This window comes from Salmo salar, chromosome ssa14, assembly GCF_905237065.1.
Source record: "Salmo salar chromosome ssa14, Ssal_v3.1, whole genome shotgun sequence".
NCBI classification, from domain to species: domain Eukaryota; kingdom Metazoa; phylum Chordata; class Actinopteri; order Salmoniformes; family Salmonidae; genus Salmo; species Salmo salar.
In genome coordinates, this window is record NC_059455.1 from 25,332,355 (window position 1) to 25,608,259 (window position 275,905).

The 275,905-nt window shown below is 42.0% G+C and overlaps 9 protein-coding genes and 1 pseudogene across 23 annotated transcripts; 7 read left to right on the forward strand and 3 right to left on the reverse strand.

The window, feature by feature from the left end:
- Nucleotides 1-1,240: 1,240 nt before the first annotated feature.
- pi15b (peptidase inhibitor 15b) lies at nucleotides 1,241-4,352 on the forward strand. 2 transcript variants are annotated; one of them, XM_014140476.2, is made up of 6 exons: nucleotides 1,241-1,513; nucleotides 1,756-2,044; nucleotides 2,539-2,657; nucleotides 2,828-2,960; nucleotides 3,153-3,289; nucleotides 3,604-4,352. In XM_014140476.2, the coding sequence occupies exons 2-6, from the start codon at nucleotides 1,778-1,780 to the stop codon at nucleotides 3,737-3,739; spliced, it is 792 nt and encodes a 263-aa protein (XP_013995951.1). In that variant the 5' UTR covers nucleotides 1,241-1,513; nucleotides 1,756-1,777; the 3' UTR covers nucleotides 3,740-4,352. The 2 variants fall into 2 exon arrangements, with proteins under 2 accessions (XP_013995951.1, XP_013995952.1); XM_014140477.2 differs by having other exon boundaries at nucleotides 1,345-1,513; nucleotides 3,174-3,289.
- Nucleotides 4,353-5,789: 1,437 nt separating this feature from the next.
- LOC106569228 (cysteine-rich secretory protein LCCL domain-containing 1) lies at nucleotides 5,790-15,212 on the forward strand. The gene is made up of 15 exons (XM_014140385.2): nucleotides 5,790-6,037; nucleotides 6,457-6,776; nucleotides 8,750-8,868; nucleotides 9,129-9,261; nucleotides 9,361-9,476; nucleotides 9,633-9,733; nucleotides 9,830-10,000; nucleotides 10,147-10,207; nucleotides 10,791-10,857; nucleotides 11,463-11,593; nucleotides 13,220-13,263; nucleotides 13,354-13,426; nucleotides 13,531-13,600; nucleotides 13,710-13,843; nucleotides 14,288-15,212. The coding sequence occupies exons 2-15, from the start codon at nucleotides 6,519-6,521 to the stop codon at nucleotides 14,337-14,339; spliced, it is 1,530 nt and encodes a 509-aa protein (XP_013995860.2). The 5' UTR covers nucleotides 5,790-6,037; nucleotides 6,457-6,518; the 3' UTR covers nucleotides 14,340-15,212.
- Nucleotides 15,213-24,786: 9,574 nt separating this feature from the next.
- On the forward strand, nucleotides 24,787-28,362 carry LOC106569227 (suppressor of cytokine signaling 6). 2 transcript variants are annotated; one of them, XM_014140384.2, is made up of 2 exons: nucleotides 24,787-24,932; nucleotides 25,787-28,362. In XM_014140384.2, the coding sequence occupies exon 2, from the start codon at nucleotides 25,866-25,868 to the stop codon at nucleotides 27,405-27,407; it is 1,542 nt and encodes a 513-aa protein (XP_013995859.1). In that variant the 5' UTR covers nucleotides 24,787-24,932; nucleotides 25,787-25,865; the 3' UTR covers nucleotides 27,408-28,362. The 2 variants fall into 2 exon arrangements, with proteins under 2 accessions (XP_013995859.1, XP_013995858.1); XM_014140383.2 differs by lacking the exon at nucleotides 24,787-24,932 and adding an exon at nucleotides 25,065-25,476.
- Nucleotides 28,363-39,857: 11,495 nt separating this feature from the next.
- LOC106569288 (cerebellin-2-like) lies at nucleotides 39,858-41,109 on the reverse strand. Its single transcript, XM_014140474.2, has 3 exons — nucleotides 40,845-41,109; nucleotides 40,630-40,749; nucleotides 39,858-40,538 (listed from the first exon to the last, which is right to left on the reverse strand). The coding sequence occupies exons 1-3, from the start codon at nucleotides 41,094-41,096 to the stop codon at nucleotides 40,341-40,343; spliced, it is 570 nt and encodes a 189-aa protein (XP_013995949.1). The 5' UTR covers nucleotides 41,097-41,109; the 3' UTR covers nucleotides 39,858-40,340.
- Nucleotides 41,110-47,526: 6,417 nt separating this feature from the next.
- Nucleotides 47,527-52,436, forward strand: LOC106569273 (neuropilin and tolloid-like protein 1; annotated as a pseudogene).
- Nucleotides 52,437-63,548: 11,112 nt separating this feature from the next.
- On the forward strand, nucleotides 63,549-77,071 carry LOC106569226 (E3 ubiquitin-protein ligase MARCHF6). Of its 2 annotated transcripts, none has more exons than XM_014140382.2 (26): nucleotides 63,549-63,861; nucleotides 64,613-64,712; nucleotides 65,624-65,697; nucleotides 68,078-68,221; nucleotides 68,328-68,400; nucleotides 68,527-68,698; nucleotides 68,890-69,073; nucleotides 69,401-69,462; nucleotides 69,564-69,596; nucleotides 69,706-69,757; nucleotides 69,860-69,918; nucleotides 70,090-70,170; nucleotides 70,289-70,357; nucleotides 70,591-70,665; nucleotides 70,760-70,894; nucleotides 71,011-71,130; nucleotides 71,245-71,345; nucleotides 71,599-71,736; nucleotides 71,965-72,163; nucleotides 73,201-73,270; nucleotides 73,401-73,582; nucleotides 74,003-74,137; nucleotides 74,333-74,422; nucleotides 74,562-74,709; nucleotides 74,836-74,971; nucleotides 75,237-77,071. In XM_014140382.2, exons 1-26 carry the CDS (start codon nucleotides 63,843-63,845, stop codon nucleotides 75,325-75,327), a joined length of 2,742 nt encoding a protein of 913 aa, XP_013995857.2. In that variant the 5' UTR covers nucleotides 63,549-63,842; the 3' UTR covers nucleotides 75,328-77,071. The 2 variants fall into 2 exon arrangements, with proteins under 2 accessions (XP_013995857.2, XP_013995856.2); XM_014140381.2 differs by having other exon boundaries at nucleotides 63,550-63,861; nucleotides 73,401-73,600.
- A 7,812-nt stretch (nucleotides 77,072-84,883) lies between these two features.
- LOC106569225 (ankyrin repeat domain-containing protein 33B) lies at nucleotides 84,884-91,048 on the forward strand. Its single transcript, XM_014140380.2, has 4 exons — nucleotides 84,884-85,921; nucleotides 88,501-88,630; nucleotides 88,840-88,980; nucleotides 89,078-91,048. Exons 1-4 carry the CDS (start codon nucleotides 85,469-85,471, stop codon nucleotides 89,890-89,892), a joined length of 1,539 nt encoding a protein of 512 aa, XP_013995855.1. The 5' UTR covers nucleotides 84,884-85,468; the 3' UTR covers nucleotides 89,893-91,048.
- Nucleotides 91,049-93,381: 2,333 nt separating this feature from the next.
- Nucleotides 93,382-234,235, reverse strand: LOC106569223 (catenin delta-2). Of its 8 annotated transcripts, none has more exons than XM_014140372.2 (23): nucleotides 233,971-234,235; nucleotides 208,783-208,916; nucleotides 191,720-191,832; nucleotides 158,022-158,056; nucleotides 156,893-157,003; nucleotides 153,244-153,389; nucleotides 151,352-151,904; nucleotides 151,017-151,160; nucleotides 140,825-141,134; nucleotides 137,669-137,725; nucleotides 116,985-117,117; nucleotides 113,313-113,526; nucleotides 109,384-109,567; nucleotides 105,130-105,247; nucleotides 103,037-103,222; nucleotides 101,857-102,045; nucleotides 101,349-101,499; nucleotides 99,370-99,601; nucleotides 98,371-98,455; nucleotides 97,613-97,739; nucleotides 96,443-96,574; nucleotides 96,194-96,270; nucleotides 93,382-96,087 (listed from the first exon to the last, which is right to left on the reverse strand). In XM_014140372.2, exons 2-23 carry the CDS (start codon nucleotides 208,909-208,911, stop codon nucleotides 95,836-95,838), a joined length of 3,678 nt encoding a protein of 1,225 aa, XP_013995847.1. In that variant the 5' UTR covers nucleotides 208,912-208,916; nucleotides 233,971-234,235; the 3' UTR covers nucleotides 93,382-95,835. The 8 variants fall into 8 exon arrangements, with proteins under 8 accessions (XP_013995847.1, XP_013995849.1, XP_013995846.1 ...); XM_014140374.2 differs by having other exon boundaries at nucleotides 96,476-96,574; nucleotides 156,887-157,003; XM_014140371.2 differs by having other exon boundaries at nucleotides 156,887-157,003.
- A 12,196-nt stretch (nucleotides 234,236-246,431) lies between these two features.
- Nucleotides 246,432-251,906, reverse strand: LOC106569222 (probable G-protein coupled receptor 141). 5 transcript variants are annotated; one of them, XM_014140370.2, is made up of 4 exons: nucleotides 251,801-251,906; nucleotides 248,078-248,176; nucleotides 247,703-247,797; nucleotides 246,433-247,597 (listed from the first exon to the last, which is right to left on the reverse strand). In XM_014140370.2, the coding sequence occupies exon 4, from the start codon at nucleotides 247,573-247,575 to the stop codon at nucleotides 246,670-246,672; it is 906 nt and encodes a 301-aa protein (XP_013995845.1). In that variant the 5' UTR covers nucleotides 247,576-247,597; nucleotides 247,703-247,797; nucleotides 248,078-248,176; nucleotides 251,801-251,906; the 3' UTR covers nucleotides 246,433-246,669. The 5 variants fall into 5 exon arrangements, with proteins under 5 accessions (XP_045550083.1, XP_013995845.1, XP_045550085.1 ...); XM_014140369.2 differs by having other exon boundaries at nucleotides 246,434-247,600; XM_045694127.1 differs by having other exon boundaries at nucleotides 246,432-247,797.
- A 12,481-nt stretch (nucleotides 251,907-264,387) lies between these two features.
- LOC106569221 (retinol dehydrogenase 12) lies at nucleotides 264,388-268,248 on the forward strand. The gene is made up of 7 exons (XM_014140368.2): nucleotides 264,388-264,561; nucleotides 264,839-264,954; nucleotides 265,097-265,252; nucleotides 265,402-265,506; nucleotides 265,659-265,868; nucleotides 266,249-266,441; nucleotides 266,575-268,248. Exons 1-7 carry the CDS (start codon nucleotides 264,539-264,541, stop codon nucleotides 266,675-266,677), a joined length of 906 nt encoding a protein of 301 aa, XP_013995843.1. The 5' UTR covers nucleotides 264,388-264,538; the 3' UTR covers nucleotides 266,678-268,248.
- The last annotated feature ends 7,657 nt before the right edge of the window (nucleotides 268,249-275,905 follow it).

The following is a 275,905-nucleotide window of genomic DNA, read 5'->3' on the forward strand; positions in this document are numbered from 1 at the left end:
TAATTGGGTGGAGTGCACAAGTGGCAAATTGAAGAATATAGTATACTTATAAACCACCACATAGTTTCATGAGTGTCCCCAATTTGGTCAGCTTTACTGGAATATTCTTCACTTCTCCAATACCATGAAATGAAAAATAAAATAAAAATGGAAAAATATATTTGTTTAGACAAAACTAAGTCAATAGTCACAGTCAAAATCCTGTGTCCCTTGAACAGCTGCAATGGGAGGGAGTCAAAATCTTAACAGGCATGAATAGATTTTTATAATCCATAGTATAACAAACATTAAACCAGTCCAGGAAGTTATTCCAAGCGGCTAATTACACTCTTCTTGTGTAAAGAGTGATGATGTCACACCAAAAGCTACTGCCTAGTGATCTAGCTCCACTGTACAATCAATCACACAGGGAACTAAGTCCTTGTGGCTAAGAAGGGAAAACACTGCCTTGAATGGTAGGCTACCATTAAATTGCCATGAATGAACATCACTTGAACTGTACTTTTAGTTTCTTCTAAACTGTAGCCTAACATATTATTCATGTCATTCTTTGCAGGCAACAAAATAGGACACAACTCCCTTGATGTGTATGAATTGTCATTCTTGATGTTGCAATATTAAAACTTGAGTAAACTGAATCAATGGAACTCAAAGACGGCTCTGAGTTTACAGCCAAGTTTTTATATCACTGCACTATTTGGAAGAAAACAAGTATGTCATTCTTCCAATAAAACTTTCAAAAGCGCTAAGAAAAATAAGCAAAATAACAAACGATGGGGTAAATCACTGAAGCACTTTGCTTCAGTTCATTTCCAAATGGCAAAGAAAATTATGACCCTTTTTGATTTTTTTTCAAGTTGGCACTTATTTTATTCTGGGGGGAGGGGGAGAGTGGCCAGGCAATAGATTTGGCCACTGAACAAGTGTAATCCTTCCATTACAATGAACATGACAAGAAACCCTAGGCACAGGAGACCTCAGACCAGGAAAATGACTTGCGATACTGTAGTTGGAAAACCTGAGACTATCTAAATCAGTGTTTGGTCTCTTCCAGACAAGGTTTTGTTGTTCAAGAGCATGAGCCTGATCCAATTTCAAATAAGAGCAGAAAGTTAACTGCATCATGGACTGATAACTAGTACAATATCATCGGGAACAACAAGCATGGCATTGTGATGCTGACAACCAACTGAGTGAAGTCATGAAGAAGACACCTTGCTATTACAGTAATATAAAGGATATAATCCTAACTTGACCTAAATGTAATGAAATTTGATTTCCAATAAATAAGTATGCAATAAACAATGTTACAAGTAGCATACAAATGATATAATGTTGACATTAACACCTCAGACACTGTTTACCATATTCTCCTTGAGCAATGACAGATTATAAAAACCGTGGCCAAGGCAGAGGCATGTGGCAGTAGAGTGAGAGAGGGATTGAACAGAGTACGCAGAGAAGGGAATTGTACAACTTTGAACAGGCTCATCTGAGACTTTCTGAATTGCGGGTAAGACATTGGCTATTCAACAATGTATTTTGGATCAAACTTTCATGTTATATTTTGAATCTAATCAGGGAAGTGATAGTTTGAATAGAATAGTTATTTGGCAATTATTATTTTTTTAAGAATTGATGTGATCTTTCTACCTTTGCGTTTTTATTCAAGAGCATGACATAATTATCCATAGTAATGTAGGTTACTTGTTTTATTTCAAACGAGACTGTTATTTTCTTTGTTTTTCTTTACAGTACGTGACTAAACTGGAGAAGAATGAAAGGCATGTGCTATTTTACCAATGTGGTCCTGTTCTGCATAGCCCGTGGAGCAAGTGGATTGCTCATCCATAACTCAACAGATTCCACTTCTATATCCAATTTCACCGACATGAACTCAACGTTAAACGCGCAGGTGTCTGCGCTCATCCCCAAGTCTAGACGGAAACGCTGGATTTCGCAAAGCGACATGCTTGCCATCCTTGACTATCACAATAAAGTCCGAGCAAACGTCTTTCCACCTGCTGCAAATATGGAGTATATGGTGAGTGCAAGTTTTAATTGAGATTCAATTGAAAATGTTTTACATGCTAAACTAGTAGGCTACTTTTTATTTGAAATTTGTTGGCGTAATGTTGCCTTTGTGATTTGATCTGATAACTTACTGTATAACTTTTTTGCCAATTAAAATGTAGGCATGCATCATGAGTCATGTTGCTACTATGGCTTGGTCTATGGCCTACCCTGCTGGAAACATGAGGTTACTACATAAAATCAGTGTGCTCATGGTCACAGAATAATATATATATTTGTAAAACATTTTGGGGGGGTGTTTCTGGCATCTATTCGATATCATTGCAAGAAGCTTTACTGTTTCTATTGGGTATCAAAATATAACTAATGAGCAGTTTTGTGCATTTTGTATTCATGCAAGTTAATTCAGGTAGATATTTTTGAGAGCAACTCACAATGCATGGCTTTTGTGCACTTTTAGGTTCAATCCCAATGAATGCATTATCATGTCTGCAACACATACAGGTGTGGGATGAAGGCCTTGCCAGATCTGCTGAAGCCTGGGCAGCCACGTGTCTCTGGGAACATGGACCACCGTTTCTACTGAGATACCTGGGACAGAACCTGTCGGTCAGAACAGGGGGGTATGTAAAGCCTGGGATGTGTCAATCATATATCAACTGACCACGTGTTGATACAATATTTTATTTGTTTTTATTGATTGAGGGGGATCCGAGCAATGCCATCTTTGAGTCCAACCTCATGCAATGTTGACTATGGCACAAAATGAATGTACTTGATGTGTTTCTTCCAGATATCGCTCCATTCTGCAGCTGGTCAAACCTTGGTATGACGAAGCCAAGGATTACATGTTTCCATACCCTCGTGACTGCAACCCCAGGTGTCCTATGAGGTGCTCTGCACCGATGTGTACACATTACACTCAGGTACAATAGCCGTCTAGGCACTTTAGATTTGAGAATCTTTGGGGTAGTCTTCTCCTGACGAAGACCCTGATGAAGGTCTATTGACCTAAACATTGCTTCTACGAGATGAATTCAATCGTTTGTGCAGTATTCAGGATAACCAGGGTGCTGGAGTTTCTTCTTTTTCAGGAAAGTATTTTTTATCCTCAAAAGACTTCTCTGACTGATATTCAGATGGTGTGGGCTACGACGAACAGAGTTGGGTGTGCAGTTCAAACGTGCTATAACATGGTTGTCTGGGGAGCCATGTGGAGACAAGCAACATACCTGGTCTGTAATTATTCCCCAAAGTGAGTCCTGCTTAATACCTTAACAAGCTCCACTTATCACAGCTGAATGATTGATATCCTCTCTCTTACATTTCAGAAGCACATTGTCAGACCGAATGAGAACAGATTTATAGGTGTTCACGTAAACTGATGTCATTATGAAAGCATCAAGGCTATTTTATGCATAATAACAAGTATAGCCGCTATTATGCTTTAGATTTGTCAAATGGGAAATGACAACTACATTAATTGAAATTGGAAAAGGATATGTTTAATGCCCAAGGGAGCATCTTTCAACTACAACAAGAATGACATTATTATTCTTTTTTTTCCAGGGGGAACTGGGTAGGAGAACCTCCCTACAGAGTTGGCATCCCATGTTCAGCATGCCCACCAAGCTACGGAGGCTCATGTAGTAACAACCAATGTTTCCCTGCAATAGCGTCCAACTACATGTACTGGTTCAAGTAAACCATTTAGACATCCGTTTTAATAATGAACTGTCAGATATCATAATTTCACATTGCTTCAAATGTCAGATGTATTTCCCACAAATACTTTATATGTACAATGTACCTTTTTTATACAATTACACATTTTGAATTATAAGCTACATTTGATTTGGTTTTGAGATGTAAATGAGTATCATACAGCGTACAACTTATTGTTGTCTTACCATCATATTGATGGTCAAATGTATTGATCAGCAATCATGGTGTTTTTGTTGGTGACTTTTGATTGACTATTTGGTACAGAGGTCAAACCTACAAATACCTCCACTAAGGCAGTGGTTAATAAGCTTCCTCATAATTATAAAGACAAGAGAATATTGGATCGATTGACCCCAGCTCACAGTACCATATGTCAGTAGCATTTTCAACATTGATAAATATCGTTTTATTAAAGATTTACTGTATTTTTGTAAGTACTTCTGAAGTGTTTTCCAGAACATGAATTACATGTTGTTGTTTTTATTTGCATGATGCTTCATATTTTTACACCATTGAATGTCACTTATATTTGTGTTCATGTAATTGCTATGGCCTGTTACCATTGTTATAGAATAAAGCTGTAACTGAGTGTGTCTTGCTTGAGAAAGTGTGTTTGGAATGTCCAACTGCATCAGAAGAAGGTTTAGCAGCTGTAGTGATGAAAGGAGAACACCAGAGGGCAAGCCTGACAAAGTAAACCTTTTTTTCTCAAATCAAATTTTATTTGTCACATGGGCTACACAGTTTACAGCAGGTATAAAAGGTGCAGCGAAAAAAACTCTGCCTGCAGTGGAATATTCCCTTGTGAATATTCAACAATGTCCCTGTGTGAAGACTGATAATTATGGACATTTTGCACATAAGTCACACAAAGACAAGTAATGAAATTAATAATAGGGAAAACAACACAGGAAAAGGTTATTTAGACACAATGTGAACTATCTGCTGAAACGTTCTGTACACTGCTAAATAAAATCAAAAGAATGTCCCTGGTCAACATCATTACAGAGAATTTGTTTAGGCCCAGCCCATAAGCCAATTATCTCTTGGACCTGTTCAGTTCCCCACTGACTTGGAGTCTTGCAGTGCTAGAACCCAATTGACCCCTAGCATGGAGTGTCTGCATCTCTACTGTAAAGCACTAAAGAGGACTATCAATGGGATTAAAATTCCCCTAGTAGGCAACTTTGAATTGGCAGTGGTACTTATTCACCCAAAATGTATTTGCTTGTACAAGTTGCCCCATCAATGCAGTCACCTGGAAGCAACCATGGCACTGTACAGCAACTTGTTACAGGTCTTAGCTGGGCACTGACTTCATTTCCACCTGAGTGGACATTTCTTGGTCATGTGGGTTGATTCCTCTAGACATCTTACTAGGAAGGCAGGATTGAAGTCAGCATGACCTAAGGTGCTGAGAATCTGATGCCCAGGAAGGCACTCATAAAACAGGGAGCACAGCATGCCCTCTACCCAGAGGATACCAGCTATCTCCATGATACCCACCTGAGGAACAGAGTCTGTTTCTCAAACTTGGGTTGATGTTTACTGAAGTGGAAAAAGCCTAATCAGTTTTGATGGGTTTGGCCATCTTTAAGCTGCAGAGCTCAGTTGGGTTGTGTTGCTTAACAAAGGCAGGGGATTTAGGAGGACAGCAAGTTCAGAGTGCAGCTTTTCTTAGTGTCATGGATGCAGGCACAACGTTAGAGAGGCTTGTAACAACATAGACAGTGATGTTTGGGGTGTACAGTACAGTAATAGTTCATTCATCCATTCAACTCAAATCCCATTACAGTAAATGTGATAACTGAACATCTCAAAATCTTACCAACAAACATAAACAGAAATACAATTCTAAAGAAATACTACATTTACATGTGAGTGTGCTCTCATTACCCAAAGTTTACCTTGCTATAACTTGAGTGGGTTGGCTGGGATCAGAAGCAGTCATCCAATAGTTCAATCTGGGAACACAAGAGGAGGCCAAGGGCGGGGTCTGCGGCGTTACGCATCGCTAAATCTAAATTTGGCATATAAACGCAGGGAGCGCTCATACTTGAATGATTATACAGGTACGCTCTCTAGATTCCTTGGTGGATGTACGATATCCGAACTTACTTACTTATTACGTAAATGTAGGCTCCTGTAGATGTCCTAAATCTTAGGATGTATAAAGAGTAGCTCTCATGTTCACCATTCTGCTTCAATACAACTTTTGGAGTTGGACATTGTTTCCCGGGGATAGTTGACCAGATTGAACAAAACGTTTTGGTAAAAGGTACATTTAAAAAAATATATATATATATTCGACACTGGGATAACGAAAAATACTGTTTTGTATTATAACTTTGTATTAATACAGGATCGGAGGTGAATTGCCTTGCCTTGTAGCCTGTGAGAGAATTTCACACGCAATACGCATGCTCCTGAAATATTGCATGTGCTTTGCAAAAACGTATTTTTTTGTGTGAACAGTGCAATTGACCTACTGTCAAGAGCTTAAAATACACCAAAGCTATGTACAGTATTACCGTTCTAATTCTAATGTATGATATTCTTGTGCCAGAGATGTGAAAATTCATCAGTTCTCACATTCAAGTGAATGCATAAATCAATAACCAATAATATTAAATTGAATAAAGATCTCTGAATGCTTGACCAACCATCATATTGTATTTAATTTGTAATTTTGTTTAGCCAACAGAATACAGATTTTGTATTGGAGTGAATCACAGAGGCTGGAGAGGCTGATCGTCATCATGAAGGGTGTACCTCAGGACTGGCTGAGAGGGTTTGGGTTGCTATTTTTTGCCCAAACAGTACTTTCTATGGTGATCCCTAACTCTACTCACCTGGAGGCTATACTGGAGAAGTATATGAACAAAGATGATGAGTGGTGGGTGTCCAAACAGAGAGGGAAGAGAGCCATCACTGAGGGTGATATGCACCTCATCCTCGATTTGCACAACAAGCTCAGAGGTCAAGTTTATCCTCAAGCTTCAAATATGGAGTATATGGTAAGAAAGCTAAGCCAGGACCAACTGTGTCTGCTATATTTATGTTATGTTTAGGTTTTCCTAAGATTGACTGTAGGCAATTGGAAGATGACTCTTGCTCGTACTGAAGAAGGAGATTGTACAGTACTACAGATTGAAGCAAGTGTTAGTTACTTATTTTGCACTCATACTTCATCTAAGCTAACGGATGATACTTGCTCATAGACTCAAGACATGTAGGCCTGAGAATCTGGAACATTCTCAAATCCATTCAACCAGAATGGTTTCAGCAGATCACATTTGGAAAGCCAGGGCCAATGCAGAGGTTTCACACCAAGCTCTGGGAGCCGGTGGTGTAAAGTAACTAAGTCAAAATACTTTGACGTACTACTTAAGTAGTTTTTTAGAAGTATCTGTACTTTACTTGAGAATTTATCTTTTGGACAAGTTTTACTTTTATACCACTACATTCCTAAAGAAAATATGTAAATGTATTCCCATACATTTTCCCTGACACCCAAAAGTACTTTTGAATGCTCAGGCAGGACAGCAGTATGGTCCAATTCACAACACACCTACCAGTATAATGCGTTGTCATCCCAACCGCCTCTGATCTGGCAGATTCACTTAATCTTATTGTACAAATTGCATTTGTACATTTTTGTAAATTTAAAACACAAGAAAGTTTGGTTTGCTTCATTAATATAAGGAATTTGATATCTAGCATTTACTTTTTACTTTTAAGTATGACAATTGAGGGAATTTTCCACAACTATACTTAAGTAAAACCAAATATTTTTACTCAAGTAGTATTTTACTGGGTGACGTTCACTTTTACTTGAGCCATTTTCTATTAAGATATCTTTACTCTTACTCAAGTATGAAAATTGTGTACTTTTCCCACCACTGCTGGGAGCAGAGAGCTCAAATAGATCAAAACCTAAAAGCAAGCCTGACCAACAGCCAAGCAATAAAGCCAGTATGTCACTGCCCCTGTCAAACCTCGAGCTCTGGCCCCTGCCTTGGCAACCAACCAGCTCTCTCTTCCACTGTTATTGTGCACTCTGCCTCAACCATTTAAAGTCACATCTTCAAATATTAGTCTTTATTTAATCTTTGCATTTCCTTTGGCAACAAAGATGGATCTGTGTTGACTCAAACCTTTAACAGTTGAGCATCATCCTTTGAAGTATGGTTGATCAAATATAGGTTTCTGCAAAGGATTCCTGGAAGCAATGTAAAGTACTGTTCCCAGATGGAGGGGTTAACTGTAAATGTTGAGAAGAACACAAAGGATTTGCCTTTTAGAGGACATAATTTCGATGTCTTAATGTAAATATCCAACACTATTTGGATAATTTGAACGATTTCCATGTATAAACGGAGATTAGTATCCAGGACTACAGTATGTCCATTTCCTTCAAGACCACTACACTAACACTAAGCAGTACATAATGCAGATATCACTAATGTAATGTACGACACATGGAAGACATTAGGACTGTACAGGGCAGCCGACTGGCACCTTTTGAAAATGAACCTTGATGGGTGTTAGTGCAATTAAACAGCAGAACAGCAGCACACTACACCTATTCTTCTAATGGACAATTTTACTACAGCTTGGCAGAAACATTAGAATTCCTCACATCATATCTACTTAGCTCTTTGGCAGAAACAAGTGGTGCACAAATAGTTTATAGTGTCAATTGACCCAATACAAGATCTGTATCATGTGCAGATTGGTGCACTTTAGTGCAGAGTTGATGCAAAGAGGCCAGTAGTACTAAAAATGCCTTCAGGTCCCTCAATACTTTCTGGGAAGAATGCTAAGATTTGCATTTCCGTTTATCAAGAATTTTGTATTTCTAGAGTCTAAGTAACACTAATACAAGCACTTTTAAGAGTTTTAGTCTCAGTAGCTCTAGCACCAATCTGATGTGCCTGCAGATATGCGTTTAGCTTATCAGAATAACTCTGACTTTCACATTTGAAAGGTTTGGGATACGGAGCTGGAGAGGAGTGCTGAACACTGGGCACACACCTGTCTGTGGGAGCATGGACCACAACACATGCTAACCCAGATTGGACAGAACCTGGGTGCCCACTGGGGAAGGTCTGTATGGTAACAGGAGAGATGACCAGTTTGATTATATGCATTATGTCATTATACAGTAGTACTGTATGTACATTTCCTAACATGATTACTCCTTGATACTTTGTTTTAGGTGGCTTTAACAGGATGAATGACAGTTGTGGGGTCATATAAACTCATGAGGCAACAAATGTGTGATTAAACAGTGGAGTACAGAGTACTGATATATTGCCATGGGTTGTGTCCAGTTAGTTCAATTGTTTTGTTTCCACTTTCCTCAGAGAACGACCACCAACATTTCACGTCCAAGCCTGGTATGATGAAGTGAGAGACTACAGCTATCCCTATCCACAGGAATGTAACCCACACTGCCCTTTCAGATGCTCTGGTCCCGTCTGCACTCACTACACACAGGTAAGAGTTTCCTGTGACAATATCATAACACTTTATTTAAGGCCAGAGAAGTCTGAGAGGACCATTATCTGAAGGTAGCTACTTTGTCTCTCTTTGCAGATGGTTTGGGCAACAAGCAGCCATATTGGATGCGCTATCAATGTGTGCTACAATATGAATGTGTGGGGCATGATTTGGACTAAAGCTGTGTACTTGGTTTGCAACTACTCACCGCCGTAAGTCTTCCGGTTTAAAAAAATATATTCTTATGTTTGTCCCCCCTACAAAAACGTTTTATTAAGTTGAAATTGCTGTATATTATGTAGTGTATTGGAACTGGGAGGGATTGGGTCAAAAGGTTCAGTGTGTTTTATGATGTAATTTGTGTGCAGGGGAAACTGGTGGGGGCATGCCCCATACAAACATGGCAGCCCGTGCTCTGCCTGTCCTCCCAGCTACGGTGGAGGCTGTAGGGACAATCTCTGCTACAAAGGTAGGCTGCTTTTTTGGTGCAAAATAAATTGGTTGCTTTTCACATTTTTGTTTTGCAGGGCATATAACATGTGATGTGGCTCTTGTTCTTCTTCAGAGAACGGAGTACAGAGACGTCCTGCCCCTGAACTAGAAGAGACAAATTACATTGAGCCGGAGCCACAGCCAGAACCGAGGGCCCAAGAGCCTCGGGCGAGACCACTGCCACCAACACCATCATCCAATGACAACGTGGAGAGGAATGAGTTGGTCAGCACAGTGCAAATGTGTAAGAATTGATCTCTCATTTGATTGCACTGTATTTCATACACAATGTCATTGTACAGTAGGACATGTCTGTCACCAGACAGATAAGTCTATATTTGGAATGATTGCCAGAAGATCTAAGTGAGATTGGTTTTCTTGTTTTTAAAGGTCAACAGATGGACTGTGAGACCAAGCTGCGTGATCGTTGTAAAGGAACCACTTGTAATAGGTAGGCCGAAATTGTAAAGGAAACACTAGTAATACTGTAGGTAGGCCGAAATTGTAAAGGAAACACTAGTAATACTGTAGGTAGGCCTAAATTGAAAAGGAAACACTAGTAATACTGTAGGTAGGCCGAAATTGTAAAGGAAACGCTAGTAATACTGTAGGTAGGCCTACGTTGTAAAGGAAACGCTAGTAATACTGTAGGTAGGCCTAAATTGAAAAGGAAACACTAGTAATACTGTAGGTAGACCTAAATTGAAAAGGAAACACTAGTAATACTGTAGGTAGGCCGAAATTGTAAAGGAAACGCTAGTAATACTGTAGGTAGGCCGAAATTGTAAAGGAAACGCTAGTAATACTGTAGGTAGGCCTAAATTAAAAAGGGAACACTAGTAATACTGTAGGTAGGCCTAAATTGAAAAGGAAACGCTAGTAATACTGTAGGTAGGCCGAAATTGTAAAGGAAACGCTAGTAATACTGTAGGTAGGCCTAAGTTGTTCCTAAAGTCGATGCTGTCACTTACGAGTTCTTACTCATTCCTGTGAATCGGTCAAAGCTGAGTTATAACTATTGTTTCTTCTTGCAGGTACGAGTGTCCTCCTGGATGCTTGTCTAGCCCAGGAAAAGTAATAGGGACTGGGTATTATGATATGGTACGAAAAGAAAACACTATTTTGTATCTGTCAATTTGTTTTGTCTATTATCAGTGCACAAGTTGTGGGATATAAAATAATGATATAAAACAACTTTAGTCATTTTGCTCACATATTCTAATTCTTGAACAGTATTGGATAACAGCCCTCAGTGCGGGAGTTGAACAGTTGGGGATAGCCATAGTATACTGTCATAATACTTTATATAAAGCAGGGTTCCCCAACTAAATTCAACTGCAGGCTGAGGATGGTCGGGGGGCCAGAACATAATTATAAATCATTTGTACACTGCAAATTGACCACAATAAGAAGAAGCGCAAACCGATATAGTACCTGACAAAAACGTAATGATTACATTGGGATACAATCACATATCTCTCTATTTATGTGTGGGAAAACTTGGGAACAGATTTCCTCAAATAAAATCACTTGGAGCTGATTTCCTGGTGTTTTTACAGTGTTTTATGTCCAACAAGGAAAATTCACACAAAAAAAATGAATATGCTCAGTAAACTTGGGGGGGCCAAATAAAATGATTTGGTCCGCAGGCCGCCAGTTCGGGAACCCTGGTATAAAGAGTAGTGAAACATGTTTTAATTTTTCAGCAATCAAGTGTTTGCGGAGCTGGTTTACACGCTGGAATCATAGACGATGGTGGAGGCTGGCTGGACATTACAAGACAAGGAAGAAAATCACATTTCACAAAGTCATACAAAAATGGTGTTCAGTCTGTTGCGTGAGTTTTACTCACTCCACTATGTTTGTTTTACTCACTCCACTATGTCTGTTTTACTCACTCCACTATGTTTGTTTTACTCACTCCACTGTGTCTGTTTTACTCACTCCATTATGTCTGTTTTACTCACTCCACTATGTCTGTTTTACTCACTCCACTATGTCTGTTTTACTCACTCCACTATGTCTGTTTTACTCACTCCACTATGTTTGTTTTACTCACTCCACTGTGTCTGTTTTACTCACTCCATTATGTCTGTTTTACTCACTCCACTATGTCTGTTTTACTCACTCCACTATGTCTGTTTTACTCACTCCACTATGTTTGTTTTACTCACTCCACTGTGTCTGTTTTACTCACTCCATTATGTCTGTTTTACTCAATCCACTATGTTTGTTTTACTCACTCCACTATGTTTGTTTTACTCACTCCACTATGTTTGTTTTACTCACTCCACTATGTCTGTTTTACTTACTCCACTATGTCTGTTTTACTCACTCCACTATGTTTGTTTTACTCACTCCACTATGTCTGTTTTACTCACTCCACTATGTCTGTTTTACTCACTCCACTATGTCTGTTTTACTCACTCCACTATGTCTGTTTTACTCACTCCATTGTGTCTGTTTTACTCACTCCATTGTGTCTGTTTTACTCACTCCATTATGTCTGTTTTACTCACTCCACTATGTTTGTTTTACTCACTCCACTATGTTTGTTTTACTCACTCCACTATGTCTGTTTTACTCACTCCACTATGTCTGTTTTACTCACTCCACTATGTTTGTTTTACTCACTCCACTATGTCTGTTTTACTCACTCCACTATGTCTGTTTTACTCACTCCAGTATGTCTGTTTTACTCACTCCACTATGTTTGTTTTACTCACTCCACTATGTCTGTTTTACTCACTCCATTATGTCTGTTTTACCCACTCCATTGTGTCTGTTTTACTCACTCCATTATGTCTGTTTTACTCACTCCATTGTGTCTGTTTTACTCACTCCATTATGTCTGTTTTACTCACTCCATTGTGTCTGTTTTACTCACTCCACTATGTCTGTTTTACTCACTCCATTATGTCTGTTTTACTCACTCCATTGTGTCTGTTTTACTCACTCCATTATGTCTGTTTTACTCACTCCATTGTGTCTGTTTTACTCACTCCATTATGTCTGTTTTACTCACTCCATTGTGTCTGTTTTACTCACTCCATTATGTCTGTTTTACTCACTCCACTATGTTTGTTTTACTCACTCCATTGTGTCTGTTTTACTCACTCCATTATGTCTGTTTTACTCACTCCACTATGTTTGTTTTACTCACTCCATTATGTCTGTTTTACTCACTCCATTATGTCTGTTTTACTCACTCCACTATGTTTGTTTTACTCACTCCACTATGTTTGTTTTACTCACTCCATTGTGTCTGTTTTACTCACTCCACTATGTTTGTTTTACTCACTCCACTATGTCTGTTTTACTCACTCCACTATGTTTGTTTTACTCACTCCACTATGTCTGTTTTACTCACTCCACTATGTCTGTTTTACTCACTCCATTGTGTTTGTCATAAAGCCAAATCAACAAGTGTCACGTTTTCACACCAAATGATTCAAATTTACAGGATGAACAGGAGTGCAAATGCCTTCAACGTATTTACTGTACCAGGTATGTCTGGTCTACTATCATGTTGTGAACCTTTATGTCTCAGTAATGCATGTATTGTTTGAATGACATTGTGGCATCTTTGCTCCTCAGTAAAAGCAGTCACATGTGAGACCACCGTTGCACGGTTCTGTCCCTACAAAAAACCTGCACGGCACTGTCCAAGGTAAAGAAAGAGGTCACTTTCTAATAAACCAAACTTGACCTTCTACTGTAAAGTTAATTGGTTTGGATAGGTACTGTGTTTAAAATATATTTTTCCCCCACCAGGATGTATTGCCCCCGCAATTGTCTGCATGAGACCCGTGCCAGAGTCATTGGAACACAATGGTATTCGGATGTAAGTCCTTGTATGTATGTACTGTATGTCTGACACTGGCCTCCAAATATTTAATTTCTCTCATAGAACCGGCCTATGTTTTACGCTAACCTACCTTGTTTTTTTCTAGAAATCCAGTATATGTCGAGCAGCCATCCATGCTGGTGTCATTCAGAATGACTCAGGAGGCTACCTGGATGTGCAGCCTGTGGACAAGAGGAGACAGTACAGCGGTAGCTATCAGAACGGAATCTCTTCAGAAAGGTAAGGGACGTGAATAAGGGAAACGCAGGCCAATTGTGGGGTTTTGACTCTGTTGCAAATGCTTTTGGATGCGTAATGGGTAGGGACCAGGATTTTTTCCTGGTCGGCTCATGTGGTCAGAAAAACTCTTTGCCTTGTCAGATTTGGGGTGGTAGGTAGCCTAGTGGTTAGAGCGTTGGGTCAGTAACCGAAAGGTTGTAAGATCGAATCCCTGAGCTGACAAGGTAAAAATATGTTGTTCTGCCCCTGAACAAGGCAGTTAACCCACTGTTCCTAGGCCGTCATTGAAAATAAGAATTTGTTCTTAACTGACTTGCCTAGTTAAATAAAGGTAAAATATACATTATAGGCTAGTATCAGTGTCATATACTGTACCTTGGCTTGACTATGTAAACTGTTCTTAGCTGGATGCAAACTTACACAAGTGTCCATTCTTCCTCCCAGCCTACAGAATCCCTCAGGTGGCAAAGCATTCAGAGTATTTGCAGTCATTTGAATCCACATTGCAAGGACACTGGCAATGAAAATGAGCACTTGTCATTTAACACCCAGTCATTTCACGGCCAGTAATTACACTGCTTATGGTTTCCCTCTCTTCCTAAGCTGCACCTCAGCTTCTCAAGGCTGTTCAATTCACTTTGATCACAACATATATAAAGATACAATGATCAAATGTAGATCTTTTAAGACTGTATATTGGATGTATATAACATGTTGTAAATAAGTTGAATGTCTAACAACTGCAATCTCTCATAGATATTTGTATCAGAACAGAAAAAGACGTAATGTGCATGCATGGTAAAGGTTTTAATTCTATGATATTTCAAATCTTGTATTGTTTTTTTAATTTGTAAGTATTTTATACATTTTGATGACTGATGTTGATGTTATATTTCATGCTACAAAATTGTATAGCCTTTATTCATAGATTTTTACAGTTGAAGCCTGGCTGGCCAGGAGTGCGTCAGAGAATTTCATAGCACGAACCACATGGCGAGACACCCAAAATATGCATTATTTATTTACATTTGTGAAGAAATCATTGTTGTCAATGGTCAATTCTGGAAGGATAGTTTGGACTTTCATAGCATGTCTTTTAGCTGAACATACAGTATAGCAATTATTATATGTTTCATGAAAACCTTATCAGTTCGCCATTGATTGCTACTGTTCATAATACAGTAGCTGTATGGTATGTAGTTTATAAAGCACTACCTCACGTTGTTAGAAAGGCACCATTAATGTACTGGAAACTACTGGTACCCTGTCTGGATGGCAGAGAGAGTACTGTCTTACTGTCCTAGATCCAACATGTGTTTGCCAGGTTCACAGGGCATTACTGTGTGATAAAGGGCTAAATCCTGGTGTATTCAGTAGTAGCTTTTCATATTTCTACAGCTCCCCCCCCCAAAAAAAACACAGACAACAATTATCTGGTTGAAACATTAATATGTTTTATATACATTATACAGCTATTACACATGTTCATCTATCCACAGAACTCAGGCACTCATATTCAACATTTCAAAAACAGAATTTGTAGAAAGCCCATATCCTTTCCAGGCAGGAGCAGTAAAGAATGAAAGCTGAGCAAGCCCTTATGTTAAACTACTCTGGCCCACTGGCTGTGCGCTAGGTAGAGCAGACAAAGAGTGACTTTGTGTGTGTTGATCTCGATCTCACTTCCCTGGATGCATTTCCCCCACGCCTGCCACAGATGTGGTCAACCCCAGCTGAAAGGTCTCTGTCAGTCACCTGAACACACACATACCCTCTGTGGGATGCTTTATGTAAGGGTTGAGATTCAAGTTCACTATATTTTACCCAATAGTTTCGTCTGAAAGGAGTTTGCTTCGGATAACACATTTTAACTAATGCTGTAACTTTTTTAAAGGGGCAAGATCATATCTAAGATAATGTACTGTATTCTCTAATTTTGTCAGAAGCTCTTGTTAGACTGTATAGTCAGTCAACATAAGAGATAGTTAAATATTAAAGCTGTAAGTGGGTCAGACTTACTTCAATATGGAATAGAAACAAGGGAATCCAACAGGACAGACTTATTGACCTTTATCCATAAACTTTTATCCATTCTTTAGAAATAGATATTACATACTAGCTTCCATTGCTAGTGCAAAGCTATGGTTAATACATTGTATACACTGTACTGTAGTGGTGAGCCATTATAACACACAACCCCCACTATCACCACCATTCTGCTGAGTGACCGGGGGGCTGGACTGAGAGGAACTTTCCAGGAAGAGAACCAGGGCAGATAGAGAGCTGCTGATGGCCTCATTGAGTTCCGCACCACTCTCCAGAGAGAAGAGGCATGCATCAGAACACTGTCAAAATTCACAGGGCAGTGTTGCAGAGGAGTCCACTGGCAAAGACGGCAAATGTTCACTGCTGCAGGAGTGTTATACAACATGAAGAGACCCCACCGTCACAGACCCGCACAAGGATCAATACATCATCATCTCAGAGGTGCTGTTTGGTGAAATGAGATTTGTTTCCTTTCCTTTGGACTGTAGCTACTGCTAATAGTATACCTGATACTAAATAAAATAATAATCAATAAAAAAGTTGGAGAATATTATGTATTTATCATGTATATGATGAATGTCTTCCAGTACTTGTTAATGCTTGTCCAATGTCTGTGGTTGCTGTGAGTAGAAATCCGCTCCATCAGATGAATGTTGTTATAGTATAACCCTCCTAAATTTGACACACTGTAGTACAGTGCAGTACAGTACAGTGAACAGTGTTCCCACTGGGCACATCAGTTCAACGCCTAGTTTTGATTTACATTTGGTTGAGTTGTCAACTAACGTGAATTCAACGTGAAATGAACAACAAAAAAATTGACCATGCCATTGGATTTAGGTAGAAATTTTGGTGGGAAAAACATGTATGACTTTTAGCAAATCCAATCATTTTTGCACGTTGATTCAACGTCATCACATTGAGTTTTTTTGTTGAAATGTTGTGTAAACAACATTGATTCAACCAGTTTTTGCCCATTGGGTTCTGTGCAATCAAGATAGTTTATATCTTTATAGAATAATCTCACTTGATCCATAGTGGCAGGCTGTTCACAGTAAATGAATAAATATATATATATATATATATATATATATATATATATATATATATATATATATATATATATATATATACATATATATATATATATATTTTACTCCTGAGCCTCTAATGACATAATTTATGTTACTAGTTAGAGTGAGAGAACTTTTAAAATATTTTTGATTGTGGATGTTGGTTTATTGTACAGTACAGCTACTGTATGTAAAATATAGTCAGTAATTATACGGGTTTTGAAGTATGTTTGAAATGTCAAGGCAGCTCACCGCTAGAGAAACATTAGCTGGTGTGTAGAGGTGAGTGGTTTCTAAATATGACTTGTACAATCATTCTCATGCTCAATAGCTTGCTCCTGAGGTCGACTTCTGGGTGGACATATATGATGTACTGTATATGGGGCAACAATCACTAACTCCAGAAAAATAAGTGTTGTGGTGGTTAGTGCCTCATTCCTGTACTCCCTGAGAGAGTTAATCATTATTATGGTAACATAGTTGCCAGCTGTGTTCAGTTGGAAGAGAGTAATCATATTTGCATTGCTGGTATTATAATGATAATGTGTTATTTATAACAGCGATAATTTAAATTCACTCTCACATGCAATAGATAGGATACATGTCACGGAATTCCCCCCCCCCATTTTTCTTTTTAAGAATTACAGTAGTCTGGAAATGATTTCAAATTCTGTGTCCTGTGAGATGTGTTCAATTCAAATGCAAGAATTGAATTGGAATCAAAGAGCAATTTCCCACTCAATTCAATTCTGACCCCAACACTGTACTTCAGAACATGTAGCCTATAGAGTTTACAACCCATTGGGTACATATTCTGAAGTAGGAAATGCAACAACAAACTATTCTCAATTTCCATTTAAAACACAAGTTTTTATTCACAACATGAGAATTTCAGAGTTAGAATAAGGTTCTCCTGCATCTCTACATAGTGGATCAAACATGTGCAGCCCCCTGCTCTGACCTCATCACCCTTCCTCCTCCACACACACACCCACCCAGTTGTGATGATGGCAAGCCTCTCTCTTACTCTCCCTATTTGTTGGTATCCCACACACAGACTTCCACTGCCAGTGTGGCAACCGTGCAATATTCCCCACAGCCTCGCACTGCAATAGTAGAACCAGTCAACTCTTTATGGACTCTTTTCATGCCCCTACTGTTTGTCCCTAAAGAACCCTATGAAACTTTTTCCGTAACTCCCAGAATAGTTCTCTAATGTCTTTATTGGTGCCCTCCTGTCGCTGCCTTGAGCAGAGTACACATCAATTATGAGACTATTTTCATCTTAATATTTATGAAATTCATTAAATCTGTTTTTGTAACATGTGTTATTAGGCTACCCCCCATGCAGCACACTGCAGGATAAGTGTTCACCAGTGGCGGTCGTGACATTTAAGATGAGGGAGAACATTATTATTTTTTTTATGACCATGACCTTATTTCTATTACAGCATATTGGATGACTCATTCATATTCCATTCACCCAGTTCAACATAACAGTGATAGGTTTAGGCTACTACATGATACTCTAATTGTCCCTATACCCATCATGAGGTTGCTACAACCTAGCCTATGAATGAAAGGTGCACAGGTTGAGATATAAATTAGAGTAATCAAGGTGACAGACAGTGACACATTCAATACCACCTTGCATACTCCTGCCTGCATCTAGCTGCTCTAGTTGGTAATCATTAGTCTAACAGTTGCAAATGAGAGTTTCTATTGGACAAATTCTGGTATGTTCATCTCTGTTTGCTTTTGTCTAAGAAACATTTGAATCTGCGGAATGAATACACCCCTGATCACACTCAAACACAGTTCACTTTCACATCATCACATACAAACAGCATGATAATTTTGCTTTTTGAATAAATTCCTTCTTGCATCTATATGCGCTCTCCTCCTCTCACCTTTCCCTTCACTTGTGAACAACACATCAGCAGTCTGTGACCAGGCGAAAAAAACTTTCCAAGGCAAACTATATCATAACCGCTAACTGCTACACACAGCCTACATCGTTGTCACCATATTAGCTAATGTCTTCTAACACGTTAGGAAACCTGCTACAATCATGCAGTACAGTCTACAGTCAGCAAGCAGTTTAGCGGTTACACCGGCAGCCCAGGTGGCAATACATTTATACAACCAAAAGCTTACATTGACTTGGAAGAGTTCCAGTGTTGGATAGCCATAGCCAGCTAGCTAACAGAGCAACCCTCTCTGTTTGAGCCGGGTGTTTGAGTAGGCTAAACTAGCTAGCGGCATACGCTAGCTATGTGAAAGTGAAATACAACGAAATATAGCTATCTCTCTCTCTTTCTCTTGCTTCTTCTTCCTTTTTAAAGAAATGTATTTGTTCAAAACTGTTCAACTATTGTCTTTCTCTGTCTTTGAGTCAACAACTCATCACATGTTATGGACTGCAGTGCTAGCTAGCTGTAGTACATGCTTTCAGTACTAGATTCATTCTCTGATTCTTTGATTGGGTGAACATGTCAATTCATGCTGCAAGAGCTCTGATAGGTTGAAGGATGTCCTCCGGAAGTTGTCATAATTACCGTGTAAGTCTATAGAAGGGGGTGAGAACCATGAGCCTCCTAGGTTTTGTATTGAAGTCAATGTGCCCAGAGGAGGACGGAAACTAGCTGTCTTCCGGCAACACCATGGTGCTACCATACAGAGTGCTATTGAGGCTACTGTAGAACTTCATTGCAAAACAGTGTATTTCAATCAATTATTTGGTGACATGTGAATATATTTAGTATAGTTTTATCTAAAAAATAATAACTTTTTAAATCTTTCATTATTTTTGTTTTGGTGGTCCTCCCTTTCCTCCTCTGTGGAGCCTCCACTTTCACTATACTAATACTCATTAATTGGCCACTTGTGTACAGTACAGTATACAGTACGTCTTACAAACATGCAGCTTTGCATCAGTTAGCCCCTCTGTGGGGCAACTGGTTTACTCTTTACTTCTTTTGACAAACACAATATGCTTTCTGACTGGAGACCTGCATTGTGAATGCAATTGAAAGTAATTGTAGATACTGTGCCCTACAGTATGAAATACACAACCGTTCAAAATTTTGGGGTCCAGCATCCCGGAGTCACCTCTTTGCCGTTGATGTGAGACTGGTGTTTTGCGGGTACTATTTAATGAAGCTGCCAGTTGAGGACTTGTGAGGTGTCTGTTTCTCAAACTAGACACTCTAATGTACTTGTCCTCTTGTATCAAATCAAATCAAATCAAATGTATTTATATAGCCCTTCGTACATCAGCTGATATCTCAAAGTGCTGTACAGAAACCCAGCCTAAAACCCCAAACAGCAAGCAATGCATGTGAAAGAAACACGGTGGCTAGGAAAAACTCCCTAGGAAAAACTCCCTAGAAAGGCCAAAAACCGAGGAAGAAACCTAGAGAGGAAGCAGGCTATGAGGGGTGGCCAGTCCTCTTCTGGCTGTGCCGGGTGGATATTATAACAGAACATGGTCAAGATGTTAAAATGTTCATAAATGACCAGCATGGTCAAATAATAATAATCATAGTAGTTGTCGAGGGTGCAACAAGCACGTCCGGTGAACAGGTCAGGGTTCCATAGCCGCAGGCAGAACAGTTGAAACTGGAGCAGCAGCACGGCCAGGTGGACTGGGGACAGCAAGGAGTCATCATGCCAGGTAGTCCTGAGGCATGGTCCTAGGGCTCAGGTCCTCCGAGAGAAAGAAAGAAAGAGAGAAAGAGAGAATTAGAGAGAGCATATTTAAATTCACACAGGTCACCGGATAAGACAAGAGAAATACTCCAGATGTAACAGACTGACCCTAGCCCCCCGACACATAAACTACTGCAGCATAAATACTGGAGGCTGAGACACAGTTGCGCACGGGGCCTCCCACTCCTCTTTCTATTCTGGTTAGAGACAGTTTGCGCTGTTCTGTGAAGGGAGTTGTACACAGCGTTGTACGAGATCTTCAGTTTCTTGGAAATTTCTCGCATGGAATAGCCTTCATTTCACAGAACAAGAATAGAGTGACGAGTTTCAGAAGAATGTTCTTTGTTTCTGGCCATTTTGAGCCTGTATTCGAACCCACAAATGCTGATGCTCCAGATACTCAATTAATCTAAAGAAGGCCAGTTTTATTGCTTCTTTAATCAGAACAACAGTTTTCAGATGTGCTAACATAATTGCAAAAGGTTTTTCTAATGATCAATTAGCCTTTTAAAATGATAAACTTGGATTAGCTAACACACTGTGCCATTGGAACACAGGACTGTTGGTTGCTGATAATGGGCCTCTGTACGCCTATGTAGATATTCCATAAAAAGATCAGCCGTTTCCAGCTACAATAGTCATTTCAAATCAAATCAAACTTTATTTGTCACATGCCCCCGAATACAACAAGTGTAGACTTTACCGTGAAATGCTTACTTACAAGCCCTTAACCAACAGTGCAGTTCAAGAAGAAGAAAATATTTACCAAGTAGGCTAAAATAAAAAATAATAATAAAAAGTAACACAATAAGAATAACAATAACGAGGCTATATACAGGGGGCACCGGTACCGAGTCAGTGTGTGGGGGCGAAGTGACTTTTACAACATTAACAATGTCTATACTGTATTTCTGATCAATTTGATGTTATTTTAATGGACAGAAAATTAGCTTTTCTTTCGAAAGCAAGGACATTTCTAAGTGACCCCAAACTTCTGAACGGTAGTGTATATAAAAGTTAATCTACACAATATATCACCCACTTGCATTTTCACTGCACAGTAGAGACTCAAAATAACCACTCTAGTGACATAAGAATTCGTCCAAGCCTCCATATTTATTTAGTTTCTTGGGTTTGGAGTGCAGACTGTAAACAACAAGCAAGGCTACAAATAGAATTTACACACTTAAGAATATAGTCACCAAGGGGCCGGGCCTCACTCCCCACGTCATCTCTGACCTTTTTCTGTTTACAGGAGGGTTTTGATTTCTCCTTTTTTTCACCATTCACACATAAACCATTCTAGAATCGTGGAGTATAAGGAGTATAAAATAGTAGCTTTTTGTCTTGATGAAATGGGGGTGCAGGACCAACATGCAGCTGCCAAGCCATAAAAGAATGGTGCCAACAACCAGCACCAATTGCCAGCTCCAGCCCTCACCTGTTTTTTATTATGATTTTTGCCTACATAAGGAACCAGGCTAACAAATAGACTTGAGTTTATGTACTTTACTTCCGTTACTTAGAGTCACCTAACTGGGCACAGACGTCAGTTCAACATCTAGTTTTTATTTATTTGGTTGAGTTGTCAACTTTAATGTGAAATCAACAAAGAATTTGACCATGTCATTGGATGACTTTTTTCAAATCCAATCAGTTTTCACACTGATTTTTTTTATGACGTGGAAACAACATTGATTCAACCAGTTTTGCCCAGTGGGACTGTACACTTAATATGTTGTGAAATCTGTTTTGAATGTATTGTAATGTTTTAAAAAATGTATAACACTTAATTTTGCTGGACACCAGGAAGAGTAGCTACTGCCTTGGTAGCAGCTAATGGGGATCCATAATCAATACAAATACAAATACATAGCAGCCACAGTAGTGTATCTGGAGGGGTGCATAGAAATGACTGCCTCTGTTTAGATTAACATGTTCTTTCCTATGTAATTTTGAATTCAGTCCCTTGTAGATAGTGATGATTTAATATTTGTATATTCATACTGAATCAAAAGGCTATAAATCAATTCTGACTGTCACAGCACATGCATTATTTTCCCCAAATAGGCACATCTGCATGAACTTGACCAAACAACAAATTGCATTTTCCATTTATGTATTGAAGTTACGTTTATGACTTTAATCAATTTATCATGAAGCTCATTTCACCTTTTTGCTAAAAGCAGTAGCACTAGTTTTTAAGAGGGGTCTAGAGGGGATGTGCAAACGAACAATGACAATGATGCCCTCTGCAGGATAAAAGTTCTGTCAAAGCACTGAAGATAATGTATGTATACTCCTGTACCATTAGGGGAACGTACAGGGCACAGAGAAAGGTCCCTATGGAATAACCCAAGTGTCGTCTCATTCTGATCAAACCACAATTTATAATAATCATTGCTAATCAAAGAAAGTAAAGAAATAGCTAAATGTAAACAGCTACATTCTGGGGGTTCTACAGAGTTAAAATATCTGCAGTTATTTCAACCTGACTTACTATAATTCAGCATTTCTTGAATTACTTTAATATTTTATATTTTAGCGGAGATGCCATTGCACCTCTTGATGGCAGCATCCCACTTTCCCAGGATGCCTTTCTCCAGCAGTGGGTGGCATGCCAGGCCTGGGGGGCCAGAAACCTATTGGAGAGGAAGCAGATACAGAAACGTGAGGGGGCAAAAGAACAAACAAACCTACTAGGACTGGGAGAGGAAGAGATGAGAAGAGATCAACCCATTCTGCTGACATGAATTACTTTCAACACCTACCCTCAAGCTCAAAGTGCACAAAATGATCAAGGTGGAGAAATGGAAATAATGAGAATGAGGGGGGAGAGAGAGAGAGAGAGAGAGAGAGAGAGAGAGAGAGAGAGAGAGAGAGAGAGCGAAAGAGAGGGGAAGTGAGAGAGGAACCTGGCCAATTCTTGTTAATTTACAGCTCATTATATCCAACAATTTTTTGTCTATTATTCTTAAAAGTTCTAGAAGTTAACCATGTCCCTCAGTGCCCTCAGTGATCAAGATCTTAGTTAAACTCCCCCCAAAGTGAACAGAATGAGGGTTCACATGAACAATCAGTGTTAATTTGTGATCTGTCATTCACCTCACTCAGAGATGCTGGGAAATACTTAATTTGGAGAGATGGGAACAGCTTGTGATGTGGGTCATTGGGAGCTCTCTCATACTGAGCATTGCAGTCTAATTAACCTTATTGTCGCGTATGCTGTCTGCTCCCATTGTACAGCCGCCATGGTGCATGTCTGTGTTAAAGAATGACTTATCAGGGCTTTGGGTTTTGACCCAGTGATCACACAAATTACTCATGCTCGTTTCCCATCTGGCTGCACCCCTACTTGCCTCGTGACTCAGTATAAAGTCAGATGACATTGAATAAAGCTCATTCTCCTCAAAAGCATGAAAACAATGTCTGCCTCAATCTGTACTGTAATTTTAAGGGTAAAGATCATTTCTAGAGCATAACATATTTTCTCAAAGAAATACGCATTGGGCATCTTTTACATCCTTTCCAATTAAAACAAACATGTTTTACTTTCGGGACCATACAGTGCACAAAGCAGCGCCTGAAGCCCTTTTTATGGACAGTGCTGTCATTGTCTGAGGAGTTCATTTGGGAGCTCTTGTGGATATGGGAGTGGAATTGCTGTGTTTTCTTTTTTATTTCATGCTGTCCAAAAGCAACAGTTCTGTAGAACATTAATAATCTATATATCCTCCATTACTAAGCAAACATTCAAACCTAGGCCTATGAGACATGAAGCAGTGGACTTCCACTGCATGGAAGGACATAAAGCTGGAAACTAACATGCAGGGTCAATATTAAAATTAAATACCATGCCTGTTTCATTATGTGTTCGAGGGTTTAGGTCTTTTGCCCAAATATCCTATACTGGCTAAGTATTGTTACAATAATTTTACAATAAAACCGTTTACTCCAAACGAAAAACATTTTCAATGAAAACGAGAGTTTCAGGAAGGTCCCTCCCCGTTTCGTTCCATTTTCTCTGTTTGCTTCCATTAGGTTCCTAGAGTAAACGGTAAACTGTTTCCTTTACAAAACGTTTTGCAAATCCTACTAATGAATACACCTCGGGGGCGTATTCATTACGGAAACCGGTTACCATCAAGAAGGAAATGGAAGCAAACAGAGTAAAACGAGTGTTTCTAGTTGACAAATTCAGGTTTTGCAACAGAATTGGCGGAATGAATACACCCTTGGAATCTAATTCTAAAACAAAGGTTAAGGTTTTATTTTGGAAAGGTTTTGTGCTGATTTAAATCAAATATGTGACACCAAATGTATTGTGTAGGCTAAATATGAAAATGTACATGTAAATTGAGGTGATTATCAATGCGTTCAGTCCTGGGGGATGCCTTTTCCCACAATGCAATAGTCATGTAAACAAAGGACAACGACAGGAAGGGAGACTGAAAAGTTCTAGCTAGATAGCTAGCATTAGCTAAGTATAGCTACAAATGTGCAACTTATTAGCTACAGCAGTTCTGCAAGGAATGTTCAAAAAACAAATATAACGTTATTTAGCTAGCTTCCTAAACAGTTAGACATAGTTTGTATTGATTTTTCTACATTGTCTCGTGTGGGATCTCTAAAGCCAGTTAGCTTGCTAGATACCTGGCTAGCAGCCTGTCAGAAGCTAGCTAACGTCGTTAGGCAGTAATGTTAGCTGTCAAAACCAAGCCAAGTGCTTTGATTTCCTAGCGAACTCAAAATGCATCGATCTTGACATTTTACTGGGAAAACCGTTTTAACAGAGGATGACAGGTAATATCAAAAGTTAATCGAAGTATGAAAGAAGCTAGCCAGCTAGCCCTCTTTGTTTCTTGGGTGGCCACCTTAGCTGGCTAGCTAGCGAGCATCCAAACACTTGTTCTAGCATCAGGATGTATCTGGAGTGTTAGGCTTCTTCATAGATATCGCCATTAGTTGGAAAAGCAGGCTACCGTAGAAATGTAGCTATTCATGATTGATAAGACTGTGCGGTATTCAAAATGTTATGACAACTACTATAGGATATGTATTCTTTGTCTTGTCTTGATGTGGAATAAATTAATGGGATTTTTTTTTTCTTCAGGGATGACTGCTTTTGAAGGACAACCTTTGTGGCCATCCACACATCTATGAGATCCCCACATGTCTGAGGGACTTCCAAAATGAAGAAAATTAGTCTGAAAACAATACGGAAGTCATTCAACCTAAAAGGCAAAGAGGAGGGAGAGGATGTTGTTCCACAGCCAAATTCAGCTACCAACTTTTCAACAGATTCAATGTTTGGAAAATGTTACAGCAAAGAACTTGTTTGTAACGACTTTGATCATGAGGAGAAGAAAGGCCGTAAGAACGGCTCAAAAAGTGAGAGTCTTATGGGATCACTGAAAAGGAGGCTTTCGGCAAAACAGAAAAGTAAAATAAAAGAAAGTTCCACATCCGTAACCTGTGAAGATGACACATTCTCGTGCTCCTCAGCACCCATTTTCTTTAACGATGTAAAATCACAGCACCATCTAAGATCTAGTAGCCACCATTATAGCCCCACGCCATGGGCCCTCAGGGCAGCGAATTCTGAGGAAACATGCCTTAGAATGGATGGAAAAGTGAAAGCTATGATACACTCATCAGACCCAAGCCCATCTCTGTATGGCATTCAGAAAGAATTCCCTGACCCCCAGATGGATAGGCCTTTTCAGGATTCATCTGAGAGCACTGAGCCTCAGAATTGTGATTTGCATCTAGATATTGATGTTGAAAATGTGCCTGCGATCATTGGACTATCACCTCAGAACTATATTCACTATGCAATGCCTTTAGATGATGACCTTGAAAAAGGCTTGGATAATTCCTCTCCAATAGATGAGGTTCCTCAGCCTGAGGGCTTCCCTCCTCATGCAGCGGAAGACCCCATTGACCAGGAGGAGCTGATGTCACCAGACATATTCATGGACCCATCAGTGAATAGACTGCTCTATGAATCTGCAGGTGTCTTGATTCCAGACTCTAGAATAGATTCTCCTCTCTCCCCTTTGCTACCTCAGCTACCTGGCAGTCACATCCGATGGAGTTTCCAAGTATATGGTGGTTCTTCTCACTCGCACGGTGCAGAGAGAGTGATGCACCATCTCAACTTTGACCCCAATTCAGCCCCTGGCGTTGGCAGGGTTTATGATGCTGTTCAGCACAGCGGGCCCATGATTGTAACCAGCCTTACAGTAGAGCTAAAGAAACTGGCCAAGCAGGGTTGGTACTGGGGTCCTATAACGCGTTGGGAAGCTGAGGAAAAACTTGCTAGCCTACCAGATGGGTCATTCTTGGTGCGAGACAGCTCAGACGATCGTTATCTTTTGAGCTTGAGCTTTCGTTCACAGGGTAAGACCCTCCACACCAGGATCGAACACTCCAATGGCAGTTTCAGTTTCTACGAACAGCCAGATGTGGAGGGTCACATATCAATAGTGGAACTCATTGAACATTCCATCAGAGATTCTGAGAGTGGAGCCTTCTGCTATTCACGGTCTCGTACACCAGGGACCGCCACGTATCCTGTCAGACTGACAAACCCTATCTCAAGGTTTATGCAGGTGCGCTCCATGCAGTACCTCTGTCGGTTTGTCATCCGTCAGTACACACGCATTGACCTTATCCAGAAATTGCCTTTGCCAAACAAGATGAAAGATTACTTGCAGGAAAAGCACTACTGAAGAGGATCAATGAAACCCAGTTGGACTTTCTTGCACATTTTAGATAAGCAACATAATGAAATAGGCCTAGTTTTTAATCTTTTGGACATGACCCTAACCCAGTGATGTGTCCACCAGCCAATGCCAGTAACTGACATGTCTAGTGAGCCATACAGTTATACTCCCCACCTCAAAGCCAAGGCTTGAAGCTGAATCTTAATCAGCTTTTTGTTACATTGGATTATTTCTGTAAATTCTGTTTTGATAGACCAAGTGTTTTGTTATATAAAGCATGTAAAAAGAGAGAATTTCGTACACTCAATATGCTCCCAACAATTTGGGTACAACCAACGTTTCGGCACGCAGTGCTTTCTTCAGTGTGTCAGTTAGTCAGCACCTCTGCAAACATTTTTGGGTGTGCGCCAACTCGTGTTTTTTTACTAGATTGTTATATAAAGCACATACATTATCTAATCATTACTACACTCAACATTACCTCATTATCCTATGTGGTTTGTTGTCCTACATTAAAACAGTTTTTGTTCGTGGTCTGTAGGTAGTATGATTTTGATACCTGAAAGTTGTCTCTGCTGAGTCTTTAGTTAGAAGTTTTTTCTTTTGCCTCATTGATGGTTACTCATGGCATGTGAATTACATTGAGTATATGGAGAAATAATATTTGATCACCACACATCTGAAGCTATGATTTGGGAGAACTAATCGCCATTGACTGTGTATAACCATATAGGGATAATGGCTTGTTTTTGTAGCCTTAACTTGACTGTTTGCCTGTCACTATGTATAAGGAAAATTGCTTCACCTTGTTACTTTTCAGATCATGAGTTGCTACCTATGGTAGAATACTTGATATCACCTAAACTTACTTTTTTGAACGGCTGTACACCGTTTTTATTGCACATCTTGAATGCAGTTAAAGGAGGGGTGTTTATTACTGTTAATAAAGGACTTATTCACAGATAAGTCTGTATGTTGTTAATCATCATACAGAAAGTTTTCATTTGAAAATGTGACTCTGAATTTAAAATGACGCAATACATATTTAAAATGTCCGGGCTTCTCAGTCTACAGAGATCACGAATCCTCCAGTTAAAGTGGTGTTAAAACGGAATCCCACCCCGTCTTTGCCAGCTACTCCCTCCTCTTCTCAACATGTCACTGGATCCTGTATCTCTCAGGCGACTGAAAAGTAGCCTCAGCCTGGCCAGCTGCCCCAATCACCAGAGTAGCCTACTATCTTTATCTATGAACAATGCATTTTCATAACCAACTTTTAATAACTAATTTCGCTCTTTTGTTTAACAGTTTTGATTATACAACAAATCATTCTAAGGGTGAAATGTTGGGATGAGGCTGAATATTTGTACATTTTTATGAATGCCCTCTGAGAACAGAAGAGGAAGTGGCAGTCGGACTTCTTGTGGCTTTAATCCCAGGTGATGGCACTGAAACAGCAGTAATAAGCCTAATATGATTTGGGCTCCCAAGTGGCGCAGCGGCACTGCATCTCAGTGCAAGAGGCGTCACTACAGTCCCTGGTTCGGTTCCAGGCTGTATCACATCCGGCCGTGTTTGGGAGTCCCGTAGTGCGGTGCACAGCATTGTCCAGGGTAGCCCCTCATTGTAAGTAAGAATTTGTTCTTAACTGACTTGCCAAGTTAAATAAAAAACATATGTTTTTTGATATTTTAATAGCAGAGGCTGTAATTAGCGATAATCATTGTATGTTTTATTTTCCATCAAACCACCCATAGACTACAGAGTCAAACAGTAATCTCAGTACTTACAGCGGGTTCTTGGCCCTGCAGAAGTTTGTCACATTGATGCTTTATTCTGAAAGTCATGCCATCTGCCACCACTAACCCCAGAGGGCTTCTTATCCAGCGCTGCATGTATCTTCACATTAGAGGGCTTCTTATGCAGCACAGTTTCGGATAATAATGTGGAACGCCATGCATGCTCATCCAGTGACAGCTTCACTGAAGTAGGAGATTACTTTGAGCTGGCTGCCAACACATGCGGATGTGACCAATAATCATGTTTGCCAATCAGGATGAAGATTGAATCTGTCCTTGGTGGATATGGAAAGTGTATATATATATATATATATATATATATATATATATATATATATACACACACTACCATTCAAAAGTTTGGGGACACTTAGACATTTTTTGTCCATTAAAATAACATCAGATTGATCAGAAATACAGTGTAGACATTGTTAATGTTGTAAATGACTATTGACTAACTAGTCTAAAGAAGGCCAGTTTTATTGTTTCTTTAAACATTGTTAATGTTGTAAATGACTGACTAACTAGTCTAAAGAAGGCCAGTTTTATTGTTTCTTTAAACAGCACAACCATTTTCAGCTGTGCTAACATAATTGCAAAAGGGTTTTCTAATGAGACTTTTAAAATTATAAACTTAGATTAGCTAACACAACATGCCACACAGGAGTGATGGTTGCTGATAATGGGCCTCTGTACACCTAAGTAGATATTCCATAAAAAATCTGCCGTTTCCAGCTACAATAGTCATTTACAACATTAACAATGTCTACACTGTATTTCTGATCAATTTGATGTTATTTTAATGGACAAACATTTTCAAAAACAAGGACATTTCTAAGTGACCCCAAACTTTTGAACGGTAGTGTATATACAGTGCCTTGCGAAAGTATTCGGCCCCCTTGAACTTTTCGACCTTTTGCCACATTTCAGGCTTCAAACATAAAGATATAAAACTAATTTTTTGTGAAGAATCAACAACAAGTGGGACACAATCATGAAGTGGAACGAAATTTATTGGATATTTCAAACTTTTTTAACAAATAAAAAACTGAAAAATTGGGTGTGCAAAATTATTCAGCCCCCTTAAGTTAATACTTTGTAGCGCCACCTTTTGCTGCGATTACAGCTGTAAGTCGCTTGGGGTATGTCTCTATCAGTTTTGCACATCGAGAGACTGAAATTTTTGCCCATTCCTCCTTGCAAAACAGCTCGAGCTCAGTGAGGTTGGATGGAGAGCGTTTGAACAGCAGTTTTCAGTTCTTTCCACAGATTCTCGATTGGATTCAGGTCTGGACTTTGACTTGGCCATTCTAACACCTGGATATGTTTATTTGTGAACCATTCCATTGTAGATTTTGCTTTATGTTTTGGATCATTGTCTTGTTGGAAGACAAATCTCCGTCCCAGTCTCAGGTCTTTTGCAGACTCCATCAGGTTTTCTTCCAGAATGGTCCTGTATTTGGCTCCATCCATCTTCCCATCAATTTTAACCATCTTCCCTGCCCCTGCTGAAGAAAAGCAGGCCCAAACCATGATGCTGCCACCACCATGTTTGACAGTGGGGATGGTGTGTTCGGGGTGATGAGCTGTGTTGCTTTTACGCCAAACATAACGTTTTGCATTGTTGCCAAAAAGTTCGATTTTGGTTTCATCTGACCAGAGCACCTTCTTCCACATGTTTGGTGTGTCTCCCAGGTGGCTAGTGGCAAACTTTAAACGACACTTTTTATGGATATCTTTAAGAAATGGCTTTCTTCTTGCCACTCTTCCATAAAGGCCAGATTTGTGCAGTATACGACTGATTGTTGTCCTATGGACAGAGTCTCCCACCTCAGCTGTAGATCTCTGCAGTTCATCCAGAGTGATCATGGGCCTCTTGGCTGCATCTCTGATCAGTCTTCTCCTTGTATGAGCTGAAAGTTTAGAGGGACGGCCGGGTCTTCGTAGATTTGCAGTGGTCTGATACTCCTTCCATTTCAATATTATCGCTTGCACAGTGCTCCTTGGGATGTTTAAAGCTTGGGAAATCTTTTTGTATCCAAATCCGGCTTAACTTCTCCACAACAGTATCTCGGACCTGCCTGGTGTGTTCCTTGTTCTTCATGATGCTCTCTGTGCTTTAAACGGACCTCTGAGACTATCACAGAGCAGGTGCATTTATACGGAGACTTGATTACACACAGGTGGATTCTATTTATCATCATTAGTCATTTAGGTCAACATTGGATCATTCAGAGATCCTCACTGAACTTCTGGAGAGAGTTTGCTGCACTTTTAGTAAAGGGGCTGAATAATTTTGCACGCCCAATTTTTCCGTTTTTTATTTGTTAAAAAAGTTTGAAATATCCAATAAATTTCGTTCCACTTCATGATTGTGTCCCACTTGTTGTTGATTCTTCACAGAAAATTACAGTTTTATATCTTTATGTTTGAAGCCTGAAATGTGGCAAAAGGTCGAAAAGTTCAAGGGGGCCGAATACTTTCGCAAGGCACTGTATATGTGTATAAATAAAGCACCAGTCAAAAGTTTGGACACACCTACTAATTTCGTTTTTTCTTTATGTTAACTATTTTCTACATTGTAGAATAATATTGAAGACATAAAAACTATGAAATAACACATATGGAATCATGTAGTAATCAAAATATATTTTCTATTTCAGTTTCTTCAAAGTAGCCACCCGTTGCCTTGATGACAGCTTTGCACACTCTTGGCATTCTCTCAACCAGCATTTTCTCAACCAGCATTTCAATTAACAGGTGTGCCTTGTTAAAAGTTAAGTTGTGGAATTTATTTCCGTCTTAATGCGTTTGAGCCAATCAGTTGTGTTGTGACAAGGTAGGGTTGGTATACAGAAGATAGCCATATTTGGTAAAAAATCAAGTCCATATTATGGCAAGAACAGCTCAAATAAGCAAAGATAAACGACATCATTACTTTAAGACATGAAGGTCAGTCAGTCCGGAAAATGTCAAGAACTTTGAAAGTTTCTTCAAGTGCAGTTGCAAAAACCATCAAGCACTATGATGAAACTGGCACTCATTGGTCTGATGAATCAAAATGTGAGATTATTGGTTCCAACCGCCGTGCCTTTGTGAGACGCAGAGTAGGTGAACGGATCATCTCCGCATGTGTGGTTCCCACCGTGAAGCATGGAGGAGGAGGTATGATGGTGTGGAGGTGCTTTGCTGGTGACAGTGTCGGTGATTTATTTAGAATTCAAGGCACGCTTAACCAGCATGGCTACCACAGCATTCTGCAGCGATACGCCATCCCATCTTGTTTGCGCTTAGTGGGATTATCATTTGTTTTTCAACAGGACAATGACCCAACACACCTCCAGGCTGTGGAAGGGCTATTTGACCAAGAAGGAGAGTGATGAAGTGCTGCATCAAATGACCTGGCCTCCACAATCACCCGACCTCAACCCAATTGAGATGGTTTGGGACGAGTTGGACCGCAGAGTGAAGGAACATCAGCTAACAAATTCAGCATATGTGGGAACTCCTTCAAGACTGTTGGAAAAGCATTCCAGGTGACCTCGTGAAGCTGGTTGAGAGAATGCTAAGAGCGTGTAAAGCTGTCATCAAGGCAAAGGGTGGCTACTTTGAAGAATCTAAGATATAAAATATATATTGATTTGGTTAACACTTTTTTTGGTTACTACATGATTCCATATGTGTTATTTCATAGTTTTGATGTTTTCACTATTATTCTACAATGTAGAAAATAGTACAAATAAAGAAAAAACATTGAATGAGTAGGTGTGTTCAAACTTTTGACTGGTACTGTACAGTCGTGGCCAAAAGTTTTGAGAATGACACAAATATTAATTTTCACAAAGTCTGCTGCCTCAGTTTGTATGATGGCAATTTGCATATACTCCAGAATGTCATGAAGAGTGATCAGATGAATGGTAAATAATTGCAAAGTCTTTCTTTGCCATGGAAATGAACTGAATCCCCAAAAAACCTTTCCACTGCATTTCAGCCCTGCCACAAAAGGACCAGCTGACATCATGTCATTGATTCTCTCGTTAACACAGGTGTGAGTGTTGACGAGGACAATGCTGGAGATCACTCTGTCATGCTGATTGAGTTCGAATAACAGACTGGAAGCTTCAAAAGGAGGGTGGTGCTTGGAATCATTGTTCTTCCTCTGTCAACCATGGTTACCTGCAAGGAAACACGTGCTGTCATCATTGTTTTGCACAAAAAGGGCTTCATAGGCAAGGATATTGCTGCCAGTAAGATTGCACCTAAATCAACCATTTATCGGATCATCAAGAACTTCAAGGAGAGCGGTTCAATTGTTGTGAAGAACGCTTCAGAGTGCCCAAGAAAGTCTAGCAAGCGCCAGGACCGTCTCCTAAAGTCGATTCAGCTGCGGGATCGGGGCACCACCAGTACAGAGCTTGCTCAGGAATGGCAGCAGGCAGGTGTGAGTGCATCTGCACGCACAGTGAGGTGAAGACTTTTGGAGGATGGCCTGGTGTCAAGGAGGGCAGCAAAGAAGCGACTTTTCTCCAGGAAAAACATCAGGGACAGACTAATATTCTGCAAAAGGTACAGGGATTGGACTGCTGAGGACTGGGGTAAAATCATTTTCTCTGATGAATCCCCTTTCCGATTGTTTGGGGCATCCGGAAAAAAGCTTGTCCGGAGAAGACAAGGTGAGCACTACCATCAGTCCTCTGTCATGCCAACAGTAAAGCATCCTGAGACCATTCATGTGTGGGGTTGCTTCTCAGCCAAGGGAGTGGGCTCACACAATTTTGCCTAAGAACACAGCCATGAATAAAGAATGGCAATCAAATCAAATCAAATTTCATTTGTCACATACACATGGTTAGCAGATGTTAATGCGAGTGTAGCAAAATGCTTGTGCTTCTAGTTCCGACCATGCAGTAATATCTAACAAGTAATCTAACCTAACAATTTCACAACAACTACCTTATACACACAAGTGAAAAGGAATGAATAAGAATATGTACATACAAATATATGAATGAGCGATGGCCGAACGGCATAGGCAAGATGAAGTAGATGGTATAGAGTACAGTATATACATATGAGATGAGTAATGTAGGGTATGACATAGTTTCCTAGGAACGCGAAGCGAGGCGGCCATCTCTGTCGGCGCCGGAAGTACCAACACATCCTCAGAGAGCAACTTCTCCCAACTATCCAGGAACAGTTTGGTGACGAACAATGCCTTTTCCAGCATGATGGAGCACCTTGCCATAAGGCAAAAGTGATAACTAAGTGGTTTGGGGAACAAAACATCGATATTTTGGGTCAATGGCCAGGAAACTCCCGAGACCTTTATCCCCTTGAGAACTTGTGGTCAATCCTCAAGAGGCGGGTGAACAAACAAAAACCCACAAATTCTGACAAACTCCAAGCATTGATTATGCAAGAATGGTCTGCCATCAGTCAGGATGTGGCCCAGAAGTTAATTGACAGCATGCCAGGGCGGATTGCAGAGGTCTTGAAAAAGAAGGGTCAACACTGCAAATATTGACTCTGCATCAACTTCATGTAATTGTCAATAAAAGCCTTTGACACTTATGAAATGCTTGTAATTATACTTCAGTATTCCATAGTAACATCTGACAAAAAAATCTAAAGACACTGAAGCAGCAAACTTTGTGGAAATTAATATTTGTCATTCTCAAAACTTTTGGCCACGACTGTATATGTACAGTTGAAGTCGTTAGTTTACATACACCTTAGCCAAATACATTTAAACTCAGTTTTTCACAATTCCTGTCACGTTCTGACCTTAGTTTGGTCAGGACGTGGCAGGGGGTATTTGTTTTATGTGGTTCAGGGTGGTTGTGTGTATGTGTCCATGTAGAGAGGGGTATTTGATTTATTAGTCCAGGGTTTTGGTTATTGTTCTATGTTAGTTTATTTCTATGTTTTGTCTAGTCATTTGTATTTCTATGTTTAGTTAATTGGTGTTTGGGCCTTCAGTTGGAGGCAGCTGTCTATCGTTGCCTCTGATTGAAGGTCCTATAATTAGGGGTGTGTTTGTATTGTGGATTGTGGGTAGTTGTATTCTGTTTTGTGCTTGTCACATGACAGAACTGTTAGTGTCGTTTCTGTTAATTGTATACGTGTTTATTTTGTTTCTCCTTATATATTAAAAAGATAAGATAAGTATACACTTCCCTGTTGCGTCTTGGTCCTCCACACACAACACTCGTTACAATTCCTGACATTTAATCCTAGTAAAAATTCCCTGTCTTAGGTCAGTTAGGATCACCACTTTATTTGAAGAATGTGAAATGTCAGAATAATAGTAGAGAGAAGGATTTCTTTCAGCTTTTATTTCTTTCATCACATTCCCAGTGGGTCAGAAGTTTACATACACTCAATTAGTATTTGGTAGCATTGCCGTTAAATTGTTTAACTTGGGTCAAACGTTTCGGGTAGCCTTCCACAATAAATTGGGTGAATTTTGGCCCATTCCTCCTGACAGAGCTGGTGTAACTGAGTCAGGTTTGTAGGCCTCCTTGCTCACACACGCTTTTTCAGTTCTGCCCATACATTTTCTATAGGGTTGATGTCAGGGCTTTGTAATGGCCACTCCAATACCTTGACTTTGTTGTCCTTAAGCCATTTTGCCAGAACTGTGGAAGTATGCTTGGGGTTATTGTCCAATTGGAAGACCCATTTGTGACCAAGCTTTAACTTCCTGACTGATGTCTTGAGATGTTGCTTCAATATATTCACATAATTTTCCTACCTCATGATGCCATCTATTTTGTGAAGTGCACCAGTCCCTCCTGCAGCAAAGCACCCCACAACATGATGCTGCCACCCCCGTGCTTCACGGTTGGGATGGTGTTCTTCGACTTGCAAGCTTCCCCTTTTTCCTCCAAACATAACGATGGTCATTATGGCCAAACAGTTCTATTTTTGTTTCATCAGACCAGATGACATTTCTCCAAAAAGTACGATCTTTGTCCCCATGTGCAGTTGCAAACCGTAGTCTGGCTTTTTTATGGCGGTTTTGGAGAAGTGGCTTCTTCCTTGCTGAGCGACCTTTCAGGTTATGTCGATACAGGACTCGTTTTACTGTGGATATAGATACTTTTGTACCTGTTTCCTCCAGCATCTTCACAGGGTCCTTTGCTGTTGTTCTGGGATTGATTTGCACTTTTCGCACCAAAATACGTTCATCTCTAGGAGACAGAACGCGTCTCCTTTCTGAGCGGTATGATGGCTGCGTGTTCCCATGGTGTTTATACTTGCGTACTATTGTTTGTACAGATGAACGTGGTACCTTCAGGCGTTTGGAAATTGCTCCCAAAGATGAACCAGACTTGTGGAGGACTACAATTTATTTTCTGAGGTCTTGGCTGATTTCTTTTGATTTTCCCATGATGTCAAGCAAAGAGGCACTGATTTTGAAGGTAGGCCTTGAAATACTTCCACAGGTACAACTCCAATTGACTCAAATGATGTCAATTAGCCTATCAGAAGCTTCTAAAGCCATGATATAATTTTCTGCATTTTCCCAAGCTGTTTAAAGGCACAGTCAACTTAGTGTTTGTAAACTTCTGACCCACTGGAATTGTGATACGGTGAATTATAAGTGAATTAATTTGTCTGTCAACAATTGTTGGAAATATTACTTGTGTCATGCACGAAGTAGATGTCCTAACCGACTTGCCAAAACTATAGTTTGTTAACAAGAAATTTGTGGAGTGGTTGAAAAACTAGTTTTAATGACTCCAACCTAAGTGTATGTAAATTTCAGACTTCAACTGTAAATATATATAAATAATAATCTTCCCCCCTTTATTTAACCAGGCAAGTCAGTTAAGAACAAATTCTTATTTACAATGGATGGCCTACCAAGAGGCAAAAGGCCTCCTGCAGGGACGGGGGCTGGGATTCAACTTCCATGTTAGAGTTGCCATGGGAAAATGGGCTTGTGATTAATTCAATAAGATCTAAAGAAGAATATGAATATAATAATGGCAAAGAAATGGTAATATGCACTGTGTATACAAAACATTATGATCACCTGCTCTTTCCATGACAGACTGACCAGGTGAATCCAGGTGAAAGCTATGATCCCTTATTGATGTCACTTGTTAAATCCACTTCAATCAGTGTAGATGAAGGGGAGGACAGGTTAAAGAAGGATTTTTTTAAATCCCTGAGACAATTTAGACAGGGATTGTGTATGTGTGCTATTCAGAGGGTGAATGGGCAAAATGTAAATGCCTTTGAACGGAGTATGGTAGTAGGTGGCAGGCACACCGGTTTGAGTGTGTCAATAACTGTAACACTGCTGGGTTTTTAATGCTCAACAGTTTCTCGTGTGTATCAAAAATGGTCCACCACACAAAGGACATCCAACCAACTTGACACAACCGTTGGAAGGATTGGACTCAACATGGGCCAGCATCCCTGTGGAAAGCTTTAGACACCTTGTAGTTTTGAGGCTGTTCTGAGGTCAAAATGGGTTCAACTCAATATTAGGAAGGTGTTCCTAATGTTTAGTACACTCAGTGTAAATGTCTATGACTGCGTTTACACATGCAGCCTAATTCTGATCATTTGACCAATCTCTTTTTTTCAATAATCTGTCAAAAGATCAGAATTGGGCTGCCTGTGTAAACGCAGTTTATGATACCTTTTTGAAGCCAGTTAGTGAATAATCAGCATTCTGTGTGCCAAGTGTTTCCCATGAGAGTTAAGTCAGGGTTAACTAGGTACAGCCAGGATCAAGGTCAGCTGGGTTTCTGGCAAAAGGATACTTCCCATCTCAATAAGAAAGGGCAAATCCACATGATGTTTCAAAGAGAGGAATGATTATGGACTTTTACATGCCAGTTGTCAGCATAGTGCAGAGAGTTTTTTCCTTGATCATTCTATTGCTCTCTGTGTGAACTCAGAGGCAGAGGACAGACATCAAAAGGCTACAGCGATGGTCTCACGCTGAGGAGCTGTTGAATTGGTGCTTTTCACAATCTGAGTACTTTATTTTGAAGGCACAGGGGTGCACGCTCACCAGACGTGACTGCTGCTGGGGTAAGAGGGATATCACGATGAATGAGAGAGAGACAGAAAGAGAGAGTGATTTTATAATGTCAAGGTAAATGATACGTGTCATCCTAATACACTCTTAGAAAAAAGGGTTCCAAAAGGGTTATTCGACTGTCGCCATAGGAGAACCCTTTTTGGTTCCATTTAGAACCCTTTGTGGAAAGGGTTTTTACATGGAACACAAAAGGGTTCTACCTGGAACTAAAAAGGGTTCTTCAAATGGTTCTCCTATGGGGACAGCTGAAGAACCCTTTTATGTTCTAGATAACACCTTTTTTATAAGAGTGTATAGATACAGTTGAGGTCGGAAGTTTACATACACTTAGGTTGGAGTTTTTCAACCACTTCACAAATTTCTTGTTCACAAACTATAGTTTTGGCAAGTCGGTTAGGACATCTACTTTGTGCATGACAAGTAATTTTTCCAACAATTGTTTACAGACAGATTATTTCACTTATAATTCACTGTATCACAATTCAAGGAAATTCAATTCAATTCACAACAAGGAAACAGGTACAAAAGTATCTATATCCACAGTAAAACGAGTCCTACATCGACATAACCTGAAAGGCCGCTCAGCAAGGAAGAAGCCACTTCTCCAAAACCGCCATAAAAAAGCCAACTGCACATGAGGACAAAGATCGTACTTTTTGGAGAAATGTCCTCTGGTCTGATGAAAAAAAATAGAACTGTTAGGCCATATTGACCATCGTTATGTTTGGAGGAAAAAGGGGGAGGCTTGCATGCCGAAGAACACCATCCCAACCGTGAAGTACGGGGGTGGTAATATCATGTTGTGGGGTGCTTTGCTGCAGGAGGGTCTGGTGCACTTCACAAAATATATGGCATCATGAGGTAGGAATATTATGTGGATATATTGAAGCAACATCTCAAGACATCAGTCAGGATGTTAAAGCTTGGTCGCAAATGGGTCTTCCAAATGGACAATGACCCCAAGCATACTTCCAAAGTTGTGGCAAAATGGCTTAAGGACAACAAAGTCAAGGTATTGGAGTGGCCATCACAAGCCCTGACATCAATCCTATAGAAAATTTGTGGGCAGAACTAAAAAAGCGTGTTCGAGCAAGGAGGCCTACAAACCTGACTCAGTTACACCAGCTCTGTCAGGAGGAATGGGCCAAAATTCACACAACTTATTGTGGGAAGCTTATGGAAGGCTACCCGAAACATTTGACCCAAGTTAAACAATTTAACGGCAATGCTACCAAATACTAGTTGAGTGTATGTAAACTTCTGACCCACTGGGAATGTGATGAAAGAAATAAAGATGAAATAAATCATTCCCTCTACTATTATTCTGACATTTCACATTCTTCAAATAAAGTGGTGATCCTAACTGACCTAAGACAGGGAATTTTTACTCTGATTAAAAGTCAGGAATTGTGAAAAACTGAGTTTAAATGTATTTGGCTAAGGTGTATGTAAACTTCCGACTTCAACTGTAGGTGTAATGAAAACTCTATGTACTCTCTCTCTTTCTCGTCTAACACACACACACACACACACACACACACACACACACACACACACACACACACACACACACACGTTCAAGTCAGTCGTCTTTATTTAGAGGTTAAACTGTTCAGTACATAATCTCAATGTGCAGTATAGGTCCAATTGCCAGCATGAGGAGGAAATGTTTTTTTATTATTATTACAGTATTTCAATTGCACTACTGCAACAACGTTGACACCAGAGCCAACATTCAATCGCCACCTGTTAGCTCGATGCGCTTTGCGATTTCAGCACCACTGACAGCTACCGAGTATATCCGTGTATGCGGATTCAGGACCTTGGATAGCCACTGAATGAGTGCAATTGACATTCGCTTGAACAGGCTACTCTTTGCAATTTATATCATATTATACCAACAATCAGTCACATTCAGCAATACAAATCCCAACATTATAGCACAGAATAATTTCATCATAAATGACCAAAATAGCCTACTTCATCTCACAGTCAGTTATACATTTCTTCATAATTAAAGTCCAAAGAAGGGTGGCCAACGTCCTTGAATAAAATAAGAATCACTTGATTTGAGACTTAGAGTGGAAAAACCAAGAATCCAGAAAACGTTGAGTACCTCCATCCACCCATTAGATTTCCCCGCTCAAGCTTCAAGTAGAGTTTGTCCTCCCGTTCCATGTGCAGAAGAACTGAATTGCTCGCAGCCTCTCGAGTGACATCCTGGTCCCCGGCGAAAGCTGATATGATAGGGTATTCGTTGTGCATCAAGTTCACCTGCAGAATGCAATGCCATGGATATGTGATACAAAAAAAACAAGTCCACAATTGGTGTCTCAACTAAATCAAGACCTCTCTGTGCACTCACCTGTATAGTCTGCCGGTTGTAAACCTTCACCACATGGAAGCTGAAACTGTAAATGCCTCTTCTTGGTGCTTGAAATACACTTGCTTGCAGATCAAAATGGTTGCCAATGTTTACTAATAACTGAAAAAAATACAAAGAAATATTAAACACGTACATTATGAAGATTATGCTAATTTGTAAACACAAATAATAAAGGAATAGAATTCATCCCTGACCTGATCAAAGTAGATGGTCAGAGACTTATTGCTCATATCAGAAGGTTCGTGGTTGGTTCCCCTGAGCGCAGAGAAAGCCACTTTAGCATCGCCTGCCCGGACAGATATCCCGAAGGAAGAGGTGAACGCTCCCTCTGCAGATGGGTTCGCGTCACAAACCACCAGACACTTTCCCTCCAAAACAAGAGGCCCCGTGTCATTCTGTCCAAACGAAAAGGCAACGGCAAAACCTAGGAGGACCAACGGCAGCATGGCACAAGATCGACTGTTACACCGTTTATGGGGTGCGACTGCTCCGTTTCAGGCAATCAGTCCCCCTTCACCCCTCTCTCTCGCTCTCTCTCCTTACTCACACATAGTCTCTCACACACACACAAGCACACACAGTATGCATAGTGCAGTGTCAATGCTGTGATATGAGTTACACTTGCACCATCAAGTGGCTGGCAAATGCAACACAAACATGTAGGCCTGCAAGTTTCTGTCTATATAAAAGAGGAGAGTTGAGAATATACACTGCTCAAAAAAATAAAGGGAACACTTCAACAACACAATGTAACTCCAAGTCAATCACACTTCTGTGGAATCAAACTGTCCACTTAGGAAGCAACACTGATTGACAATACATTTCACATGCTGTTGTGCAAATGGAATAGACAACAGGTGGAAATTATAGGCAATTAGCAAGACACCCCCAATAAAGGAGTGGTTCTGCAGGTGGTGATCACAGACCACTTCTCAGTTCCTATGCTTCCTGGCTGATGTTTTGGTCACTTTTGAATGCTGGCGGTGCTTTCACTCTAGTGGTAGCATGAGACGGAGTCTACAACCCACACAAGTGGCTCAGGTAGTGCAGCTCATCCAGGATGGCACATCAATGCGAGCTGTGGCAAGAAGGTTTGCTGTGTCTGTCAGCGTAGTGTTCAGAGCATGGATGCGCTACCAGGAGACAGGCCAGTACATCAGGAGACGTGGAGGAGGCCGTAGGAGGGCAACAACCCAGCAGCAGGACCGCTACCTCTGCCTTTGTGCAAGGAGGAGCAGGAGGAGCACTGCCAGAGCCCTGCAAAATAACCTCCAGCAGGCCACAAATGTGTATGTGTCTGCTGAAACGGTCAGAAACAGATTCCATGAGGGTGGTATGAGGGCCCGACGTCCACAGGTGGGGGTTGTGCTTACAGCCCAACACCGTGCAGGACATTTGGCATTTGCCAGAGAACACCAAGATTGGCAAATTTGCCACTGGCGCCCTGTGCTCTTCACAGATGAAAGCAGGTTCACACTGAGCACGTGACAGACGTGACAGAGTCTGGAGACGCCGTGGAGAACGTTCTGCTGCCTGCAACATCCTCCAGCATGACCGGTTTGTTACATTGTTTTATTATATGTTTTTTTGTGTTATTCTGAGGTTATTGAATATATGACTCCTATAGGATAACTGATTACCTCACTCAAGCACACATGCAGACACACACAATATTAACTTAAAGCTGTACACATTCAAATTCAGGACAAACAGCTGAAAGGACAGTGAGAGAACAGCTAAACAGTCACAGCTCAGTGACTCTGAGTTACAGCTATAGGAGACTGGTGTGGTGACTTCTGCTGTGTGTCCATATCAGCGGTGCACTTCCATGTGAACGGAGTTACGCTGAGACTCTGATTTTTCACTTTAAAATGTATATCAAACAAAAAAACACTGATTTTAAAGTTAAACAAACCATTTAGAGTTTTTTTGGCATACATTTTCATGTGAAAAATCTTAGTCTCAGCGTAACTCTGTACACACAGAATTGCCCAGCTGATATGGACACACAGCATAAATCTTAATTCTGTTTCTATGGAATTGCCCAGCTGCTGCCTTTGTAGTGCAGGCATATAGGATGCACCTGATGGGGGGAGGTTATCTCCTCCTTCAGTATTTTTATTAAATAATTTTATTTCACCTTTATTTAACCAGGTAGGCCAGTTGAGAACAAGTTCTCATTTACAACTGCGACCTGGCCAAGATAAAGCAAAGCAGTGCGACAAAAAAACAACACAGAGTTACACATAGGATAAACAAAAGTACAGTCAATAACACAATAGAAAAATATATACAGTGTGTGCAAATGGAGTAAGGAGGTAAGGCAATAAATAGGCCTTAGTAACAAAGTAATTACAATTGAGCAAATTAACACTGAAGTGATAGATGTGCAGATGATGATGTGCAAGTAGAAATACTGGTGTTGCAAAAGAGCAAAAAAGTAAATAAAAACAATTTGGGGATAAGGTAGGTAGTTGGGTGAGCTATTTACAGATGGGATATGTACAGCTGCAGCGATTGGTAAGCTGCTCAGATAGCTGATGCTTAAAGTTAGTGAGGGAGATATCAGTGTCCAACTTCAGATATTTTTGCAATTCATTCCAGTCATTGGCAGAAGGAGGCTTTGTTGCAAAATAGGAAGCCGATTCTAGATGTAGAGAACAGTAAGGAACAGTAAGGAAAGGCGGCCAAAGTGGGTGTTGGCATTGGGGATGACCAGTGAGATATACCTGCTGGAGCACGTGCTACGGGTGGGTGTTGTTATTGTGACCAGTGAGCTGAGATAAGGCGGAGCTTTACCTAGCAAAGACTTATAGATGACCTGGAGCCAGTGGGTCTGGCGACGAATATGTAGCGAAGGCCAGCCGACGAGAGCATACAGGTCGCAGTGGTGGGTGGTTTATGGGGCTTTGGTGAAAAAACGGATGGCACTGTGATAGACTGCATCCAGTTTGATGAGTACAGTGTTGGAGGCTATTTTGTAAATTACATCGTCGAAGTCGAGGATTGGTAGGATAGTCAGTTTTACAAGGGTATGTTTGGCAGCGTGAGTGAAGGAGGCTTTGTTGCAAAATAGGAAGCCGATTCTAGATGTCATTTTGGATTGGAGATGCTTAAGATGAGTCTGGAAGGAGAGTCTACAGTCTAGCCAGACACCTAGGTATTTGTAGTTGTCCACATAGTTGTCCACACTAAGTCAGAACAGTCCAGAGTAGTGATGATAGTCAGGCGGGCGGGTGCGGGCAGCGATCGGTTGAAGAACATGCATTTAGTTTTACTAGCGTTTAAGAGCAGTTGGAGGCCACAGAAGGAGTTTTGTATGGCATTGAAGCTCGTTTGGAGGTTTGTTAACACAGTGTCCAAAGAAGGGCTAGATGTATACAGAATGGTGTTGTCTGTGGATCAAGGAATCAGCCGCAGCAAGAGCAACATCATTGATATATACAGAGAAAAGAGTCGGCCTGAGAATTGAACCCTGTGGTACCTCCATAGAGACTGCCAGAGGTCCGGACAACAGGCCCTCTGATTTGACACACTGAACTCTATCTGAGAAGTAGTTGGTGAACCAGGCGAGGCAGTCATTTGAGAAACCAAAGCTGTTGAGTCTGCCAATAAGAATACGGTGATTGACTGAGTCGAAAGCCTTGGCCAGGTCGATGAAGACGGCTGCACAGTACTGTCTTTTATCGATGGCAATTATGATATCGTTTAGTACCTTGAGCGTGTCTGAGGTGCACCTGTGACCAGCTCAGAAACCGGATAACACAGCGGAGAAGGTACGGTGGGATTCGAAATGGTCAGTGATCTGTTTGTTAACTTGGCTTTCGAAGACTTTAGAAAGGCAGGGCAGGATGGATATAGGTCTGCAACAGTTTGGGTCTAGAGTGTCTCCCCCTTTGAAGAGGGGGATGACCGCGGAAGCTTTCCAATCTTTAGGAATCTCGGACGATACGAAAGAGAGGTTGAACAGACTAGTAATAGGGGTTGCAACAATGGCGGCGGATCATTTTAGAAAGAGAGGGTCCAGATTGTCTAGCCCAGCTGATTTGTATGGGTCCAGGTTTTGCAGCTCTTTCAGAACATCTGCTACCTGGATTTGGGTGAAGGAGAAGCTGGGGAGGCTTGGGCAAGTAGCTGTGGGGGGTGCGGTGCTGTTGGCCGGGGTTGGGGTAGCCAGGAGAAAAGCATGACCAGCCGTAGAGAAATGCTTATTGAAATTCTCGATTATCGTGGATTTATCGGTGGTGACAGTGTTTCCTAGCCTCATTGCAGTGGACAGCTGGGAGGAGGTGCTCTTATTCTCCATGGACTTTACAGTGTCCCAGAACTTTTTGGAGTTAGAGCTACAGGATGCAAATTTCAGTTTGAAAAAGCTAGCCTTTGCTTTCCTAACTGACTGTGTGTATTAGTTCCTGACTTCCCTAAAAAGTTACATATCGTGTGGACTATTTGATGCTAGTGCAGTACACCACAGGATGTTTTTGTGCTGGTTGAGGGCAGTCAGGTCTGGAGTGAACCAAGGGCTATATCTGTTCTTAGTTGTAAATTTTTTGAAAGGGGCATGCTTATTTAAGATGGTGAGGAAATTACTTTTAAAGAACAACCCGGCATCCTCAACTGACGGGATGAGGTCAATATCCTTCCAGGATACCCAGGCCAGGTTGATTAAAAAGGCCTGCTCGCAGAAGTGTTTTAGGGAGCGTTTGACAGTGATGAGGGGTGGTCGTTTGACTGCGGACCCATAACGGATGCAGGCGTTGAGGCAGTGATTGCTGAGTTCCTGATTGAAAACAGCAGAGGAGTATTTGGAGGGCAAGTCGGTCAGGATAATATCTATGAGGGTGCCCATGTTTACTTATTTAGGGTTGTACCTGGTGGTTTCCTTGATGATATGTGTGAGGTTGAGGGCATCTAGCTTAGATTGTAGGACGGTCGGAGTGTTAAGCATATCCCAGTTTAGGTCACCTAACAGAACGAACTCTGAAGCTAGATGGGGGGCAGTCAATTCCCATATGCTGTCCAGGGCACAGCTGGGAGTTGAGGGGGGTCTATAACAGGTGGCAACAGTGAGAGACTTATTTCTGGATTGATTAATTTTTTTAATTAGAAGCTCGAACTGTTTGGGTATAGACCTGGAAAGTATGACAGAACTTTGCAGTCTATCTCTGCAGTAGATTGCAACTCCTCCCCCTTTGGCAGTTCTATCTTGACGGAATATGTTGTAGTTGGGAATGGAAATCTCAGATTTTTTGGGGGCCTTCCTAAGCCAGGATTCAGACAAGGCAAGGACATCAGGGTTGGCGGAGTGTGCTAAAGCAGTGAGTAAAACAAACTTAGGGAGGAGGCTTCTGATGTTAACATGCATGAAACCAAGGCTTTTACGATTACAGAAGTCAACAAATGAGAGCGACTGGGGACACACAGGGCCTGGGTTAACCTCTACATCACCCGAGGAACAGAGGAGGAGTAGGATGAGGGTACGGCTAAAGGCTATCAAAACTGGTATGGTAGGGTGCGGGTACAGTTGAGGTAAACCTAGGCATTGAGTGACGATAAGAGAGGTTGCATCTCTGGAGACACTAGTTATGCTATTTGAGGTTACCCCATTTGTGGGAGGTGGGACAAAAGAGGTATCTGAGGCATGTTGAGTTGGGCTAGGGGCTCCGCAGTAAACTAAAACAATGATAACTATCCTAAACAACAGTATACAAGGCATATTGACATTAGAGAGAGACATAAAGCGAGGCATAAAGCAATCACAGGTGTTGATTGGGAGAGCTAGCTAAGACAACGGGTAAGACAGCAACAGCTAATCAGCTAAGACAACAACAACAACAGGTATGAATGGGCAGAGATGTTCAGTTAACTAAACACAGTGTCTGAGTTCGAGGCTGAGGTTGACAGATAAACAAAACAAACAAAATTGAGTACCGTCATTAATGAACAGTCCAGCAGGCATCAGCTATGTAGCCAGGTGATCATAGGGTCCAGTGAACAGCAATAGATGAAACAGGGAAGTAGTTACTTCGCTAGCAAGCGGTAGACACGGCGTTCATAAAGTTAGCAGGCCGGGGCTAGCATAAACGTCTTCATCGACGTCCGACAAAGACCGGTTGAGGGCATATCAAATGGAATTATGTCAGCAGACCAGTCGTGATGGATCTGCGGAGCTCCATGTCGACAAAGGGTCCAGGCCAATTGGCAAAAGAGGTAATGTAGCTGGAGTAATATCGTTTGCTAGCCGGGAGATGCGCCTGGCTCAAGGCTAACTGGTGCTAGCTTCGGGACAAGGGCGTTCACCCAGCCCAGTTAATGAAAGCTTGTCTTCAAGGGAGTACAGCTTGTCAGCTCTGAGCCTCGGCTTAAAGCATACCCATGCAGTCGAGAATGTATTACTAACAGATTTTATAGGTTACCTAATAGGAGGAAAGATTAATGCGCTTCCTTTTTTCCCATCAAAGCAGTTCACCATATCAATATTTGTAAAAGAATGTGGCTCAGTAACCTCACATTCTTGTTAACCTTCTGCAGACTAAAAATACAGGCTAAACACCAGATAGATTTCAAGAAGGGACTTATTTGTGAAGGCTTTGACATAGTTATCTCTATTTCAATTCGATGTCACTGCCTGCCCTGCATTGGAGTCAAGACCTGAAGTGGGAGTGTATCATGCACAAGTTCCGATGAGATAATTCAGTGGCAAAATATGAAATATGAATATATATATATATATATATATATATATATATATATATATATATATATATATATATATATATATATATATATGAGTGAGGATGAGAGGGTACCTGTTGCAGGACAATACAACAAAAAGTATCTATATAAGTATCTATATAACAATACTCTAGCCCAGGGATGGGCAACTTTGATGGGGATGGGGCCATAAGAACTCAAGAGGGGCAGCAGTGGCTCGCTGGCCTGCGTACCCACATCCATTCCTACACATGCAGTCAGAGCCAGCTCTAGCCTCTTTGGGGGCCCTAAGCAAAATATTGTCAGGCCCCTTCTTGACAGTTTTAGATACATTTCCTCCAATTCTACACATTTTGCCATGGGGCGTAGAGACACTGTTGCAGTTTTAAAGCACGTTTGCTGCAAATCCACACATTTTTACATGGGGCGGAGTGAAGATTTAGCAGTTTTATAACTAATAAGCAGTTTTACAGTGGATTTCCTGCAATTCTACTCATTTTGCCATTGAGCAGAGAAAAAAAACTGGCAGTTTTACAGGGAATTTCCTGAAATTCTACACATTTTGCCATAGGGTAGAGAGAAATGTTAGCAGTTTTTAATGTGATATGTTAATGAGAGTGACTAGCAATATCCATGGGGGCCCCACAGTCTGTAATTCGACCATGATTACTACAAGTTTAGATAGCAGGCTAGACTAATCAAAAAAATTTGACATGACATAGGTGAGTGACCATGAGTGACTGACATAACAAGAGAAAAATTGCTGATGTACAACCAAATTTATAAATGGCACTTTCTGCATTCTACTATTCCAACTCTCAACAGTAAATTGAGACCCAGACTGAGTTCCTGGGTCTCAACTTACTGGTCCGCGAGCCTACGTCCGCGAGCCTACAAAAGGGGGTCATGCGGCCCATGGGCCGCCATTTGTCCATCCCTGCTCTTGCCAATAGAACACTTTTACAGGCCTGTGCTACTAGAGAAGTAGATGCTGATTACCCAGTGTTTACCTAAGAAGTAATGAATCTTTTAGCACCAAATGCTAATCTCTTCTAATTGCTCTCATCAGTGGAAGGATAATTAATTGACCTGTTGTCGTCTTATTACTACACTATTACATAAGCGTGAGTGATTGCAGTAAATATTTGTTTTAAACTGCAAGATTGAAACACAAGATGGACATACAATACCAGTCAAAAGTCTGGACACACCTACTCATTCCAGGGTTTCTTTATTTTTACTATTTTCTACATTGTAGAATAATAGTAAAGACATCAAAACTATGAAATAGCACATATGGAATTATGTTGTTAGCAAAAAAGTATTAAACAAATCAAAATATATTTTATTTTTGAGATGTGGGATTCTTCAAAATTGCCACCCTTTGCCTTGATGGCAGCTTTGCACACTCTTGGCATTCTCTCAACCAGCTTCATGAGGTAGTCACCTGGAATGCATTTCAATTAACAGGTGTGCCTTGTTAAAAGTTAATTAGTGGAATTTCTTTCCTTAATGCATTTGAGCCAATCAGTTGTGTTGTGACAAGGAAGGGGTAGTATACAGAAGATAGCCCTATTTGGTAAAAGACCAAGTCCATATTATGGCAAGAACAGCTCAAATAAGCAAAGATAAATGACAGTCCATCATTACTTTAAGACATGAAGGTCAGTCAATTTGGAAAATTTCTAGAACTTTTAAAGTTTCTTCAAGTGCAGTTGCAAAAACCATCAAGCGCTATGATAAAACTGGCTCTCATAAGGAAAGGAAGACCCAGAGTTACCTCTGCTGCAGAGTTCAAGTAACAGACACAGAGTTCAAGTAAGAGACACATCTCAACATCAACTGTTCAGAGGAGACTGTGTGAATCAGGCCTTCATGGTCGAATTGCTGCAAAGAAACCACTACTAAAGGACACCAATAAGAAGAAGAGACTTGCTTGGGCCAAGAAACATGAGCAATGGACATTAGACCGGTGAAAATCTGTCCATTAGACTGATGAGTCCAAATTTGAGATTTTTGGTTCCAACCGCCGTGTCTTTGTGAGACGCAGAGTAGGTGAACGGATGATCTCCACATGTGTGGTTCCATGGAGGATGAGGTGTGATGGTGTGGGGGTGCTTTGCTGGAGACATTGTCTGTGATTTGTTTAGAATTCAAGGCACACTTAGCCAGCATGGCTACCACAGCATTCTGCAGCGATACACCATCCCATCTGGTTTGCACTTAGTGGGACAATTATTGTTTTTTCAACAGGACAATGACCCAAAACACACCTCCAGGCTGTGTAAGGGCTATTTGACCAAGGAGAGTGATGGAGTACTGCATCAGATGACCTGGCCTCCACAATCCCCTGACCTCAACCCAATTGAGATGGTTTGGGATGAGTTGGACCACAGAGTGAAGGAAAATCAGCCAACAAGTGCTCACCATATGTGGGAACTCCTTCAAGACTGTTGGGAAAGCATTCCAGGTGATGCTGGTTGAGAGAATGCCAAGTGTGTACAAAGCTGTCATCAAGGCAAAGGGTGGCTACTTTGAGGAATCTAAAATAGAAAAAATATTTTGATTTGTTTAACACTTTTTTGGTTATTACATGATTCCATGTGTTATTTCATAGTGTTGGTGTCTTCACTATTATTCTACAATGTAGATAATAGTAAACATAAAGAAAAACCCGGGAATGAGTAAGTGTGTCCAAACTTTTGACTTGTACTGTATGTTGTATATATATATGTATATATCAGTACATTTTCCCTAACATTTTCCCTAAATGCTGACACATTTTCTCACAGACATGCATGCATGCACGCGTGAATACACCCACATGCGTGCACACACATGCCCACGCACATACACACAATGTTAATAATTCATGATGCAGAAAATGTATGTAAGAAACAAGAGGATTAACAAGGATTCATGGGTTATTTTCGGTTTAAGAGTTCAGCTGTCTCTTTGCAAGGATCTTCCTCTAAATATAACTGTTTGATTTTAGCAAACTGGATTCTCCCTCAAAATCCAAAAGGATGAGGGTATCATGAAAAATTGTTTAGAAGTCCCATTTTATTACTTGGTTCGTTTGCCTGCACAGCCTAATCTGTATAAAGCTGGTCTAAAAATTATTAATCCATCTACAAATCATAACTGTGAAGCTTTAGGAAACAATTTCTGTTCTCTCTGTCTCTACATGCTTTATTTTTTTATGAAGAACAACCTTACGATTGCAGAATGGATTAAACTAAGCACAGGGCTCACATGGTCAAGATGATGCATTGCTGGCCTTTACCCTTTCCGACACAGAACATGTCATTTGTAAAATGGCAGAATGGGTACACACTAGGCTTACTGTTGTGTGCTCTCTTTTCAGACACTGAATTTAAAGACTTGGGTGTCCTACCACCTCTGCCTTGTAGGTACACAGTTGTTCTTATATCACCTATGTAAACATACAGTATATAAGTCTCCTTTTGTAACAGCACACTGTGCAATGGACTGGCCTGTACTACAGTTTGCGAATTTCATCTGCGTGAATCAGATGGGATCATTGATTGTGCATCAATACTCAAAGAGGGCAAAGCCTTGCAGACAGAGGCTGTGGACTGTAGGTGGTTCATTCGAGCGCCGCCAAAAGGAAAGGTCAGTGCAGTTCATTGTCCCTGACTTACATTATCCAATATAATTAGAAAATATACACAAGTTAAGTTCCTATTTGCTTGGTTGAAAACCAGTTATTTCATGCTTTTATTTGCAGATCTATTTGCAATTTTTAGAATATGAGATGCACAACTCCAATGAGTGCAAACGTAACGTAAGCTGTGTACGACGGAAGTAGCTCAGTGGAGCACCGGAAGAACAAGTTCTGCAGCAAAGTGGTCAACGATGTAATGTTGGTGACCTTGGTGGGGGTCATACGACTGTGGGCAGCAGAGAAAGCTGCTTCCGGATTCTTTTCACAACCTTCATAGAGAGTTAGTGAATTAATTTGACGGAATTTCAACCCAATCTACAGCTATGTTCAATTGTTGACGCACTGTTTGAAAAGTTCCGATTAGTTTGTAAGGAGAGGCAGCAGCAGGGAATACGAAGTTCTCTTCTCTGGGTTATTGAGTAGAAACAACACTCCTGGACCGACCTTAATCTAAAGTCGCTTGCACACTGCCTCCGTATGGTGACAGTGTGCAACCAGCTTAAGCCTTATTAGTTGCTTTTCAATCTAAATGTATGATTTTCAAACACTATTTAATGTTTTCAGCTCCATGTGAAGGGGAGGCTTTCTTCTGCCATAGCAACATGTGTATCAACACCAGTTTAGTGTGCAACGGGATCAAGAACTGTGTCTACCCCTGGTATGAGAACAACTGCAAAGGTGAGACACCTGCTCCATTTGGATCTTGAGATGACAAATATGAATCATGGTCAATGTTTTAGGTTTACCTGTAAGACAAAAGTACTTGTTAATGGTGTAATGTAAATGAAATCTTGATAAATCTAAATATGACTTGATGGTATGTCATGTTTACTGTCCCCAGAGAAGAGGAAATCCAGCATCTTAGACAATCTTGGCCACACCAATGTCACAATCATTCTAGTCACCTGTGGTCTGGTGGTTGTCCTTCTAATTGTGGCAAGTATCATTCTAGTCAAACAGCCACGCAAAAATACATCACCAGAAGGGATGACTTTGTTCTACGAGGACTTTAAACCCCCACATTACGAACTGTGTACCCTGTGGAGGGCAGCCTCTGCCGATCACATGAACTTTGAGAAGTTTAACAAACTCAGATGATCTTCGTCCAAATGCATCCGTGACCACCACTGCGGCGGTCCTCACTCCCAGGTGTCCAGTGTCAGGGGCAGCCAAAGTAACCTGAATGTGCGGGACGCAGCCATCATACCAGATGTGCCTCTCTCCCAGTCCCACCACAACCTACAGCCGCAGGGACATACTGATGAAGCACAGTTACTCACAGGACGGGCAGGATGGCTGTGACCAAGATGACAACTTGGATGATTGTCCCACCACCAGCCACCATGTCCTGGCTGCACACCGGATAATGTCCAATGATTTCTGAGGTATGAGGAAACTGAACTGTCACATCACGACAACCTGGCACTTTAGAAAGCATGACAAAACATATACTAATATACATTTGTACAACCACAAAAATGATCTGTTTCTCATTTTTTTTAAATATACTGAGCAAAAATATAAATGCAACATGTAAAGTGTTGGTCCCATGTTTCATGAGCTGAAATAAAAGATCCCAGAAATGTTCCATACGTACAAAAAGCGATTTATTTCGCAAATTATGTGCACAAATTTGTTTTCATCCCTGTTAGTGAGCATTTCTTCTTTGTCAAGATAATCTATCCAACTGACAGGTGTGGCATATCAAGAAGCTGATTAAACAGCATGATCATTACAAAGGTGCACCTTGTGCTGGGGACAATAAAAAGCCACTCTAAAATGTGCAGTTTTGTCACACAACACAATGCCACAAATGTTTAGGGAGTGTGCAGTTGGCATGCTGACTGTAGGAATGTCCACCAGAGCTGTTGTCAGAGAAGTTAATGGTAATTTCTCTACCATACTACGTCGTTTTAGAGAATTTGTCACCATGTCTAAAATGTATTAAATTAATTGTTTTCCTCATCAATCTACACACCTGTAGATTTTAGAAATGTTTGAAAATACATTGTAAGTGTGCTGCTGGCAACAATTTAATTCAGCTTTTTTTTGCAGACTTTTATTGACACCGGCCATATTCAATGCCACGGGTGTTGAGCCTTTGTAAATTCATCCATTTTTCTTCGCTCTGGCACACAGACGAGACGAGAGTGCTCTGAAATTGAAGTAGATAGCCAGAATTTACAATGCCCATTGAGAACGCACAACGACTATACCACTTAGCTAAGAAATACGTTAATAATCAAGTTGGGTAGTTGGTTAGATAGCATATAGTTAATATACTGCCTGGCAAGTTCGATGTAGTAGCCAACTAACGTTAGGACAGTAGCAAGCTAACATACTGCTGTAACGATATGCTATGTGGTTCGTAAGGACAGCGTAGCTAACAAATTGTCAGCCAACATAACGTGTAAGGTAAGTAATTTGAAAAGTCATTACTTTATTATATTGCTCAACATTTTCCAGCGTCTCATCCCGTCAGCGGGATCCAAATCCAGCGAAAAATCATATCGCCAATTAGCATTAAAAAAAATCATAATTAAAAAAAAAAAAAAAAATCATATATATATATTTTTTTTATAGATACACCTCTCCTGAATCAACCCACGTCGTCCGATTTCAAAAAAGTTTTACAGGAAAAGCAAATCATTAGATTATGTTAGATGAGTCCATCGTAAAAAGCAGCTTCATAGCCATTTTCCGACCAACCACTTGCATCACATATAATCAAAAAACAGCTAAATGCAGCACTAACCTTTTACAAACTTCATCAGATGACACACCTAGGACATCATGTTATACAATGCATGCATTCTTTTGTTCAATAAAGGTCATATTTATATATAAAAACAGCATTTTACATCGGCGTCTGACGTTGACTAAATAATTTCCCCTCAAATGCGTCCCGGTAAACAATGCTACAATTCCCTAAATTACTATCCGATAACGATTTTTTAAATTTATATTGTCAATCTAACATTTATAGATGAATATCTCTTGAGAACACCTGTCATACCAGATTTTAAATTAACTTTACTGGGTAATCACACTTTGCGATAAAAGGAGATGCGATACTCAGAAAATGAGCTAATATACAGAGCTCGGCGCCATCTTGGAACAATCGCATGTCACATCTCATCTTGTATAATATTGTCAATAATCGCCTACCTTTAGTTGTCTTCATCAGAAAGCATCCCAGGTCCACAACAGATGTATTTTCGGTCGAAAAAGTCCATACTTCACGTTCCATTAGCCTGCTGTTGGTAGCGCGTCCTAGGGCTCTCTCCAAGCGCAGGGCTGAAGTTCCGGATAAAATGAGATTCTCCCGCCTGTAGGTTCGTTCAAACATGTCAAACGTTGTAAAACATTCATCTTCAGGGCCTGTAACACCAAGAGAGCCAATAAGATTCGAGGGGGATGATTTCATTGCCTTTAAAACCGTTTCCAAAGGTGGGGGTAGACATGGCCGCCGGCGTCATAATGGTGATGGCCCATCCCCTGTGACCAATTTCCAATGACTCTCATTCACTGAGTTTCGACTGTATAAGGCTCAAACCACTGTGAAAAGACTGGCGACATCTAGTGGAAGCAATAGGAAGTGCTCACTGAACCATGGTTAACGGTGTGATTTATAGGGAAAGATGAGAAGTCGAGTCCACAATTCTGAATTCCACTTCCTGTTTCAATCGGTCTCGGGGTTTTGACTGCCATTTGAGTTCTGTTATACTCACAGACACCATTCAAACAGTTTTAGAAACTTTAGGGTGTTTTCTATCCATATATAATAAGTATATGCATGCCCTAGCTTCTGAGTTTGATTAGTAGGCCGTTGAAAATGGGAACGATTTTTTTTCAAAATGCGCTGTGGCGCCCCCTAGGTTTTAACAATTGTCATAAAAAAGTTAAAGCAATAAATTGAAATCCGCTCTCGTTGGACTTTGGCTGCATATTTTCCGCCATTTTCTTCTAATCTGAAGACGATGTAAAGCCATGTCCATTTTCTGAAGAATTTCATTTTGGGCCCTAAAAGTACAGAAATAGTGTCCACTACTTGAATACTTCAGATTTTGGTGAATTTAGTACGACTTCCAGGAACTTTTGGCATACTAACTACACTGCTCAAAAAAATTACGGGAACACTAAAATAACACATCCTAGATCTGAATGAATGAAATAATCTTATTAAATACTTTTTTCTTTACATAGTTGAATGTGCTGACAACAAAATCACACAAAAATAATCAATGGAAATCCAATTTATCAACCCATGGAGGTCTGGATTTGGAGTCACACTTAAAATTAAAGTGGAAAACCACACTACAGGCTCATCCAACTTTGATGTAATGTCCTTAAAACAAGTCAAAATGAGGCTCAGTAGTGTGTGTGGCCTCCACGTGCCTGTATGACCTCCCTACAACGCCTGGGCATGCTCCTGATGAGGTGGCGGATGGTCTCCTGAGGGATCTCCTCCCAGACCTGGACTAAAGCATCCGCCAACTCCTGGACAGTCTGTGGTGCAATGTGGCGTTGGTGGATGGAGCAAGACATGATGTCCCAGATGTGCTCAATTGGATTTAGGTCTGGGGAACGGGCGTGCCAGTCCATAGCATCAATGCCTTCCTCTTGCAGGAACTGCTGACACACTCCAGCCACATGAGGTCTAGCATTGTCTTGCATTAGGAGGAACCCAGGGCCAACCGCACCAGCATATGGTCTCACAAGGGGTCTGAGGATCTCATCTCGGTACCTAATGGCAGTCAGGCTACCTCTGGCGAGCACGTGGAGGGCTGTGCGGCCCCCCAAAGAAATGCCACCCCACACCATGACTGACCCACTGCCAAACCGGTCATGCTGGAGGATGTTGCAGGCAGCAGAACGTTCTCCACGGCGTCTCCAGACTCTGTCACGTCTGTCACATGTGTTCAGTGTGAACCTGCTTTCATCTGTGAAGAGCACAGGGCGCCAGTGGCGAATTTGCCAATCTTGGTGTTCTCTGGCAAATGCCAAACGTCCTGCACGGTGTTGGGCTGTAAGCACAACCCCCACCTGTGGACGTCGGGCCCTCATACCACTCTCATGGAGTCTGTTTCTGACCGTTTGAGCAGACATATGCACATTTGTGGCCTGCTGGAGGTCATTTTGCAGGGCTCTGGCAGTGCTCCTCCTGCTCCTCCCTGCACAAAGGCAGAGGTAGCGGTCCTGCTGCTGGGTTGTTGCCCTCCTACGGCCTCCTCCACGTCTCCTGATGTACTGGTCTGTCTCCTGGTAGCGCCTCCATGCTCTGGACACTACGCTGACAGACACAGCAAACCTTCTTGCCACAGCTCGCATTGATGTGCCATCCTGGATGAGCTGCACTACCTGAGCCACTTGTGTGGGTTGTAGACTCCGTCTCATGCTACCACTAGAGTGAAAGCACCGCCAGCATTCAAAAGTGACCAAAACATCAGCCAGGAAGCATAGGAACTGAGAAGAGGTCTGTGGTCACCACCTGCACAACCACTCCTTTATTGGGGGTGTCTTGCTAATTGCCTATAATTTCAACCTGTTGTCTATTCCATTTGCACAACAGCATGTGAAATTTATTGTCAATCAGTGTTGCTTCCTAAGTGGACAGTTTGATTTCACAGAAGTGTGATTGACTTGGAGTTACATTGTGTTATTTAAGTGTTCCCTTTATTTTTTTGAGCAGTATATATCCATACTGTGACCAATATGCATACTATATACTCAATTTACATCACAAATAGTGCGGTTAGTATGAAACAAGATTCTCTGGTCAATACCTGGCCAATACCATACCTACGGTAAAGTATTGTGGTGGCAGCATCATGCTGTGGGGATGTTTTTCAGTGGCAGGGACTGGGAGACTAGTCAGGATCGAGGGAAAGAGTGGTGCAAAGTACAGAAAGATCCTTGATGAAAACCTGCTACAGACTGGGGTGAAGGTTCACCTTCCAACAGGACAACGACCCTAAACACACAACCAAGACAATGCAGGATTGGCTTCGGGACAAGTTTCTGAATGTCCTTAAGTGGCCCAGTCAGAGCCTGGACTTGAACCCGATAGAACATCTCTGGAGAGACCTGAAAATAGCTGTGCAGTAACACTCCCCATCCAATCTGACAACGCTTGAGTGGCTCTGCAGAGAATAATGGGAGAAACTCCCCAAAAACAAGTGTTGCCAAGCTTGTAGACCCGAGGCTGTAACTCCTGCCAAATATGTTTCAATAAAGTACTGAGAAAAGTGTCTGAATACTTATGTAAATGTGATATTTCCATTTCTTAATAGGTGTAAATTTGCAAAAATGTCTAAAAGTCTGTTTTTGCTTTGTCATTAGAGGGTATTGTGTGTAGATTTATGAGGGGGGAAAAAACAATTGAATCAATTTTAGAATAAGGCTGTAACATAACAATGTGGAAAAGTGAAGGTGTCTGAATACTTTCCAAATGCACTGTATCTTACTAAAAGGAGGGAGACAGATTGATATTTACTATGTTACGTCTACGCCTGAGTCCAGGTTGAGTGTGCAGCCTCTGCAAATGGAAGTTAGACTGCACATTTAACTGCACAAACCAAAGGATCTAACTTCACAAGCATACATTCAGACAATGGCTGGTCTTACAATTCTTCCATTCCCACTTCGATGTCCACGAGGGATCTAGATCTCGCCTTCAGCACTCTCATGACATTTTCCACCTGTGTTGTGGTTGTGGGGACATAAGGTAGACACACCCTTCTCAAGGCAGGTGCAACAAATGGTCCTGCAACAGCGTAGAGCGCAAGCAATGACCCCCAACAATCCCAGTTGCGATGTTTACTAAACTTTTTTTGAAGCCGCTGTCTTTAGCATTAATGTTAAATTATATCGCCTCTGTTTCCAGTAGATTGTGTTGTGTCATGACTCGCTACTTTGGATCAATGATGGTTGACGACTGCGAGCTGTTGGAAACTAATCCTCCCACAGTAGCTACTCATTCAAGGACATGTCTTGATAGCTACATCAAGAACATGTAGAAATTATGAGACTATACTCTAAAAGTACACTTAAACACGGGGAATGTAGCTAAATTAGAAAATAGTGAACTGACATGACATTTGAAAGTAAAAAATTCTGTATTACAAGTGAAACCTTGTTCTGCACCAAGGTGTGCTGCAGATCGTTTGTCCGACTTGATACAAAATGCAGTTTCCTTAGTTCCTAATTCAACTCAATCGACTTGCTTTTTCCTTTTCACAAACATTTGGTCAACATACAACCCTTTTACAAGCGCCATATGTGTTACAAAACCAAGCTTTTAATAATATAATGTTGATATAAAATTTGAGAATACATTTGTTAGTTTTATAACAAAACAGAAGTATTTGCAGATGATACAAGATACAGGGAGAACAGTATATGATAACTGAAATTAATACACACAACACCATGCAACAATAAAAAGCTAAACATTAAATCATAACAGGTGCAAACACATTTAGATTGACTGTGTACAAGAAACATATACAAGGGGCAATATGGATAAATTAAAACACTACATATTCACAACATACATGAATTAAAATCAAGGGGACATCAAAGAAATATTCACAAACCACAATGATATGCCATGATATTATTTGTGTGAGACCAAGCAGAACAAAAAATATGTCCAGTGCATTCGGAAAGTATTCAGACCCCTTGACCTTTTCCACATTTTGTTACATTATAACCTTATTCCAAAACGGATAAAATAGTTAGCGTTTTTTTTTGTTGTTGCAAATTTAAAAATAAAAAACTTAAATATCACATTTACATAAGTATTCAGACTCTTTACTCAGTACCTTGTTGAAGCGCCTTTGGCAGCGATCACAGCCTTGAGTCTTCTTGGGTATGACGCTACAAGCTTGGCACACCTGTATTTGGGGAGTTTCTCTCATTCTTCTCTGCAGATCCTCTCAAGCTCTGTCAGGTTGGATGGGGAGCGTCGCTGCACAGCCATTTTGAGGTCTCTCCAGACATGTTCGATCGTGTTCAAGTCGGGGCTCTGGCTGGGCCACTCAAGGACATTCAGAGACTTGTCCTGAAGACACTCCTACATTGTCTTGGCTCTGTGCTTAGGGTCGTTGTGAACCTTCGCCCCAGTCTGAGGTCCTGAGCACTCTGGAGCAGGTTTTCATCAAGGATCTCTCTGTACATCTTTCCCTTGATCTTGACTAGTCTCCCAGTCCCTGCCACTGAAAAACTTCCCCACAGCATGATGCTGCCACCACCATGCTTCACCGTAGGGATGGTGCCAGGTTTCCACCAGACGTGACGCTTGGCATTCAGGCCAAAGAGTTCAATCTTGGTTTCATCAGAGAATCTTGTTTCTCATGGTCTGAGAGTCCTTTAGATGCCTTTTGAAAAACTCCAAGCGGGCTGTCATGTGCCTTTTACTGAGGAGTGGCTTCCGTCTGGCCACTCTACCATAAAGGCCTGATTGATGGAGTGCTGCAGAAATGGTTGTCCTTCTGGAAGGTTCTTCCACCTCCACATAGGAACTCTGGAACTCTGTCAGAGTGACCATCGGGTTCTTGGTTACCTCCCTGACCAAGGCCCTTCTCCCCCAATTGCTCAGTTTGGCCGGGCAGCCAGCTTTAGGAAGAGTCTTGGTGGTTGCAAACTTCTTCCAATTAAGAATGTTGGAGGCCACTTTGGTCTTGGGGAGCTTCAATGCTGCAGAAATGTTTTGGTACCCTTCCAAAACATCGACACAATCCTGTCTCTGAGCTCTACAGACAATTCCTTTGACCTCGTGGCTTGATTGTTGCTCTGATATGCACCATCAACTGTGGGACCTTATATAGACAGTTGTGTGCCTTTCCAAATCATGTCCAATCTATTTAATTTACCACAGGTGGACTCCAATCATGTTGTAGAAACATCTCAAGGATGATCAATGGAAACCGGATGCACCTGAGCTCAATTTCGAGTCTCATAGCGAACGGTCTGAATACTTATATAAATAAGGTATTTCAGTTTTCAATGTGATATTCTGCGTAGATTGATGCGGAAAAAAAATATTATATCCATTTTAGAATACGGCTGTAACGTAACAAAATGTGGAAAAAGGTATGTATTAATTTGTGGATGTCCATCATACATTTCGTATGATATTTTTCGAATTGCAATTCATATGATATGTTACGAATTACAATTCGCACAAAATGTAACCAATTTTAAATACTTATCTTCACGAATTCCAATGTGTCGTGGCTAACATTAGCTAGGAGGCTAACGTTAGCTAGGTTAAAGTTGGGGAAGGGTTAGCTAGCATGTAGCCAGCAGATCCGACCCACTTGCTTACAGCTGCACTAGGGTCGGACAGGCTTCCTGTCTAGATTAAAGGGATACTTCGGGATTTTGGCAAGATGACCTAGTGGATATAGTTTTTAGGTCTCTGCGTGCAATTTTAAGGAAGTTGCTAACTTGCATTAGCGCAATTGCAAACTACTGTTAGCGCAATGACTGGAAGTCTATGGTAACTGATAGCATTCCTTCATACTGGATGCAGAGATATAGGTTGTGTCTACACTTGACACTGCTATCAGAATACGAAGAACACATTGAAAAGACGGTCTAGACGCACAAAAGTTGCTTTGTGGTCTGATTGTGTTCAGATCTGGCTGACCACTTCAGGAGGTGGTTATGGATGCATTGTGTGCGAATTTCTCCTCAGTCTGGATGCAATCAGGCTACCAAAAGCAGAAACAGTGGGTGATGTCATCAGCCCTCTTCCCACAAGTCTCCAGAAAATGTGTGTTTTGGAACCGAGAGGTACCTTTATACCGTTGGAGAAAATGTGCTCCTAGCGTGTGAGGAATGTGTTTGCTGGCCTCATAAATGCTAGTCAGCTATACCTTAAGCGTTGCTTGCTAGTTTGGTGGCTAGCTACAGAAGTTAGCTGGCTAGTTAGCTACAGTAGTTAGTACTGCTTTCAGTTATTGTTGCGTTATCTATCATATTTAGCCTATTCCACCATTTGTAGAGTACTTACTGGCATTTGAATATAGCGCGGGAAAAGAGAACCTGGACACACTGTGGACACGGTAGACACATTTAAATGTAGGTGTAGAGGCGTGACGTGTTCAGAATTTCAAGATCAGAATTCTATGATCAGAATACTAAAGCTGCATGAACTTTCAAATCTAGACATGGCCATAAAAATGTTATCCATGAGTTAATCTGACGCTGGGGAAGTAGATAAATGGCTTCATTGCTAAAATCCCGTGGTATCCCTTTAAGACACAACAGAGCCGGCATGATATATGGCTCAGAAAACGTACCTCAATCCAGAGATAAAAATTCTGTTGTACTCCAAATTGTCACATTATTCCAACTGTTATACCAAAAAGTTGAAACTAGCAGTTGTTCAATCTTCTTGGTGTAACAGTTGGGATTATGGGACAATTCGGAGGACAACGCATTTCTCGACCCTGGATTGAGATATATTTTCCGAGCCATATCTCTCGCCAGCTACACGGTGTCTCAATCTACATAGGAAGTCTGTCCGACCCTAGCTGTAAGCAAGAGGGTCGGATCTGCTGTCTAGCTAACATGCAATTGTTTTGTAAATGATGTACCCAGTGGTGGAAAAAGTACCCAATTGTCATACTTGAGTAAAAGTAAAGATACCTTAATAGAAAATTACTCAAGTAAAAGTGAAAGTCACCTAGTATAATACTCCTTGAGTAAAAGTCTAAAAGTATTTGGTTTTAAATATACTTAAGAATTAAAGGTAAATGTAATTGCAAAACTATTCTTAAGTATCAAAAGTAAAAGTATAAATCATTTCAAATTCTTTATATTAAGCAAACCAGACAACACTATTTTCTTGTTTTTAAGAATATGTAGCTAATACCCAATACAGGGAACAACTGTTTGGTCTTTCATTTATGGTTATGCCCTGGTTCCCATTTCCGGTCAGTTTGCTCAGTAGGCCTACTCGAATGTTGTCATATTTGGAGTACCTCAGATGGTGAGATTTGAACTGTTAATTCTTTGCCAGTCTTGATAACAATAATGGTAGTTTGTTATTTTGTAAATGCCACCATGCATGGCACTGCATCAACAATATGACCCTCAATATGATGTTTGATTGTATGACTTCACAGATGGCTCAATTGGAGGTCAAATTGCAGGCAGAACTACAGAGCACAGCTAAAGTGGTGGCCTGCTGTTTCTTCTTTCCCACCCGGGCACCTGATGGCACCACTGGAGAAGGAATAGGCACTGTGTGGCTATATGATGCAGTCGTTCAAAACAGAAAGAGGAACACATCAGGGACATATTGTAACCCCACAAACACCACACATCAGGGACATATTGTAACCCCACAAACACCACACATCAGGGACATATTGTAACCCCACAAACACCACACATCAGGGACATATTGTAACTCCACAAACACCACAGCAGACCCCGGGCACTGGTGGCACTATCACCTCATAATGACGAGTGCATTCCTGGATGCCTCAGGGATTTTGTTATTATTTTGAAAAACCTTCCCAGGATGTTATCAAATCAAATGTTTGAAAGTCAGTCATTGCTTTTCAATCGGTAAATGTTTTGTAAATGATGTACCCAGTGGTGGAAAAAGTACCCAATTGTCATACTTGAGTAAAAGTAAAGATACCTTGATAGAAAATTACTGAAGTAAAAATGAAAGTCATCCAGTAAAATACTACTTGAGTAAAAGTCTAAAAGTATTTGGTTTTAAATATACTTAAGTATTAAAAGTAAATATAATTGCAAAAATATACTTAAGTATCAAAAGTATAAATATTTATATTATTAAGCAAACCAGACATAATTTACAAAAAAACGTGTTTAGTGAGTCCGCTAGATCAGAGGCAGTAAGGATGACCAGGAATGTTCTCTTGATAAATGTGTGAATTGGACCATTTTCCTCTCCTGCTAAGCATTCATTTACATTTTAGTCATTTAGCAGACACTCTTATCCAGAGCAACTAGGGTTAAGTGCCTTACTCAAGGGCACATTGACAGATTTTTCTCCTATTTGTTTCAGGAACTCAAACCAGCGACCTTTCAGTTACTGGCCCACCGCACTTAACCGCTAAGCTACCTGGAACCCCATTCGAAATGTAATGAGTACTTTTGCGTATCAGGGAAAATGTATGGAGTAAAAAGTACATTATTTTCTTTAGGAATGTAGTAATGTAAAAGTAGTCAAAAATATAACTAGTAATGTACAGATACCCCCAAAAATGACTTAAGTAGTACTTTAAATTATTTTTACTTAAGTACTTTACACCACTGGATGTACCTGTATTTAAAATAATACAAAATAATTGTGATAAAAATGTATGCAAATTCCCCTTCGTGCATTCGTCACTACCAACACAATTTATTTAATTTGACTTATTATGAATTTAAACTGTCCAGAACGTATTTGTTGAATGTTTATTTTTGAAATAAAAGTATATTCTTTTGGCATATTTCAATACCGTAAGCATACTAATAGTTGCTGCGCACTTGTGTTTTTAGCGTAGCTAGTCTAGCCTTCTAGCAGTAGTAGTGCCATGATGAAGTGTGCCCAATAAATAGCTTAATTGTGTCACAACGAGGAATCAAATAGACAGGTTACATTGTATTCCGGGGATCGTTGGTGTTCGAATCGAACATCATTCTGAGATGTTATGTTTGTTTTATTTCGCTGGCAGCTGGGCATTCCACCAACTAGTCAGACGTTGTTTCGTGTTGTACTGACTGTAAAAGAGGACAGTGTGCGTCAGCATTCAAGATGGACACCGCCGAGGAAGGTAGCTAGCATGCTCGTCAACCCATATTGTTACATTTACGTTACAGTATTAGTTAACTTCCTGTTGTGACACACATTTGATTGGCCCTCAAGGAATCTGTTTTGTGGAAATGTAACGATAATTGTTTCTTTCTGTCGATTCTGCTACCTGCGTGTAGTAGCTAACGTTAACGTCAATTAGCCATGCTAGTAAGCTAACTAACTTAAGCTACATCCACTCACTAACCACTAGGTCCGAGATATAGCTAACCAACATTCGTGACTGCTAGTTAACATTAGTGGTGCGCTAACTTCACTGCTACACGTTGTTGTTAAATGTCAATTCAATAGAATAGTGGCGTAGTACTCAATGATACAATCAACATAGCTAGCTAGCGAACTAACATAATAGCAACATGATAGAATTGAAACGTTTGTTTGCAAACCCTCCCAGTATGTGCCACCCACCCATTACATTAGTACTGTCACTCACTTGATTGGTGTCAGTGACAAGTAAAGCATGTGCATGATTCATTGCTGAATGTAAAGTTAATCAAAAGCCCCAGACTATTTACAAATGAAAGCCCATACATAAAGAGTATTGAGATCACTGAAATATCTGCAAGGTTGTTATCATGCAAGTTGCACATTACGGTTTCTCTAACAAAGCCGGTCTGATTTTCTGCATACAAAATCAGCATCATGCCTTTTTCTTTGTTGGTAGAACCCTGTTCTCTGTGATTTTGTCTGATTCGTGTCCTTGTTTTCTGCAGGGGATATATGCCGGGTCTGCCGGTCTGAAGGAACCCCGGACAAGCCACTATATCACCCGTGTGTTTGCACAGGAAGTATAAAATTCATCCACCAAGAATGGTATGTGGTGTTGGAGGTATATTCAAACACAGGGCCAGTGGCATTTTTTTTTAGAGACGGTCTCTGTTCTATCCAGAGCTTGATACATTCAAGATTGGGATCAGAGCCAAGTGTTACTAAGGAAAAGTAATACTTAGCCAGAGATGCACTCTGATACAAAACTCAGCAAAAAAAGAAACATCCTCTCACTGTCAACTGCGTTTATTTTCAGCAAACTTAACATTTGTATGAACATAACAAGATTCAATAACTGAGACAAACTGAACAAGTTCCACAGACATGTGACTAAAATAAATGAAATAATGTGTCCCCGAACAAAACCTGTCCCACAGGTCTGATGTTCGGATGTACCGATCCTGTGCAGGTGTTGTTACACGTGGTCTGCCACTGCAAGGGCGATCAGCTGTTCAACTTGTCTCCCTGTAGCGGCATCTCACAGTACGGACGTTGCAATTTATTGCCCTGGCCACATCTGCAGTCCTCATGCCTCCTTGTTCAAACAAATGAGCAGGGACCCTGGGCATCTTTCTTTTGGAGTTTTTCAGAGTCAGTAGAAAGGCCTCTTTAGTGGCCTACGTTTTCATAACTGTGACCTTAATTGCCTATCGCCTGTAAGCTGTTCTTGTCTTAACGACCGTTCCACAGGTGCATGGTCATTCATTGTTTATGGTTCATTGAACAAGCATGGGAAACAGTGTTTAAACCCTTTACAATGAATATCTGTGAAGTTATTTGGATTTTTACAAATTATCTTTGAAAGACAGGGTCCTGAAAAGGGGGCATTTCTTTTTTTGCTGAGTTTATATCTCTCCCCGTGCTAGATGGACTGACCTTAGGCATTGTCAATTTATATTTTGCAATGCTGCACATGTGACACTGCACTTATATAATCCATCTATGTGTTTTCACAGCTTGGTACAATGGCTAAAACACAGCAGAAAAGAATACTGCGAGTTATGCAAACACAGATTTGCTTTTACGCCAAGTAAGTAATTACATTTCTTTCTCTGTCTATATACCTTCTGTTTTAACATACTATTCAATTCTGTATTTACTTCTCATTAGAGTGAGGCTGCTCTATCAATTGTTACATACTTCAGTCTGAATTGGAGAACTACCGATGCAGATTTTTTTTTAGGGCTGATTCCAATTTTTGGGGGTCAAGAAGGCAAATGGCTGATATTCAATATCATTAGATTAGAAAATGTTGATGACAAAATGTCCCAGAGACAGTCATGTATGCATTCATGCATCCATTTTTAAATTAAACAATACATTTGACTTTGTTTTTACCAAATGTATCTACATAACAACATAATGGTAATACTTGTATTTGAATGGTAAATCTCTTGATAAACTGGATAAATTAAGATGTCATAGTCCCACTCACAATACAGGTGTATGCATTATGAGTGTGTGCATGTATTGAGCTGGTTTTGGCTGATCAGTGGAGTCTCATCTGTAGCACCATAATCTGTTTGGTTTCCATTTGGGACCTATATTAGCCTACTGATCAGCAACATTTGCTCCAGCATGTCAAGCCTGTATGGAAGGACATAATATAGGCACTGCTGTTAGTTTGAGAATATAAAAGAACATATTTTCAATGCAAATGGATCCAACGTAACATCATGATTTGTGGTCACGGATGTTTATGAAACTAGCATTTTTTTCTTTTCAGATAACATTTTTTCCAGCTGTCAGGACTCATTTCTAGACATCTCAGCTGCTAGGGTGAAATTCGAAACAACTCAATTGGCTAGTTCAGCTATCTTAACAAGAAATGGGCGGGTTGTAACTTGGTCCTACTGCTACGATTGGATAGAGTGAAGGTGTAGCTCTGCTCCCTTTCAAATCTTCTCTCTCTCCATCGCTCATATCACTTGGTTCTGTTTTCTGCTACTATGAGAACTAACTCAATGGCTAGTTGCACATTTATGGCTTGGTAGCAAATGTCATATCAAACAAGGAAAACGAGAGTAGGGAAAAATATGAAACGTCAAGGCACGTTCTTTTTGACTCGAATTGGCCGATAGTTTCAAAAGGTCCATAAACATGCAGAAATATTCTTAATTAGCTAACCCTATTGCCAACCTTTTATTTAGGTATTTTAAAACACTTAATTCTATCCCTTTTTATGACAATCATATAATCCGACTATCAAGTCAATTTATGGATACGATTGCGGCTGGTCAGATCAGGACACCAGCAAATAGCTAATGTTAGCTAGCTATGTTGGCTATTAGCGCCTATCTGATATCTTAGCACCATGTTTATCTAGCTAACACCACAGATAAAAGGGTTAGTTATCGTAATCTTTGCTAACAGGTCGCATAGCTATCTGCTTCGATAGCTTGCTTATTGCATGTCCGGGCACGTTGACACAATCCCTTATTATTAGTAAATTAACTAAACGAATATTTGCAATAGGAGTTCGATTTTGGTCACTCTGTCAATTTCTCAATACTGCACCTTTCTGTTGGAGAATGAGCTAGCTTGCTGCTGCTGATTTTATTTATTTTATTTTTCTCAGCTAGACATTCCTCAGCATTGTGCAGTGCTCATGGCTCAGTCGGTGTGATTGCTAGCATAGCAGCAGTTTATATCGGCTCGGGTGATTATCGGTCGTTCTCTAGTCTGGATCTGCTATCGTTGAAGTCGTTTGTGGTGATGAGAGGCGTTGTACAAAACAAAGTAGTCAGTAATTGGATCGTTTAACCAAAGAGTATCAAAGACAAGAGAGAATTTTCAAAACTTTACCCATGTGTGTTCTGGCTTTGGGAGGGAGTCAAATCCCGACTCATTGTGGAGAAGAAACAAATGTTTGCAGGCGTGTCGTTTTGGCGGAAACAATGAGTCTGGGTAGCCAGGCAAACTGTGAGCTGCCCTGGGTCATTATCATACAGTAAAGGTCTAGGGGACAGACAGAGCCCTGTTTAAACTAATAAATTTCTTTGGAAGTGTGGCTCAAGCTAATGTGCATGCAGAAGCCTGCTCTGTTTCTCTTACTGGAGTCTGTCTGCCATCTTCATTCACATAGTGAGTGATTTAGCAAGAGATTAGCATACTTCTTGTATTTTGAGATTGTAAATATCTTGTTTTTTGAAATATTTTTTTATTGTGGTTTTTATCAGATGATTAGATTGTCTAAAGGACAAGGATAATCAGTCTGTCATGATACCAATAGAAAATGGTCTGTTTTCTGACCAGGCAACTACTGACAAATCTCCGGATAACCTCTAATCTGATCCAATGCAAGCTTTTGTTAGTTCTGAATGGACCCAATTAGGACCAGTAAAGGAGCATTTGAGGACGTGGAAATGAAGTAGCCTATTTGATCCTTTCTTTCCTCTGTTCTTTTCCAGTCTATTCTCCAGACATGCCTTCCCGGCTGCCTGTCCAGGACATATTTGCGGGGTTGCTGACGAGTGTAGGCACAGCTATTAGATACTGGTTTCACTACACACTAGTGGCTTTTGCTTGGCTGGGAGTGGTTCCTCTCACAGCATGTAAGTACAAACATCCTAAAACAGTCTGGTGGTACATGTTGTTCAGTAAGCTATCCATTGTTAGCCCTTTGTAACTGTATGTTGTCCGACTGTCTTATTCCCGCAGGTCGCATCTACAAGTGTCTGTTTACCGGCTCTGTGAGCTCACTCCTCACCCTGCCATTAGATATGCTTTCTACGTACGTTTCTCCTTTTTCTTCTCCCAGACCTGTACAAAACATTCCTCTGTAAAAACATGAACAAATGTTGTTTTGTCATTTAGCAGATATCATCGTGAGACAATTGTCATGTCCCTTCATCCACAGAGAGAACTTGCTGGCGGACTGCTTGCAGGGTTGTTTCGTGGTGACGTGTACACTCTGCGCCTTCATCAGTCTGGTGTGGCTGCGGGAGCAGATTGTTCATGGTGGCGCCCCCCAGTGGCTGGAGCAGAATCAACAGCAGCCTCAACATGCACCAGCTCCACAACCTAATGAGGTAGCCAACAATCACACTGTAAAGTCAAGTCACTCTTTAACATAATGATGTAATAATGGTAGCATTCATTTAGTTCAACTTGATAAGTTGAGTGTTTTGAAGCAGTCAATACACTCTTTCTTAACCACCTATTTTAATGTTTTAGAGCTACCTGACCCCCACCTTCATGTCCTGTGTCTTTTCCCTATTAGCAGGCCCCTGGTCCTGGGCAGGGGGCAGCTGAAAACCAGCCTGCTCCTGTTGCAGCTGAGCCCCCGGCGGACAATGGTCCAGCGGCTGAGGTCCCCGACATCCAGATGGACCCGGCAGAGGACATGGAGCTGGAGGACGAGGCTGGGGCTGAGGATGTAGCGGATGCCAACAATGGAGCACAAGGTACAAACCTCAGAATGGAAAGGTTCTAGCCTGGTCACAGTTATGTTGTGCTTTTGCCAACACGATTGCTCATTGTCAGTGACCAGGAGTTGGTTTGATAGCACAAACAGACTGGCACTCGGGCTATAAAGGTCCAAGATGCTAAGCTAATACAGCCTTATTCAAAGGCTTAAGGGTGTTGCGTTTGCATTTAACAGTATTCAACATCATATTCTCTATATTTGATAATTTGCCATAGACTTTAATCTGTTGGCGATATCGGTTTGTTTGTCAAAGTATGTTCCACAGTTGGTGTTAGTGAGTGAGGTGATGCTTTTCTCTTTGTAGATGACATGAATTGGAATGCCCTGGAATGGGACCGGGCAGCAGAGGAGCTGACATGGGAGAGGGTGAGTCTGGCTTAGAATTCCCTCAGGCCTATTTGTGTTATACCCATTGGTCATTGTGGCTATGAAAATTAGAGTTAATTATTACATTTTTTAAATCGCAGATGCTCGGTCTTGATGGCTCCTTGGTTTTCCTGGTAAGTAGCTCATTCTTGGAGGGGAGAAAATAGCATTTGAAGTTTCCCCATGTTTGATGACATAGCACACCTTTTTGAGAGTCTTCAGTTTGTGTTCTTTCTTTTTTAGGAGCATGTCTTCTGGGTGGTCTCACTAAACACACTCTTCATTCTGGTGTTCGGTATGGATCATTAAACTCATGTTAAGAGAATGTGTAATTGATGAATAAACAATATAAAGAGAAATATTCGAACACCTGACTTGTATTGTTAATTTTTTTCAGCTTTCTGCCCGTATCATATTGGTCATTTCACAGTTGTGGGACTTGGCTTTGAGGAAAATGTAATTACCAGCTTAAATGAAATGTTTTGATTTTCTCTCACACATATAACCATATAGATTATATTTCAAATCTATATGAATTGATTTTGTGAAGTTTGTTTTGGAATCTGAATGACTCGTTCCATGGAACGCAGAACGAAGAAAATAAGATTGTGTAATTTCCTGTTGCAGGTGCGGGCTTCCCATTTCGAAGGCCTCATCACCACCATCGTGGGCTACATCCTCCTGGCCATGCTATTAATACTGTGCCATGTATCCTCTGGTGTCTCTCACACAAGTGTTATAGCCTAGTTTCAGTCTGTAATAGACATGATGTACTACCTGTTTTGTACTGTATGCATTCGTGTGTCTTCCTTAACGAAAATCCCAGGGATTGGCAGCGCTGGTGAGATTTCAAAGATCCAGACACCTTTTAGGAGTGTGCTACATTGTTGTCAAGGTATCTAAAATTATGAATGATTTCTCCCGTGATTGGGAATGCAAAGCTGGACTGGTATATGGCTAGTTTGTGTCTTTTGGACTCAGAAGTATATAAATATAAAATATTGTTTATCGTCCGTATGTTCTGAACTGTTACATAGCAATCAGGATTACAGTATAAATTCCAATAATCTGCCTTCTATTGCCATGAAATAAATACCAGTTATAACTATTGATATTATGATTAACCAGGTATCCCTGCTGGTAGTCGTGGAGATCGGTGTATTCCCTCTCATCTGTGGCTGGTGGCTCGACATCTGCTCACTGGTAAGCCAACCATGTTCTTCTGCTTCAATGATTCGTACTTTCAAAATAATAATTGATAAGTCACTTAGAAACCAAGTTGTTTTCTGTGTTGCAGGAGATGTTTGATGCCTCTCTGAAGGACAGAGAGCTGAGTTTTGACTCTGCTCCCGGCACCACCATGTTCCTCCACTGGCTTGTAGGGATGGTCTACGTCTTCTACTTTGCCTCGTTCATCCTCTTACTGCGAGAGGTGAGATGGTATTCTCTCATACCTTCATAGCTGTCATTTGCCTTGATATTTCTGCTGTAGAATTATTCTATATATATATCTCCCCATTGCTGATCTGTTTCAAATTTTCGATCTAGGTGCTGAGACCCGGTGTTTTATGGTTTCTCAGAAACCTGAACGATCCTGATTTTAATCCTGTTCAAGAAATGATTCACCTGCCAATATACAGACATCTCAGAAGATTCATTTTATCGGTGGTGAGTCGCAAATCGCAACTCATTTTTTTCTTGTCTGATGTTAAATGCCATATCTGTGGGTGTCTGGACAGGACAGAACCAGTAACACTCTGTTTCTCCTGTCTTTCTCCACAGGTGGTGTTTGGCTCCATAGTTTTGCTAATGTTGTGGCTTCCCATAAGGACGATCAAACTCATCCTCCCAGCCTTCCTCCCATACAATGTTATGCTGTACAGGTACGTCTAGGGGCCTAGAATGACTTGACTTAAGCCCCTGGCTCAGAGTAATGTAATAAAGCTGTTACGGCCCAAGACTCCCGTTTTGCATTTGCCGGAGGACAAACCATGGGCCGCATTAATGCATGCCTCTTTAGTAATAAAAAAAAAGAAGCCTCTTCAGTAACTAACAAATAGCCCTCTAATGTACTGTTGTGAGTGATGGTAATGTCTCTGTTGACTGGATGATGTGTTGACGGTCTCCATCTCCCAGTGATGCTCCAGTCAGTGAGCTGTCTCTGGAGCTGCTGCTGCTGCAGGTGGTTCTGCCTGCGCTGCTGGAACAGGGTCACACACGCCAGTGGCTCAAAGGCCTGGTCAGAGCCTGGACCGTTACCGCCGGATACCTGCTGTGAGTGTCACACACAAACAACAACATACCAACACGCTGTAGACTGTGTTTATGCGGTTTATCATTTACATTGGAAATCATTATTCTACTGTGATATTGTAAATGCAGGCTCTTATCGTTCTCCCATAAAACCAAGGTAAAAACCCAGAATTTAGGTATTATAGACTGACACACATCCTTGGTCTCATCTCAGAAAACCCCATGTTAACCGTGCTGTCTGTGCCACAGAGACCTCCACTCGTACCTGTTGGGTGACCAGGAGGAGAATGACGATGATGCGGACCAGCAGGCCAATAACAACCAGCAGAGGAGGAATAACAACAACGCCATCCCTGAGGGGCTGCACGCTGCCCACCAGGCTATCCTCCAGCAGGGAGGTCCTGTGGGTGTCCAGCCCTACCACCGGCCCATGAAGTTCACCTTTAGGGTGAGACATGACTATCACTCTCACCTGTTTATCATACAGTGCATTTGGAAAGTATTCAGACCCCTTTTTGTTACATTAAAGCCTTATTCTAAAATTGATTTTCCCTCATCAATCTACACACAATACCCCATAATGACAAAGCAAAAACAGGGTTTTAGAAATGTTTGCAAATGTATAAAAAATAAACATACCTAGTTTACATAAGTATTCAGGACTTTTGCAATGAGACTTGAAATTGAGCTCAGGGGCATCCTGTTTCCATTGATCATCCTTGAGATGTTTCTACAACTTGGAGTCCACCTGTGGTAAATTCAATTGATTGGACATGATTTGGAAAGGCACACACCTGTCTATATAAGGTCCCACAGTTGACAGTGCATGTCAGAGCAAAAACCAAGATGTGAGGTCAAATGAATTGTCCGTAGAGCTCCGAGACAGGGTTGTGTCGAGGCATAGATCTGGGGAAGGGTACCAAAACATTTCTGCAACTTTAAAAGTCCAAGAACACAGTGGCCTCCATCATTCTTAAATGGAAGAAGTTTGGAACCACCGAGACTCTTCCTAGAGCTGGCCGCCCGGCCAAACTGAGCAAGCGGGGGAGAAGGGTCTTGTTCAGGGAGGTGACCAAGAACCTGATGTTCACTGACAGAGCTCTAGAGTTCCTCTGTGGAGATGGGAGAATCTTCCAGATGGACAACCATTTCTGTAGCACTCCACCAATCAGGCCTTTATGGTAGAGTGTCCAGACGGAAGCCACTCCTTAAAGGAACATGAAGCCCGCTTGGAGTTTGCCAAAAAGCAGCTAAAGACTCTCAGACCCTGAGAAAAAAGATTCTCTGGTCTGATGAAACCATTTTAGAATAAGACCGTAACGTAACAATGTGGGAAAAGTTAAGTGGTCTGATGATGATCACGCTCTCCTGTTTATGATACAATGACTATCATCCTGCAGCAGTAAACTCTTCACTTGTTTCCTCTAAGCCATTTTTGTCTTCTTTCTCAGATCATGATAATGTAGTGTATTCTTGTTTTTCTAGATTGTGCTCCTGATCGTGTTCATGTGTGTGACACTGCTGGTGGCCAGTCTGGCGTGCCTTACGTTGCCAGGTGAGTTTTCTGTGTAGTCCACACAACCCACTCAGTCACTCACTGAATTACACTATCCACTCCACTGTCTTCCTCTTTCACTTACTGTCACCCTCTCTCCCTGTCTCAACCCCTCCGCCCCCTGCTACAGTATTCACCGGCCGGTACCTGATGTCCTTCTGGACGGGCAGCGCTAAGATCCACGAGCTGTACACGGCAGCGTGCGGCCTATACGTGTGCTGGCTGTCCATCAGGGTCATCACCGTGCTGCTGTCCTGGATGCCCCAGGGCAGGAGGGCCATTCTGCTCAAGGTCCAGGAGTGGACCCTCATGGTAATGCTCTGCAACACGGTAATGACAAGCAACACCCACCGCCCACATCTGTCATGAGTGAATTGGTCTTCTTAACTATTTTTGTTTTTCCCCTCGTACTGAATTGTGTTTTTTTTTTTTTTTATACAACAAAATCTAGTGTGTGAAGATGGTTTAAAACAGATATATTGACATGTAAAGACCCAGAGAGATTGAAGTATTGTATGTTCATATTGTTTATGCTTTTTCTATTACACTGCTTTATGTTAGTTTGCAAGGGCTCACATCCTTTGTGAATGCATGGCTCTGGGTGATGAATGTCCTCTACACAGGCTGAACCAGAATACAAATTCAAGATGGCTCAGGAAAATGACACCCACTGTAGGTGTGTTGAGAGGCCTGTGTTTCTAGCCCTCTGTGTTGCCTTGTACTGCACTGTAGATCCTGAAGACAGTGGTCATAGCTGTGTTGCTGGCTGGCGCCATCCCTCTCCTGCTGGGCTTGCTGTTTGAGATGGTCATTGTAGCCCCTCTCAGGGTACCGCTGGACCAGACACCACTCTTCTACCCCTGGCAGGTACTGTAAGGGTCACCCATCTAACACCAGTGGCCATATAGTGTTATGGGATTGTAGTACATTAGATGATAATGGGCATCTTAAGATTTTAAACTGCACCTAAAACATGTATGATGCTAACGTTAGATTGCCTCAATTGGATAACAGAACAAGAGGCAGCTACAGCCAACACTACTGTTTTGTGCTTTGTTTCAGGACTGGGCTCTCGGAGTGCTCCATGCCAAAATCATCGCCGCCATTACTCTGATGGGTCCCCAGTGGTGGCTGAAAACAGTGATCGAGCAGGTCGGTCCCACAAGATTGCATTTTACTATGATTATTATTATTACCTTAATTACTCTGAAGATGCCATTCATGATATAGCTCAGATTCATGTTGAATACGTGTTGGCATCATTTTGGCTTCCTTGTGTTTCCTCTTGTAGGTGTACGCTAACGGAATTCGCAACATCGATCTCCATTTCATCATCCGTAAGCTGGCTGCTCCGGTTATCTGTGTGCTACTGGTGTCTCTCTGTGTGCCCTATGTCATCTCTGCTGGCATCGTCCCCATCGTAGCTCAGTATTCCCCAGGTACGGAAAATATCAGTTAGTGAAAGTGGAATTCGTGATTTCACGTGTGTGTGTGTGTGTGAGCGAGAGAGCGCTGTTATAAGTGAGCAAATTAAAGGGATGATCCTCTGATTGCTCTCTCTGCAGGAGTTACCATGGAGATGCAGAATTTGGTGCAGAGGAGAATCTACCCGTTCCTGCTCATGGTCGTCATGCTGCTGGGAATCCTCTCATTCCAAATCCGTCAATTTAAGCGCCTTTACGAACACATTAAGAATGACAAGTGAGCACCATGACATTAAGCTCAGCACAACCACACTTATGACTTATTCTTATTGCCAATGCGGACCTGACAAAAATGTCTTCCGGATGTCTCAGACTGTCATCACAAAGTCTTCATTATTACAATGGACCGCCATAGTTGCCAGTACAAAATAATGTCTCCAAGCCTCTGAAGACATACTTGTTGGCATTTTTACACTTTTGTAGCCAGTATCCTTTCATGGCATTGTATTTCTCTCTGAAACTGTCTTTTTCTTCTTTCCCAGGTACCTGGTTGGACAGAGACTGGTGAACTATGAACGCAAGGCGGCAGGCAGAAGCAGTACAGCCACACACAGCAGCTCTTCCCAGGAGTAGGCGCTGTTAACACCTGACCTGAGAACAGCCTCTGGCTGTGTAGCGCCTCTCCTCCACCGCCTCTCTTTTGATGTCTCTTCACATTCATGACTCAAGCGCTCGCCTCTCACCATGCCTTATTTCACTCCCTGCTCGCAAGCACGACCGGAGAAAGGAGTGTGTTTTACTAAAAAGATTAAAAGGCAAAATTACCTTAAACTGGATTTTGTTAATTAAATCTAGATGTCATGTTATTCTGTTCCTGTTAGGTGTAGATGAGTTCCTGTTGTTAGGCCTGGGTGGACTACTACAGCATTTGACCAGGAGGAGGCAGAGTCCTGAGAGGCCTCTGTACGGCTCCATGGGGTAATCCCATTAGAACACATGACGGAGGCTCCGCTTTAGAGGAGTGATTAGCGTGAGACAAGGCAGAAGAACTTTGGGATCAGTTTTTGTAGTTTTTATTTATTAGTTTGGATTTTCCTTTTTAATGGGTTTAGTATTACAGTGTGTAGGTGAGAGGTTATCTGCAAGAAAGAAAAGTTCCTACTGGACTGGGTGATTTACTCTTTCTGCAGCAGGGTTCAAAGCCAGGAAATACCGATTCATGCATTTCGGTTCACTGTCTGACTGACTGGCCACAGAGGAGCTGATGAGTGTTTTCAGGCTTCCCTGAATAGCCTTATCCTGGCTTGATGGTCTCCTGTCTCAGGCTGGAGTTATTAATGAAATCCCAGCTAGCCAGCTATTTGTATCATGTAGCTCCAATATTTGGTTTCATTTGAGAGAACCCTAAAAGGCAGTCTCTGCTTTTTAGTTAGAAGTTACAAGATTGTAACTGTGTGCTCATGATATCTGTGTAATTTCTGCTCTACATTTCTTGCTACACCTGTTGTACAGAGTAACATAGGTTGTTACATATGCATGAATATCAGTCTGCACTTTAGCTTTAACATAGTGGCAGTCATTCATAAACCATTTTAGTGAAATCAAGTCAGTATTTCAATGTGGTGGTGATGACACAATACAGTTAAGTATGATTTGCTTGACAGGAGTTTTGGATCAGGTTTGACACTTTTTTTTTTTTTTGTCTGTGTTAATGAGATTGGTGCGATGTTTGTAAATAAAGCATTTCTATGCTTATGGATTGTTTACCATGGCAACAAAACCTATTTTCTTCATTTCAATGTGTAAAATTGGCTGTGTCAGTTGCAGGTTTAAGACTGTATTTCTGACTGTTTTAGAGGGTATTAAATGCTGATATTTTATGTGACCATATAGTATCTTAACTTTACAAAACTGGGTACTCTCGTTAGCCTGTTATCCGGACCAATTTTTTTTTTAGCAAATACCCTATTTTTATATGTGCGTATTGTGTAGGTCTTTTGTCTGCTTCTTGTTGTTTTTCTGAGTGGTTAAGTGTGTATTGGTCATCTTAATAAATGGCTACTTTCTTTCCTCACAGAATGTCACCTTAAACTGTTTGTCATATTCACAAGTTTCAGTCAAATTGGACTCTGAAGAGATCAAATCGGAGGTCCAAGCAAAAGCCAGTAGGCACATGACAGTCCGGGAATTTAATAGGTAAAACGCAATGGATGTGAATAGCATAAAATACATCCTCTGTTGTATCATGAAAGTCAGCCTTGCTCAATCACCTCTCCCTATAGCATGTGTGGTTGTTGGGGAGACTGGTTATATAACATCCCTACAGTACATGGGAGAATACACATTTTTATTTTATTAAAAACAACATTGTACGTTACTTGTGTGTATGTGTAATTCCTTTCTTCACATTTGAGATAATCTGCACTGGTCAATCACTCAGAATTTTGGCGATGTGGAAATTTGACCCTCCAATGAGGAGCTACTTTTCCTTTTCCCTTAATGATGGCAGCAGTGGGTTCAGACAGACCGTGATACTGTCATCTCATAGCCAATAACATAATCACACCTGATAGCAGCTGTATATCTACATTAATGCTGAATAATGCCAAGTCAATGGCACTCAAAACAACAGTTTTTCCTATAGAGATACCCTGGTTGGCTAGTTCATAAACCCTTAACCCTGATTGTCAAACTGTAAATAACTTTCAGGTCAAAATGCTCTCATCCCTCGACAACATGCCTATTCATTTTAACCAATTGATTACCATCCCATATCTGCCAAGAAATGTATGGCATATTATTGTAGGCTGTGAAAACTAATGGTATGACATTTCTATCAACAGGTGTATAGAGCTCAGGTATGGAAATACAGTGAGTTCCAAAAGTATTGGGACAGTGACACATTTTCTGTTGTTTTGGGTCTGTACTCCTGCACTTCAGATTTGAATAGACTATGAGGTGAAAGTGCAGACTAGAACTTTAATTTGAGGGTATTTTCATCCATATCATGGTGAACCATTTAGAAATTAGAGCAATTTTATGGAATCAAAAGTCTTGGGACAAATTGACTTATAGGTGTATTAAAATAGTCAAACGTTAAGTATTTGATCCCACATTCATAGCATGCAATGACTACATCAAGCTTGTGAATAATGATGAGTGAGAAAGTTACAGAGGCATAAATATTATATCCCCCCAAAAAACTAACCTCCCCTGTTATTGTAATGGTGAGAGGTTAGCATGTGTTGGGGGTATGATACTTGTGCGTCTGTAACTTTCTCACTCATTCAGGACTATCCGTAATCATGGAAGCATTCATATTAATGTAGAAGAGTTTAGAAATAATATTCTTATTTACAATAAAATGTACCCCAAAATGACACAATACATTATTGACCATTCATTTCTATTGGGCACAACATATCAAAACTATAACATAACACATAAGGAATCATGAAGTTAAACAAATCGAAATATATTTTATATTTGAGATTCTTCAAAGTAGCCACTCTTTGCCTTGATGACAGCTTTGCACACTCTTGGCATTCTCTCAACCAGCTTTAAGAGGAATGCTTTTCCAACAGTCTTGAAGGAGTTCCCACGTATGCTGAGCACTTGTTGGCTGCTTTTCCTTCACTGCGGTCCAACTCATCCCAAACCATCTAAATTGGGTTGAAGCTTGGTGATTGTGGAGGCCAGGTCATCTGATGCAACACTTCATCACTCTCATTCTTGGTCAAATAACCCTTACACAGCCTGGAGGTGTGTTCGGTCATTGTCCTGTTGAAAACAAATTATAGTCCCACTGAGCGCAAACCAGATGGGATGGCGTATCGCAGCAGATCGATGTGGAAGCCATGCTGGTTGCCAAGTGTGCCTTGAATTCTAAATAATTCACAGTATCACCAGCTCCCCGACAACCATCACACCTCCTCTCCCGTGCTTCACGGTGGGAACCACACATGCGGAGATCATCCGTTCACCTACTCTGTGTCTCACAAAGAGACAGCGGTTGGAACCAAAAATCTCAAATTTGGACTCATCAGACCAAAGGACAGATTTCCACCAGTCTATTGTCCATTGCTCGTGTTTCTTGGCCAAAGCAAGTCTCTTCTTATTGGTGTCCTTTAATAGTGGTTTCTTTGCAGCAATTTGAGGCCTGATTCACGCAGTCTCCTCTGAACAGTTGATGTTGAGATGTGTCTGTTACTTGAACTCTGTGAAGCATTTATTTGGGCTTCAATCTGAGGCTGGTAACTCTAATGAACTTATCCTCGGCATCAGAGGTAACTCTGGGTCTTCCTTTCCTGTGGTGGTCCTCATGAGAGCAAGTTTCATCATAGCGCTTGATGGTTTTTGCGACTGCACCTGAAGAAAACGTTAAAAGTTATTGAAATTTTCCAAATTGACTGACCTTCATGTCTTAAAGTAATGATGGACTGTCGTTTCTCTTTGCTTATTTGAGCTGTTCTTGCCATAATATGAACTTGGTCTTTTACCAAATAGGGCAATCTTCTGTATACCACCCCTACCTTGTCACAACAGAACTGATTGGCATTAAGAAGGAAAGAAATCCCACTAATTACCTTTTATCAAGGCACACCTTTTAATTGAAATGCATTCCAGGTGACTACCTCATGAAGCTGGTTGAGAGAATGCCAAGAGTGTGCAAAGCTGTCATCAAGGTAAAGGGTGGCTACTTTGAGGAATCTGAAATATACAATATATTCAGATTATTTTAACACTTTTTTTGCTTACTACATGATTCCATAAGTGTTATTTCATAGTTTTGATGTCTTCACTATTATTCTACAATGTAGAAAATAGTAAAAATAAAGAAAAACCCTTGAATGAGTAGGTGTGTCCAAACTTTTGACTGGTACTGTAAGTGAATTTGTCCCAATACTTTTGATCCCCTAAAATTAAGGGACTATGTACTAAAAGTGCTGTATTTTTTTAAAAGGTTCCCCGAAATGGATGAAAATACCCTCAAATTAAAGCTGAAAGTCTGCACTTTATTCTCATAGTCGTTGTATAGTTTAAAATCCAAAATTCTGGAGTATAGAGCCAAAATCACAAAAATGTGTCACTGTTCCAATACTTTTGGAGCTCATTGTATGTTGAGATTGTAAATACTGTTGGCTCCATATCTAATGTTGATTGACCTTGGTTGCTGAATTCTTATTCTAACACCCTTTTCACGCTATAGTGCCGACCCAAACTTTAGTTTCAGAATATTGTCCCTTCCAACACAGTTCTAAGCCAGTACGGCTCAGCCCTATCTGGCACAATAAGATACAGTGCTTTCAGAAAACATTCATACCCCTTGACTTACGGTGCATTCGGAATGTATTCAGACCTGTTGACTTTTTCCACATTTTGTTACATTACAGCCGTATTCTAAAATTGATTAATACATTTTTGCAAATATATTAAAAATAAATATGGAAATATCCCATTCACATAAGTATTCAGACCCTTTACTCAGTACTTTGTTGAAGCACCTTTGGCTGCGATTACAGCCTCGAATCTTCTTGGGTATGACGCTACAAGCTTGGCACACCTGTATGTGGGGAGTTTCTCCCATTCTTCTCTGCAGATCCTCTCAAGTTCTGGCACAGCTATTTTCAGGTCTCTCCAGAGATGTTCGATCGGTTTTAAGTCTGGGCTCTGGCTGGGCCACTCAAGGGCATTCAGAGACTTGTCCCGAAGACGCTCACGTGTTGTCTTGGCTGTGTGCTTAGGGTCATTGTCCTGTTGGAAGGTGAACCTTCGCCCCAGTCTGAGGTCCTTGGTTTTCATCACGGATCTCTCTGTATTTGATCCATTCATCTTTCCCTCGATCTTTCCCTCTCCCAGTCCCTATCGCTGAAAAACATCCCCACAGCATGATGCTGCCACCACCATGCTTCACTGTAGGGATAGGTGTCAGGTTTCCTCCAGATGTGACACATGGCATTTAGGCCAAAGAGTTCAATTTTGGTTTCATCAGACCAGAGAATCTTGTTTCTCATGGTCTGAGAGTCCTTTAGGTGCCTTTTGGCAAAATCCAAGCGGGTGTCATATGCCTTTTACTGAGGAGTGGCTTCCGTCTGGCCACTCTACCATAAAGGCCTGATTGATGCAGTGCTGCAGAGATGGCTGTCCTTCTGGAAGGTTCTCCCATCTCCACAGAGGAACTCTGGAGCTCTTTCAGAGTGACCATTGGGTTCTTGGTCACCTCCCTGACCAAGGCCCTTCTCCCCCGATTTCTCAGTTTGGCTGGGTGGCCAGCTCTAAGAAGAGTCTTGGAGGTTCCAAACTTCTTCCATATAAGAATGATGGAGGCCACTGTGTTCTTGGGAACCTTCAATGCAGCAGAAATGTTTTAGTACCATTCCCCAGATCTGTGCCTCGACACAATCCTGTCTCGGAGCTCTACAGACAATTCCTTGACCTCATGGCTTGATTTTTTGCTCTGATATGCACTGTCAACTGTGGGACCTTATATAGACAGGTGTGTGCCTTTCCAAATCATGTCCAATCAGTTGCATTTACCACAGGTGGACTCCAATCAAGTTGTAGAAACATCTCAAGGAGGATCAATGGAAACAGGACGGAGCTGACCTCAATTTTGAGTCTCATAGCAAAGGATCTGAATGCTTATGTAAATAAGGTATTTCTGTTTTAATTTTTTTAATAAATTTACAAAAAAATCGAAAAATCTGTTTTCGCTTTGTCATTATTGGGTATTGTGTGTAGACTGATGAGATTGACTTTAAAAAATATATTTTAGAATAAGGCTGTAAAGTCCCTAAATGTGGAAAAAGGGAAGGGGTCTGAATACTTTCCGAATGCACTGTATTCTACATTTTGTTGTGTTACAGCCTGTATTCTAAATGGATTAAATATTTTTTTCTCTCTCTCGTCTACACACAATACCCCGTAATGACAAAGTGAAAACATGTTTTTGAAATCTTAGCAAATGTACTGAAAATTAAATAGAGAAATATCTTATTTACATAAATATTCACACCCTGAGTCAATACATGTCAGAATCACATTTGGCAGCGATTACAGCTGTCAGTCTTTCTGGGTAAGTCTTTAAGAGCTCTCTCAAGTTGGTTGTTGATCATTGGTAGACAGCCATTTTCAAGTCTTGCCATAGATTTTCAAGTCAAAACTGTAACTAGACTTCTCAGGAACAATTAACGTCATCTTGGTAAGCAATTCCAGTGTATATTTGGCCTTGTGTTTTAGGTTATTGTCCTGCTGAAAGGTGAATTTGTCTCCCAGAGTCTGTTGGAAAGCAGACTGAACCAGATTTTCCTCTTCGTTTTTGCCTGTGTTTAGCTTTATTCAGTTTATTTTTATCTTAAAAACTTGACTGCAGTTTCTCCTACACCGCCATAACAACAGCTATGCAGATGTCAGCTAAAGTGGATCCGATGAATAGAGCCCAAAATCGCTCTGGATAAGAGTGTCTGCTATAAAAAATAAATTATTATTATTATTAAATAAGTACTGAACCAAACTCACTGGAAAGTGAGCTAAAAGAGCGCAGTTTGGGTTGAGACAGTAACGGTGAAAGGGGTACACAGCTTCTACACAGGATGAACCTTTTTCAGATAACGCTTGTGCGATTTCTAACTGTGTGCCAGGCTGCCAATCCAGACAGTAATCTGTAGGGAATTCTGTTATAAAGTGATCCTGTTAAGGTAAATATAGCCTGTGGTGTAGACCTTAAATGCTGGTCCATACATGAAGAAGGGCTGTCCACTTTTAAACAGCAACTGACCTAGTTCAGTTCTACAACCAGGACTGACGAGAGCCTACTGTACTATTTGGTTGTTGGCAGAACAGCTAATCTGCTCACCTCCCAGATAACATAAAGACTAGGACGTTGTCTTCAAGCCGATTTAAGTCACAACTGTAACTAGGCCGTCGTCTTGGTAAGCAACTCCAGTGTATAGTAGGCCTTGTGTTTTAGGTTATTGTCCTGCTGAAAGGTGAATTTATCTCCCAGTGTCTGTTGGAAAGCAGACTGAACCAGGTTTTCCTCTAGGATTTTGCCTGTGCTTAGCTTTATTCAGTTCCTTTTTATCCTAAAAAACTCCCTTGTCCTTGCTGATAACAAGCATACCCATAACATGATGCTGCCACCACCATGTTTGAAAATATGAAGAATGGTACTCAGTGATGTGTTGTGTTGTATTTGCCCCAAACATACCGCTTTGTATTCAGGACTTAAAATTCATTTCTTTGTCACATTTTTGGCAGTTTTACTTTAGTGGCTAATTACAAACAGGATGCATGTTTTGGAATATTTTTTATTCTGTACAGGCTTCCTTCTTTTCACTCTGTCATTTAGATTAGTATTGCTGAGTAACTACAATGTTGTTGATCAATTCATTAGTTTTATCCTATCACAGCCCTTAAACTCTGTAACTGTTTTTAAGTTACCATTGGCCTCATTGTGAAATTCCTGAGCGGTTTCCTTCGTCTCCGGCAACTGAGTTAGGAAGGACGCCTGTATCTTTGTAGTGACTGGGTGCTTTGATACACCAGCCAATGTGTAATTAATAACTTCACCATGCTAAAAGTGGATCTGATGAATAGAGCCCTAAATCGCTCTGGATAAGATCATCTGCTATAAAAGAAAAATTCTGAATAATAATTAAATAAATGCTGAACCAAACTCACTGGAAAGTGAGGTAAAAGAGCGCAGTTTGGGTTGCGACAGTAACAGTGCAAAGGATACACATCTTCAACACAGGATGAACCTTTTTCAGATAACGCTTGTGAGATTTCTAATTGTGTGCCAGGCTGCCAATCCAGACAGTAATCTGTAGGGAATTCTGTTATAAAGTGATCCTGTTAAGGTAAATATAGCCTGTGGTGTAGACCTTAAATGCTGGTCCATACATGAAGAAGGGCTGTCCACTTTTAAACAGCAACTGACCTAGGTCAGTGTTTCAACCTGGACTGACCAGAGCCTACTGTACTATTTGGTTGTTGGCAGAACAGCTAATCTGCTCAACTCCAAGATAACATAAAGACTAGGACGTTATCTTCAAGCCGATTTAAGTCACAACTGTAACTAGGCCGTCGTCTTGGTAAGCAACTCCTGTCTATAGTAGGCCTTGTGTTTTAGGTTATTGTCCTGCTGAAAGGTGAATTTATCTCCCAGTGTCTGTTGGAAAGCAGACTGAACCAGGTTTTCCTCTAGGATTTTGCCTGTGTTTAGCTTTATTCCGTTTTTTTATCCTAAAAAACTCCCTTGTCCTTGCTGATAACAAACTCCTCTCTAGCAACTGAGTTAGGAAGGATGCCTGTATCTTTGTTGTGACTGGATATATTGATACACAGATACATTTGCCATTATTTTTTAAATCTAATTTTCTCATTATACTGAGATCTTGAGTTTGATTGTTAGAATTCTCACTGTGTAATAGAGTGGATAGGCATGTGTGAGGATCAATGAACAGAAGAGACTTTCAACAGGGCTGTTTTTGCCACCCACATGATCACATACAGTACAAATCACTAAGACTATGGAGCTCAGACAAGCGTGGGAACCGCACTGCCAAAAGGTGCATCGTAAAACTGACACATCCAAGCTACACCCAAGCCTTTAGCTGCTTCTAAAATAATGTCAATCAACAACCAAAATAATGTGAATTTGTGGTAAGAAGTGTAGCTATACACTGTGAAGGAAAATGGGGGGGGAAACGTATGTAAGAGGCCATGTTATTTTTGCTGAATCCAATTACCAGTCAGTTAAAACAGATCCAACAGCAGCCACAGCCAACCATAGATTAGGGTCATGGACAAATGTTGCACAACTAGTGGGGGTGGGAGGTAAGAAGTCACTTTTATGGGGAATCCCCACGATACTGTAGGAACCAGATTTAGGGTATGGGTATTGGATATGACGCAAAACCAGTATATCATCAGACAGGAATGCAATGAAAATGTAGTTGATGTGGTTGCACAAAATCAAAGATATGTGGTTGTACAAATTCTAAATGACCTGTGAGTTGAGCTTTAGCTATGCAGACCAAGAAAAGTCAATACTAACCTACTAAATCTGTACTTTTATCATTCAAGACTTCTGTGTTTGTTCAACTATGCATTTTGGGAGAGAGAGAAAGAGAGAGAGAGCAGAGAGAGAAAGAGAGAGAGAGGAGGATAGGGAGAGAGAGGGAGAGAGAGAGTGAGGACTGATTAAAGGGATTAAGTAGCGTCAGTTTAGACAATTCTTCTCTTCCACATCGGTATAAGGAAACAAAATGATCTACAGCAGGGAATAGAAGATTAGGGTATCAGCACAGCAGGACGTAGACACTAACTAAAATAATAAAGTGCCTTTTGTTGAACAGCATTTTGTGGGACAACTTTGGCAACAAATGCATTGAAGAGATGAATTCTCAAGCTGTCACACCGTTGTTGGCTGTTGCCATTTGGAAAGTGAGAAATACAGAAGGCAAATGAAGAGCTGATGAGAACAAGAGGATCCTTTGAGGATGACAAGGTCTTTAATGTCCTTCTAATACTTCAGAGAACAAGCTTTATTGATGGATTAAAAGGGACATTCTGAGACATCCTCCTCAAGTGGCTTTTGAACCAGAACAAATGTTAGATCATGTTCCAGTTAGGGTTCATACTGACTTCTGCTTCTTCAACAAGACCTAGCTAAGTATTTACACTTTGAATGAGGGAGAATTGGTCAGATGAGATTGGGATTTTGGTGCCTTGTTCTTGTTGTAGTGGTGGATTCTAACCCGGGAGTTAAATGGTGCTGATCATAGAGGACTCAGGTGGAGGTGGAGGGACGTTGTTAAAAGTTCAGCAGAATGGGATCTCTGGAGGCCAGGCGGGGGCCGTCATGGGTCCCATAAATGAGGAGTTGAAGACGGTCGCAGGCGACAACAATGAGGATCCTAATGTGGGAGACAATGAGGACAACAACTATTACGATGACGACGACGATGATGTCTATCAGGAATTTGAAGAGTTTGACTTTAACACATTGCCAGATCGGCCAGAGGATACCAGGAGTATCGCCTCTGATGACTCCTTCTATCCACCTGATGAGTCTCTCAAATACAGGAGTCCCGGCCCAGTCACCCCTGAACCTCTGTCTTTCTTCATGGCCTGCTCCAATAATAATTCCATCATAGTGAAGATTATGATAAGGCAAGGGGTGACAGAGGAGGAAGTGAGAGAAACAGATAAGAACAACAGAGTATGTTTGCGTTGTCATTAAAGAGATTAACTAGTCAATGTTCTCTGTGATTTAGAGTATGTCCATATTATCAAGTAATGGCCAACTGTACAAACTTATAACATGGTCTCTGTTTCAATGTCCACACGAACATCCTACTTAGAATTAAGCAATGTATAATGCTTTCTACGTGGTATGCTAGTATGGACATTGGAATATAGATCTTTGTAAAGCCGGTTTCCACAAGATCAGGAATAAGCTTTATGTTGATTTGATATGAAAGACAGCACACATTTTAGGCTTTTTGCTCCCGTTTCTGCATTTGTACTAGACATCCAAACGGTGTCATTTCTGTGGACAGTGACAATATCAGAGGAATACTCAGAGCAGTTGGTTAAGCCCTGGAACAGATGGGGGGGGGGTTGCAGTTTGAGATGGCGTTCAAGCAGCTCGTAATCATTGCTGAGCTTTTAAAAGGTTCACCCAAGAAATCAGGGTGCAGCAGGACAATACTAAGAGGGGGTTGGTGCTTCAAATCCCTTATTCTCCACACCATTAATGACCATCATGGGTACCCAACAGGTAGACATTGGGGTTAGGCCTAATGCAATTTTGGTTGTGTTTCTCACTGCTGTATCCTCATCAGTGGTAAAGCAATAATACTACGGATATAACATAGCAGCCTACACATTCAGTAACTACTATTGTGCATTATATTCAAAAGGTGTTGCATGTAGATTCCATAGAGAGTAGTTCCGTGATTTTCCTCAGCATCTGATCAAGCTGAGAAACAAGGCTTACCCACTGACCTTTTAAATCCCTTCAACGCATTGTGAAGACACAGACTAATGCAGTATAAATAAGTGGAGAAGTCTGCTGTCATGCTACACCTACAGTAACGGTACGTGTCTGGATGGATAAATGCAAATGTCCTCAGTTGTTTCACGTTACATCCTACACTGGCATGACATGAGCCCTAATGTGTGTTTGGATAGATGTTAACAAACACACACACAGCAGTGTTTTTAAATCAAACACTCTGAATGCGGACTGTTTGAGCAGAGTAGGACCTTACTTTGGCAAATCTAAAACTGTACTTGTCTTTTTTCCAATTGGCTCAGACAGATGATGGGTTGTTTATAGATGGGTTGTTGAAATATGGAATCTTTCAGTTTGAATTCCTCTTTGGTCCCAAAGCTTTGGTATAGGCCTACCTCAGACCTTTACCTTAGAGTTGAATATGGAAGCCATAAGCAGTGAGAATACCGGAAGCTCTGCTGATCCTTCAGGTTTTCATGATTAGTGGGCAAAGTTCTTTGTTTATGGTACACATTTTCTAAGGAGTTTTCTTCAGATGGCTTAATGGTGATTCATGGGACAGTAGCCTTGGTGACTGGGCATTTCCCCAAATCCATAAACTGGGTCATTGAGCCACCCTTGTATACTGTTACCTATACGTCATTATGCAATCTTACCATAGGGCTGGTGGACTGTGATTAGTACTGTAGGCAGCAGCAGGCAGATGGTTCAGAAACTCCAGAAAGACTATTAGCTGAGACTTAACTTGGAATTCCGTTGGGATCATTAGGCCTGTCGGTTGGGGATCATTAGGCCTGTCAGTTGGGGATCATTAGGCCTGTCAGTTGGGGATCATTAGGCCTGTCGGTTGGGGATCATTAGGCCTGTCAGTTGGGGATCATTAGGCCTGTCAGTTGGGGATCATTAGGCCTGTCAGTTGAGGATCATTAGGCCTGTCGGTTGAGGATCATTAGGCCTGTCGGTTGAGGATCATTAGGCCTGTCGGTTGGGGATCATTAGGCCTGTCGGTTGAGGATCATTAGGCCTGTCAGTTGGGGATCATTAGGCCTGTCGGTTGGGGATCATTAGGCCTATCGGTTGAGGATCATTAGGCCTGTCGGTTGGGGATCATTAGGCCTGTCGGTTGAGGATCATTAGGCCTGTCGGTTGAGGATCATTAGGCCTGTCGGTTGAGGATCATTAGGCCTGTCGGTTGGGGATCATTAGGCATGTCGGTTGGGGATCATTAGGCCTGTCGGTTGGCGTCTCTGGCTATAAGTCACCCTCCAAGCATATACGTTTATCAGTGTTGCTCCAAGCATTTGTTTATTTTGATAGATAGTTTCTATTCTACCGTGTCAACACAATTCTAACACCACACACCTAGAACTAGAGTAGCTGATGATGTGCCTCAAAGAGCAGAGCTATTGATCCAATTGACCCTGTGAAACAACCGTGGCTACATAATGAGCACTGAGACCACGGCCTTAAGACCATAAGGCTCCAGGGAGTGTAACAGTGGCAGAGTCTTGGGTTGGTGAGCTTGCCTTGTGTCCTTAGTTAGCTACATCGTCATTTGTAAGCACTAGCAGCAGTCACGCCTGTACTTTGAGATCTAATGTAGACAAGTGACGTACCGGTAGTTGTGTGACGTACTATACCTTATGTGCAAGGTCAAATGTTAGAGTTGAACAGTACAGCACTGTGCGCCAACAGATTTACCTTAAGGGCAGTAAACATACATTGTTGTCATCCAAAAAGAGATATGTCATTGACTTTTGCATGTGGTTTGTGTTTTTCAGAATGGGCTGATAGTAGCCTGTTACATGGGCTGGGTGGATGTGGTCATAGCGCTCTCTCAGTGTCCCCACATCGATGTCAACTGGCAAGACAACGAGGGGAATACAGCCCTCATGACAGCTGCTCAAGCAGGTAAGAATCCACAGATGCTTTAAAGTTGAAGGTTTGTTGGTTCCTAGTACAGTATATTTTGGGAATGTGTCAACACAAATATGATTATTCTCAATGAAAACAGACAGATTAAGCAAACAGATGTATTGATCTGGAAACAATGAGTATAATTCCACGTGGTTCATTGTGAATAAGGTGAGTAACACATTTGGTTTATTTTTCAATGCCAGGTCACATTATGATATCCAGCTACTTGATCAACTACTTCTCCAACCTGGACCTAGAGCGTAGGAACTGCCATGGATTCACAGCTATGATGAAGGCAGCCATGCAAGGGAGGGCAGATGTTGTTCGTTTGCTCATGTTGTCAGGTAGAGCTAAAATATTTAGTATTTCTACGTCATTTTTTACAATGTCTTTATTTTGTTGCTGGACTGCCATTCTCTATTTGTGTATTCCCTCTAAAAGGAGCGGACGTGGAGGCAAGGGACTACGGGCGCAAGATGACCTCCAGGGAGTGGGCTTTGTTCACATGCCGCTACGAGACGGCCTACCTGATGATGCGTCTGATGGCCCAGCCGTGCGCCGAGCAGTTCTGTGAATCCTACAAGCTGGAGTGGCCCATGCTGCAGGAGCTGGTGGCCCAAGGCCAGGAACCCAAGAACTGCTGGCAGAAGGTGGCAGACAAGGCCTGCTGTAGGTTCTCCCTCCGCATGAAGACGGACCCCGTGGACGACGGTGTGATGGACCACATGGTGCGCATCACCACCGCCCTGTCCAGCCCATTGATCGCCACTGCCTGCAACACTGTGGCCCTGAGAAGCCCGCCCTGCATTGGGAAGCGGCGCTATGCTGTACCGGAGATCCTCAGGAAGCAGCGAGTGGACGAGCTGAAGCGCCTGGGCCCCGACCGCATCAACAACTACAAGAAGCTGTTCAATAACTCCCGGGTGCAGTTGGTTCCTAAGAAGACAGACCGGAGGGCCAGCCTGCAGACCCAAATGTTGCAGGAGGTTGCGGTGGCCGGTACATCTGTCCTGAGGCGTGCCAGTTTGCTGCCCCTGAATATGATGAGGAGGAGCAGCGTCAGGCCGGGCATTGTGATCCCCAAGGTGAGGCTGTGCAAAGCCCCCTCGGGGCCCACCTCCGAGAAGAGAAGGAAGAGCAAGGACCCTGCGCTCCTCCAGCTCCCCAAGTGGAGGTACAAACAGGCTAAGGAGGAGAGGAGGAGGCAAGAGGAGGAGGAGAAGCAGAGACGTTTTCCCACAGTGAGGAGGCGGTGAAAGAATTGAGCTATGAGGAGAGGGCAAAATAAATGTCAGGAGCTTTGGGATGTGAGCCAACCTTTTATTACAATTGGTTCTGAGCTGAAGAGTTGAAGTGATCACCTGCATTCGAGATTTTAGAGACTTTGCTACTAGATTATACTGTAGCCATGGAGCACCATGTCTTCCTGTCCTACATTTGGGTACTCTGTGTTGGGATGGGAACACTTGGCTTGAACTGTGCACTCACTGTGAGGAATTAATATTTGAACTTTGATCCAGATGTATTTTTTGTATGCATTCTTCAGATTATGACTATGTTTGCTATTTCCATTGTAAAATGATAACTCACGCTCACACAATATTACCTCTGCACATTGTTTATTGTGTCAACGTTTCAGTCAGACATCCCCCAAGAATACTGACACCTACTGCATATTTAGGTTTGTCTGAATGTTAAGGATATTCTCAAAGCAGACAGTACAGTAATCAGTTGGATGTTTCCTCAACTGTTAATAAAGGATACATGTACGTACACTCCCCTATGTATACTCCAGCAGTTTGGAACAGAATGTTAGCTTTTATTTGAGGGTATTTTCATACATATCTGTTTTACCATTTAGAAATGATTGCACTTTATGTATCTAGTCCCCACCCCCCAATTTGAAGCTGTCATAAATATTTGTACAAAATAGTGATGTGATCATGAATAGATATAAGGAGGGGGTATGGCGATTTTTACTGTAACACTGAAGGAGCAAAACCATCTCCTGCAGGGTAATGTGATTTCACAATACAGATATAGCAGGATAGGTGGGGAATTATCCATTAAAAGAACACAGCAAGGGCTGTTAAAGCTATGCCAACAGAACACTGAGCGATGTGGAGTGGGATGTTCCGGTGCCAAATGAGCGTCTGTCAGTTTGCCCAGTGGGTACTCATTCAGGTAGATTCAGCTGGAAGAATGCAAATTGACCGTTTGACTGGACAATTAAAAAGGTGCCTCAAGATTAACTCAATGCAATGAATAGTTGATGTAGGCCTCTAACAGTCGGCTAAAACTATTTGGCTTCCTATCAGTCAGAAGGATATATTACGTAAAACAATGCTCCTTGTCTATGTCACAAAGGCAATCCCCCACAGGATTCGCTGCCCCTCCACGCGAATATCAGTGAATATTGAAAATGGTCCAGGTGATTATATAACTGCTCTATATTCTCTGCAGCACCATATATTTACATAACCACAACATTACCTAATGTTAGCATTTTCACATTGAAGAAGAGAGAAAATAAAACATTTCGTTTACTGTTCCAAACTAATATCAAATTCATGGGCCATGCAGTCAGTATCTTGAGCACATTTCTGCTTAGCTGCATCGGTGTTTGTATCTGCTGTGTGCATCGCACTAGTACTAGGGTCGTCACTAGTTACCACAGCCAAAAAGTCATAAACCCCGCCTATTTCTAAAATGTATCTTCTTTAAATGTGATTTTAAACCTAACCCTAATCACACTGCTAACTGTATGCCCAACCCTCACCTTAAATTAAGACTAAAAAGGTCATTTTAGTTTTCATTAACGTTTAGATAAAGCCAATGCTGACTTTGTGGCTGTGGTAAATAGTGTAAAACAATACTAGAGCAAAGACATGTATAACTAAACCAAGATAGACCACAGTCCAACGTTTCAAATGGGGACAAATGAGTCATAGCGGGCTGAACAAGCAAGGCCAAGCACGAGCTAGCAAGATCCTATTGGCGCGTTCTAGCGTACGTTTGCATATTTCCGTTAGGGAACGCCTAGGGTGTAAGTCTGTGTGCAATAACTCAAATCGCCTTTGCGCTCCTTCTAAACAACGACAACAACAAAAAACACTTTGGCAAGGGGTAAAGTCTACAAAACTAAGTCCACTCTGTTCGAAAGAGTTCTAGTTTTGGGAACAGAAAACTGTATCGAATTCAAATGTTTCATCGATGAGAAAATTAGCAGAATGTCGGCCAAAATCCATCTCGTTCAATCTTATCCCACTGCCGGCCACTGGGCTTCCTTTCACTACCATGTTTGGTAGTGAGTGGAAAGGCCAAGCGGATGCATCACATTCATACATCCGGTGAAATATCTGTTCTATCTGTGACTAGGCCTTGCCGAGTAAAATGGCAGACCTGACCTGCATGAGGAGAGTTGTCCCCAAGATACCCACTAGAGGGCACTGCAGACTGGTCCAAACTGTTGACATTGACATACAGTCAGGCTACACACCGCATGCTCCTTCCCAGCACACAGGCCTCAGAATGATTTATTCTCCCAGGATTAGCGAAGCAATTAAAAATTAAAGGGATACAATGGAATATTCCATCGCTTACATTCTAAAGTATAGATCCCTTCTTTTCAGATACACTAATGCTGTATCTGGCACGCTGGTGAAAAATGTTAGCATTTTCACAGAAACAGCATAGGCCTTCTTGTGCCTTCATTCATCCATTCATAATCTATGTTCTTAGCTTTTAGAATGCAGTTTTGGGAGCTGTGATGATCCTAAGGCAGATGACAGAGAGAGGCCAGGCCACACATTTCTGATGGGCGCCACAGTGGCACGACAATGGATGCATGGTAACCTCGGATTTAGCATTACCCAACTAGGCCAGCAGCATGGCAATTAACACCTATCACAGTGGTAATTTCACAAGGCTGCAGCTCACACAGAGCTGTCAGCATTACCTCCACTCAGTGTCACAGAGAAAACATTTAGAGAGAAACTGTAAGGACCCCCCTCAATCCGTCTGCTGCCCTCAGTCCCCTGGCTGAGCTGGCTGTGGAGGATTTCTATCAGATTCTGATTGGCTTGAAACTCTTCACTAAGCCTTGGGAACAGGAAAATGTGGATTGGAATAAGAAAACAAATTCTTTATACAAAAAATAAATACTATCAAAGTAACTGTAACATGCTACTGTAACTGTCGGCATGTCTAATAAATATTGCTGTAATTTTGAATTAGCGGAATGCAATCTACAAAACAAAGCTAGGAGCTTTGTACGGTGGTTTTGACTTTTTAACAGTCACATTCCATTAGCAAAATGAGTTCACTGCATTGAAATAATTTGGGAAGTGTCTGATTGGAATGTTAATTAAAATCTCCCACTTTTTTTTTATTCCAGCGTGTTACACCGGTCTGTCTCCCTTGGTTACAGGGGAAGTTTAGGAAACACTATGTTCTGAATCTGAAACGTCACCTCATCAAATCACCATTCAGACACACAGGGCATTGTCTCATCCACAACCGTGTCTCTCCCACAATGTGATTGCAGATCAAACTTTATATTTGAGTTGAGTTCGGTTACTTCAAAGAATCGAAATATTTTCTCTATTACTTAACTATATGCGCATATTGATGTAGAGGAGTAAACATCATTCTTCTGGCTGAACCAAAGGTTTTCGAACACAGTGAGCGCAGACAGACCAAACAAAGAGTTTTTGGTAACGAACAAACAACCCCCAAAACAGTGACTCTTAGATGGTCAGTTTATATTTTTGTAGCAGTTTCAATCTGTTGAGGCAATAAAAAGTTTCACTTCTATAAAACACATTGTCTAGCAACAAAAAGGTTACTGACATAGTTCAATACAGTTTGTCAGGTATGCCTACTTTTCACAAGGACTGTGTCTGTTTTCAGATGCTAACTAATGAGAAAGGGGATCGTTTTAGGATATGTTGAACAATTTGGGTGTTTGCATCATTTATTCATTGTTCAAGCATCTGAAGATAACCTAGAAACTTCTAAACGATATGTAGGGGAGACCAGAGCTCGTTGTCAACTTTTAACATAAATATTTTTCTCTCCTCCATTGAGTTTTAGTGTGTAGTCTACCACTATTTTATTTCACATCGACTTAAATAAGATTTGTTCATGCATTAGTGGGCAATGTCATATATTTTTCTTTATGTTGCCACATAACGTTATTGTAACATTTGATCAAAGGAGGACTCACTATGAAACCGTGTGTCATGCTGGGGAAAGGTTGTTACAGGGTTTGTAGAAAACGACCACTTTTTTCTTTGACAGATAAACACACACACAGACTGGATCATCAGCTCCATTGTTGATAACTGTTCACCACATTGACAAGTTTAAGGAAATCCAACAAGGATAAAGGGGATAATTTTCTTAGTCGGTGATGAAAGACATTCACCTGTGACAATTTCAATATTCAAAGCTAGGGACATGAAGTGGCAAAATACATTCTGTAAACACCAAAATACAAAGTTCTGTAGGTATAACTTTTAGCACCTTGTAGTTACGAGGTCTGTGACAACTTCCATAAATTGTGGATATTCAGCCCCTGGTCTCCCCTATTTCTCATAGCAACAACATGACTACACAAAGTCAACATTTTAGTGTGCAGACCAGAAAATTAAGGTGAACAAAATCCTACATGTATTTTTTTTTTTTTTTACAAGTCTTTTCCATAATGTTACTGCTTTAAGTGACATCCACATCCCCACATAAAAAGTATATATTTATATTTATATAATATATATTCATACTCTATTAACAGTTTAGTCTACCATGAACTTAATTCCCACCCATCTCTGAAGAAGAAAAAAGCCGGACTTTCATAAACATTGATTATTTTACAACACAGATTCAACTCATTTGTACATATTTGGAGGGAATTAAGCTCTCAAAGATATTATTTTCACCCCCTGGTAATGTTCCAGTCTTGTTACAGTGTATATATAGCTTTATTCCATTGAAACACATAAAAAAAAGCATTTACAAACTGGCATCATTAGAACCAACAACTTGCTGTTGAATGTAAACTTCAACAGAAGTTCAGCGTTACCCCTCAGCTTGGATATAATCATGTTTGGCACATTTTAAAAAACGGACAATGAGCACAGTTCACTAGGAGGCTTGTGGAGGAACAAATGAGTTTTCATGTAGCACAGCGTTTTAGGAAATAAAAAGTATTTTGAGTATATCTACCGTCCATCCGTAAACTGTTTTAGGCAGTGGAAGAGCACCAAGGGAGTGGAATGATGCTGTTGAGCCGCTTAACTCATTTAGGTCCACCAATTCACATAATCAGATTAGCAATAACTTTGAAATCCGTCCTTCATTTTGCTGCGAAAACATGTTTCATTGCTTGTAGCGGTTTGTTTGTGTGCAGACATTGTACTCTCTATTATCCCCCAGAATGTAACAGACAGACTAACAATATGCTGAGACAATAAGGAAAGGGACACAGGCAATTGTGTAATATACACAATGCACATGTATCTCCGTAATGTACATCAAATACTTTACATCAGAATTAAGGATTAAAAAAGTAGAAATAAAAAAAGAATTATAACAAATCAAAAGATACAAAGTCTAGAAGCAATTATTTTGCCCAGAGATTATACTCCTTACACACAACACAGGTTGAAGCCGTACGTTAAAACCTAATAAGAGTTTGTGACTGACAACTATTCTCTAGCTTGTGTAAATGACACTTCATTTTCTTGTGCTTCACATACTAATCTCTTTACTATACCACATATTTACAGTTGTCTTCCTTCTAGAATACTGCTGATCATCTCCAAGATATTCTGCTCCTCGCACTCCAACGCTCCAAGATTCTGGTGGTGACCCCATCATTTAATACCTTCCTTTTGCCTTTTGTGAGTTGTTTCCTAACAATATCCTGCTCTTTGTTTCTTCCTTTCTCTCTTTCCCTCCTTCCGTCTCTCTTTCTGACTCTAATTCTATTCCTTCTGCTCTGTGACTCTCTCTCTCTCTCTTCCTTTCTTCAAAGACACATGGGCATGGGACCTCTCTCTCTAGGACAAACTAAACTCGCTGAAGAAATGTCTTGTAGTATGCATGCACATGCATGGCCTGTCTGTCTTAGTCTCTCTCTCGGCTCCTCTCCCTCATCACAGCACACTGCTGACGACCAGTCCTTCCTCTATAGTCCACTAGACCCAGGAGTCCGGGGAGGCTGGGTAGTGACTGGTCTCATAGTTGAGTTCACTGTAGGGGCGGGATGCTGAGTAGAAGTCCACATAGTTGCCTGTGGACTTGAGGCCCAGGTGCATGTTTAGGTCTGTGGCCTGAGGAGGGCGCTGGTGCACCTGGTCCTCGTAGAACGCCTCCTCAAACTGTACGCCAGGAGGGTTCTGGAACGGAGGGTAGGGCTCCTGGCCTGGGTTGGGCCCCTGGGCAGAGACCTATGGAACACACAGAGGTTAGAGCACTACTCTGCTACTGGAGAGAGATTACCTAACAGTGAGTGTTGCTCTTATAATGATATCAAGTCATTTCTTCATTCCTTACCTGGTTGTGTTTGATGTCATCACTGGGAGAGACGTAAGCTCCTCGGAACAATGTTGAGGTTCCACTTGAGATTTCAACTATAGGTGGGAGAGAAACAGAGAGAAGGTATGTGGTCATTGTTACCAAGTTGATTATTATAACATGACAAAAAGGCTTCACACAGGATTTAGAGTACACCTCATCTGATGAAAACACACCGACTCCAGAAACGAGGAGGAAACTGATGGAGGCCCTGAAATTCCTTCCTACCTGCCATGGTGTCTTTCCTCGAAGTGTGCTCACCCTTGTTGCCATGGTAACTGGCATTGGTGCCCGTTGACTCGTAGTCTGTCTTCCTCTCCTTAAGGCTGATCATCTCTCGGGGAGAGGCAGGGGCACTTGCTGCAAACACACAGATGTCACACATCACGTACACCATTAGCAGGAAAAGACGTTTGACATCCACTTGACTCCCTTCGTCATTATTAATCCTCCCACTCTCCAACATTGACACATTCTGTTGATACAAGGCAAGGAAGCTGAGAGTAAAGCAGCTGATGACATCATCAGATATCGTTACTGTGCCATAAAACGGCATGAAGAAAACATGCATGTAATGAAAACAAATACATAGGCCTAACTAAGCAGGGATCTAACATCCAGAAATAGCTCTTCTATGAAATCTTTACTTAGAGAGTTTATTGCTTTCTAATAGGATCCATTAAGTTCAGCATTTCCACTTTGAATTTCATTAAACTCCAATTAGAGCACCATGTAACCTTAATGTCCCGAACGGAATGGACAAACACCCTCTCGTCCAAGAAGATCCTCCTATAATCACCATTAAACGCAGCCAATGGCTGGCTACAGTACCAGGTTCTAGGTTTTAATAACAGTAGTACCAATACCTCTTACATTTACATTTTAGTCATTAAGCAGATGCTCTTATCCAGAGTGACTTACAGTCAAGTGCATTCTGACGACTATTCAGGTTTGTAGGCGTATTCTGCATTGGCCCTAACTGCCCCCAGAGCTAACTGTGCCTCCCAAGGTCTCTTCCATGAGGCTGCTGTGGTGACGAACAGAGACTCAGCTGTGGCATTCAAACCAGCCGTGTGGAAAATCTGCTGGTGTATGTCATCCGAGTCATCCCTCCATCCTCCTCCTTTCCTCTCCTCTTCTTTCATCTTAAAGGGTAAGTGAGTAACTGACAGTTGCTTATTAGTGTCTGTTCACCTCCGTGTCTAAGCAGATACCACCTCATCCTTCATTCATCCTATCTTTTATTCAAAATATTACTAAGCTTCCCAATTTTTTTGGGTCTGAAATGCATGGACATTGTTTTGGGCAACGTCTGGCAATTGAAGCTCTAAAGCCTTGTGAGTTTGCAAGAAATGTCCAGTATTTGAATACTATGGGGTAAAGACAGAATACACTAACCTGAGCGATTATTGGGAGATGTCCGTACAGGCGAGATGGATGGGGTGCGGGAGGAAGAGTATGGTCTTTGTCTATCTCTTTCTATTGTAGAGGATGAGCCAACAAAATGATACTGAGAATAGCCATCCTGGAGGAAAAGCAGATGCATAAGGGAACTAACAATAATGGACTGATCTATACTGCTTACTATGCTGTAGGATCATACTCTATGACCATACCGTAAGGTCTAAGATAACCTGGTCACATAGCAAATGGGGTTGGAACTATACACACATTTAAATGAGGCAAAATCAAACAGGAGAATATTACGATAATGACTGGCTATATATTAAAGTAAAGCATGCAACACCAGTCTTACAGTTGATTTTTTTTCCTCCCCCTCTCAAAGCCCTTAAACCTTCCAATTCTTAATCTGTCTTTCATTAAAGCATGTTTATCTACTCTCCTCAGGTCAACATTGAGAGATTCTTTAGTTCATTAAACTGCAGCCCAGAGGGATTCCAGCTTTACTCTCACTATCAATTCATACACTTAGCGAGCTTGCTGAACTGTTTCACACATGACGCATGAACTGCTGTACAGCATACATTTTTGCCCTTTACCTCCTCTCTCTCTCCAGCTCGCTCCCTTTAATAAAAGACTAAAAACCAACTGCTCAAAAATGTCTAAGAGGACACTCCAGAGACTAATGCGTTAAACTTCCAACAGCGCCTTCGGCAGAGTTCTTGTGGTGGCAGCAAATTCTTTGTATTACACACCTTTTTGTAGAGACTGCGAAGGTCTCTGTACTGCCACATACTGTTGAGGACTTGCGAGGCTGCTTTCACCACTTTGGGTGTGTGTCTGGGAAGAGAAAAACGACACTTTAATTTCCTTGGATGAATAGAACAAAATGTTCTAATCAAAAGGTAGTCAATGCTCACTGCTGGATGAAAGGTCACTAGCACAAAACATTCAAAAACACAAATTCCATAACAAAAAAATCTAAGCGAACATTAAATGGAAACAAGGTCATTCTTGCAAGAAAAATTGGAATGGATAAACGCAATTAGCAGAGAAAAAATCCAATGAGTTTAGCATCAGAGGCCCCTCTCTCTCACACAGCACCCAGCATCCTCTATCTCAGCACAACGACTCCACAAGCCACAAATGTCAGCGCTAGAGGTGATTCAATTCACACCAGAGATATGGAATAATCATCACGTTATTACATCATAGCACTGCAGATACTGTATAGCAACACTTCTCTTCTCTCAAGACTCTTAAAGAGTGTTTTGTAATTTCTTCTCAATGGGGCAATGCATTCTTACAGTTGTCCAGAGTCCCTGGTCCTTGGTAACGTTGGGTAAGTGCATCACAGGACTATGAGGAGAGATAGCCAATTACAATACCCAATTCCCTTGCTAACTGCAAACTAAAAGGTCCTAAGGGAGAACTGTTTTCATAAAATCCCAAAACAGAAAACAGAAAACCCACAATTAGCTACATTTAAAAGGCATTTCTTTACACTGGTGAGTTATAGGGAAAACATCAGAAAAACATCAACTGAAGTACATTCAGAGGGAAACTAACAGAACAGTGCTTATGCCCGATCAGCAGTTACATTCATTTACATTAGGGTTGAAGGTTAGGGTGAACAGAGTCTGTCTTGACAGTGGGATAACATGTTATATAAAGTAGCTGGCCAGCACGCATGCAACATTTGGTTCCAGGTTAGAAGATGAGAGTGAACACAGTATGACTTCTGGACAACCTACTTCTCTCCTTTGCTCCTGGCGATACCGATGAGTTTCTCGATGCCTCCAGCGTCACGCAGAGCCTTGGTGTTCTCCATATTCTTAGTGATGACCTCGTGGAGGGCACAGCAGATAGCCGTGATGGTGTCGTCTGACATGGTCTTCCCAATAGCACCGGCAGCAGTCCCACCACCGCTGTTGTTGTTGTTGCCCCCGGGCAAACGGTGGACCAAGTCTCTCATTGCGTACTTGCCTGTTGTGGAGAGAAGGAGACCTCATGGTGAAGTTCTACTGTACATTAACATTTAAATCTATGTGCTACCATTTAGGAAACAGATTATGAAAACCATGGGTGCAGAAAAACAATATTCTTTGATTTGAAATAAATATGGCAAACATGCTCTCCACAAAGCAATGTTCTGTTTGTGACCAAAATACTTTGCAAGCCACAACAGCAATATAGGGGAAAGGGTAACAAATGGTCAAGATATCAGAAACTGATAAAGACAAGCAGTACTTACTAAACTTCACATGATATGACTGCTGTCATCAAACAGTAGTGGCTTACTGGCTGGTCTTTGACCCCTTGTCTAACCTTGTCACCACCCTATGGACACTCAGCAGGAGAGCCTTCAAGATCAGAGATGTGCACAAGCCCCTTGTCCAATAGAGGCTACGTCCCCAATGAGCACTGAGTGACTGAGCTAAAGTGGCTCTCTTGACTTGACAGGAGAACAATAAATACTGCACTTGACACTGAGGCATCTCACTTGAATCATTTTAAAAAGACAGTGCTCTCATGTTTCAGCATTTACAGTAGTACAGTACACCTATGGGGTTTTAGTCACAGACAAGAGATCTAGGTCATAAAAGACTAGATAGGAATAGAGAGAAGGATAGAGTAAGAGAGAGAGAGTGGAAGGAAGGATGGGTATCAGCATATGCGAAAGGAAGGAGAGAGAGAGAGAAGAAATTCAGAGCACGGTGCTTTTAATAATTCACAATACGGCCTCAAACTCCCTGCCTGACATTCACAGCTATATGATGAGGCTTTAATACATTGTCTGGTCAATGGGTCTTTTTTAAGACCCCGCTCAGCACTCATACACGACTATAGGCCTGAGGACACTACATTTGCAGCTGGGATGGAAATGTCAAGCCCCTCACGTTTAAAAGAAAGGCCTGGGAATGGGAACGACAGGGACGGTCTAGTCCTGCCAGTGCACAGTCACTACGCTGCGATTCATAGTAAAAGCATTAGCAACTACAACAGATGTTTGTAATGTAGATAAACAAAGAAACAGACAATCCTTTGGAGCACATTCCATGATATTCAAATATAATATGCCCATTTTAGCAGCTATGACGTCAATAAAAAAATGTAATATGATAATTATTTTTAAGAAGCATTCCTCAATAAAATACAATTCTAAACTAAAGCTATTAAAACTACAGTAAAAATCCCACTAAGTATACTCTATCATTGCTTTACAAAGTTATTAGATGTGTCATATTTAGCCAGACATAACATTGGTTTAACATGACTTAAGCATGTACACAGATAGTTGTGGGTTACTCTATTCTATCAACAGAGTAGGAAGTCTGAAGGCCTGCAGCTCTATGACATGATACACACGTCTACTTAACACAGAGCACCAGCCTGAGACGGCAAGAGCAGTTGCTATGGAGATGGAAGGTCCAACAGAAAACCAAGTTTATTAGAGAGATCAATAGTCTTTTAGTGCTGTTATGAGCAGAATTTCAACCATGTGAACACAGTCCACAAAGAGAGCTCTGCACACCCATCTCAGCAGAGAAAGATGCTGGTATAGCTGGCTGCAGAGAAGTGCATGGATATTAGCATATGCACACACACACACGCACTCACGCGAGCGCGCACACACACGCGCGCACCAAACACACACCAAACACGCACAGAGAAAAAAAAAACATTTGAATGTGTAAATGTCGAATACTGAATAACTGACAGCCGAACTAACCGATGAGGTCTTTGTTTCTGACGTCTAAGGCCATGTTTCTTAAAGCTGTGGCCACGGCACACACCACCCTGTCGTTGTCGATCCTCAGCAGCTCCACCAGGATGGGCAGACCCTTCTCTTTCCTCACCGCCGCACGGATATACACAGACCACTGGAGAGGAGAGGAGGCAGAGAGGACTGAGTCACACATCTTTATGTTCTATGCTATCAGTCAGAGTAGGATGACCATCTATAGGATCTGGTATCTCTTTCTTAACTAACATTACAATAAGGGAACAGACCAATGACTTAGACCATATCTATCCGTAAGAGTTATGGCATCATGGCAACGGCAGCTGGACAGCTCTGAGGAGGCCATAGCTTACTGTACTGTTCCAGCTTTCTTGACTAATACAGTGAGTTAACAGTCACCAATTAGCTCTCTGGTTCAGGAAGTTCATTTACATGACAGTGTGAACAGTTAAATGGCTGCCGTTGAGCAGCTCTAAGGAGGGAGACCATAGCTTACTGTACTGTGCTGTACCTTCCAGCTGCCTGCAGCCAGGTTCTGCAGGGCCCCAGCCGCCCCCTCCAGGGTGTCTGGGTTGGAGCACTCAGACAGGAGAGTGAGGTAGGGTTTGACAATGGTGGGGTGCCACAGCATCTGAATGCCTTTGGGAGGGTCAGCAGAGTCCGGGAAGGGCCCCACACCATCCCACTGGGTGACACAGGATGGTGGAATGTTACTACTGGTCAATACTACAGGCATAATACGGGACATCAAACTGTTTGGCAACACTACTTAGTGCCACTGAAAATTGCTTAGTTATCACAAAACAGTGAAATGGTGGAAACATTGAATATGGTTGAGACTTGAGTGACAAGTGAGTCACACATTGCTTTTTGAATTATGAACTTATAGGATAAACATAATTAAGAATGAAGTAGTTAGTTAAAATCTCTGGGGCATATCTCACATACAAAATCATCACCACCAAGCCAACCACATGAGCATCTAATGTATGCCAGTGTAGATGAGTTGTACAGCCAATAGCATAATCCAACTCAGATGATAATCAAATCTTGGCTTTTGCCTGGTTATTGTCCCAGACATGGCAGAGAAAACCATGATAAATCTCTCCTCTTCACATTACATTTATGTTATTTAGCAGACACTCTTATCCAGAGTGACTTACAATTAGTGCATTCATCTTAAGATAGCTAGGTGAGACAACATATCTACAAACGAATCAAGTACATTTTCCCTCAAAGTAAGAGAAGAGCTTTGACTAGGCTGAGTGAGAGCTGACCTCCTGTACTGGTAGAAGGGCCAAGAGACCAGAGGTGGCTGAACAGAGTGCTCGGGTTGGGACGTAGGGTTTGAACATAGCCGGAAGGTAAGGAGGGGCAGTTTCCCTTGCTGCTCCGTAGGCAAGCACCAGGGTCTTGAAGATGATGCGAGCTTCGACTGGGAGCCAGTGGACTGTGCGGAGGAGCGGGATGATCTTAGGAAGGTTGAACAACAGGCGGGCTGCGGCATTCTCTTCAAGCCCCTCTTTCAGAACTAAACCCAGTAAATGAGTAATTATCCATAAGATAGACCCCCCTCCCTAGCCAGCTTCCAGCACCACTGCTCTAACACGCTGGCTAATTGCTAACAGCTGCAGTTGAGATGTAGAGAGGAGAGGATAGAAAGGAGATGAGCCCACCTGATCATGGGCCTTCTTTTTCTTCTTCTTCTTCCCCCAGCAACCTGAGCTCTCGGCATCCTTGCCGTTGGCATCGCCACAAAGCAATCCATCAAGCTCATCCGTGCCTATCTGCTGTCCCTGAGATGTCTCTGCAGCTAGTCGATACGAGAGGTTCCTCAAAATGCACACACAGTTTTCAATGGTCTGCAAGGACAAAAGAGGGAGATGATGAGAGATGAAGGGAAGGAGTGGGTGAAAGGAGAGAGGGGGAGACGAATGGAGAGAGAGAGAGAGACAGAAAGAGAGAGAGGAAGATAAATAGAGATTCGAGAGCAGTATTTCAATTTGAGGAGTACCATGAGATGCTTTGCCTGTCGGCCATGTAGCGAACAAAGTAAAGTTATGACTTTATTTCCTCCAATGTGAGCGGACAGGATGTTTTAGGGATGCTATAAACTGGGGCAAATGGATGAGTTTGCTTTCAAATAGACAGAGCATGCAACGCAATAGACCATGACTCTGCATTTGATACAACACACACAGACCTTGTTACTAAACATTGCCTACTGTATGTTACACTGTTGACAGTCTATTACTTCACGACATCTTCCACAGCGAAACAGAGCAGATGCCAACCCTTCAATGGAACATTTAACAGCGGGAGAATTAAAGTATGGCTCTTTAACCAGTCTATAAAGGCAATTCAATTGGAACATTAATTGACCAGTCTGTTAAATGCAATTGGTACAGTAGAGTCAAGTGCATCTCTTTCTGATGTATGACTAACTCCTTGTACTCGTTAGATTGCTGTGCTGGATCCAGGCCAGAGCAGTACTGTAGTGACAATCCCATTGTAGTAAGCAGTGAGGCATTCAACACCGTAGTGGGGGACTCTGATCTTGTAAAGAATTTTCAGTGGGATTAGGGCCGCCAGATCGCCTTCAAACTGGTTGGCAGAAAGTAGTCCAGACATAACAAAGGCCCTCGGAAATCAGACGAAATAGGGCACTCATTTAGAGCGCGAATGTAGAGGTACAATCGGAGGAGCTTTACGGTACCATAACCTACTGTACATAGTTATGAGTGTGGTAGAGAGGACAGATATGGAAGGCATTTCAATAAGGAAGAACAGTTTGTCATGGTTACTGCTTAACATCAGAAAAATGTAGTTGGGCAGCGCATCGCTCTAGGTTATCATGTACTGTATGTGTAACCGGTGTGAAATGGCTAGCTAGTTAGCGGGGTGAGCGCTAATAGCGTTTCAATCAGTGACGTCACTCGCTCTGAGACCTCGAAGTAGTTGTTTCCCTTGCTCTGCAAGGGCCGCGGCTTTTGTGGAGTGATGGGTAACGATGCTTCGATGGTGGCTGTTGTCTATGTGTGCAGAGGGTCCCTGGTTCGGGGCGAGGAGAGGGACCGAAGCTATACTGTTACATATGTACCTAGTACCTAGTCCATTTTCTCTCAGATTCACAAAGTCTTCTACAAGCCATAAACAGGTGACCTTGAACCACATTGCCTGACATTGACTGAGTGTGTCAATTTCTCCATGCATGACCTGTGATTAAGACCTTCTAATAGTTGAACACTGGCTAGTACTTACAGAGGATCAAATGTTAACATAATATAATTAGGCTTTGTTTCAATTATACTAAATAATGCATTTCAAAGCAGGATAAAAACACTAGCTCCATAGACTCTGAGGCATTAATTCGCAGGAAATTGGACATCTGGTATGAGCTTTTGGGAAATGACCAGTGTAATCAGAGCTGTTTATGATCTGTGCTAGCGTCTAGCGTCTAGCCTGACTGCACTGTACTGTAGATCTTCATCACCAATACCAGGAAGTCAGCGCCCCCTATCTCTCCATGCAGAGCACCAGCAAGGACAGGAGAGGTGTTAAGCAGCTAAATCATGAATAAAGAAGGCCATTTACAGGGGATGATGAGGTGGAGAGAGCCAGGGAGGCAACCTTGACAACACACTGATCCAGATCCACAACATGGGTGTGTGTGTGTTGTAATGATGGGCAGCCCCTGTCTGTGATTCCCTCAGCGTGATGTTAAAGGGTCTGTTTTATGAAAGGAGATGAGAGGAACACAAAGTCAAACCTTGCTATCGATCTCGCTGCTGCCCAAGGCGGTCTGGATCACGTAGAGCAGCGCGTCGGTAAGGCCCTCGCACTCCCTCATCCTCCTGCGAGCCTCCTCCCCCGCAGAGCTCACATTCCTGCAACAACAGCCAGTCAGACATTTCTCTTCAGCATTGTATCACTGTCATATTGTACAGTCAGTCGGCTGGTAGTTAACCATCATCATGATTTTTCAGTTGAATTTCAGGACTAAATATTGTATGTACTACTTCTTCAGTGCTTGTCATCATAGTTGGTTGAATATAGGATAACTAAGTTTGACACCATGACAAGCCTGGCCCATCATGTTCCCACCCTGGGTGCATCCCAAATGGCACCCTATTCCCTATACACTGAGTGAACAAAACATTAGGAAAACTTGCTCTTTCAATGACATAGACTGACCAGGTGAATTCAGGTAAAAGCTATGATCCCGGCAGGTAGCCTGGTGCACCTCTCTGATTCAGTGTAGATGAAAGGGAGGAGACGGGTTAAAGAAGGATTTTTAAGCATTTCGTGCATGCGTGCCATTTCAGAGGGTGAATGGGCAAGACAAAATATTTAAGTGCCTTTGAAAGGGGTGTGGTAGTAGGTGCCAGGCGCACCGGTTTGAGTGTGTTAAGAACTGCAGCACTACTGGGTTTCCAAATGTTTTGGACACTCAGAGTTTATTTTTATTTAACCCATATTTTACCAGGTAAGTTGACTGAGAACATGTTCTCATTTACAGCAACAACCTGGGTAATAGTTACGAGAGGAGGGGGATGAACAAGCCATTTGTAAACTGGGGATGATTAGGTGGCCATGATGGTATGAGGGCCAGATTGGGAATTTAGCCAGGACACCAGGGTTAACACCCCTACTCTTACAATAAGTGCCATGGGATCTTTAGTGACCACAGAGAGTCAGGACACCCGTTTAACGTCCCACCTGAAAGACAGCACCCTACACAGGGCAATGTCCCCAATCACTGCGCTGGGGCATTTGGATATTTGTTTTTAGACCAGAGGAAAGGGTGCCTCTTACTGGCCCTCCAACACCACTTCCAGCAGCATGTGGTCTCCCATCCAGGGACTGACCAGGACCAACACTGCTTAGCTTCAGAAGCAAACCAGCAGTGGGATGCAGGGTGGTATGCAGCTGACTGTAGGGTATAGTGCACTACATCCTGTCTCCTCTCTGCTGCCCTTTAAATGTCAGGTCATTATAAGTATGTAATGGTGCAGCCAGCCTGCTCTTATAACAGGCCTCTGTATGGACAACATGGCCTTTATCTATCTGTGTCTCCTGTTAGGGGTTTGGCCCAATTGATAGGAAGATTATTCTGCCATACCAAGGAAAAGAGCAGTAACTGCACATTTGGTCAAAAACGAGTTACTGACATTTTTGATACATTAAATACATGCTTATCATGTGGACAAATATACTGCCTCCTCTGTGTTGAGAAAATTGGGCTCATGTTTGCAGTAACTGAAAAAAGTTACAGTGAAACCAGGGACAAAAGCAGTAACTGAAAAAAGTTACAGTGAAACTAGGGACAAAAGCAGTAACTGAAAAAAGTTACAGTGAAACCAGGGACAAAAGCAGTAACTGGAAAAAATGAAACCAGGGACAAAAGCAGTAACTGAAAAAAACAGGGACAAAAGCAGTAACTGGAAAAAGTTACAGTGAAACCAGGGACAAAAGCAGCAACTGGAAAATGTTACAGTGAAACCAGGGACAAAAGCAGTAACTGGAAAAAGTTACAGTGAAACCAGGGACAAAAGCAGTAACTGGAAAAAGTTACAGTGAAACCAGGGACAAAAGCAGTAACTGGAAAAAGTTACAGTGAAACCAGGGGAAAAGGCAGTTACTGCCTTTTACCTTGGTTCACTGAGTTTTGGCTGCAGTGTCTACGGTTTACCTTGGCATTATTTATTGTTCTTTGCTGATACAAGTATCAAACTATATAACACGGACAGCCACATACAAATACATCTACATGAACACAAGTTGTGTAAAAAAAAATAATCACAATGTATTCCAGTGGGTGTACCAAGCAAGAAGGCACTAACTACCGTCTAGGGTCAAAGCTCATGTCAGAAGTCAGGGTCAATATGAATAAAAAATTGCCTCATGTTAAGACAACAGATAACCACATCTCTAGTGATCTGCCTACAACTCATTTGGCTGGACAATTTAAAAACTATAAAGCAATTTTTCTCAGTTCCACACTATGAGCAGTTAGGGCTCTTTTGCTTGGTAGGTCAGTATTGATGGCCTGTTTGTGACTCCGTCGGCACCTCCAGAACTTTGTAATGGGCCTGATAAACAAAGCAGACCATGGATCAATCTACTGGATCTGTAGCTGTTCTGGAGGTGCTCTTTCTAGGTCAGTGATGAGTGACTTGACTGTATAAGTGAGAGACGGGCTCTGGTTAGATAGAGACAGGTTCCTTTATCAGGTCGTTCCTAAAACACAGCAGTCACTGCCCACTGACCACCCCAGGGTTATACAAACAAGGAAACATGGAGCATCTTCAATAGGCTTGTTGACTCTATTGTGCATTGACAATCTAACGGTAAAAGGGCTTGTTGAATTTATTGTCTGATTGATAGCGATAATTAGTATATTCTCTTGCTGTCAAGGTGGGCTATGGTCCTATTGACACTCTTCCTACTGTTAGACACCAGCGGATCGCTGGCAGAGAGGCACCCTGTGAAGAATGTCAGTCAGCCAGCGTGCTGCGTTCGCTGTTAGCCATGGTGATTCTGTTCTGAAGACAGCCAGCGTGCTGCGTTCGCTGTTAGCCATGGTGATTCTGTTCTAAAGACAGCCAGCGTGCTGCGTTCGCTGTTAGCCATGGTGATTCTGTTCTAAAGACAGCCAGCGTGCTGCGTTCGCTGTTAGCCATGGTGATTCTGTTCTGAAGACAGCCAGCGTGCTGCGTTCGCTGTTAGCCATGGTGATTCTGTTCTGAAGACAGCCAGCGTGAGTGTCACAGGATGAGGGACAGGTGTGTGATGAGGCGGCAGGTGGCGAGGCATCTTAGTCCTGCACATTACACATTCAATCAAAGCTCCTGTTCTGTTGTTCCTTAACGACCGATGAAACAGATTAATTAGCCTGCTGAGCTCGGGGATTTACAGTACAGTCATTCATACCTCACAGGCAGGCATTAAGACTCAGCACATTTCACTTACAGTGGGCTTCCTCACACTCCACACTGCTGCAGTGCTAATTGGTTGTGCTGCAGAGGACTACCTGTCTGGTGGCCAATGGGAACGGGGCGTGCCCACAAAGTCCACCTCCTTTTCATTAATCACTTCCTGCTTTGACAAGGTAATGTGTGAGCATATTAATGGTTTCAACTATTAGCAGATAATACCACTAAAGAGAAGCGGTGACATATTGCACAGAGAGGGTAATGCACTGTAGGTAAAATGAATAACGCCAAAATTAACAGACAAGCAATGTATTAGCTAAGATCTCATTATTCTCCTTCTTCGCAGATGCTTCTCTTGCTGGTACGCAGGAGACGAGGGCCCAGATATAAAAGAGTAGAAACACTTGACACATAGCCAATTTTCTTCCGGTGCCAGCGCTATAATCAGAAAGTCTTTGACAATATTCCAGAATTATAGAATGCTTTAATGGAATCCTGCAGGGAGCAGAGCAGACAGTTTTAAGCCTCACAGAGTGCTGACATGGCGTTTTCAACCAACATCCCTCATAGTGAAGGTAACTACGGGGAAGAAGCATGCTACATGGGCTCCCATAATCAGTCTGACACTTGTGGCATTCATTGTCTGTGATAAAACTTCCTTAATCAATAACCCTCATTCGTCAAGTCAATACTCACAACACGTACAAAGCTTCATGAGTATACTCTGTTTGAAAGAGCTGTGTTACATCCTGCATTACCAACACAAAGGAACTGGGTGCAGGCAAGCCAGGCAGGGACAAAGCAGGGAGACATTCACCTGAAAGAAGCCGACTGCTCTGAGTGAAAGCTACACCAAGAAGAGACCTTACAACCCAGTCCATGTAACCTCAGGTTGACATACACTGTCATGACTTGTGACTTTTAACCTCTAACCCTGCCACTGTGCTGTCACTTCTGCTTTGCTTGCTCTTTGGGGTCTTGGCTGGGTAAATGTAAAGAACTTTGTGACTACTGCTGATGTAAAAAGCTAGCAAGCTTTATCAAATGAATGTGATTGATTGACCCGAGGGTCCAGTAACAGTACTGACCTGAGGCAGCCGGTGGCGTTGCGGAGCACCTGGGAAGAGTGCAGGTGCAGTTTGCGGTCCTCCTGATGGGGCGAGGTGTCCCAGCCCGAGTGGGGGATGATGACAGCGTTGGTCAGCACGGCCAGGGCATCCTGGATAATGGGCATCTTCAGGGCATCACAAGACGACAGGTTCCACAGCACACCTGAACAGAGAACATCAGATAGGATAGGACGTTGACGAACAGTGATTTAAGTGGGAGAATGGTTCAGGTGTAGAGATCCTGGGAAGGGAATGGTGATATATTGTTGGATTTTTTTGTTGGAGAACAAAAGTTGAATATACTTCCTCTGAAATTAAAATAAGGATCATGTTGGACAAAAACTGTTCAAAACATTAAAAAGAAAATGGAAAACTGTAAGGCTCTATAACTGTTTAATAACTTGTCACAAAACAGCATATTTCATCCCTAGTTTTGAATTAGTGAGAGGTTGTCGTGATTGTGCAATAAACTGGGCACCTGGGGCTTCATAGATTTATATTTTTCCCAGTAATTTAATGTGCAAACCAGCCAACCTAAAAAATGAAGGAATTTTCTCTCGCCTACCAATTACATTCAAAGCCAGCGGCTTTGGCACAGCCTGTATGAGTAAACCACAAAGAGACAGAGGAGGAAGCTCGCTCTCTCTCTGCAGCTGGGCTCTCCTCTCTCTTTAACCACACTGACTACGACTTCAGTCTTCCTCCTCAAGCTGGGGTGCTTTACTAAACACTGAACAGGGGCAATACGTGTCCACAGATAGTATACCATCCCAATTTACATATGACTTAAAAAGACAACCGACTCATGTGTCACTATAAATTGCTTTCAGTAGGATGTGGTAGGAACATGGTGACTCTGCCATGGATGGTGTTAAGAAGTGAGCAGAAGCTGTCAGCCAAAGATCGAGATACATACACAGCACAAGAGCTGGCCGGTTATCTATAAGAGGAAAGAGGAAGAAGAGGGAGGAGGAGAGGGTCCTTCACTCTACAACCCTTCATACGCCAAACCCCCCCTTTTTTTTTTTTTTAATAAAGCTGTAGCGACTTTGTACTTGAGGTAGTTAAGGAATTCAAGCGCAGGAGAGCAGAGATGTCAAAGTAGCATCTTTAATAGGCAAGTCCAAAATGGGTCAGGTACAATACCAATAAACGCCCAAGACATAGGAACACACAATCATTCACTGAAGGAGGAAAAAACGACGCTCCTTAATATCCTACAAACACTGTACACGTGAATAAATTGAGGAAAACCTCAACGAGCTACATGAAAATAACCCCGCACAAACCTAAGCGGGAAACAGGGGTAAATATACACACAGAAATTAAAGCAAATGAAAACCAGGTGTGAATGAATCAAAGACAAAACAAACGGAAAAAGAAAAATGGATCGGCGATGGCTAGTAGGCCGGTGACGCCGACCGCCGAGCACCGCCCGAACAAGGAGAGGAACCACCTTCAGTGGAAGTCATGACAAAAGCAACACCTCACGGCACAAAGCCTCTCCCCCATGTGACCTACTTGTTGTGTGTACTGTATGTACTGACATGTATGTGTACCTGATAGATGCGTATACACACACACATACTACATGTTCATGTTTTTAAATGTATGTAAATTGTAAACTCTTTTGTTCTGTAATGTATTTTAAGTTCTTGTGTCAGACCCCAGTAAGACTAGCTGTCGCCACCGGCGTCGGCTAATGGGGATCCTAATAAATCAAATCAACAATCAAACCAGAGGACACACACACACACACACACACACACACACACACACACACACACAGACACACACACACACACACACACACACACACACACACACACACACACACACACACACACACACACACACACACACACACACACACACACACACACACTCAGAGCACTGATTGTAATGACCTTGACAGCTGGCCCAACACATTATAATTCTTCACCAAGTCATGTCCCTCCTAGGACACCGTAGCCGTAGCATTTATGATTGCAATTACCAGTGGTGAGGCAGTCAGTCACTCTTCACCCGTTCCTCTCACAACAACAATGTAATTACATAGATCTACTTTAGCCTTATCAGCCATGTTGGGATGTTTTCCTTGTGGTGTGCTCTGCTCTAAATAACTAGCTGCGTGGCTCATAATTAGCGGAGACAGTAATCTTGCAGAGAGCATTACTTTACCGCGCTCGGGGCAGCGCTCAACATTTCTGTGTTTTTAAAAATGAAAGAGCTGCTGCCTATAGCGGTGGCGGCGGTGGGCTCGGCCGATAATAACCGCCTATAACATCATCTTGTTCCAGTGGGGAAGAAAAGATGGATGTTTTATTTCGCTGGATAGATGAAAGAGGTTAATTGCCTCAGCCTTACATCATCGGGGAGGCGGGCGGTGCAGGGGGTGCGGGAGCATCATTTCGTGGGGAGAAAGCAGGCTGTCTGCAGAACTAGACCCAAATGATCTCTACGGGGGTTAGTGGAAGTTGAGGGCACTGTGCAGGTTGTCAAGGTGACAGAAAGGGCATTTTAGGAGCGTGACGTTTTTACGTGGTTCAGGTGAGGCAGCCGCTATGTCGTGAGCCGACAGTGATTCAGTGCAGATGACATTCCAATCAAATCAGGTCAAATCAGCCACTCCTTACAATGAGTCACTGTGGTACCGAAACAAATTCTAAGAAATAAAGTACATCCCAGCTCTGATGGAATAAGACATATAGATAGATGGCTGTACATTTCTACCATTCTCCTCCAACTACTACTACATTTAAATGAATCTACTCCGATAACTCCCATCCCTCCATCCCTCCACTGGATTAGAATAATTGGACCCTGGCTGTGTAAGAGCAGCAACAGGGGTTCCTGTTCGACATCACATGGAGTCCAGGATACAATCTACATCTTTCATCTCAGAAGACAAGAAATTTGCCATTAAAAATAGTTGTATTTTTTCTGAATAATCGTCTTTGGCTCCTCTACATGCAAGGGGGGCTTCTTTGAGCAGCGGGGGAAACAACAACCTTGTTTGGCTAACTGTGATGTCATAAACCACCGCTGCCACCGCATGCCTAAGAAGGGCGCCCCTTGGCAGTTGGAGACACGGGGAATGCTCAGGGAAGGCTAGGAGACAGAGCGAGACTGGTAAATGGTCCCGTTAATCCATGCCCAGTCACAGGAAGGGGAGAGGAAGCTCAGGCGGCCACTGTGACTGATTTAAACAGCCAGAAGAGAAGATGTGAAAAGGCAGAATTCCTCTGGGCCGGGAAAGGTTTTCTGCAGCCTGATTAATTTGTGACAGGAGGGACTGTGTTCCAAGCGTTGAATTGCTTTCTAATTTATATGGTAATCTCCGTTAAGACAGTATCAGCACAAATCATATATTTCCTAAGCATTTCCTGGCTTAAAAACCTCTCTACAGTAAAAAATAAATCATAAAAGGATGCAGCAGCATGCTCTCTCTAAACATGACTAGGGGATTTAACTTATGACTTCTTATTGACTAAGTGCCTTTTGGCAATGTTCACTTTTAGAACATCGTCATTTAATAGGTATCTGTGGTGCCATACCCCAATGAGTTTTCACATCATATTGTATGTCATCAAATATATGCATTTTCTATCCAGTCAAGTCATTTGTGGATATTCGTGTTTTCATATTCAGTGTTTAACTAGCTGACTTATATTGATGAGCCACTATTATGGATGTTGATGTGACACGTCCCATTGGGATTCTTTGCCTCTACAGCCTACCATAGTTATCCAGCCCCCAGTAACAGTGACAGTTAAATATTAGATAACACGCCCATACGCATCCAGGTATAATCCTTTAGAACTTGTTTCAAATACTTTTTATAATGTCATATAGCAAGGGTACGTTATGTCTCTCTATGTTATATCTTGTCAACAAACTCTGTTTACCTGTGAGCAGCTCCCTAATCTCCATGTCTGTGGTCTTCCTCAGCAGGCGGACCAGGGCTGGGATCCCCCCACAGTTCTTCAGGGCGATCTTGTTGTCATCGTTGGCCTTGCCGTACACCAGGTTCCTCAGAGCTCCACAGGCGCTGCGGTGCACGTCGGTCATCCTGTGGTCCAGCAGGTCCACCAGCAGCTGGATCCCTCCTTGCCTCCGGATCTGGTGAGAGGAACAGGGAGAGGAGAGGAAGGATGTAAGTGGATCCACTGGATCAAAATGAAAGGATAGAGCAAGAGCAGTACAAATATATATGCAATAGTGTAGCTACTGTTCTTTACTGTTCAATTGTCTACAGCAAAAGTCATAGTTAGTCATAGTTTTCAGCATTGACAGCAATATCCCTAAAGGCATCTCTATATAAATACTATTCTTCATTTCACTCAGGTACCTTTTCTCTATAAATAAACTAGAGCCATGTCAAACACGTGGCTGCACACAGACAGAAAGGCCCAGGACACACTGTCACAGTGTTCTGCCATATTAGTGACAGAGGATGTGATGACCTGGCAGAGTGACACACACGCACGCACGCACGCACGCACGCACGCACGCACGCACGCACGCACGCACGCACGCACGCACACACGCACACACACACACACACACACACACACACACACACACACACACACACACACACACACACACACACACACACACACACACACACACGAGGAGTGGTGCCAACAGTCAGCAGATGTGCTGCCAGGTCCAACAGAATGGATCAGCATTGCTGCTGTTTCTGTACCTCTCAACTTCCATTAAACACAGAGGAGAAACATGATTACAAATCAGAGACCCTGTTCATCTGGGTGCTCTGCTCCAATTTACTGACAATTCATTTAGTGACAAGGTTTACCCTATCATGGCTTCTGTTATTACACTACACGTGCCATTTTAGTCAATGCACAAACAAAGAGGTGTTGGCAAAGGCGATAGACACTGGCTCACTAGATTGCAGGCTACATGCTATCATTATCCAGTACATGCTGTACGTACAGTTGAAGTCGGAAGTTTACATACACTTAGGTTGGAGTCATTAAAAATCATTTTTCAACCACTCCACTAATTTCTTGTTAACAAACTATAGTTTTGGCAAGTCTGTTAGGACATCTACTTTGTGCATGACACAAGTAAGTTTTCCAACAATTGTTTACAGACAGATTATTTCACTTATGATTCCTTGTATCACAATTCCAGTGGGTCAGAAGTTTACATACACTCAGTTGACTGTGCCTTTAAACAGCTTGGAAAATTCCAGAAAATTATGTCATGGCTTTAGAAGCTTCTGATAGGCTAATTGACATTATTTGAGTCAATTTGAGGTGTACCTGTGGAGGTATTTCAAGGCCAACCTTGAAGGCCAACTCAATACCTCTTTGCTTGACATCAAGGGAAAATCAAAATAAATCAGCCAAGACCTCAGAAAAAAAATGATAGACCTCCACAAGTCTGATTCATCCTTGGGTGCACTTTCCAAACGCCTTAAGGTACCACGTTCATCTGTACAAACAATAGTACGCAAGTATATACACCATGGGACCACGCAGCCGTCATACCGCTCAGGAAGGAGACGCGTTCTGTCTCCTAGAGATGAACGTACTTTGGTGCGAAAAGTGCAAACCAATTCCAGAACAACAGCAAAGGACCTTGTAAAGATGCTGGACAATGACCCCAAGCATACTTCCAAAGCTCTGTCAGGAGGAATGGGCCAAAATTCACCCAACTTATCGTGGGAAGCTTGTGGGTTGCTACCCGAAACGTTTGACCCAAGTTAAACAATTTAAAGGCAATGCTACCAAATACTAATTGAGTGTATGTAAACTTCTGACCCACTGGGAATGTGATGAAATAAATAAAAGATGAAATAAATAATTCTCTCTACTATTATTCTGACATTTCACATTCTTAAAATAAAGTGGTGATCCTAAATGACCTAAGACAGGGAATTTTTACTAGGATTAAATGTCAGGAATTGTGAAAAGATGAGTTTAAATGTATTTGGCTAAGGTGTATGTAAACTTCCGACTTCAACTGTATGTATATTCCCTAATGTTTATGAAAACACTTACTAGATTCATCTCCCTCGCTCTGCTGTTATCAAAATAAAGCACCCAGTAAATAGTCATTCACTTCACACAGCCTCCTGGTCCAAAAATAACCAAGACACCGTTGTAAAGAATACGAGGGGAGACAGAGAGCTGATTTCAAGCGCAGGGCACAGCAGGTGTTTATTGTAAAGGACCACAGGAGGAGGCAGGTAGCTGGGTCCAGGGGCAGGCAGAAGGTCATACACTGAGGGTCCAAAAAGGAAACAGTACAGGCAGGGAAAAGGCTAGGAACGTCGTCCGGGAGATCAGGCAATAGGTTGATAACAGGAAATCCGATAAGCTAAGGTACAGGCAGGGAATAGGTGTCGTTAGTGAGGCAGACAAAAACTATCATACACGGGAGGATTAAATTACAGGAATAACAGTGCTCCGAAAGAAGTGTGTCACAAAACAAACAATACCTCACAATGATGGGGGGGGACAGAACTTAACTCAATAGTGTGTGATAATGACATACAGGTGTGTGATCAGGTGATTAGAATTCAGGTGATTGTGATCTGGAGAGTGAGCTGCGTTCAGGGGATCTACGTGTTTGAGAGTGTGAGTTGGAAGCAGATGTTACAACCGCTAGGCGAGAAGGCACCATCATGACACACACAGCTAATGTGGATTGCCTTGCAGTACTATACATAGTGTGCGGGTGTGCCTGTGTGTGTGCATGCCTATGGGGTGTGTATGTGTGCAATCACAGATATGTGTGTGTGGGTCTGCCCATGTTGCCTGTGTGATGTATCTCATAGTCTGAGAGAGGCAATGGGATGAGTGTCAGCAGTGTTCCAGGGGAAGCCATCAGCTGACCTAATGACTTTCTTCCAATCCTTCCCAGAGGGCATCTGACCTGCAACTTATCCCTCCATCTTCCCATCTCCCCATCCCTCCATCTCCCCATCCCTCCATCTCCCCATCCCTCCAACTCCCCATCTCCCATTCTTGCTATCCCTCCATCCCTCCATCCCTCCAACTCCCCATCCCTCCAACTCCCCAACTCCCATTCCTGCCATCCCTCCATCTCCCCATCCTTCCATCTCAACCTCTCCCCATCTCACCATCCCTCCACCTCACCCAGCCAATGTCCCCACATATCACAGACATATCACGCACACAACAAGCTATCCAACATCCCTGCATACAGGTGAGGCAAATCAAGTGAGGGAAGAGTAGGCAATACTATCTATCCACTAATGTGAGGAGAATTCATAATTCACCTGGAATTTATCTTGAGCTAGAATGGTGAATTATGAATTATTCTTGCAAAAGACTTCACAAAAGGTATACATTTTAGATATTGTACTGAACAGAGCAGAGGCATACTTTTCTATGTTTCATAGGTTTCAACTGAAGCAGGCCCCAGCTGCCCAGGGCCCTCCCACTGATATGTTAGCCACTGATTTAACAACTTCATGGGGCCTATACATTTCATAATGCATAAGCAGTGGATGCAGGTGTCCCAGCTAGCACACAGCAGTAGAAACTGTATGGATCCAGACCCAACCGGTGCATGGTTACCTCAGACTTGATCTTGTTGTCTCCGAAGCACAGGTGTTGGAGGTAGGCTGCAGCATTGGACTGGACCGAGGGGAACTGGTGCTGCAGCATCTGGATCACCTCAGGCAGCTCTGGGTCTCTCCAGCCAAACTCCCTGCAGAGGACCATGGGAAACACAGGGATGAATACAGAACAGAACTGGATGGGTAAAAGGCTCTGCGTCCCAAATGGCATCTTATTCCATGGCCTCATAGGGCTCTGGTCAAAAGTAGTGCACTATATAGGAAATAGGGTGCCATTTGAGACAGACACAAGCATAGAAATACAGTGCTAAACAAAACGATCACTCAATGTGTATTATACTGCGATCTTCAACCTATCTTTTCAGATGACTGCTGTATGCATGTCTTTGTGTTATTTCATTTTCATGGTAGATTGACAAAGCAGTTGTGGTGGTAATTCCTCTAAGTGGTGTTGTGGTATAATGCAATTTCTGCATTAAGCATCTCTGTTCTCTCTTTCTTTTAAATGTCTTGAGTTTGGCTTATTGTGTGTGTAGCTATATTGATGTTTAATACTACAGTATGTTCAAATCAAATTGTAATAGTCACATGTGCCAAATACAACAGGTGTAGACCTTACAGTGAAATGCTTACTTACAAGCCCCTAACCAACAACGCAGTTTAAAAAAAATACAGATAAGAATAAGAAATAAAAGTAACAAGTAAATAAAGAGCAGCAGTGAAATAACAATAGCGAGACTATATACAGGGGGGTACCGATACAGAGTCAATGTGGGGGGAAACCAGTTATTTGAGGTAGTATGTACATGTACTGTAGGTAGAGTTATTAAAGTGACCATGCATAGATGACAACAGAGAGTAGCAATGGTGTAAAGAGGGGGTGAGAGGGGGGCACTGCAAATAGTCTGGGTAGCAATTTGACTAGATGTTCAGGAGAGTCTTATGGTTTGGGGGTAGAAGCTGTTTAGAAGCCTCTTGGACCTAGACTTGGCGCTCCGGTACCGCTTGTCATGCGGTAGCAGAGAGAACAGTCTATGACGGGTGGCTGGAGTGTTTGACAATTTTTAGGCCTTCTTCTGACACCGCCTGGTATAGAGGTCCTGGATGGCAGGAAGTTTGGCCCCAGTGATGTACTGGGGCCTCAATCATGGACTCAATCATGGACACTCTTACTGACAGTTGTGGCTGCTTTGCGTGATGTATTGTTGTCTCTACCTTCTTGCCCTTTGTGCTGTTGTCTGTGCCCAATAATGTTTATAACATGTTTTGTGCTACTACCATGTTGCGTTGCTACCATGTTGATGTCATGTTGTGTTGCTACCATGCTGTGTTATCATGTGTTGCTGTCTTGCTATGTTGTCGTCTTAGGTCTCTCTTGATGTAGTGTTGTGTTGTCTCTCTTGCCATGATGTGTGTTTTGTCCTATATTTATGTTATTTTCTTAAATATATTTTTTTAAATCCCAGCCCCGTCCCCGCAGGTCTTTTGCCTTTTGCTAGGCCATCATTGTAAATAAGAATTTGTTCTTAACTGACTTGCCTAGTTAAATAAAAATAAATAATAAACTGGGCCGTTTGCCCTGCGGTCAGAGGCCGAGCAGTTGCCATACCAGGCAGTGATGCAACCAGTCAGGATGCTCTCGATGGTGCAGCTGTAGAACCTTTTGAGGATCTGAGGACCCATACCAAATCTTTTCAGTCTCCTGAGGGGGAACAGGTTTTGTTGTGCCCTCTTCACGACTGTCTTGGTGTGTTTGGACCATGTTAGTTTGTTGGTGATGTGGACACCAAGGAACTTGAAGCTCTCAACCTGTTCCACTGCAGCCCCGTCGATGAGAATGGGGACGTGCTCTGTCCTCTTTTTCCTGTAGTCCACAATCATCTCCTTTGTCTTGATCATGTTGAGGGAGAGGTTGTTGTCCTTGCACCACACGGCCAGGTCTCTGACCTCCTCCCTATAGGCTGTCTCATCGTTGTTGGTGATCAGGCCTACTACTGTTGTGTCATCGGCAAATTTAATGATGGTGTTGGAGTCGTGCCTGGCCATGCAGTCATGAGTGAACAGGGAGAACAGGAGGGGACTGAGAACACACCCATGAGGTGCCCCTGTGTTGAGGATCAGCATGGCGAATGTGTTGTTACCTACCCTTACCACCTGGGGGCGGCCCGTCAGGAAGTCCAGGATCCAGTTGCAGGGGGAGGTGTTTAGTCCCAGGGTCCTTAGCTTAGTGATGACCTTTGAGGGCACTATTGTGTTGAACGCTGAGCTGTAGTCAATGAATAGCATTCTCACATAGGTGTTCCTTTTGTCCAGGTGGGAAAGGGCAGTGTGGAGTGCAATAGAGATTGCATCATATGTGGATCTGTTGGAGCGGTATGTAAATTGGAGTGGGTCTAGGGTTTGTGGGATAATGGTGTTGATGTGAGCCATGACCAGCCTTTCAAAGCACTTTATGGCTACAGACGTGAGTGCTACGGGTCGGTAGTCATTTAGGCAGGTTACCTTAGAGTTCCTGGGCACAGGGACTATGGTGGCCTGCATAAAACATGTTGGTTTTACAGACTCAGACAGGGAGAGGTTGAAAATGTCAGTGAAGACACTTGCCAGTTGGTCAGCGCATGCTCGCAGTACAGGTCCTGGTAATCCGTCTGGCCCTGCGGCCTTGTGAATGTTGACATTTTTTAAATGTATTTTTATTTCACCTTTATTTAACCAGGTAGGCCAGTTGAGAGCAAGTTTTCATTTACAACTGACACTTAGGCTACATTGCATTGAGATACACTTACAGAGCAGAAAAATAAAGTGACACATGACATTTGCATTGTCCACAACCGGCCATGGCCAGGAGTCCCATAGGCCGGCGCACAATTGGCCCAGCATCATCCGGGTTAGCGGAGGGTTTGGCGGGGGGCTTTACATGGCTCATCGCGCTCTAGCGACTCCTTGTGGCGGGCCGTGTGCATGCAGGCTGACCCCAGGTGCCAGTTGAACAGTGTTTCCTCTGACACATTGGTGCAGCAGGCTCGCGTGGGTTAAGAGCGCGGTTAGGCAGGTCATTTCTCGGAGGACGCATGACTCCACCTTCGCCTTTCCCGAGCCCGTTGGGGAGTTTCAGCGATGAGACAAGATCGAAATTGGGGAGAATTTTTTTTTTTTAAAGGTAACAAACATGTATGACAGATTTGCCAAACAAACATAAGTTCTCTCCATCTGTTCCCATAGCACATGGCCTAGCATTAAAAAAAACTATTTTAATAATAAGAGATATTAAAATCCAAAACAAGGTTGTTTTCTACACCCACAAGTTATGAATGAAATAATTTGGCAAAGAATGATACAGGCTAGTACTGAGTCCCTACTCTTGGAGAATGAGTGCGTTCATCCAGCATTATCCTCTGGTGATGCAAGCTGTGGTTCTCCAGTGTGGTAGCCTGAGGCTAGCTAGGTGGCTGTCAGAGACCCCTGTCATCCCCACCCCTATCTTCACCACCCCCACCTATCACCCCCACCCCACCCAATTCATATCGGCAACAACGAGAGAGAGCAAGAGACAGACACTGGTGTAAAGGCCGTGCCCTCCCTGTACAGTGTAAACACCTACCAGCAACTGTTCAACCTCCAACCATCACAGCTGTCCGCAATCAAGCCTTTCAGTTTGTCAGCTCTCAAAGACCGAGAATCAATTATATTAATGGCTGAGATCACTTGTGAGAGAGAGAGAGATGTGAGAGAAAAGGAGAGATGTGTTATGAGAGCGAGAGAGAGAGCCAGCGACAGAGGGAGAGGAAAACTAGGAACAGAGAGCTAATTCTGATCCACAGGGCCACAGTCAGTGATGTATACACTAGGACGGCTAAAAGTGCCTCAGGACCATTTCATCTCCCCACAATCCTTCTCCCAGCAATACCAACCATCACTAACACGAGCCAGGGAGAAATGGAGGAGGCCATTTACAGAGAAAGAGAAATGTGTACTTTCAAAAAGGTCAACAGAACTATGGGGCTCTAGCTGGGATTCTCTCTGACCTCAATCACATAAAACAAAACCCAGCGAAATAAAACAACATGGAGCCCAGCTATGGACGTCTCTCCTGAGCCCCTTCAGAACTGTTACATGGAAAGTGGAGTTTCACACAGTAGGTGGGGAGTGTACCAACCAAACACAGTGGGACATCATTTCATTTCCAGACTACACGGGCAGCTGCCAAGTCTTTCTGCACCATTCTACCAAGCAGCAAAACCCCACACTAGTGGGTACTGGGCATGCTCAGTTCAGGCAGTAGCTAGGCTGCACTGAGCACGTATTGTTGAGTTATTGGAGCTGACTGGTGTGCAGTTGTCAGAAATTATTTCCTTGTGAATATAAGGCATCAAAGGGAACGAACACAGAGGAGCATGGAGGGATTGAAATCCTTTTGTTTCAGAGAATGGACCAATGGGAGAAAATGTTTTTCAAAATGTTTTTTTTTTTTCCTCTCATCGCTGATGATTATGAAGCTTGTTCACATGCTCTATGGTCTGCCCCTGTGAGGCATGGTTGCATTAGCAAAAACATTAATCCACAGCCATATTCATCTACTATAATGATGATCACAGCTGTGCATCTAAGTATTTGTAGATCAAATACAACTTCATAAAAAATAATCTAAAAATGATGTAACCTTGCATAAGTTACCTTTGGGTAATTGGGCAATCAAAATGCTCAAACAGTCTGTGCAAACTGCTGTATGCTTAATCATATCCAATTCGGAAGTAGGTCGCTTGCTGAAACATCGCCTTCAGTCAAATGAAGTCGGAATGCATTACAGTACATAGGGCTTTAAGTTATTTTCTCGCACAAACATTTCAGAGACACTGTTGTACGTACTGTATGTTTGTGTTAGCTTATCAGTTAATGTATACTGAACAAAAATATAAACACAACATGTTGGTCTCATGAGCTGAAATAAAAGATCCCAAAAATGTTCCATGCTCACGAAAAGCTTATTTCTCTCAAATGTTGTGCACAAATTGGTTTACATCCCTGTTGATGTCCTTTGCCAAGATAATCCATCCACCTGACAGGTGTGGCATATCAAGAATCTGATTAAACAGCATGACCATTACACAGGTGCACTTTGTGCGGAGGACAATAAAAGGCCACTCTAAAATGTGCAGTTTTGTCACACAACACAATGACACAGATGTCTCAAGTTTTTAGGGAGCATGCAATTGGCATGCTGACTGCAGGAATGTCCACCAGAGCTGTTGCCAGAGAGTTTAATGTTTATTTCTCTACAATAAGCCGCTTACAACGTCGTTTTTCTGAATTTGGCAGTACAGTTGAAGTTGGAAGTTTACATACTCCTTGGCCAAATAAATTTCAACTCAGTTTTCACAATTCCTGACATTTAATCAGAGTACAAATGCCCAGTGGAGAGCATAGGCCCACCCACTGGGGAGCCAGGCCCACCCATGGCTGTGCCCCTGCCCAGTCATTTGAAATCCATAGATTAGGCTCTAATGAATATATTTCAATTGACTGATTTCCTTATATGAACTGTAACTCAGTAAAATCGTTAAAATTGTTGCATGTTGCGTTTATATTTTTGTTTCTGTATATTTGGTGTGCATTCCAAATGGCACCCTATTTCCTATATAGTGCACTTCTTTTCACCAGAGTCCTGGTCCCAGGTCAAGGGATGCACTATAAAGGTAACAGAAAACCATTTCAGACATATGTACATATGTATAAAGTATGTATGTGTTAGTTTAGCTGTTTAGTCCACATGTAATGGGATAAATTGGGAAGCTATATGAAAGGGTCCCACAGTGGGAGCTCTCAGGTCCCACAGCCAGCCAGACAGCCAAACAGGCAGCACAGCCAGACAGACACCAAGGCTGGGCAGATCGAGAGGCACTATGTGTCTTTAATGAAGTGACCACAAAAGGACCACTACAAGAGTGTCCAGGTCGAACCATTAAAATGGAGGTTATGGCTATTATTTATAGCACCAGAGAGAGGGTAGGTCCCTGAATAGGACTCTAGCGGCTGTGTTCCGTGTTGTAGTGTCTGAGATGTGGCCGATTAGGCCGGATTAGCTTCAGCAGGGAAGTTCTCAGGCCGACATCCCCAAGCACTCACACATATGCACATACACACACACACACACACACACACACACACACACACACACACACACACACACACACACACACACACACACACACACACACACACACACACACACACACACACACACACACAGCAAAAAAAAGAAACGTCCCTTTTTCAGGACCCTGTCTTTCAAAGATAAATCGTAAAAATCCAAATAACTTCACAGATTTTCATTATAAAGGGTTTAAACACTGTTTTTCATGCTTGTTCAATGAAACATAAACAATTAATGAACATGCACCTGTGGAACGGTCGTTAAGACACTAACAGCTTACAGACGGTAGGCAATTAAGGTCACAGTTATGAAAACGTACTACACTAAAGAGGCCTTTCTACTGACTCTGAAAGAATCCAAAAGAAAGATGCCCAGGGTCCCTGCTCATCTGTGTGAATGTGCCTTAGGCATGCTGCAAGGAGGCATGAGGACTGCAGATGTGGCCAGGGCAATAATGTCCGTACTGTGAAACGCCTAAGACAGCGCTACAGGGAGACAGGACGGACAGCTGATCATCCTCGCAGTGGCAGACCACGTGTCACAACACCTGCACAAGATCGGTACATCCAAACATCACACCTGCGGGACAGGTACAGGATGGCAACAACAACTGCCCGAGTTACACCAGGAATGCACAATCCCTCCATCAGTGCTCAGACTGTCCGCAATAGGCTGAGAGTGGCTGGACTGAGGGCTTGTAGGCCTGTTATAAGGCAGGTCCTCACCAGACATCCTCGGCAACAACGTTGCCTATGGGCACAAACCCACCATCGCTGGACCAGACAGGACTGGCAAAAAGTGCTTTTCACTGACGAGTCGCGGTTTTGTCTCACCAAGGGTGATGGTTGGATTCGCGTTTATCGTCGAAGGAATGAGCGTTACACCGAGGCCTGTACTCTGGAGCGGGATCGATTTGGAGGTGGAGGGTCCGTCATGGTCTGGGAAGTTATGTCACAGCATCATCGGACTGAGCTTGTTGGCATTGCAGGCAATCTCAACGCTGTGCGTTACAGGGAAGACATCCTCCTCCCTCATGTGGTACCCTTCCTGCAGGCTCATCCTGACATGACCCTCCAGCATGACAATGCCACCAGCCATACTGCTCGTTATGTGTGTGATTTCCTGCAAGACAGGAATGTCATTTTTCTGCAATGGCCAGCGAAGAGCCCAGATCTCAATCCCATTGAGCACGTCTGGGACCTGTTGGATCTGAGGGTGAGGGCTAGGGCCATTCCCCCCAGAAATGTCCAGGAACTTGCAGGTGCCTTGGTGGAAGAGTGGGGTAACATCTCACAGCAAGAACTGGCAAATCTGGTGCAGTCCATGAAGAGGAGATGCACTGCAGTACTTAATGAGAGAAGTTTACATACACTCAATTGGTATTTGGTAGCATTGCCTTTAAATTGTTTAACTTGGGTCAAACATTTCAGGTAGCCTTTCACAAGCTTCCCACAATAAGTTGGGTGAATTTTGGCCCATTCCTCCTGACAGAGCTGGTGTAACTGAGTCAGGTTTGTAGGCCTCCTTGCTCGCACACGCTTTTTCAGTTCTGCCCACACATTTTCTATAGGATTGAGGTCAGGGCTTTGTGATGGCCACGCCAATACCTTGACTTTGTTATCCTTAAGCCATTTTGCCACAACTTTGGAAGTATGCTTGGGGTCATTGTCCATTTGGAAGACCCATTTGCGACCAAGCTTTAACTTCCTGACTGATGTCTTGAGATGTTGCTTCAATATATTCACATAATTTTCTATCTTCATGATGCCATCTATTTTGTGAAGTGCACCAGTCCCTCCTGCAGCAAAGCACCCCCACAACATGATGCTGCCACCCCCGTGCTTCACGGTTGGGATGGTGTTCTTCGGCTTGCAAGCTTCCCCCTTTTTCCTCCAAACACAACGATGGTCATTATGGCCAAACAGTTATATTTTTGTTTCATCAGAGCAGAGGACATTTCTCCAAAAGGTACGATCTTTGTCCCCAGGTGCAGTTGCAAACCGTAGTCTGGCTTTTTTATGGCGGTTTTGGAGCAGTGGCTTCTTCCTTGCTGAGCGGCCTTTCAGGTTATGTCGATATAGGACTCGTATTACTGTGGATATAGATACTTATGTACCTGTTTCCTCCAGCATCTTCACACAGTCCTTTGCTGTTGTTCTGGAATTGATTTGCATTTTTCGCACTAAAGTATGTTATCTCTCGGAGATGAACTGGAATGATGATACAGTGAATTATAAGTGAAATAATCTGTCTGTAAACAATTTTTGGAAAAATTACTTGTGTCATGCACAAAGTAGATGTCCTAACCGACTTGCCAGAACTATAGTTTGTTAACAAGAAATTTGTGGAGTGGTTGAAAAACGAGTTTTAATGACCGCAACCTAAGTGTATGTAAACTTCCGACTTTAACTGTATATGCAAGCATACACGTACCTGTGCACACACACGCACACTGACATTTGACGATTGTCTCTCTCTACTTAGACCACAGCCAGACAAGCATTACTTTACCATAAGAATTGTGCATCCCAATACAGAGCAGCATATTAAAACATACTAATGCTGCTTAGCTTGTACCATAGACTAGTGCTGGCCTGAATAGATGCCGTATATTCTTTGTACTCATTTATTGCCCTCAGCAGAAGTCGTGTTTTTCAGCTACAATGACTGTTCTTCCTCAAACACATCTTTCTTTCAAGAGGGCATGGACGGAAGTACGATTTGCCCTCATCACTTCCTCCAGAGCCATATCGCCTCAGAGGATGGGTAGGCTCATGCATTTCTCAGGGCTCCAGTGCTGCGTTTGCCATTTCACTTCTTCATTAGAGAATTACCCAAGGACAATTATTCATCCAAACGGCCGTGTGACCGCCCATGATAATGCCACTGTTCTCACATCTAATCTCATCCTCCCTCCTCAATCTCACACCACAGCCCTGACCGCTATAAAAGAGAGAAGCATCGTTCAGCTCAGCTCAGTCAAATGACTTGAAAACATCATATGCCAAGTATGGGTAGTGGCTAGAAAATAATGTTTTACTCTAATTCCATATATTTATCTATTTGTCAAGGCTGGTACTGTAGATTCTTAACATTCTCTAATGCTATTCTGTCTCTGTGTGTACTCCCATCTCGGCGCTCTCAGAGCTTTAAAGCAGTAAAGAGCAGTTTGCATAACACTTCACATAATGAGTTGAGTATCTGGGTTCCAAATGGACTGGTTCACAGTGATCATTTCTCTCAGGATGCAACGACGGCCTGATCAAAGAATCTGCTGATTCACAAGCAAACTGCCCAAGACAATGAGCTCTTTCTTTCTTTCTCTCTCTGTCGCTCCCTCCCTCTCTCCCTCCCTCTCCCACGGCACTTGGATAACAAACTGAAATGTCTATAGCATGCATGCTAGAGCAGTGAAGTTTGCCTTTAGCCCTCAACTCCCTAAGCTGGCCTTTCAACAGCCTTTCCTGAGGACTAAAATGTCAGCTTTTAACTTTGAATGCCGCACATTTTGGAAGATAGGAGGGTGGTCTTCTAGTCATTTTCACAAGGTCTCCATGTTATCTCGAAAAATCATACTGCACAATGATCAAGGTTGGCAGGGGAGCTGAGCTGAGGTTAAATCCCCTCAGTAGAAAGTAATGTAGCATTTGGCGACTCACTGGATTGAAACTAACTCTCAGGGTTGCAGACGGATCGTCATTCAGGGCTTTGTTCAAGAGCAGCCAGTTGAACATATCTGTCGGCCCCATAGCTGGGAACATTTACACCAGAATACAGAGTGCCATGCTTGAGGCAATCAAACAATTCCCCCCTATAATAGAGTTATAAATTATGTATTCTAAATGCATGGCCCTGCAATCTAATTAAAGACCATTGGAAATGGGGGTATACATTTTAACTGAGTATGTTGTTGACTAGTGCCTTGGGCCAAAATTATATTTACAATGACTCAAGGCTTGTACAATAGAGTGAACACAACACACAGGTCAAAACTGTAAGCAAACACTGCTGCCTCACACCACAAAGGAATGACACAGAGGGGAAAGAAGCATTGTTGATGACTCAGGCAACCAATCAAATAGACAGACAGACAGGGGCCTTTCAGATAGGAAGACACACACACAGTCATTCAATGTGCATGTCTTCATTCTTCAGCAGAAAGTGACATCCGTTTCCGAAGTAAAAACAATATAGTGCTGTTGTCAATGAGACACAATGATATAAAATCATCCAACAAACATTATCGAAAATATTTTGGTTCAACTTCACAATAAAGGGAACTATACAATCTGACAGACCTTTCCAATTTGAAAAAGATGGCCTTTCCATTTCAATACTAATTAGTGCCATTATAGAAATCTGTTAGTATCTGTAATTAACCATGTGTTAACTTGGCCACAATATCAGATGAAAACTGGTTGTGCAGAATGACAAAACTAGTCTGAAGAGCAGTTAGCGGCATCAACGTTGTACAAGGGAACACAGTTGAAGTGCAATAGTCCATGTAATTGCCCTCGCTCAATGTTTTAGTTTAGTTTAGCCAGTCAAGTGTGGACGGTGTTTAAACAAACACTTTAATGAGCAACTTGTTTCTCTGCTTCCTTTAATGCTTTAATTCAGTCCTGTCTAAATACTATCCGCTATTAGACGCTCTCAATAAGCTCCATAGACTAAGCTTTTAAAAGCACTGCAAATGCAGAGTGCAAAGGGTTAAATCCTGGACTTGTATGACAGACGTGAAATGTATACAGGGGCGTAACTCTGGTTTTAGAAGTGGGGGGGACATAATATTATTATAATAATACTGTTACATGTCAAAGGTTTGGACACACCTACTCATTCAAGGGTTTTTCTTGATTTTTACTATTTTATACATTGTAGAATAATAGCGAAGACATCAAAACTATGAAATAACACATATGGAATCATGCAGTAACCAAAAAAAGTGTTAAACAAATGAAGATATATTTTTTTCAAAAATATAATTATTCAAAGTAGCCACCTTTTGCCTTGATGACAGCTTTGCATACTATTGGCATACTGTCAATCATGAGGTAGTCACCTGGAATGCATTTCATTTAAAAGGTGTGCCTTGTTAAAAGTTAATTTGTGGAATTTCTATCCTTCTTAATGCGTTTGAGCCAATCCATTGTGTTGTGACAAGGTAGGGGTGGTATACAGAAGATAGCCCTATTTGGTAAAAGACAATATTATGACAAGAACAGCTCAAATAAGCAAAGGGAAACGACAGTCCATCATTACTTTAAGACATGAAGGTCAGTCAATACGGAACATTCAAGAACTTTGAAAGTTTCTACAAGTGCAGTCACAAAAACCATCAGCGCTATGATGAAACTGGCTCTCATGAGGACAGTCACAGGAAAGGAAGACCCAGAGTTACCTCTGCTGCAGAGGATAAGTTCATTAGTTACCAGCCTCGGAAATTGCAGCCCAAATAAATGCACAGAGTTCAAGTAACAGACACATCTCAACATCAACTGTTCAAAGGAGACTGCGTGAATCAGGTCTTCATGGACAAATTGCTGCAAAGAAACCACTACTAAAGGACACCAATAAGAAAAGGAGACTTGCTTGGGCCAAGAAACATGAGCAATGGACATTAGACTGGTTGAAATCTGTCCTTTGGTCTAATGGGTGCAAATTTGACATTTTTGGTTCCATCCGCCATGTCTTTGTGAGACGCAGAGTAGGTGAACGGATGATCTCTGCATGTGTGTTTCCACCGTGAAGCATGGAGGAGGAGGTGTGATGGTGTGGGGGTGTTTTGCTGGTGACACTGTCTTTGATTTATTTAGAATTCAAGGCACACTTAACCAGTATGGCTACCACAGCACTCGCAGGGATACGCCATCCCATCTGGTTTGCGCTTAGTGGGACTATCATTTGTTTTTCAACAGGACAATGACCCAACACACCTCCAGGCTGTGTAAGGACTATTTCAGAGTGATGGAGTGCTGCATCAAATGACTTGGCCTCCACAATCACCCAACCTCAACCCAATTGAGAGGGTTAGGGATGAGTTGGACCACAGACAGTTGGACCACTTCTTAATTTATTTAAAGAAAACACTTAAACAAAATAAACAAACAACAAAAACAGTTCCATAAGGCTCCCAGGCTATACAGAAAATAACCACCCACAAAACACAAGTGAAACAAACACAACTAAATATGGCCTCCAATTATAGACAACCAGCTGCCTCTAATTGGAGGTCATTGCCAAAAACCCAACATAGAAATAGAAAACTAGATATAAACATAGAAATAGAAAACATAGAACCTAAACCAAAAACACCGAAACACACAAAACAAACACCCCCTGCCATGCCCTGACCAAACTACAATGACAAATAACCCCTTTTACTGGTCAGGACGTGACAGTACCCCCCCCCCCCAAAAGGTGCAGACCCCAAATGCACATCAAAGACAAAAAACCAAAAAACAACCCCAAACTTAAAGGGAGGGAAGGGAGGGTGGCCACCGTCAACGACGGTCCCTGTCCCAATCCTCCCACTACGGAGGTGGCTCTGGCTCTGGGCGTAGCTCCCGTTCAGAAGACTCTAGGCTGGGGAGCGTCGCTGGAGGCTCCTGGCTGAGGAGCGTCGCTGGAGACTCCGGGCTGAGGAGCGTTGCTGGATACTCCGGGCTGAGGAGCGTCGCTGGAGACTCCGGGCTGAGGAGCGTTGCTGGAGACTCCGGGCTGAGGAGCGTCGCTGGAGACTCCGGGCTGAGGAGCGTTGCTGGAGGCTCCGGGCTGAGGAGCGTCGCTGGAGGCTCAGGGCTGAGGAGCGTCGCTGGAGGCTCAGGGCTGAGGAGCGTCGCTGGACTGGGCAGGCGCACTAGAGGCCTGATGCGTGGGGCTGGCTTTGGAGGCGCCAGACTAGTAACATGCACCTCAGGGCTAGTGCGGGGAGCAGGAACAGGACGTACTGGACTGGGCAGGCACACTAGAGGCCTGATGCGTGGGGCTGGCTTTGGAGGCGCCAGACTAGTAACACACACTTCAGGGCTAGTGCGGGGAGCAGGAACAGGACGTACTGGACTGGGCAGGCACACTAGAGGCCTGATGCGTGGGGCTGGCTTTGGAGGCGCCAGACTAGTAACACGCACCTCAGGGCTAGTGCGGGGAGCAGGAACAGGACGTACTGGACTGGGCCGGCGCACTAGAGGCCTGGTACGTGGGGCTGGCTTTGGAGACTCCAGACTAGTAACACGCACCTCAGGGCTAGTGCGGGGAGCAGGAACAGGGTAAACTGGACCGAGGAGATGCACTGGTGGCCAGATGCGCTGCGCCGGCGCACTTCTCCCTGGCTGCCGGCCAACTCTCGCCCGGCAACGCTGCGGAGCCCTTATTGACCGCACCGGACTGTGCGTGCGTATGGGCGACACAGTGCGTATCTCCGCATAACAAGGTGCTTGCTTGATCCGTTGCTCAACATAATAAGCACGGGGAGTTGGCTCAGGTCTCCATCCTGACTCTGCCCAACTCCCCGTGTGCCCCCAAATTTTTTGGGGGGATGCCTCTCGGCCTCATGTAGCTCCCTTAACTTCCTCTCCCAGAAACGTCGTTCTGCCTCCCACGTCCATCCTTCTCCTCGGTGCTCCAATTCCCGCTGCTTGGTCCTTGTTTGGTGGGTGGTTCTGTCATGGGCGTCGTAAGGATTGGACCAAGGCGCAGCGGGTAAAGTGCTCATCTTCTTAATTTATTTAAAGAAAACACTTAAACAAAATAAACAAACAACGAAAACAGTTCCATAAGGCTCCCAGGCTATACAGAAAATAACCACCCACAAAACACAAGTGAAACAAACCTCAACTAAATATGGCCTCCAATTAGAGACAACCAGCTGACTCTAATTGGAGGTCATTGCCAAAAACCCAACATAGAAATAGAAAACTAGATATAAACATAGAAATAGAAAACATAGAACCTAAACCAAAAACACCGAAACACACAAAACAAACACCCCCTGCCACGCCCTGACCAAACTACAACCCCATTTTACTGGTCAGGACGTGACATCTACAAAGTAGAAAATAATAAAGTAAAGAAAAACCCTTGAATGAGTAGGTGTGTCCAAAATTTTGACTAGCACTGTATATGTTTTTTTTTAATCCAGTCGATAAACACTCCAAACAGCCTACCTGACCGCTCGGAGGCCTTTGCATAGTCCTAAAGTACACCGTTGCCCTATTTTGTATCACATTCTAATGATAAAACTGGGGGGTTGTGCCCATGAATCTATCAGTGCATTCGGAAAGTATTCAGACCCCTTCACTTTTTTCACATTTTGTTATGTTACAGCCTCATTCTGAAATTGATTAAATACATTTGTTTTACTCATCAATCTGAAAATCGTGTAGGAACGTGTCATAGCTAAATAATTGTTGTTACTGGAGATAGGGGATAACACACTATCACATTTCATAACGCTTTTAAAATAATGACCTGAACTCCAGATCGCCAAATCAGCCAATAGATGGTATGGCCATACTTGTCTAGAACACATCCATCCATTTATATCCTCATGACAAAGCATAGATTTCGCTTAGATGTGCTCAATCTAAACAGTGTACCAAATTATTCAACTCCGTCACTCCTTCATGTACCATGTCGCAATGCGCCCTGTGTCTGTGGGAAACAGAGATGATACAGAAAGGGGTAGATAGGAATCCTATTTGGCAATGAATGGAGAAACGCCCCACCCAACTGACTGTCGGCCCTTCACATTCACGTTGTCATGCTGAGTCACGTGGTTGTTTAGCTAATCTTCACGCAATCCCTTCTCAAAGTCAGGGTATGAGTCAAGAAACCTGCTTATTTTCCTCGAAAGTACGTAATGTCACGATTCCAAAGCTATACGATATTACAGAGAACAAGTTAATAATCTCACATCTTGGAAAATATTTGCAATGCTATGCGTGTGGTATGCCGTGGTATGGTGAGGTGCGTTACAGCGCTTGCCGTTAATGCTCATTCAAACAAGCCGCGGGCATCGTTGAGCACATCTACTCCATTTATTAAGCAGGGCTTTTGAAGCCGAGCAAACAACACCATGCCATGCAATTGTGAATACGCATCATGACTAAAATTTAATTATATATTTCATTGTAGGCCTATAGGAAGAAAAACAAACAAGCAGTCCCGAAATGGGCCAAATATTGTATGAAATATTTGGATGGTTAAAGGCTGACATTTGATAGCACCCAATTGACTCCCATTCACTCCTTGAAGGAGAGCTCTCCTTGTCCCAGAATCATCCAGAATGCACCACGCGGCCCATTGACAACTTATGGGCAACATACACAATGGGCGTTAATACGATTCTAATGGAGTTTCCCTATCTCCTCAAAAGTACCTCTCTGGGAAAGCAACATTACTCTGCTCTCACTCTGGGCAGAGACGCCATTTATTGCTCAGTGGCAGATACAAACTGCAAGTTGAACTAGAAAGACACCTAAATTGATAGTGCAGTTTGTTTAGGCAATTTTACAGCTAGCTAGCTACTTCACATGCTGATGCTGACTTTAGTATGATTGTATGTAGCTATGTTTTCTAGCTAGCTACCTAGCTAGCTAGCTAGCCAGCCAGCCCATAGAGAGAGAAAGCACTGCAAGTTTTTTAGTAGACTTGAGCTGCAACAGATTTCCCAAAACTATTTTCACATGTTTCTACCAACCTTGTTATAACGACAAAATTAAACATGTTCACAAAAATTATTGTTTTCACATATTAGTGTTATTTAACACTAATAATTTGTGGTTTGGATTGGATTATCCCTTTAACATACTTCGAATGCCGGGCATCACTGTAGTCTTGGGGAAAAGACTACAACCTTGAGGCTTTCAAATCTCACCACTATAATACTGTATAAAACGTATCATGTGGTAATCAGCATGATTACCATTTGGTGAATGGGAATCCTATATTGTCTATGTAATTGCCTGTGTGGGCCATGTATGTAAGTGAGTTATACTATAATGACAGACAGGAAATACATAGAACATTTGGGGGCTCCCGAGTGGCGCAGCGGTCTAAGGCACTGTGTCTCAGTGCTAGAGGCATCACTATAGACCCTGGTTCGATTCCAGGTTGTATTACAAGCGGCCGTGATTGGGAGTCCCATAGGGTGGCACACAGGGTTTGGCCGGGGTAGGCCGTCGTTGTAAATAAGAATTTGATCTTAACTGACTAGTTAAATAAAGGTTAAATACATTTTTAAAAATGTTGCTGACAGCGGCATACATTATCAGAAGAACAATCAGATAACACTGAGTTAAAGGGGGTGACCCTTGTGTGACCCCACATTGAGAATAGTGCTTTCTGTGTCTGTGAAAAGCCAAAGTGTGAAAATGCATGACTGCCCCTATGAGCCTGGTCTCTGGTCGGGTCAGGCTGTGGTAAAGGTCAAGAAATGTCAGTCCTGGGCTTCCATCCCATACACAATTCATCTGAGATACTTTAGGTATGGATGAAAAAGTTCAGTGGCTTGGTTGTTGGTATTTCGATATATATCATACATTGGTTCATCAATTAAAACGTGTGTCATATCGCGTGAGGTATGCTGTGGTATGTAAGATGCGTTACAGTGCTTGCCGTTAATGGTCATTCGAACCACCAGCAGGCATCGTTGAGCACATCTATTCCATTTATTAAATCAGGGCTTTTGAAGCCAAGCAAAGAACACCATGCCATGCAATTGTGAATGCGCTCCATGATTACGATGATGATATATTTCATTGAAATATTCTGATGGTTAAGGGCTGACATTTGGTAGTTTCAATTAAATCTGGTCGTTTCAATTCAAAATGTGACTCGTTCCATTCTCCATTCGCTTGATGATATTATATCCTGGCCTTTATTTTCAATTATTGTAATTGTAGCCCGTTCTCCGGTTCACAGTGCTGTATGGGTTTTGACTGACAGCCATTATAAACTTCAGCACTGTGTGCGACAAGAAGATGCCCTCATCCCTCCCGCTAATTAGGCTACTTTTGCACATGTGTTTTTGTCTGAGTGAGGGAAATGCTGATGCTTATTTCTATTGTCTCTATCTATTCGGTACCATTCCATAATCATTCATTCAGAAGGTTAAAAACTTCTCTCGCTCCTATCCTCACTCAGATGACAGCATCTATCGGTAGCCTAAACTGTGGAACAAATTGGCGGATCTTCAGAGCTATTAGATTATCATTTTGTAAATTATTGGAGGTGTGAATGTTTCAGTCCGAGAGTCTCTCTCCTCTCGCACTATAGAGTCCTGGCGGGTGGTCCAGAGTTGAGAGAGAGCTTGGGTAATGGTGCAATAACACTTGACATGTGGACTGACGATTTTCGAATAACAGGATACTTGTGCCTTACAGTATATTACATAAACAAAGAGTGGGTGATCGCGGAGAGGATGCTATTCAAAATGGAGTGACACAGTTCCCAGCGCAAAACTGCAGGTCAGAGTATGCCAGCTATTGAGGAAGAATACTTGGGGATCTTGCTGATTTTTTCTATCGCTTCAAAGAGACCACACTCGCCTTGGAGGCAAGCAAGCAGCCCACTCTTCACCTTGTAAGTGTGTGGTTCCAAAAGATAGAGCCATAATTACAGCTGGATAGGCCTGCAGTATATCTACCTTTTTTATCAACTGAAAACAATCTGTAATTCTGCTAAAACTACAGACAAAGATGAATTTGTGAAGGCCATCAAAACGTTTTGGCTCGAGAAACTGACGATACAACAATGCAACAAATACATCAATCATTTTAGCAATGTTTAAGCCGTGGTCGTAGAGCACGATGTGCAACTAAAATGTGGTTTTACAATTACTTTATTAACGAAAACACAAAGATGTTGATGAACAAATACTGTAGATGTTTCTTTCTATTGGATATATATAAATCATTACCTATTATAAGGTTGATTTTCTATTTGCTATGCAAAGTCGAATCACAGACACGCAGTCTCCCTCTCACTATAGCTCATCTTGTGTGAATTATTATGTGGATTATAATATATTTACATATTTGTAGGGGTTGGTGCATTTTTCATTGGGGCAAATCAGGTCTGAGATATTGAGTTAGAAATGTAAAGCTTTAGTCTTGTATCAGGTGAGCTGTTGTGTCACCTTTGGTCTGATAATTTCCCAATAATCTCCTAAGTGTTCGCTTTCAATTGCTACTTCAATATAAACCATTTATACAAAAGTATGTTGATACCCTTCAAATTAGTGGATTCGGCTATTTCAGCCACACCTGTAACAGGTGTATCAAATAGAGCACACAGCCATGCAATCTCCATAGACAAGCATTGGCAGTGGAATGGCCTTACTGAAGAGCTCAGGGACTTGGCACCATCATAGGATGCCACCTTTCCAACAAGTCAGTTCGTCAAATCTCTGCCTTTCTCCAGCTGCCTCAGTCAACTGTAAGTGCTGTTATTGTGAAGTGAATACGTCTAGGAGCAACAACGTCTCAGCCGCGAAGTGGTAGGCCACACAAGCTCACAGAACAGGACTGCCGAGTGCTGAATTACATAGCGTGTAAAAATCGTCTGTCCTCGGTTGCAACCCTCACCACTGAGTTCCAAACTGCCTCTGGAAGCAACGTCAGCACAATAACTGTTATTCAGGAGCTTCATAAAATGGGTTTCCATGGCCGAGCAGCCGCACACAAGCCTAAGATCACCATGCTCAATGCCAAGCGTCGGCTGGAGTGGTGAAAAGCTCACTGCCATTGAACTCTGGAGCAGCGGAAACACGTTCTATAGAGTGATGAATCACGCTTTACAATCTGGCAGTTCGATGGATGAATCTGGGTCAGGACTTGCTTCCTGAATGGAAGCAAGTCCCCGCAGCAATGTTCCAACATCTAGTGGAAAACCTTCCCAGAAGTGTGGAGGCTGTTATAGCAGCAATGGGTGGACCAACTCCATATTAATGCCCATGATTTTGGAATGAGATGTTTGGTCCTGTAGTGGTCATGTAGTGTATATGGTGTATATATATAGCATGGTGTTTGCAATGGTGTTTGCAACGCCAGGGTTGTGCGTTCGATTCCCACGGGGGCCAGTACGAGAAAGAAAAAATGTATGAATTGAAATGTATGCATTCACTACTGTAAGTTGCTCTGGATAAGAGCGTCTGCTAAATGACTAAAATGTAAAAATGTAAGCATTTTAGTTATAAAACAAAATAACAAAGGGAGCCTTGAATAATTAAACTATAAATAAACCTCAACATGTCGGGTAAAGCAATTGAATTCACGAATGCATGCGACTGTTTTTAATCTTGGCTGTGGTAAAGACTTTAAAAGCTTTTTTAGTTAGAATTGATGCAATTTTGGGGGGAAATTATTGTTGTATTTGTTGTGTTGTTTACACTGTTCCAAACGACCAGAAAAAAAGATTGTCACCTGTTTGACAAACATACTGTAATAAGCACGCAGCACTCGCTCCTCCTACCCTCCCCTCTTGATCTCAAGTCCCTAAAAATAGAAATCAACTCGGAAAGAGTCTATTGTCCTGCTGATAGCCCATCATGGCTTCTTTTGTGATTACAATTTATTGAAAGAATAGCTGATAATTAACGTCATTCATTCAGTGATGAGAGAGACACATTAGTGCCTGGGTACTAACGCATTAGACTGAACCCAAAGGCATAACCAGCGTTCTAACTCTCCCTTGATGTGACGCAATGTACCGCACTATATCACAATCTACCTCAATGCGCTGTGCCAAAAACTCAAAACGTTTAATTGAGGAACCACTGTATATGTACTAAAATGGAACAGCTTATGAATCGGCAACATGATCCATGCGTAAATTGGCAACTACCACATAGATATCAGTTTGAGTATTACTTAAGAAAAATAGCATAAAGGTAGTATGATCAGATACTGCAAAAGTGACATTTAAGTAAATGGATTCTGCCCCTTGATTACTGCACAAGTCACAGTAAATCTTGGGATGATGAAGCACATTTAGAAAATGATGAGAGAAAAATGACGATGAATGATGTAAAATGAAGGAGAAAATGTATGATTGTTGGATAATGGATTCCTACTGTTGCTATCCTCACACAATCAGCAAGTACCCGTAACCTACCCAAAAATCTTCCAACTGCTGTCACTTTTAGAAAGCCATAAAAGCTTAACTAAAGAGTAACTTCACAACATCACATCTTTACCATGAATTACTAGACAAACCTGAAGAGTAAACTTGAGATACTTGGAGGCAAATAGATACATAAACCTAATCTATGAGAAGATACTGTATATAAAATTGTGGACAGCACCAATGGCACTACCTTTACTTTACCTGAAGAAGGCATATGAAGCTTTCAGTGAAGTAGCTACTGTAAGTAAATGGGAATCAGAGGACAATGCAATGGAAAAAAGAACTGAACTATTGTCATTCATGCTCTTTCATTGGTAAGGAAATGTTCCTGGTATTTGTATAGTAGACATGAAGGACAGATTCAGTGAATGATTCAGTGAAATATGTAATAAATGCTGGATTACTTTGTCATTCTTTGCTCGGCTTGATTTTGATTCCAGACAAGGAATTCAGGGTCGTACCTATCAGGAGACAGGCAGAAAGAAAAAAATGTAGGTGGGTGTCTCGCACAAAGGAGCTTGACAAGAATAAAATAATACTCACATTCATTTGAATGTCTTTCTTTCTCAACACTTTTCCTATTACACACTTACACTGGATTCAGAACATGCACTAGGTGATTTGATTGTGGTGGATGGGGATCTTTTAAAGAGGGGGTCTTACAAAACCAAGAAATATGAAGATCAATTTTATATCAGCTAGGTCAATTATGGATTGTTCAGTCATCAGAACGATTATCATGGTTTGTGGAGAGACACATTCCAGTGATCCCGTTATTGTCTTTCTTAAATATAAATAGATGCATTTAGGACTATGCTTTCCTATTGTTTAGGACTCTGCTAAATAGTGACATTAATTATATCATGCAAACAACCATTGGCCATTAGGAAAGTTTTAACTTATAGCTACATAGCCAACTATAACAACCTTAATTGTGGTTGAGTATTTTTTTTATAGAATATTGTTTTGGTCATTGACTTTGAACATGATTCATTAAAACACTTAATTCAATTCTTTCTAGAATTTAACTGATTTGCTACACACAATACAGGCCTAGTGTTTCCACAATTAATTGAAATGAAGATAGATTGAAGACCTGCTTTGGTGAGACCCGCCCTTTAACAATAATGAATATGAAGTAACCAAATAAATAGGGAGTCATTTCTAATTTGGAGATTACTGTAATTGACTGTGCATGTTGTGAAGTTGGTTGCAGCCAGCAAATCAATGCATCACAAGTCAATCCACTGAAAGCGTGTACAAACGCCAAAAGTAATGCCAGAGCTACAGCAGATACAGTGCAATGTGGAAAAGGAAAGAAAGATAGAGAAACAAATAAACAGTACAGGGGATGGTGAATGAAGGAAACAGAATGGGATAAATCAAAGTCGTGAAATTGTAGAGTATTGCAAACATACAGTTGAAATCGGAAGTTTACATACACCGCAGCCAAATACATTTAAACTCAGTTTTTCACAATTCCTGACATTTAATCATAGTAAAAACTCCCTGTCTTAGGTCAGTTAGGATCACCACTTTATTTTATGAAATGTCAGAATAATAGTAGAGAGAATGATTCATTTCAGATTTTCTTTCTTTCATCACATTCCCAGTGGGTCAGAAGTTTACATACACTCAATTAGTATTTGGTAGCATTGCCTTTAAATTGTTTAACTTGGGTCAAACGTTTTGGGTAGCTTTCCACAAGCTTCCCACAATAAGCTGGGTGAATTTTGGCCCATTCCTCCTGACAGAGCTGGTGTAACTGAGTCAGGTTTGTAGGCCTCCTTGCTCGCACACGCTTTTTCAGTTCTGCCCACACATTTTCTATAGGATTGAGGTCAGGGCTTTGTGATGGCCACTCTAATACCTTGACTTTGTTGTCCTTAAGCCATTTTGCCACAACTTTGGAAGTATGCTTGGGGTCATTGTCCATTTGGAAGACCCATTTGTGACCAAGCTTTAACTTCCTGACTGATGTCTTGAGATGTTGCTTCAATATATCCACATAATTTTCCTATCTCATGATGCCATCTATTTTGTGAAGTGCACCAGTCCCTCCTGCAGCAAAGCACCCCCACAACATGATGCTGCCACCCCCTTACTTCACGGTTGGGATGGTGTTCTTTGGCTTGCAAGCCTCTCCCTTTTTCTTCCAAACATAACGATGGTCATTATGGCCAAACAGTTCTATTTTTGTTTCATCAGACCAGAGGACATTTCTCCAAAAAGTACGATCTTTGTCCCCATGTGCAGTTGCAAACCGTAGTCTGGGTTTTTTGTGGCGACTTTGGAGCAGTGGCTTCTTCCTTGCTGAGCGGCCTTTCAGGTTATGTCGATATTGGACTCATTTTACTGTGGATATAGATACTTTTGTACCTGTTTCCTCCAGCATCTTTACAAGGTCCTTTGCTGTTGTTCTGGGATTGATTTGCACTTTTCGCACCAAAGTACGTTCATCTCTAGGAGACATAACGCGTCTCCTTCCTGAGTGGTATGATGGCTGTGTGGTCCCATGGTGTTTATACTTGCGTACTATTGCTTGTATAGATGAACGTGGTACCTTCAGGCATTTGGAAATTGCTCCCAAGGAAGAACAAGACTTGTGGAGGTCAAATACATTTTTTCTGAGGTCCTGGCTGATTTCTTTTGATTTTCCCATGATGTCAAGCAAAGATGCACTGAGTTTGAAGGTAGGCCTTGAAATACATCCACAGATACACCTCCACTTGACTCAAATGATGTCAATTAGCCTATCAGAAGCTTCTAAAGCCATGACATCATTTTCTGGAATTTCCCAAGCTGTTTAAAGACACAGTCAACTTAGTGTATGTAAACTTCTGACCCACTGGAATTGTGATACAGTGAATTATAAGTGAAATAATCTGTCTGTTAGCAATTGTTGGAAAACTTACTTATGTCATGCACAAAGTAGATGTCCTAACCGACTTGCCAAAACTATAGTTTGTTAACAAGAAATGTGTGGAGTGGCTGAAAAACGAGTTTTAATGACTCCAACCTAAGTGTATGTAAACTTCCGACTTCAACTGTCGATATTCCTGTTTTCTCTGATCTTTCATGAATATGTATTCCTAGTGATTAAACATGTTGTTGTTTACAGGCATTGACAGTTTTTTTTTTTTTATATTTGCTCTAAAGGAATAAACTCCTTGATCAGACACACAAAAAAGCAACTCTGATAGTACAGCAATGCAGCCATACAGCTTATGACTCAAGGCCACTCCCAATCAAACACTTTATGACACTCACTCACTCACACACTCACACACTCACACACAAACAGACAGCCCAGACAGACACACACACACACGTAAAAGTTTAAACAACACAAGGTGAAGGAAGGTGAGGTTTAACAAGCTTCATGTGCCCTCCAGAAAACAGTGGCTGTGTCATTCAAGGCGTAGTGGTACTGACAGGCCAAACAGGGGAGCGACTGGTAGGCAGTGATGTGATGTGGATGTGTGCTTTATATTCAGTCATCTGACTGAAGGAGAAGAGAGGTGAGGTGTTATAAAAAACAGCGCTATAGTGACACTCACCTGGGATCCTTCTGGATGCTGTCGACAGAAGGTGAGCGGGCCAGTGCGGCCTCCGGGGGCAGCACGGGGCCAGACTTGCTGTAGGGAGACTCGGTGGACGGGCAGAACTGGAGGGTGCGGTACGGGTTGGCGTAGTCCGAGCCAGTGGCAAAGCTGCTTCTCTGGTAGGGCAAAGTGCCTGAGGCGTTCTGGCTGCCTGTACGCTGCAAGGGGATGGAGTCAACACCAGGGGAAGATGGGGCTACGGCAGGAGGGAAGTAGGGACAGAGCAGAAAGTTCAGGACCTCTTCACAAAACTGGTTTACTGGGTCTAGGCAGAGGAATGAGCGAGCACACAGTGAGAAGAGAAACAGAACAACCAAACACCAGAGAAATAAGAGGGGAAGAAGAGGGTGAAAGCAAAATCAAAAGAAAGACAGAAAGGATCCTTCATTTAATTAATGTTTCAATACTTCCCTTGGCAGCCTCTGCCAAGAACTATAAGGAAACAATACACAGAAAAACATACCGTGTCACAAAAGATTCTGGTACATTTCAATACATTTCATAACTTTCAGTTCATTTATCCTGTATGAATTATGACAAATGCACTAAATGTCACTTTGTCAAATTACAGTTAGATAAACACATAATTGACAAATGGCCAGAAGAAGAAGAAGTAGGCATTCTGTAGATGAATGATTATTTACTCCAATAGAACACAACAGATGGACCTCTCTCAGAACACTGAAAAGACCGTAGGTAGTCAGTTTATTGTGAAATGTATTACTAACTTTGTGTTTTCATAATCTACCATAAGGAGCATTGAACATGATCTTAAACACAGAACACCTTCATTTCCAGACAGTATTGTGTTGGTTAAAATGAATTTCAGAAGAATTCATGGAAGACAGCAGTGAATAGCTAATGATTTCATGTCAAACAAAGTCCAATGGAGGCCTCTGAAAAGTAATTTCTCTGTCTGAAAAGACTGCTTTTCAACAAAAATGAATGACAGGTATTAGGTTAGAATCACTGTGAGGCCAACATAATATAGTGAGAAGTCAATGTTATTCTGAATATATACACATACCATTTTTTGCTTGAGCAAAGCCATGGGATGAGACACCATTTTTTCATTCATTGCCATTTATCTCTGAGGTATGTATCACTGTAGGGCTGCAGACTACTGTGCTGCATTCCCTGGTCAGGGCAGAGCTGCTGTTACTGCTAATCATGACCATGTGGAAGAAGGCCTCTATACATCTCTAGGGAGCCCTGCCTGCCTGCCTGCCTGCCTGCCTGCCTGCCTGCCTGCCTGCCTGCCTGCCTGCCTGCCTGCCTGCCTGCCTGCCTGCCTGCCTGCCTGCCATGACCTAGGCTCCACACATGAAACTCCCCACCTGGGCAGTTCTCAGTTATACTATGGTTGGATAAATGTTTTACACTGAGTGTACAAAACTTTAAGAAGCTAATATTGAGTTTCACCCCCTTTTGCCCTCAGAAGAGCCTCAATTCTTTACTGACTTTATTGTCCCCATGGGGAAATGTTGTTGCAGTGTCATGTACACGTTTAAAGTGGCGTTTAAATAACAAAACAAATTGAAAATACAACTTTCATAACAGTTACATACCAATAAAAAGAGACTAGCCTGCTGGCCTTACTGGGTCGATAGGAACATTAGCCCGAGCTATTTAGGAGGGATATCACACCTGGCACAAATGATTGTCTAGTTCTCTTTTCCCTGCTGAGGGGTGCCCTATACCTGCGCCCACAGGGGAGTAGTTCAAAGTCCGGGTACAGGGGGTGGCTTGGGTCTAAAATGATTTTGAGAGCCTTGCGGAGGGCCCTGACCTTACAGATCTCATCCAGGCCTGTCTGTTTGACTCCAAATACCTTGCTTTCTGTGGAGATAATCAGCATATTTCTGACAGTGGAATTGCCAAACCAACAAACAATACAAAAAGTTAAAATACTCTCAATGAAAGATTTGTAAAACAGAGTCAGTATCATACAATTAACATTAAAAGATGACAGCTTTTTGAGAAAGTACAGTCTCTGTTGACTTTTTTTGTAGATCAGGTCTGTACATTTACTCCACTGAAGCTTATTGTCCAAGAGGACACCCAGATCAACATCAAATCAAACTTTATTTGCCACATGCGCCGAATACAACAAGTGTAGACTTTACCGTGAAATGCTTACGTACAAGCCCTTAACCAACAGTGCAGTTCAAGAAGAAGAAAATATTTACCAAGTAGGCTTAAAATAAAAAGTAATAATAAAAATAACACAATAACAATAACGAGGCTATATACAGGGGGCACCGGTACCGAGTCAGTGTGCAGGGGTACAGGCTAGTTGTGGTAATCTGTACATGTAGGTGGGGGCGAAGTGACTATGCATAGGTAACAAACAAACAGCGAGTAGCAGCAATGTACAAGAGGGGGGAGGGTGTTAATGTAAATTGTCCGGTGGCGATTTTTATGAATTGTTCAGCAGTCTAATGGCTTGGGACTAGAAGCTGTTGAGGTGCCTTTTGGTCCTAGACTTGGTGCTCTGGTACCGCTTGCCATGCGGTAGCAGAGAAAACAGTCTATAACTTGGGTGACTGGAGTCTCTAACAATCTTTCCTCTGACACCACCTATTATATAGGTCCTGGATGGCAGGAAGCTTGGCCCCAGTGATGTACTGGGCCGTTCGCACTACCCTTTGTAGCGCCTTACGGTCAGATGCCGAGCAGTTGCCATACCAGGCGGTGATGCAACAGGTCAGGTTGCTCTTAATGGTGCAGCTGTATAACCTTTTTAGGATCTGAGGACCCATGCCAAATCTTTTCAGTCTCCTGCGGGGGAATAGGTTTTGTCGTGTCCTCTTCACAACTGTCTTGGTATGTTTGAACCCTGATAGGTATTACAGACTCGGTCAGGGAGAGGTTGAAAATGTCAGTGAAGACACTTGACAGTTGGTCCGTGCATGCTTTGAGTACACGTCCTGGTAATCCGTCTGGTCCAGTGGCTTTGTGAATGTTGACCTGTTTAAAGGTTTTGTTCACATCGGCTACCGAGAGCGTTATCACACAGTCATCCAGAACAGCTGGCGCTCTCATGCATGCTTCAGTGTTGCTAGCCTCGAAGCGAGCATAAAGGGCATTTAGCTCGTCTGGTAGGCTCGCGTCACTGGGCAGCTCGCGTCTGGGTTTCCCTTTGTAGTCCGTAATAGTTTTCAAGCCCTGTCACATCCGACGAGAGTCAGAGCCGGTGTAGTAGGATTAAATCTTAATCCTGTATTGATGTTTTCCTTGTTTGATGGTTCGTCTGAGGGCATAGCAGGATTTCTTATAAGTGTCCAGATTAGTCTCCCGCTCCTTGAAAGCGGCAGCTCTAGCCTTTAGCACCATGCGGATGTTGCTTGTAATCCATGGCTTCTGGTTGGGATATGTACGTAGAGTCACTGTGGGGACGACGTCATCGATGCACTTATTGATGAAGCCAATGACTGAGGTGGTGTATTCCTAAATGCCAATGGATGAATCCCGGAACATATTCCAGTCTGTGCTAGCAAAACAGTCCTGTAGTGTAGCATCCGTGTATTCTGACCACTTCTGTATTGAGCGAGTCACTGGTGCTTCCTGCTTTAGTTTTTGCTTCCTGCTTTAATTTTTTCTCTGGTTGCACATGTGACAGGCTGGTAAAAATTTGGTATTTACAGTTGGCACTATACCATAAACCATACCCTGTTCAAAGGCACTTACATCTTTTGTCTTGCCCATTCCTCCTCAAAATACACACATGCACAATCCATGTCTCAATTGTCTCAAGGCTTAAAAATCCTTCTTTAACCGGTCTCCTCCCCTTCATCTACACTGACTGAAGTGGATTTAACATGTGACCTCAATAAGGGATCTTACTGTAGCTTTCACGTCGATTCACCTGGTCAGTCTATGTCATGGAAAGAGCAGGAGTTCCTCATGTTTTGTACACTCAGTCAGTGGAGGGTCCTCAGAAGAGGAAGGGGAGGACCATCATCCTCAGTGAATTTCATAAAAATAAAAATTGTGAAACATTTAAAAAGTTATCCTTTTTAGGTAAAACTATACTAAAAACTATATATAGTGCTCAAAAAATAAAGGGAACACTTAAACAACACAATGTAACTCCAAGTCAATCACACTTCTGTGAAATCAAACTGTCCACTTAGGAAGAAACACTGATTGACAATAAATTTCACATGCTGTTGTGCAAATGGAATAGACAACAGGTGGAAATTATAGGCAATTAGCAAGACACCCCCAATAAAGGAGTGGTTCTGCAGGTGGTAACCACAGACCACTTCTCAGTTCCTATGCTTCCTGGCTGATGTTTTGGTCACTTTTGAATGCTGGCGGTGCTTTCACTCTAGTGGTAGCATGAGAAGGAGTCTACAACCCACACAAGTGGCTCAGGTAGTGCAGCTCATCCAGGATGGCACATCAATGCGAGCTGTGGCAAGAAGGTTTGCTGTGTCTGTCAGCGTAGTGTCCAGAGCATGGAGGCGCTACCAGGAGACAGGCCAGTACATAAGGAGACGTGGAGGAGGCCGTAGGAGGGCAACAACCCAGCAGCAGGACCGCTACCTCCGCCTTTGTGCAAGGAGGAGCAGGAGGAGCACTGCCAGAGCCCTGCAAAATGACCTCCAGCAGGCCACAAATGTGCATGTGTCTGCTCAAACGGTCAGAAACAGACTCCATGAGGGTGGTATGAGGGCCCGACGTCCACAGGTGGGGGTTGTGCTTACAGCCCAACACCGTGCAGGACGTTTGGCATTTGCCAGAGAACACCAAGATTGGCAAATTCGCCACTGGCGCCCTGTGCTCTTCACAGATGAAAGCAGGTTCACACTGAGCACATGTGACAGACGTGACAGTCTGGAGACGCCGTGGAGAACGTCCAGCTGCCTGCAACATCCTCCAGCATGACCGGTTTGGCGGTGGGTCAGTCATGGTGTGGGGTGGCATTTCTTTGGGGGGGGCCGCACAGCCCTCCATGTGCTCGCCAGAGGTAGCCTGACTGCCATTAGGTACCGAGATGAGATCCTCAGACCCCTTGTGAGACCATATGCTGGTGCGGTTGGCCTTGGGTTCCTCCTAATGCAAGACAATGCTAGACCTCATGTGGCTGGAGTGTCTCAGCAGTTCCTGCAAGAGGAAGGCATTGATGCTATGGACTGGCCCGCCCGTTCCCCAGACCTAAATCCAATTGAGCACATCTGGGACATCATGTCTCGCTCCATCCACCAACGCCACGTTGCACCACAGACTGTCCAGGAGTTGGCGGATGCTTTAGTCCAGGTCTGGAAGGAGATCCCTCAGGAGACCATCCGCCACCTCATCAGGAGCATGCCCAGGCGTTGTAGGGAGGTCATACAGGCACGTGGAGGCCACACACACTACTGAGCCTCATTTTGACTTGTTTTAAGGACATTACATCAAAGTTGGATCAGCCTGTAGTGTGGTTTTCCACTTTAATGTGTGACTCCAAATCCAGACCTCCATGGGTTGATAAATTGGATTTCCATTGATTATTTTTGTGTGATTTTGTTGTCAGCACATTCAACTATGTAAAGAAAAAAGTATTTAATAAGATTATTTCATTCATTCAGATCTAGGATGTGTTATTTTAGTGTTCCCTTTATTTTTTTGAGCAGTGTATATAAAAGTATGTGACCACCCCTTCAAATTAGTGGATTCGGCTATTTCAGCCACACCCGTTGCTGACAGGTGTATAAAATCGAGCACACAGCCATGCAATATCCATAGACAAACATTGGCAGTAGAATGGCCTTACTGAAGAGCTCAGTAACTTTAAACGCGGCACCATCATAGGATGTCACCTTTCCAACAAGTCAATGCGTCAAATTTCTGCCCTGCTAGAGCTGCCCCAGTTAACTGTAAGTGCTGTTATTGTGAAGTGGAAATATCTAGGAGCAACAACGGCTCAGTCACGAAGTGGTAGGCCACACAAAATCGTCTGTCCTCGGTTGCAGCACTCACTACTGAGTTCCAAACTGCCTCTGGAAGAAACGTCAGCACAAGAACTGTTCGTCGGGAGCTTCATGAGATGGGTTTCCATGGCCGAGCCGCAACACACTAGCCTAAGATCACCATGCGCCAAGCGTTGGCTGGAGTTCTGTAAAGCTCACCGCGATTGGAGTCTGGAGCAGTGGAAACATGTTCTCTGGAGTGATGAATCACGCTTCACCATTTAGCAGTCCAATGGACGAATATGGGTTTGGCAAATGCCAGGAAAACACTACCTGTCACAATGCATAGTGCCAACTGTAAAGTTTGGTGGAGGAGGAATAATGGCCTGGGGCTGTTTTTCATGGTTCGGGCTAGGCCCTTTAGTTCCAGTGAAGGGAAGTCTTAACACTACAGCATACAATGACATTCTAGACGATTCACTTTGGGGAAGGCCCTTTCCTGTTTCAGCATGACAATGCCCCCATGCACAATGCAAGGTCCATACAGAAATGGTTTGTCGAGATTGGTGTGGAAGAACCCATTGGGATGAATTGGAACGCTGACTTTGAGCAAGGCCTAATCGCCCAACATTAGTGCCCGACCTCACTAATGCACTTGTGGCTGAATGGAAGCAAGTCCGCCCAGCAATGTTCTAACATCTAGTGGAAAGCTTTCCCAGAAGAGTGGAGGCTGTTATAGCAGCAAAGGAGGGACCAACTACATATTTTGGAATGACCACATACTTTTGATTATGTAGTGTCCCGTCACAAAATAATTGATTAAAACACAGTGTTTTGCAATGAAGGTCTACAGTAGCCTCAACGGCACTCTGTAGGGTAGCAACATGGTGTAATTGGAGGACAGCTAATTTCCATCCTCCTCTGGATACATTGACTTCAATACAAAACCTAGGAGGCTCGTGGTTCTCACCCCCTTCCATAGACTTACACAGTAATTATGACAACTTCCTGAGGACATTCTCCAACCTGTCAGAGCTCTTGCAGCATGAACCGACATGTTGTCCACCCAATGAAAGGATCAGAGAATGAATCTAGTACTGAAAGCATAAGCTACAGATAGCAAGCACAGCAGTGCATAAAATGTGGTGAGAGAAAGACAATAGTTGAACAGTTTTAAACAAATTCATTTCTTAAAATATGAAGGAGAAGCAAGAGAGCTAGGAGCGAGAAAGAGAGAGTATTTCGTATTTTTTTTGCTTTCACTTACTTAGCTAGCAAATGCAGCTAGCTAGTTTAGCCTACTCAAACACCCGGCTCAAACAGAGAGGGATGCTATGTTAGCTAGCTGGCTATGGTTATCCAACACTGGAACTCTTCCAAGTCAAGGTAAGCTTATGGTTCTATTAATTTATTGCCACCGGGGCCTGCTGGTTTAAGTGCTAAACTGCTTGATGACTGTACACTGTACTGCATGATTGTAGCAGAGCGGGTTTACTAACGCGTTAGTTCTAGTAGTTATGTTGACTTGACGTTAGCTAATATGTTGACAAATGTAGGCAGTGTGTAGTTGTTAGTGGTTATGATATGAAGGTTTGGCATGGAAAGTTTTTTTTGCCTGGCCACAGACAGCTGATGTGTTGTGCACTGAAGTCCAAAAGCAAAGGAAAAAGGTGAGAGGAGGAGAGTGCGTAGATGCAAAAAGGAATTATCCAACAATCAAAGGGAGATCATTTTGTTTTTATGTGGCTGTTACGAAAGTGAACTGTGTTTGAGTGTGATCAGGGGTGTATTCATTCCACCGATTCTGTTGAAAAACTTTCTTAAACGGAAGCAAACGTAACAAAAAGGGTATAAACATATCTGAATTTGTCCAATAGAAACTCTCGTTTGCAACTGTTGGACTAATAATTAAACCCTAGATCAGCTAGATGCAGGCAAGATTGTGGAAAGCACTATTGAATGTGTCAATGTCTGTCACCTTGATTATTAAAATTTCACTCGACCTGTACACCTATGTTGTAAACTTTAATTCATAGCCTAGGTTGTAGCAGGGAAAATCGAGTATCATGTAGTAGCCTTAACCTGTCGATGTTACATTGAGCTGGGTGAATGGAATATGAATGACAGTCATCCAATATGCTATAATAGAAATAAAGCCATGCTCATAAAACAAATTCTCGTCCTCCCTCATCTTAAACAGCACTGACCTCCACTGCATACAGTGTATATCAGATCAATGAATGTTGGTTGACTGAAATAAATATTATCACAGAAACAACGTTGTGGCACTGTCTGAAATTTGAATAGGCCTACAAAATTGCAATGTGTGATTTCATTATATATTTGACGTTGATACAACATTTCTGGAAAACCAAAGGTGAAGAAAACAACATTAAACCACCAGATGTGAAATGTTGCCCTGGGGGTTGCCTAAAGGCCCAATATTAGCCTTCTTATGCTACGATTTTACCACCTCAGACAAAATGTCCACATTGTGGGCAAATTCTTAGGTCATAAACGATTGTTGGACGTCTTGGCTCATTCAGTGTGACAGGGTCTAGGTCTGCCGATTAAGTACAACTGTGTGCGGTCGTAGGCTTTGACAAAGTTCTGGCACTGTCAGAAATGTTGAGCCTTTATCGTGTAGTGTGGCTGGTGTTACGAGCCGATACTGGAAGGAACAGGTCCGGTAGGGACAGGCCCAATACAAACAGGGCCGGCACCTGTGAATAGCTAGATTAATATAATAGTTCGATTTAAACGTTTACATGCTTTGCCAGAAGAACAGTTTCCCTAATAATCTTGTTTACATGGACATAATCCAAAATCAGGCTACCTGATGGGATTTTGATAAATGCACAAAATCGGCAATCAGAATTACATTCTACCACGTTATCTTTGGGAAGCCTCTGACATACAAACTTTATATGTGAAAACAATTTCTAAGATGCACACTTTCAGTTTTTCCGAACTCACTTCACTAGCGCATAAGCACAGAGGCTTGCGCTGCTGGTGCTGGCACATGCGCAGATCAAATACACTAAATTGGTTATATCGTAAAAATTCAGCAAAACAAAAATGTGCTTTTTGGTCTTCATTTAGGTTTAGGGTTAGGCATTAGGGTTAGTAGTGTGGCCAAGGTTAGGGTTAGGTTTAAAATCAGATATTCTGACTTTGTGGCTGTGCCAGCTAGTGACCACTCTGCACAGCTGGCAGATTAATTACAATAAATACCAACCTGCAGTGTGACACATTAATCATAAAAGACAGAATCCTACATACAGTGTGAGAAGGGCTAAAAGGAGGTGAAGGATTAGGTTGAGAATCAACAGAGGAGGGATACAGTACTGGCTGTGAGGATATGATCCAACAGCCTTCATGGACAATCTGTACCATCTCAACCCATGCTCAATAAAACACCAGTAAGAATCATGGTATCCCCTCCGGTCTTTCATATAGTAGCCTGCATTCTTTACAAACAGGAAGCAATATCATAACTCCAATTCCCGAGCCTTTAGGAAACTAAAGCTTTTCAGGTCGTATAGTAGGATTTGATCATATGCAGTGAAGTGAGGCGGAAATTCTGTGGAGGGGATACACATGCTCATTAAAGAAAGTATTAGGCTAAGTACTGTGGAGTGAATTTGACCATGGTGGGTGCCTCAGACTCAGATTTCAATGCTTGAGCATAAATCCTGTGAGATTAATTGAGATTAATTTCTGTCTAATATCGAATGATCTGTGACTACAAAACAAATTGCCATCAAGATACTAATCGGATTTGCATACCTGAACTGAAAAATGTAGATAAGCTAAACAATCTGATGGAGCGATAAATATTCTGTTGTTTTTTTTATCATTAGTGTTATCTGCAGGAAAACCACAGTTTAAAGGCCCATATTCTGAGTTCTACCTGAATGATAAGCTAAATGTGGGGCATTGACTGTTGAAATTCCTGCTCCCTTACCTTTTTGGCTTGTTGTGTTTGCTTGATTCCCATCTAATTCTGACGTCATACAATTTTTTGTTATATTGAGTAATTTCTCCTATCAAGGATTAATCCAGTGCTGACTCAGAACCTCAAAGAGCCAATAAAAGATTAGCAGCTATCTGAAAATGATAACCCCCTATAACCTACTGTGAAACAATAACACTTGGTTGGCTAAGAAGTGAAAAAGCAACAAAGTTATAGTAAAATATAAGGGGATGCCCAGTGCTGCATGGCAAGGGCTCCGGACCGGCTGACTCACCCTGGTTCTGATTGAGATTCCTGAGAGAGGGCTTCTGGTAGACCCTGTCCTCGTAGATGGGGTCAATGTGGTGCTCAGGAGACTGGAGAGGTCGCAGCTCTGAGCCCAGGTGACTGTGTTGGCTGCTGTAGGAGCCTCTGGACCCTGAACACCACAACATTGTTAATTGATTCCAAACAGGGTTAATAACAACATCTAGTATTATCAAGCCTATTAACTACAGCATTTAAAACAATTTGAGAGAATATTTATTTATCAACTCATAGAAAAAACACAATTTTAGACATAATATATATATAAAGATATTATCTCTCTGTCTGAGCATGTGAACCCACCCGCCAAGCTGCCAGGCCTCCCGAGGGTGGCGTTGGCGTATAGCTCGTGGGAGATCTTGTACTGGTCGGAGGAGTGCTGCATGCGCTTGCTGGGGGACAGGGTGGCGTAGTTACCCACAGTGGAGCTGAACTGATGGAGAGGGGACGAACCCGAGGCATTGCCTGAAGAGGCCATGTGCAGTGGAGACGTGGAGGACAGCCCGGCAGACCCCACCACCATGTTTATGGGGGAGCTGGTGCTGTAAGACTTTGCCAGCCGGCTGGGGGACTGCTTGGGCGAGGAGACCCGCTGCAGGGTGGCGTAGCTGGGCATGTCGGAGGCTGAGCCAAGGCGCTGGAGCTTGGTGGGCGAGCCCACGGCCTGTATGGAGTGGGGGGAGCTCACGCGTTGGGCGGGCAGGGTGGAGCAAGAGTAGTACATGGAAGGAGTGGGTGGAGCGTCAGGCATGTGGAAGGCGCTGCCATGGCTCTGGGCAAACGACTCTCTATCTCTGCACTGGGACTGGGAGGAGTCTACACTGGCAGCCAGCTGGGCTGCACGGCTAGATGTCACCTGGAGAAACACAGGAAGAACCGTATTATTGTTTCAACTGACATTTACTCTGTTCCCAACCCCCAATGGACATGTATCATTGTTAAAGCTGTAAATATAGTGAGTCCAAAGGTATTGGGGCAGTGACACATTTGTTGCTGTTAAGGCTCTGCACTCCAGTACTTTGGATTTGAAATGATACAATGACTATGAGGTTAAAGTGAAGACTGTCAAATTTAGTTTTAGGGTATTTTCATCCATATCATTTAGAAATTACAGCACTTTTTGTACATAGTCCCCACATTTTAGGGGACCAAAAGTATTGCGTAACTGGACACTTTTAATGTCAATAAGAATATAATATGTTTCTAACACTTCTACATTAATGTGGATGCTACCATGATTACGGATAGCCCTGAATGAATTGTGAATAATGAGTGAGAAAGTTAGACGCACAAATATCATACCCCCAAGACATGCTAACCTCTCGCCATTACAATAACAGGGGAGGTTAGCATACCTCCAAGACATGCTAACCTCTCACCATTACAATAACAGGGGAGGTTAGCTTTTTTTGCAACCTTCTCACTTATCATTATTCACGATTCATTCAGGATTATCCGTAATCATGGTAGCATCCACAAAGTGTTTAGAAACATATTATATTCTTATTTACAATAAAAATGACAATGCATGATTTACTATTCATTTCTATTGGGCACAAACGAATCAGAAAAACAACCAGAACAAACAGCAAATGCCTCCAACAAGTTTGTAGAGTCACAAGCTTGATGGGGGACTATGTACAAAAAGTGCTGTAATTTCTAAACGGTTCACCTGATATGATGAAAATACCCTCAAATTAAAGCTGACAGTCTGAACTTTAACTTCATAGTCGTGGTATAATTTAAAATCCAAAGTGCTGGAGTATAGAGCCAAAACTGCAAAAAACGTGTCACTGTCCCAATACTTTTGGCGCTAACTGTATGTATATATTATTATTATTATTATAATTATTATTTTTATTATTGTTTCATTTACACCTCTTTTTGACCTGCACTGTTGGAGCTCGGAGCTTAAGAATTTCACTGTACCCTGCAAATACATCTCCGACCCTGTGCATGTGAGTAATAAACTAAACTAATCTAATCTTCCACCTAGATCACATGCCATCTTGAAATCCAGACTATACAGCGAAAAGGCTAAATTATCTTTGACCTTGGCAATCTAAGAGCCTGTTTCAAATGGCACTCTATTCCTTATATAGTCCATTACTTTTGACCAGGGCTCTAAAACTAGTGCACTACTAGGGAATATGGGAATATGGTGCCATTTGGGACACACAATAAATCTCACCCACCTGGTTGTAACTGTGGACTGCCCCTCCCACCTGGCCCCCGCGGGGTGGGGCCTCTAGTGTCTGGTTGCTGTGGTAACCGGCTGGGTAAGGGAGTGTTCCATCCTGATTGTTGAGCTTAAGTGCACTCTGGGATAGCAGGCCTTGTCCTGTTTTGGAAGGAGAGTGGAGCTGAAATATTGAGACAACCTCTTACCCTCTGTGTCTGTATCCCCCACACTCTCTTTCTCCTCTGCCTCTCTGCGTCCATCACTCTCTCACTCTCTCTGCCTCTCTTTCAGTATCTCTCTCCCAGTCTGTCTCTCCCAGTCTCTCTCTCCACTCTCTCTGTACGTAACTACCTTTCTATCTACATACCTCTTTCTCTGCTTCTCTCTCTGCCTCTCTCTCTCTCTCCCTCTCTCTCTCTCCCTCTCTCAGACCCAGAGAGGCAGAGATGGAGAAAGGGAGAGCATGTATAATGGATCAGGAGGAATTGGGAGTCACTGAGCACAAGTGGTGCAGAATGAGGCCGACAATAAAAGTAATCAGACTACAGAGTTGTTTGGGCCTCACTACTCTCGTACGGGTAATTTCAATAGCATGCAGAAAAACAAACGCTGACCTGCATTTTTGTGCTTTGCCAGAACTCCTGTAAATAACAGCACAGTTAGCATTCAATTCAAATAGTGACACTAACATCAGCATTTTATTTCCATAGGCCTACATTTTCATTACATTACCCAAGCAACATTATGCAGTATATTGTATTATATACTGCATATTAGCCACAGTGTTGTAAATCAAAAATAGAATTACTGCACACAAAAATAAATACAATTCACTCCACACTACAGTATAATAGCACACTATCTTCAGCAACATAGCTGTGAGTACTATGCGTGTCATTAAATAAAATGCTGTGAACCTGTTTCCGTGTAACCTGTTTCAGTGCTCTACACCACTCTCAGGTCAGTGAGGCTTCCTCCCTTGACTGCCTTCACACCTTCCTCTGTGTTTACTCTCACATCCATGTTGTTCTGGCAACACCCACCATCTCTCTCTCTTTGTCACCCCCCCCCTCCCACACACACACACACAAACACACAGACAGGAACACGCACCGCACATACTGCCATCATTTTCATTCAGGAAAAGTGAGCTAGCTCATTATGAAAATTATGACTGTTAACTAGCACTGAAAATGCTGTTGTAAGTGACTCTATATTATTTATCTTGTGACATTTATCTAATAGCGGCTGTATGAAAATGACCACAGAAATGTTTCTGCAACAACTTCATACTTCATGTCAATGGTATGAGTTTTTGGTTGAGGATTTCTGGAAGATAAGTGAATACTACAGGGGCCTTCTTAGAAGAGTCTCTGTGTGTGTGTGTGTGTGTGTGTGTGTGTGTGTGTGTGTGTGTGTGTGTGTGTGTGTGTGTGTGTGTGTGTGTGTGTGTGTGTGTGTGTGTGTGTGTGTGTGTGTGTGTGTGTGTGTGTGTGTGTGTGTGTGTGTGGTGCTTTAAATATGTAGGGAGTGGCTCCTTTAATTCATCTAGTCTATAACACATTTCCATTTTTCATCAAGAGCCTAACGGATAGAGAGGGAATGTAGTGTGCAGTGCACGTGCAAACACAGTCTATGACACACGCGCATGTACGCACGCACACATACGTACGTATGTACACACATAGAAATACAGACACATACACACACACACAGACAGCATATACTATCTGCATATGTTCTTTCTTTCTAGCCCCAAAAAACTCTGCTCTTTTCAGCACATTGAATATGAATGTGATTGCTTTGTAGTGGCTGATTTGAAACCATATTCCTCGTACACATGTGTACTCTGCTGTGCTCAAAGGAAGCTGCTGACGCCTCGGCGAGACATCATTTCCATATCAAACCCTTGACATACGCTGAATCTCTCCTGACAGCGAATACTCTCTTAGTAGCTCATAGTAAAAAGATGAAGATCATTTCTTGGATCAAATGAAGTGAGGGCATTTGGGATCAGAAGAAAAGGGAAAACAACTGTTTTGAATGCAGAACGCAAACGTGATAAGAGACTTGAACACCTGCGGTATCTAGTTCCTGATTGAAACGTTCACAGTCATTGACATCACTCAGTGCTAAAAGAGAAAGAGAAAGATCCTATCACCGAGCATTTCTGTATCTGGTTGATTTTGTATAGATCATTCTTGACATTTTTCTTGACATTTAGACTATTGATAAGCATAAAAAGTGTTGCAGTGAACTTATGCTATTTGTGTTAGCTTGAACAATATCATCCTGCCTGTTTCATTTGGGACGACATGATATTTGTCTATTTGTAGTGAATTAGTTATTTTCTAAAACACACTATATATACACAAAAGTATGTGGACACCCATTCAAATTAGTGGATTCGGCTATTTCAGCCACACCCAATGCTGACAGGTATATAAAATCAAGCACACAGCCATGCAAGATCCATAGACAAATATTGGCAGTAGAATGGCCTTACTGAAGAGCTCAGGAACTTTCAACGTGGCACCGTCATAGGATGCCACCTTTCCAACAAGTAAGTTTGTCAAATTTCTGCCCTGCTAGAGCTGCCCAGGTCAACTGTACGTACTGTTATTGTGAAGTGGAAACGTCTAGGAGCAACAACGGCTCAGCCGCAAAGTGGTAGGCCACACAAGCTCACAGAACAGGACCGCTGGTTGCAACACTCACTACCGAGTTCCAAACTGTCCATGGAAGCAACGTCAGCACAAGAACTGTTCGTGGATCATCATGAAATGGGTCTCCATGGCCGAGCAGCCGCACACAACCTAAGATCACCATGTGCAATGCCAAGCATCAGCTGGAGTGGTGTAAAGCTCGCCGCCATTGGACTTTGGAGCAGTGGAAACATGTTCTCTGGAGTGATGAATCACACTTCACCATCTGGCAGTCCGACTGACGAATCTGGGTTTGTCGGATGACAGGAGAACGTTACCTGCCCCAATGCATAGTGCCAACTGTAAAGTTTGGTGGATGAGGAATATTGGTCTGGGGCTGTTTTTCATGGTTCAGGCTAGACCCCTGATTTCCTAGTGAAGGGAAATCTTAACGATACAATTACATTATAGACCATTCTGTGCTTCCAACTTAATGGCAACAGTTTGGGGAAGGCCTTTTTCTGTTTCAGCATGACAATGCCCCGGTGTACAAAGTGAGGTCCATACAGAAATGGTTTGTCTAGATCGGTGTGGAAGAACTTGACTGGCCTGCACAGAGCCCTGACCTCAATCCCATCGAACACCTTTGGGATGAATTGGAACGCCGACTGCGAGCCAGTCCTAATCGCCCAACATCAGTGCCCAACCTCACTAATATTCAGCAATATTCCAACATCTAGTGGAAAGCCTTCCCAGAAGAATGGAGGCTGTTATAGCAGCAAAGGGGGGACCAACTACATATTAATGCCCATGATTTTGGAAGGGGATGTTCAACAAGCAGGTGTCCACATAGTTGGTATGGTAAGAACCCACAGGATTCTGTGGGTCGCTCTGGATGAGAGTCTGTTAGATGACTGAATGTAATGTAAATCGGCTTCACTGCAAGTAGATGGTATGTTTTAACATATAAAAAAAATGATCTGCACTGTATAACGTAACGAGCGTCCTTACTGTCACCTGTGGAGAATTCCTGGGAGTCAAGGATCCCAGATTCCTGGAGTGACCTAATGCAGGAGTCCACCAGCTCCAAGCCAGTCGTCAGTTCCTCCTCAATGTCCTTCTGTCCGTCTGTTGAGGCACAGCAATGAATGGAGAAGCAGGATTATTGTCCCGTTACCTCACAAATAGTAAAACGTTTACAAGCAGCTGAGGTTTACTACAGGCACACTGACGGCAAAGTGGTAGTGACTATGCTAGATAAGCCAAAAGCTATGTAGCTTCACTATTTACTGAAATGTGTCTCTGCCGTGCTGTACAGTCTCCTTGTCTATCTGTCTGTCCGTGCCTACAGAAACGGACATACTTGTCCTCTGTCTTAAGTTTGGCAAACAGTGCCAAGGGATAAAGCCTTACACAAGAGGGTTAAGATCAGCATTAATCTCTCTTCTATAGCGGCAGGCATGGAGGCTGAGGCTACCAGCAGTAGACACTTAGTCCTCTACCGTATAAGGATGATTACTAGCGTTTTAACCCATGGACATTTATGTTTGTGCAACATTCCTAAACTCTTCCCAAACATTTCTAAACTCATCCATCAGTCCCGTGTGGCTCAGTTGGTAGAGCATGGCACACCAGGGTTGTGGGTTCAATTCCCATGGGGGATCAATGCGAAAATGTATGCGTCACTACCGTAAGTCGCTCTGGATAACAGCATTTGCTAAATGACTAAAAGGTAATACAAATCAGTGGAACTTTCATAGAGTAGATGACTAAGGGGAAGCAGGTGCAGCAGAATCCTGAACATGACTGGCAGTCATAAATCTTTTAGCTCTGCTTCAATCAAATCTGTGTTTGATACTTTAGAAGACAAGGTTGCGATCTGTGGTTCATACTTTGCTCGAAGCCCATCAATCTAATCTCAACTAGATGTCCATATTTCACACTGGACAGACACAGCTCTGTTGCTGTTCTGTCTGACAGATTATGACAACTGTCCAGACGTAGGAGCGAGGCATGGTCCACTCCACTCCACCCTCAAGATGCACCTATCATTACAATGTACACAATTCCACTGAGGTTTCCACATGCTCTGTCACATAATATAGAACAAGATGCATTGGTGCAATATTTAGTACAATGTACGTACCTTGGTTATTCCAGCGAAACTTCTCATCTGCTGAACTGAAAGAGAGAAAGAAACAGATCATGGTCAGAATAGAAAAACAGCAAGCCTTCATTTTCCTCTGCCATAGCATCCTAATGCCCCAGCCTTGAGCACTACCTGATGACTGAAACATTTTCATCCATATATTTACCCTGAATCAAATTCTATACACATCCACATAAACTCACAGTAACTGTAATACATTTGTACCTCACAATGACAATTCCCCCCCTTAGTGAGAGATTATGGTTTGGGTGAGATGCTGCTAAAGTAACACTTGGCTCTGTCTGTCTGTCTGTCTGTCTGTCTGTCTGTCTGTCTGTCTGTCTGTCTGTCTGTCTGTCTGTCTGTCTGTCTGTCTGTCTGTCTGTCTGTCGGTCGTCTGTCTGTCGGTCTGTCTGTCGGTCGGTCAGTCTGTCAGTCTTTCTGTGTGTGTGGTGTGACTAGGCTACAGTACTGTAGAGCAGAGCACAATGGGAGTGAGGATGATCCCTTCCTCCCTTCCTCTGGTCAACATGGGTTCATCTGTCAGAGCAGCCCAGCCAGCCAGCACTAAGCCTGAACGGGTTCTCCCTCTAGGGGGGAGGTGAGGGGGGTGCACAACACACCACCCAGAGAGACAAGGGACACGTGGTCTGGAGAGAAAAAGCTTTCAGAGCCGCCAGTGCCCCCCTCTCTCCCACCCCCCCATAGCCACCACCCCACCCTCCTCCCCCTGCCCCTTCAGAACTGCCACCCACCCCTCCCCCGAAGCACTAGGAGGGTGACAAATATTAACAATGTAGCCATGAAAGCACCACCTAGCTAGAGCTTCTTAGGGATCGGTGTCCTGTCAACGGGACAGTTGTAAATCATGCAGCACCTTGTGTCACGATCGCAGATTTTAGAGAAACAACAAATGTTGGTACATATAAGTGTCTTATATTGGCGGAAAGCTTAAATTCTTGTTAATATAACTGCACTGTCCAATTTACAGTAGCTATTACTGCGAAAAGATGCCAAGCTATTGTTTGAGGAGAGCTCCTAACGAAAAAACACTTTTTTCACTGTGATAGGTTTGATAAATTCACCTCTGAAGGTGAAATGTGTACTTACATTCTGAAATCTTGCTCTGATTTCTCATCCAAAGGGACCCAGAGATAACATGAAGTGTCGTGTTGTTAGATAAAATCTTTTTTCATATCCTAAAAAGGTCCATATAGCATGCACGATCGATTTTGTATTTCCACTCGTTCAATTTGCAAAGAAAGGAATCTGTGAGACTCTAACCCTAAACTTTGTTTCAACCAGTCAAATCACATTCGTATGTATTCCTCAGAGATCCTAAAACGTAACCAAACTTCACTATATCATCAGGGGTGTAGTATATCCTATAGGACACCATATTTGGTCAGAGATTGATGACGCGGGCGGTCTTCACTTGAACGACTCTAACTTTGTCAAATAAGCACCAATCGGGGTAAAAACAAAGCTAGTTAGATAGTCAATGAGCCGGGCTTTACATTTACATTTAAGTCATTTAGCAGACGCTCTTATCCAGAGCGACTTTACGGGAGTATCCGGAATCCATGTATATGTCGTAAAATGTAGCTACCAACCTTGTACGACAGCATGCCTTTTCCTTTTGGACAAAAATTATAAGAATATTCAGAGTTATGAAGATATTATGAAAACTGGTTGTTTTGCAAATGTTGAACTTATAATATGGCTACTATGGCTACTAATACTGGAAAAGCTAAATCAAAGTCCAAGTATACAGATTTGACTATATTCTGAAAAATTTAATACGAATGCAAATGTCTCCTTCACGATTTACCCAAATGTACCTGGGTGACTTCACACTAAATGTCATGTAGTTCTCTCATACTTCAAGTTATCCGTCTGAAACTTTGCACATACACTGCTGCCATCTTGTGTACACCATCGGAATTACAAACAGAGTGATGGCTAGAACTGGGACCTTTCTCTTGCATTTCAAGGATTGTGGTAGGAAAACAAACGGTTGTTTTTGCTTTGTATTTTCTTCTACCAGATCTATTGTGTTATATTCTCCAACATTCAATTCACATTTCCACAAACTTCAAAGTTTTCCTTTCAAATGGTACCAAGAATATGCATATCCTTGCTTCAGGGCCTGAGCTACAGGCAGTTAGATTTGGTATGTCATTTTAGGCGAAAATTTACAAAAAAAGGGGCTATCCATGAGAAGATTTATTAACACATCACAATGAAATGCAACTCACTGCTGTTCATGGAGACCTGATTCTGCCAGGTTACAGCCAGGGGTGCTTAATTCTATACAGGCTATATTTATAATTCGACATAAGTGGATGACTATTCCAGGTGGTAAAATGGCTCCCCACTGAGAAATCAACTGCTGCACTCTCATCAGAGCAGAGACTGGCACAGAGTGCTGCTTCTGCCAGCCAGCCTTTATCCTTTTCATGGGGCGATATGTTGACGTAGTTGCTAAGCCGGGGCCGTCACATGGACTCAGATAACCACACTGGGATCGATGGGAGATTATCTCTGATCTGGAGCACACAAACAACAGTCATAATAACTATGGAGTCACTGGAAATGGGAGCTTGAGTGGAGTATCGGGATCTGCTGTCCCCCGTCACATGATTAATGTGAGAGTGTCATAGTGATGGCCCGGCCCAACGCTAGCTGCCTCAGAGCTCAGCCGCCACTGTGATCACTAGGCTAAATGGTCATTCACTGGCCCTTTGGCCAAGTAGCAGCTGCTAAATCATCCCATTGATTTCTCCTTCACAGTTCCTATTGTGAGGCTGTCTCCGTTTACAGTGGGGTGACGAATTGCCAGAGAAAACAAAACGAATAGGGGCTCTACATCGGCCTGCAAGTGCTCATTCATCACCTGTTCTTTATTGAACAATAAACACATACAGCACCGCACCGGCACAGGGCAGGGGAGGAAGAGAGGAAAGGGAAGAGGGACAGTGTGTTGGGCTTGAGTGGCCTCTCAGAGAGACACTCTGACGGTCTGAAAGGATCGATGATAATAACCAGTACCTCCTATCTCACTCCTGTGTTTACCTCAATAGTTTCCCCCTACTTTTTTAACTATAGCATGCCTGTAGGCCTACATCTCAGTCTACAAGTCTTAAGCTCTAAAACTACTAGGATATACAGTGACATGACTCGACAGAAATAGAAAGGGCTTTACAAATTAATGTGATTGATTGCTACTGGACTTTACAGGGTACTGCTATTAAAATAATAATGTATAGTCTCAACGTCAACAGTGAAGAGGCGACTCCGGGATGCTGGCCTTCAAGGCAGAGCTGCAAAGAAAAAGCCATATCTCAGACTGGCCAATAAAAATAAAAGATTAAGATGGGCAAAAGAACAGACACTGGCCTTCCCGACTCCAGGAAGGCCAGCATCCCGGAGTCGCCTTCATCACTGCTGACGTTGAGACTGGTGTTTTGCGGGTACTATTTAATGAAGCTGCCAGTTAAGGACTTGTGAGGCGTCTGTTTCTCAAACTAGACACTCTAATGTAATTGTCCTCTTGCTCAGTTGTGCAACGGGGCCTCCCACTCCACCTTATATTCTGGTTAGCGCCAGTTTGCTGTTCTGTGAAGGGAGTAGTACACAGCATTGTATGAGATCTTCAGTTTCTTGGTCATTTCTCGCATGGAATAGCCTTCATTTCTCAAAACAAGAATAGATTGATGAGTTTCAGAAGAAAGGTCTTTGTTTCTGGCCATTTTGAGCCTGTAATCAAACCCACAAATGCTGATGCTCCAGATACTCAACTAGTCTAAAGAAGGCCAGTTTTACTGCTCCTTTAATCAGCTGTGCTAACATAATTGCAAAAGGGTTTCCTAATGATCAATTAGCTTTTTAAAATGATAAACCTGGATTAGCTAACACAACGTGCCATTTGAACACAGGAGTGATGGTTGCTGATACTGGGCCTATGTTGATATTGATAGTAGATATTCCATAAACAATCTGCCATTTCCAACTATAATAGTCATTTACAACATTAACAACGTCTACACTGTATTTCTGATCAATTTGATGTTGTTTTAATAGACAAAAAACAAGGACATTTCTAAGTGACCCCAAACTCTTTTGAACGGTAGTGTATATACACTACCGGTCAAAAGTTTTGACACACCTACTCATTCAAGGGTTTTTATTTATTTTGACTATTTTCTACATTGTAGAATAATAGTGAAGACATCAAAACTATGAAACACATATGGAATCATGGGGTAACCAAAAAAGTGCTAGTAGCCACTCTTTGCCTTGATGACAGCTTTGCACACTCTTGGCATTCTCTCAACCAGCTTCACCTGGAATACTTTTCCAACAGTCTTGAAGAAGTTTCCACATATGCTGAGCACTTGTTGGCTGCTTTTCCTTCACTCTGCGGTCCGACTCATCCCAAATCATCTCAATTTGGTTGAAGTCGGGGATTGTGGATGCCAGGTCATCTGTTGCAGCACTCCATCACTCTCCTTCTTGGTCAAATAGCCCTTACACAGCCTGGAGGTGTGTTGGGCCATTGTCCTGTTGAAAAACAAATGATAGTCCCACTAAGCCCAAACCAGATGAGATGGCATATTGCTGCAGAATACTGTGGTAGCCTCAGACAGTGTCACCAGCAAAGTACCCTCACACCATCACACCTCCTCCATGCTTTACGGTGGGAAATACACATGCGGAGATCATCCGTTCACCTACTCTGTGTCTCACAAAGACATGGCAGTTGGAACCAAAAATCTCCAATTTGAACTCCAGACCAAAGGACAAATTTCCAACAGTCTAATGTCCATTGCTCATGTTTCTTGGCCCAAGCAAGTCTCTTCTTCTTATTGGTGTCCTTTAATAGTGGTTTCTTTGCAGCAATTCAACCATGAAGGACTGAATCACACAGTATGTTACTTGAACTCTGTGAAGCATTTATTTGGGCTGCAATTTCTGAGGTTGGTAACTCTAATGAACTTATCCTCTGCAGCAGAGGTAACTCTGGGTCTTCCATTCCTGTGGCGGTCCTCATGAGAGCCAGTGTCAAGAACTGCAATGCTGCTTGGTTTTTTTCACGTGTGTATCAAGAATGGTCCAACACCCAAAGGACATCCAGCCAACTTGACACAACGGTGTTCCTAATGTCTGCTATAGACAGTATGTATATATACTGTACTATATTATATCCAGTGGTGTAAAGTACTTAAGTAAAAATACTTTAAAGTACTACTTACATCGTTTTTTAAGGCATCTGTACTTTACTATTTACATTTTTGACAACTTTTACTTTTACTTCACTACATTCCTAAAGAAAATAATGTACTTTTTACTCCATACATTTTCCCTGACAACCAAAAGTAAATCGTTACATTTTTAATGCTTAGCAGGACAGGAAAATTGGCAAATTCATGCACTTATCAACAGAACACGTGGTCATCCCTACTGTCTCTGATCTGGCTGACTCACTAAACACAAATGCATCATTTGTAAATAATGTCTGAGTGTTGGAGTGTGCCCCTGGCTATCCATACATTTTAAAAACAAGAAAATGGTGCCGTCTGGTTTGCTTATTATAAGGAATTTTTAATTATGCAGTATTTTACTGGCTGACTTTCACTTTTACTTGAGTAACTTTCTATTAAGGTATCTATACTTTTACTCAAGTATGACAATTGGGTACTTTTTCCACCACTGATTATATCTCATTAGGCTGTATGTCAGTGTTGTAGAACTCGAGTCCAGTCTCGAAACCACACATGAGTATCTCGGTCTTGTCTCGATGTCGGATTCATTTGTACTCGGTCTTGACTCGGTCTCGGACAGTGAGGACTAGTAATTTGTTCCCGAGAGACCGGCGGAGTAAAATACTCATAATTATTAGCTTCCATTCGGTCAGAGCATAAAACCACTCCGCCAGGCCAAATATATACACTCCTGCAATGATCACAAGTCAGTCATAATGTGGCTAATAGGCTGGCATATCTATATATTTTTGTAGCAAGCTAAAAAACACGGAGTCTAACGTTAGCTAGATAGCTATTGGAGGAGTGGGTGACTGACTGACTTTTCCCCTCATATTGTTTTTCGGTGGCTATACACATTACAGATGCTTGTGTCATTTGGTTAGCTAACAAGACCTTGAACGACTGTTATCCAATTAGCATACCTCGCGTTCGCACATTTATTCTGGCTATCTACTCCGATTTCAGAGCACTCTTGTCTGAGTGTGCGAGAGCGCAGAACAACTAATGTATTTACGACCGCGCCACACCTGTTGAATATGACCGATGTCAGTAAACGTAGGGGGGGAAAAAGTCCTAGTTAGTCAAGAACACTCTAGATAACATGTAAACAGCCTAATTAGCTCTGCTATGGCGAGGAAATTGTCAAAGTGAGGTGTTCTCTCTTTTATGTCTGGAAGTAGCTAGCTAGGAAGTTAGCCAACTTTAGCCAGTTAACTTGGATGCTTTGTTTTGACAAGTATGCATTGGCAGGCAAGCTGCAGAAGGACGAGGAGGCTACAATTCCCCATCGTTTATCAGTTCAATTTTGACGGCCAACTAGCTGAAAAAGTTTGAGACGGTTTATCTAATGTTCCTTCGTTCGATTTTAGCTCATCTTGCTCTCTAACATTAGTTGTTGATCTTGTTGTTGATGAGGGTGAGAGAGCCTACCTTTTCAAGGTTATTTGATCAATAGGACTGTGCAGTAACCAAATGTAAGAGGATTCCCGTGGTGTTTACATATTTACAGAAATCCATTTGTGTATTTTGTAGTTTTTGGCAAATGCGTTCTAATGATCTAACGTTGGGCTGTTGCAACTGCCTGTAAACACACAGTCCAGTTCAAAGTGAATGATGGCAGGCCAGTGTGGCAAATAGCTTGTTTGTATAAAGGTCTACTGTAGCTCTGATTGGCTATAGCGCACCGGTCTGTGTAGACTCCGGTCCTGGAAAAGACGGATGTTTTTATTTGGTTTAATTTACTGCAGTGTCTGTCAATTGTCCAAACGCAAGGCCACTTTCCCACTCTATACTGCTATAGAATTTTCACAAATGCCTTAGTATATGTAATTCCCAAACATTCTAAGAATTGATGAAAATGTGAAAATTATAATATCTAAGTGGTTGCGTGTCAGATATTTTTTTTAAAGTGCCATATTCATCCTGGGGGTGTGGATCTGGGCCGATTCCGGCTGAGAGTCAGACTCGGCCGACGTCATGTGGCCCGAGTCTGGGCCGCCTTCGGCAGTATTACTTATGACTAGGATGCGGGTATTGAGCTCGGGCCGATTCCGGTGTGAGTTATGTGGCCCAAATGTATTACTTGGGGCTCGGGCCGATTGGGGCTACTCTCTGGCAGATGATTACACAGGCTGCTTTATATAATTAACATTTCATTATTTATTTATTTTTCCATATTTTCCTCATTGCTTCTGTGATCAAAAAATACAATTAACATTTAAATGAAATTCTTTAAGAGTCCTGTGTAGTATTTTAGCATTTTGATACTTTGTGCAAGGCCATTGATAAACATTAAAAACTTTGTAGATGGAACTTCCTGAGTGGTGCAGCGATCTGAATTTCTACAGATGCTGGTTCGAGACCCGTTCCGGCCGCGACCGGGAGACCCATGAGGCGACACACAATTGTCCCAGCGTCGTCCAAGTTAGGGGAGGGTTTGGCCGGCCCGGAATGTCCATGTCCCATTGCGCTGCAGCGACTCCTGTGGCAGGCTAGGCGCATGCACGCTGACACGGTCACCAGGTGTATGGTATTTCCTCCGAGACAAAATGTTTTTTTTTTGTGGATGGGTATAATTTGTATGTATAAAATGTATAATAGTAATATTCTAAATGACTAAATCTGGTAATTTTGTCTACATTTAAATTTGCATCGGGTCGCATCTGGGGGGGATTCTGATAAGATGCCGGCAAAGTTGGCTGAATTCTGGTAGACCTAAATGGCCGATGTACTTGGGCCAATTCTGGGCAGTCATTCATTCTGATTCCGGGCCGAGTCCAACACCCGATTCCGGGCCGATTCAATCAGTTCCGGCTCCCCGGAAGAGGGCCGCTTCTGGGCCGATTCCTCATTGCTAACTGGGTATGAACAGATTTGAATAAGATTCCATGTTGGAAAAATGCTGTCAGTTCCACTTTAAATGCAACAATGTTTCACATAAAAGTTATTTTCAAAGAGGTGGCTAACAGCAAGCATACTGCAATAAAAAATACAGTTCCACTCACCAGATGATGATCATTTGAAACTTAACTTGTTGAAAGTTATTCTTGAAAATGGAGAAGCTAACAAATTAGCAACAACATCCTCTTTGATAACACCTGCTGCAGCTGCTGCAAACTAGCTGACAACAAAAGCTAGCTACCTAGACCATGGGAAAATCACTGCTCGCTATTGCGCAGTGATCGTTGGCCTTCAAGAAGGCAGAAGTTTCCATACTTTTTGTAAAAACGGTCCCACTCATTAAGACAAAATGGGATTGGATGATTCCACTGTCACACCCACATTTTTCCCTAATACAGTTGAATGGCATATGCCTTTAGTTAGCTAGATTTATCTCCCCAGAGACCAGGAAAGAAAAATCCTGATTAGATCTTTTTTTCTCTGCAGTCGTAACCCTTTCTTTTCCAACAAAAACTTAATTGATTAAATCAGAACATCATTGAAAATAATCATAGAATTATCATTATTATTTTATTAGAATGATTATTTTACAAATCTTTAGCCCTTCTCTGAAGGCGTAGAAGGCCCATTGTTCCCCACTGTGTTTGGGTTAGTAATAATTTGTATAGTGGCTCCATTTTCCCTCAGCATGCATTTGTTTTACTATTCTGAATGTCTAAAGAATCCATAGGTTGTTCTGAAATGGGAACACAGAAAAACTGGATATTTTGAACTCTTATTATGGTGGTGATTTGACAAAAATACAATCATGGTCTTGAATTGGACTTTTCTGGTCACAGTCTTGACTTAGTCTCGGACCCCTTGTCCCCCTCCCAGTCTCGGTCTTGACTTGATTTCGCCCGCCCTCCGGTCTTGGTCTTGAATCGGTCTCGCTTTATGTGGTCTTGAGCACAACACTGCTGTATGTATTTTTAGATATAGGCCTATTGTAAATGTGTATTATTGTAGCGTCGTCATCTTCATTGCAAAAATAAATACAAATACACACATTAAACTTTAAGCTGTACTGAACAAAAATATAAAAGCAACATGCAACAATTTCAAAGATTTTACTGAGTTACAGTTCATATAAGGAAATCAGTCAATTGAAATAAATGTATTGGGCCCTAATCTATAGATTTCACATGACTGGGAATAAAAATTTGCATCTATTGGTCACAGATACCTTAAAAAAAAGGTAGGGGTGTGGATCAGAAAACCAATCAGTTTCTGGTGTGACCACCATTTGCCTCATGCAGCGTGACAAATCTCCTTCGCATAGAGTTGATCAGGCTGTTGATTGTGGCCTATAGAATGTTATCCCACTCCTCTTCAATGGCTGTGCAAAGTTGCTGGATATTGGCGGGAACTGGAACATGCTGTCGTACACGTCAATCCAGAGCACCCCAAACCTGCTCAATGTGTGGCATGTCTGGTGAGTATGCAGGCCATGGAAGAACTGGGAGATTTTCAGCTTCCAGGAATTGTGTACAGGTCCTTGCGACATGGGGCCGTGCATTATCATGCAGAAACATGCTGAAACATGAGGTGATGACGGCGGATGAATGGCACGCAAATGGGCCTTAGGATCTCGTCACGGTATCGCTGCATTCAAATTGTGATCGATAAAATACAATTATGTTCATTGTCCGTAGCTTATGCCTGCCCATACCATAACCACACCACCACTATGTGGCACTCTGTTTACAATTTTGACATCAGCAAACCGCTGCCTGGTACAGTTGAAACTGGGATTCATCCATGAAGAGCACACTTCTTCAGCGTGCCAGTGGCCATCGATGGTGAGCATTTGCCCACTGAAGTCGGTTACAACGCTGAACTGCAGTCAAGACCATGGTGAGGATGACGAGCACGCAGATGAGTTTCCCCGAGACGGTTTCTGATAGTTTGTGCAGACATTCTTTGGTTGCTCAAACCCCCAGGTTCATCAGCTGTCGGGGTGGCTGGTCTCAGACGATCCTGCAGGTGAAGAAGCCGGATGTGGAGGTCCTGGGCTGGTGTGGTTACATATGGTCTGCAGTTGGGAGGCCGGTTGGACGTACTGCAAAATTTTCTTAAACGATGTTGGTGGCGGCCTATGGTAGAGAAATGATCATTCATTTCTCTGGCAATAGGTCTGGTGGACATTTCAGTAGTCAGCATGACAATTGCACGCTCCCTCAAAATTGGATTATTTCTGTGGCATTGGGTTTTGTGGCCTTTTATTATGCCCAGCACAAGGTGCACCTAGGGCTGTTAAGGTGACTGCATTACCGCCACACCGGTGGTCACGAGTCATGGCGGCAGTTAAATTCCACTTGACTGTTTAGTCATTAGTAGCTTACCAAACTTGCTAATAACTGCCTGGTATTGTCCCTCTAATCACTCTGACATCAAAGCAAATTTAATCTAAAATCTAATTAAACACTTCATGAGAGCCCATGAGATTTTCTATAGGCTATGCAATTGTGTGAGAAAACAGAGTTTTGATCGCCTCAATTAAAAAGAGGAGGACCCCCATCAGCTTTCTATAGGCTAGGCCTACTATATTTATTTCTCAACTTTCCTAATATTAAGCACTATTTACAACAGTAGTGTAGCCTACCTGGCTGGCAGAAAAATTAACCACGGGAAAAGCGTCCTCCATTTGCTATTTAAATGCATAGATGACATGTTTTTTTTCTCCTGCCCCTGTTTTGAGACAGGTGCATGATAATGGTCCATTCTAAATCAAAACAAATTTCACACATATATTATTTAGTATATGTAAAGACAAGATTAAATCAAGAATATTCTGATGGGTGACAATATTAGCCTATCACTTGGCAATGATGATGCCCAGCTTGTGTGCATTAAGGCAAGATACTTTTTCAAATCACACCTAGCTCATAGGCTTATATGATTTGACAAGGTTTGTATCTCAACTAAAGTAGCCCATTAACATCCTAAAATGTACAACTGGTGTAGAGCCTAACTGGCATACATATGCAGCACGTGAGTTTCATGTTTGGGGAAGATCATTTTCACCATAAAAATTCACCTTTATAATAAAAGCAGCTTCACTGCTTTAAAATAATTTGTTGATGCTACTGGTTATATTAATTTGGGCTCTATCGCATCCCACAACTGTCCCAGAGAATATTTATTTCTCGCACAGAATAGAATGTCAACTTTTGTACTATGGGGATAGTAGATTTAGCTGTTTGTTAGGCCTACTCATAATTGGCTGCCGAAAAGGAAAAAAGACACAAGTGCTACTGATAGTGTGCGATGTACTGTGTGCATATGAATAAGCGCAAGTCGTTTGTCAACTCCATGTGGGCCAGCTTGACACATTTCTTAGCTTCTCAAATGACAAAAAGTGGCACCTGAAAAGGAGAAACGTTGACAGCCTGTGCAATTTATCGCGTACATTTGTACCGTAGGGTTGGCTTGCATCTGAGGGATGAGGGCAACGTCTTCCTTGAGAGTTTGAGCGCTGAGCTAGTCACCGTTCTCTCTTCCGTAGGATCAAGACGCGAACAATAGTACCCATCACACTCCCTGTCCCTTGCCACCCAACGGTGCCTAACGAACCCAAATGCTCTTTTAAGAGACGCCTAATAAATGAAAATAAGCACACACCGTGCGTGTGTTTTTCGGAAAGGGAAGGGAAGGGGGGGGCAAAAACTCTACACGAAAGAAAATGGCCAAGTTCTGAACCCAGGACTGTCAACTCCCAGGGCTGGAACGCTAACCGTTACGCTGATAATTTTAATGTTGTCGTTTTACCTGGAAGCTTCGTGTGCAACCCGCACCCCTGCTACTGTTTACTTGTGGATGGCGACTTCAGGTTTTCGGAAAGACTGTGTTGATCAGTTAGTGAACATTTTGATCATAATGACAAGAATAAAAATGCATTGACATATGGAGTGTACTGAATTAATGCATATGGTAAGGTCTAGAATTTTCTCTGGATCTTCTAACAGTAACGCGTCTGTTCTGGAGTGTGCATGTATTATACATTATTAGTGTGGCTGTTTTCCGTGTACTAACTGGCTATAATATCAGTCAAGGACGTTTGCTAGCTTATTTGTTTGTACTCTGATTACACACAAGTGTCCAGGTCAGTGTAACAGTGTAGATTCCGTCCCTCTCTTCGCCCCAACCTGGGCTCGAAGCAGGAACCCTTGCACACATCAACAACTAACACCCACGAAGCATCGTTTCCCATCGCGCCACAAAAGCCGCGGCTCTTTTGGGAACAACTACTTCAGGTCTCAGAGCGAGTGACGTCACTGATTGAAACGCTATTAGCGCGCACCACCGCTAACTAACTAGCCATTTCACATCGTTGGTGTGATTAACAAGTACTGCAGCTGTAGACTCAGTTAATCACACTGCTGTTATGGCGATGTGCTGGTTATTGACAGACAATCGAATCTCAGGTTACATTCCCATGATGAGATCATCAATATTAACCCTCTCATATAATTAGGCTGGTGGAAATTAAGAAAATATGCATATATAAGCTATAATAGTAGCAATGTGCAGAGTTGGTGTTTTTTTTAATTTACATTTGAATCATTTAGCAGACACTCTTATCCAGAGCAACTTACAGTAGTGAGAGCATACAGCAAAGCAAAGTCTTCATGGCAAACCACAGTAAGACTTCGTAATACAAGATGGCAGCCAATCAGTCTGTCTGTATGTCTGATCCTTGAGATCTGAGTTTTAATGACCCTGATCCTGTCTACAGAAGCAAACACTTTTGATGTGAAGGTGGATGCCGTATATAACAACTATTCTTGAGATGTATTGTTATGCTTTTATTGTTGATCTCTGGTAATGTGAGACGAAACTCTGGGCCGGTAGATACCATGCAATCTCTACCGACTCCCTATGATTTAAAAAAACAGCAGGTTTGGCCTTTTGCATGTAAATGTCTGAAGTCTATTTCCAAAAATAGACATGATTAGAATATGGGACAATACGACAAATGCGGACATAATGGTTTTATCAGAAACTTGGCTAAAGAAATCTGTGTCAAATAACTTGATTTCTATTGATGGGTCCGCGGTTTTTAGAATGGATCGGATGAGTGAAGGAGGAGGGGTTGGAATTTATGTGAAATCCAAGTTTAACACCTCTGAAATTCTCTCGATTACCAAAGCCAAACATTTTGAATTGCTTGCGGTTAAAGTGAACGTATACAGTGCATTCAGAAAGTATTCAGACCAATTGACTTTTTTCACATTTTGTTGTTACAGCCTTATTCTAAAATTAAATCATTTCCCCCCCTCGTCAATCTACACACAATACCTCATAATGACAAAGCAAAAAATGTTTTTGGGGAAAACTGAAATATCACATTTACATAAGTATTCAGACCTTTTACTCAGTACTTTGTTGAAGCGCCTTTTGCAGTGATTACAGCCTCAGGTCTTATTGGGTATAACACCACAAACTTGGCACACCTGTATTTGGGGAGTTTCTCCCATTCTTCTCTGCAGATCCTCTCAAGGTCTGTCAGCTTAGATGGGGAGTTCACAGCTATTTTCAGGTCTCTCCAGAGATATTCGATCGGGTTCAAGTACAGGCTCTGGCAGGGCCACTCAAGGACATTCAAAGACTTGTCTCGAAGCCACTCCTGCGTTGTCTTGGCTGTGTGCTTAGGGTTGTTCTCCTGTTGGAAGGTGAACCATCACCCCAGTCTAAGGTCCAGAGCACTCTGGAGCAGGTTTTCATCAAGGATCTGTCTGTACTTTGCTCTGTTCATCTTTCCCTCGATCTCCCAGTCCCTGCCGCTAAAAACATCCCCACAGCATGATGGTCCCACCACCATGCTTCCCCGTAGGGATGGTGCCTGTGTTGTTATGTGTTAATAACATTTAGACTATGTTACCCAGCAGGCTATGCGGGAAGCAGATGGTTAAAGAATGCCTTGCATGGCTAAACATGAAGTTTTCTAGCTGAAGTATATGTTCATTAAAAGTACTTAAACCTACGCCCCGGTTTGTCATTATATAAGGAACAAAGATAACAGTGCCAGGTTTCCTCCAGATGTGACGCTTGGCATTCAGGCCAAAGAGTTCAATCTTGGTTTAGTCAGACCAGAGAATCTTGTTTCTCATGGTCTGAGAGTCCTTTAGGTGCCTTTTGGCAAACTCCAAGCGAGCTGTCATGTGCCTTTTACTGAGGAGTGGCATCCATCTGGTCACTCTACCATAAAGGCCTGATTGGTGGAGTGCTGCAGAGATGGTTGTCCTTCTGGTAGGTTCTCTCATCTCCATAGAAGAATTCTGGAGCTCTGTCAGAGTGACCATCGGGTTCTTGGTCACCTCCCTGACCAAGGCCCTTTTCCCCGGATTGCTCAGTTTGGCTGGGCGGCCAGCTCTAGGAAGAGTCTTGGTGGTTCCAAACTTCTTCCATTTAAGAATGATGGGAGGCCACTGTGTTCTTGGGGACCTTCAATACTGCAGAAATGTTTTGGTACCCTTCCCCAGATCTATGCCTCGACACAATCCCGTCTCCGATCTCTACCGACAATTCCTTCAAACTCATTGTTTGGTTTTTGCTCTGACATGCACTGTCAACTGTGGGACCTTATATAGACAGGTGTGTGCCTTTCCAAATCATGCTCAATCAATTGAATTTACCACCGGTGGACTCCAATCAAGTTGTAGAAACTTCTCAAGGATGATCAATGGAAACAGGATGCACCGGAGCTCAATTTCGAATCTCATATCAAAGGGTCTGAATACTTATGTAAATAAGGTTTTTCTGTTTTTTATAAATTAGCAAAAATGTCTAAAACCTGTTTTGTTTTGTCATTATGGGGTATTGTGTGTAGATTGATGAGGAAAAACATTTATTTTAAAATAAGTTGTACTGTAACAAAATGTGAATACTTTCTGAATGCGCTGTTTAAGAACTCCCACATCACTGTAGTCGGCTGCTACAGACCGCCCTCAGCTTCGGGAGACGCACTTAACTCCCTTTCTGATTTCCTCCACAAGCTAAATTACTCTGTTTCGGACTCTTTTAAAGAACTGTATTACTCTCTGAATCTCGGGCAAATTAATTAATGTGCCTACAAGACCGAAACCCAGAGCACCTAACAAATCAACGCTATTGGACATTCTTCTAACAAATACCCCTCACAAAAACACATCGACTGGGATATTCTGTAATGATGTCAGTGATCACTGTTCAATTGCTTGTGTTAGAAATACAAAAAAATGGGAATCCCAAGTGGCACAGCGGTGTAAGGCACTACATTACAGTGCTAGAGGCGTCACTACAGATCCGGGTTCGATCCCAGGCTGTGTCATAACTGGCCGCAACCGGGAGACCCATGAGGCGACACAATTTGCCTAGCATCATCCGGGTTAAAGGAGGGTTTGCGTGGCCAGGATGTCCTTGTCCCATCGCGCTCTAGCAACTCCTATGGCGGCCCAGGCACATGCATGCTGATATATTATATTTATATTTTTATATATATTTATATATATTTTTTAAATACATTTTTGACAGTTTGATGATCTGTACTCGAATATTGATAGAGTATGTCTGATTCCCGATGTTGACACTGCCTGGGACTATTTTGATATGAAATTTGTGTCCATTTGTGATAAGCAAGCCCCTGTGAAGAAATGTAAAATCAGTGGAAGGGACAATCCCTGGTTTTCAGATAACTTGGCAGAATGAATTAGAAAGAGGGCCTTGGGGCCTCCAGAGTTGCGCAGTTATCCAAGGCACTGCATCGCAGTGCTAGCTGTGCCACTATAGCTTCTGGGTTCGAGTTCAGGCTCTGTCGCAGCTGGCCGTGACCAGGAGACCCATGGGGCGGTGCAGAATTGGCCTAGCGTCGTCCGGGTTAGGGGAAGGTTTGGCCGGCAGGGATGTTCTTGTCCCATCACGCACTAGCGACTCCTGTGGCTGGCCGGACAAAGTGCACGCTAACATGGTTGCCAGGTGTACGGTGTTTCCTCCGACACATTTGTGCGGCTGGCTTATGTTTTAAGTGTCAATTGTGTCAGGAAACAGTGCGGCTAGGTTGGGTTGGGTTTCGGAGGATGCACGGCTCTCGACCTTTACCTCTCCCGAGTCTGTACGGGAGTTGCAGCGATGAGACAAGACTGTAACTACCAATTGGATACCACGAAATTCTGGAGAAAACGGGGTGAAAAAAAATAAGAAAAAGAAAGAAAGAGGGCCTCGATCAGAGCGCTAAGAAACAAATGTACAGGATTGATCAGGAAGTCCAAATCAGATTTCTATCTAAATGCAGTCATAGAGAACCTAAACAACCCTACCAAGTTCTGGAAGCTAATCAACTCAGTGTCAGGTTCTAATGTATCCTCTGGCCTTCCTGACCATTTAATGATGGATTCTAATGAAGTGAAGGATAAAGCTAATGTAAGTTATGTTACAGTAAACCATGACATAGGCCCTCATGTGAACCATTTTAACTTTGAGCCTGTTTCTTATGCTGAGGTCTATAAAGCACTAAAGGCAATAGACACTAAAAAGTCTGCAGGTCCAAACAACCTGGAACCATACCTCTTAAAGATAGCAGCTGGTATTATTACTGAACTTGAGTCTCTTGACCAATTCCATACCCAGTATTTGGAAATCAGTTTATGTCCTCCCACTGCTAAAGGGTGGAGATCCCTCAGATTCGAATAACTATTGTCCTATCTCCAAACTCCCTATCCTGGCCAAAGTCTATTAATCCCTAGGGAACTCGCAGTTAAAGAACGTCTTAATTGAAAAGAACATAACTAAGGGGGTTTGTCTGGCTTTAGATCTGGCTTGGTTTCTCAAATGATTGCCTCGCCTGGTTCACCAACTACTTCTCTGATAGAGTTCAGTGTGTCAAATCGGAGGGCCTGTTGTCCGGATCTCTAGCAGTCTCTACGGGGGTGCCACAGGGTTCAATTCTTGGGCCGACTCTCTTCTCTGTCTCCTTCCGTGGCCTCCAACTGCTCTTAAATACAAGTAAAACTAAATGCATGCTCTTCAACCGATCGCTGCCTGCACCTGCCCGCCCGTCCAGCATCACTACTCTGGATGGTTCTGACTTAGAATATGTGGACAACTACAAATACCTAGGTGTCTGGTTAGACTGTAAACTCTCCTTCCAGACTCACATCAACCATCTCCAATCCAAAGATAATCTAGAATTGGCTTCCTATTTCGCAACAAAGCATCCTTCACTCATGCTGCCAAACATACCCTCGTAAAACTGACCATCCTACCAATCCTCGACTTCGGGGATGTCATTTATAAAATAGCCTCCAATACCCTACTCAATAAATTGGATGCAGTCTATCACAGTGCCATCCGTTTTGTCACCAAAGCACCATATACTACCCACCACTGCGACCTGTATGCTCTCGTTGGCTGGCCCTCGCTTCATAGTCGTCGCCAAACCCACTGGCTCCAGGTCATCTACAAGACCCTGCTATGTAAAGTCCCCCCTTATCTTAGCTCGCTGTTCACCATAGCAGCACCCACCTGTAGCACTCGCTCCAGCAGGACGTAAATGTAAATGTATATCTCACTGGTCACCCCCAAAGCCAATTCCTTCATCGGCCGCCTCTCCTTCCAATTCTCTGCTGCCAATGATTGGTACGAACTACAAAAATCTCTGAAACTGGAAACACTTATCTCCCTCACTAGCTTTAAGCACCAGCTGTCAGAGCAGCTCACAGATTACTGCACCTGTACATAGCCCATCTATAATTTAGCCCAAACAACTACCTCTTCCCCTACTGTATTTATTTATTTAGCTCCTTTGCACCCCATTATTTCTATTTCTACTTTACACTTTCTTCCACTGCAAATCTACCATTCCAGTGTTTTACTTGCTATATTGTATATACTTCGCCACCATGGCCTTTTTTTGCCTTTACCTCCCTTATCGCACCTCATTTGCTCACATTGTACATAGACTTATTTTTCTACTGTATTATTGACTGTATGTTTGTTTTACTCCATGTGTAACTCTGTGTTGTTGTATGTGTCAAACTGCTATGCTTTATCTTGGCCAGGTCGCAATTGTAAATGGGAACTTGTTCTCAACTTGCCTACCTGGTTAAATAAAGGTGAAATAAAAAACAAAATAAAGATCGGGGCACAGCACCACAACTGCAGCTATGGCAGTGGCAAATTACATCATAAACGCACTTGATAAAACAACAACTATGAATTGCTGCTAGCTAGACTCAGTAACATTGGTCTCAGTGAAGGGTCAGTAAATTGGTTTAGGAACTATCTTTCTGACAGAACACAATGTGTAAATGCTGACAATCACAAGTCTAGCTTTCTTGAGATTAATAGAGGTGTGCCCCAGGGTTCAAATAATTGTTTTCGTCTTCAGTTTGTATTAATGATTTGGGAAATGGGATGCAACCAGCAAAGTTACATCTATATGCAGATGATACAGTCATATTAATGTGCTCCTTCTCTGATTCAGGCTGTTGAAAAGCTCCAGACTGCTTTTCAGTCACTGCACACATCCCTTTAAGGTCTGAAACTGGTCTTGAATGTACAAAAAACTAAATGTATGACCTTTACCAGAGCTCGCACTCAGACAGAGAAGGTTAGCATTGTCACATCTGGTGGCTTATCCATTGAAAAAGTGTCATCCTACAAATACCTTTTATATGGTTGGATGACAAGTTGTCCTTTAAAGTTCATATGGATAATCTTGTGAGGAAGCTTAAATTGAAATTGTGTTTTTATTTTCTTAATAAGGCTTGCTTCCCGCTTATGGCTAGAAAGAAGCTTGGTCAGGCCACTTTTCTCTCTGTAATTGATTATGGTGACTTGTTGTATATGCATGCAACCTCCTCCGTCTTACAGAGACTGGACTCTGTTTATCATGCATCCTTGCGCTTTATTACAAATGCCAAGTCAGTCACCCACCATTGCACCTTGTACCAAATGGTGGGTTGGACCTAATTTTATATGCACAGAAAGCTACATTTGTATGTGTTCATCTACATAGCCCTTTTGGGTAAACTCCCTCTTTACCGCTGTAGTCTGGTCTCCTTCACCACCAGCAGTTACCATACCCGGTTTGCTAGATGGTTGCTACTTAACGACCCCAGGACATTTACAGTATTAGGCAAGACTGCCTTCTCATCTTGTGCACCAGAGGCATGGAATAGTCTACAATCCATGCTTCATCTAGATATGTTAGCGCCACTGAATGAATATAAATATTTTGATGGGAGACTGGTACAGAGGATTGTAAATGCTTTTTTAAGGCTGGATCATGTTGTTGTATGTTTTAATTCTGTAATGTATTGATTGTTGCTGCCTTCTTGGCCAGGTCTCCCTTGAAAAAGAGACTCTGGGGCTGCAGTCAAAACACTTAAAATACACCCTATCCCCTCAGCCCTCAAATTAAGTGGGCACTTCTGATGACGTATCATGACGTCTGACGAGAATACACTTGCAGGGCAAGGGGCGAGGGAGGAAGGAATGATTTTTAAATGGCCCGCCCTTGCCCGGAAAATCGTCACTCTTTCATGCCGCTATGATTGTGTTTTCAGCCACTGGTAGCTTGTGGGTGCTTTATATGTGCTACAGTGAATTATGATTGCATGTCTACTTACATTAAATATATAATTATTAATATAGCAAATGAATTAGCTAAGTAACGTTAGCCTGCAAAGCTGGAACTTCTGAAGAAGGAAAATGTTTTATTTCTACAATTTCCAAAAGCTAACCAAACAAAAACATCATTACTTTTAGGAGACGTGTTTGTACCGTCATGTGCATTAGTAGCACAATTTCGAACTTATTTACATTCGTTTTTACTTACACTTGTATGTTGACTCCATATTGACGTTGAGGTTTTAATTTTTGGCTGACTTTTCTTAGCGGATGTACAATTGTCCCAAATTGAATTATGGGGAGTTTCAGGCTCCGAAGTGAACATAATTGTACACAAACTCGACTAAAAACGAGGGCTGAGGGGCTTACGTTGCAAACTTCCCTTGCTTGGATAATCCTTTGCACCGCCCTCCAAGATGGTGATGGGGATTCCCCCAAGGGCATAAGGTGAGGGTAAGTGGACGAGGTTGTGTCTTTTATGAGTTTGAACCGCAGCCATGGGTCTCAATGGGCTTTTCCTGGTTAATTCAAATCGATATATATTTTCAGACTTTTTTTGTACTGGTCCCCCGTGGGATGCGAACCCACAACACTGTATTGGTAAGCACCATGCTCAACCAAGGACTCCCTCACAGGACTCCCTCCCCCCTCACTGAATATACAGTACAGTGCAATAAGACTGAAATACATTTCATAGAGATGCATGTGCACAGTACAAACCCTATCTCCCACAACATGTATGTGGGGGAATGCATCGCATTTGATTTGATTTATAAGGATCACCATTAGCCAACGTCAATGGTGACTGCTGGTCTTACTGCGATCCGACACATAACAAAAAAGACATTTCAGACTAAATACTTTTCAATTTACATACAGTACCAGTCAAAAGTTTGGGCACACCTACTCATTCATGGGTATTTCTTTAATTTGACTATTTTCTACATTGTAGAACAATACTCTAGACATCAAGACTATGAAATAACACATATGGAATCATGTAGTAACCAAAAAAGTGTTAAACAAAATAAAATATATTTAATATTTTAGATTCTTCAAATAGCCACCCTTTGCCTTGATGACAGCTTTGCACACTCTTGGCATTCTCTCAACCAGCTTCACCTGGAATGCTTTTACAACAGTCTTGAAGGAGTTCCCACATATGCTGAGCACTTTCCTTCACTCTGCAGTCCAACTCATCCCAAACCATCTCAAATGGGTTCAGGTCGGGTGATTGTGGAGGCCAGATCATCTGATGTAGCACTCCATCACTCTCCTTCTTGGTCAAATATCCCTTACACAGCCTGGAGGTGTGTTGGGTCATTGTCCTGTTTAAAAACTTATGATAGTCCCACTAAGTGCAAACCAGATGAGATGGCGTATCGCTGCAGATTGCTGTGGTACCCATGCTGCTTAAGTGTGCCTTGATTTCTAAATAAATCACCAACAGTGTCACCAGCAAAGCACCCCCACACCTCCTCCTCCATGCTTCACAGTGGGAACCACACATTATGGAGATTATCCGTTCATCTACTCTGTGTCTCACAAAGACACGTCGATAGGAACCAAAAATCTCAGATTTGGACTCATCAGACCAAAGGACAGATTTCCACCAGTCTAATGTCCATTGCTCATGTTTTGAGGCCAAATGAAGTCTCTTCTTATTATTGGTTTCCTTTAGTAGTGGTTTCTTTGCAGCAATTCGACCTGATTCACGCAGGCCTGATTCACGCAGTCTGCTCAACAGTTGATGTTGAGATGTGTCTGTTACTTGAACTCTGTGAAGCATTTATTTGGGCTGCAATTTCTGAGGCTGGTAATTCTAGTGAACTTATTCTCTGCAGCAGAGGTAACTCTGGGTCTTCCTTTCCAGTGGCGGTCTACATGAAAGCCAGTTACATCATAGTGGTTCATGGTTTTTGTGACTGTACTTGAAGAAACATTCAAAGTTCTTGAAATTTTCCGGATTGACTGACCTTCACGTCTTAAAGTAATGATGGACTGTCGTTTCTTTTTGCTTTTTTGAGCTGTGTTTTCCATAATATGAACTTGGTCTTTTACCAAATCTTCTGTATACCACCCCTACCTTGTCACAACACAAACGATTGGCTCAAATGCATTAATAAGAAGGAAAGAAATTCCACAAGTTAACTTTTAACAAGGCACACCTGTTAATTGAAATGCATTCCAGGTGACTACCTCATGAAGCTGGTTTAGAGAATGCCAAGAGTGTGCAAAGCTGTCATCAAGGCAAAAGGTGGCTACTTTGAAGAATCTAAAATCTAAAATATATTTAGATTTGTTTAACATTTATTTTGGTTACTACATGATTCCATATGTGTTATTTCATAGTTTTGATGTATTCACTATTATTATACAATGTAGAAAATAGTAAAAAATAAAAATAAAACCTTGAATGAGTAGGTCTGTCCCAACTTCTGACTGGTACTCAACATGCACCTCGTTCATGGCACGAGGGCCCATCAGAAGCTTTCCTATTTTTTTCTGTGCAAATACAGTACAGATGAGAGCATCAATATTGCAATGTGCCTTGTGTCGCGTCTGGCATTTGGACACCGCAACTCACCTTCAAGGCAGATCTTGATCAAATATTCATAAAATGGATACTGTGCTGGAGCAGTGAGGAGGAGTAGTATTTCACTTCCCAGCCACTGCCCCCATGATGTGTGAGAGGCTGTGACAGTGTATATAACAGAGGCAGGGAGACATCCATTGTTCTCTACAGATGAATGTGAAAGGAAAGAGCAGAGGAGAGTAGGGCCACACACTGCTGGGGGTCACAGTGGCAGGCCCACACAGAGGACAGGGAGAGAGGGACGCGCCGATTTGGAGTAGTGGAGCTAGACACTGACTGGAGAGTGGAGTACAATCTAGTACAAACTAGTCCCACACTATATATCCTATAAATATGGAGTAGCTAGTTACTCACTGACTGGAGTGGACAAATGTAGTACAAAGTAGTCCCCCACTTTATCCTATAAAAAAAGTATAGCACTTCTCATATAGCCTACCTTTTTATAGGATAGAATGGGGGATAGAGAGGGGGACTACTTTCACCTAGTAACATCTAATGGTGTCAGTGGGCATAGAGTTCAAAATTATGTGATTAGATAGAAATAGCAGAGTAGCTAAATACATAATATTGTGTTGAACTAAATTGTTAGGATATCTATTTTTGCAGGTGTGGTTGCCCCTCTCATTTGATCAGAGAGCATGTTGCCACCAGTGAAAGGATTGTTAAGATGCTTGAGAGAGGGGTATGGTTTTACCTAATCACTTAGTTACCCCCACTCAGAGTAACATCCACTCAATGGGCGCTGCACTGCACTGGTGGGGTCAGTGTCATGATGTGAGAGGGATTCCATGTCATGAATGAGTACATCCCAAAGGCACTCATCCGCTAAAAGAACTGAGACACCCCCAGCGTCCATTACAGGAGTGGGCGAGCGAGAGATCATGCTCATCATACCTCCCATTGTGCCCTCCTTTCAGGATCTGTATCCCTAGTGTGCATTAGTGCCTTGAAATAATAGGTGGAAAAACATGAGTGAGAAGCTTGGTCTGTGACTGTGAGAAGAGGTAAATAGCCCTGATGTAAATTCATTCCCCCTAATTTAAATCCCAGGAGAAACAGATCAACTGTAGAGTTGGGATATCTGCTGAGTCAAGGGAGAGGGAAGCTTCATTACAGTGAAGGTTTGCCAGGCAGCTCCTGTGAGGGAGGGGGGGAAGTAGCCAGGCACATCCCTGGATCGCCATAATGACTCTTAATTATTTGTTAACGGCACAGATAAAACAACCTGACTGTGTCCCAAATAGCACCCTATTCTCTAGGTAGTGCACTACCTTTCACAGGGTAGTTCACTATATAGGGAATACGGTGCAATATGAGATCTCTGATTAGGTGCTCAATCGTGTATTTCAACAGCCAAAACTAACAAAACTTCATGTCACACAGGTTTTGGATATTAGCAATAATAGGTTCTACGAAGCTCATAGGCCACGCTTTGGATAATGTTCATGTTGATTCTAATATCCTAGATGCTACAGTAGCCTCGCTCATGTCTCAGAAACACACATGGTCTGACTTAGGCATTATGATTCATTGGAATAGGATACAGCATAATGGTGTGGGAAACCTAAGCCTACCTCTGTTGGAAGTTTGACCATTTTCTTTCTTCTACACTTTCACTGAAATTGGATTTCAGCTATTGGTCTCCCCTCATTAGCTTCAGTAAATCACATTTTCCTTTGTTAGGGAGCTGTCTGTGTTCCTGCTGTTTGATTCACTGTCAGGTTGAAAGGATTTCTATTATCCTAATGTTAGCACTGAAGACACCTAACTGTCAGTGCGCCCAGGTCCCCTGGCCAATTAGTTTTGATACCTGACGACTTGGCCTGCGTGTCTATGTCACATACTCCAGGCACCGCCATTTATAACTCTCATTGAAGAGGAGGTTGATGATTAGAGGCCCTGTATGACGAACGGTAGGAGGTCCGACCAAATTGTCTCCTGTGAACCTTTAAATTGGAGAAATTGAATTCATATCCTGCCAAATTGGACCTTCTTTGTTGATAATGGTCCAAGAAGAACTGAGCCTGAATCAGAAGAGAAAACCCATGTTGGTTTTCACCATGAGATTTGCATCCTACTGAGACACGACCCCTCCACTTGGCTGAGTCTGGTGTGACAGACAGACCCCTGGTTCCCAGGCAGAGAAGGAAAGTCTCTCTAGCTGGCCCTGGCAGACACATGGAAGGAGGCTAAGCTGTCAGATGGTTTTGGGCCAGAACTCTTTGCTCCATTAAGAGATCAAGGACATATTTGTTATCAGTAGTGATGAGCAACGGCCAACCTGTATTATTGAGTGGCAGATGTCCAGAGATATATTTAGGATGGCTCAGTGAGAGAATCAGATCCAAGATGGTAGTGTCTCGACCAACTGATTTAGATACAGTTGAAGTCGTAAGTTTACATACACCTTAGCCAAATACATTTAAACTCAGTTTTTCACAATTCCTGACATTTAATCCCAGTAAAAATTCCCTGTCTTAGGTCAGTTAGTATCACCACTTTATTTTAAGAATGTGAAATATCAGAATAATAGTAGAGAGAATGATTTATTTCAGCTTTTATTTATTTCATCACATTCCCAATGGGTCAGAAGTTTACATACAGTCAATTAGTATTTGGTAGCATTGTCTTTAAATTGTTTAAATTGGGTCAAACTTTTCGGGGAGCCTTCCACAAGCTTCCCACAATAAGTTGGGTGAATTTTGGCCCATTCCTCCTGACAGAGCTGGTGTAACGGAGTCAGGTTTGTAGGCCTCCTTGCTCGCACACGCTTTTTCAGTTCTGCCCACACATTTTCTATAGGATTGAGGTCAGGGCTTTGTGATGGCCACGCCAATACCTTGACTTTGTTGTCCTTAAGCCATTTTGCCACAACTTTGGAAGTATGCTTGGGGTCATTGTCCATTTGGAAGACCCATTTGCGACCAAGCTTTAACTTCCTGACTGATGTCTTGAGATGTTGCTTCAATATATCCAAATAATTTTCTATCTTCATGATGCCGTCTATTTTGTGAAGTGCACCAGTCCCTCCTGCATCAAAGCACCCGCACAACATGATGCTGCCAACCCCGTGCTTCACGGTTGGGATGGTGTTCTTCGGCTTGCAAGCCTCCCCCTTTTTCCTCCAAACATAACAATGGTCATTATGGCCAAAACAGTTCTATTTTTGTTTCATCAGACCAGAGGACATTTCTCCCGAAAAGTACGATCTTTGTCCCCACGTGCAGTTGCAAACCGTAGTCTGGCTTTTCTATGGTGGTTTTGGAGCAGTGGCTTCTTCCTTGCTGAGCGGCCTTTCAGGTTATATCGATATAAGACTCGTTTTACTTTGGATATAGATATTTTTGTACCTATTTCTTCCAGCATCTTCACAAGGTCCTTTGCTGTTGTTCTGAGACTGATTTGCACTTTCGCACCAAAATATGTTCATCTCTAGGAGACAGAACGCGCCTCCTTCCTGAGCGGTATGACGGCTGCGTGGTCCCATGGTGTTTATACTTGCATACTATTGTTTGTACAGATGAACATGGTACCTTCAGGTGTTTGGAAATTGCTCCCAAGGATGAACCAGACTTGTGGAGGTCTACAATTATTTTTCTGAGGTCTTGGCTGATTTCTTTTGATTTCCCCATGATATCAAGCAAAGAGGCACTGAGTTTGAAGGTAGGCCTTGAAATACATCCACAGGTACACCTCCAATTGACTCAAATTATGTCAATTACCCTATCAGAAGCTTCTAAAGGCGTGACATAATTTTCTGTCATTTTCCAAGCTGTTTAAAGGCACAGTCAACTTAGTGTATGTAAACTTCTGACCCACTGGAATTGTGAAACAGTGAATTATAAGTGAAATAATCTGTCTGTAAATAATTGTTGGAAAAATTACTTGTGTCATGCACAAAGTAGATGTCCTAACCAACTTGCCAAAACTATACCTTGTTAACAAGAAATGTGTGGAGGGTTGAAAAACTAGTTTTAGTGACTCCAACCAAAGTGTATGTAAACTTCCGACTTCAACTGAATGTCTGCTATTGAAACGTACACCGAAATGCCTTTCTTGCAAGCTCTAAAGCTGTGGGATTCCACAACAGCACCATCTCTGCTTGCATTTTATAGCATTTGTGGCATGGAGCCATGGTTATGATGCATTTGATGTTGGAGGGAAGAGCAGAGCAGCAACCGACTGGGTTATTCTGGATTTATAGAGACACAATAAACCATTTGTCTCTTCTCTTTTTTATTTTCTAATCCCAACCAAACCCAACTTCATCTGTTTCTGTATTGTGTTTGCCAGTTCCAGCTAGCCTGACGGTTCTAGTCTCAGGGTTACAGTAAGTCTAATGTCGTCCTGGATGCTGGATCTCGAGTATTTCTGTCAACACGGCCGGTCTACAGAGTTAAGCCGGAGTCATTCAGCGAAAGCCTTGACCGTCAGCCAGTCAGTCAGACTGGGGGTAGCTTGGAAGCTTTCATCACTGCTTTGGCATGACGGATTGGCAGGCGAATCAATACGCTCTGTCTTTCCCTACTGTACAGGGAAGGCAGTTAGTATGAGTCATTCAGACGCCCAGACAGCCTTAATAAGCCTAATACTCTTTACAATCAGACAGGGTCTGTCTGGGGCACTCCAGGGTAGACAGCAGACGGGGGATGGAAGGGTGGGGGAGCAGGAGGGTTAAAAAGGCTTATTACTCCTGGAATTCATTCCATTGCCTTCAATTGCAAGAAGTCTTTAACCTTGCCACATGTTTAGATCAATAAAGAAGACCTTATGGATCGTACCAGATGATGTCATTTAGAATACAGGTGATGGCTTTGTTAGGAGAATAAACAGAGTCAATGGATAGAGAGAGAGAGAAAAAGAGAGACCGGGGGAGTAGGGGGTGAGTAGCATCCATTATCGAGACCATTCCCTTATAGCGTCATGCAGAAATATGAACTGAAAGTGATCACGGTGTGATCCTTGATTCCATACAGTCCTTTGATGTCAAATCAGCATTTTTTTTAAATGTTTGGATGAAAGTATATTGCAGTCCATTCACCTGAACTGTATTCACGACTCAAAGCCATTGCCGTTGGGTGCCCTTTAATAAAATCCAGCATTGTTTCATCAGAGCATAAAGTTGCCAGTAATAGTGAGCATGGCATTTAGAAGACTTATACTAGAATTTCATATGATGTAATTTAACAGGAGGGGGGGGACTCCAAATGTCCTTATATATATTTTTATTTAAATGTAAGACAACAGCCCAATATTTCATACAGGATTTTCAATACACCATAAGAGCACGATCAATCTGCAGTCTGATGCAGAACAACAGAGATCTATTGTGGCAATTGCAATACCATTGTCCTGCTGTTATGTTGATTCTGAAACTGTTGTGAAACATGCATTTCATGATCCCAATCCCAGTTTTCCACATTTCCATATCAAACCATGTCAGTTGTAAAAATTTCAACATGATGACATTGAAAACAATGAAGAGCCCAATACCACACACGCACCATAACGTCTCTCACTCTAAGGATGCATCCTAAATGAAAGCCTATTTCCTATTGTAACGGTTGTCGTCGGGAATGGAGGACCAAAACACAGCAGGAATGTGGATGCTCATCTTGTATTTATTTTAAGTCAAGAAAACACCAAAATAACAAAGAAAGAAAGAAAGACCGCACGAACAACAAAACAGTCTTGTCAGGCTCACACACACAAAACAAGAAACAACCTCCCACAAACACACCCTAATATATAGGACTCTCAATCAAAGGCAACTAGACAACCCCTGCCTTCAATTGAGAGTCCACACCCCAATTAACTACACATAGAAACAGACTAACTAGAAAGAACATAGAAATAGACTAACATATAGCAGTGACCAAAAAACCCGGAAATAATAAATCAAACACCCCACTACATAAACCATCACCCCGAAACACATAAACAAAATACCCTCTGCCACGTCCTGACCAAACTACAATAGCAAATAATCGTATTACTGGTCAGGACGTGACACCTATATAGTGTACTACTTTTAACCAGGGCACTATAAAGTGAATATGGTGCCATTTGGGACGTAGCCCAGTGCATTTCATACTGTAGAATGTGCTAAAGCCACAGGCTAGGAGAGACTAAGCTGGCAGGCAAACGCTCTGACAGCTTTTGCTTAATACGTCCTTGCTGTGCCCGACAGACAGCATTTAGGAGGCAGACAAACCCACACCCTGGGAAGTGGCTCGCTCCGGCCTGAACGGAGCAAAGAACCACCACCTTACCACAAGCAGCATCTGTTTGGGGGAGACACTTGGGCTCTGCCTACAGGAGCCCCTGTTAGACTATTAGATAAGCAGGCTGCAGTCCTATGAGCAATGGCTCTCAGTTTAGCACAATGCTGTCCACCTGAATTCCTGAAGATACAGGACAAACATAGCCACCGAAATGAACTAGACCAGACTTGGCCCCAGGGAACGGTCTATCCATAATTTGTGCTGAGGCAAATATGGGGAAAAAAGAGGTGTGTGTGATGGAATGTCAGAGCTGCAATTGTCTATTTTATTCATTGAAGTGGATGTGATGCGAAATATTTAGGACACATGATTAAATATAGCAGTGTGTAGAGTGCATTAAGGATAAAGAAGATGGTGACTACAGGCAATTGTTTTTCACTGTGCTTTCAGGTTCTGTGACACATTTCCTCTGGGATTTTGATGATTTCAATCACAGTAAAACACAGATGCATACTGAAAGTCTGATTCATAAATGTTGAATAAGAAACCAGTCATAAAATATTTAATCAGATCACATACTTGATTGGCAGCTTACAGACACCACCTCAGGTCACGTAAAACATAGACACACAGATATTGACAAGTAGCATCCATTATTGGATTCTTTATTTGCTAACCCATAGGCCTGGCTGGTGTGGTCTTCCATGAATAAATGATCAGAGGGATAAGTGGGATCTGATCTCCTGTCTGTCAGAGGAGAGAACAGCTCCCCCATTACTGACCCCAGCCTGACCTTCACCGTGACCTTCAGTTACCTCAGGGACACAACGCTCAGGTTCAGTGGAGGAGGAGCAGGGAATGTCATTCCAGCTTCATACAACACTGATTCAGCAAGAAAATCAATTTGCATCCTCTTTTTTTGCATCAAACCTTTCTGTCAGGTAAATCAGTCTGCCCTCCAAACTATCCATTTGAAAGACTTGGGAACAACCCATCTTAATGATATACACAGTCTGAGAGGAGATGAGCTGTCATGATGTTTTTAAAGGTCAGTCAAATCAACCGTAATATTTCAGTCAACTGTAATCAATTTCTGAATGGGAAATGAGGGGGGAAAGAATCTGTTTTTGGAAGTCTTGAATAAGAGTTAACTGTGGGTACGAGCTTGCCTAATGTATTGACTGCAGGTTGAAAACTGTGATAAAAGTGATAAAAGTGTCTGGATGAAATGTAATGGGAAACAGGCCCACTGCATCACACTCAAACAAAGACAAAACACACTGGCTCCTCAGTTCAGTCAAGCTCACCAACATTTTCTTAGAACAACTCAAGCTAAATGGACACTAACCACAAATGTAGACGCATTGGGGTGCCTTACTGTCCTGTCTTGACAGAATACAATGTCATAGATATGCCTTACTCAACCCAGTTAGTAAACTAACAATGTGAGGCCTGTGAATCTCACTCACAAGTCTTCAGCCCCAGCAACAGCAAGCAGGCTGGTGTAATAATACTGTGGATGAGAAACTTTTGAATTTCTTTGGATCTGCAGGTGTCTGACCCTCTTGGTTTGAGTTAACTGATGAAGTAACATATGGTTCTCTGATTAGACAGACTTTTATAAATCCCACGCAACATTTTCCACTACTGATTCTATTAAAAAGGATTCTATGGAGAGACAGTTTCTCGACTGTGTCCAACTCGCTAATAATCACTAAAATGAAAGCTCGACAGTCAGGGATTTTGAGGGGGAAAACAAACTCAATTTAATAAAAAAGAACTAAAACCTAATCAAAACGGTGTAGAAATGATAATGGACCTAGATTCATACAGTTTCTTGAATGTGTCCAGCTCACTTGTAATCACAGAAAAGAAAGCTAGACAGTCAGGGAGCATCAAAAAAATTTAAAACGATGGATAGAAGACAATTTTTGGCAAGTTTTTACTGCAAGGAAATATAACCAATTTTCAGTGAGGCCCTCCAGACCTCGTTGAAGGCGAGGGGTAAAATGAGTTTAACACCCCTTGTTTAGTGCTTAAGATTTGTTAATTGGAAATCAGAATCAGCAATTTTGGAAAAAGGGCCCATATCAGGCGATATCTTTACATTACACGTTTTTGATATTCTAGAGAATACAGACCATTTCCAATGCATATTTTGAGGTTTGTGGATTTGCACCATATACTAACAAATTCTGAATCCAGATGTGTCTTTTAGACATATATGATATTGGGATTACTCCGAATATCACACATGGACATTTCCTATGGCCGGATATGGACTCATTCAATATCCTGAGATATGTGACATCATATTTTCTCTCATCATGTTGACAATACTAACTGTATACATTGCATATCTGTGTTTTTTCAACACATTCAAGATATTAAGCTATATTGATTCCAGATAGGCTTCTCTTGGCTGAGGTCCATATCCAGATCTTAATATGCTTTTTGATATACTGAAAAAAAGGACAATTTCTGATGCATTTCTGAGTTTTCAGCACACGCTCAATAATTTGACAAAATATGAAATCCATATTTTTCTTTCATGCACAAATCATTTTTGGATTCCCTTAGTACATCATACATGGTATGGCCGGATATTGACTCATTAGATATCCTGAGATAGGCCAATGTGAACATCTTATTTTCTCTATTTGATCATAAATACTGACAGTAGGTCTACATAGTATATTTTCTCAGCACATACAATGCATATGATCTTGACTGAGGCTCATTTCAGGATCTTGATATGCTTTTTGATATGCTAAATAAGGACATGCTCAATAATTTGGCAAATATTAAATCCATATAATTCTTTCAGACATTAGCTAAACTTTTAAAAATGTTTAGGCTTATTGTATTACTGGATAATATAAGATAGCTAGCTAACTAACTTAGCTAGCAACTTAGCTAGCTAGCTTGTTCCTGTTAGCTAGTTTTCTCATCATGAATGAAGCAGGTAGAGTTTCTACCTTGTTGTATGCTTATCTGAAATTACAATATTTTCTTGCAATATTGACACAATTTTGATGAATGATTTATGCATTGACAGTTTGGAGTGGATCACAGGCCAACACTACCACCATGTTGGGTCTGGACTGCGAAGGACCGGCACCAGCACCGCTGACAACCCAATCTGCACCCATCGCATCAATCATCCATAACACACAGAGCAGGCAGGGGTATTGAGGGTGTGCAACTTTAATTTTCTGTTAAATAAACAAAATACATTTTTAGCGAAGATTGATCGACATTTGCATCTTTACAGGAAACGTGTAGTAATTGGAGCTCTGGATTTGCTATGCTGTATTTTTTAAACAGAAATAGCAGAGATGTACTTTGGATTAAATATGAAGATGTTTGCCTTTTCGTGCCTTGTATCCTACTACTAAATATGGTACAAATGCTCATATATGCCATCTTCATGTGAAGAAGCACAATGATTTTCGGCGCCTGAACAGGTCAAATCATTTGGGCGCTGGACATTGATCATGAGTCGGATTTATGGGGATGAATATTAAATATCATAAGGATATCTACTGAAATGGTTAATAAAATAAAACAATGTGGATCCATAAATGCTCAGGTAATGACTACAGATATGATACATTTCTGAAAGTATGTGGATCCGTTCATGCCTAACTATAAAGGCATGTTGACACATACCCTTTCCGGAGTTAAAATATTCAACAAGTATGTAAGCGGGTGCACGTGCATCAGGTGCATGTCTTGAGGAGATCTCAACCCAGATATTTCCCTGGACTCATACAGTAGCAGGGAGATTTCTGAGGTCCGGATTGGACATAGAAACTGTTCCATTACGTAGAGTATCCAAGCTCCATATATGAAATTAAGGACATGGGTATCTGGAGGATGTCAACGCCTTATATCTAATAAAATGTCAGATATCCGGAAATATAAAGATAAAATATCCCCTGATATTGACCCTTTTCGCCCAGTGGAGTCTTTATTGTTCTGAGATTGGAAAGATGTGATTTTGGTGGGGTAGGGGTAAAACAACTTGAATATGTTTCTTTTCTCCAAAGTGAACAGCATTTTTCACACTGGAATCTGGCAACACTTGCGCATCATCATCTACTTGCACATCATCACCTGCACATCTATCACTCCAGTGTTAATGCTAAATTGTAATTATTTCACCTCTATGGCCTATTTATTGCCTTATCTCCCTACTCTTCTACATTTGCACACACTGTACATAGATTTTTCTATTGTGTTATTGACTGTACATTTGTTTATGTGTAACTGTGTTGTTGTTTTTGTCGCACTGCTTTGCTTTATCTTGGCCAGGTCGCAGTTGTAAATGAGAACTTGTTCTCAACTGGCCTACCTGGTTAAATAAAGGTTAAATAAAATTAAAATAAAAAACACAAAACCTGGCTGTTAATTTCATATCTCTAACCAGGTTTTCAGCAACATCAATGCTGACCTCCATATTGTTCGAAGTACTGTCTGTCTCTGATGGAAAAGCTACAAAATATTTTTCAGCTAACTGAGCACAGCTAATGCAACAGACAGGTAGGGGGACTGGGAGCGGCAGGTAGCCTAGCGGTTTGAGCGCTGGGCCAGTAACCAAAAGGTTGCTAGTTTGAATCGCCGAGCAGACAAGGTGAAAAATATGTCCATCTGCCCTTGAGCAAGACACTTAACCCTAATTGCTCCAGGGTCGCCATCAATAATGGCTGATCCCTAGCCGTGACCCCATTCTCCGAGGGTGTCTCAGGGGAAGTTGGGATATGCAAACAACAAATGTGAAAAATGACAAATATAAGCACCCCTTTTTGAGGTAGAGCCAATCCACTGAACACACCTGATGAAAACAGGTAGGGGAGAGGATGTGGGGAGGGGGGGGGCAGCTTGCATCACAGAGGACAGAAAGAAAGAAAGAAAGAAAGAAAGAAAGAAAGAAAGAAAGAAAGAAAGAAAGAAAGAAAGAAAGAAAGAAAGAAAGAAAGAAAGAAAGAAAGAAAGAAAGAAAGAAAGAAAGAAAGAAAGAAAGAGAGCGAGCATGTGGTGCCACTCTACTGAACCCACCTGATGCTACTCATGCTGCCTGTCTCAGATCCTAGCTTGCATCGCTCCAGTTGGGTGGCGACAATCTGCCGCTCGGCTTCCAGTTCTCGAGTCAGTCGCTCAAATTGCAGCTCCTGTAAAGAAAAGAAAAGGTTATTGTCAATAAGCCTATCTATATTGTGCCACAAAGGATCTAGCTTACTGTATTCATGAATCTTTCTCAAATTGTTCTTATGAGGATTGTGACAATTCAAATGCTTCAAAACATTCAGTTATTGTAGCCTAACCACGCACACCCTCAACACTGGGGTCCCTCAGGGGTGTGTGCTTAGCCCTTGTACTCCCCATTTACCCACAACTGTCTGGCCACGCACGACTCCAACTCCATCATCAAGTTTGCTGACAACACAACGGTGGTAGGGAGGAGGTCAAAGAACTGGCAGTGTGGTGCCAGGACAACAACCTCTCCTACAACGTCAGCAAGACCAAGGAGCTGATTGTAGACTACGGGAAACAGTGGGGAGGGGGAAATATACAGCTGCACCATTGAGTGCATCCTGACTGGTTGTTACACCATCTGGTATGGCAACCGCACCACCCGTGACCGGAAGGCCCTACAAAGGGTGGTGCCAATGACACATCGCATCACTGGGGGTGAGCTCCAAGCCATCCAGGACGTACAGATGTAGGATCTTAATTTGAGCCAGTTTGCTGCAGCAGGAAAATGATTCTGGAGCAACAGGAAATGTGAATTATTATGTGGATTATAATTAATGGACATTTTGTAGGGGTTAATACATTTTTTGTTAGGGCAAATCAAGTCTGACATTTCAAAGTGGAAATTATAAACTTTAGAAGCCTTTTTAAAACTCAAATACACTACAAGTTTGCATTTCCTGCTGTGCAGGAAAATTCTCAGCAACAAAAAAGTGATAAAATGAAGATCCTACATCTGTATATGTCAGGTGGTTTGTCAAAGACTGCAGCCACCTGAGACATGGACTGTTCTCCATTCTCCTGTCCAGCAGGCGGTACCGGTGCATCAAGGCTCAGACCAACAGACTCCTAAACAGCTTCTGTCCCCTGGCAATAAGACTGTTAAATGGCTAATGACTACTGCTCTCCCTCTCCCACAGACTATCCACACTGACTCTATGTCCATCCACAGGTCTCTACCCACTCAGACACAACCTACGCTGCTGCTAATTTGATTATTGATTAGAAGTTTTACACCATTAAACTGCTGTCCATTGATTATTGATTGCCATTACCATTAGTATTTATCTATTTATCCTCTACTGGTCACGATTACTCCTGTTTACATGACATTACCATTAATACATTCCCCTAAATATTTATATATTGGTACTACCAGTCACTTTTCAGCCCTGTTAACATATATATGCTACTACCAGTCACTTTTCAGCTTTGTTAACATATATATTCGTACTACCAGTCACTTTTCAGCCCTGTTAACATATATATTCTACTACCAGTCACTTTTCAGCCCTGTTAACATATATATCCTACTACCGGTGACTTTTCAGCCCTGTTAACATATATATCCTACTACCAATCACTTTTCAGCCCTGTTAACATATATATCCTACTACCAATCACTTTTCAGCTCTGTTAACATATATATCCTACTACCAATCACTTTTCAGCCCTGTTAACATATATATCCTACTACCAATCACTTTTTAGCCCTGTTAACATATATATCCTACTACCAATCACTTTTCAGCCCTGTTAACATATATATCCTACTACCAGTCACTTTTCAGCCCTGTTAACATATATATCCTACTACCAGTCACTTTTCAGCCCTGTTAACATATATACCCTACTACCAGTCACTTTTCAGCCCTGTTAACATATATATCCTACTACCAGTCACTTTTCAGCCCTGTTAACATATATATCCTACTACCAATCACTTTGTATGTATAAACCCACTTCAACCACATCAGTACCTCTGCACATTGAATAAGGTACGGGCACTAACCTTTATATACTTGAATTCTCATGTTTCTAACTCACATCTTAGTTATTTTGTTGGTTTTAATTGTACTTTTCATTCTAGTTTCTATTATTATCTATATTATTATCACCGCATTGTAGCCTAGTGGTTAAAGCGTTTGACTAGTAAGGGAAAGTTTGCACGATCCAATCCCCGAGCTGACAAGGTAAAAATCTGTCGTTCTGCCCCTGAACAAGGCAGTTAACCCACTGTTCCTAGGCCGTCATTGAAAATAAGAATTTGTTCTTAACTGACTGGCCTAGTTAAATAAAGGTAAAATAAAATAAAAATACAATTGTTGGAAAGAGCTCTCAAGATAAGAATTTCACTGTACTGTTTTACACCTATTGTATTCTGTGCACATGGCGAATACACTTTGAAACTTGGGTAGCACTTTATAATAACTTCACGTAATAAAGTATTTATAATGGCTTAGTAAACAGTTTATTCATAATTTATTAATCATTACTCCAACATCTGTAAATGTTAGTAACCTAGTTAATCATACATTTATAAACAACTTTTAAAGTATTTCATAATGATTCATAAGATCATCCATAAAATCATTTATTAATCATTAGTTAAGTCTTTTTACTTGGCCTCATCTAAAGTGTGGGCTATATATAATGTATAAATACTTTATTCATGTTTTGAGTGACAGGTGTAATTTCTCACAAAAAGATGGACATGCCATTGGTAGACATTGCAGCAGTACCTGATGCCTCAAAATGGCCGAGAACATATCAATGGTTAAACAATAAGCACACAATACAGAGGATGTTTAAGAAAATATATTGACAAAAACAGTCTGTTGTAATAGTGTGATGTGTAACTTCAGACACACTCTATGCTGAGTAAAATAACGTTTTTAGTCAGAAAATGCTAACATAAGCGTTTCTTGGCAGTGACTTTTCTACAAAAACCAAAGTGTGGATTGCAGTCACTCCTTAGAGCAGTCTAATCTTGGATAACCCAGAATTAAAATCTTGCATAATTTGGTCAGCTGCATGATTAAGTTCTGGGCCATACATGTTAGAAATTGGGAGTTCCGGTTTGCAAAGTCTCCACACTCGCAAAAGAAAACAGCCAAAGACCACTGCTTACGAGGTAAGGAAACACATATCTGAATACATCCCATTATTTTTGAGCTACTACCCCAGTAAAGGTGCCGCCAAACAAACCATGTGTGAAAATAGTCTGTGCTTAAAAGACTGAAGCACAGGAAACATTTAAAGGTTATACATAAAGGTTATACGTAATTGTAAGGTTGACATTTTTTATACAATTTAAATGTGATATACAATGAGTGCACAAAACATTAGGAACACCTGCTATTTCCATGACATAGACTGACCAGATGAATCAAAATCAAATCAAATTTTATTTGTCACATGCGCCGAATACAACAGGTGTAAACCTTACAGTGAAATGCTTACATACAAGCCCTTAACCAACAATGCAGTTTTAAGAAAATCCCTAAAAAAGTAAGAGTTAAGAATAACAAATAATTAAAGAGCAGCAGTAAATAACAACAGTGGGGCTATATACAGGGGGTACCGGTACAGAGTCAATGTGGGGGGGCACCGGTGTCAAGGTAATTGAGATAATTATGTACATGTAGGTAGTTATTATTATTCAATTATTATTACAGTTATTAAAGTGGCTATGCATAGATAATGACAGAGAGCAGCAGCGTGGGGGGGTGGGGGGGGGGGGGGGGTGGCAATGCAAATAGTCTGGGTAGCCATTTGATTAGTTGTTCAGGAGTCTTATGGCTTGAGGGTAGAAGCTGTTTAGAAGCCTCTTGGACCAGACTTGGCACTCCGGTACCACTTTCAGTACCGCTTGCCCTGCGGTAGCAGAGAGAACAGTCTATGACTAGGGTGGCTGGAGTCCTTGACCATTTTTAGGGCCTTTCTCTGACACCGCTTGGTATAGAGGTCCTGGATGGCAAGAAGCTTGGCCCCGGTGATGTACTGGGCCATACGCAGTACCATCTGTAGTGCCTTGCGGTCGGAGGCCGAGCAGTTGCCATACCAGGCAGTGATGCAACCCGTCAGGATGCTCTCGATGGTGCAGCTATAAAACCTTTTGATGATCTGAGGACCCATGCCAAATCTTTTCAGTCTCCTGAGGGGGAATAGGTTTTGTCGTGCCCTCTTCACGACTGTCTTGGTGTGCTTGGACCATGTTAGTTTGTTGGTGATGTGGATGCCAAGGAACTTGAAGCTCTCAACCTACTCCACTACAGCCCCGTCGATGAGAATGGGGGTGTGCTCAGTTCTCCTTTTCCTGTAGTCAACAATCATCTCCTTTGTCTTGATTATGTTGAGGGATAGGTTGTTGTCCTTGCACCACATGGTCAGATCTCTGACCTCCTCCCTATAGGCTGTCTCATCTTTGTAGGTGATCAGGCCTACCACTGATCAACTTAATGATGGTGTTGGAGTCATGCCTGGCTGTGCAGTCATAAGTGAACAGGGAGTACAGGAGGGGACTGAGCACGCATCCCTGAGGGGCCCCCGTGTTGAGGATCAGCGTGGCGGATGTGTAGTTACCTACCCTTAACACCTGGTGGCGGACCGTCAGGAAGTCCAGGATCCAGTTGCAGAGGGAGGTGTTCAGTCCCAGGGTCTTTAGCTTAGTGATGACCTTTGAGGGCACTATGGTGTTGAACACTGAGCTGTAGTCAATGAATAGCATTCTCACATAGGTGTTCCTTTTGTCCAGGTGGGAAAGGGCAGTGTGGAGTGCAATAGAAATTGCATCATCTGTGGATCTGTTAGGGCGGTATGTAAATTGGAGTGGGTCTAGGGTTTCTGGTATAATTGTTTTGATGTGAGCCATGACCAGTCTTTCAAAGCACTTCATGGCTACAGACGTGAGTGCTATGGGTCGGTAGTCATTTAGGCAGGTTACCTTAGTGTTCTTGGGCACAGGGACTATGGTGGTCTGCTTAAAACATGTTGGTATTACAGACTCAGACAGGGAGAGGTTGAAAATGTCAGTGAATTCACTTGCCAGTTGGTCAGCGCATGCTCGGAGTACACTTCCTGGTAATCCGTCTGGCCCAGCGGCCTTGTGAATATTGACCTGTTAAAAGGTCTTACTCACATCGACTGCGGAGAGCGTGATCACACAATCGTCCGGAACAGCTGATGTCTCATACATGTTTCAGTGTTACTTGCCTCAAAGCATAGAAGTTATTTAGAGTCCCACTCCTTGAAAGCGGCAGCTCTACCCTTTAGCTCGGTGCGAATGTTGCCTGTAATCCATGGCTTCTGGTTGGGGTATGTAGGTACAGTCACTGTGGGGACGACGTCCTCGATACACTTATTGATAAAGCCAGTGACTGATGTGGTGTACTCCTCAATGCCATCGGAAGAAACAAGGAACATATTCCAGTCTGTGCTAGCAAAACAGTCCTGTAGCTTAGCATCTTCTTCATCTGACCACTTTTTTATAGACAGAGTCACTGGTGCTTCCTGCTTTGATGTTTGCTTGTAAGCAGGAATCAGGAGGATAGAGTCATGGTGAGATTTGCCAAATGGAGGGCAAGGGAGGCTTTGTACACGTCTCTGTGTGTGGAGTAAAGGTGGTCTAGAATTGTTAACACTCTGGTTGCACATTTAACATGCTAATAGAAATGAGGTAAAACTGATTTAAGTTTCCCTGCATTGAAGTACCCGGCCACTAGGAGCGCCGCCTCTGGATGAGTGTTTTCCTGTTGCTTATGGCGGACTACAGCTCATTGAGTGCGGTTTTAGTGCCAGCCTCGGTCTGTTGTGGTATCTTGACAGCTATGAAAAATACAGATGAAAACTCTAGATAGATAGTGTGATCTACAGCTTATCATGAGATACTCATCCTCAGGCGAACAAAACCCTGAGACTTGCTTAGATATCGTGCACCAGCTATTGTTTATAAATATGCATAGGCCCACGCCCTGTGTCTTACCAGAGGCTGCTGTTCTGTCCTGCCGATAGAGTGTATAACCCGCCAGCTGTATGTTCTTAATGTTGTCGTTCAGCCACGACTCAGTGAAACAAAACATATTACAGTTTTTAATGTCCCGTTGGTAGGATATTCGTGCTTTCAGTTCGTCCCATTTATTTTCCAGCGATTGAAAGTTAGCTAGCAGAATGGAAGGCAAGGGCAGATTAGCCACTCGTCGCCTGATCCTCACAAGGCATCCTGATCTCTTTCCGCGAAACCTGTGTTTTCTTTTCCAGCGAATCACGGGGATTTGGGCCTGGTCTGGTGTCCATAGTATATCCCTCGCGTCCGACTCATTGAAGAAGAACTCCTCGTCCAATCTGAGGTCAGTAATCCCAGTTCTGATGTCCAGAAACTCTTTTTGGTCATAAGAGACGGTAGCAGCAACATTATGTACAAAACATCTTACAAACAATGGGAAAAAAACTAAACAGCATGGTTGGTTAAAAGCCGATAAGACGGCAGCCCTAACCTCCGGCGCCATCTTGATAATCCAGGTGAAAGCTATGATCCCTTATTGATGTCACCTGTTAAATCCACTTCAATCAGTGTAGATGAAGGGAAGGAGACGGGTAAAATAATTTTAAGCCTCAAGATATGGATTGTGTATGTGTGCCATTCAGAGGGTACATGGGCAAGACAAAATATTTAAGTACCTTTGAACAGGATATGGTAGTAGGTGTGAGGCGCACCGGTTTGAGTGTGTCAAGAACTGCAATGCTGCTTGGTTTTTCATGCTCAACAGTTTCCTGTGTGTATCAAGAATGGTCCACCACCCAAAGGACATCCGGCCAACTTGACACAACTGTAGGAAGCATTGGAGTCAACATGGGACATCATCCCTGTGGAACACTTCCGACACCTTGTAGAGTCCATGCCTCAACGGTGTTCCTAATATTTTGTACACAATGTATTTCCTTTAACATCATGCGTTGTGTGCTTATTCTTTAATCATTGATATGTTCTAGGCTATTTTGAGACCTTAAGGAGAATTAAGTACTGCTGGAATGTCTGCCAATGGCATGTCCATCTTTTTGTGAGAAATTACACTGGTCACAAAACATTTACAAAGTATACATTTCCCACACTTTAGACAAGGCCACATAAAAATAATTAACTAATTATTAGTAAATGGTTTATAAGGACCTATATTAAACATCTTATGAATGGAGTAATGATTAATACATTATTAATGAAATATTTACTAATACATTATACATGCTTTGTTATGTGGGGTTATTATGAAGTGCTAACAAAAATGTAAACTAAATCATATACATTCACAGTTGGAAATTAATACTAGTAGCTTGTGTTGATGCAATTGGTAGATTTACACCAAAGTTCAATTTACAGTATGTCTACTAATGCACATTTTAAGTAATGATTAATTTAGTAAAGCACGTTTTAGGTAAAGAGCTAATGATTAAGAAACTACACTTGCCAAACCATACCCCAAATCAGTAACTGTTAGAATAGATATACCGTGTTGTATGAAATGAAGTGACAAACATGCCTGGGCTAAGAGAACAAAATCCCCAAGCACCTCTTAAGAATAATTACTGAGAACATCCCATCTGAGCAATGAGCCTCAGGCAACTCCAGTCAATACAAACTGTCCACTTTTTCTGTGACAAGGCTGAAATTAGTCCAGTGCCCACAAGGTCAAACACTCTCCCTGGAGCAGTTAAACTAAAGACTGCTACAAAATGTATCACCTTTTATTTTGGGCAAAAGCCCAGAGGATCGAGGTCCACAGAAATATCCCATTAAACTCGATGAAGAAAGATCCATATACAACTGTTTTTAAACAGACTTTGAGCTACTTGTATACTATCACAGTACATGAGTCAGTAGACTTGCATTCAAATGTACTTCCCTTGGTATAATAGTTTCATTTACATAACTTTGTACATGCAAGCAACTGTAAACTGTTGATATTGTCTGTCTTAGTTATCTAGATCTTCCAATATACATATTTTGCATAACTTATAAATAACTCAACTTCATATTTTTTCAGCACAAATAAACTTTGTTCTGAGAAGATGCAGTTGGGATAGAAGAACGAAGAACAAAGGACCAACAAAGTTGAAGTGCTTGTTTTAGTTTATGTGGGAGCAAACTAGCTACCTGACGGAATTCAATCAGAGCTGCAAACAACAAAACCACTGACCCACAATATTCCCTCCAAATGGAGCATAGCAAGAAAACACCTGTTACCACTGATGGAGTATCAGAATGAAAGTTAACAAAGCCATACCTTCACATGGACCATACTTCATTGAAAGTGACAAACGCACAGAAATCCCACTTTTTGCCCCATCCACATGTCTAGAAGTTCATCTGTCCATATTGAGAAACCGTCATTAGAAACCTGCAAGCCCAGTAGTGACTGCCTCCAAGCAGTAAAGAATAGGAGTTCAGCTAGGCACAAAGGTCTCCATGGCAACAGATAATTTAGAACCCCTTTGGAATTACTTATGCAACATTGCATCACAAAAGGACCCTCCCACCAGTCTGCCTGCCAAATCCTGCCGCTTTCCAATCACTCTTTTGACTGCTCCTCTCCTCAACACCATCTGCACCCCCCACTGAAAAAGCAGAGAGGGGGTAGCTGGGTGGAGGTGGTGACGGGAGCAATGGAGTGGGGGGACGGAAAAGCTACAAAGACTGGAAGGATTGTGAGTGTAAGTAGTGTGGGGTTGAGCCAGCAGAAATGTCTCCTCTCCCTCTCTTCTGGCCATAGTTTTGCATTGTGCTCTCCAGGGATACACAGTGACTGCTGTGCCTCGCTGAGAACTTAGGTAATACACAATACAGTCACTCTTTAAATATAGCTCTGTAAAAAAGACAGGAGACAGGAAGAGAGGGCCACAGTGGCTTGGGAAGTCACTATTTACTTCCTGTCACTCACACCATAAACTCTGCATATTTATATCGTGTATGATGCATTGTAGTGAAGAAAGTATTTCAGGGGACCCAAGAAAGACAGTCATAAGATAATGAGGTAGTCAGTCTATACATGCGTAAATGACTCGGTCAGTAACTAAGCTAAGTTACCAGTAAAAATACTGGTACCCCTACAATAATGCATCTCAACTTGCAACTGTCACTAACAACTGTAACAATAGGCCTGAGAAAATATACATTTGGGTATGATTGAGAAAATGACTGAATGAAAAGTAATTTTGTTGAAATGAAAACTGATAGAGCTGAGGGCAGCTGAGAGTGAATAGCAGCTGAGAGTGCCTCTAGAGTGAATAAACAAAGCTATCTCCTCCCAAACCATCTCTTTATTCAAATCATCATTGGGTCAGTATACCAATTCAAAAACATGTTCAGAATTTGAATACCCAAAGCTTAACAAGACAACAGACATATGTCTGCTGGCGCTGAAAGACATAGCTAAATTGGTTGGCAGGATAGTTCCGTATACATACTGTGGAACAGTGTAGAATACCCTGAATTCAAATGTGTGTGTGGCAAAACTGAAGAAATACCCACTAAATAATACAATTAACTAGTTTAAAAAGGCAGCTTGCATGATAATTGCATTACAAGAGAATCAAGTATACTTCCAGCCCATTACCAAGGACAAGAGAGAGAGAGAGAGAGAGAGAGAGAGAGAGAGGGGGGGGGGGGGGTGTATGCCCAATAGCATGCAAACAGTACGTCCCTGAAAACACCATTAAACCTATTAGTAGAATAAATGACTAGGGGACAGAAGATGGAATTCTGCAGCTTCAGGAAACTATAGTAGCTATGGTCCTCGAGAAGACATGCCTAATTGTGCCCTGTGGTACCAAGACTGACATTTAACTTCTTCAGAGGAGACAATTTGATTACAAAATGTCATCCTGGGTATGCCTCACACATTCTTTTGGGGGTTTCATCTGATTCCTAAAAACCCAGAGGTGAACTTAATCAGTACAAAACCAAAGACAAGGAACACCCTGTAACAGAATAAGACTGTGCAGGGAACGTTGGCTGGAGAAGATAAAAAAAAGTGATGGAACTTTCAGTACAGGTACACAGGCCTACACAAAATATACCACATTCATATGAAGCTAGGGGTCTCCTACCAAATAACATTGAACTAACTCAAAACATTAAACATTGAGATACAAGGTAGCCTATTAAGCCTAGGATAATAGTATTGGCTGAACTTGAGTAGAGAACCTATGGGCTTTAAAATCCTTGGCTTAAATACTCCCATTGAGACAACATTTCAAAGCTTTTCCTGGGTTGACTGAGAGCTCACCACTACTGCTGACTGTCTTCCCACTCCTCAGCTGAGTAACACAGTGCTGGATTTCAGATTGATCTGTCTAATGCCTCATTCACATTTGTTAGAGCAACTGTATGCCTCTAAGCCACTCAAACTGCACTTCTACCTCTCTGCCATGGTTGTCTGATTCCCTCATTCAAGCCAGATGCAAAGCCAATTTTCCAAGTTTTTCCCCCTTGAGTCAACTGACAAAAAAAAAACCTGTCCTATATGCCAACACTTAGCAGTCTGAAACAAAGGACTTGTAAAGAAATGAGAACTCCAAATCCCTGCCTTATTCCCCAAAAAACCTCTCTTACTGAATAAATATTGGATCCATTTTGAAATCCCTTCTTATAATAATACAATACTATGGAATTATAAACCCTGTACACGCAGTATCAGACATGATTGTGTCAGATGTATTGTTAATTTGTTGAGTTAATGCTGGCAAACAATTCAGCTTTATAATATTACAAATGAGGCACAAGGACCAACACTAACAAATAGCCTAATTGACAAATGTATTGTATAATTCAACACTGAACACAAACTATAACTGAGGGATGGAGAATGTATCACCCTGATTTAATGTAGCTAGCCAGTCATGACACCAATCATCAACTTCAGTTTATTTCATGATACGATGTGTTATTCCTAATATTGACCCTGTCCTGCCTGATCCTCATATACACCTTCACTATCTGGGCTCGACATTCACTCACAGTTAAATCATGAGTGACAGTCTCCATATTTAACCTTTTGTTCGACAGGACTTGTAAAGAGCAGCACTGTAAGATCCTGAATTTGATTGATACGCTAAATGCTATTATGCACATAATTATGATATGGACAAAGTTGGGGGAGGGGATTGATGAAGAAACTACTCAATGTAATTTACTGATGATATAATAACAATATAGAGTAACAACATTAGGTTTTCAAATGAACTGACCCTTTTTTCACAGACACTATTCAGTCTCTATAGCTTTAATCGAAAAAACGTCCTATTCATTATAATAGGTTCTGTCCTCTATCAGCAAAGCAGCCCATATTCTAGAATGTTACAAATTAGAGTGACTATTTCACAAGACTTAAAAAAATTCACATTAATTATTTCAGGCTGCTGAAATGACATCACTTCAGCAAAACCGATTTGTTTAAACATCCATTAAGTCTTAAGAGGTGACCACGATTAAAAGAACAGATTAGCATTCTCTCCCCAAACGAAATAACACGTGTGAATATTGTAGCTAAATGCAGTCCTCACATTGCTGTAGAAATGAGTGCTAGATGTTTGATATGCCAGCGCTCTGAATAAGATGGCACTGATTTGCATTCCCATCTTGCCCTCGCGTATAAGCTACTAATGGCTCTGGCTGGTTTCATTTGCTCACCCTGTTGCCTGCTGCTGATTTGATTCCTGATTTTAGAGCCTCCATTGTGTGAGGACAAAATGAGGCATCACACGTTGACATTTACGGGATTACTTCAAACCATGGTCACTGGCAGATCTAAATGAGGCTCAATAATAACCAAGCATGGTGGAACATAGTTCATCTAAATATCCTTGGGGACCGAAAACAAAGTCACACAATACAGTACTAGAACCACCCCAAGGTTATAGTAATTTAAAGACCGGTAAGTTCAATTCGAAGTTTCACCTCAACCCAATGCCAATAAACCCTTTCCACCAACACACTCCTCAAGCCCCCTTATTGTTGATGTCCAAAGCCAACCGACCCTATGACTGAAAAATGTAGTGGTTGTTTGTCCTGGTAAATCCATTGTAGGGCTAAACTGATGCTGTTTGCCATTTACTGGTGTGGATGTAAGAAACCATTGACCATTAACACTGCCTTTCACTGTTACACATTTGACGGTACAGTATATTGTAAGATAAACAAACATATCTAACATCAAACATGAAATGTGAAAAATGACAATACTAACAATGGAAGAAGACATGAAAATACATACACTACCGATCAAAAGTTTTAGAACACCTACACATTCAAGGGTTTTTCTTTATTTGTACTATTTTCTACATTGTAGAATAATAGTGAAGACATCAAAACTATGAAATAACACATATGGAATCATGTAGTAATCAAAAAAGTATAAATAAATATGTTTTAGATTTGAGATTCTTCAAAAAGCCACACTTTGCGTTGTTGACAGCTTTGCACACTCTTGGCATTCTCTCATCCAGCTTCGTGAGGTAGTCACCTGGAATGTATTTCGATTAACAGGTGTGCCTTCTTAAAAGTTAATTTGTGGAATTTCTTTCCTTCTTAATGCGTTTGAGCCAGTCACTTGTGTTGTGACAAGGTAGGGTGGGTATACAGAAGATTGCCCTATTTGGTAAAAGACCAAGTCCATATTATGTCAAGAACAGCTAAAATAAGCAAAGAGAAACGACAGTCCATCATTACTTTAAGACATGAAGGTCAGTCAATTTGGAAAATTTCAATAACTTTGAACATTTCTTCAAGTGCAGTCGCAAAAAGCATCAAGCGCTATGATGAAACTGGCTCTCATGAGGACCGCCACAGGAAAGGAAGACCCAGAGTTACCTCTGCTGCAGAGGATAAGTTCATTAGAGTTACCAGCCTCAGAAATTGCAGCCCAAATAAATGCTTCACAGAGATCAAGTAACAGACACTTCTCAACATCAACTGTTCAGAGGAGACCGTGTGAATCAGGCCTTCATGGTTGAATTGCTGCAAAGAAACCACTACTAAATAGGCACCAATAAGAAGAAGAGACTTGCTTGGTCCAAGAAACACGAGCAATGGACATTAGACCGGTGGAAATTTGTCCTTTGGTCTGGAGTCCAAATTGGAGATTTTTGGTTCCAACCGCCGTGTCTTTGTGAGACGCGGTGTGGGTGAATGGATGATCTCCGCATTTGTATTTCCTCCCGTAAAGCATGGAGGAGGAGGTGTGATAGTGTGAGGGTCCTTTGCTGGTGACAATGTCTGAGATTTATTTAGAATTCAAGGCACACTTAACCAGCATGGCTAGCACAGCATTCTGCAGTGATACGCCATCCCATCTGGTTTGGGCTTAGTGGGACTATCATTTGTTTTTCAACAGGACAATGACCCAATACCCCTCCAGGCTGTGTAAGGGCTATTTTATCAAGGAGAGTGATGGAGTGCTACATCAGATGACCTTCCCTCCACAATACCCTGACCTCAACCCAATTGAGATGGTTTGGGATGAGTCGGACCGCAGAGTGAAGGAAAAGCAGCCAACAAGTGTTCAGCATAGTTGGGAACTCTTCAAGACTGTTGGAAAAGCATTCCAGGTGAAGTTGGTTGAGAGAATGCCAAGAGTGTGCAAAGCTGTCATCAAGGCAAAGGGTGGTTATTTGAAGAAACTGAAATATAAAATACTGTTTTGATTTGTTTAACACTTTTGTGGTTACTACATAATTCCATATGTGTTTTGATGTCTTCACTATTATTCTACAATGTAGAAAACAGTACAAATAAAGAAAAACCCTTGAATGAGTAGGTATTCTAAAACTTTTGACCGGTAATGCATATTCCTAAAATTCGTAGAGCTTTTCTAATGTTGACCCAGTGGGTTATGTGTGGTTGCTCACGCTTGACCTCCCTCCTCTCGCTGCTCCACAATGCACAGGAAGTAGACAAATCCCCTGAAAAGCATCAACAACGAAAACGTCTGCCTTTTATTTGTATTCAAATAACTATCCCAATGCTGTCAACAGAAGAAAAAAAACAAAGAGCCAGCCGTGACTGAGGTGCACCGGATTGAATGAATGCAATCTTGTGGAGGTCTATACACACACACACACACACACACACACACACACACACACCTGTAGGCTTTTATTTTTACCCTCCTGTTAGGGACATTAGTATGTCCCAGAGCAGCCCCATGGGTCTGTGCGATGCGTTGCAGTGGCCCACTTTACCATTCCACAGCTTATCCTTTTCTCCCTTTTTCTTAAAAGTGTAACCACTGTCACGATGCAGGGGATTGTCATGGTTCATTTCCCATCTACACACATGGTCTTGGTTCTACTCTAAAATGGCTGCATGTGATATAAATAAATAGTAGGATACTTCCATAATGTAACTACAAGCCAAATATATTATATTGATTACAATCTCTTATACAACTGAACATAGTTTTACACCGCAAGCATGTATACAATGACAATGTGCAGAATTTATTTTCAAGGCCAAGTTTCTCCATGTTCCGTACTAGTGAATGACTTACTTTATTAGTTACTATATTATTACAGAGATATTCTTGTGAGAGATAAAATCAAATCAAAAATGTTGTAGATGTTAATGCAAGTGTAGCGAAATGCTTGTGTTCCTAGCTCCAACAGTGCAGTAATATCTAACAATTCACAACAATACACACAAATCTAAAAGTAAAATAATGGAATAAAGAAATATATAAATATTAGGACGAGCAATGTAGGAGTGGCATTGACTAAAATACAGTAGAATAGAATACAGTATATACATACGAGATGAGCAAAGCAGTATGTAAACATTATTAAAGTGACTAGTGTTCCATTATTAAAGTGACCAGTGATTCCATGTCTATGTATATAGGGCAGCAGCCGCTAAGGTGCAGGGTTGAGTAACCGGGTGGTAGCCGGCTAGTGATGGCTATTTAACATTCTGATGGCCTTGAGATGGAAGCTGTTTTTCAGTCTCTCGGCTCCAGCTTTGATGCACCTGTACTGACCTCACCTTCTGGATGATAGTGGGGTGAACAGGCCACGGCTCAAGAGCCCTGCGGTTGCGGGCGATGATACAGCCCAACAGGGTGCTCTCAATTGTGCATCTGTAAAAGTTTCTGAGGGTCTTTGAGGCCAAGCCAAATTTCTTCAGCCTCCTGAGGTTGAAGACTTCACCACACTGTCTATGTGGGTGGACAATTCAGATCGTCATGATGTGTACACAGAGGAACTTGAAGCTTTCCATCTTATCTACTGCGGTCCCGTCGATATGGATAGGGGCGTGCTCCCTCTGCTGTTTCCTTAAGTCCACGATCAGCTCCTTCGTTTTGTTGACATTGAGGGAGAGTTTATTTTCCTGGCACCACTCCACCAGGGCCCTCACCTCCTCCTTGTAGGCTGTCTCATCATTGTTGGTAATCAGGCCTACTACTGTTGGAGGCGTGCTTGGCCACGCAGTCATGGGTGAACAGGGAGTACGCACCTTTGTGGGGCCCCTGTGTTGAGAATCAGCGAAGTAGAGGTGTTGTTTCCTACCTTCATCAAGTGGGGGCGGCCCGTCAGGAAGTCCAGGACCCAGTTGCACAGGGCGGGGTTCAGATCCAGGGTCCTGAGCTTAATGATGAGCTTGGAGGGTACTATAGTGTTGAAGGCTGAGCTATAGTCAATGAACAGCATTCTTACATAGGTATTCTTCTTGTCCAGATGGGATAAGGCACTGTTCAGTGCAATGGCCGATTGCATCGTCTGTGGATCTAATGAGGTCTAGGGTGTCAGGTAAGGAGGAGATGATATAATCCTTCACTAGCCTCTCAAAGCACTTCATGATGACAGAAGTGAATGCTACGGGGCAATAGTCATTTAGTCATTTAGTTCAGTTACTTTTGCTCTCTGAGGTACAGGAACAATGGAGGACATCTGAAGCAAGTGGGGACAGCAGACTGGGATAGGGAGAAATTGAATATGTCTGTAAACACTCCAGCCAGCTGGTCTGCACATGCTCTGAGGATGCGGCTAGGGATGCAGTCTTGCGAGGGTTAACATGCTTAAATGTCTTACTCACGTTGGCCACGAAGATAGCTACATTTCAAAGGAATAGCATAATATTAAAACGGGCCTACACAAAGTCTAGTCTCCTTATAGTCTCACCTGCTAATCAGAGTCAATGTTTACTGTCCTCTGCAACACACACTCACAGAATACATATGGCACCAATTACTTATGTCTCTATACCTCACTGCACCCCTGCAGAATACTGACAAGTTTACTTCGTCATCAGAGAGCAACACAGAAGGGCTAAAAAGGATGGATTTCAGGCACTGAAGAGGATCTGATGATGAAAAAAGTCATCTGACTGGTGGTAGCAATTCCACCACTTTTCAACGTAATTTTCATTGTCTCCAGCACAATACCAGTGTCTACATATGTGAAGACGGCACCTTTCTACATTTTGTCCAAAAAATATGTATAGTTAAAAAGTTATTCCCGATGACATCATAAAAAGTTAAAACATTTTAAAAACAGTGATTTTCATCACTATGAGATTTGGGGTGGCGTGAGGAGCAAGCAAATACCCTTGTTGCAGAATCTTTAAAATCACTGTTTTTCATACTTTAATTATACCCTATGATGTTACAGAGAAACATTTTTTAGGACCTTTCTCCATATCTTTTTAACTACAGATCATGGAAATGCTCATTTTTCACATTATATAAAAACTGGTATGATGCTGGAGATAATGAAAATGATTTTGAAAAGTGGAGAAATTGCCTGTTAAAGGCTGCATCAACCAAACCAAAAATATACTTCATATTAAGTTGCCATCAGTTAAAGGGGAATTTTACTTGAATGTATATTATTCATTAGTCCATTTTTTATACAGTCACACAAAATTGTGCATTCAAATTTCATTTAAGTTTTCACAATATATTGCTTTCGATCTCCTGACGCCTAAAATCAAACAAAAGCTAAAATGCTGCTCTCATTATGATGTGTTTTGCATGGAGGGCCTTGCTCTTACTCTGAAAGTCACCACTGCATGTTACACACAGAGTAAAGCTGGAAGGCCTTACCTGTTCCTTGACAGAGGCCAGTATGGCTGACGTGGTCTCCATCTCGGAGCCGTCTCCATTAGAGGCATTTAGAACTGGGCTCAGCATGGTGGGGTTCTCAGAGTCAGAGGCTGGTTCTGGAACTGGCATAACTCCTGAAAGGCAAAGGAGAATGTTAAGTCAGCATTAACATGGGACATCATCCACTATAGCATAAAATGCAGAAATTGTTCAGTTATGATATTAATCGCTTAACTTTCATGAAACAGTTTGAAATCGGTTTGACTTTTCTCATGTTGGTTCTTCACAAATCACAACATGATGTGAAAGATTGCCATTGAGGTAAAGATCCTCAACAAAATATATGACTGTATATTGTAGTTTCTCTCATACCTCTCACAATTCCTAACCCTTACTTTCTGTAAGTGGGTACTTTGCCTCGGTAGAAAATCTGGATACAAAGAGAGTAATCTGGTTCAATCAGATTGTGAACATAGCTAAGACTTGTAAACTATATCAGTCATATCATAATCTGCTCAGTAATCATCTGAGCGAGACCATGTACTAATGATTCCTGCGTGCGTGTGTGTGTGTGTGTGTGTGTGTGTGTGTGTGTGTGTAACAATGACTCTACCGTCACCTCTAGCAGAAAGGACCTAAATCTCCAGATAATCCTAATGTAGTGAGAGATCAAATAATGGCCATGACAGCAACACAGATGGCAGCTTCTAAAAGCTGATGGAAGCTTGTCAAAATGTATCCTTCCCATCCAAGTCTCTGTGCGTGTATGGCCGTCACTAGATCCACCCCAGTCAGTTGGGTTGAAGGTAAGGGGAAGTCGACCGTAGCCTAGACTATTCTGGGATGCTGCCAGGCAACAAGCCATGGACACTGCTAACATGGCAGACCAGCATCCTTCCCTTGTCATCCATTTTAATCTCTCTCTCTCTCTCTCTCTCTCTCATGGGTTCTAACACTGGTCACTTATCTGAGGAATGTCTTCACTTGCCACTGTTTCCTCCCTCCAGGGTCACCACATCTAATGTCATCCTCATCTTTCATTAGCATGGAGCTCTGCCTCAGTTACATACTAGCATTTACATTTACATTACATTTAAGTCATTTAGCAGCATTTAGTGCTACACTATGACTTTCATAGCAAGGAATTTTAGGAATTACAATAGGATTATCCAAATTGAGTTATTTTTGTAAATAGTGAAAACAAAATGAAACATTTTCCATATCCCAACCAGATGCTCTATTTTGCCATCTGTGCAGACAGAATGTGTTGTAAGGAAGTATTAAAATTGATTATATATTATTATTACTATTAAGTCAATATGTCAACTAACCACTGTTAGTATCAAAAGCCCTTAAATGAAGATGCCGCAGTCAATTCTAGGTCGAACTTCCAGCCTGTCACCAGTTCCTAAGAATTGACCTGTACAAAGCAGCTTCACCAGTAGCAGCCCAGCAACATCTGTGTCAGTGCATATAGACAGGAAGTGAGGGTACGGATGAATTAGGGCCATCTTTTTATGTTGACGTAATCTTAAAATATGAATCTGCCTCTGGTTGATACAATCTGTAAGGAAACATCAAGAATAAACCTAATTGCTTTATACTCTTATCAACAATGCTTTGAAAAAGGCATCAGCATATCTGTATACAATGTGTAGTCATCACAATACTGTTGTCCAACTCATTCCATTTCTTTTACTTCTTTCTGCACAAAGTAAAGCAGTATTGATCGTAAGTTCCAAAGTTGTTAGTCAAAGGAACATTTGACAATGTACTGTATCGCCGTTAATACAAAGCAAACAAAGATTAATACCAATTCCCACTGCTTCAGACCGTAAAATCCAAACTTAAACTCTGTAAATGATCACAAAGGATTTATGCTTATGGAGTGTATTTGAAAAAGTGTCCCCTGCTGTCTCATTAAAACTTACCGCACAATTTATTTTGCATTGGTAGTCATCCATGGATCTGTCTAAACACTTTCACTTTGCTTAATACTTTCAATACAGACTTCCGACATTAAGAGTCTATCACAAGTTCATTAACATCAAAAGGCTCCTGTCAAGATGTCAAAGGAGGCCCATTTAAGTAAAAATAAAATTATGGACAGTAATGGACAGCTAACATGCAGACCACACCGCTCGAGTCGCCTGCGCGAGCGTTGCAAAATAAATGTACACATACAGTACGTCATTCAATCATTGCACCCATTCTTCTCACGCACATCAACGAGCGTCAGCGTAGCCAGGCGCTAAAATAGAACTTGGTTCTAAGTCCCACCTCTCCCATCTCCTCATTGGTTTTTAGGAGCATATACCCACGTGGGTGATTGAAAGATGAACTGAGGTCCACACTCCAGTCCAGTTGGTGGTGGTAATGCACCTTAAAGTTGCTTGCCAACTGCCATATAAAGTCCAAAGAGGTAGAAGAAGCCTGAAGGAGGAGAGATTACAAGAAACAATACTCAGTTTACTCTTTTATCTGTGGATTAATTCTCAGAGTAGAGGACCTTGTGCATTTCAGGTAAAATAACAACCCAATGTTTCTATCCCAGGACAAATTAGCTAGCAACAGCAAGCTAGCTAGCTAAATTGCCATACATGTTTAATGCTTTTCGACGTGTCCCCAAATTAATATAGTTGGTTCAGAGTATGTTGTGATATTTCAAATCAAATTATATTGGTCACATACACATGTTTAGCAGATGTTATTGCGGGTGTAGCAAAATGCTTATGTTTCTAGCTCAGACAGTGCAGTAATATCTAATATCCAAAACACACAAATCTAAGTAAAGGAATGAAATGAAGAATATATAAATGTATGGACAAGCAATGTCAGAGCGGCATAGACTAAGATACAGTATAATAGACTAGAATACAGGTTATACACTACACTGTTCCTGGTAGCTTGCGAAAATAATTTAAACGAATACACTGAAACGGTGACTGAGTTCATCAGGAAGTGTATAGGAGATGTCGCACCCACTGTGACTATTAAAACCTACCCTAACCAGAAACCGTGGATAGATGGCAGCATTCGCACGGAACTGAAAGCGCGAACCACCGCATTTAACCATGGCAAGGTGACTGGGAATATGGCAGAATACAAATAGTATATTTATTCACTCCGCAAGGCAATCAAACAGGCAAAACGTCAGAATAGAGACTAGGTGGAGTCGCAATTCAACGGCTCGGACACGAGACATATGTGGCAGGCTCTACAGACAATCACGGACTACAAAAGGACAACCAGCCACATAGCCAAGACAGACGTCAAGCTTCCGGACAAGCTAAACACCTTCGCCCGCTTTGAGGAAAACACAGTGGCACCGACGCGGCCCACTACCAAGGACTGTGAGTAAAACATTTAAACGTGTTAACCCTCGCAAGGTTGCCGGCCCAGACGTCTTCCCTAGCCACGTCCTCGGAGCATGTGCAGACCAGTTGGCTGGTGTGTTTACAGACATATTCAATCTCTCCCTATCCCAGTCTGCTGTCCACACATGCTTCAAGATGGCCACCATTGTTCCTGTACCCAAGAAAGCAAAGGTAACTGAACAATATGACTATGGCCCCATAGCACTCACCTCTGTCATCATCAAGCTCATCATTAAAACCTCTCTAGGGTATGGGGCAGTATTTTGATGTCCGGATGAAAAGTGTGCCCGTAGTAAACTGCCTGCTACCCAGACCCAGAAGGTAGGATATGCATATAATTAGTAGATGTGGATAGAAAACACTCTGAAGTTTCTAAAACTGTTTGAATGATGTCTGTGAGTATAACAGAACTCATATGGCAGGCAAAACCCTGAGAAAAATCCAACCAGGAAGTTGAAAATCTGAGGCTTGTAGTTTTTTCAATGAATTCCCTATTCAAACTACAGTGACTTAGGGGTCATTTTGCATTTTGTTACAGGCTTCTACTGTGAACTGGAAGGGAATGACAGTCATTTCAACCAGGTGTCTGGCTGAGTGCCATTAGATCATTCATGTGCGTGGCCGTCAGCGGGAGGTGCTTTGTTTTTCCTTTCTGAAGACAAAGGATTTGTCCGGTTGGAATATTATCGAAGATGTATGATAAAAACATCCTAAAGATTGATGCTATACATCGTTTGACATGTTTCTACAAACTGTAGTATAACTTTTTGGACTTTTCGTCTCAACAAAATGTGCGAGCATGGCGCATTTGGATAACTCCACTGAACGCGCGAACAAAAATGAGGACATAAATATGGAGTTTATCGAACAAAACGAACATTTCTTGTGGAAGTGGGAGTCCTGGGAGTGCATTCCGACGAAGATCACCAAAGGTAAGTGAAGATTTATAATACTATTTCGGACTTTTTTTTACTCCAGAACTTGGCGGGTAACTGTATAGCTTGCTTTGATGGCTGAGCTCTGTACTCAGAGTATTGAACAATGTGCTTTCGCGGTAAAGCTATTTTGAAATCTGACACAGCGGTTGCATTAAGGATAAGTGTATCTATAATTCTTTCAATAACTGGTGTAAAGTTTATCAACATTTATAATGAGTATTTTTGTAAATTGATGTGCTCATTCACCGGAAGTTTTGGGAGGAAATACATTTTCTGAACATCACGCGCCAATGTAAAATGGGGTTTTTGGATATAAATATGAACTTTATCGAACAAAACATACATGTATTGTATAACATTGAGTCCTGGGAGTGTCATCTGATGAAGATCGTCAAAGGTTAGTGATTCATTTTAGCTGTATTTCTGTTTTTTTGTGATGCCTCTCCTTGCTTGGAAAATAGCTGTGTGGTTTTTCTTGTGAAGTTGATGTCCTAACATAATCTAATGTTATGCTTTCGCCGTAAAGCCTTTTTGAAATCGAACAATGTGGTTGGATTAACGAGAGTCTTATCTTTAAAATGGTGTATAATACTTGTATGTGTAAGACATTTTAATTATGAGATTTTTGTTGTTTTGAATTTGGCACTCTGCTATTTCACTGGCTGTTGAATAGTGTGTCCCGCAGGTGGTGAAGGTAGGAAACAACACCTCCACTTCATTGATCCTCAACACTGGGGCCCCACAAGGGTGCGTGCTCAGCCCGCTCCTGTACTCCCTGTTCACCCATGACTGCGTGGCCAAGCACGTCTCCAACTCAATCATCAAGTTTGCAGACAACACAACAGTAGTAAGCTTGATTACCAACAATGACGAGACAGCCTACAGGGAGGAGGTGAGGGCTCTGGGAGTGTGGTGCCAGGAAAATAACCTCTCACTCAACGTTAACGAAACAAAGGAGATGATCGTGGACTTCAGGAAAGTGCACAGGGAGCACCGCACTATCCACATCGACGGGACAGTAGTGGAGAAGGTGGAACGTTTTAAGTTCATCAGCAAACACATCACGGACAAACTGAAATGGTCCACCCACACAGACAGCGTGGTGAAGAAGGCGCAACAGCGCCTCTTCAACCTTAGGAGGCTGAAGAAATTTGGCTTGTCACCGAAAACACTCAAACTTTTACAGATGCTCAATCGAGAGCTTCCTGTCGGGCTGTATCACCGCCTGGTAAGGCAACTGCCCCGCCCATAACCGTAAGGCTCTACATAGGGTAGTGAGGTCTGCACAACGAATCACTGTGGGCAAAATACCTGCCCTCCAGGACACCTACACCACCCGATGTCACAGGAAGGCCAAAAAGATCATCAAGGACAACAATCACCCGAGCCACTGCCTGTTCACCCCGCTATCATCCAGAAGGTGAGGTCAGTACAGGTGCATCAAATCTGGAACCGAGAGACTAAAAAACAGCTTCTATCTCAAGGCCATCAGACTGTTAAACAGCCATCCCTAACATTAAGTGGCTGCTGCCAACATACTGACTCAAATCTCTAGCCACTTTAATAATAAAAAATTTGATGTAATAAATGTATCACTAATCACTTAAACAATGCCACTTTATATAATGTTTACATACCCTACATTACTCATCTCATATGTATATACTGCACTCTATACCATTTACTGCATCTTGCCTATGCCATTTGGCCATTGCTCATCCATATATTTATATGTACATATTCGTATTCATTCCTTTACACTTGTGTGTATAAGGTAGTTGTTGTGAAATTGTTAGATTACTTGTTAGATATTACTGCATGGTCGGAACTAGAACCACAAACATTTCACTACACTCACATTAACATCTACTAACCATGTGTATGTGACCAATAAAATATGATTTGAAGGCGAGGTCAGCACAGGTGCATCAAAGCTGGGACCGAGAGACTGAAAAACTGCCATCACTAGCACGTTAGAGGCTGCTGCGTATATACATAGACTTGACATCACTGGCCACTTTAATAAATGGAACACTAGTCATTTTAATCATGTTTACATATTTTGCATTACTCATCATATGTATATCTTCGTCTATGCCGCGCTGACATTGCTCGCCCATATATTTATATATTGTTAATTCCATTCCTTTACTTAGATTTGTGTGTATTGTTGTGAAATTGTTAGATATTACTTGTTCGATATTACTGCACTGTTGGAGCTAGAAACACAAGCATTTCGCTACACCCGCAATAGCGTCTGCTAAACACGTGTATGTGACCAATACAATTTTATTTTATTTGATCTTACAAGGTCTGCATGTTGATAGGTTAGGTTTGTAAAGATGGACTACACACCATAGGCCTCCACAGCCCAAATGTAAACGGACCAGAGAAAACATCAGCACAAGCTGAAGCAATTAAAAAGCTCCTGGAATAATGTTCTCACCAATGAAAAAGTGTAATTATGTGGGACTTGCTGTGATAAAGCAAGCCCCAGTGCTTATTAACATGTTCTCTTACAAACTCTGTGCTGATTAGGTTGGAGTGCATCTTTTTCCCCTCAATAGAATGCCAGTGTCTGCTTCAATTAATTGACTGGCTAATTTCATTAAGCAAACAGAATTTTAAATGGAACAACACATACATTATAGAAAAGCTAGCTGACATTGCCAAACAATTCAATCAATCTCTTCATAGTTTAATTAAAACACCTGTTTCTTCAATTTACTACCTTAATCATTGTTTAATTTTGATTTCGGCAGGGAGACAAACCATCAAACAGGCAAAGCGTCAATACAGGACTAAGATCTAAGAATCGTACCACATCGGCTCCGACGCTCGTCGGATGTGGCAGGGCTTGCAAACTATTACAGACTACAAAGGGAAGCACAGCCGAGAGCTGCCCAGTAACACGAGCCTACCAGACGAGCTAAATAACTTCCATGCTCGCTTCGAGGCAAGTAACACTGAAACATGTATGAGACATCAGCTGTTCCGGACGACTGTGTGATCACGCTCTCCGCAGCCGATGTGAGTAAGACCTTAAAACGGGTCAACATTCACAAGGCCGCGGGGCCAGATGGATTACCAGGACATGTACTCCGAGCATGCGCTGATCAACTGACAAGTGTCTTCACTGACATTTTCAAACTCTCTCTGTCTGAGTCTGTCATACCAACATGTTTCAAGCAGACCACCATAGTCCCTGTGCCCAAGAACACTAAGGTAACCTGCCTAAATGACTACCGACCCGTAGCAATGAAATGCTTTGAAAGGCTGGTCATGGCTCACATCAACACCATTATCCCAGAAACCCTAGACCCACTCCAATTTGCATACCGCCCCAACAGATCTACAGATGATGCAATTTCTATTGCACTCCACACTGCTCTTTCCCACCTGGACAAAATGAACACCTATGTGAGAATGCAATTCATTGACTACAGCTCAGCGTTCAACACCATAGTGCCCTCAAAGGTCATCACTAAGCTAAGGACCCTTGGACTGAACACCTCCCTCTGCAACTGGATCCTGGACTTCCTGACGGGCCGCCCCCAGGTGGTAAGGGTAGGTAACAACACATCCGCCACGCTGATCCTCAACACGGGAGCCCCTCAGGGGTGCGTGCTCAGTCCCCTCCTGTACTCCCTGTTCACTCATGACTGCACGGCCAGGCACGACTCCAACACCATCATTAAGTTTGCTGATGACACAACAGTGGTAGGCCTGATCACCTACAAAGATGAGACAGCCTATAGGGAGGAGGACTGAGACCTGACCGTGTGGTGCAAGGACAACAACCTATCCCTCAATGTGATCAAGACAAACGAGATGATTGTGGACTACAGGAAAAGGAGGACCAAGCATACCCCCATTCTCATCGACGGGGCTGTAGTGGAGCAGGTTGAGAGCTTCAAGTTCCTTGGCGTCCACATCATTAACAAACTAACGTGGTCCAAGCCACCAAGACAGTCGTGAAGAGGGCACGACAAAACCTATTCCCCCTCAGGAGACTGAAAAGATTTGGCATGGGTCCTCAGATCCTCAAAAGGTTTTACAGCTGCACCAACGAAAGCATCCTGATGGGTTGCATCACTGCTTGGTATGGCAACGGCTCGGCCTCCGACAGCAAGGCACTACATTGGGTAGTGCAAACGGCCCAGTACATCACCTGGGCCAAGCTTCCTGCCATCCAGGACCTCTATACCAGGCGGTGTCAGAAGAAGGCCCTAAAAATTGTCAAAGACTCCAGCCACCCTAGTCATAGACTGTTCTCTCTGCTACCGCAGGGCAAGCGGTACTGGAGCGCCAAGTCTAGGTCCAAGAGGCTTCTAAACAGCTTTTATGCCCAAGCCATAAGACTCCTGAACAGCTAATCAAATGGCTACCGAGACTATTTCCATTGCCCCCTCACCCCCTACACTGCTGCTATTCTCTGTTATTATCTATGCATAGCAACTTTAATAACTCTACCTACAGTCGTTGCCAAAGGTTTTGAGAATAACTCAAATATACATTTTCACAAAGTCTGCTGCCTCAATTTGTATGATGGCAATTTGCATATACTCCAGAATGTTATGAAGAGTGATCAGATGAATTGCAATTCATTGCAAAGTCCCTCTTTGCCATGCAAATGAACTGAATCCCCCAAAAACATTTCCACTGCATTTCAGCCCTGCCACAAAAGGACCAGCTGACATCATGTCAGTGATTCTCTCATTAACACAGGTGTGAGTGTTGACGAGGACAAGGCTGGAGATCACTCTGTCATGCTGATTGAGTTCGAATAACAGACTGGAAGCTTCAAAAGGAGGGTGGTGCTTGGAATCATTGTTCTTCCTCTGTCAACCATGGTTTCCTGCAAGGAAACACATGCCATCATCATTGCTTTGCACAAAAAGGGCTTCATAGGCAAGGATATAGCTGCCAGTAAGATTGCACCTAAATCAACCATTTATCGTATCATCAAGAACTTCAAGGAGAGCGGTTCAATTGTTGTGAAGAAGGCTTCAGGGCGCCCAAGAAAGTCCAGCAAGTGCCAGGACCGTCTCCTAAAGTTGATTCAGCTGCGGGGTCGGGGCACCACCAGTACAGAGCTTGCTCAGGAATGGCAGAAGGCAGGTGTGAGTGCATCTGCATGCACAGTGAGGCGAAGACTTTTGGAGGATGGCCTGGTGTCAAGAAGGGCAGCAAAGAAGCCACTTCTCTCCAGGAAAAACATCAGGGACAGACTGATATTCTGCAAAAGGTACAGGGATTGGACTGCAGAAGACTGGGTAAAGTAATTTTCTCTGATGAATCCCCTTTCCGATTGTTTGAGGCATCTGGAAAAAAGCTTGTTCGGAGAAGACAAGGTGAGCGCTACCATCCGTCCTGTCTCATGCCAACAGTAAAGCATCCTGAGACCATTCATGTGTGGGGTTGCTTCTCAGCTAAGGGAGTGGGCTCACTCACAATTTTGCCTAAGAATACAGCCATGAATAAAGAATGGTACCAACACATCCTCCGAGAGCAACTTCTCCCAACCATCCAGGAACAGTTTGGTGACGAACAATGCCTTTTCCAGCATGATGGAGCACGTTGCCACAAGGCAAAAGTGATAACTAAGTGGCTCGGGGAACAAAACATCAATATTTTGGGTCCATGGCCAGGAAACTCCCCAGACCTTAATCCCATTGAGAACTTGTGGTCAATCCTCAAAAGGCGAGTGGAAAAACAAAAACCCACAGATTCTGACAAACTCCAAGCATTGATTATGCAAGAATGGGCTGCCATCAGTCAGGATGTGGCCCGGAAGTTAATTGACAGCATGCCAGGGTGGATTGCAGAGATCTTGAAAAAGAAAGGTCAACACTGCAAACATTGACTCTTTGCACCAACTTCATGTAATTGTCAATAAAAGCCTTTGACACTTATGAAATGCTTGTAATTATACTTCAGTATTCCATAGTAAGATCTGACAAAAATATCTAAAGACACTGAGGCAGCAGACTTTGTGAAAATTAATATTTGAGTCATTCTCAAAACTTTTGGCCACGACTGTACATGCACATAATTACCTCAATTACCTTGACACCGGTGCCCCCCGCACATTGACACATTGACTCTGTGCCGGTAACCCCTGTATATAGCCCCGCTATTGTTATTTACTGCTGCTCTTTAATTATTTGATATTCTTATCTCTTGCTTTTTTAGGGATTTTCTTAAAACTGCATTGTTGGTTAAGGACTTGTAAGTAAGCATTTCACTGTAAGTATTGTGTTGTGTTGTATTTGGGGCATGTGACAACTAAAATTTGATTTTATTTGAGACCAATTTCTCTTTTTGAGACCAATGTCTCTTTTTCAAGAGAGCGCTGCATGACAAGACCAGCAGCAATTACAAAATAAAAGTTAAGAGGCAAAGATACGACAATCTAATAGCAATTCGGTGTTATGGACTGTATTGTAGCATGAATATTTTTTTATGGCTTACGTATGTCCTCAAAAATAACTTCACTCCATCTCAATCACTTAGGCATCCAAGGTGCTGTGAAAGAACCTGGGCCCCATTATGACAGAGTGTGCTAAAGTGCCTCATGGGTGGTGCACACCTAAGGTCATGCATAAGCTGAGTTCCTGTAAATACTGTCTGCTCCAGTGATGATGATGCTGGAGGGTTAGCTAGTGCTCCAAGGCTTTAACTGCTTGACCAACTGTACTACTACTACTACTGCTAATGCTGCTGCTGCTACTACTACTACTACTACTACTCTGCACCAGAGAGAGCAGGTCAAGCACGACCACTGACTGTTCATGCATTAATGAAACAAACCAACCCATGGCTATGTTGAAATTGAAGCAGTTAAGGGCTTAAATCACCCAATGTGAGGTTGGGGATGTGAAGCCAGTAGTAGCTACAGTAGCTGCATGGCCTGGTTTTCCTCCAGCCCAAGGCTCAGCTTCCCTGCTGAATGTTGACTTTACATGAGACTGTGGTGGCAGCAGAGTCCCTGCATATGATCACGATAACAGAAGAGTACCCAATCAACGTTCATTACATTGGTTGGATGTTGGATCTCTTACTAAAAAGGATATGCATTGTAACCCATATCAACCATCTTGCATAAACGTCTTTAATATAGGACATTACAACACCATGCCCATCTATCTGCATGTTGAGATAATGTGATCAGTGACATGGCTGTGCCTACATAAGTGGTTGGAGAGAACGTTGCCAGAGATGACCCCTGCTGGTCAGCTGATGACAGGACAGCAGGAAATAGAAGACCGGACCTCAGGGCTGAGTCAGAGTGGGTAGGAGTGGGGTAAGCACAAAGCTGCTAACCTCCCTGTTGCAGCATCCACAGCACTGCCACATCCCCACACACACTCCAGCCATGCACTGCATTGTACAGTAAATAAACTGACCTTGAAGCAGGGACACATTCAAAATCCACCCTGTTATTGATGGATATGCAGCTCCGCTCACCAAAGTCACTCTGCTCTGTGTTACTGTCATGATTCCTTTGAATGTTCTTTTTCACATATGTAGCGTAAAACAGACCCTTATCTCAAAGCAATACCACAACAATCTAATGTTGATGTGCTGTTGTGAGCTGGATGTCATAAACTGAAGGGATTTGGCATGGGCCCTCAGATCCTCAAGAACTTGTACAGATGCACCATCGAGAGCATCTTGACTGGTTGCATCACCGCCTGGTATGGCGACTGCACTGCCGGTGACCGCAATGCTCTACAGACGGTGGTGTGGACGGCCAGCACATCACTGTGGGCGATCTCCAAGCCATTTAGGACATTCATACTAGGCAGTATCTGAGGAAAGCCTGAAATATTGCCAAAGACACCAGTCACCCCAGCCATAGAATATTCTCTCTGCTACCTTCCAGCAGGCGGTACCAGAACATCGGGTCTGGGACCAACAGGCTCAGAGACAGCTTCTTTCCCCAAGCAATAAGGCTGCTGAACAGCAAAACTACAGGTCTCTACCCACACACACCTATACTAACACTCTTGCACACCACGCATACACTCACACACACTCACTCACTTACGTACTGACGCCACACACATACACTCACACAAACACTCATCACGATGCACACACGCTGCTGCTATATTGATTATTATTACCGTTACTATTTTTCCTTCTACCAGTCACTTTTTAACCCGTTTGCATGTACATACCTACCATAACTCCTGTACCCCTGCACATTGTAATAATGGTTCTGACACTGACCTGTATATAGCTTGCATTCTCATGTTTTTTTCATATTTCTTGTGTGTTTTCTGACCTATAGTATTACTTTAGATTATTTCCTTTATTTTCTCTCACCTTGACACTGAATAGTGAATACTGCATTGTTGGGAAAGAGCTTGCATTTCACTGTACTGTTTTACAAACAAAAAGGCGTAATGGACCATACTTAAAAAGATGTTGTGTAACAGTGTAGGTTCCGTCCCTCTCTTCGCCCCAACCTGGGCTCGAACCAGGGACCCTTGCACACATCAACAACTGACACCCACGAAGCATCGTTACCCATCGCGCAACGCAAGGGGAAACCCTACTTCAAGTCTCAGAGCGAGTGACGTCACTGATTGAAATGCTATTAGCGCACACCACCGCTAACTAACTAGCCATTTCACATCGGTTACAGTTGCATAAAGCTTACTTCATTATTAGATTTTTTTCTTCACAGATGTTTCGGCTTTACATTCTTCTTCAGTGTGTAGGTAACATTTTATTTTAATTCATAAAAGCATTTGTAGGGATCAACCGATGAGCAGCAGGTGCTTCTAATCAGGGTTGACACTCATCTTCCAATCAGGGATGTGGCTTTTCTGGTCTACCTGTATACAAGTTAGTCACAAAGAAATACAGAATTGTAGGGTATGGGGACGGGCACGTAGGACAATTCATGAATCAATTGGCTTTGGTGTCTGCTCATTTGGATACATTATATCAGTTCATGAGATAGCTTACCACAAAGGACATCAGGCTCAGCCGTTCATAAATATGTGGGGCTGACTCAAACGATATGCAAAATCTGATATGGACAGTGCTCTTGTATAACAGTCTAAATTTGGCCTACAGGAAGGAGGTGATTCTTCGTTTAATCGAATTCTTCATTTAAACCGCATGGAGATATAGAATTAAATTTATATATACACATGGCTGTACTATACTGATTTACACCTGCTGTATCCTGTGTATGTGACAAATAGACTTTAAAACTTGAACTAAATGGACATTGATCTCTGTATTTGTCGAGATTGGAGAACATCTAGATCCAAATACACCATCGCAAAAATTCCTTAAATAAAAATGAGCTGTCATTACGAGTGAGTCTTCGTTATAATAATAGGTCCAGCCTTGTTTTAAGACACTGCTGTTGCTCTAAATAAGATCTAAAAATATAATCAACATCATGGATTTCTACAGATCTACTGAGTAAGAGTGTTGCTGAGTGACTTCGCCTCACTAATGTTTTGAAAGAATGTGATCACACTGTAAAGACTAAACAGGGAAACTGCCTGAGTGACACCCACACCCTACTATTGATGTTACATGGCTTGGCTATTCCAACTTCCAAGTGGGACTTCACACTCGAGACCCCTGCAGTTAGGCTGGATAGATTGGTAGACAATAAGATTTCAATACTGGTCATTTCCATGTAAAAGGAGCCATGAGCACCAACATGTAAAGTTCATAGGAGCATGTCAAATTGGGTGTCAAATGAAAGCGAAGAGTATCTTTTTTAGAAATTAAGGAATATATACATTTTTCAACAATTTCCATCCTAAAAATGTGGAATACCCAAGCTGACAAGGTGAAAAATCTGCTGATGTGCCCTTGAGCAAGGCACTTCAACCTAATTTGCTCCAGGGGCACCGTACTACTATGGCTGACACTGTAATACAACACATTTCACTGCAGCTATTTGATGTGTAACAATTAAACTTTTTTTTACTGAACTATACTGAACTACACGGTTCTGTGCTCTACTCTTCTGTACTCTACTGAGTTCTACAGTGCTGTACTTAGATGTCAAAACTTGTGAAACATAGGCATCTATGATTGGTTCAGATTTGGTCCGGCCTGACCAACCAAATTTGGTCTTGTTTGGGGGCAGAGCTCATTAAAATAATTTCCAGTGTGTAGAATAATACCCAAATATTCAAAGGAGGATATTGCATATACACTGCTCAAAAAAATAAAGGGTACACTTAAACAACACAATGTAACTCCAAGTCAATCACACTTCTGTGAAATCAAACTGTCCACTTAGGAAGCAACACTGATTGACAATAAATTTCACATGCTGTTGTGCAAATGGAATAGACAACAGGTGGAAATTATAGGCAATTAGCAAGACACCCCCAATAAAGGAGTGGTTCTACAGGTGGGGACCACAGACCACTTCTCAGTTCCTATGCTTCCTGGCTGATGTTTTGGTCACTTTTGAATGCTGGCGGTGCTTTCACTCTAGTGGTAGCATGAGACGGAGTCTACAACCCACACAAGTGGCTCAGATAGTGCAGCTCATCCAGGATGGCACAACAATGCGAGCTGTGGCAAGAAGGTTTGCTGTGTCTGTCAGCATAGTGTCCAGAGCATGGAGGCGCTACCAGGAGACAGGCCAGTACATCAGGAGACGTGGAGGAGGCCGTAGGAGGTCAACAACCCAGCAGCAGGACCGCTACCTCCGCCTTTGTGCAAGGAGGAGCAGGAGAAGCACTGCCAAAATGACCTCCAGCAGGCCACAAATGTGCATGTGTCTGCTCAAACGGTCAGAAACAGACTCCATGAGGGTGGTATGAGGGCACGACGTCCACAGGTGGGGGTTGTGCTTACAGCCCAACACCGTGCAGGACGTTTGGCATTTGCCAGAGAACACCAAGATTGGCAAATTCGCCACTGGCGCCCTGTGCTCTTCACAGATGAAAGCAGGTTCACACTGAGCACGTGACAGAGTCTGGAGACGCCGTGGAGAACGTTCTGCTAGCTGCAACATCCTCCAGCATGACCGGTTTGGTGGTGGGTCAGTCATGGTGTGGGGTGGCATTTCTTTGGGGGGCCGCACAGCCCTCCATGTGCTCGCCAGAGGTAGCCTGACTGCCATTAGGTACGGAGATGAGATCCTCAGACCCCTTGTGAGACCATATGCTGGTGCGGTTGGCCCTGGGTTCCTCCTAATGCAAGACAATGCTAGACCTCATGTGGCTGGAGTGTGTCAGCAGTTCCTGCAAGAGGAAGGCATTGATGCTATGGACTGGCCCGCCCGTTCCCCAGACCTGAATCCAATTGAGCACATCTGGGACATCATGTCTCGCTCCATCCACCAACGCCACGTTGCACCACAGACTGTCCAGGAGTTGGCGGATGCTTTAGTCCAGGTCTGGGAGATCCCTCAGAAGACCATCCGCCACCTCATCAGGAGCATGCCCAGGCGTTGTAGGGAGGTCATACAGGCACGTGGAGGCCACACACACTACTGAGCCTCATTTTGACTTGTTTTAAGGACATTACATCAAAGATGGATCAGCCTGTAATGTGGTTTTCCACTTTAATTTTGAGTGTGACTCCAAATCCAGACCTCCATGGGTTGATAAATTGGATTTCCATTGATTATTTTTGTGTGATTTTGTTGTCAGCACATTCAACTAAGTAAAGAAAATAGTATTTAATAAGATTAATTATTTCATTCAGATCTAGGATGTGTTGTTTAAGTGTTCCCTTTATTTTTTTGAGCAGTATATATATATATTCACCTTTGTGTACCTATTTAGGATACATCACCATGAATTCAATGATATTCATATCCATAATTATGCATTTCTGTGTAGTACAGATCCGAAATTCTGTTACCGGGTGTAAATCCACTTCACTTACTGTAGTTTAATAACCAAAACAGATTTTTTTCTAAGTTAATGTGTCATGTCATAGCTGACACCCCATTCGTTCTGCAGACATCATTGAATCTTAATTCAGAGCAGATATTCAACAGAGACTTTTGAAAAGTAAGACACAAAAAAACTGAAGGAGATTTTACCAACATTCTCTTAATAAATCTGCAGTTCTTCCAGTAAATGTATTTTTGTAAAATGTTCGGTGTAAATTGTTAAAAGTAGTCCTTGTGCATAGAGTTGTATGGTTTGTTAAACTTTGAAATCAATGGGTTTTGTTAAGCATACATTTTAAGAGAAAAATCTGAGTCTCAGTGCAATTACCATGGAATTACTACAGATGTAGAATGAAATTGCAAAAAACTAGAATTTATAACAAAGCAGTGGCTACATCCATAATAAATCCGATTTACTTTGAAGGTCTCAAAGCAGACATGACGTCATTAGAAAATTCTCTGTGGTAGCATCAAAGCATAAAACTAAACTATGGTACTGTTCTCGCTTATACATAGGATATCATACAAAGATGATATGAATATGTATGTTCCATATACTGGATTTTCATCATGAACAACAAAAGTGGTGATGACATGAAATATGGATGGAGCTCAGTATAAAGAAAGAGAAATCACATCAGACAGATCACACATGAAAAAGTAATGCTTCCTTCCAAACAACTACAGAGGGAAAAGTAGCATACAGCTACTATGTATGCAATAACAATAGCTAGTAGAGGTCGACCGATTATGATTTTTCAACGCCGATACCGATTATTGGAGGACCAAAAAAAGCTAATACCGATTAAATCGGCCAATTTTTATATATATATATATTTGTAATAATGACAATTACAACAATACTGAATGAACAATGAACACTTTCATTTTAACTTAATATAATACATCAATAAAATCAATTTAGTCTCAAATAAATAATGAAACATGTTCAATTTGGTTTAAATAATGCAAAAACGCAGTGTTGGAGAAGAAAGTAAAAGTGCAATATGTGCCGTGTAAAAACGTTTAAGTTCCTTGCTCAGAACATGAGAACATATGAAAGCTGGTGGTTCCTTTTAACATGAGTCTTCTATATTCCCAGGTAAGAAGTTTTAGGTTGTAGTTATTATAGGAATTATAGGACTATTTCTCTCTATACCATTTGTATTTCATATACCTTTGACTATTGGATGTTCTTATAGGCACTATAGTATTGCCAACCTAATCTCGGGAGTTGATAGGCTTGAAGTCATAAACAGCGCTGTGCTTCAAGCATTGCTAAGAGCTGCTCGCAAACGCAGGAAAGTGCTGTTTGAATGAATGCTTACGAGCCTGCTGCTGCCTACCACCGTTCAGTCAGACTGCTCTATCAAATTATAGACTTAATTATAATATAATAAACACACAGAAATACGAGCCTTAAGTCATTAATATGGTAAAATCCGGAAACTATAATTTCGAAAACAAAACGTTTATTCTTTCAGTGAAATACGGAACCGTTCCGTATTTTGTCGAACGGGTGGCAACCCTAAGTCTAAATATTGCTGTTACATTGCACAACTTTCAATGTTATGTCATAATTATGTAAAATTCGGGCAAATTAATTACGGTCTTTGTTAGGAATAAATGGTCTTCACACAGTTCGCAACAAGCCAGGCAGCCCAAACTGCTGCATATACCCTGACTCTGCTTGCACGGAACGCAAGAGAAGTGACACAATTTCCCTAGTTAATATTGCCTGCTAACATGATTTTTTAAACTAAATATGCAGGTTTAAAAATATATACTTGTGTATTGATTATATGAAAGGCATTGATGTTTATGGTTAGGTACATTGGTGCAACGATTGTGCTTTTATTCGCGATTGCACTTTTGTTAAATCATCACCCGTTTGGCGAAGTTGAAGTAGGCTGTAATTCGATGATAAATGAACAGCACCGCAGTGATTATACGCAACACAGGACAAGCTAGTAAACTAGTAATATTATCAACCATGTGTAGTTAACTAGTGATTATGTTAAGATTGATTGCTTTCTATAAGATAAGTTTAATGCTAGCTAGCAACTTACCTTGGCTCCTTGCAGCCACAAGGTCATTTTGATGCTGCACTCGCGTAACAGGTTGTCAGCCTGCCACGCCGTCTCCTCGTGGATTGCAATGTAATCGGCGTCCAAAAATGCTGATTACTGATTGTTATGAACACTTGAAATTGTCCCTAATTAATCGGCCAACCTCTAATAGCTAGTCCTCATAGTCCTAATGGTGGTAATGGAAGATGCAGTTAGTTGGGTATTCGCCTGATGTTTTTTAAACTTAATAAATGAAAAACTTATGATAAAAACATGCCGTGGAGTATTTGGTGTGGTCCATATACCCCCCCAAAAAAAAAATGAGCGCATGATCACTGCTGTCTCTCATATTTCATGTGTCAGTGAATTTTATAATCAGAAGTAAAAATGGTATCTGAACACAGCATGTTTCTACATCCACTCTACTTCCCTGTGGCTCAGTTGGTGGAGCATGGTGTTTCCAACGCCAGCATGGTGTGTGCAACGCCAGGGTTGTGGGTTCGGGGGGCCAGTACAATTTTTTGTCTTTTTTTAAAATAAATAAATAAAATAATATAAATGCATGAAATGAAATGTATGCATTCACTACTGTAAGTCGCTCTGGATAAGAACGTCTGCTAAATGACTAAAAATGTAAAAAAATGTACTCCACTAATTATAAGAACTATAGTCTGGGTTTCTAATGATGTCATGTTCATCCTGCTTAAAAGCAAAAACTCAAACAGGAAGTGCCAGTGACGCGTGGATGCTACCCTACAGGACTGTTTCGCTAGCAGACTGGAATATGATCTGGGATTCTTCCAATAACATTGAGGAGATTACTACATCAGTCACCAGCTTCATTAATAAGTGCATCGACGACGTCGTCCCCACAGTGACCTTACATACAATATCAGTCAAGTTTAGACACACATACTCATTCAACGGTTTTTCTTTATTTGTACTATTTTCTACATTGTAGAATAATAGTGAAGACATCAAAACTATGAAATAATACATATGGAATCACGTAGTAACTACAAAAAAAAGTGTTAAACAAATCAAAATATATTTTATATTCTTCAAAGTAGCCACCCTTTGCCTTGATGACAGCTTTGTACACTCTTGGCATTCTCTCTACTAGCTTCATAAGGAATGATTTTCCAACAGTCTTGAAGGAGTTCCCACATATCCTGAGCACTTGTTGGCTGCTTTTCCATCACTCTTCGGGCCAACTCATCCCAAACCATCTCAATTGGGTTGAGGTCGGGTGATTGTGGAGGCCAGGTCATATGATGCAGCACCATCACTCTCTCACTTGGTCAAATAGCTCTTACACAGCCTGGAGGTGTGTTTTGGGTTATTGTCCTGTTGAAAAACAAATGATAGTCCCACTAAGTGCAAACCAGATGGGATGGCGTATCGCTGCAGAATGCTGTGGTAGCCATGCTGGTTAAGTGTGCCTTGAATTCTAAATAAATCATAGACAGTGTCTTTCAAAGACACGGTAGTTGGAACCAAAAATCTCAAATTCGGACTCATCAGACCAAAGAACAGATTTCCAATGGTCTAATGTCCATTGCTCGTGTTTCTTGGCCCGAGCAAGTCTCTTCATCTTATTGGTGTCCTTTACTAGTGGTTTCTTTGCAGCAATTCAACCATAAAGGCCTGATTCACCCAGTCTCCTCTGAACAGTTGATGTTGAGATGTGTCTGTTACTTGAACTCTGAAGCATTTCTTTGGGCTGCAATTTCTGAGGTGCAGTTAACTTTAATGAACTTATCCTCTGCAGCAGAGGTAACTCTGGGTCTTCCTTTCCTGTGGCGGTCCTCATGAGAGCCAGTTTAATCATAGCCCTTGATGGTTTTTGCGACTGCACTTGACTGACCTTCGGATTGACTGACCTTCATGTCTTAAAGTAATGATGGACTGTCATTTGTCTTTGCTTATTTGAGCCGTTCTTGCCATACAGAGGGTAATGCGTACGGCCCAGTACATCACTGGGGCCGAGCTCCCTGCCATCCCGGACCTCTATACCAGGCGGTGTCAGAGGAAGTCATAGATGGTTCTCTCTGCTACCACACGGCAAGCGGTACCTATGCACCAAGTCTGGAACTAAAAGGACCCTGAACAGCTTCTAGCCCCAAGCCATAAGTCTGCTAAATAGTTAAACAAATAGCTACCAGGACTATCTGCATTGCCATACTTTGCACTAACTGTTTGGACTCATCACATACGCTGCTGCTACTGCTTATTATCTATCCTGTTGCCTATTAACTTTACCCCTACATTTGTACATGTCTACCTCAATTACCTCTGCACATCGGTACTGTACCCAGTGTGTACTGTATAGCCAAGTTATCGTTACTCATTGTGTATTTATTCCTTGTGGTTATCTTTCTATTATTAGTCTCTCTGTATTGTTGGGAAGGGCCTGTAAGTAAGCATTTCACTGTTAGTCTACACCTGTTGCTTACGAAGTATGTGACAAATACATTTTTATTTGATCCTCGTGTAGAAATATGTTGTGAAAATAAAGAGGGAAGATTAGTCAGTGTCAGAGCAGCCTTTAGAGACGGAGGCTAATGAAAAGAGAGGTTAAGTCCACACAACATAGACCTGACTGCACTTCCTACTGCAGGGGTTCCCAAACTTTTTTTCATCCACGACCCCATTTTGATATGTGAAAATGTTTGAGACCCCAACCATGTGAAAAAAAATTACGCAATTAACAGCCAAAGTTTACTTTGTTTACTTTTTAATTTGGGGCTATGGCAGTCAATTGCAAAACATTCTAACAGTATTTCTGATTGTCTTCTCAACTTACAATCACATACTTTTAACGTGGGGCTATGACAGTCAAATGCAAATGAATCACTGATGAGATGGGTGTGCTTGATACATGTCGTGTCCAAGCTTCTCAAAGTCAGAGGGCGTGATCAACAGTGCCTCACCTCACCTCTGCTGTCACATCCAACTTGGATCGATATTTGGTTTTAATTCAGACGAGAGCACTGCTGAATCCAGCTTCACACAGATATGAGCTGGCAAAGGGTACCATGAGTTTTAATGCTCTGAGGGAGACGGCAGGGTATTCCCTTTGAGTCAGGAACCAAAACTCCTCCGTAATAAGCTGTGAATGCTTTGTCTGCAGCATTCGGGGTCACATGACAGCTCGAAAGGCCACACTTGACTGCTGCACTTGAATCATTCCGTTTCAAGCGCAACAGTCAAGTGCGGCCATTTCCCACGATCTAAGGGCACTCTGATTGAATTTTATCTATTAGAATTCAATCATTTTCATTTCAATTTTATTTAGCTTTTGGAAATTCTTCCGCGATCCAATTTTCATATCAGGGGACCCCACATGGGGTCACGACCCCTAGTTTGGGAACCACTGTCCTACTGGGTCTTGGGTGAGAGAAAGAGAGAGACCCAGCCCTTTCACTCCATGACACACTCTTATTCCTCCAACAACCCAAACTGAGATATATTTATTTATTTTTAAACGAGAGGAAACAAGACCAGGACAGAGTGCAGTATAATAACTGTCTTTTTCACTCCATAATAGACGGTGCATTAGGCTAAATCTACTGCACCTGACACAAACAACTAAAAGTCATCATGGCAACAACTTGGCAACCATTAAGGGGCATTGATTGATTGGGAAAGCAATACAGCGTGGCTTTGAGGCAAGACCTACAATATGCCCAGTGGGCTTACAGACACTGGCGTAGCGCAGTTTCTCTTGACCCTCCACAAAGTCGGAATTTGCCCCCCCTCCTTAAAAAAAAACATATATTGTTTATATTTAGAATGCTGGCTGGCAGCAATAATGTATTTACTTGTTCAATAATTAAAGTGGGAAACATTTGTCACTGGGTCTCTGGCAGTCATCATCTTGGTTTTCTGGGAGAGAAGGAGAAGGAGGGCTGGCACTCTCACTAGAGGAACTGTCACTAGAGGAGAAAGAGCAAGGCCACTGTCATTACCGGGCCAGGGCAGTGAGGTCTCTGTCGGGACTGCTAGTGATAGCTGCTGCCTACTAGCTTCCACCTGCCATGGTGTTTCGTCATTCGAGGACGAGGTGGTAGCTGATGTGGTTATCTTCTGTAATTTTGCACAAGCTTGATCAGACAAAGCTTTTATGCAGCGTTTTTGTGCACCACTTGGTCTTGCCATTTGTTTATCCATCTTGAACAATGCACTCAGTCTCCATCCGAGTCCGACCTGATGAACCTAACTTTTTTTAACTTGATAGTTAATTAGATGAGGAGGCCAAGGAGGGCTGGCACCGGCGCCGCTGAGAAATTGGATAATTAGATACATGACAACTATATTGTCTGTCTGTCTCACCTACTACCATGTAGAATGGACAACATAAACACTTCACTTGCTACATGTGAACATTAAAAAGGAGGGTCACTGTCAAAATGATTTATAAAAAATATAATAATAATAATTAGACATAGGTGTGCGATGACGAGCTTGTGGGCCCCTCCCCTGCAGGGCCCGGTCCCGCTACTCCAGTACTTACAGAAAAAGCTGTGTGTCACAATGTCTTATTAACAATCTGTGACATACATCCAAGCCTGCCACTTAAACTGAGAACACTGCAGACCAAAATACTGACTTATTCCTTTGATAGACAATATGTCACTGTCTCTCATAACGTGACAAACTGTAGTGTATGACACATGGTGATTGAGAAAACTCATCTAGGATCTGATGCATTGGTTCTTCCAGTCAGTGCAAGATTTCCTTTGGAGTTTAAATGATCCTTCACAGATAGGCCCAGCCAGCCCTACCACTAATCAGCAGTAACACAGATGACACCATGAACAACTACTGGTTACTAACTCTCTTTTTTAAAACCAATGCTAATGTGGTAGATTCCGTGCACATGCAGCACTTTAATAATTAATGATAATAACGGCACTCTGCTTGTCTGAAACGTCAGATTTTTTTTACTACTACAGCCAATCATGGGATTGATGACCTAGGCCTATGTCCATTATCTTCCACCAACACAGGGAGGGCTCTGAGGCTGGTGTTGGGGACTGGTAGTTGGGCTGGGGCTGAGACAGACAGACCATGATATCAATCTGCCGCTTGGATGATTGGAATATAGCCACCTGCACTCAGACGACAACTCATTTAACACAAAGCTTATCATACAAGCTCATCAGGTCAAACAAAGGATGATTCAAATTGCTAACAAATCGGGTGACACCGCTTTAAAACCCCATCTCCCAGTCAACTATAAGTTGAATGTCTTCCTTGTATCGAGGACAGCAGAAAGATTCTGTTTGACCACCAATAAATGGGTACAAGCCCAGGAGAACAGAAAACTTACCATACTACCACCACAACCTAGTCTCAGGAATCCCGGATTTAGGGAACATCAGTACATTGTGAGAGGCAACTCGTCTGTCTAGTGACTAACAACAACCCCTACTCTTGTGGCTTATGGCTCTAACCACTGTCAAAAAAAAAAAAAAAACAGAACTGAATAAAACAAATAGGCTGGGAATAGTTGTGGCATTTCAGATATCTGTGAGCCTACATTTCAGAAGTGCAGAGGGATGTAGGCTACGCTATGTCTAGTAGGCTATGTATTAGCCTATACTATAGTGTCTCTACAGTACACCATATATAACGACACCAGATCTCATTGAGTAGCCTACAGCCAATGAATGGTCTAGCCTCTCCGCACTGACTTGCCTATTTACAGCCTCTGCGATCATTCATCTAGCCAGCCCCTCAAAATCATAAGTCAAATGGAGGCGAGGCAATTGGATGGCAGATCTTCTGACTTTAGCCCCCATTTTTCTCAATCACTGAACCAGTAAAATCATGTATCAAATCATCCTGGCCATTATTGAGCCATCTCTAGTAGGCCTATATAAAGAACCCATTGGTAAGTGATGGAATAGGCCAAGGTTTCTGGGATACATATACACAAAATCATTGACGTTGATGACCCAGTGAGAGCCAATAGTCCCTTTTGTTGGCCCTAGGGAAACAAGCATCATAATTGTCTGACCAGAGGACGTGTCCTATTGAAATCACCAATGTTATTATTCTTGATAGAGCAAAACAAGTGTTTGACAGCTTTTTAAGTAGCTACAAACCATGGGCTCAATTTTGGCCCCAAATAAATGGAAACAATTCTATATATGTAGCCTACTTTTTACAGAAAGCACCCCAAACGATGAACATGCATAGGAAAAACATGACTGTTCTTGCAATATTCATGCCAAGGCATTGCAGTCCATACACGATCAAACGCCGAGCATCACATGCAAATAAAAAATTTGGGCATTTTTATATGGAATTGATCTAACTGAGGCAATGCATCCTATTCAGATAAATAAAAATGATGAAGATAGGCTACCTTTGGTGATGAAAGACCTGTTAGTCATACAAGACATAACCATGCATAGTCATGGAAACCTATAATAAGATGCTTATTCATAGGGGGTCATCATCAGCTATGAAAACGAGACATTAATCTCACCATTGCACATTTTTTTTTACAGCATTGCTTTACAAACAAAAGAATGACGGTCATCTGCGATCTGCTGTCGACCGGTATATTCTTATAAATATATCGTTGAAATGTAGGTCAACCATAAAGTAATAGTTTCTTCTTGTTTTGCATCCACGCCATTTTCGGTCAACAATCAATGCAACAACCTATATATAGCCCACAATAAACCAAAAAATATTACACTTTCGTGCGCTGGAAAAACATCTGTCAGAATAACAAAAGGCAAAGAAAATGAATACAAAGGCATGCCAGAACCAGCGATCTTTCCTCCCTTCCGAGACGAGTGTCAAATGCATACTATTTTGTAATTGTGCGGTGTGCATGGAGTGTATGACAGCTGGAAAAGCAACTGGAATGACATTGCGCTTACTGTAAAATATCCAGGGGAACCGCGTTCTTCTCGACTCCCCTCGATTGGTACCCAAAATTCAAACCATGTAAAACATTCCTAACGAAGGGTCCGAAAACATTACGCTCGACGATGGTGTTTGCCGAAAAGACAGCATCCACTGAATGGTCAAGAGAGACCTCTGTAAGTGCGGGCAGGGTAGGGAGACCAATTCGTTGCGGTGTGCAGCAAAGAAGGCAGCGGCGTTTTCTCTCTACCATCCTCCCCCGTCTGTAACATCCCCCTTGCTGTCAAACAACATTGTGCAGCTCAGGTACGAGTATAGGCAGCGACACCTGCTGGTGATGCACGGATGAGCATCTCTTTCTCTCCCACATTTCACGGCATCTGCAGACTAGTCTAGGCTACACAGCCATAGTTAATAGGTATAATCTGATCTAACATGGTCTACTCTTCTCTTCTTACTAGTTCTTACGTTGAGCTGAATTTACTAAACTCAAGATGTCCGTAAGCTATATCATAGTTATATAGGCTACTTATTGCTTCAATGGAAATTAAAATTAGGTGTCCATCCATTTAGTCCATAGGACCTTGATCTTTAGGTGTCCATTGTGCATATGATGTGATCGACAAAGATGACACTTTTTTAAAGCAAATGTCTAATAAGGGTCTATTTCCCTCTCCCCTCTCCTAGGCATCCCTCTATTGTCTAGCTCAACCTAGTTCAGATGACATCATCTGTCCCCCAGGCATAGAGCACCAATATGACTACTGTACAGATGTGGGCCAGTCGCCACATCACTTCCTCTTAGTCAAATGGGCACACCACTGAGGCAGACAGCTACATAAGTAGGCCTAATGTTAAAAATATTTGTATTTGGGTCGGGGTGAGTGGATAGAGGTTTTGAAAGTTGATAAAAATTCCTACCACCCACTCATAATTTAACCCCTTTTGAAAGAAATAAATGCATAAATATGCATTACGTGGAGGATTGCTATTCCTTCTGCACACACTTCCAAGGTGAATGGCCCTGAGGGAGCCTGTTTATAACACAATTCACATACAGTAGCCAGGAGCACATATTTTGCACCTGTTTTTCTAACAAAAATAAATAATAAAAGGTCATATAAAAAAGGTCACACAAAAATGAAATGAAAGTTCAAACAAAGGTATGCACAGGATGCAGGGAAAGCTGTGTGAACCACAATATCATGTTTTAGTATTTTGTGTTCACCCGTAAACAGGTGCACATAAATACTAAAGTACATTTGACAGTAAACGATGTTCATCAGTATTGTTGAAGGTACATATTTTAAGATATAGCGTCGCATAATAATTCAACATGGTGGTAGAAGGCACACATTCCCTGGCTGCTGCTCATTGTTTGTATCAGTAGTGTGTCATCCTGTCCCCAGGGACAATAAGAGCACAGCACACCTGATCTCACTCTCTTCTCTCTGGTATCACACACCATGCACCGCTCTTATAGCCCAAGAAATACCTGAATAACTTTGCACTGTGTTTTGTTATGGTGTGGAAAAATGCATACTCTGCAGCCACTGCTGCTGAGTTGAAAGGAGATTTGCCAGCAAAGGTAGGCTCTACCTTTGATTTGTATCTCACTTGAGGTTGCAGTATGTGATGGAGCGTCTCCTTCACTAGACATTGGACTCTTTAATGTGTATGCAAGTATTTATTCAAGAGCAACATGTTTAAAAAATATATATTCATTCACCAGTCAAATCCCTCCATTTTCATCATCAGCACTTGGGATGCATGGGGAATGTTCAGCTAGTGTCAGAGGAGTAGTTGCATAGTCTCTGGTAAACCTTGAATGAGAAACAACAGAGAGACACACAGTGAGTGGACTCATATAAACAATACAGAGTATGTTCCACAATCCATATCCCATAACACAAGTCAAACAATTCAATTGCTCACAAAAGAGCATTGTGCCATAATTGCTTTCCTTGGTGAACCTTAGCAACAGAACAGTCCAGTAGACCATGCATGGGGTGGTCAAGTCATATGAGCAATGCCCTGGCCTGGGGAGCGTTTACAATGGCACACTATTCCCTATGTAGTGCACTACTTTTGACCACGGCCCAAATAGGCTCTAGTCAAAAGTAGGGCACGCAATAAAGAATAGGGTGCCATTTGGAACGCAGACTGGTAGATGAAACCAGACTGTAATCCCCAGCTGAGCCAGTCTCCCCGGCTCAGAGGCCTCCCCACAGAGACAACGGCAAAGTCTGAGCCCAAGTGCTTCCATTTTGGATCAATGTCCTTTTTCTGGTCGATATAGAAAACTAATTCGCTCGTGACCTTGAAGAGGAGATTATAGGATGAAAGGCCAGGGATTTAGCCCCCAATGCACACCCCCCCCCAACCCAAGCACAATCTAACTAAATGTATGAACACGAGACTAGAGAGAGTGTGGGGCACCATTGCTCTGTTGAACTGTAGCTCTCCCTTTTACTTAGGCAGCTTGAGTCACATATGGATAAATGAATTGCAAAAGTATGTTTTCAATCATTATTCTGACAAATGTGAATGTACAGCTTTTTGACAATGGACACTATTGGTATTTTACAGTGGAGCTCTGCTGTTGTATACAGTGCTACATTCTAGTTTACCAGCTCTAGGTTTCCCCAGTGCCCAGCTTGGCAGTAATCTGATGAAATGCTATAATAATTTTAAAAACACCTTGGTCATATAATATGCTGTACTGAAAAGCTATATGACAATATGTCACCATCTAGTGGACTTATTGATTACTGCAGGGATGACTGATCATCCTTCTTTCACTCCACTCAAATTATATCTTTAAACTCTAAACCACATATATTTTGGATTTAACGCCAATATAAAGTATTTCTCATTAACCATGATCAATGTATTAGAGAGCCACTGGGGAGTGGGGACCACATCAAGTGCAATCACAGAGATGCTATAAACTTGTAAAGCTAAAATCAATCTGGATAAGTGTCACTCTGGCATGACGTTTTGATAACCATGTAAATCTCTCTCAGACAATGTGACTTATATTAATATATTTGCCTGTATTTACCCCCAACAAATGAAATACCAATTAGCAGCTAATGTGGCTATCATAAAGAACCACATATGCCATGATGATCTGAAAAAGACTGCCGAATCGAGGCAAAGGTAAGAATCTCTGGATGAACTATCGAATGTTAGCTAAATGTTCTAATAAATAAATTGGCCACATTTCTTTACATTTACCTGTTAGCAAAGGTGGCAGCTAGAGATTACATGCAGGAGCTTGCAGGGATTTGTAGTCTTGCATGATGTCTACTTTGATGCTAATTAGCATTTTTCGAATCTGAGAGTAAATACAGCCAAATATATTGATAAAAGTCACCTTGTCCGAGAGAGATTTACACGGTTATCAAAACATCACGCCATGGAAAGTCTACATAAAACATTGACCTTGTTTGAAGTGGTTCTAAAATCCCCCCAAAAATGATTGGTGGAAAAAGTATTGGAACCATTCCATTTGACTGCTAGGTTTTATGGGTATTATGACACCTCCACTGTGAGGCTCTTATGTGACTTGTTAAGCAAATCTTTGTCAGACAGAGCTGTAACCATGTATTCTATGTAAAGGCAATAGACCTAAGCAGATGTGAGTATCTAAATCCAGAAATGTTCACACGGTTTAGCGCAAATATTCCTGACCATAAAACCTACTCTACCTCGGTATCCACATTGAGTACGGTTTATTCATTTCATACTAGGCCTACTACTCGAATCCTCTTATATCACTCCAAAAATTTAGCTCGGATTTTACAGTCGGAGGATGACAGATTAAGCTACTCAAGGAAAATGCTGGTATCGACTAACAACGGCTGGCTGGCTGCAACCAGAGTATAGCCCTATTCGCACAGGACTAGTAATATTAGAGAATGTTGGTCATGTACACACACTACCGTTCAAAAGTTTGGGGTCACTTAGAAATGTCCTTGTTTTTGAAAGAAAAGCAAAACAAATTGTCCATTAAAATAACATCAAATTGATCAGAAATAAAGTGTTGACATTGTTAATGTTGTAAATTACTATTGTAGCTAGAAACGGCAGATTCTTTATGGAATATCTACATAGGCGTACAGAGGCCCATTGTCAGCAACTATCACTCCTGTGTTCCAATGGCACGTTGTGTTAGCTAATCCAAGTTTATCATTTTAAAAGGCTAACTGATCATTAGAAAACCCTTTTGCAATTATGTTAGCACAGCTGAAAACTGGTGTGTTGATTAAAGAAGCAATACAACTGGCCTTCTTTAGACTAGTTGAGTATCTGGCGCGTCAGCATTTGTGGGTTCGATTACAGGCTCAAAATGTCCAGAAACAAAGCACTTTCTTCTGAAACTCCTCAGTCTATTCTTGTTCTAAGAAATGAAGGCTATTCCATGTGAGAAATTGCCAAGAAACTGAAGATCTCGTACAACGCTGTGTACTACTCCCTTCACAGAACAGCGCAAACTGGCTCTAACCAGAATAGAAAGAGGAGTGGGAGGCCCCGGTGCACAACTGAGCAAGAGGACAAGTACATTAGAGTGTCTAGTTTGAGAAACAGACGCCTCACAATTTCTCAACTGGCAGCTTCATTAAATAGTACCCGCAAAACACCAGTCTCAACGTCAAAGGTGAAGAGGCGACTCTGGGATGCTGGCCTTCTAGTCAGAGTTGCAAAGAAAAAGCCATATCTCAGACTGGCAAATAAAAATGAAATATTAAGAAGGGCAAAAGAACACAGACACTGAACAGAGGAACTCTGCCTAGAAGGCCAGCATCCCAGAGTCGTCTCTTCACTGCTGATGTTGAAAGTTGTTGACATTTATGCATGTTGCCTTTTATTATTTTGTTCAGTTTAAAAATGACCGACATGGCAGATTTGGACGGGACTTAAATGAAGGATGTTGTGATTTGTCCTCGTGCACAATCTCCCCCATTAAAACTAATCCTGTGCAAATAGGGCTTATGTCATCGACGGCACCGCATATATATACTCTTCGCCAAACCCACTGGCTCAAGGTCATCTACAAGACCCTGCTAGGTAAAGTCCCGCCTTATCTCTGCTCGCTGGTCACCATAGCTGCACCCACCCGTAGCACGCGTTCCAGCAGGTATATGTCACTTGTCACCCCCAAAGCCAATTCCTCCTTTGGCCGCCTCTCCTTCCAGTTCTCTGCTGCCAATGACTGGAACAAACTACAAAAATCTCTGAAACTGGAAACACTTATCTCCCTCACTAGCTTTAAGCACCAGCTGTCAGAGCAGCTCACAGATCACTGCACCGCACCTGTACATAGCCCATCTATAAATAGCCCAAACAACTACCTCTTCCCCTACTGTATTTATTTATTTTGCACCCCAGTATTTCTACTTTGCACACTCATCTACTGTCAAATCTACCATTCCAGTGTTTTAATTGCTATATTGTATTTACTTCGCCACCATGGCCTATTTATTGCCTTTACCTCCCTTATCTCACCTAATTTGCTCACATTGTATATAGACTTATTTTTGTACTATATTATTCACTGTATGTTTGTTTTACTCCATGTGTAACTCTGTGTTGTTATATGTGTCGAACTGCTTTGCTTTATCTTGGCCAGGTCGCAGTTGTAAATGAGAACTTGTTCTCAACTTGCCATACCTGGTTAAATAAAGGTGAAATGAAAAATAAATAAAAATATACTGCGCACTGTATTTTTCAAGGACGTGATTCGCATCAGAAATCCTGATCATGTTTGAAGCGGTCTTTTGAGTATCAATGATGGATGAAAGTTGTGCATCATCTGCTATAGACAAGCCCAAAAATGTGTGCAGCGAGTGCACCTTTACCTTATCTGTTTGAATGAAATGTATTATAGTGATATATTTTCTATTCATTGATTAAATTGTAAAATATCACCTACAGATCATTAAAAAAAGGATTGGCACCTTTTATTTCCCCTGCAAAGGTTTTCAGTCCAATCAATATAACTCACTCACACTTTATGACCTCCATCCCACTGATGTAGCTATAACTGATGAAGGCCTAGCAGCATACAAAATATAAAGTTTATTGCTGATTGTAACGACATTCAAGTCAATGTAGTACATATTTTCACTACTATTTCTTCAGTGTTGTGAATGACACTTGTGTTTCCTTGTTTTATGAGTGGCTATGTGAACATGTCAGTGATGACAGAAGTTAAAGCTGCGTGTGCAGACTTCATAGCCTTGTTGAACTGCATGATATCCTTCAAAGCTCCACTGACACAGATTCCTGGGATCTCCCCCTTAGCCTATCTCAACTAAACATCAACCCAACCGGTGAGTTATTCATTCAAATGTTCCTATTTCATTGGCTACATTATAGTGGTTATGCCCTATAGTGCACTACTTTTGACCCAGATTCATATGGCCCCTGGTCAAACAGTGCATTATATCGGGAATAGGGTGCCATTTGAGACGTAGCCATGATGTTTCAATACAAAGAGCTATCACCATTGTTTTTTTTACTATATCTCTCACTGTGTTGCAGCATGTAGATAACATATTCTTTAAATTCTCCATAATCTTTCTATTGGAGTAGGAGCTGACATGGAAGAAAGTCAAGGCTCCTCCTCAAGTGCTCTGTCAGAGCAGAAGTATAACAGTTAACTTTCAGGCCTGAACACTGAGCCTGGCCTGCACTCACCACCACACAGTCTCCCAAAGTCACATAAACTTGGTGTAAAAAAACTGGAGAGTCAACAGGAAAATTCAAAGCAATGGTTCCTTCAGCCTTTGGCTGGGACTGGGACAGACACCTGTTTTTAATATGGAAATTGGGGCAGGCATCATGGTCTTTAACAATGGATGACTCTGACATGGGCTAAAAAAAGCCAGACTGGTTGGCAAATTGTAATTTTTTAGGATGCATCTAACAAGAGGATGCAAGAAACTGAAAATAACATGTGAAGATCTGGTTATATGTTTCACGGAATCGTAGCTGAATGAGGACATGGATATACGCTGCACCGGCAAGATAGAACAGCACACTCCGGTAAGACGAGGGGGGCGGTCTGTGCATATTTGTAAACAACAGCTGGTGCACAAAATCTAAGGAAGTCTCGAGATTTTGCTTGCCTGAAGTAGAGTATATTGTGATAAATTGCAGACCACACTACTTGCCTAGAGAGTTTTCAGCTATACTTTCCGTGGCTGTTTATTTACCACCACAGACGGATGCTGGCACTAAGACCGCACTCAGTCAGCTGTATAAGGAAATAAACTAACAGGAAACCACTCACCTAGAGGCGGCACTCCTAGTGGCCAGGGACTTTAATGCAGGGACACTTAAATCAGTTCTACCTAATTTCCATCAACATGTTAATGTGCAACCAGAGGGAAAAAAATTCTAGATCACCTGTACTCCACACATAGAGACGCATACAAAGCTCTCCCTCGCCCTCCATTTGGTAAATCCGACCACAACTCTAGCCTCCTGATTCCTGCTTACAAGCAAAAATTAAAGCAGGAAGCACCAGTAACTAGGTCTATAAAAAAGTGGTCAGATGAAGCAGATGCTAAACTACAGGACTGCTTTGCTATCACAGACTGAAACATGTTCCGGGATTCTTCCTATGGCATTGAGGAGTACACCACATCAGTCACTGGCTTTATCAATAAGTGCATTGACGACGTCGTCCCAACAGTGATTGTGGGGAAGCCATGGATTACAGGCAACATTTCCACTGAGCTAAAGGGTAGAGCCGCCGCTTTCAAGGTGTGGGACTCTAACCCGGAAGCTTGTACGAAATCCTGCTATGCCCTGCGACGAACCATCAAACAGGAAAACCGTCAATACAGGGCTAAGATTGAATCATACTACACCGGCTCCGACGCTCGTTTTATTTGGCAGGGCTTACAAACTATTACAGACTACAAAGGGAAGCACAGCTACGAGCTGCCCAGTGACACGAGCATACCAGACGAGCTAAATCACTTCCATGCTCGCTTCGAGGCAAGCAACACTGAGGCATGCATGAGAGCATCAGCTGTTCCGGACGACTGTGTGATCACACTCTCCGTAGCCAACGTGAGTAAGACCTTTAAACGGGTCAACATTCACAAGGCTGCGGGGCCAGACGGATTACCAGGACGGGTGCTCCGAGCATGTGCTGACCAATTGGTAGGTGTCTTCACTGACATTTTCAACATGTCCCTGATTGAGTCTGTAATACCAACATGTTTCAAGCAGACCACCATAGTCCCTGTGCCCAAGAACACAAAGGCAACCTGCCTAAATGACTACATACCCGTAGCACTCACGTCCGTAGCCATGAAGTGCTTTGAAAGGCTGGTAAGGGCTCACATCAACACCATTATCCCAGAAACCCTAGACCCACTCCAATTTGCATACCGCCCAAACAGATCTACAGATGATGCAATCTCTATTGCACTCCACACTGCCCTTTCCCACCTAGACAAAAAGAACACTTATGTGAGAATGCTATTCATTGACTACAGTTCAGCGTTCAACACCATAGTACTCTCAAAGCTCATCACTAAGCTAAGGATCCTGGGACTGAACATCTCCCTCTGCAACTGGATCCTGGACTTCCTGACGGGCCGCCGCCAGGTGGTGAGGGTAGGTAGCAACACATATGCCACGCTGATCCTCCACACTGGAGCTCCCCAGGGTGTGTGCTCAGTCCCCTCCTGTACTCCCTGTTCACTCACGACTGCATGGCTAGGCACGACTCCAACACCATCATTAAGTTTGCAGATGACACAACAGTGGTAGGCCTGATCACCGACAACGATAAGACAGCCTATAGGGAGGAGGTCAGAGACCTGGCCGGGTGGTGCCAGAATAACAACCTATCCCTCAACGTAACCAAGACTAAGGAGATGACTGTGGACCACAGGAAAAGGAGGACTGAGCACGCCCCCATTCTCATTGACGGGGCTGTAGTGGAGCAGGTTGAGAGCTTCAAGTTCCTTGGTGTCCACATCACCGACAAACTAGAATGGTCCAAACACACCAAGACAGTCGTGAAGAGGGCACGACAAAGCCTATTCCCCCTCAGGAAAGAAAAAATATTTGGCATAGGTCCTCAGATCCTCAAAAGGTTCTACAGCTGCAACATTGAGAGCATCCTGACTGGTTGCATCACTGCCTGGTACAGCAATTGCTCGGCCTCCGACCGCAAGGCTCTACAGAGGGTAGTGCGTATGGCCCAGTACATCACTGGGGCTAAGCTGTCTGCCATCCATGACCTCTACACCAGGCGGTGTCAGAAGAAGGCCCTAAAAATTGTCAAAGACCCCAGCCACCCCAGTCATAGACTGTTCTCTCTACTACCGCATGGCAAGCGGTACCGGAGTGCCAAGTCTAGGACAAAAAGGCTCCTCAACAGTTTTTACCCCTAAGCCATAAGATTCCTGATCAGGTAGTCAAATGGCTACCCGGACTATTTGCATTGCCCCCGCACATTGGCTAACCGGGCTACCTGCATTGTGTCCCACCACCCACCACTCGCCAACCCCTCTTTTACGCGACTGCTACTCTCTGTTCATCATATAGGCATAGTCACTTTAACCATATCTACATGTACATACTACCTCAATCAGCCCGACTAACCGGTGCCTGTATGCAGCCTCGCTACTGTTATAGCCTCGCTACTGTATATAGCCTCGCTACTGTTATTGTTCACTGTCTTTTTACTGTTGTTTTTATTTCTTTACTTACCTATTGTTCACATAATACCTTTTTTGCACTGTTGGTAAGAGCCTGTAAGTAAGCATTTCACTGTAAGGTTGAATTCGGCACACGTGACAAATAAACTTTGATTTGATTTGATATAATGGTGCTGGTTGACAGTGGGATCCAGGTAGTAGATTGTACAGTTGGGCTATAGTAAATGGGGTTGCTGTAGCGACAAAGGAGTTGAGTAAATTTGGATCTCCTACTTCCTTCAGAAACAATATCCAGACACGGCCCGATTTCTATTTTTTGGACCCTAAAATAAGTATATACGTTATACAATATATATCACTGATCACAGGTTTTTGTTGAACACCGTTGCCTAGGATCTAAAACGTCTGATACCTGATATCGGCATTATTTACACTAGGTCTGTCAACATCCTAATTTGTGCAGTGTTTCCTTACACACTTCTGCAATGTACTTTCACTATTTAATACATTTTGTGTGCTTTGTTTGGAGTTGTATTTTTCAACCGAGACTGTATCACTATTGATGTCAACCACAGATGTAGCAACCAATACTTTATGGCAAGTTAAGTTAAGTTAAGTTATACTTTATGGCAAGCAACTCCTCCGCTCTCTCCACTGGCTTCCAGTTGAAGCTCGCATCCGCTACAAGACCATGGTGATTGCCTACGGAGCTGTGAAGGGAACGGCACCTCCATACCTTCAGGCTCTGATCAGGCTCTACACCCAAACAAGGGCACTGCGTTCATCCACCACTGGCCTGCTGGCCCCCCTACCTCTGAGGAAGCACAGTTCCCGCTCAGCCCAGTCAAAACTGTTCGCTGCTCTGGCACCCCAATGGTGGAACAAGCTCTCTCACGACGCCAGGACAGCGGAGTCAATCACCACCTTCCGGAGACACCTGAAACCCCACCTCTTTAAGGAATACCTAGGATAGGATAAAGTAATCCTTCTAACCCCCCCCCCTTAAAAGATTTAGATGCACTATTGTAAAGTGGTTGTTCCACTGGATATCATAAGGTGAATGCACCATTTTGTAAGTCGCTCTGGATAAGAGCGTCTGCTAAATGACTTAAATGTAATGTAAATGTTAATGTAACAGTTTGCAGTGCTGTTGTTGAAGCCAAGCACCACTGAAGTGGGAACTTCATTATGAACTGTGCATGCCTACTCCTTCTATGTAATGCTTTAAAATGTAGCTGATGAGCGTTTTCAATGATTGAGCAGTATTGCATTAATGGAAACCAAGACTGTTCTCAGGGCAGGTCTGCCGGTTTTGACTAGCATAAGTGACTTTTCGCAGCAGGTTAGGATAATTAACGTGGCAGGTTAGGAGAATTAGGTTAAGGTTAGGAAAGGGTTAGCTAAAATGCAAAAATAGTCCCAACGCCACTCAAACATATTTAGCTACATCCAGGCCTGCCCTGAGAACAGACTTGGTTTCCACTAATGTGATGCTGCACTAATTGCAGTCATACTATGTAGATTAATTCTTATTATAAACTGGGTGGTTCAAGTCATGAATGCTGATTGGTTGACAGCAATGGTATATCAGACTGTATACCACGGGTAATACAAAACATTTTTTTTACTGCTCTAATTACATTGGTAACCAGTTTATAATAGCAATAAGGCACCTCAGGGGTTTGTGGTATATGGCCAATATACCATGGCTAAGGTCTGTATCCAAGCATTCCACATTACATTGTGCACAAGAACAGCCCTTAGCCGTGGTACATTAGCCATATACCAAACCCCCTATGGCCTTATTGCTTAATTATATTATTCCTTTCTAAATAATATGGACATGTCTTCCCAAAAGGGAGGGAACTGTGAACACAAGAAACATTGAACAAACAAAGAGTAACATTTTAATCAAATATATGATTCACTTGAAAATGTAGTTGTAAAAAATATGATAAAGATTGCATGATTTATCAACATGTATATGTTTGGTACAAAATGAGCATAAAATAGATGTAAATGTAACAGTATGACACACTAGGTGACTGGTTATTTCGGAATCAATTTAGCTAACATGTACAAACCCATCAATGTGGAGTGGAAGTGTGCAACTACTTTGTATAATGTTCCAGAACTTTACAACAGTTAGCAATAAACACAGTTCCACTATTTGTTTTCTTGTCTTTTCTGATTTGACCAGTTTGTAGAGCATGGCGTCCACAATGCCAAGATAGTGGGTTCAATTCCAGGGACAACCCATATGTAAAATGTATGCACACATGTCTGTAAGTCACTTTGGATAAAAACATCTGCTAAATGGCATTATCTTATCCTACTTAGGAAAGTGCTATAACGAGTAATTTACCTTTGAGAAGAGTTATAACTCTTTCGCTTTGAAGGATATCAAAGTATATACACTAAGTGTACAGAACATTAGGAACACCTTCCTAATATTTAGTTGCACCCCCTTTTGCCCTCAGAACAGCCTCAACTCATTGGGCATTGACTACAAGGTGTCGAAAGCGTTCCACATGGATGCTGGCTCATGTTGACTCCAATACTTCCAAAAGTTGTGTCAAGTTGGCTGGACATCCTTTGGATGGTTGGCCATTCTTGATACACACAGGAAACTGTTGAGCGTGAAAAACCCAGCAGTGTTGCAGTTCTTGACACACTCGAACCAGTGCGCCTGGCACCTACTACCATACCCTGTTGAAAAGCACTTAAATATTTAGTCTTGCCCATTCACCCTCTGAATGGCACACATACACAATCCAAGTCTCAAGGCTTGAACATATTTCTTTAACCTGTCTCCTCCCCTTCATCTACACTGATTGAAGTGGATTTAACAGGTGACATCAATAAGGGATCATAGCTTTCACCTGGATTCACCTGGTCAGTCTATGTCATGGAAAGAGGGGTTCCTAATGTTTTGTGCACTGTAGTTTTGTACATTTGGTTAACATGGTGCAAATAAGGTGCAAATAGAATAATATTTGACTCAATAATCAGTATTGATAATCATGGTACACAGCATATTGTATCACAGGGTCTGAATGACCCTCTCCCTATAAAAGTCAGCATGTCAAAACAGCTGAATGTTGTGACAGCGAGGGCAATCTCATTCTTTACCTGGAGATTGGCATTAAAATGACTCACATAGTAAATCCTGAATGCATTGTATGGAACAAAGCATACTATAATGGTCAGCATAAAGAAAATACTTTTGATCTGAGCCCAAAACTCCTGTTGCGAGAAGATCATCGCCCTGTGAGTCCGGTACACACACCACAGAATACACATCTGACAACAGGCCAGAGCTAATGTAAGTATGATGATGAGAGCACTGAGGATGTAGTTCAGCACAGCCACAGCATGCTTCTCATCAAAAATCGCTCCAAAGTTAAAGCACTGATTGTCACTGGTGGTTGTGTCACTTTCTGTAGATGATCCATATTTCACAGCAGTTAAAGGGACCACCACAATGAGAATGAGGCCCCAGACAGCAGCACTGGCCCCTAGGGCATGTAGCCTCCGGTAGAACACCTGCTTAGAACTCCTGAAGAAGTCGAGATAGCGGATCACCAGAATTATCACGTAGAAGATGAAGGCTAGGTACATGTGGGCGAGGATCATGGCACTGACCACCTTGCAGAAGTTAGGACCGAGATGCCACTCGCCGGCCGCGTAGAAGTAGAGGCGGAAGGGCACGGTCAGGAGAAAGAGAATGTGGACCATGATCAGGTTCAAGACGGCTGTGGTGGTCACCGAGCAGACGTTGGACTTGATGTTGTTGATCATAAGGGACATGCTGATGATCCCTCCAATAAGCACAATAGTGTATATTGACAGCAATGCATATCTGTATGATTTAGGTATGACATTGTCATCTATGTTGTCGCAAGATGTATTGCTCTCATTCCCCATCCTCTCGTCTTGGGGCTCTGAACTGCTAAATAAGGAGTAAGTTTGAAGTAAGACATTTAACACTATTATTTAGATACATAGAGTATGCTTATAAATTCACTGTTTGGTTAGTTGGTGGTCGTCTTACCTTAGTTGAATGCACCAACTGTGAGTGGCTCTGGACAAGAGCGTCTGCTAAATGACCAAAATGTGAATGTAGATGTAAATGTAGAAGATAAGAGGCTGTGGAAGAAAAAGTGTGTCAATAGTACAGTATTGAAATACTGTAGTAGGCAACTGTATAGAAAATGGACATTGATCTATCATACCCATATAATCTGTACATAGCTAAACAGCACTGACAAATAACAGTCATGATCTAAGTCGTCTGAAAAGCTCACTAAAGAGATCTGGCAAAGGGAATACATGAGAATATAGTAGAATAGACAAGATCTGAATAAATAGAAACACAAAATCAGCTGACCCTCTTCTGAAGCAACACATGAGAGAAACACAGTCATACCTTTGACATAACATAAGGTTGTCCGTTTCAGAGTATTCACTGGCTGCACACACACCTTAGAACTGGCCTCTCCAGTAGTCATTGGTTTGCAGATACGACCTGTCAGGTGGTACAATTGGATAATTATTGACTCCAATGACAATAGTTTTCCTGCGTGTGGCTTGTAGCCGATACTATGTGTGGAGATCTCATTTCACTGTTTATCAGATTTCTAGTAAAGTACAGTACAGGTCATAAGTTTGGACACACCTACTCATTCAAGGGATTTTCTTTATTTTCACTATTTTCTACATTGTTGAATAATAGCGAAGACATCAAACCTATGAAATAACACATATGGAATCATGTAGTAACCAAAAAAACTGTTAAACAAATCTAAATATATTTTAGATTTTAGATTCTTCAAAGTAGCCACCCTTTGCCTTGAAAACAGCTTTGCAAACGCTTGGCATTCTCTCAACCAGCTTCATGAGGTAGTCACCTGGAGTGAATTTCAATTAACAGGTGTGCCTTGTTAAAAGGTAATTTGTGGAATTTATTTCCATTTTAATGCGTTTGAGCTAATCAGTTGTGTTGTGACAAGGTAGGGGGATGGTATACAGAAGATAGCACTATCTGGTAAAAGACCAAGTCCATATTATGGCAAGAACAGTTCAAATAAGCAAAGAGAAACAACAGTAAATCATTACTTTATGACATGAAGGTCAGTCAATACAAAACATTTCAAGAACTTTGAAAGTTTCTTCAAGTGCAGTCGCAAAAACCATGAAGTGCTTTGATGAAACTGTCTCTCATGAGGACCGCCGCAGGAAAGGAAGACCCCGAGTTACCTCTGCTGCAGAGGATAAGTTTATTGGAGTTATGAGCCTCCGATTGCAGCCCAAATAAATGCTTCACAGAGTGGTCAAATTGCTGCAAAGAAACCACTACTAAAGGAAACCAATAAGAAGAAGAGACTTGCTTGGGCCAAGAAACATGAGCAATGGACATTAGATCTCTGGAAATCTGTCCTTTGGTCTGATGAGTCAAAATGTGAGATTTTTGGTTCCAACCGCCGTGTCTTTGTGAGACGCAGAATAGGTGAACGGATGATCTCCGCATGTGTGGTTCCCACCGTGAAGCATGGAGGAGGTGGTGTGATGGCGTGGGGGTGAGTGGCTGGTGACCCTCTCAGTGATTTATTTAGAATTCAAGGCACACTTAACCAGCATGGCTACCACAGCATTTTGCAGCGATATCCCATCCCATCTGGTTTGCGCTTAGCGGGACTATCATTTGTTTTTCAACACGACAATGACCCAAAACACACCTCCAGGCTGTGTAGGTGCTATTTGAACAAAAAGGAGAGTGATGGAGTGCTACATCATATGACCAGGCCTCCACAATCACCCGACCTCAACCCAATTGAGATGGTTTGGGATGAGTTGGACCACAGAGTGAAGGAGAAGCAGTCAACAAGTGCTCAGCATATGTGGGAACTCCTTCAAGACTGTTGGAATAGCATTCCTCATGAAGCTGGTTGAGAGAATGCCAAGAGTGTGCAAAGCTGTTATCAAGGCAAAGTGTGGCTACTTTGAAGAATCTAAAATCTTAAATATATTTTGATTTGTTGAACACTTTTTTGGTTACTACATGATTCCATATGTGTTATTTCATAGTTTTGATGTCTTCACTACTTTTCTACAATGTAGAAAATAGTACAAATAAAGAAAAACCGTTGAATGAGTCGGTGTGTCCAAACTTTTGACTGGTACTGTAGATCAATTTATCTACGACGGAAGTATAACCAAATACTTCCTATTACTGACAGGCGAGACATGAAAGTAAATATTGGCTGAATATCAAAGATAGGGTTACAGTAATTCCCTTTGGATTTATATAATGTCAATGCTAATTTACCAGTTATTGAGAGCAGGAGGAGGAGACTCTGGATGCAGTAAATCTGTCTGCCCGGAAGATACCCAACATTCTATGTAGATCATGACACTGATACACTCGTCTGAATCTTAGGAGACATATTTCATAATCATTTATTAGTGCAGAATAGAGAACTGAAACAAGGAACTAAAACACCTTTCTAATCTACAGCATCACTAAATGGAAAGTCAACAAATACCCTTAAATTTTCCTCCCACTGATAAAGCATGGACTGAAGAAACTCCAAACACTTCCTGATTCCTTTGTACTGCCTTTGTAAACCGGCTTAATTTAGCTATTGGTGGTACTGCATAAAAGTTATTTCCAACATTGCATCAATTGTACTGTATGCACAGCACATTCGCACAACCTCTTCAATTTTGAATTGTGTAGATATATACAGTACCATTTCATTTTTAAAGGCAATATAAAGAAATCAGGAAGTGTGTGGGGCTTCTCCAGTCCATGCTTTATCAGTGGGAGGAACATTAAAGGGTATTTGTTGACTTTCCATTTAGTGACGGTGTAGAGTAGAAAGGTGTTTCAGTTCATTGTTTTCGGTTCTCTTTTCTGCACCAATAAATGATTTTGAAATATGTTACCTGGAACCGGCTCCTGCACCTTGGGTCAAAGTGAGAGCCAGGTGAAACCAAGCTCCAGCACCTTACGGATCCGAAGAGAAGTAGGATAAAAAGGAGGATAAAAGTACGATAAACTAAGGTTAGGTCTAGGGTTAACCCTAGCTTCATGTCCACATCCTGGTTCAACCCTAACCTTAGCCTCAACCACAACCCTAAACCTAGCTTCATGTCCACATCCCGGTTAAAACCTAAACTTAGCCTCAACCCTAACTCTAACCGTAGCTTCATGTCCACATCCTGGTTCAACTCTAACTTAAGCCTCACCCACAACCCTAACCCTAGCTTCATGTCCACATCCCGGTTCAACCCTAATGTCCACATCCCAGTTCAACCTTAGCCTCAACCACAACCTGACCCTAGCTTCATGTCCATATTCCAGTTCAACTCCAACCACAACCCTTATCCTAATCTTGGCATAACCCTAACTAGGTTTGAATAGCAGGAACCGGGGTACAGATATTTTCCACCCAAACCCACTCCCCTTTTTCGGGATAAATAACTGCAAGAAACCGGTAAATTCTAATAAATGATTTATATTAACACTATGCCGTGAAATGGAACTGTTAAATGATATGTGATGTCTAAATCTGTCTTCTCTATGGACCACGGCCTACTCTCTGCTATCTGTATGATCAATCATCAAAGCTCAGGGTGGGGACAGACGGTGCATCTCAGTATAGAGCGCAGCACACGATGCATGTATCATCTCATCAGGGTAACTTTTTTTCTTATGAAAGGTAGGACTACATTTGCTGCAGCATAGCCTTTGCCGCAGTAATATAAAGACTGAATGCGCGTCTAATTTACATATCTCAATCTGGCGATTTGTTTTATTTTATTGCAGCTGCAGAGTTTTAAAACAGCATATCACGCAAATATTGTTGCTTTAAATGACTGCACTCTCACAATCTTTCTATCTCTCCATCAATTCTACTCAAATTGCTTCCAAAATGGACATTGATCTATCATACCCATAGAATCTGTACATAGCTAAACAGCACTGACAAATAACAGTCATGATCTAAGTCGTCTGAAAAGCTCACTAAAGAGATCTGGCAAAGGGAATACATGAGAATATAGTAGAATAGACAAGATCTGAATAAATAGAAACACAAAATCAGCTGACCCTCTTCTGAAGCAACACATGAGAGAAACACAGTCATACCTTTGACATAACATAAGGTTGTCCGTTTCAGAGTATTCACTGGCTGCACACACACCTTAGAACTGGCCTCTCCAGTAGTCATTGGTTTGCAGATAGGACCTGTCAGGTGGTACAATTGGATAATTATTGACTCCAATGACAAGAGTTTTCCTGCGTGTGGCTTGTAGCCAATACTATGTGTGGAGATCTCATTTCACTGTTTATCAGATTTCTAAAATAACACATATGGAATCATGTAGTAACCATGTGCATCTAATTTACATATCTCAATCTGCTGATTTTTTTTTATTTCATTGCAGCTGCAAAGTTTTAAAACAGCCTATCACGCAAATATCGTTGCTTTAAATGAGTACGTATGCGGGGACTCTCACTATACAGTCGTGGCCAAAAGTTTTGAGAATGACACAAATATTAATTTCCACAAAGTTTGCTGCTGCAGTGTCTTTAGATATTTTTGTCAGATGTTACTATGGAATACTGAAGTATAATTACAAGCATTTCATAAGTGTCAAAGGCTTTTATTGACAATGACATGAAGTTGATGCAAAGAGTCGATGTTTTCAGTGTTGACCCTTCTTTTTCAAGATCTCTGCAATCCACCCTGGCATGCTGTCAAATAACTTCTGGGCCACATCCTGACTGATGGCAGCCCATTCTTGCATAATCAATGCTTGGAGTTTGTCAGAATTTGTGGGTTTTTGTTTGTCCACCCGCTTCTTGAGGATTGACCAGAAGTTCTCAATGGGATTAAGGTCTGGGGAGTTTCTTGGCCATGGACCCAAAATATCAATGTTTTGTTCCCCGAGCCACTTAGTTATCACTTTTGTCTTATGGCAAGGTTCTCCATCATGCTGGAAAAGGCATTGTTCGTCACCAAACTGTTCCTGGATGGTTGGGAGAAGTTGCTCTCGGAGGATGTGTTGGTACCATTCTTTATTCATGGCTGTGTTCTTAGGCAAAATTGTGAGTGAGCCCACTCCCTTGGCTGAGAAGCAACCCCACACATAAATGGTCTCAGGATGCTATACTGTTGGCTTGACACAGGACTGATGGTAGCGCTCACCTTGTCTTCTCCGGACAAACTTTTTCCGGATGCCCCAAACAATCGGAAAGGGGATTCATCAGAGAAAATGACTTTACCCCAGTCCTCAGCAGTCCAATCCCTGTACCTTTTGCAGAATATTAGTCTGTCCCTGATGTTTTTCCTGGAGAGAAGTGGCTTCTTTGCTGCCCTTCTTGACACCAGGCCATCCTCCAAAAGTCTTCGCCTCACTGTGCGTGCAGATGCACTCACACCTGCCTGCTGCCATTCCTGAGCAAGCTCTGTACTGGTGGTGCCCCGATCCCGCAGCTGAATCAACTTTAGGAGACGGTCCTGGCGCTTGCTGGACTTTCTTGGGCACCCTAAAGCCTTCTTCACAACAATTGAACCGCTTTCCTTTAAGTTCTTGATGATCCGATAAATGGTTGATTTAGGTGCAATCTTACTGGCAGCCTTATATAGACTCTGTCTCTTGCACAAAAGAACCTGCGCTCCACTGGCCTCTCTCCTAAGAAAACGCTCCTTAACTCTTGGAGTCCCAGGAAAAGCTAGACTAGAATAGCTTGCTGAAAAATGTGTTTTTGCATTTCTTATACTAATAGACTATTCCAAGGGGGATGCAAGCTCTTGTTTGCTGAATGTTAAATACAGCAGCCAATATAACTCACAGGGAGAGAACCGCAATGGTGGTAGACTATAGCAGCTATTTATTCAGACCCATAACCATTCAATATACATGAAGAGAAGTGATAGCCATCTGCATCTTATTCTATATCATTACAATGATGAAGATAAGGACAATACATTTATTTCATTTAACTGTTGAATGCCAGGAAGGAATGAAGTAACAATAAATATATAGAGAAAGAGGAGGTAGGCTATGCAAGTTGCACAACATTAGGGGAAATATTATGAAAGGTATATACAGTTGAAGTCGGAAGTTTACATACACCTTAGCCAAATACATTTAAACTCAGTTTTTCACAATTCCTGACATTTAATCCTAGTAAAAATTCCCTGTCTTAGGTCAGTTAGGATCACCACTTTATTTGAAGAATGTGAAATGTCAGAATAATAGTAGAGAGAATGATTTATTTCAGCTTTTATTTCTTTCATCACATTCCCAGTGGGTCAGAAGTTTACATACACTCAATTAGTATTGTTTAACTTGGGCCAAACATTTCGGGTAGCCTTCCACAAGCTTCCCACAATAAGTTGGGTGAATTTTGGCCCATTCCTCCTGACAGAGCTGGTGTAACTGAGTCAGGTTTGTAGGCCTCCTTGCTCGCACACACTTTTTCAGTTCTGCCCACAAATTTTATATAGGATGGAGGTCAGGGCTTTGTGATGGCCACTCTAATACCTTGACTTTGTTGTCCTTATACCATTTTGCCACAACTTTGGAAGTATGCTTGGGGTCATTGTCCATTTGGAAGACCCATTTGCAACCAAGCTTTAACTTCCTGACTGATGTCTTGAGATGTTGCTTCAATATAGCCACATCATTTTCTTTCCTCATCATGCCATCTATTTTGTGAAGTGCACCAGTCCCTCCTGCAGCAAAGCACCCCCACAATATGTTGCTGCCACCCCTGTGCTTCATGGTTGGGATGGTGTTCTTCGGCTTGCAAGCATCCCCCTTTTCCTTCCAAACGTAAACTTCTGACCCACTGGAATTGTGATAGTGAATTATAAGTGAAATAATCTGTCTGTAAACAATTGTTGGAAAAATGACTTGTGTCATGCACAAAGTAGATGTCCTAAACCGACTTGCCAAAACTATAGTTTGTTAACAAGAAATTTGTGGAGTGGTTGAAAAACAAGTTTTAATGACTCCAACCTAAGTGTATGTAAACTTCTGACTTCAACTATATCAGTTTACAAACAATGTACAATTTTTTATATATCATTGAGTTAATAAAGCCGCATACACACATGGTCTCTTTTGTTTTCTTGAGTAAGGCAGCTCCAAAATGCAGGTGTTTCAGCCTAGCTCAGTGCTTTCTGTGGTGGTGGTGCGAGCCAGCAAAAAATAGGAGCATTGCGCCGTGATTGGCTCCGAGTTCTGTTACTCATGGGGACACTACGTCATCGTGAAGTTTATGTCCTTAGTAAGGATAGACATCCAAAATTTCAGCCCTTTGGGTCCTGCCATAGAGTTATATTACAAGTGCCCTTCTAAGAAGGCTCAAGGTCATTGGCCACAGATAAAAGTATGTCAAATCACGTTATATGTACAGTAGCTTTGATTGGACTGATCATGTCAACATCTTACTTTCAAAGTCTTATCTAGCAGTCGTCATGAATCAAGTCGACAATCTACTGGCAAATCCTTTTTAATCCTTATCATATGAAGATAAATAATTAAGAGAAATTATAGATAAAACGTATCGGTGTTCATCGGCCATTGGACATGAAGATTACACAAGTTGGAAATCGCAAATTCAACAAGGCCCCAGTCGTTCATTCGATTAGTTTGATATGTATGGACGCGAAACCAGACATTCGTCCTTGATGTTCCATTGCCATGCTCGCTGGCAACATTCTTATCCCTTGCTTGCTAGCTAGCCAGTCACGACCTCTATAGAATCAACTCGGGGTTACATTATTTTCCAGAGAATGCATAGAGCTTCGAGTTGATTATCCCTTTTATACCATGGCAATAATTTAACACATTTACCAATATAAATGTGTTCATTTGCAGTTAGAAATGTTTTCCACATCCACTGAAGTAGCTAGCAAGTTTACTATATACCGTAGCTACAGTATTTGCCTTGGTAACCAAACAAACAGACCTGTTAGTTAAGCTAAGCAAACCATCAGTCCTGGCTTGCTATTATGAAAATCAAATTCAACAATGCCAATAATGTTTTTGGATTCGACTTTTGCTTTCAAAAGCAGCTCAAACATAGAACATGTAAGAATTAACTATAGCCATTCAATTCTACCGTGCTGATATACCGTGCGTTTTAGGTAAATAATGTACGCTCTAGAATGCCCTTCAAGCCAATCAGAAATTAGTATTCAATAATGCCACGGTATAAAACCAGATTAAGGGACAGTTGGGAAAGATAGATCCTGAGGGGCTTGTGCTGATTGTGACAGCCGGTTAAATGGCGTCCCTTGACAAGGCAAGAAAAAGATGTTTGTCAGGAGAAGTGCAGTATTATCATAAGGAGACGTATACTTGGAATATGGAGGAGTAATTGAGGGAAAAAGAGACGTCTACGACAGAAAGGGAGAAAGAGGGTAAGCTTGAGTCTGTTAAAAAAGGGAGTTGGTTTGCTAAAGAAGAATGGTACAAAGTGTAAGCAGAGTGAGCTGAAGACAGGAGGAGAAATAGAAGTGAATGAGGAGGAAGTATCAGGATAAAGATGAGTCTGTGACAGTAGGAGTGAAGTTTTTGGGAAAAGTGGACCCTTGCCTTTTGGGTGATCCATTTGTGGTTTCAGGGTGGGTGAAAACAGAGTTGGGTGCTGTGGAATTGGTGAGGGTAACCAGAAGTGGTCTTGTGATAATTGTTTGTGTTTCTGCTGTTCAGAGGGCGTAAAGTGAATGGGGGCAAGAGATGTGAATTGTTTTGCTCTCAAGAAAAGGGTGCCATTGAATGGAGTGATTACTGGGGTAGCGGTAAATGTGAAAGCTGACCAACTGAAGGGAAAGATTCCCAGTGTTTGTGATGCTCGTCGTTTGGTGCGACGCAGACAGGCTGGCGTGAGTGGTGAAACAGAAGAGTCGTTGTCTGTTCTTTTGAGTTTTGATGTTGAGTCTTTCCCGACAAAGTGATGTTAGGTTGTATAAGTTATGCTGTGCAAGCTTTTGTGCCGAATACATTACGTTGTTACAGGTGTCAAGCTTATGGGCATATGGCAGCAGTGTGTAGGAGAGAGGTTCCTAGGTGTGAGAAGTGTGCAGAAGGGCATGAAACAAAGGAATGTGTAGCATTGTGGAAAGTGGAAGAAGATGGGTCAAGTGGAAGGGATCCTGAGAGGAGTGTTGTAAGAAGTAGATCTGTACCAGTACAGCGGGATAACCCAACAAGTGCTATATATTCCGGTAAGATTGGATTTTTAGCATTTATAGTAATGGTTATCAACTGTATTGCAGGGATGGAACATAAGTCACAGAAAATTGAGGTTGTGGTGGCAGTTGCAGAGAGGTATTTGGATGTGCGAGACATGACGTCAGAAGAGTTACAGGGTGTGTTAAATGGTGGTGTTCCATCCTTTCAGGCTGTTGGCCTGAAGTACGACTAAATACATTTAAATAGTGGAGTATGGTGTTTTCCTTTGTGTGAGTGTAGTGTTAGATGGTAGGGTATTTGTTTATTATTATTGTTTTTTTTAGCAAAGTATAAGGGATAAAAAAATATTTTTAAAAGTCTGGTAGGTGGCGGTAATGCAACATTTATTGGATGCCAACCGCCGTTAAACCAAATCGAAGAAGAAGAAGAACTTGGAAAAGCTATCTGGCCGAGACACCTTGCAATCGTGACGCAATATGCGCCTGTAACCGATGTGAAATGGCTAGTTAGTTAGCGGTGGTACGCGCTAATAGCATTTCAATCAGTGACGTCACTCGCTCTGAGACTTGAAGTAGGGTTTCGGGCCGCGGCTTTTGTGGCGCGATGGGTAACGATGCTTCGTGGGTGTCAGTTGTTGATGTGTGTAAGGGTCCCTGGTTCGAGCCCAGGTTGGGGCGAAGAGAGGGACGGAACCTACACTGTTACACGCCTACACATGCAGAGACCATACTTAATACAAAGTTACAGAAAGCCAAACCAACAACTACACAAACTGAAATTGGATACATTGTAAACGCAGGTCCAACGAGGAAAGAACGGAGCTAGCATTGACTTGTTTTTGCAGAGACATTTCTTTGGAGCATCTGATGACCTAATAATGTGGTGACGATGAACATACATTTCTCCGGTCCCCTCTGCCGCTAAAGTCACAGATAGATGAGACAGCTATTTCACTGGATGTATAAATGTGAGACATCCGGTTGGCATTTCCTCTCACTACCAAATATGGTAGTGAAAGGAAGCCCAGTGGCCGGCAGCGGGAGAAGATTGAGCTAAACTCAGCAAAAAAAGAAACGGCCCTTTTTCAGGACCCTGTCTTTCAAAGATAATTCATAAAAATCCAAATAACTTCACAGATCTTCATTGTAAAGGGTTTAAACACTGTTTCCCATGTTTGTTCAATGAACCATAAACAATTAATGAACATGCACCTGTGGAACGGTCGTTAAGACACTAACAGCTTACAGACGGTAGGCAATGTAGGTCACAGTTATGAAAACTTAGGACACTAAAGAGGCCTTTCTACTGACCCTGAAAAACACCAAACAAAAGATGCCCAGGGTCCCTGCTCATCTGCGTGAATGTGCCAGTGAGGCCAATTTGCTGTAAAAAAATGTTAGGCATGCTGCAAGGAGGCATGAGGACTGCAGATGTGGCCAGGGCAATAAATTGCAATGTCTGTACTGTGAGACGCCTAAGACAGCGCTACAGGGAGACAGGACGGACAGCTGATCGTCCTCGCAGTGGCAGACCACGTGTAACAACAGCTGCACAGGATCGGTACATCCGAACATCACACCTGCGAGACAGGTACAGGATGGCAACAACAACTGCCCGAGTTACACCAGGAATGCACAATCCCTCCATCAGTGCTCAGACTGTCCACAATAGGCTGAGAGAGGCTGGACTGAGGGCTTGTAGGCCTGTTGTAAAGCAGGTCCTCACCAGACATCACCGTCAACAACCTCGCCTGTGGGCACAAACCCACCGTCGCTGGAATGAACATTACACCACGGCCTGTACTCTGGAGCGGGATCGATTTGGAGGTGGAGGGCCCGTCATGGTTTGGGGTGGTGTGTCACAGCATCATCGGACTGAGCTTGTTGTCATTGCAGGCAATCTCAACGCTATGCGTTACAGGGAAGACATCCTCCTCCCTCATGTGGTACCCTTCCTGCATGCTCATCCTGACATGACCCTCCAGAATGACAATGCCACCAGCCATACTGCTCATTCTGTGCGTGATTTCCTGCAAGACAGGAATGTCAGTGTTCTGCCATGGCCAGCGAAGAGCCCGGATCTCAATCCCATTGAGCACATCTGGGACCTGTTGGATCGGAGGGTGAGGGCTAAGGCCATTCCCCCCAGAAATGTCAGGGAATTTGCAGGTGCCTTGGTGGAAGAGTGGGGTAACATCTCACAGCAAGAACGGGCAAATCTGGTGCAGTCCATGAGGAGGAGATGCACTGCAATACTTAATGCAGCTGGTGGCCACATCAGATTCTGACTGTTACTTTTGATTTTGACCCCCCCTTTTGTTCAGGGATACATTATTCCATTTCTGTTAGTCTGTGGAACTTGTTCAGTTCATGTCTCAGTTGTTGAATCTTGTTTTGTTCATACAAATATTTACACGTTAAGTTTTATGAAAATAAACGCAGTTGACAGTGAGAGGACATTTATTTTTTTGATGAGTTTACTACTACTACTACTACTACTACTACTACTACTGAAGGAGGAGAGATTACTAGAAACTATTAGTTTTCCCTTTTATCTGTGGATTAATTGTCAGAGTAGAGAACACACGATTTTGTCTGACTCAAAATGGGTAAAAATTATATAAAGATCCAGGAAAAAAATTGACCTTGTGCATTTCAGGTAAAATAACAACCCAATATTTATTTCAACCCGCATGTCCTGATTGCATCTGGTATGGATGGACAAAAATCAAAATGCGTGCGATGGAGCATGTGGACACATGCGTGCCCGGTCTAGTCAGCATGTAACATGCTGAACACACTGCTCGCGTTGAGTGCGCAAGTTCTGCTAAATAAATTGACACGTTATTCAATTATTTCATCTAAACTGCTCACGAGCGTCTGTGTAGCCAGGCGCTAGATGCTTGACGCGCTGCAAGTCCCACCTCTCCCATCTCCTCATTGGTTTTTAGGAGCATATACCCACATGGGTGATTGGAAGATGAACTGAGGTCCACACTACAGTCCAGTTTGTGGTGGTAATGCACCTTAAAGTTGGTTGCCAACCGACATATAAAGTCCACAGAAGAAGAACACTACTACTACTACTACTGAAGGAGAAGAGATTACTAGAAACTAACTAGGTTTCCCTTTTTATCTGTGGATTAATTGTCAAATTCTATAAAGATCCAGAAAAAAAGGACATTGTACATTTTGGGTAAAATAACAACCCATTCTTTATATCCCAGGACAAATAGCTAGCAACAGTAAGCTAGCTAGCTAAATGACCATGAATGTTCCATGTGTTTCGACCTGTCCCCAAATTAATATAGTTGGTTCAAAGTTGTTTTTTTTTATATTTCAACCTGTGTGTCCGGTTCTGGTCTGGTGTGGATGGACAAAATAAACATGCTCACGATGGCGCAAGTGGACACACGCGCATGCCCGGTCTAGTCAGCATGTAATGGAACGAACGACTGGGTGCCTTCTCTTGTAAGCTAAAGATGACAGAGTATGAATTAGCTTATACACAGTGGCTTGTATTCATGGACTCAAGGGAAGCAAGGCTCCCCCCAAAACAATCTAAAATAAAATAATTTAGTCTCTCTGTGTTTCATAATTTTCCTTTAATTTGCAAGAGGCTGAATGTGTCTCAGGAGAAATCGCGTTGCGTTGAGTGCGCAAGTTCTGCAAAATAAATTGACACATGATCGAGCGAAACCGCGCCCCTCTGTCTCTCTACGTGTAGGCCATCTATCTGATGCTGTCTGGTCCAAACAAGTATGACATTGTTGCCACCCGTAGCATTGAATGTAACGGAAGCCAGCGAGCAATTGGCCTCGCTTGATAATAACAATAAATAAAAAATGCCAATCAGCGTTGAGCTAAACTGAGCAAGCTCAACTGTTTATGGTCCTGGCGCACCAAAGAAAAGTGTCAAGGGAAGCCAGCTTGGATTTTGGCGTCACTCATATCAAATCGCATTGAGAGAATACATCATTGACAGAAACAACTTGAATTGTTGCATCTCGTTGTGTTGTTGTCCTCCGGTGGCTAGCTAAAATTGGCACTTTCCTCAATTAGCCATGGATGGAGCTAGGGATTTGGACTTGTGGTTTTACTTAATTCTTCGCACTGGCCAATGATTCTGATCCAACCATTAATTCCTACATTGTTGTGCCCCCGACCTGAGAGGATGGAAGTTCAATATGTAGCTTGATGGAGACGGCTAATGGAAGTTAGGCTAGCGAGCAAGCATTTTAGCCAGGTAGACAAGGACAACAACAATTGTTGTCATTCTAGAGAGTGCAGTATTTCCCTATAACGCACAGTATTTTTGCACGGTATAATTCAATGGCTGTAGTTAATTTTTACATGTTTTCTCTTTCAGTATTTTTCTCCGCTAGCATGTGGTGGAACACACCTTCCACGTCGTGCATTACTTTCCAGAGAACGCATATAGCCCTTCGTTGACTATCCCTTACTTAAAGTATTTTCTAGAATGCCGTTATAGCCAATCAGAAACGCGTATTCTACAGCGCATGTGTTAATCAACGAGGAGCTATGCGTTCTATGGGAAATAATGCAGTGTGTTCCACGACGGGTTAGCATTATTTTCCAGAGAACGTATAGAGCCCCGAGTTGATTATCCCTTTTATACCATGGCTATAATTTAACACATTTGCAGCTCGAAATGTGTTTATTTGCGGGTAATTGTGTTCAACATCACTGAAGTGGCTAGCAAGATACGAGAGCTACAGTAGTTGCCGTGGTAACCAAACAAACAGACTTGCTAGTTTGGCTAACCAAACCATCAGTCCTAGATTCTTGCCATATGAAAACCAAATTCAACAATGCCAATAACGTATTCAATTCGACTTTTGCTTTCAAATGCAGCATTACAATCATACCGTGCGTTTTAGGGAAATAATGCACGCTCCAGTCAAGAATGTCCTTCAAGACAATCAGAAACAAGTATTCAGCATGATGCAACGCGAAGCGCCTGGATACAGCCCTTAGCCGTGGCATATTGGCAATATACCACAAACTTCCAAGGTGCCTTATTGCTATTATAAACTGTTTACCAATGTAATTACAGCAGCAAAAATACATGTTTTGTCATACCTGCAGTATGAGATGGCTTTCAGCCAATCATTATTCAGGGCTCGAACCACCCAGTTTATAATGAGGTGTAAAGCATATTTATTACTTATTTGTTTCTTTGGGATTCATTTAACTCAGGAAACAGCAGAGGGAGCAGCCCCCTATCCACATCGACAGGACATTAGTGGAGGTGGAAAGTTTGAAATTCCTCGGCGTACACATCACGGCCAAACTGAAATGGTTCACCCATACAGCAGCAGCGCCTCTTCAACCTCAGGAGGCTGAAGAAATTTGGCTTGTCACCAAAAACACTCACAAACTTTTACAGATGCACAATCACCGCCTGGTACGGCAACTGCTCCGCCCACAACCCTAAATTTCCGCTCTCTCCACTGGCTTCCAGTCGAAGCTCGCATCCGCTACAAGACCATGGTGCTTGCCTATGGAGCTGTGAAGGGAACGGCACCTCCGTACCTTCAGGCTCTGATCAGGCCCTACACCAAAAAAAGGGCACTGCGTTCATCCACCTCTGGCCTGCTCGCCTCGTGTCAAAACTGTTCGCACAGTTCCCGCTCAGCCCAGTCAAAACTGTTCGCTGTTCTGGCACCCCAATGGTGGAACAAGCTCCCTCACGACGCCAGGACAGCGGAGTCAATCACCACCTTCCGGAGACACCTGAAACCCCACCTCTTTAAGGAATACCTGGGATAGGATAAAGTAATCCTTCTAACCCCCCCTTAAAAGATTTAGATGCACTATTGTAATGTGGTTGTTCCACTGGATATTATAAGGTGAATGCACCAATTTGTAAGTCGCTCTGGATAAGAGCGTCTGCTAAATGACTTAAATGTAAATGTAAATGTAAAGCTCTCCAGAGGGTAGTGAGGTCTGCACAACGCACCACCGGGGGGCAAACTACCTGCCCTCCAGGACACCTACACCACCCGATGTCACAGGAAGGCCAAAAAGATCATCAAGGACAACAACCATCCGAGCCACTGCCTGTTCACCCCACTATCATACAGAAGGTGAGGTCAGTACAGGTGCATCAAAGCTGGCCCGAGAGACTGAAAAACAGCTTTTATCTCAAGGCCATCAGACTGTTAAACAGCCATCACTAACATTGAGTGGCTTCTGCCAACATACTGACTCATCACTAGCCACTTTAAACAATGCCACTTTATATAATGTTTACATACCCTACATTACTCATCTCATATGTATATACTGTATTCTATACCATCTACTGCATCTTGCCTATGCCGTTCGGCCATCGCTCATTCATATATTTTTATGTACATATTCTTATTCATTACTTTACACTTGTGTGTGTGTATAAGGTAGTTGTTGTGAAATTGTTAGGTTAGATTACTTGTTAGATATTACTGCATGGTCGGAACTATAAGCACAAGCATTTTGCTACACTCGCATTAACATCTGCTAACCATGTGTATGTGACAAATAAAAGTTGATTTGAACTATAACTATGATCTTGATTTGAGAAAAAAAAACACTATAGCTATTATGTTAACCACTAGATGGTGTTCTTGGTCAGGTTTTTAACTAAACTAGGGAAGTCCAGATACTATTTATTTAATATTTTGTCTACAATAGGCTAGATCTAATACAATTTTTTATTGGATGCTGTAATAGTCTTGTTTGTCATCAAATGACATGGAGAGACAAACCTACAAAAGAATAACATTGGAAAGTAATAGCAGTATCTTCTGATCAATTTAATCAGTTTATTAATCATATTTTGTACTTATTCAACTATCCAACAATAAGAAGCATGTTTATTTAAATAGTTAATGCCCTAAACTTCAGCTCAAACGACATAACTCTCATAAATAATGACAAATATTCCTACATACAAATATATGTTTATTGTCCCTCTGCATTCCTGACTGTAATAAAAAATGGATTGTTTTGCCTCTACTTCTTTTGAGGTTGGTCTCAGGATTAGTACAACCCTAATCTCGGTTAACCTAGAAGGAAAATCCTGCATAAATTGGTCAGCTGTACATGAAGAGTCTGCCCACGGGATATTAGTACAAATCTCTTCATTCAAATAACCATTCCTTCTAGCTGGTATTCACTTGAACCTTTCCAGTTTTAAGAGTGTTGCGTTTATAGGTCGAAACAATATGAATTAACTTTTCTCATTCGTAGTACGTTATCAATGGTACAATATGTTACGTTGTGAAAATTTTCTTTTCAGTATCATTGTCATCTCAATGTTCTCAAAATAGTATTTTTTGCTTTCTTTAAAAAAAAAATATATTGATTCAGCATGCAGTCTAAAATCAGAGCTCAGTAGTTTTCAAGAATTGCTGATATATATTGAAATGGTTATATGCACAGGCTCCTGCTGATCCTGATTGGATCATGTGACAGAACTTTAGCAGATTATCTAGGATTAGTTGTTACAACCCCAATCCCACCCACTACAATAATCCAGTTCTCAACTCTAACATAGCATACACTACACACTTACTCGATCAGCAATTCAACTAGTGTAATTCTTTTGAGAAAGGACATGCTGTGAGACAACACGGTAGGGAGTCTGTGTGGCGGCCATCAGCTCTAGAATGTCAAACATTTATACAATAAGGTAGGCTGTGCATGCTCTACTATCTACTCATTCTGTTGTTGGCTTATGTGAATGTTGCTTTACTTGGCTCAAGTTGCTGCATTGATTGTACATCATCAGCCAGCTCAGTATGTAGGATAGTGATACAACATAATTAAGGGGGGTTACACCTCCAAAGTATTATTTGAAATGTATCAAAACCATTTTAAAAGCTTTACTTATTCCAGGTCTGATTTAGCAACATATGTCCTTTTTACTGTATCTGCTCACAATCACACGTGTTTCTATGTTTCTCTAGAGATATTCTCTGTGGTCAGTGGTCATCTAGTGAAAGACTAGATGGCAAAACAGTTATCATTACTGGAGCCAATGCTGGCATTGGCAAAGAGACAGCACTGGACCTGGCAAAGAGAGGTAAGTACACTTGCACCACCATGTTATTATACAGTACATGTACCACCATGTTGTGGTGAAAGGATGGGTAGCATGATGCATGTTTGTTGACATATACTGTACATACTTGACATATACTCTGACATTTTTCTATAATCATCAGGGGGCAGGATAATCTTGGCCTGCAGAGACTTGGGCAGAGCTGAGGCGGCACAGAGAGAGATCATTGAGAACTCTGGAAACCCCAACATTGTGACCAGAAAGATGGATTTGTCCGACACAAAGTCCATTCGAGAATTTGCAGAGTTAATCAACAGGGGTTAGTAGAGACTTGTCACTCATCCAATCTCTTTATAATCTCAATGTGAGGACTTTGTCTAATGTAGAAATACGATATGGAATATAATACAAAACACAATCAGTCTTAACTTCAGTGATTACTATTTTTATTTGGAAATACTCTTTCAGAGGAGAAACAAGTGAACATTCTTATCAACAATGCTGGGATCATGATGTGTCCATACTCTAAGACCGCAGATGGCTTTGAGATGCAGTTTGGAGTGAACCATTTGGGTGAGACAGAGCAACCTAACACAAATGAAGAGATTCAAATAGGGTGAAATTATATATTATCTATAGTTCTTAACCTATGAAAATATTAGTCAGTAATACATTGTACAAGTAATCTACTGTAGAGTAGCATGTTAGAATATCATGTCTTTTAGGTCACTTCCTGCTCACCTTCCTGCTGATTGATCTGATAAAGAGATCCAGACCAGCCAGAATCATCAACCTGTCCTCCATGGCTCACAAATGGGGTAGGATCCAGCTAGAGGACATCAACAGTGAGAGGATCTACCACTCCAGAAGAGCATATGGACAAAGCAAATTAGCCAACATCCTGAGTATACGGTCCCTGGCTAAGAGACTAAAGGGTTTGTGTTACAATTTTTTTCTCCCATATTGGTGTTGACATTATCAGTGGACCTGGGCAAGCAAAACAAACTGCATTGAAAACACTGTGGTTTATGATAGAAGCTTTGCAAGATTGGCTGGCTTTGCATCATAGAAGTTTTGCAGCATTGGCTAGCTTAAAGATAATACTTTTCTTAGAACGCCTTATCTTGTTCACTAATAAACTTTCTAGCACTGCTGTTCTTTTTCAAACATCTAAGAATGACCTTTTTATGAGATTGTCGATCCATTCCCCTAAATCTTGTTATTTTGTGCTTATTCAGTAAGATAAAAGGTAATATGTGATGCCTGCACTATTTAGAAGAGGTTTGATTCTCTACTTCCATTTTTCCTTTGTTAGACACTGGAGTGACAGTTTATGCAGTCCACCCAGGTATAGTGAGGACTGAGCTAAAGAGACACATGAATTTAGCCCTGCTGATATCCTGGAAGATTGTCAGACCTTTCACCAAAACTATTGTACAAGGTGCCCAGACCTCCATCTACTGTGCTGTGGAGCCAGAGCTGGAGACAGAGAGCGGTGGATATTACAGGTGAAATCACACAATGAAGTGAATTGTTTTTTAGACCACAGTGACATTTTAGATAAATCATAGGTTTACATAAGATATTTAGTATATGATACACATTTTATTTGTTACTGAATTGTATTTGCATTGTTCACAGTGACTGTAAACCCTCCAGCTGTACCAGGGCTGCCAGGGATGATGAGATGGCTCAGAAACTATGGGAACTCAGCTGCCAAATGCTTGGGATAACATGGGACTGAACATCATCCTTGAATATCATTATAGATAGGCTAGAATATGTCAATTGTTTGAAAAGTGCTTGCCTTGAATTCTTACACAGTAGGTTATACTATGGTATCTATAGTTATACTATTGTTATGCTATGCATACTATGAATATGAATGCTGTATACGCAGAGCTTGACTTGGGATGAAATTGGTCCATTAGACTATGTTCACAGAAATTCCCAAATGGCATTAGCCTATGCTATAGAGACCTGATGATTCAGTGTTAAGGGTTCATACTCAGTTTGACAGATGGAATTTCATGACTTTTCCGTTACTTTTAACAAAATTACCATGACCAATAATTGCTGGTATCTCTATGTAGCCTACATGAGCATTTGGACAGAGCAAATTAGCCAACATTCTCCATCTGGAAAGCAACTGGGTGTGCAGGCTTTTGATCCAGCCCTGAAACACACTCGCGTCTGCTTATCAAGGTCCTGTTGAGCAGCTGATGTTTAGGCTACAATCCCACTGGACACAGACGTCAATTCAATATCTGTTCAACATCATTTTATTGAAATGACGTGGAAACAACGTTGATTCAAGTGTGTGCCCAGTGGGAATGTGGTGTGTTAGAGTGGGGCTCGAACAAAAGCCTGCACAAGACATTAACCTATACAAGATCGGTGCCCCCCCCAGGACGGTTGAGCTAACGTGCACTAATGTGATTAGTATGACGTTGTAAGTAACAAGAACATTTCCCAGGACATAGACATATCTGATATGGGCAGAAAGCTTAAATTTGTGTTAATATAACTGCACTGTCCAATTTACAGTAGCTATTACAGTGAAATAATACCATGCTATTGTTTGAGGAGAGTGCACAGTTATGTCTTTGAAAATGTATCAATAAACTAATTAGGCACGTTTGGGCAAACTTGATACAACATTTTGAACCGTAATGCAATGGTTCATTGGATCAGTCTAAAACGTTGCACATACAATGCTGCCATCTAGTGGCCAAAATCTAAATTGTACCTAAACTGGAATAATACATTGTGGCCTTTCTCTTGCGTTTGAAATTGATGGAACAAAAAAACAAATGTTTTTTTCTTTGTATTATCTTTTGTGTTATATTCTCCTATATTCATTACAGTAGCTATCACATTTCCACAAACTTCAAAGTATTTCCTTTCAAATGGTATCAAGAATATGCCTATCCTTGCTTCAGGTCCTGAGCTACAGGCAGTTAGATTTGGGTATGTCATTTTATGCGAAAATTGAAAAAAGGGTCCGATCCTTTTTTAAGCCTTGAAACATTTGAGACATGAGCTGTGTTCAAATACCCATACTAACATACTGTATACTACATACTTAATTATACTATTGGTTCATTTTAGTATACTGTAAACGAACAGTATCCTTTCAGTTGAGCGTACTAGAGCTACGCCTGTCTACCTGAAGTTGATGCTGTTGCTTTGCAACCTCTTGTTAGAATAACAAATTACTAGGTAGATACTTTATGACTTCGGGTGTGTTCGTAAATTCAGTCTGGAGTGCCAATGTGTCCCTTTGTTCAGGGACACATTATTCCATTTGTTAGTCACATGTTTGTGGAACTTGTTCAGTTTATGTCTCAGTTGTTGAATCTTGTTATGTTCTTACAAATATTTACACATGTTAAGTTTGCTGAAAATAAACACAGCTGACAGTGAGGACATTTCTTTTTTTGATGAGTTTATGCGGTTCGTAAGGATAGCGTAGTAAACAAATAGTCAGCAAAGATAACGTGTAATGTAACTTATTTGAAAAGTCATTACTTTATTACATTGCTCAACATGTTCTTAACATTTGTAATAATTAGTTAACACAATGAATTTGTATCTGCTGTTGTCAGGCTTCGGCTGCATATTTTCCGCCATTTTCTTCAAATCTGAAAACATTGTGAAGCCACGCACCATTTTCTGAAGAATTTAATTATGGGCCCTAAAAGCACGGAAATAGTATCCACTGCTTGTATACTTCGTATTTTGGCGAATGTAGTACGACATCCAGGAACTTTTGACATACTAACTTTATCCATACTATGACCAATAAGCATACTACATACTCAATTTAAGTCATAAATAGTATGGTTAGTATGAGTATTCGAACACGGCTATGGATTATGTGTGCCATTCCGAGGGTGAATGGGCAAGACAAAATATTTAAGTGCCCTTGAAAGGGATATGGTAGTAGGTGCCAGGCACACTGGTTTGAGTGTGTAAAGAACTGCAACGATGCTGGGGTTTTCACACACAGTTTCCCGTGTGCATCAAGAATTGTCCACCACCCAAAGGACATCCAGCCAACTTGACACAACTTTGGGAAGGATTGGAGTCAACATGGGCCAGCATGCCTGTGGAACGCTTTTGACACCTTGTAGATTCCATGCCCCAACGAATTGAGGCTGTTCTGAGGGTAAAAGGGGTTGTAACTCAATATTAGGACAGTGTTCCTAATGTTTTGTACACTCAGTGTAGCTAGTCTATCATTATTTTATAGCAGGGGTGCTCAACTACTATTTGAGAAGGTCCAGTGACACAAATATCCTAGGTGGCAAAGGTCCGGAGGGATATCGTCCTCTATCAGCGCTGTGGTATGGCGTAGTAACAAACATAGTTGTCTACGACTTAGGAAACATGTCGGTATAGAAAATGTTCATTAAATACATTCAATAAATTAAATGAGACTAATAACTGGAATTAATTACAACTTCTTTTGAATTTAAACGTTTAACATTGCATCAACATTGCTAAAGAACAAAAGTGGTTGGATAATTGTCTATGCAAAAAGTGCACTCTGAACCATTGTACATAGGCCTTGAATGAATTTTTTGTATTATTATTATAACAAAGGCATGTTTCCTGGAGAACAAAGGAGGGTTTAACAAACATAATCTGAATGCACAGAATACCACTGTGGACCATGCAATATTTATATATAAGTCACTCTGGGCCTTGCCATTGCATCAATGAGAGAAATTACACTTTCTGTCTCCTGCCAATGCATTGAACTTTGGCACAAATGGTGTGAGAGCCACTCTGAGACACTGGTGCAGGTGTTCATTGGTGAGCCAGGTGAGGTATTTGTTTTTAATAAAGTTCATTGTGGAGAAGGCTGATTCACAGCTGTTTGTGGAGCCAAATGGTCAGGATGTATAGTGCCAGTCTCTTGAGCACAGGGACATCAGCTGCAGGCACCATCTTTCCCCAGAAAATGACAGGGTCACAATCACCAGCCTGCACGTTCAAAGTCACATTTTCTTGCAGCTCTATCAACTTCATTTATGTGATGTAACATCTACCCATCTGAAGATCTGTTTTGCTTCTGACAACTTTGTCACATTTGTCACATGCATTTCATTAGCTGTGGATGAATCAACAGATAACACTGATAATGCCCAGCTTCTGTGATGCAAGGTAAAGGAGCAATAAAGGGTTTATTGTTGCTCCAACCAACAGCGTTGTGATTAATGCCTTTTTAATTAAACCATCTCACCCAGCATAGCCGTGGGAAGTAGTGGTGCTGTGGGGGCTGCAGCACCCCCTGATAAATCAGAATAAATAGAAAAATGTAATAAGAGGCAGCAGCAGTTCTCTTCCAACAGTGAAGTCATCAAAGCGAGCCTTGAAGTTATCAATCAGCTTCTGGATGAAATCTACATAGTTGGGAACGTCTTTGTCTCCCTGCGTTTGCACCAGAAGATTGGGGAAGTGGACAAGTTCTCCCTGGAGATCATTCTTGAAAAGCTCCAATTTATTCTGGAAAGCCTGGACTGCTCTTATTATATCACACACTGTGTTTAACCGTCTCTGCAGCTTAACATTCAGTTGATTAAGATGTGATGTAATCTCTGTCAGAAAAGCAACGGTTTTAATCTTCTCCTCATCTTCCAAAAAGTCAGAAAACTGAGTTGCCTCTTTTGCTCTGATAAGAAAGTTTTGATTTCCTCCTAAATGGTCTATAAGCGTTTCAAAACCCTGCCTTTGCTGAGCCATCTGACATTATTGCTAGTAGTAAGTCATCAAAACTGGCATTGGCCTCTGTCAGAATGCCTCGTAGCAGGCGATGTTGTAGGGATGATGTTGCTCTCAAAAAGTTGATCAGTTTCATCATCGTTGTCACGACCGCAGAATACTATTTTCCCAGACTGGCATACAGGACAGATTGATGGATGATGCAGTGATATAATGTCAGGTCAGGGTGGTCATCTTTAAAACGTGCAACCAGTCCCCTCCCTCTTCCTATTATGGCTGGAGCTCCATCTGTGGTGATGGAGACCACTGACTTCAGATCTCTCCCCATTTTTGTCAGCATCCCTTTGATGGCCTCATGGATATTCTCTCCCGTGTGTGTGCTTCTAGATGTGTTAAGCCCAACAGCTCCTCACAGAATTCCTTCTTTGCTTCATTATAAAATCTGACAAACACCAGAAGCTGGGCATTATCAGTGTTATCTGTTGATTCATCCACAGCTAATGAAATGCATGGTGCATTCTGAATGGCCTCGAATTGTGAAGTTAAATCTACAGCCAATATTTCAGTTCTCCTCATTGCTGTGGAATCTGACAGTGGGATCTGTTTGATCTTTTCCCTTATCTAATCTCTTTATTTACCTTCAAGGAAGTTGTCAGCAACTCCACACATGCATCATTTTACCATCTCAGCATCTGAAAATGTTTTTGGGCGTTTTCCCAAAACCCAGGCTATCCTCAGTGAACACTCCATTGCATGTTGTTGGGCTGTCAGGGAAGGACTGTTGGGCTGATTGGTAAGGACCTCTCATATTGTGATTTGAGTTGGTTAGTCTTGTTTGTTAACACCTCCGTGTTCAGGGGATATATCTGATCGAATTTAATATGCCTGGTGTCATAATGGCGCTTAACATTGTAGCTCTTGTGAAAAGTGCCAATCTCGCTGCATATCAGGCACATTGGTTTTGTGCTAATTGTGGGGAGAATGAATAATTACTGTTCCGTCCACTCGTCTTTGAATATACGGTTTTCAGAGTTAACTTTTTAATTTTTTAACAAAGATACTGGTAACGAAGCTCCTTCTATGTCTGATATTAACAGTTGAACCGCGGTCAAATCTTTCTGTTTCTTACTGCCTGCTTGTCCCAAGGTTCCGCAGAGGATATTTGGATTGATGTGATTGGGTAAGACGCGGCCTCTGGTATTTGCATATAACCATGCGATTGGATTAGACGGGGCACTAGAAGGTGGGCGTTTCTTCTTCTTCGAGAGAGGTTGCTGAGTTAAATCGGATGGCTAAATTAGACCGCTGCGCCCGGTTGATTTTTTAAAAAGCTGTCTAACAAATAATGTACTTTTATATAGCAAAATGTGTCACGGACGTCGTAGTGGAGAGAAGACCAAAATGCAGCGGGTATGTGGATACTCATTCTTTTAATGAAAAAACTCAAAAAAGCCTCCACAGGAAAAACAAACAATAAACAACACTTACGACCAAACAGTGTGGCAGGCTAAAACAGCAGTGCTCACAAACAATTACCCACAAACACACAGACAAACACACCCTACTAATATAGGACTCCCAATCAAAGGCAACACAACACACCTGCCTTCAATTGGGAGTCCCCCCAATTAACTATACATAGAACAACCCAACCTAGACAGGACATAGACACACATACAAAACACAACTCCCTCTGCTACGCCCTGACCAAAACTTATACACTTACTCCCTCTGCTGGTCAGGACGTGACACAATGCAATGTTGTCCGGTACGGATTGACACTTCTCTGGGTCCGGACCCGGACCACGGTCCGCCAGTTGAGTTTAGCTGTTTTATAGGTTACCTGATGCTGAAATGTCTCTTTCTCTCAATTCAATTTAAGGGCTTTATTGGCATGGGAAACATATGTTGACATTGCCAAAGCTAGTGAAGTAGATAATAAACAAAAGTGAAATAAACAATAACAATTTACAGTAAACATTACACTCACAGAAGTACCAAATGAATAAAGACATTTCAAATGTCATATTATGTCTATATACGGTGTTGTAATGATGTAGAAATAGTTAAAGTACAAAAGGGAAAATAAATAAACATAAATATGGGTTGTATTTACAATGGTGTTTGTTCTTCACAGGTTGCAATTTTCTTGTGGCAACAGGTCACAAATCTTGCTGCTGTGATAGCACACTGGTATTTCACCAAGTAGATATGGGAGTTTATCAAAATTGTGTTTGTGTTTGAATTCTTTGTGGGTCTGTGTAATCTGAGGGAAATATGTGTATCTAATATAGCCATACATTTGGCAGGAGGTTAGGAAGTGCAGCTCAGTTTCCACCTAATTTTGTGGGCAGTGTGCATGTAGCTTTCTCAATAGCAAGGCTCATTGAGTCTGTATATAGTCAAAGCTTTCCTTAAGTTTGGGTCAGTCACAGTGGTCAGGTTTTCTGCCACTCTGTACTCTCTGTTTAGGGCCAAGTAGCATTCTAGTTTGCTCAGTTTTTTTGTTAATTCTTTCCAATGTGTCAAGTAATTCTCGTTTTGTTTTCTCATGATTTGGTTGGTCTCTCTCTCTCTTCTCGGCCAACGCCCCACTCTCACTGGCACACACGCAGATGATACACAGCACACAGAAACACGCTGAAGGGTTGGCCTAATTCTGATCATGGCTGCTATGTCGATTTTTAAAGCTGCAATCAGCAGAAGAAACAATAACAACGTGGCCTCCCTGCCCATGGTTCGGTAAAAAGGTGAGGGAAGGGGCTGGAGAAATGTAATCACTCTCAAATTCATAGATATAGCTATGGATGAGGATTGACCACCCATGATATCCAAATTATAATTTTAACTATGTTGAGGCTGCATAGTGTTTGTTTACATTTTCTTTGTTTACAAACATTGGAGTAAAATAAGTGTATTTTGGGTTCTTATGGGGTACGACAGTTGAAATAAGCTCATGAGGAATTTATAAATTATATTCGTCAAAAATCAATGGGTAGCCAGTCCATAAACTAATGTAGCAACTGCTGATTGCCCTTTTAAGACATTGATAATATATTTAAAAAGCAAAACACAATATTAAAATTCCATGACTTTTCCGGGATTTTCGTGACCATAAGAACCCTAATTTGATAACTTGGAACAGCGCAATGTGCACATTCAGGCTGACACATTCTCAATCTGTGCAATTTCAAATTTCACTCTGCTCCGTTTACATCGTGACATTTTTATTTCACTGAGTCTTGCCCCGCCACTGAAAAGACAAGTGAAGTGTTTGTAACACAAAATGGAGGAGAGCCTGTCTCTCATCAGAGATCGTATTTATTTGGGGAGATTGCAGAATATGACCTTTTCATTCAAGAAACATATTTTCATTTTCTTCTGTGGTTTGGTAACTTCCTGTTCTTCAACGGCCTCTGGTTGGACTGAGGACAACACAATTGTGGAGCCTCTGGAGGAATGCAGAGGCCAATTGAGCTCCGTAAAAAGCCAATTTATGCTTGATCTGAAAATGTGGTTGGAAGCTCCGTATGGAGGGGGTGACATTTGAAGAGCCTCTGGAGGTCATAATGAGCTCCAAACCGCATCAGTGTGTGGCTCCCAAATTTTGTAACATTGCAGAGGGCTCTGTATAGCTAGCTCCTCATTGACACAATTGGTTGACGGTAGGTGGGAGCGGGAGGTATTAACACAAAGTTACTTCCTTGACAATTTCCTTCACAACAGCTCTGCTCAGCGAAGGCAAGAAGTATAAATGCCCTGACTTCTGCTGAGGCCGTATCGCAGTAAATGCAAAGCCTTGTACAAAATTTGGGAGGCACACTGCAATGTATTATGGAGCTTGATTTGGCCTTTGCATGCCTCCGGGGGCTCAGCAACTGCGTCACACCCTCCATACGAAGCCTCCGACCACATTTTTGGACCAAGCATAAATTGGCTTTAGTATGCCCCATTCGTCTCGCTATGGAGCCTTCAACCACAGGGTGGCGGTGCATTTTCACTCTGTTGTGGACGTTTCCATTGAAATACATGACATTCAGTGCAACTTAACAGAGTGCTTATGTAATGTGAACTAGGCTGGCATGCTGGATTCACAGAATAGCGGCAAATAAACTTGAACAAAGCGGAATCAAGATATGAATGCCCACTCCATTACAGTGGTGGCTGGTGGGAGGAGCAATGGGAGGATGGGCTCATTGTAATGGCTGGAATGGAATCAATGGAACGCACATGTGGTTTTCATATGTTTGATACCATTCCATACATTTCATTCCAGCTATTACAATGAGCCCGTCCTCCTATAGCTCCTCCCACCAGCCTCCATTGCTTCATTGCTATTCAATGCAGATCCCACCTTCATTCCACTTTGATCAACCTTTTTTTGATGCTGTGTGTGAATCCGGGCCGGTGATAGACCACTATGTTTTATAGATGAGCTGGTACCCATTTCCCAAAAAATGTGGATGCAGGTACAGCGCTCTGGACAGCTCAAGGCATTTAAACTGTTTTGGCAGCTCACTTTTAAGACACTTTATGTTGGTGTTTCCTTTATTTCGGCAGTTACCTGTATGCACTTGTGATAAAATATAATCAACAGTTGTTTTTTTAACTATTGATCCTCTGTGGCTAAATTATGCTCTCTGGTGTATTTTGAACATTGAGAGCTGGCTCCTGTGGTTAGATAAAAAAAATACAAAAAAAATACATTTATTTATTATGCATTTATTTTAATCATATTTTTATTAACCAATTACCCAGTCAAGGCATGGCCCCCCAGTTACCCACATTGTGTATATATATATATATATATACTGTATATATGTATTATTATCTATTTTTGTTTTGCTGCCTCTGTGCCCCCTTTTGTTTTGCTGCCGGTGCCTGGACCCAGGGGCTTCAGCCCCGGTAAGCCCTTGCATTATTCTGGCTCTGGCTCCGGCCCAAGTCGAGGTCTGTGTATACAGAACCTTTTGTACTGGACATGTATAGAAACAATGACTCAAGGTCTTGAATAAGGGGTTTTCTGAAACTGCTGCCACTGTTGTGAAATAAGACAGCCATCTGCAGTACCTTGCTGCTATGTAGTGAGTGAGTGACTGCAATCAATCGCGTACTGCTTCAATGCCTATGCTTGAATGATTGCGTCTAGAAATGGATTTCCATACATTATAGGGGAATAAATAAGTGGATCTATATTTGATTTAACTGTGTCTGGATGAGGGCGGACCTTTAAAAAATATGT

Coding starts and splice junctions, on each gene's coding strand:
- pi15b (XM_014140476.2), top strand. CDS start 1,778: ATGAAAGGCATGTGCTATTTTACCAATGTGGTCCTGTTCTGCATAGCC. Junction 2,045..2,538: donor CTGCAAATATGGAGTATATG/GTGAGTGCAAGT, acceptor CAACACATACAG/GTGTGGGATGAAGGCCTTGC. Junction 3,290..3,603: donor GTCTGTAATTATTCCCCAAA/GTGAGTCCTGCT, acceptor TTTTTTTTCCAG/GGGGAACTGGGTAGGAGAAC.
- LOC106569228 (XM_014140385.2), top strand. CDS start 6,519: ATGAAGGGTGTACCTCAGGACTGGCTGAGAGGGTTTGGGTTGCTATTT. Junction 9,262..9,360: donor TCTGCACTCACTACACACAG/GTAAGAGTTTCC, acceptor CTCTCTTTGCAG/ATGGTTTGGGCAACAAGCAG. Junction 9,477..9,632: donor GTTTGCAACTACTCACCGCC/GTAAGTCTTCCG, acceptor ATTTGTGTGCAG/GGGAAACTGGTGGGGGCATG.
- LOC106569227 (XM_014140384.2), top strand. CDS start 25,866: ATGAAGAAAATTAGTCTGAAAACAATACGGAAGTCATTCAACCTAAAA.
- LOC106569288 (XM_014140474.2), bottom strand. CDS start 41,096: ATGCTGCCGTTGGTCCTCCTAGGTTTTGCCGTTGCCTTTTCGTTTGGA. Junction 40,750..40,844: donor TGACCATCTACTTTGATCAG/GTCAGGGATGAA, acceptor TATTTTTTTCAG/TTATTAGTAAACATTGGCAA. Junction 40,539..40,629: donor ACAACCGGCAGACTATACAG/GTGAGTGCACAG, acceptor TGCATTCTGCAG/GTGAACTTGATGCACAACGA.
- LOC106569226 (XM_014140381.2), top strand. Junction 69,919..70,089: donor GACTTGGCTTTGAGGAAAAT/GTAATTACCAGC, acceptor TTCCTGTTGCAG/GTGCGGGCTTCCCATTTCGA. Junction 70,171..70,288: donor TGCTATTAATACTGTGCCAT/GTATCCTCTGGT, acceptor CGAAAATCCCAG/GGATTGGCAGCGCTGGTGAG.
- LOC106569225 (XM_014140380.2), top strand. CDS start 85,469: ATGGTGCTGATCATAGAGGACTCAGGTGGAGGTGGAGGGACGTTGTTA. Junction 85,922..88,500: donor AAACAGATAAGAACAACAGA/GTATGTTTGCGT, acceptor TGTGTTTTTCAG/AATGGGCTGATAGTAGCCTG. Junction 88,631..88,839: donor CATGACAGCTGCTCAAGCAG/GTAAGAATCCAC, acceptor TTTCAATGCCAG/GTCACATTATGATATCCAGC.
- LOC106569223 (XM_014140371.2), bottom strand. CDS start 208,911: ATGCCAGTTCCAGAACCAGCCTCTGACTCTGAGAACCCCACCATGCTG. Junction 158,057..191,719: donor GGCAGCATGAGTAGCATCAG/GTGGGTTCAGTA, acceptor TCTCTCTTTCAG/TTCAGCAGATGAGAAGTTTC. Junction 137,726..140,824: donor AGCATCCAGAAGGATCCCAG/GTGAGTGTCACT, acceptor GTCTCCTGATAG/GTACGACCCTGAATTCCTTG.
- LOC106569222 (XM_045694127.1), bottom strand. CDS start 247,575: ATGGGGAATGAGAGCAATACATCTTGCGACAACATAGATGACAATGTC.
- LOC106569221 (XM_014140368.2), top strand. CDS start 264,539: ATGTCAAACATTTATACAATAAG. Junction 264,562..264,838: donor TCAAACATTTATACAATAAG/GTAGGCTGTGCA, acceptor ATGTTTCTCTAG/AGATATTCTCTGTGGTCAGT. Junction 265,507..265,658: donor GTTTGGAGTGAACCATTTGG/GTGAGACAGAGC, acceptor CATGTCTTTTAG/GTCACTTCCTGCTCACCTTC.